The sequence below is a fragment of the Hemiscyllium ocellatum genome, chromosome 13, assembly GCF_020745735.1.
Source record: "Hemiscyllium ocellatum isolate sHemOce1 chromosome 13, sHemOce1.pat.X.cur, whole genome shotgun sequence".
Classification (NCBI taxonomy): Eukaryota; Metazoa; Chordata; class Chondrichthyes; order Orectolobiformes; family Hemiscylliidae; genus Hemiscyllium; species Hemiscyllium ocellatum.
Genome location: NC_083413.1, coordinates 56,485,723 through 56,774,080, shown reverse-complemented (window position 1 = coordinate 56,774,080; position 288,358 = coordinate 56,485,723). Strand labels below are relative to the sequence as shown.

General features: G+C 40.6%; 1 protein-coding gene across 6 annotated transcripts; it reads left to right on the top strand.

Annotated features, from left to right (window-relative positions):
* The first annotated feature begins 118,974 nt into the window (after nt 1-118,974).
* schip1 (schwannomin interacting protein 1) lies at nt 118,975-286,162 on the top strand. 6 transcript variants are annotated; one of them, XM_060834198.1, is made up of 8 exons: nt 118,975-118,993; nt 127,363-127,941; nt 235,830-235,948; nt 247,576-247,693; nt 251,605-251,802; nt 260,047-260,170; nt 282,702-282,795; nt 285,519-286,162. In XM_060834198.1, exons 1-8 carry the CDS (start codon nt 118,988-118,990, stop codon nt 285,568-285,570), a joined length of 1,290 nt encoding a protein of 429 aa, XP_060690181.1. In that variant the 5' UTR covers nt 118,975-118,987; the 3' UTR covers nt 285,571-286,162. The 6 variants fall into 6 exon arrangements, with proteins under 6 accessions (XP_060690181.1, XP_060690183.1, XP_060690182.1 ...); XM_060834200.1 differs by lacking the exon at nt 118,975-118,993 and adding an exon at nt 119,821-119,889; XM_060834199.1 differs by lacking the exon at nt 118,975-118,993 and adding an exon at nt 125,727-125,757.
* The last annotated feature ends 2,196 nt before the right edge of the window (nt 286,163-288,358 follow it).

The following is a 288,358-nucleotide window of genomic DNA, read 5'->3' as shown; positions in this document are numbered from 1 at the left end:
AGGTAATTTGCATTAGTCTTGACTGTAGAGGATACAAGATACATTCCAGAGCCAGTGATAAATCAGGAAAGGGATGGGAAGGATGAACACGGGGAAATAACAGAGACCAGAGAAGTAAGTTGTTGGAGCTGCAGCTGGCAATTGCCTGGGTCCTGGTGGACTCCATCCTAGAGCCTTCGGAAAGTGCTTCATGAGGTTGTTGATAAGTTGATTTTAATTTTCCAAACTCCCTTTATTCTTGAAGGCCTCATTAGATTGGAAGAGAGTGAATGAAAATCCCTTATTCAAAAAATGAGGGAACCTAAAAGGAAGAAACAACAGGTCAGATAGTTTAACGTCTGTCCTTGGGTGGTGTAACAAGCAATTACTTACCAAGTTATAGCAGGGCACTTGAATAAGTTCAAGTTAATCAGGTAGAGTCAGCAAGGTTTTGTGCAAAGGAAACCATGTTTGACCAATCTCATGGTTATTGAGTCATAGAGTCATACAGCATGGAAACAAACCCTTTGGTCCAACTCATCTAATCTGACTAGCCAATTCGACATAGTCCCATTTGCCAGCATTTATCCCAAAACCCTCTAAACCCATCCAGGTGCCATTTAAATATTATAATTGCTCCCACATCCACCACTACCTCTGGTAGGTTGTTCCATAAATGCACCACCTTCTGCATGAAGAATTTACCCTTCCAAATCTTTTCATATCTTTCCTTACCCACCTTAAACATATGCCCTCTAGTTTTGAGTGCCCCTACTGAGGAAAAAGACCTTGGCTATTCATTCTATCCATGCCCATCGTGATCTTATAAACCTCTACAAGGTCAATCCACAGCCTCCAATACTCCAGAGAAAAAAGTCCCAATCTATTCAGCCACTACCTATAGCTCAAATCCTCCAGACCTGGCAACATCCTTGGAAACCTTTTCTGCACCCTGTCAAGTTCAGCAACGTCCTTACTATAGAAGGGCGACCAGAATTGTTTCTTTGAGGAGGTTACACATGCTGTGTATCAAGGGGAACCATTGAATGTATTACACTTAGATTTCCATTTCAAAGGCATTTGATAACTGGCAACATCAAAGGTTGTAAAAGGTAATGGTGTAGGGGATGTCATGTAAGATAGAAGATTGTCTGACTAATAGGAGAATGTATCAATGTAGTTGTCTCTTAACTGCTCTCTGGGTAATTGGGGATAAGTAATAAATGCCAGCGGTACCAATATCCCATGAATGAATAAAAGAAAATAATCTTTATCAGGTTGACAAAATGTATTGAGTGATGCTGGGATCAATGCTGGGACCTGAACTGTTTCCAATTTATGTCAGTGATTAGGATGAATGGCCTACTCATGCTGTTGAAGTATTTATTCGGATTCTTTCTGAATAATTTGGAGTCAGGGAGAAGTGACAGAATGGATTACTAGATGGCCTCAACTCAGAAAACAAAGTGTGAGAAGTCAGAATGTGGGAAATGGTATTCAACAAAGAAAAGTATGGGACCACTACTGTTCACAAATGACATTAATGAATTGAACTTTACAATGGGAGGGTTGGTGTTGGTGGTAGGAATGTTCAATACTGAGAAGGACTGAAATTACAGGAGGATATTGATAAATTTGCAGAATGGGGAAATCATTGGCAAATGAACTATGATGTTGTATACTTTGCTAGGAATACTAGGAAGGTCTTCGAACGCTTGGAAGATGTGAGTCTTATTGAGGTGGAAGAACAGCAGATCTTGAAGTACAAAGACATTCATCACTAAAGATTGTGCTGCAGCTGGTCAAGGCCAAAAATAAAAATACAGCAAGCACAAAGCTTTATTTTTCAAATGATAGAATTAAAAAGTAGGGAAAGTGTGCTCAAATTATGTTGAATCTTTCTTCCATAATTAGAGTCCTACATGTAGTTCTGCTTGCCTTTTATTAAAAGAATAAAGAGGTACTGGAGAAGGTGCTAGTATTTATGTGGATGACATCAAATATGCATGGGTTTACAGATCACAAAGGATTGACCGGCAGAGGCTGGGTCTCTTCAGACAGCTGAAGTGTGGCCTGGTAGAGGTCTTCAAAGTTATGGGAGGTTTTGATAGAGAGGATATAGAAAAATGTTTCCTTTTGTATGAAGAGAATAAAGAGAGATGATCAACATGAAATAGACACCAAGAAATCCAATAGGGAATTCAGAAAAAACTTCTTCTGTGCCCTCTTCAAAAAATGCAGTAAAATTGACAAGCTAATGAGGCAAACAGATCCTAAGCTTTATAAGTGGGCGCACATAGCACAAAAGCAATACCCTGCATTGACCATTGAATAGTGCCAAGGAATAAAGGACTTCAGTTTTGTGGATCGATGACAATTCTCCGTTGAGAGAAGAGCATTGAGAAGGGATTTGATTGAGGCGATCGAATTCATGAAGGATCTAGACAAAGTGGGTAGGGAGATTATTCCCATTTGTGAAGGGATTGAGAACCAGAAGGGAGGGTTTAAGATGTGAGGGAAAAGAACCAGACGACATAGTGAATAACCACTTAACACGGTGAGTGGTTAGGACCTGGAATGTGCTGCCCTGAGTTTAAGATGAATGCATATTCAATAATGGTTTTCAAAAGAGAAATGAATAATGATCTGAAAGGAAAATACATTCCAGGTTGATGAGATAAAGGTTGGGGAGTGGGACTTGCTGAGAGCCAACAGGGATTATAAAGGCTGTAACAACCTCTAACTCTATGTTTCAAAGACCAGTGAGATGACCGTATATCTACTAGGAACAGATTTCTTTGGTGTTTCATCAGCTTGTCCATCATAAATTGTGTGGAACTGCAAACAGAAATGTTATTAATACCATTTTTCTGTGACTTTCATAACCCTTCCACCAAAGTTACCAAGGACAAGTTGAAGAAGACCTTTGGAAAAATCACCTTTGTTATTTGGAAATTAATGTGGAAATGAAATGATAGCTATTGACGTGATTGAAGACATACACTGTGTCACTGATCATATCACTGCATCTTCTCTTACAGAGGTGAAGTAACTCACAAGAGACTTCACCATGACAGTGCCATTTCATCATTAATCACATCATATGTAGTTACTTTTGCACTTACACTGTGTCAGGCAGAAAAAACTCCACAAATTAGAGCTTGCTGGAAGTGAATGTGTAAAAACAAACATAACTCAGCACAAAAGGCTTTCAGGTGCTGAGTACAAGATAAACAAAAAAAATGAAACTCACACACTAGTAGTGGACCAGAATTAACTGAAAGGTAACAGTATGCCTTTTGGTCCTTTCAAGTCCTTTTTGGTCCTTTTATTTTCACATGTACGTACCAGATAATGTAACTTTAATTGTTTTTCTGAATTGTATGAATATTCAAAATATAATTACACTCATTCATACAAATTTGAATTTGAGTCCTTTAAGCATAAATAAGAAGTCATTTATTGTGTATATGCAGTGCGTTAATGTACTTTCTGTCCAGAATGTACTATTTTCCCCTTTTTTCATAGGTTCCACTTTAAAAGTTCCTGGAACAACTTTCCATCATATAATTGCTGCATGCAATAACTGCAGACCGATTCTAACTGATTCTGTGTCGTCTCCTGCTTCTCTATATCTATCCAATGCTTAGGACCCATTTCAATTCGGCTAGCTCAGATTCTATGCACGCCGAGTTGCCATTATTTGAGATTAAAACACTAGTCTTAGACCAACTCTTCTCCCTTTCAAATTGGATGTAAAATTTAATCATATTATGGTTGCTGCTATCTACAGTGCTTAAAGTCTGCAATCATTAATTCATCTCATTATACAGCACCAAGTCTAATACAAATCCACTTTTTGGCTGGTTCCACAATGTGTTGTTCTCAAAAAAATCTTAAAAATGTTCTGTGAACTCTCCCACCAGACAATCATTGCTCATTAGATTTTCTCCCCCTAGTTTATGTGTAGATTAAAGCCACCCATGGTTATCGTTGTCCCTTGATCACCCTTTTTGATTCTTCTGAACTTTATGCTACACTGTGGGTTACTGTTAGGAGACCTATTTCTCATCTTCACTGAAACCAATGGTACATTCTAATCTCCTGAACCAAGGTCATCTGTAACTATTGAGCAAATGCCATCTTTCACTAACAGCGCTATCCCTCTATCTTTACTTCCAATTTTTCTTGAATGTCATAAACCCTTCAATATTCAGAGCCTATTTCCAGTCATCCTGCAGCTGAGTCCCAATAGATTTCTATCTGTCGAAACTGGCCCCTCCCACCTCCCATCTGGTCTCCAAAAACAGTGCAGGTAAACTGACAGAAAGGTACAGAATGTGGCATATTGGAGAATCCACCTTGTTTCTAGTTCCCTGCATTTATGTTTCCTCTCGATTGTATTGCATACATGTGGTCTTTTGTCCCTAGTTGTTCAAACTGCAAAATTGACACTTCTGGAGGATTGGCCTCATTACCCGTGTCTACCCGCACACCTGCCCTCAATTTTTGAACAGGAATCATGTTTGCGAGAAATCATGTAAAGTACAATATAGCCACCACAAGGAAATATTTTTGGATCAATTATGTTAATGTATCAGCTCAACCAAATTATTGAAAACATAGTTTGGTGAAAAGGTAATTTGCGTAATAATATTGGAGTAACAGATTAATGAAATAAACAGCTGTAATTTCTGTACTGAGCTTGCATTAAAGATACCGTTTAATTCAGTTTCTTTTAGTGAGTCAGTCCAGAGCCTATTATGCTGCTGATAATTGGACACAGTTCAGAGCTATGGTCTCATTTTTCTGACCTCACGTATCCACTATAGCTGATTTCTTTTATCAACTTCATGCGTTTATTGATTTGCTGTGAAAAGCTTCCAGATCATTTGGAGCAGCGTCCTCTTCCAACACATTCACAGCTAACCAACATCAAACTTGTGTTTGAAATATGACAATGAGCTCTCAGTTAACATAGAAGGATTGTAGTGCAACGTCGTATGACGGGTACATCTATTCTGATTCTAGGACTTGACAGCTGCGTTCCCATTTATTGCTCAGTGGAAGATAACAGTGTTTCACAGGAGGGAACGTAGAAATACCATTGTGAGGAATGTTAAAAGCACTGCTCAGGCAGTATTTCTTTCTGAAATGTCAGGGTTTTTTTCCCCCTGTTAGTTATTCAAGGTTCTAAGCTCAGACGCTGACATAAACTGAAAGAAGGAAAACTTGAACTGAAGATAAACAAAAAGGCAAACCAAGCAAAGAAAATTCAAGAAACGAATTAGCATAACAGAAGGACTTAACAAATAGAAGATTGTTGGGCGGCTTCAAGAATGTCTAAATACCTGGTCAAATGCAATAACCCCCGAAAGAAGGCTCAGGGATTGTATAGAGTGATTAACTCTTGCCTGTTGCTTCTGATGCCATGCTTCCTGTTAATGTAAATGATTGCAGTTTTCAGACAGCTCTATTGATTGGCTACCCACCCGTGCAGGTGGCTAATGTAAAGTTATCTTGCACATCACAAAGTCAACATGCACCTCTTAAATGGAGGAACACTTTTACCAGAGCAGATGCTGAACATGATTTGAAAAATGATTTGATACCACAAAGGCAGCTCTGGCAGAGCACGTGCTCCAAGATTTTCTAATGCCATGTTTGCAATTTTGCTGTTAGTGTTGGAAAGTAGGAAATGGGCCAGGAGACCCTCCAGACTTTGCGAGGGCAGTAGAACCATGTGGTTGTCAATGCCAGCAAACTAGCACAAAAAACTTGGAGGCAGTGCCGCTAGATGTTCTGTGATCTGACACAAGAGATTGAAGTAAATCCATATCACTTCAAATGCCATATCCTTCCAACCACTACTTGCCTCACACACTGTCAATTTGTCATACCTCATCACTCCCCTACTAACAAGAGCAGAAGGCATACAGTGTGTTAGCTTTTATTGGTAATGGGATTGAGTTTCAGAACCATGATATCATGCTGCAGCTCTACAATACTTTGGTGTGGCTACATTTGGAGTATTACGTACAGTTCTGGTCACTGCATTATAGGAAGGATGTGGAAACTTTGGAAAGGGTTTAGAGGAGATTTATTCGGATGTTGCCTGGTATGAAGGGAAAGTCTTACGAGGAAAGGGTGAGGGTTTTGAGGCTGTTTTTATTACAGAGAAGAAGGTTGAGAGGTGACTTAATTGAATCATAGAAGATAATCAGAGTGTTAGGTTAGACAGTAAGAGCCTTTTTCCTCAGATGGCAATGGCTGGCATGAGGGGACAAAGCTTTAAATTGACAGATGATAGATATAGGACAGATGTCAGAAGTAGTTCCTTTACTCAGAGAGTAGTAGGGGTGTGGAATTCAATGCCTGCAACTGTTGTACACTCACCAACTTTAAGGGCATTTAAATGGTCATTGGATAGGCATATGGATGAGAATGGAATAGTGTAGGTTAGATGGGCTTCAGATTGGTTCCACAGGTCGGTGCAACATCGAGGACTAAAGGGCCTGTACTGCGTGGTAATGTTCTATGTTCTAATCAACACTCATTCCTCGCAATCACAGTTTCATTTCGCTCTTATAGGTGTGACACTGTGGTAAACCACAGACCTACATCTCACAGCCTCCTTTTCCCTTCACACCCCTCCTCCATGCCAAAGTCTGTCCTAGTTTACAATCTGTTGGAGCAGTGGAGGAAATTTCATAGCTTAAGGCCTTGCTAGCTGAAGGCACAGTCACCAACTGTGAAACATTTCAAATTGGGGATGTTCATATTCAAAGAATTCAAAAGGTTTAGGCCTCTTAGAAGATGCTTGAAGTTGGAGGAAATTGTAGGGAGAGGAGGCCATTTTCAAACAAATTTTAAATTTTAATTTGGGAGCATTTCTTTACCAGGGCTGAGTGCAGGGGTGTTGGGTAAATTGGAATATTGATGCAAGTTAAGATGCATACAGCAGGGCTTTTAGACAACAAAGGGTAAAACATGGGCAGTCACCCAGGAGTCCATTGGGATACTCAAGTCTAGAGGTAACAAAGACGTGAATAAGTGTTCCAGCAGCAGATGAACTGAAACATTGGAAGAATTTGACAAAGTTACAGAGATGAAAATATACTATCTTTAGTTATAGCATGGATATGTGATCAGAACTTATGTCAAAAATGACACTGATTGCAGTCTGGTTTAACCTGCAGGGAGAGGGAAGGAGTCCTACAGCTACCTGGATTACACCTCTACCCACCCTATCTCTTGCAAAAATGCCATCCCAATTCCTCCGCCTCCGCCGTATCTGCTCCCAGGAGGACCAGTTCTACCATAGAACACACCAGATGGCCTCCTTCTTTAGAGACCGCAATTTCCCTTCCCACGTGGTTAAAGATGCCCTTCAACGCATCTCGTCCACATCCCACACCTGCGCCCTCAGACCCCACCCTGCCAACCGTAACAAGGACAGAACACCCCTGGTGCTCACCTTCCATCCTACAAACCTTCACATAAACCAAATCATCTGCTGATATTTCTGCCACCTCCAAAAAGACCCCACCACGAGGGATATATTTCCCTCCCCACCCCTTTCCACCTTCCGCAAAGACCGTTCCCTCCGTGACATCCTGGTCAGGTCCACTTCCCCCTACAACCCACCCTCCCATCCTGGCACTTTCCCCTGCCACCGCAGGAACTGTAAAACCTGTGCCCACACCTCCTCCCTCACCTCTATCCAAGGTCCTAAAAGAGCCTTCCACAGCCATCAAAGTTTTACCTGCACATCCACTAATATCATTTATTGTATCTGTTGTTCCCGATGCAGTCTCCTCTACATTGGGGAGACTGGGCGCCTCCTAGCAGAGCGCTTTAGGGAACATCTCCGAGATACCCGCACCAATCAACCACACCACCCTGTGGCCCAACACTTCAACTCCTCCTCCCACTCTGCCGAGGACATGGAGGTCCTGGGCCTCCTTCACCGCCGCTCCCTCACCACCATATGCCTGGAGGAAGAACGCCTCATCTTCTGCCTTGGAACACTTAACCCCAGGGCATCAATGTGGACTTCAACAGCTTCCTCATTTCCCCTTCCCCCACCTCACCAAAGTTCCAAACTTCCAGCTCTGCACTGTCCCCATGACTTGTCCGGACTTGTCCGACCTGCCTAGCTCCTTTTCCACCTATCCACTCCACCCTCTCCTCCCTGACCTATCACCTTCATGCCCTCTCCCACTCACGCATTTTACTCTATACTACTTTCTCCCCACCCCCACCCTCCCCTAGCTTATCTCTCCTTGCTTCAGGCTCACTGTCTTTATTCCTGATGGAGGGCTTTTGCCCAAAATGTCGATTTCGCTGCTTGTTGGATGCTGCCTAAACTGCTGTGCTCTTCCAGCACCACTAATCCAGAATCTGGTTTCCAGCATCTGCAGTCATTGTTTTTACCTCATTGATAGCTTGGGTCTGGAGTGCACAAATGGGGACTGAAGATAATGACGGCAGTTTTTTCATAAGACCGTAAGAAATTGGAGCATGATTTTAGCATTTGAGCGCTCCAACCTGCAACACCAAACAAAGCTGATTATTGGCCTCAACTCCACTTTTCTACTTGCTCCTTATAATGATTCCTTGAAAGACCAAATTTGTCCATCTCATTCCTAAATGTGTTCAGTGATGCAACATCCATAACTCAATGAGGTAGATAATCCCACTGATTCAGAAACTTTTGAGTGAAGAAATATCTCATCATCTCATTTCTAACTGGTCAGCCCCATGTCCTGAGGCTGTGCCTCATATCCTAGATTTCCAAATCAGTAGAAATAACATCAGTATCCATCCTCCCTTAGAACACTGTATATGTCAGTGAAATCATCTCTAATTCTTCTAAACTTCAGAGAGTGCAGGCCTAATTTGTTCACTCCCTCATCATAACACAACTATCTCTTCCCAGGAACCAATCTCATAAACATTCTCTCCACCACCTTCATGCTGAATATGTGCTTCCTTGGAAATGTGGACAGAAACTGTATACAGTGCTCTTTGTCAGTCTCACCAAAGCCTTGTACGATTTTAGTAAGATTTCCTTCTTCTTTAATTATACTCAAAGCCCCTTTCAATAGAGGCTAACATGTCATTGACTTTGTTAATTGCTGGCTGCATTTGCATTCTATCTTTCTGACTGGAATTTAACAAAGCTACCAAAGTGGGCACAAAGACAGGGAAGCTGGGACCACCAGGTAGGAGTTTGCACATTGGATATAGCATGTTGAGAAAACTGTTAAGTTGAGGACAGGAAGGGCTTGAAATTAGAATCCTATCCCCAGCAGCAGAATTCTTTACTACAACTATATTCCAGGATCTGAAAATGCTTTACAAAAAGCTTTTAAAAATTCCACCTGTCATCAAGACATGAGCTATCAGGGTACAATGCAATGCCATGTTCTTTACTTGGAATGAATGAACCTGTAGCAAAAACCTGGACCTTACAGCTGCTGGATGTCAAACAGAGAGAGGAAAGGAACCATCATTTGGGCCATGTGATACCAAGGCAATACCAGGACCACAGAGAGAAAGGAGGGCATGGGGAGGGAAGAGTTTAGAATTTTATTGTAATGACTCCAAGGCTTATTTCCAGAAAGTTACAGATGTTTCAGTACATCAAGGTATTCTAAGTACAAAGGCTAAAATATTACTAACAATGCATTGGCAATTGTGGTGTGTAATGTGACTTCTCTTAACATGCATATTTTGTGCAAATATTGGGTGAAGCAGAAAAATTTATAAACAATCAGCAAAATATCAAAAGTTCTAATGTAGCAATTGTTTACACCATTACTGTGTGCCACGCATTTAACAATCAGCAGAATACTGCATCTTTTAAAATAAATCAATGCTATTTTGTAGCAAGTGGTCCCTTGACAATGCTTCAAAGTTGCAACTTTAACAAAAATGTTCATGCATTGTGCAACTTGTGATGAAGGAAAGGAAATGTTGTTTTCTGGAAATGAGCACGATATAAATAAGAAGCCAGCAGCAGCACTGGGAACTTGCAAATCTGCATCTGTAACCAAACCACAGATTAGCAGCAAATAGTCAGTAGACACATACCAACCCAACTCCCCAAGCAAAGATCAGCAGCAAAAAAGCTGCGATTTGAGAGCCAGGAGAACTCACACCTCTCATAAGAAGTTCATACAACTTGGTGTGTACGCATGTCACTGTGTGGTGGATTGCAATGTTAACCCTGTTTTGGTACAACCCCAAAGCTGTTGTACTTTGTAGATGATTACCTTTTACATGAAGGAAGACAGATCCTGAAAGCACTAAGTGGGTCTAAAGGATTGATCTATAGCTCCCCAAAGAAATGGAATCCATTGAGTGTATTATAATGCTCCAGATAGCCTTTTTAACAATTATCAATCAGAATACATTATCCAGTTCAATATTGGGATACAGAAAGTACTGCTGAGTGATATATAACCCCTCTCCCCAACCATCTGCCTCAAATGAAGAGGTAGAAGATTTAGGTTCTCAAATTAGCTAGACAGAAACCTAGATGACGCAATATATATTCTAAATTATGTGGGTGCTTATTAAAGAGCCAAACATGGAATTCACAGATAATGAAAACAATCAATGAGAATATTATTCAGTACTAGGAGAGAAGAAAAACTAGAATCTCTTTTCTAATGGAGAAATCAGTTTTAAATGCTGTCATTGTTACAGTAAATTATTTTACTTATATATCTGTTAATTATTCCAGGAGTCTTTTCTTGTGTGAAGATTAGAGTGTTATGGAGCTTCCCCAGTTAACATTGCTACCCTCCAAGAGCTTTGCATGCATTGTTGTAGCCCAGAGCTATGGATAGTGATTGAAGAGGCTCCAATTTATTTTCATCACATGGCTGAACGCAATCTTCTTGCTTTTACTGTCTACCATTGGCATATGTTGAAAGATTTACAAGGGTGATACTACCTGGTTCCTTATGAACACACTTGTCCAGCAAGGTTTTGTCAGAGATAGAGATGCAGGGGGCAGGCCAATTGTCCCTCTGGACCTCCTGAGCAATCTTCTCAACCTCATAATCATAGCACAGCATTTTGATCTGACCTGTTAGATTTGAGATCACTTTGCATTTATTCTTGCATTTAGGTTCTTGTCATTAGTGTTGTGAGTCAAATGCTGGCAAGTGGGACTAGATTAGTTTGGGATATCTGGTTTGACAGATACACGTTGGACTGAAGGGTTGTTTCCATGCTTTATGACTCTATGACTCTACCAATTTCAAAGAGTTTCATGAAGGGTTTCTTTCCATGAGTTGTAGTGTGTTACCTTACACAATTCCCTTAGACCTTGAGACATGCCCAGATTAACATACGAAACAACACTTTTCATTGTATTTGTGTACGTGACAATAAATTTGATTGAAGCACATGTAGTGTGTTTGTCGTATTAGCTCCTGGCACATGCTGTAGCTGTAACATTGACATTGCACGGTGCTGCACAGCAACATTTTCACCCCCTTTGACTGATCCTTCCCGGCAAACACGACAAGCTGCCCTGACAAGCTTTGAGTCTGTGCTAAAAGGTAAGGCAAGACAGAAATACTGTGAGCGTCTACGCTCTGAATGAAGCAGCAAACTGTAAAAAGGCAAAGCAAGGAAAGGCAGAGCTGTAAGCATCTGAGTAGATGGGAAATGACTGTGCTTAGAGAGCAAGTGAAGAGCCCTGAGATTTAATAGCAGTTTACCCAATACTTTTGGTGGAAAGCCAGACTTCCTTTTCTCATCTTCAGATATCCCATTTTTCATATCTCTCCATATTTCCCTCACTGAATCACCATTGCCTATGTCGTCCAGGGACTGAGAAAATTCTGCTCTCTGTGATTTCAGTATCTCGAACCAATAACCTGAAAAAGAGGAAAACATTTATTCCTGGGACAAGTGTTGTTTTGTAATGTAGTGCTGTTAATATTGCCCAGATTAGCCGTAAAATTCAAGCCTTTAAGAAATACAATGTTACTTTAAGTTGTGAATCTTTAGACCGTGCTGATCTATATCCATCATTTCTCTATTTGCCTTGCACTGAAAGCATTTTGTTGTTAGATTCACTGTTATTGTCACAAAATTGCCAGATTTGTGCAATAATTGCCCATTCAATCCATTGCAGAAAATTAGGGCTGATAATTAAGAGTTAAAGTACTCCTTTAATTATGTGATCATTGTTAATGCATTGCCAATCAACCCATCTGGCCCAAAAGAAGCAGCTTAACTGATGAATCTTGGTAGAATTTTGATTAAAAAGAATTCAAAAGTTTTTTTTTCTTACTTTTACTTCAGTGGCCTGCTCCTTTCATAACCCAATCTTTTTATTTCTTTTCTTAATTTTCTCCTTTCTACTCTACTCAAATTCCCCTTTCTCAATTGTTTGTCTCATTGCTTCTAAATTTTTAAGCCTCATTTGCAGAAGAGATAGACTGTTGGTCCCACCACTCACTGAGTTTTGCAGAATCCCCTTTGCCACTTTCATGCTGTTATCAGTTTGTATTTTATGGTACTAAATCACTTTAAACTAAAAGGCAAAGGAAAAATTAAAGTAGCAATGTATGCCATGTGAATGCCACATGTTTCTGGTGGCAATCACAACATGTGCATTGATTTTGTACTGGTTACTAAATCTCACCAGAGCAACAGTCAGAACATGAAAATTCTTCCCTAAGCATTGCTGATGCCACCATTTTGTTTGTAAATGCTGTATCCAATTTGTTGGCAGCAAAAGTGAAAGCAAAGGGACCATAACACAGCTCCTGTCATATTGTTCTATCAAAGAAGTCAGACGATGCTCTGTGTACACAATGTACACAATTAGCTGGGCCGGCAACAAAAGTTAACGGGTAATGGTTGTATTTTCTCATAAGAAAGGGGAGAATTGGAGGATAAAACAATCACCCAAGCAAAACCAGAATGGTAGTGATGTACCTGATTACTTGATTGAGAAATGCAGTTCATGTACACATAAAGTTCCAACATACATTAGATATGCCTCCCAAAAATGTTGACAGTCTTGAAATAAAAGGGAAAGTGGCAGATAGAAATGATGGTGGCTGAGTGCCAGGAAACCAAGAGGACTGAGAATGGTTCTTTATACACTGGGGAATGATGAATACTCAGGTTCCTTAGGGATCAGTACTGAGATCACGATTTTACGCTCTTTATATTGATGGCTTAGACTTGGATGTAAAGGGCACAAAACTTGTGAGCATTACAAACTGTGAGAAAGATAGCAATAAACTTGACTGAACTCAACCAGACTTAAGGAAGTATTTTCAGGCAGAAAATACTCCCAAGATTAGTTCCAGGAATGAGAGACTTCAGTTAGTTGGAGAAGCTGGGGTTGTTTTCCTGAGAGAATGGTAAGCTAAGAGGAGACTTGATAGAGGTGATCAAGATCTTGAATGGTCGAGACAAGATAGGTAGAGAGAAACTGTTCCTATTGGCAGAAGGATCATGCACCAGAGAATATTGGTAACAAATGAATGGCAAGAGAACCAAGGAGGCATGAGGCAAAACTGTTTTATGCAGTGAATAGTTAGGATCTTGATCACATTCCAGATTCTTGCGTGGCTTTCCAAAGGGAATTGTTAAGCGCCTGAAGGGATAATGTGCAAGGTTACAAATAAAGGACATGGGAATGGGACCAGCCATTTTGGCTGGCAGGAACAGAATGGACTGAATCGTTTCCTCTGTACTGTAACCATTCTATACTTGACTTCACCAGAGCAATTATAATTTCAGGTGGGACCAAAATATTGAGAGATAGAAAATAAGCCTTATAAAGTTCAAAGCAAAGTGCTTAAATGGAAAAAAAATCATTAGATTAGTTTTCTTCCCTGTTAGACTGGTAATTTTGTGTTATATAGAATTTTTGCAATATGGAAACAGGCCATTTAGCCCATACTGATCTCTTGAAAAGCATCTCATCCATACCCACTGCCCTACCTTACCCATGGTTAATCCATCTAACCCTGCACATCTCTGAACGCTATGAGCAATTTAGCATGGCCAATCCACCTAACCTGCACATCTCTGAACGCTATGAGCAATTTAGCATGGCCAATCCACCTAACCTGCACATCTTTGGACTCTGGGAGGAAACCAGAGCACCTGGAGGAACCTCATGCAGGCACAGGGAGAACGTACAAATTCCATACAGACAGTCACCTGAAGGAATTGAACCTGGATCCTTGGTGCTATGAGGCAGCAGTGCTAACCACTGAGCCAACATGCCACCCACATAAATTTAAATCAGTCGCATTCTGCCATAAACATAGTATAAATGTGTGAACTATTTTATCAATCTTAGGTATTTAGTCATGAGTGCAGGAGAGTTCCAGTCAGAAAAACAAAACTATAACACTAGAAGTCTGGAATTTAAACATTGCAAAATATATATCAGGCCTGTAAGGATCTAAAGCAAAAAATGCAAGATTAATACTTTGTTTGTACATCTTTCATTAGAACTCAAAACGCATGAGAAGCAAAATCATGTTTTGAGTTCTATGATAAAACGTTGTAAGGAACAACAATACAGAATTTACTTCAGCGTTATTTACAGAACCTGGTGTACATGGGCATTCTCAGAGCCAGATGTACATTTGCAGAGCTCCTCTCCCAGCAATTAATTCTTAATTATGTTGAGAGTGTGGGCAGGAGCTGCTTTCTGCCTTCCTGAACTTCCATATGAAAGCCATTTTAATGCTGACCATCATTTAATATTGAACTAGTTGCCTGTTACATATCTGTCTTGATTTTTGTTTCTGAATAAGTCACTTTCAAAACCTTAAAGTAACATCACATGTAAGAGACACAAAAATTAAGGTGATGCACTTGGGCAGGACACACAAGGCAAGGGAATACATAATGAATGGTAGGACCCTGGGAAGCATTGAGGATCAGAGGGACCTCGGTGTGCATGTCCACTGGTCCCTTACAGTAGTGGAACAGATAGATAAAGTGTTTATGAAGGCATATCGGAAACCTGTCTTTATTAGTTGAAGAAGAGAATTTAAGTTTGTGCTGAAGTTATAGAAGAATTTTGGTTCAGGCCAAGCCAGAGTACAGTGTGCAGTTCTGGAATTATAGGAGGGATGTGATTACGCTGGAGAGGATGCAGAGCAGATTTATCAGGATGAGCCTGGCCTCATGAAGAGACATTGGATCTATCTGGAGTTGTTTTCCTTGCAGCAGAGGTGACTGAAGGGGAGATGTTTAAAATTATGATGAATGTTGATAAGTAGATAGGAAAAACATTTCCCCTTGATGAAGATATCGACAACAAGAGGCATAGATTTAAGGCAAGGAGTAGGAGGTTTAGGAGGGATGTGAGGAAAATAATTTTCACCCAGAGGGTGATGGGAATCTGAAACTCACTGTCTGTAACAATGATAGAGGCAGAAACCCTCATAATATTTAAGAAGTATTTAGATGTGCACTTTTGATGCCAAGGCTACGGCCAACTCTTATAAAATGGGAATAGAATAGTTAGGGTGGTTGCTTTTGAATGACACAGACTTGATGGGCCAAATAGCCTTTCTCTGTGCTGGAGACCTCCGTAACTCTAAGGTGGCATCAGTAGAAATGAACATCAAGAGAAATGCAAAAGACCAGTCAATCCAATGTCATCTATTTAACAGTATTAGGCAAAAACAAAATTATCCCAAAAACAAAAGCCAAGTGCTGTGAATATTGGAGATCTGAAATAAAAGTGCTGGAGAAGCTCAGCTGGTCTGATACTATTCTTCTGAAGAGACTTGTATTAAATTTGAAGAGTTAAATCTTTTACTCTCTCTGCAGAAACTGCTGTTGTTCCTCCAGCACTGTCTATCAAAATTGTACGTTTATAGAGTATCTAGTGAATCACTCTTCCTGGCAATCAGACATGACAGATGGAAGTGATTTGTTTCCAGACAAACATGGTTAGTTTTATTTAGAGGTAAACTCTCTCAAATCTGTGATGTAGACACAATGGGCTGCATGGCCACCTCCTGCACTGTAATAATTCTGCGAGTGCATCCTTAGAGTCTAAATCAAAACTATTTGGATGAGTCATTAAACTATCTGCACTTTCAAATAAATGCAAAATATTGCTCTACCTCTGTTCAAAGAAGAACTCCTGTGATTCTTGGCTTTCATTGTTTATTTATGCTGTTGCAGATTATTTGTGCGGATCCAATCCATACAACAGCAGCTACACTTCAAATCTCGTGTAATATATTCACTGCAGTCGAGAGTGTGGTGCGGGAAAAACACCAGGTCGGGCAGTATCCGATGAGTAGGAGAATTGACGTTTCAGGCATAAGCCCTTCGTCAGGCTCATTCCTCATGAAGGACTTATGCCTAGAACGTCAATTCTCCTACTACTCAAATGCTGCCTGGTCTGCTGTGCTTTTCCAGCACCACTCTCTTAACTCAGATCTTCAGCATCTGCACTCCTCACTTTCTCCTAATTATATTCACTGCACCCAACATGGCCTACTCTACATTGCAGAAATTAAGTGGCCGCTTTGCAGAACACCTTTGGTCTGTGCACAAGCATCACCGTAACCAATCACTTTAACACAGCATCTTGCTCACATGCCCACTTACCTGTTCTCCAGCAAATCACAGCACAAACTGGAGGAGCAACATCTCACCTTCTAACTGGACAGTTTACAACCTTCTGGCCTCAATATTGAGTTCAACACCTTCAGATTGTGAACCCATCCTTTCCCTTTTTAGCTTTGCATGTTACATTCTCTGCCACCCTCTCTCCTGCTCCCCCACCCCAGAGCAACTGTCTATTCCATTTGGCAGTTAGACATAACATTGTTCTGGCGCTCTCACATTCCGATCACTTAAACTGAACTATCAACATTCTTTCTCCCACAGCACTCCAACCAACCTCCCCCCCACCCCCCCACCTCCACTATTGTGTAAACATTAGCTTGTTCTCTGTCCATGATGCTCCCTGACGTGCTGTGATTTCTGTTCAGGTTACAGCATCTGCAGTAATTTGAATTGAATTGAATTGAATTTGTTGTCGCTCGTGCCAAGGCACGGGAGAAAGTTTTGTCTCCTGAAATAATTTGCTCCTGCACTTAAAAGTACTACATTGTCCAAGTGCTTTGGGATTTCCTCAGGTTGTAAAAGGTGCTGCTGTGTAAATATGAACATTTCCGATCAGCTAATGACAGAATAAAATGAAAAGAATGGAAGGAGGTACAACTGGAACATAAATACCTTTATGGACTGGTTGGGCTGAATAGCTAGATTTCATGCTGTATATCTTAATCAAAGTAAAAAATCACACAACATCAGGTTATAGTCCAACAGGTTTAATTGGAAGCACTAGCTTTCGGAGCGCCGCTCCTTCATCAGGTGGTTGTGGAGGACAGCGTTGTAAGACACAGAATTTATAGCAAAGGTTTATAGTGTGATGTAACTGAAATTATATATTGAAAAATACCTTGACTGTTTGTTACGTCTCTGATCTGTTAGAATGACTATGTTAGTTTCACTTCTTTCATATGTAAATCACAAAACTTTTTTAAAAAGTTACATTCTCAGGATAACTGTAACAATTGGTGTCAGCTCAGATAAGGTGTTAAGATGTTGAAGGTGTTAGCCCCCTGTGTTCCCTGTCTGTGCCATAATGTTTAGACTGATTCTCATCTAAAGAGTGAATTAAGAGTCTTTCATGGATTCATGCAGCTTTTGAGCAAAGTATAATGTAGTTGTGCAAGTACAAATTCACCCCACAAATGTGTGTGTGTGTGTGTGTGTGTGTGTGTGTGTGTGTGTGTGTGTGTGTGTGTGTGTGTGTGTAGGGGTGTGAGGGGGAGTTTGTGTGTGTGTGTGTCTGGGGTGGGGTTTGTGAGTGTCTAAGGCAGAGAGTGTACGTGTGTGTGTGAGTGTGAAGTGGTCTAAGTCAGTGAGGGGGTGCATGTGTGAGTGTGTGTGTCTGTAGGAGAGTGTGTGTGTGTGTGTGTGTGTGTGTGTGTGTGTGTGTGTGTGTGTGTGTGTGTGTGTGTGTGTGTGTGTGTCTGGGGTGGGAGGTTGTGAGTGCCACTCCCACACTCACACATGCATCCTCTCACAGTCTTAGACACTTTACACTCACACACACATATACACTCTCTCTCACAGACACTCACAACCTCCCATCCCTGACACACACACACACACACTCCTACAGACACGCAAACTCCCACACTCACACATGCACCCCCTCACAGACTTAGACCACTTTACACTCACACCCACACATATACACTCTCTCTCTCAGACACTCACAAACCCCCACTCCAGACACACACACACAGACAAAAACCCACATGCACACATACACATATACATTTGTGGGGTGAATTTGTACTTGCAGAGTTACATTGTACTTTGTTCAAAAACTGCATGAATCCATGTAAGACTCGGCTAACTCACTTTTTAGATGAGAATCAGTCTAAACATTATGGCACAGACAGGGAACACAGGGGGCTAACATCTTCAACGTCTTAATACTTTATCTGAGCTGACACCAATTGTTACAGTTAACCTGAGAATGTAACTTTATTAAAAAAAATTGTGATTTACTTATGAAAGCAGTGAAACTAATCTGGTCATTCTAACAGATGAGAGACTTAACAAACAGTCAAGGTATTTTTCAATATATAATTTCAGTTACATCACACTGTAAACCTTTGCTATAAATTCTATATCTTACAATGGTTCCTCCACAACCACCTGATGAAGGAGCGGCGCTCTGAAAGCTACTGCTTCCAATTAAACCTGTTGGACTATAACCTGATGTTGTGTGATTTTTAACTTTGTACACCCCAGACAACATCGGCATCTCCAAATCATATCTTAATCAAGTAAAGTTTAAAAGCTGACGTGGTCATGAATCTTTTTAATATTTATTTAGGATTAGTCATAATACACAATTCTAATTTCCACCATGACTATCAAATTAAGCACAGAACTTTATGACAAATCCATTTCCTGTAGTGAACCTACGGGGAGTTACAACTTGCTGCTCTCCTCACCTTGTGTCACTCTGCTATCTTTCTCTTGAAAGCTGGTTGAACTTCCTGAAACCATTTGGTCTTTCAGCATATTTCTTTCCAGCTTTGGTATTCCATTAAACTATGAAGATCTAAAACAAACATAGCCCAGGAAATGAGTTTTAAATGAAATTAAGATTGTTATTGATCTTCTTAATTCTAATATTAGTATGTTGAATATACTTAATGTTGTAATTGAATTATTTTAGATGGCATGCATTGCTACACAACGCTGCATGTAAATTGTACAATTTTGGTACTAATGTTTGCAAGACAAACTGAAATTTGGTTCTAGATTAGAGTGGTGCTGGAAAAGCACAGCAGTTCAGGCAGCATCCGAGGGGCAGGAAAATCGACGTTTCGGGCAAAAGCCCTTCATCAGGAATAGAGGCAGAGTGTCTGCAGGGTGGAGAGATAAATGAGAGGAGGGTGGGGGTGGGGAGAAAGTACCATAGAGTACAATAGGTGAATGGGGAGAGGGTGGAGGTGATAGGTCAGGGAGGAGGGTGGAGTGGATAGGTGGAAAGGAAGATAGGCAGGTAGAACAAGTCATGGGGACAGTGCTGAGCTGGAAGTTTGGAACTGGGGTGAGGTGGGGGAAGGGGAAATGAGGAAACTGTTGAAGTCCACATTGATGCCCTGGGGTTGAAGTGTTCCGAGGCGGAAGATGAGGCGTTCTTCCACCAGGCATCATGTGGTGAGGGAGCGGCAGTGAAGGAGGCCCGGGACCTCCATGTCCTCGGCAGAGTGGGAGGGGGAGTTGAAATGTTGGGCCGCAGGACGATGTGGTTGATTGGTGCGGGTGTCCCAGAGATGTTCCCTAAAGTGCTCTGCTAGGAGGCGTCCAGTCTCCCCAATGTAGAGGAGACTGCATCGAGAGTAACGGATACAATAAATGGCATTGGTGGATGTGCAGGTAAAACTTTGATGGATGTGGAAGGCTCCTTTGGGGCCTTGGATAGAGGTGAGGGAGGCTTTGCAATTCCTGTGGTGGCAGGGGAAGGTGCCAGGATGGGAGGGTGGGTTGTACGGGGATGTGGACCTGACCAGGTAGTCAAGGAGGGAATGGTCTTTGCAGAAGGCGGAAAGGGGTGGGGAGGGAAATATATCCCTGGTGGTAGGATCCTCCCTCACCTCCATCCAAGGCCCCAAAGGAGCCTTCCACATCCATCAAAGTTTTACCTGCACGTCCACCAATATCATTTATTGTATCCATTGCTCCCGATGCGGTCTCTTCTACATTGGGGAGACTGGACGCCTCCTCTCTGAGCGCATTAGGGAACATCTCTAGGACACCCGCACCAATCAACCCCACCACCCCATGGCCCAACGCCCCCTCCCACTCTGCCGAGGACATGGAGGTCCTGGGCCTCCTTCACCGCTGCTCCCTCACCACATGATGCCTGGTGGAAGAATGCCTCAGCTTCCATCTCGAAACGCTTCAACCCCAGGGCATCAATGTGGACTTCACCAGTTTCTTCATTTCCCCTTCCCCCACCTCACCCCAGTTCCAAACTTCCAGCTCCCCATGACTTGTTCTACCTGCCTATCTTCCTTTCTACCTATCCACTCCACCCTCCTCCCTGACCTATCACCTTCATCCCCTCCCCCCACTCACCTATTGTACTCTATGCTACTTTCTCCCCACCCCACCTTCCTCTCATTTATCTCTCCATCCTGCAGGCACTATGCCTCTATTCCTGATGAAGGGCTTTTGCCCGAAACATCGATTTTCCTGCTCCTCGGATGCTGCCTGAATTGCTGTGCTTTTCCAGCACCACTCTAATCTAGAATCTGGTTTCCAGCATCTGCAGTCATTGTTTTTACCAAACTGAAATTTAGACAGCTACAAAAAGAAATTTTCTGTTTTACAGTATTCCCAGATGAATTCTATCTTAACTTCAGCTCTAGATTATGGTGGGTACAGGGAGCACGATACAGTGAATTATCAAAATAACGTGAGAGCAAGTAAAGGGGTGGTGGAACCAAAAGTTCTGAAATACATTGGAGAGCTTAACGACATACCACAATATGTTAATAGGCGTTTAAATGATGAAAGGTCGGGAGACAAAGAATACCTGGTCAATAAATGAAAGGAAAGGAAATACAGCATGTAACTATTGTCATCAGAGACCCCTCAATTTGGGAACTACAGTGTCTGAGGGTTTTGAGTTTCTGTCATGGATCTTAAGTGGCTGAATAGGCCAATTCTCCAGCTCCCAATGTTTAAGCACGTGGAAGAGGTATCTCACAAGGTACTGCAGTCCGGAGCCCAGAATATGCTTTCTTTTTTTCTCCTGCTGATGCTTTGTATGATTACTAGATAGATAATTGGTTTATTGAAAAATAATCACAAAGGTAGATAACCGATTATAATGACAGTATGAATAAAACAAATAATTATGAATTAAAATATAATTATAGATAATTGTTTAAATAAGATATAAAACAATAAATGTCTCACAGTTATGAATATTTCAGTGTACAGATAATTATAATACATTGCAAAATGCAGGTCTCCTCAAGAGTTTACTCATGAAATCAAAACAGAGCTTTTTCTGCCTTTCAGCAAGAGAATACATTCAATTACTGGATTGTGCCAGGGTAGCTTTGGAACAAATTACCTAGGATGAGTTTCACTGCTTGTTTCTGAATGACTTTGAGTCTGTGTACATGCTTTTTCGTAAATCCTGCATTCCAGTCTATGTATTCAACAATGAATCTTCTGTTGCTATTAAATACAGCAGATAGGTCAGTTTGTGATTAGTTTTGGCACTTCCAAAGATGTAACATGAAATATGCAATTTAGTTTGTTGAATATTTCACATATTTGGTAATCCACTTTGAATACAATTTGCTGATAATATAATGTGTGCACTTGTATAATCTCTGATGTCTAAGCTGATGAGAGGAGCATAACAAAGGTCTCACTCAGTTTCAGCATCATATGACTCACTGTTTCCTGTTCATTTGAAGCAATGATTGCCACTTGCATATGAGATGACTTGCTTTGATTATACTTTTCCAAGAGAGTCATATCATCCACATATTTATTGCGATGGTTAGGCATGGCAATATCAATATAGACATGGTTTATGATGGCTAAAAAGATGATAGGATCCAATTTGGTTCCTTTTGAGATGTAAAGCTGTGTAATGGACAAGTTGCTAGCATGCTGAATGGCAGCCTCTCCCAGTCATTAATGTCAATGCTGCCATGTTTCAAGAGGAACATCAGAGTGTCTTTGAAGTGTTTTCTTTGTCCTCCTGTGGACTGTTGGCCTTTTGAATGTTATGAAAACAGGGCATGGCAGGGGAGACAGACTTTGACCATCTGGACATAGTCCATTCAGTCAGGAATTTTTTTGAATATTGAGGAGCTGATGCAGCCATCGACAGGTAGATGAAGCAGACAGCAACCAATCCCAGTTTGATTTCAGCTGTAGGTGAGCAGCTAATATAGAAGACATAGATCCTAAATACCATGCCTCAGGTCAGCATTTCAGGCCATGTTCACCCAGAATGTGTCATCCCTAAATTTCCTGACAGCTGTAGGTACCCTGGCAGCTGAAAGCATGACCCTGCAGCTGACCCTCTGCTTAATAATATCCTCTGTCCCCCACAACACACTTAATCGCTGTCCACTTCTCCTCTTTTAACTACCTTTAATTTTCATTTTTTATCCTTCAGTTAGTAAGCCTTTATCCCAGTCAGTAATTATCTATTTGCACCCTACACCTCATTTCCATATTCATTATCCCAATCTTTACTGAGGTTGGGCTGCTAATTATTGAATCTTTAATTTATGCCAATAGTAAAGTAGGCAATGAAGCTTCACAGCAGAGAAGGAGTCTTTTGAACCATTGTGTCTATGCTCCTGTGAAGGTTGTTTTTAATCAGCCTGTTTTGATGTGTTAGAAGACACCTCTGAAGCAGATGGGACTTGAACATGAGCCTCTTTGTATTCTGTGGGCAGGAACTGCTGTTGTCTTACCATAGGTTCCTTGCATTATACAGTGACCTAGTATCCCAGAGCTAACAGCACTGCAAGTCTGCAAGATAATCTCCTTGGAAAGTTAAGCAAGTAGACTTTGCACTGAAGAAATGTTTGCACCACTTTTTAATCAGCAAATGGTGGTATATTCACCAACCCTTGAAAACCAATCATGAGTATGTCATCTGAATGGCTGTATTATAAACTTTAAAAGATAGGGAAATGGTTGGAGACTGTAATCAAGGATGGGGGTAACTGAACTATATTAGTTAATTAGGGAGAGCCAGCATGGATTTATAAAAGGTAGGTCATGCCTGAGGAACCTCACTGAATTATTTGGAGAGGTAACTAAGATAGTGGAGAGGGGAGTGGCTATGGATGTTGTTTATATGAACTTCCAGTGAGCATTTGGTAAAGTCGAACATAAAGGTAGAAGCCTGTGAAATTGAAGTCAAATTACTGACATGGCTGAGCAATTGGTTGAATTGGCTGGCAACAGAAAGTAGGGATAATGGGTATGTAGTTAAATTGACAGATGTCCCATACAGATCCATGTTAGAGCCTCAACTACTTTCATTATTTATTATTAACTTGCATAATGTCACAGAAAGCCATACATCCAAATTTGCTGATGAAATAAAGCATCGCAGACAGTGTAGATGAGAGCACTATATTACAAAGGGTTATTGATAGACTAAGTGAATGGGTGAAACTGCGACAGATGGACTTCAGTGTAACTGGGTGGCACAGTGGCTCAGTGGTTAGTACTGCTGCCTCACAGTGCCAGGGTCCCAGGTTCAATTCCAGCCTTGGGTGACTGTCTACATGGAGTTTGTACGTTGTCTGTGTGTTCCTCTGGGTGTTCCAGTTTCCTCCCACAGTACAAAGATGTGCAAGTTAGGCCAATTGGCCATGCTAAATTACCCATGATGTTAGGTGCATTAGTCAGAGGGAGATGAGTCTGGGAGGGTTGCTGTGGACTGGTTGGGCCAGAGGGCCTGTTTCTACATTATAGGGAATCTAATCTAACCAAGTGTGAGGTCCATTTTGAACCAATAAAGAATAGATCAGGGTATTTTCTAAATGGTATGAAGTTAAATACTGGATGTCCAAAAAGACTTGGGCATTAAGGTACACAGATCTTTGAAATGTCATGACAGATGCAGAAAATAACCAAAAAAACGAATGGAATGCTGGCCTTGAGGACTAGAGTACAAAGATGAAGATGTTATGCTGCAATTGTACAAAACTCTGGTTAGACTGCACTTAGAGTACTGGGAGTAGATCTGAACAGCACGGCATAGAAGACATTTTGGCTTTGGAGGGAGTACAACGTAGGTTTAAAAGAATGATACCTGGACTTCAGAGATTAAGTTATGAGAAGTGATTATAGAAATTAGGAATGTTTTCTCTAGAATTTTGAAGGTTAAGGGATCATCTGACCAAAGTCTTTAAACTATTAGGTGAATAGATAAAGATGCACTATTTCCACTGGTGGGGAATTCTAAAACTAGGGGCATAGTCTGAGAATTAAGGCCAGACTATGAAGGAGAGATGTGAGGAAGCATACCACACAAAAAGGGTGGTGGATGTTTAGTCTTGTCATCCACAAATAGCGGTGGATGCTGATCAGTTGTGAATTTTAAATCTGGAATTATTATTTTTTTGTCAACCAAAGGTATTGAGGGATATGGGCCAAAGGGCAGATATATAGATTTAAGCCACAAATCAACCATGATCTTATTAATTGGAAAGTAAGGTCAAGGGACTGAATGGCCTTACCTGTTCCTATACCAAACTACCTGCTATGTTCAGCAAAACTGTAAAATACATCTTCTCTAAATGAAGCAGGCTATCAGACCTTAACATACATAGAGTCATAGAGATGTACAGCACAGAAACAGACTCTTTGGTTCGACTCCTCCATGCCGACCATATGTCCTAACCTAATCTTGCCCCATTTTCCAGCACTTGGCCCATATCCCTCTAAATCCTGTGTATTCATATACACATCTAAATGCTTTAATTGTATCGTTTAAATGCTGTAACTGTACCAGATTCCACCACTTCTATTGTTTTGCAATGTGTAGTCCTGAAACAGATCCATAGCCCAAATAGAGACTGAATGGTAATATTACATAAATTGGCCTGAGCTATCACTGTTAATCATTCATGTACCTCCTTCTCCACAAGGAACTGTACAGCCTTTCTGATAATGTGCAAGCATGAACAATGGTATTTTTTTTAAAAACCCAGCAGGTAGTGTCTTTGCCAGTGGTGCTATGCTGATTAGTCTGTCTAAGCATTCACTTTAAAGAACTGCATCCAATCCTTTTCAACATCCAGGGTAGGTCACAAAGCCTTAACATCCTCTGAAATGTTTTATATGATCATTCTTTCAGAATGAAGGTTCCACAGAACTCAGAGAATATTCCTGTGATACTTTCATCTCAAGTTCAACCTTGTCAACTGCATGTCATTTCCATCCTTTTCCTTCCATCTCATTTGTTTAGAGTCCCATTTGATCTCTATCATTTGCCTGTGCATGTTGAAATACATTCTTCATGTATTTTATCTCCAACATCACTCTTTGTTCTATAGATTCATTTTTTTTATTTGTCAAGTCAGTTGGGATGTTGTCCGTTGATTTACTATGGGCAGTGTTTTAAAATCCCTGTCTAAAATATTACACATGCTGCAAAATAGTAACAGTAACATCAATTTTCAAACTATTTCTGATCAATTAATGATAGTGAGATAGCTAATGAGATATCAGATAACAAGAATTCAGTAAGAGCATGTTCCTATTAGTGTGAAGGGCAAAGCTGGCACAAGTAGGGAACACTGAATGACTAGAGATAATGAGGCTCTGGTCAATACGAAGAAGAAGGCAGCTGGAATTAAGTGAATCCCTTGAGGAGTATAGAGGGTACAGGAGAGAAATCAAGAGGACAAAAAGGGGACACAAGATAACTGGCAGATAAAATTAATGAGAATCCACAGAGATCCTACACCTATATTAAGGGCAAAAGAGTAACTGGGGAGAGAATACAGCCCCTTAAAGATCAGTGAGGTAACCTGTGTGTGGAGTCACAGGAGATGGATGAGATCCTAAACAAATCTTTTTCATCAGTATTTATAATGAAGAAAGACATGGAAGCTAGGGAACTCAGGGAAGCAAATAGTGATGTCTTGAAAATAGTCCACATTACAAAAGAGGAGATGCTGGAAGTCTTAAAACGCATAAAGGCAGATATATCTTTGGAATCTGATCAAGTGTATCTCCGGGCATTGTGGGAAGTACAAGAAGAAATTTGGGGTCACTGGCTGAGATATTTGCATCATCAACTGCCACAGGTGAGATGACGGTGAATGGAGAGTGGCTAATCTTGTGCCATTATTTAAGAAAGGCTGTAAGGAAAAGTGAGGGAACCACAGACCAGTGAGCCTGATATCAGTGGTTGGTAGGTTGTTTGAGGGGATTCTGAGAGACAGAATCTATGGAAAGGAAAGAAAAGGACCGATGAGGGATAATCAGCATGGCTTTGTACGTAGGAAATTTTGTCACACAAATTTGATCGAGTTTTTTGAAGTGATGACCAAGAAGATGGATGAGGGCAGGATGATAGATGGCTGTCTGCATGGATTTTAGTAAGGCCTTTGATAAGGTTCAGCATTTTGAACTGGTTAGTAAGGTTAGATCACATGGGACCCTGGAAGTGCTAGCCATTTTCATACAAAATTGACTTCATGGTAGGAGACAGAGGGTGATAGTAGAGGATTGTAGTTTTTCAAGCTGAACAACTGTTTAGCTTCCCCTTCTCCACATAATGACCAAAATTGGTGGGATAGTAGACATTGAAGAAAGTTCTCTAAGAAATTAAGAAAAGCTTCTTCACTGCTGTTACCCGACTTACGAGAGTTGATCTTTCTCTGCACTTTGTATCCGTAAAACTATATTCTGCATTCTGTTCAATTATCCTAACACACATTGTGTGGTATGATCTGCCTGTAGAGCACACAAAACAATACTGTCACTGTGTCTCAGTAGATGTGACAATCATAAATCAAATCAAAGAGGTTGATGATGTTGCCATTACCAGTCTGATGATAGGTGGTGTTCATTAATGATTCCACTTGTGACTTTACTGCTTCAGCTTTGAATTTACTTCTGACAATAATAAATAAATCAAATCAACTTCAATGGGATCTTGATCAGCTGGATAGAAGATTCAGGAATGGCAGGTGGATATTAATTTAGATAAGTACGAGGTGTTGCATTTTGGTTAGACAAACTATAGTAAGACTTACACAATTAATTACTTAATTAAGCAGGGACTGCAGTGATTCAAGAAGGCAGCTCATCGTCACCTTCTCAAGGGCAACTAGAGGTGGGCAATAAATGTTGGCCAGCCAGCAACACCCACATCACACCAATTCATTTTAAAAAGTAATAATGTTAGGACCCTGGGGAGTGTTGTCAAATGGAGAAATCTGGAGAGACAGGTACATAGTGTTATAACATGGGGTAAACCCTCCAGCTTAATTTAAACCAGCAACACAGAAAGATTTATCCCATGCAGTAATCTGTGAAAATTTGAGAGGCCAAGAACTATTTAAAGTAAAAGTTAAGAACTTTATTTCTTAAACTGTAACAGAGAATAATTAACTAACAACTATTTAGAGCTCCTTCCTCTATTGTATCTTTTACCTTCCCCTTCTACAATACTAGTCTGATAAAACTCTCTAATTAAGATTTACCAAAAATTCAAGTTTTTTAAAACCAGCCAGATGTCAAATCTTCTCTTCCTTAGTCTTCTTTTCTTCTTCTTTGGGATTTCTGTTTCACAGGTCACTGATCGATAAAGGTAACTTTAAGAGAGCTATTCTCTGAGCAGTCTGGTGGCTTGGCAGTTCTCTTTCCAACTATTCAATTTTCCCCGGTCTTATACCCCCAAAGCATGAGATCGTTGTCATTGGCTTTTAAGATCGTCAATATACTAAATTAAAACTTAACTGAGGTTTTTTTGGGGGGAGTACCATTTATACTGATTAGCCTATTTCAAATTTGTTTTGTTATTTCCAGGCAACCAGCTACCCTACCTATTGAAACAAATGTTACATTATATCTTGTTCAGAAAATGTGGAGCTGTCAGGTAGTTCTGCTAGCTTTTAACTCTCTTAAAGTCCACCCAATCTTCATGACAATAGTTCCTTGAAAGTGGTATCTCGGGTAGACAGAGTGATGAAGAAAGTGTTGGCATGCTTGCCTTTATCAGTCAGGCCACTGAGTGCAGGGTTGGGATGTCATGTCCAATTCTGGTCGCTCTGCTATAGAAAGAATGTTATTAAACTGGAAAAAGGTGTAAAAAGGATTTACAAGAATGTTACCAAGACTGTAAGTTTTGAGTTATAAGGAGAGGCTGGACAGGTTGGGACGTTTTTCCCTGGACCGTAGGAAGCTGAAGAGAGACCTTGTACAAAATCATGATGGGCATAGATAAGGTGAGTAGCCAAGATCTTTTCCCCATAGTTAGGGTGTCTAAATGAGAGGGCATAGGTCTAAGGGTCTAAGGTGAGAAAAAAAAGATTTTAAAGGGACCTGATGCGTAACGTTTTCACACAGAGGGTGGTGTTTATGGAACGATTTGTGAGAGGAAGAGGTAGAGGCAGGTACCATTACAACATTTAAAAGATGTTTGGACAGGTATGTGGTTAGAAACAGTTTAAAGGGATATCAGCCAAATGCAGGCAAATTCAATTTAGGAAACTTAATCATCATAGAGGAGTTGAGCCAAAAGGCCTGTTTCTGTGCTGAATATCCCTATGACTAGTATTGTAGTTGTGCTTAAAATTGTTATTTTTTTCAAGTATTGTCATGCCTCATTAGGGTAGCACACTAGAAATCAAGCCCCGCTATTCAAAGAGTTATCACAAAAGTTTGTGTTTTCTTTTTAAATGTGCAAAATAGTCAAACTATTTTATTTTATTGATAGTAAGCACAGGTCAGGTTTCTGTACTTAACAAGAATCACTATTTATTACATGTAATTAGATTCTAGCTACAGGAAAACAATTAAATGAATTTGAATAAACACCACAAGTGAAATCTTTAAACCCTTTATGATACACCTTGGTGAAGGCAAAATTGAAAAAAAAGTTAAAAATCACACAACACCAGCTTATCGTCCAACAGGTTTAATTAGAAACACACTAGCTTTCGGAGCGTCGATCTTCATCAGAAGGAGCGACGCTCCGAAAGCTCATGCTTCCAAGTAAACCTGTTGGGCTATAACCTGGTGTTGTGTGACTTTTAACTTTGTACACCTCAGTCCAACACCAGCATCTCCAAATCTTGGGAAAAAGCGGTTCTGTAGTCTTTGTTCACAGGATCTGTTGGGTTCATCCTTGCTGATCTGAAGGTTTCTCCTTGCCCTTTCTTTTTGCCAAATGCTTCTACTGGTTTGCATGAAGCACGGGGTGGCTGTTTCACTTATGAAAAGTCACTGACTTCTCCAATTCAATGTCACAACTTCCAGCATGTGCTGAAGAAATAAATTACCTGGTGTTCTTCAGGTTCAAAGTGTCTTACTGCAGAGAACTGAGAAAGAGAAAGAGAAAGAGAAAGATTTTCACTGTTATAGACTACTCATTTCTATTCTGATTTGATTAGCTTCCCTCTATCTTACTCATTGACCAAACTGTTCAGCTACTTGATGGCCATTCAGTCATATGACTATTGCCAAGTAGAAGACCTTTGTCATTGATAACTGGCTAGTAGTCCACACCAATCAGCTTCACTTGGAAACAACTCCTCAACTCCAGTTCATCTGCATATTACTGGAAGCCACAGCTTCACAGAAAGGGTTCACAAAAGTTATCAAATTCATTGCTTTCAAAACAGGCAGACATCCTTCTAAACCCTTGGGTTTCAAAATGGTTCTTTGTCATTTCAGTCCACAGTTTTTAAAAGCTCAAAAATAAAAAGAGATAATCTTTACAGTATCTTTACTTTTTCTGGAAAGGTAGAAAATAAATGCACTTCATTGCACTTAATAATTTAATATTATTGTTTTAGTTACTATCCTTTAAGGATTAGAATATCAATCAAGAACCAACTCGCAAATGAATTCCCATTTTGTCACTTTCATGAAGGGCTAAATTTTGCCCAATGAGATGATCTTTGAATATGCTTCATCCAGTTTCATACTGCATATTCTCAAAAGACAGGAAGACTTCCCAGATATTTTAAACAGGAGCAAAAAGCGTGAGGTAATATCCATAAAATCGTTAGACGTAAGAACAGCTAAGTCGACTGTGTGGTCCATTGAGTCTGCTCTGCCATTCCATGAGATCACAACTGATCTGATAATCCTCAGCATCAAATTCCTTCCTTTCTCCATAACCCTTGATTATCTAACTCCTTCTAAATCTATCAAAGCCATATTTTAGACTTTGAGGAAACATGTACGAACTATGAAGAAAAGCTAATGTGATTCAAATTGTTTCTTAATGGAAAAAATAGAGTGTAGAAAATATTCCAAGTTGAAATGGAAAATGAATTATAAACTCATGTCTTCAAGACAAACCTGAATTTGCTCATGATGATTTTTTGCAAGGAGCTTGCAACTTTATGGACAGATGTTTCAGCGATAGCAAATCCCTGAAGAACTTGTAAAATATACTTTAAAAGAGCATGCTAATTCAGGAATATACTGATAACATAATACTGTGTTAAAGCAGCAAAATCCAATAAATTCTTTAACAACAATAAGGTCAATTAACAAAGCTACCAAAGATATGCAATGAAAATAGGCACAGTGTAAGGCTTTTACAAAATGTATACAATTTGTCTGACCAATGATAATTTCATCATTAAATATTGGCCCCAGCACTTAGTCTCCTTTGAAGGTCATATTCCCTGAATAAATGCAGTCGATTTGAATCCATCTGAAACTATTGTGTTTATTTATAGATTGTTTTGGATGTATACTTTCCTGTACACATTCCCTACAGGCTCAGTGATATTCTCCTAAAACAGATCAGTCTGTTTTCTGTTACAGTCCAAATTTTTATTACTTTTTTTAGCTTTCTGACCAGTTACAAACTAATTCACTTTCTCAGCACTACAGTCAGCTATTACTGTGCACTTCATAAATCTATCAAAATTATAGAATGGTTACCACATTGAAGTAGGCTAATTAGCTCATTGAGTTCCTGCAGACTCTCTATGAGAGCAATTCAGCTCATCCAATGCACTTTATCCATAGCTCTGATTTTTTTTCTCTTTACTTCTTATCCCATCACTTTTGAAAGTCACATTTGAATCTTCTTCCATATCCTCACAGACAATTCTGCTATCCAAAAACAATTTAATTATCAGTTGATCCAAAACAGATTTCCTGCTATTCAGACACACAAGGTGAAAGCTATCATCTCGTTTATGATGTTTGTCCGACATATTTCCCTCCTTCCTTGGAGTATTCTTATTTTACTTCAAATTTTGTTTAGGAAAATAGTTAATGGATCACAACAAAGGTACATTCCAGTGAAAATGAAGAATTCTACGAAATGGACAATTAACCACGGAAGTTAATGATAGTATCAAATTAAAATTAAAAAATACTATATGGCAGAGATTAGTGGTAAAAGCAGAGGATTAGGAAAGTTTTAAAATCCAGCAAAATATGAACAATAAAAAGACCAGGTAAAGAAACTTTGAGGATATATTAGCAAGTAATATCAAGATGGACAGCAAGACCTTCTTAAGATATATAACAAGAAAGAGGGAGGTTGAAATGAACATAGGCTACTTAGTGAATGGGGCTCAGGGAATAATAAAAGAGAACCAGGGAATAGCAGAGGAGTTTATTAAATATTTTACAGCTGTCTTCATGGTAGAAAATATGCAGAGCATTCCAAAAATACAAAATCACAGGGCAAAAAGGTGAGAGGAAATAAAGACAATGATTATCACTAGAGAAAACATACTCGGGAAATTCGGAGGCTTAAGACCATTAAGTCTCCTGCACCTGATGGGATCTATCCTTGGATATTAAGTGAAGTAGCTACCAATATAACAAATGCTGTGGTAGTAATGTTCCAAGAATCCTGAGATTCTGGAAAGGTTCCAAAAGATTGGAAAACTGTCAATATAACACCTTTGTTTTTCTATTATTTATTCATGTGGTGTGGACATCACTGGCTCAGTCAGAAGTTATTGCCCATCCTTAATTGCCCCAGAGGGCAATTAAGAGTCTACCCCATTGCTGTGAGGTGGAATTCATGTGTAGGCCAGACCAGACAAGTACAAGCATTTACTTCAAAGGGAAAGAGATGAAAAGGGGTAATTTTAGTCTATTTTGTTTAATATCTGTTATTGAGAAAATATTACAGTCTATCACAAAGGAAGTAATAGCAGAGTATATAGAATTACTCAACGTAATCAGGCAGAGTCAGCTTGGCTTCATGAAAGGGAAATCTTGCATGTCAATTTTGTTAGAGTTCTTTGGTGAGTTAACAACGACAATTGGTATATGGAAGCAGTGGATATAATGTTTCGGATGTCATGTATTTGGATTTCTAGAAAGTGTTTGATAAGGTTAGGCTACTTAATAATATAAGACCCTATGGTGTTAGAGGTAGCAAATTAGTATTGATAGAGGGTTGACTAACCAATGAAAGAAAGAGTTGGGATAAATGGAGACAAGAAGTGCTTTTGCAACCTGCAAATAATGGAGAGTCACAGGGATCAGTGCTGGGACCACAATTATTTATAATATCTATTCATGATTTGGACTGTAACCAAGTCTGTAGTTTATACAAAAATATGTGGGTAAGCAAGTAGTGTGTCTAACACAAGGACTCCACAGAGGAACATGGACTGGTTAAGTGAATGGGCAGAAATCTGGCAGATGAAATATAACATGGGAAAATTGAGGTTTTGCATTTTTGACAGGAAAGATAAGGAGCTAAATATTATTTAAATATAGAAAGACCATAGAAAGCTGTAGCACAGAAAGATTTGCAATCCTTTTGCATAAATCATAAAAAGCAAACCTAAACTTTCAGCAAGTAATAGGAAAGCAAAATGGACTGTTGGCCTTTATTCAAAGAGAATGGAGTATAAAAATAGGGAAATCTGGCTACAACTTTACAAGGTTTAGTTTGACTACATCTGTGAACAACATTGGTCTTGTTTTCTATGGAAAGATATGCTGGCATTGGAAGTAGTCCAGAGAAGTTTCACTAGATTGATGGAGGGATTGTCTTACGAGGTGAGGATGAATAGATTGGACTTATATTCATTGAAGCTTAGAAGAGTGAGAATCATCTGTATTGAAACATGTAAGTTCTCAGGGCACTTGAGAGAGAAGATATGAAGAGGTTGTTTACATTTATGGAAGATCCTAGGACCCGAGGGCATAATCTCAGAGTATAGGGTCACCCAGTTAGGATAGAATTGAGGAGGAATTTCTACACTCAGAGGGTAGTGAATCTATGGAATTCTTCACTGCAGAAGCTGTCCATTAGAATATTCAAGGCCAAGATAGACAATTTTTTTTAATCTGCAAGGGAATTAAGACTTTTGGGGGAAAGGCAGGGAAATGGAGTTGAGAGTTATCAGATCAGTTATGATCTCATTGAATGGTGGAGCAGACTTCGTTGGCTGAATGACTTACTTTTACTGCTACATGTTATGGTCTTCCAGTGTAAATTACTGCCACATATATGTATCCTCTCACACATTAATGTGTACTCACCTGTCATCTGCATGTTATGGCCTTCCTCTTCCCATTCGAATCATTAGTGAATACCTATATTTTTCTTTGCTTTCAAGTCTCCAGATCCTTTGTATTCTGAATGCTCCTGATGTTGAACAGCAAAAGGTTTCCTTCAATCATGTACATGAGTAATTCCCAAAGTTTTTCACCAAGAAATTTAACGATGTTAAATAATCATTAGATTTAACTCCCTTATGTGTGTACCTAAAGGCTCATTCCACTGTGCACCATGAGAAAATATCAGTGGAAAATTCTGAAGATAGAAAAAAACATGAAGAAGATTGTGGGGGAATGGATCCATTTATTTTAGTGTTTCTGGAAAAAAAGTGCATTCTGTCAAAACCTTTCATCTTGCACTCATTGAGACTTCAAGGCTATCACTTTTGGTCCCGCTAAAACTGTCCATCGTACCTCAGGTTACCCTGGGATGGGAAGACACTCAGATGTTTGAGAACTCGGAGGGCAACAGATCTTGGCAACATTGCTACAATTCATTAGAAACATAAGTGGGCTTCAACACTAACAAGATATTGCCATCAAGTCAAAATGATTTTGCCTGTCACACAAATGAGGGATATAATATATGAATTTTGATGCCAATGTGATACAAGGTATGTAATCTATAAATCCCACAGACTGGTCAGTTTTATCAAACAGCATGTCCATTCAGCTGTTCACAACAGGTGAGATGTTGACTGAACTGAACCAACCCATGATCTCAAAACTCAAAACATAGTTCCCAACATTAAATAAAATTTCACTATTGTACAATATTTAGGAAATAATCCTAATCAATGCAAAGTCCTCATGCTAACCAAGGCCATCTGAGGAAAAACAATCTCACATTCCACCCTATCTAACCCTCTGATTATCTTATATGTCTCAATTAAGTTACCTCTCAACCTTCTTCTCTCCAATGAAAACAGCCTCAGGTCCCCCAGCCTTTCCTCATTAGACCTTCCCTCCATACCAGGCAACATCCTAGTAAATCTCCTCTGCACCCTTTCCAAAGCTTCCACATCCTTCCTATGATGTGGTGACCAGAACTGTACACAGTACTCCAAGTGCAGACGCACCAGAGTTTTGTACAGCTGCAGCATGTCCTCGTGGCTCCGAAACTCAATCCCTCTACCAATGGAAGCTAACACACTATACGCCTTCTTAACAACCCTATCAATCTGGGTGGCGATTTTGAGGGATCTATGCACATGGACACCAAGATCTCTCTGCTCATCTACACTACCAAGAATCTTAGCCCATTAGCCCATTACTCTTTATTCCTGTCGCGCCTTCCAAAGTGAATCACCTCACACTTTTCTGTGTTAAACGCCATTTGCCACCTCTCAGCCCAGCTCTGCAGTTTATCTATGTCCCCCTGTAACCTGCATCATCCTTCAACACTATCCAGAACATCACTAACATTAGTGTCATCCACAAATTTACTAACCCATTCATAACATCCTCATCTAAGTCATTTATCAAAATGAAAAACAGCAGTGGTCCCAAAATAGAATCTTGTGGTACACCACTAATAACTAAACCCCTGTATGAACATTTCGCATCAGCCACTACACTCAGTCTTCTTTCAGCTAGCCAATTTCTGATCCAAACCACTAAATCACCCTCAATCCCACACCTCCTTATTTTGTGCAATAGCCTACTGTGGGGAACCTGATCAAATGCCTTACTGAAAACCATGTACACTACATCAACTGCTTTACCCTCATTCACCTGTTTGGTCACCATTTCAAAGAACTCAATAAGGTTTGTGAGGCACAACCTACCCTTCACAAAATGGTGTTGACTCTACTAATCAATTTATTGTTCTCTAGATGATTATTAAACCTATCTCTTAAAACCTTTTCTAACTCTTAGCCCACAACTGAAGTAAGATTCGCTGGACTATAATTACCAGGATTATTTCTACTCCTCTTCTTGAACAAGGGGACAATATTTGCTATCCTCCAGTCTTCTGGCACTAAACCTTTAGACAATGATGACATAAAGACCAAAGTCTAAGGCTCCTCCCAGGCTTCCCAGAGAATCCTAGGATAAATCTCATCCTGCCGAGAGGATCTATCTATTTTACACTTTCCAGGATTGCTAACACCTTCTCCTTGTGAACCTCAATCCCATCTAGTCTAATAGTCTGTATCTCAGTATTCTCCTCGACAACATTGTCTTCTTCCAGTATGAATACTAATGAAAAATATTCATTTAGCGCTTCCCCTATCTCCTCAGACTCCATGCACAACCTCTTACAACTATCCAAAATTGGCCCTAATCTTTCTTTAGTCATTTTTTTAATTCTTGATACACCTATGGAAAGCTTTAGGGTTTTCCTTGATCCTATCTGCCAACAACTTCTCATTCCCCTCCTGGCTCTTCTCAGCTCTCTTTAGATCTTTCGTGGCTAACTTGTAACTCTCAAGCGCCCTAACTGAGCCTTCATGTCTCATCCTAACATAAACCTTCTTCTTCCTCTTGACAAGAGATTCAACTTCTTTAGTAAACCAAGGCTTCCTCATTCGACCACTTCCTCCCTGCCGGACAAGAATATACTTATCAAGGACAAGTAGTAGCTGTTCCTTGAATAAACTCCACATTTCAATGGTGCCCAGTAGGAACCATCTTATGCATCCTAAATCTTGCCTAATTGCATCATAATTGTTTTTCCCCCAGCGATGACTCTTGCCTTGCGGTAAATACCTTATCCCTTTCCATCACTAAACTAAACATGACCAAATTATGGTCATTATCACCAAAGTGCTCACCTATCTCCAAATCTAACACCTGGCCAAGTTCATTACCCAGTACCAAATCCAATGTGGCCTTGCCCCTTATTGGCCTGTCCACATACTATGTCAGGAAACCCTTCTGCATATATTGGACAAAAACTGATCCATCGAAAGTACTAAAACTGTAGTATTTCCAGTCAATATTTGGAAAATTGAAGTCCCCCATAACAACCACTCTGTTACTCTCGCTCCTATCCAGAATTACTTTTGCTAACCTTTCCTCTACATATCTGGAACTATTCGGAGGCTGATAGGAAACTCCCAACAGGGTGACCTCTCCTTTCCTGTTTCTAATCTCAGCCAATGAGTCCTCAAATGTTCTTCCTGCCACCCTAATACCGTCCTTGACTAACAATGCCACAACTCCCCCTCTTTTACCATCATTAACTCTGATTTCTCTACACAGGTGCTGCCAGACCTGCTGAGTCTTTCCAGTTAGCAATCTCTCCTCATTTAACATAAACTGCCATTGCTCTATACATTGGTATTCTTGCAAGTTTCCAGACAAATACAGGGGAAAAGCTTCACCAAGCATATTTTTCTTTCAGCAATACTTATGAATAAAATCAGGAACTTGGCAGACTGAAGTTATCTTTACATTTTAGGTCTTACTTGGTGTCTTTAGAACTGGCTCGAAGGTAGAAGACCGAGGGTGGTGATGGAGGGTTGCTTTTCAGACTGGAGGTCTGTGACCAGTGGAGTGTCACAAGGATCAGTGCTGGGACCATTTTCTTTTTGTCATTTATATAAACGATTTGGATGTGAACATAGGAGGTATAGTTAGTAAGTTTGCAGATGACACTAAAATTGGAGGTGTAGTGGATAGCAAAGAAGGTCACCTCAGAGTACAATGAGATCTTGATCAGATGGACCAAGGGGCTGAGGAGTGGCAGATGGAGTTTAATTTAGATAAATGTGAGGTGATGCAATTTGAAAAGGCAAATCAGAGCAGGACTTATACACTTAATGGAAAGGTCCTGGGGAGTGTTGCTGAACAACGAGACCTTGGAGTGCAGGTTCATACTTCCTTGAAAATGGATTCACAGGTAGATAGGATAGTGAAGAAGGCGTTTGGTATGCTTTCATTTATTGGTCAAAATATGGAGTATAGGCATTGGGAGGTCATGTAGCAGCTGAACAGTGCATTGATTAGGCCACTTTTGGAATATTGTGTGCAATTCTAGTCTCTCTTCTATTGAAAAGATATTGTGAAACTTGAAAGGGTTCAGAAACGATTTACAAGGAGGTTACTGGGGTTGGAGGATTTGAGCTATACGAACAGGCTAAATAGGCTGGGCATGTTTTCCCTGGACCATCAGAGGGCAAGGGGTGACCTTATAGAGGTTTATAAAGTTTTGCGGGGCATGGATAGAGTAAGTAAACATGTTTTTTTTCCCTGGGATGGGTGATTCCAGAACTAGAGGGCATATGTTTAGGGTGAGAGGGAAAAATTTAAAAGGGACCTAAGGGGCAATGTTTTCACACAGTGTGTGTATGGAATGAGTGCCAGAGGAAGAGGCTAGTAAAATTCCAACATTTAAAAATCATCTGGATTGTTATATGAATAGGAAAGGTTTAGAGGGATATGGGCCAAATGCTGGCACATAGGACTAGATTAGGTTAGGATATCTGGTCAGCATGGACGAGTTAGACTAAAGCATCTGTTTGCTGTATATCTTGATGACACAATGACTCTATTCTACTTTGACTTCCAATAAATTGCTTTATTCTATGATTAGAGTAATAATAATCTTTGTACACTTATACTAATAAACTGAGAATGAATAATTTTCATTCATATTATGTTGCTAACTTTGGGTCTATATCAGTCTACATCAGACTTTCATGTAAGTGAGCTGAGCATCTTCTATAAAGTCTGTGCCTGTACCACTCAATTTCTAATTACATGTTGGCATAACCCTAGGGTGTAACAGTAGGTCTCCTTGTGAAATGAATTGGATACTGGCTACAAGCCCAATCATTGCTATAATAATAACGTTGAGGCAATCAGCCCTCACCGTTATCATGGGGTAAATTGGACAGCAATTTCTGGCAACTGTACATACGTAATTAAGAGTTAAAGTGGTGTCGAAGATAGACTTCACTGTTGCTTTTCTGACCAATAGGCACAGCAATCGCATGATTGCAACAGTGTGTTATGATTGCCCTCTGGTTTTGCATCATTCAGGAGTAAGTATATTTTAACAGCATGATAATTACAACAGAAAAACTTTGCTGACCCTAACAACTAACTGTACAAGCATTAAATGTAATTCCTATGGAAGAAAGTTAATCTTTAAGAGATTTTAAAAATTAATTCTAATTTCTCTACTTCTCCCTCTCTCACTAAGTCCCAAATATATTTCCCAATCTTTATTTTGTTTTATGTATATTAGTTAAATTTAAATTTATACTTACTGCTTTATATTTTCTGGTTTAAACTCTGTTGCTTGCTTTGCTTATTTAGACATCCAATGAAAGAAAATTTCTACCCACTTAAGTCTTTGTGGGGCAGCAGTCAACAAGGTGAACTATAAGCACTGTGGCTGTAACATTGACCTACAATTCAGTTTTTGGAAGTGAACTTAGATGTTTGTGGAGACAACATCTAATGCAAATTGTTAATTTGTTTTATTTCAGTATATGAATATGATGACTTATAGTCAAACCCAATTCTGCTAATTTTACCGATAAGGATTAACGTTTCACGGACTGACTAACTGACCGATTTGGTTTGGTCAGAACCTTTATTCCTCGGTTACATCTCACTGCAAGAAGATTCAATTCTTGCTTCCACTTCTGGATGCCAAGCTTGCATTTCACAACTCCTGGTTTACTGTCTAACTTCTCATTTCTTCTTTTGTCACTTTTCTGGGCTTTTCTCAGTCAGACAGAAGTCTTACTTCCTTCCCACTTAGTGACCTTCTGTAAACCTATCAATAAAATTGACTCCATTTCCTGTTGTTCTCAAAATAAATGGGAACTATCTTAGGTAATGATTCCTTAGTAAAAGGTGAAACTCATCGGATCAATATAATTCTTTGTTGTGTCGAACTTGAATTCATTGAAATCAATGGGAAGAAAGTCAAGATGATCTGATAATGGTCAACAAATTGCTCTGCAAGGTTTGTCCCCAGGTGATAAAAGTGAGCACTTTGATTAGATTACTTACAGTGTGGAAACAGGCCCTTCGGCCCAACAAGTCCACACCGACCCGCCGAAGCTCAACCCACCCATACCCCTTACCTAGCACTACGGGCAATTTAGCGTGGCCAATTCACCTGACCCGCACATCTTTGGACTGTGGGAGGAAACCAGAGCACCCGGAGAAAACCCACATTGACACGGGGAGAACGTGCAAACTCCACACAGGCAGTCGCCTGAGGGCAGAATTGAACCCGGGTTTCTGGCGCTGTGAGGCAGCAGTGCTAACCACTGTGCCACCGTGCTTTGCTTCAACCTTGTGACCAAAATGTAGTCACCACTATTAGTACAGGTACACAATCCTTGATCCAAAATTCCAAAATCCAAAGTTTCTTTTGTGAAGTTTTTTTTCTGCACAGCAAGGTCATTTGGCGTGTGAACAGGTCACCCAACTCCACACCCACTTGACCCACGTCACTCAGATGTGATGTGGCGGTGTGGCCCAGCACTGGCAGGCATCCATTGTGTCTCAGTGCTTGTACTAGTCACACATGGGTCTGCTGTTTGGTAACTTTTTTTATTTCACTGTGAAAATGTCATTTATTCTGAAATCTGAAAGATTCTGAAATCCAAAAAACAACTGGCCCCAAAGATTTCGGATAAAGATTGCGTGCCTATATATAATTCCTTGCACTCGCTTCCATTATTCTTTCACTTATGTGAAACCCTGATAATTTTTCTACAGTAAATATATTAAATATATAGGTATGTATGGGCTTGCTTTTGTGTTGTCAGTTATTTTATTGTACTGAATTCAGGAAAGGACAGTCTAGCCATTGGGTAACATGGATATTAATTTGCATATATTAATGTCAGTTTAGCAAACTGGCAAATATCCTTAGTCATCCAGTTAAATGAATGAATGAATTGAATTGAATACTTTGAATCTATCCAATTAATTGAGGTTGCACTGTTTCCCAGATTTTAGAGTTGTGTAACTCACAGCACTGAAAATAACCTTTGGGCCCACCTCCACTCCTACCAAAAGGCTCAATCAATGATCAGGGAATAAATCTCTTCTCATTTCTTTGACTCATGCTCCCTTTGTGTGTAGCTGCATTAAGCTGTGACCAGACCTTCAGTACACAAACGTTAGGTTTGTCTGCATACTGAGGTTCTACTTGTACCTGGTGTTATGAAGGATGGGTCTGGCCTCGTTGCTGTGGTCCAAGTAGTTGGACTGTTCTGTATCACCTGTCCCTTGTTCAAAAATTTGCAATTAAAATCACTTTTGACCACAAGTCCATCAGGCAGTGGTCAGCACGTAGTGTCCTCAAGGCCCTGCAAGAAAAGGAGATGATTGATCCAGGCAGTGGTTTCCTGAGCAGACTGTGGAAGTCATTTCGCAGAGTGTCTCATCACTAAAACTTTCTAACACACACCAAAACATCACTTGACTGGTAGTGAGAAGGGCACGATCTGTGAGATCCTTCATATACGCTCGGACTCTCTACACCACTGCTGTTAAAGAGACTGTCACACATCTTCTTCTGGAATGTGTGATCATGATGCTCTTTTAATAAGGTTATGATGTCCTTGGCTTTTTTTTCATCAGAGAAGTCTTAAAAGCAGCGATTCCAAAAAGTCTGGCTTGGATGGGTTTCAGGAACAGTTTGAGTATAGCTAACAGATATTGCCCCAGGCAAAAGAATTTCAAGCTTTATTTTAAAAGAAGGTACAATGAAATGGGAGTGGCCAGTTCTCCCAATTCAGCTTTGCTTTTGTCTGGTTTGGTTTGGTTTTTAGCAGGCTGGCTGTTCACTGAAAGCAGTCAGTTGTTGTGAAGCTGCTGGACCCAAAGAAGCAGGTCCATGCTGATCCTCCCTCTCTCTGACATCTCGCCTGTAAGAACCTGTGTTTGATTTTACCTTTTTTTGCCAAGGAGGTGTTTTTGGGGATTGTTGCAAGTATAGGGAACAACATCATTAAGCTGGGATTGTCTGTCGGGTTTTCAGAGAGATGAAGTTATTCAGTATTCTGTTTCCTTTCGTTTGTGTTTCATTTGGTAATCTTGGAAATAAATTCTGCTTTGTTTTTAATGTGGATATTCTAGGAGTGATGCAGCTAGTCAAATCACTAAGTGATTTGACTAGCTGCATCACTCCTAGAATATCCACATTACACCTCCTTAAAACAACAAAGTTAGGGTCTGGGCTATTTTCTTGAAATATTTTGAGAGGTCTGGCCTGATCCATAACAAATCTGCCAATATAAAAAAGGTTTGAAGAGCGATGCAGTGGGTTTTGTTGAGATTCATCCCAAGCACTTCCATAATGCAGGATTCTATGCTCTGTTGGCTGTTTCCCAGAATGTACATTAAGATAAACATGTGTTGTGCTCGAAGGACCATCAACTTGCTGAAAGATGCTTTTTGGTTTGTCCAAAGGCTGTTGACCTTGCAGTGTGAAGAGTTGACCTTGATCGAGTGTTGCAGACTGGCACATTCCAAGGTGCAGGACCAGGTGCTGAGGAGCACACTAAAGCTTGCAGCAGCTACACCAAGGCACAATGGGGAAAGACCACCCATCAAAGGTCTTTCTGCTGAAGTGTAACAAGGGTAGTTCAATTGTCAAACCATCTCATTGCCTCAAAGTATACATAAATGATATCCTGTGTGAGTAGGAAATACGTCGTGCTGGAAAAACACAGCAGGCCAGGCAGCATCCGAGGAGCAGGACTGCTATGTTTTTCCAGCATGACATTTTTCAACTCTGGTACTCCAGCATCTGCAATCCTCACTTTCTCCTAGTTGATCTTAACCTACTGTGAATCCTCTTGCAAGGATGCCTCCCTTGAAGAAGCTCTCTTCCTCCCTCCACAAAGGATTCTCCTGCTCCTCGGATGTTGCGTGGCCTGCTGTGTTTTTCCAGCATGACATTTTTTAACTCTGGTACTCCAGCATCTGCAGTCCTCACTTTCTCCTGCGTAGGAAATACCTTTGGTTGCAACTGCAGGGAATTTCAAACTCTGGTGTTTTTTGTTTTTTCTTGTATACAAAGACTGTGCACAATTACTTTAGTACAGTACATGTGTGTAGAGAGAGTAGAATAGAGTCGCTTTTATTTGTCATTTCTACCATATACAACTGATACAGCATTCCTCCAGGAACAGGGTGCTGCATGGACAGCACAAACGACTCCATCATACACAGGGCAGCATAAAGTACATAGAAATGCAAAACTTGCAAATTACAGTGTAATAAGAGAATGATAATTATAAACACTCTTCTAGCAGCAATTCGGACTTGTGCAAAGAATTTCAGATGGAAAAGATAATTTTCTATGAATTAAGTATATTTTTTCACAAAAAAGCAACATGTAAGTGAGAGTTTTGACTGCAAACCATGCAATTGTCTAAAACAGGTTAATGTCTAAACCCTATAATAGCCCTCGTAACTTTTATAATAATGTTTTGAGGTAATGATTGGATCTCAAGTTCATTTACATCTGGCTTTTTGTATATTTAACAATAATAGATTTAAAATCAGATCACATCTCAGAGGGTGAAAACTTGTGTGATCCTTGATGTGTTGCACGGTTACTGCGCAGTGGCTATTGTTAGGAAGTCAAAAGGGTGTGTGGTCACTTTAAGAGAGAGATGTCATTTCGAGCTGAGAGATCGTGATAGCACGTACGTCTGTGATTAGTTGACAGGTGCAGAGGGCACTGAGAATTGATATTGTGTAATAATCAGCTTGAGGTTGTGTTTTGATGTTAAGGCAACAGGACTTGACTTTAACCAATTAATGTAAATTATGCCCAGGATCCCAAAAACCAATTGAATTTGAATTTTATTGTATTGACAACATCAGAGCATTGAAAGGGTATGATGTTGAGAGTGAAAAAGGAAAGGCATTTCAAAATTAGTCAGAGCTAACAGCCCATTAAACTGGAGAGCCCATGTCTTCTGAAAGGAGCTGTCAAAAGAAATCTGTTAAAGGTACCAAGAAAGTTTATACAAAGACACTCATAGTAAAAAGAAAGAAGACAACCCAGGGAGAAGACAGCAGCGTTGGAAGGATGGAAGGAAACAGCAGATTTGGAAGACTAGAAGGAAGACAGCATTAGAGACTGTATGGACTTTGAGAGATTACGTTAATTCATTGTTTAATAACTGTGTTATGGGAGCAACATTTTAATAGATTTGGCATCAGATAGTGATTGGCTAAGAAAAAGAGGGCTCGGATTTGTTAATAGTTTTCATTTAGTGTTCACTATTAGAGTTAGGAAAATAATTTGTTACTTTCTCTTTCATGGAACTCAGGGGTTTTCTTTCACTTAGCAGATTATGAGGTGAGACAAGCTTTTCAGGGGTGTTATTTTCAATTAGCAGAGGGGTTTGACTTCCATGTTTTAACACTATACGCTTAATAGAATCATAGAATCCCTACGATGCGAGAACAGCTCATTTGACCCATCAAGTCCACACTGACCCTCTGGCAAGCATCCCTCCCAATCCCACCTTCTCCAACCCCTGTAACTCCGTATTTCTCATGGCTAATCCATCTTGCCTGTGGGAAGAAACTGTAATACTTAGAGGAAACCCACATAGATATATGGAGAACATGCAAATTCCATACAGTCACCCGAGGGTAGAATCAAACCCAGCTCCCCGGTGTTGTGAGGCAGCAGTGCTAATCACTGAGCCACCATGCTGCAACATGATTGATGTAATTTGAGGGAAACATTTGATGGGATTTCAGATTTACTTTGAACATTCGATGACACTGGCAATTGATGTTTTTGCTTAAATCTGGAAAATTATTAGCTAAGTGAAGTAGTCATACGCAAACTGTGTTTAGAATGTCAAAGCAAAAAAGGATACTTTTTCAATAGTTTCTAATAACATTTTGACAGACTGAGCACAGCAATAATAAACAAAATGATCATAAGAGACATTGATGCATTTCAAATCCAAACTTCAAAGTGCAAGCTGTCACCTCAATCATAAAACTAACATTAATGTTTTCCTTATTATCTAAGAGGCATTAGCAACCAAGATAAATCCTAACACTTGGTATTTTTATTCTCCTTCCTTGTTTGTAACATTGCCAATTCACATTGCTCCCTGACTGGCAGCTTTGCTAGTATTTATTAACATACTGTTGTGTTTTCTTTCCTATTGTGGGTATTTTTCATTCTTGGAGTATAATTTATTTACACATTGAATAATTAAAGACATTGCGACTTTCAACTCTTACTTTAAAAAACATTAAACATTACTGAAGTAACTCCACAGAGACCAGTATCCTATCACAAAGGTGGAGAGTCCTTGACACTGGTTCAGCTCCCACAGAGCCAGCTGTCAGAGTGAATAGGATGTCTGACACCCCTGTTCTTATCTGTCAGCCAGGCCTACACGATGGGAGCACATTAACAGCCCAAATCAGGGAACTCATATTCTTTGAGACCCACCTAGCTGCCCTCATTACAATCAATATAGTTATTATGTTTTAAGGCAACAAAAATGTTATGAATATCTTAAATTCTGTAGTTTAATTCAAGCTTGCTGTAAATAAAATTGTAATCATTGCCTTTGTTCACCTTGACTTCCCTTTGTTGCTTTCTTTTCTTCTGTACCTGAATATTGCATTTACACTTTAACTAAAAATTCTATTTCTTTGGACCATCCCCAAAACTGTTCTATCATTTTTTTTTCCTATTTAACCGGTCTTAAAATATCTACTTACAAGTGGAGCTGAGAGCAATATGTATTTTACTACTTCTCCAATAAAGTTGGCTGAGCTTCAGTTTTAAAGGGTGGGGCTGAATTTTACAGGGCCGTTGGGGACAGGCAGACAAATGGCATGGAATGATTCACATGATCATCTGACACCTTCTTGCCACCATAACCTTTTGTTCAACACTAGAAATAGTGGCCTGTGATCGACCCATTCCGAGCTCAATTGAACAATTTTAAGTGGTCAAATAAAGATCTATTCCCACCCGTGCTGCCATTTTACTATGTCAGGAGAGAAACCTCTTCCAGAAAGGGTGGCCTGTACATTGTTCTTGGTGGCGTCCTAACAGGTTCCGGGAAGGTGCACCTCCATCTTGGCCTCGGTAGCTCCAGAGCTACCTGTGCTCATTGACTACCCTATCTCCTTGCTTGGCTTCAACCCAAATTACCTGCTAAAGAAGGTGCACAATCATCACTGAGCCTTGTTCATCCAGGGGTAGCTGCAGCAGTGGCTAATGCTGCTGATGGCAATGTTGAGACTGTCAACTCTCAGATTGGGCAGGCAACTCTTTGGAACCAGATCTTTAATAAAACAGCTGCCACTAAGTTGACAGCCACTTCTAAATTCCTCGTCTGATGCTGCCCCAAAGTGAGTTCATCCCTTCCCCTTCTAGAAAATCCCGACCAAGGTTTTCAAATAGTGAACTCCCTTCATTGTAATCATTGACATAATTAGATCAAATGTCATAGGAGTCATGCCCAAACATTCTAGTCAGCTAAATTCATTAGCAATGGCTGATCTCTGACCCCTGCAGCATTTGAAACACTAAAGAATATAAATTCTCGCCCAGCGCAGGCTCCTGGCCCCATGTTGAAGGCCCACCACAGTCTTCCAGCCCCGAGGTGAAGACCCACTGGAGTCTTCCGGCCCCAAATTGAAGGCCCAGCACAGTGTCGTGGCCCCAAGGTGAAGGTCCAATGCAGGCTCCCAGCCCCGAGGTGAAAGCCTGGCTTTAAGGTGAAGGCCTTGCACGGTGTCATGGCCCCAAGTTTAAGGCACAATGCAGTCTTCTGACCCCGAGGTGAAGGTCCAGTGTGGTCTTCTGACCCCAACATGAAGGCTCACCATAATCTTCCAGTCCTGAAGTGAAGGCCCAGCATGGTGTCATGGCCCTGAGGTGAAGGCCCAGTGCAGGCTTCAGCTCCAAGGTGAAGGCCCAGTGCAGGCTCCCAGCTCAGAGGTGAAAGACTGACCTCAAGGTGAAGGCCCAGCATGAACCCGTTTGCTTTCAGTGCAGGCTCCCAGCCCCAAGGTGAAGGCCCAGTGCAGGCTCCCGGCCCCAAGGTGAAGGCCCAGTGCAGGCTCCCGGCCCCAAGGTGAAGGCCCAGTGCAGGCTCCCGGCCCCAAGGTGAAGGCCCAGTGCAGGCTCCCGGCCCCAAGGTGAAGGCCCAGTGCAGGCTCCTGGCCCCAAGGTGAAGGCCCAGTGCAGGCTCTTGGCTCCGAGGTGAAAGCCTGACCTCGAGGTGAAGGCCCAGCATGAACCCGTCTGCTTTCAGTTTTTTTCTCTCTTCCTCTAATTTAGAAGGCCTGTAATGCTGAACGTTTAGGTTTTTTTTTTATTTTTCTAACTTATACCTTAGATTTTGTACCGAGGCACCTTTGCACTAAGATGGCACCAGAAATGACAACTTTGTACACTTTTTGCTGTACTCCTATGTCCCTGTACTTGAGTACATGTGACAATAAAACCTAATTCTCATTCTAAATTACTGATGTACCACTATCATCATTTCAATTTACGTACTTTGTGTTCTTGAATTATTACTTGTTGTTGCGCCAATCCAAAGTTAGTAGTGAGAAGTTACTTAACTATATTTATTTGAAATTTTCTATTGTGACCAAAAATTTCCTTAAGGAGTTTGTATATTTTCTGATTTTAACTGGGTGCACACCTTAGAACTACTGTGACAATTAAATAGAAAACAGTTTCATTTGTATCCTATTATGAAGTTTAACCATTTTTCCGGTACTTACATAAAACTAACAATATCCTGTCATTCCTATCAGAAGATGTAGTACTGCCACAGTGATGGTACTTTTTGTTTAACATAGTATTTTCCACTGGAGTAGGTTTATCCCCTCTGTAACCATGTGGAGAATATTTGCAATATGTGTGGAGCTTGGGTGCAGCAGTAGGAGATTGCAAGCCTAATTTTCAAATCTCTATGTTTCATTTTAATTGCTCCCCACATCCCAATAACACAGTTTTTACAGTTAATTTTTGAAATATCATTAAAATAAAGCAAGTAATACATTTATTTTAATTTTCTCCCTTTTCCAACAGCATGCAGAGACTTTAAAAGCACAACTGCTATTTGTCATTCTGTGGCATTTGTACCTCCCATCTATACTTTGACTTGTGTGGTACAATAGCAGTGATTAATTTCAATAGCTCTATTATCATAGATGTTATTCGGACTGACTTATAGCTTTATTCAGACGGAAATATAACTTGTCAAATGATTAGTTGCACTTGGGATTTAAAGGAATTAATCTCAGATAAAGCTAACTCAGAGGTAATATAAATAGTAAGTTGATTTTAATACTTATCTAAGAGGTGACAATGTTAATCAAAGACGATTAACCACCTAGCTGTTGACTCAAATCCTCAAGACTATGCAATTTTTGTGGCAAAATATCTCAAACTTTGAAAAAATGCTTTCTAATTGATTATAAATTCTATGCAAAAATAAACAGCCATCTAACCATGACCAAACCTTTTCAAACTGAATTTATGTGCACATAAGGATCATAGCCTGTATCTGTGCATAACATGCAATGAAGTCCATTAATTCCATACTGGTAATTCTTTCTCTTGTGAGCCAGCTTATCCCATCCCTCTTTCCTACTTCCTCCCTGTACCTTAAATTTTCCTCTCTTTCTGGCTAAGATCTAATTTTATTTTATATATAATTGTGCAACATTTCACAATGGAGCATTCTGAATGTCAACATATAAACTCAATCAAAAGCGATGAGTGGCTGATTCACAGTGGTAGTGTTACAAACAGTTGACCAACTGAAAATCTACTTTTGCGTGGCTGCAAGTTATATAATCCTGTAAGCTGCATTCATCATTGTTGGCTGTACTTTGATTTGAATGTGATGTATACTCTGGGTCACACATTTCTGCCATAGTAAGCTGAATGCTGTGATAGAGTTTCTTTTTTAAACCCCTAGGGTTTGCAATATTAGTTTAGATACTGGTCAGGTGAACACTCCTTCTGGTTCCCATCAGACTAAGGTTCTCTTATAAGATTGACCAGTGATTGGTATATGCAGTGTTTCTTTAAAAAGTAACAATCATCAAGACATCATCTCAACATTACCTTTTCTCGATAGTGGATTGTCATAAATATATCATGACTATTTTGTGTTTGACCTAAATGAACTTGTGGAGATTGTCACAGACACATTGTACATTGATCAACTGATCTGCCTTGTCTTTACTTGATGCACTATTCTGGTGTGATTAGTAACATGGAAAATAGGAGGAATACTGGGCTATTCAGCCCTTCAGGCCTGCTCCACCGGTCAGTATTTTTATGGCTGATCATCCAACTCTGCACTCTTTTCCCACTTTCTGCTCATACCCTTTGATTCCTTTAGCCCAAAGAACTATATCTAAGTCTTCCTTGAAACCATTCACTGTTTAGGCCTCAGCTACTTTCTATGGCAGAGAGTTCCACCACACTCTAGGTTAAGAAATTTCTCCCATCTGAGTCCTAAGTGGCTTTCTCCTCATCCTTCCATGGTGATCCATGGTTCTGGACTCCCCGATCATTCAGAAATATTCTTCCTATGTTTACCCTGTATAGTCCTGTTAGAATTTTCTGTGAAATTCCTCCCCTCCACATTCTTCTGAACTCCAATGAATATAGTACTAATTGATCCAGTTTTATCTCCATACTTCAGTCCTGACATCTCTGGAATCAGTGGAGAAAACCTTTCTTGCGCTCCTTCTACAGCCACAATATCCTTCCTCAGGTGAGAAGGGCTTATGCCCGAAACATCGATTCTCCTGCTTCTTGGATGCTGCCTGACCTGCTGCGCTATTCCAGCAACACATTTTTCAGCTCAGGTAAGAAGACCAAAACTGTACATAGTATTTTAGGTTACGTCCCACCGAGGCCCTGTACAACTGGAGAAGAATTCCTGCTCCTGTACTCAAATCCCCTCCCATGAAGGCCAGTATACCATTTGTCTTTTTCACTTCCTGCTGCACTTGTATGTTTACTTTCAGCAACTAGTGTGCAAAGATACCAATGTTTCATTGCACCTCCCCTTTCCCAATCTATTGCTATTCAAATAATAAAAATATAAATTGCTGGAAAAACTCAGCAGGTCTGGCAGCATCTGTGACCCTTCTCCACTGGACTAAAAAAATGACTGTGCGTATTTTCCATAGATGCTGCCAGATCTGCTGAGTTTTTCCAGTAATTTGTTTTTGTTCCTGATTTCTAGCATCCGCCATTCTTTTTATATTTTCCCATTCAAATAATAATCTGCCAAAGTAGCTAATCTCACATTTATCTGCTTTATACTTGATTTGCCATGCATTTGCCCACTCACTCAACTTGTCAAAATCACACTGAAGCATCTGAGCTTGCATGTTCCTTACAAACATATTCTCAAACTGTCTTCTCTCCCTCTTTTCCAATCTCTTTGTCCTCCTTTGCTACAATCTAAATTGCTCCCAGTCCTCAAATCTGCTGCTTATTTAAAACTAATTTATATGCCCCTTCTTTGGAACTACTACTTTCCTGAATTTCCTTTGTTAGCAATGGTCAGGCCACCTTTTCCCTTTTTTTGTGCCAGACAGGAATGAACAATCATTACATTTCCTCAATCTGCTTTTTGGATGTTTACATTGCCTAATCACCATCATCTCTTTCAGTAATGTTCCCTGATTTTCATTGCCAGCTTGCACCTCAAACCATTGTAGTTTCCTTTATTTAGATTCAGGATCTTATCTCAGAATTAACTATGTTATGCTCTATCTTAATGAAGAATTCTATCATGCGGTCTCACACATTATAAAGGATGGCTGCTCTCTCAATGTTGGTTCCTCACTGTATTGATCCAGAAAACCAAGATATACACACTGCAGGAATTCTTTCTTTATGGCATATTATTGTTTTTATTCACTCTTGCAATGTGACCTTCACTGACTCAGCCAAAATTTATTGCCCATCCCTAGTTGCTCTTGGGAAGATGGTGATGAGTTGATTTCTTTAACTGCTGCAGTCTGTGCACTATAGGTAGGCTCTCAATGCTATTAGGGATGGAATTTCAGGATTTTAATCCAATGACAGTGAAGGAACAGTGATATTGTTCAAGTCAAGATGGAGAATGACTTGGACGGGAACTTGCAGATGGTGGTATTTTCATGTTACTGATTTGATTTATCTAATCTTTGTGCAGATTAAATCACCCATAAATAGAGCTGGACATTTATTGCTTGCAATTCTAATTCTAATTTCCTGATTACTGCATTCCTTGATATTATCATTATGGTTTGGGGCTCTATATAGAAACCTCATTATCGTATTTTGTCCCTTAGTATTTCTAACCTCTACCCATATAGATTCCATTTCACCAGACTGAATATCTTTCCTTACTATTGCGTTAATATCCTTTTTAATGAGCAGTGCTGCCTCATCTTTCTTTTCTCTCTTTGTTTTTCCTTCCTAAAAACTGAATGTCCTGGACATTCAGTTCCCATCCCTGGTCACCTTGCAGTCACATCTCTGTAATCCCACCAAATCATACACATTTCCATCAATTTGTGTACCAAATTCATCTACTTCATTGTGAATGCTCCACACATTAAAATATAAGACCCAAGTCTTGTCTTCTTAACATTCTTAAATGCATTCACAATATTTTGCAGTGTGGCCTGCTTGGTTCTTGCCCTTGAATTCTTTACTTATCATTTTTCTTATTTCCCATTCTGTCTTTTGCTATTGCTCTGGTAGCCCCTTCAGTCTACATGTATAACTTCCCATCCCCACTCCCACCTTCCCACTGCCAACAACTGAAGGAGCAAATATTCCCCCCACAACATCAGTTCCAATCCTGCTCAGGCACAACCATCCAACTTGTACTGACCCCACTTCCCCCAGAACCATCCCAATGTCTCAGGAGTCTGAAACCCCTCCCCCTCACACCATCCCTCCAGCCACATATTCACCTGATGTAGCCTGCTATTTCTATGATGACTAGCAAGTGACACTGGCACCACCCTTGAGGTCCTACTTTTTAACTTGATTCCTACTCTCGATATTCTGTTTTTAATACCTCATTTTACTTTTTTTACCGATGTCATCTGCACCAATGTGTACTGTAACCTCTTGACTGTTCACACTGCCCCTCCTGAATGCCCTGGAGCCACACTGGGATTTCCTGACCTAAACATGTGGACGGCAACACACCATATTAGAGTGTCATTTGATATCACTTATTAATTCCCCTTATAACTGAATCCCTATTACAAGAGTTTCTCACACTTATTCGTCTTCTCCTGTGCAGCAGATCCAATTGTGCTGCAACAAGTTTGGCTGTTACTATTTAGCTCTGAGTGGCCGTTCCCCTCAAAAGTATCCAAAGCTGTATATCTGTTTTGCAGGGGAATGGCCACATGTCCTCAGGCCTTGTCGTCATTCAGTCCTTCTCTGCCTGTGAAGTCTTATCCTGCACATGACCACCTCTCTAACCGCGCAGTCCACCAAACTCTCAGCTCAGTGGCTGCTCCACAGTATCCCCAGGACTGCTGCAGCTCCAAGCTCCAGGCTTTCGGGAGATGCAGCTGGAGGCACCTCTTTCACATGTTCTGGTCCAAGGCACTGGAACTATGCCCAACTTCCCACACAGAGCAGGGGAAACAGACCATGGCCTTGAGCTCTATTTCCTGATTTGCCCCTTTAAATTAAACCCCTAGATTGCCCTCAAAGTCAAATAATATTAATTACTGTATGGCCCTCCCCCTACTGCCCTTACAAATATTAGAGTAAAGACTGTACAAACAATGCACAATAACAATAAAAATAATATAAGTATATTAGATCGATTTACTTTACCCAATCAGGTGCTTCCCCACACCTGACCTCCGTTTTTGACACTCTTCCCAGACTGCGATGCTGATTGCAGCAAACTCTTCTCAAATCTTTTTATATTTCAAAAATATGCTTTAGTCATATAAGTAAAAACCACAAGTACAAAACAGTTGTGTCCAAACTTTGCAGAAAATATAGTGAAATTTTGACATGGCTCATGAGAACTTTCATCCAGTTGCGGCAAATGCATTTCTAAACATGAAAAAAAACTAGTTACACTCGGTTTAAGGTTTTGAGAGCATCTCCAAACATACAGACCTTTCCATGGGTTGCGCAGCATGTAGTCTTGGACCTTGGAATGGACACTCTATCCAGAATATTTCACTGTGATGCTAACTGCAGGACACTTTTCCCAGACTCATCACATGATTATCACATAAGGTTACGTGTATTCGTTTGTTAATTTTCTAGATTGTGGAAAATACTACCATGAAAGACCTGAATTCCCTTTGGCATAATTCCCACTTAGGAATAGGAAATGTTGTGTTGTCTGACACACATTTTATTAGTCACCTGTTTAGTATATCAGTGGAGTGCTGATTGATGTTGCTGATGCCACACGTGGAAGCCTGGAATGAGCTTAGGGCAAACAAGACCAAAATGACCTTATTAGGCAGTCCAGTCAGGGAATCGCATATCACTTCAATTTATATTAAAAAGTAGACCTTTGTCACAGCCTCCTGAATGAATTAAACTCTGCAAATACAGTTCCTCAATTAAGTCCATCATTGTCAGTTGGAGGATGGTGAGGAATAACTTGATTTACATCTATACTTTCTTTGTTATCATCTGAAAAAGCAAACATCATAAGGGATTCCCACAAGGAAAAGCTTACATTCCAAGAGATAGGTTTCTTACAAAAGTACATATCGTCAAAGCCGTATACAAGCCTCCTTCAACTACAGAATTGATGACAAAGTAAGTTACCAGATGTTTAAAAAAACAGTCAAACCAGCTGAAAGTTGTTTCCTGATCCTTGAAATATATTTCTATTCTAAAACACAATACTTGCAACCAATTTCTAACACCAAAATTGGTAGGATATGGGGTCTGTCACAAACTAGATTTGTCACTGACTAAGCTTCACAGCAGCTTTGTAGGCCATGGAGGAAGAAACAAAATGAAACACTTTCATCTATATATCAATTTGAACATTCTCAGAATGTGTCAAAGTGTTTTATTGCAGAGTAAGCGCTGTGGAACTATAGTCCCAGTGTGATGTAGAAAATGCACCAATCACTTTGCACACAACATCTGCTAATGAGCAGTTATTCTGTTTTATGATGTTGATCATTGGTTAAAAACTGGGGACAAATTCCCTAATCATTATTAACGTAATGCCACTCAATCCTTTATATCCACCTGAGAAGACAGATGGGTCTCAGTTTAATGCCTCATCTTATGGGTGGCATGGTGGCTCAGTGGTTAACACTGCTGTCTCAGGGACCCAGGTTCGATTCCAGCCTTGGGTGACTGTCTGTGTGGAGTTTGCACATTCTCCCCATGTCTCCGGGTGCTCCAGTTTCTTCCCACAATCCAAAGATGTGCAGGTCAGGTGAATTGGCAATTTAGCCCAACAGTGTTAGGTGCATTAGTCAGAGGGAAAGGGGTGTGGGTGGGTTACTCTTCGGAGGGTCAGTGTGGACTTGTTGGGCCAAAGAGCCTGTTTCCACACTGTAGGAAATCTAATCTAAAAAAACCGAAGGTGTAACTAAACGTGCACAGCTCCTCAAAGCTACATTTGATTTTCAGCCTAGGTACGGAATGGACAGGAACTCAGAACCTTCTGACAGAGAGACAGGAGTCTGCTGGGCTGAAATAAAGAGACAGTCCAAATTTCTAAGTGGCAACATACACAATTTGGTTCTTCTGGATTAAAATTGCTCACTGGGAAAAGTCTTTCCAGTCAGTTTTAAATGTTCCTTGTTATCCCTTTCCACCTCTGCCTAGATCTATCAGCCAGATGCCACATCTCCTGGCATCTTTGCATTGGCAGCAACTATATGTTCCCCTGTGGCATGAGCACTCACTAATCTTGTGAAATAAATGGTTCTACTGTGACACAGTAGGGTCAGTGTTAAAGGGCTCAGTGCTGATATAATAATCAAGAAAGTCAGTGGAAATTCAGTCGCTTTTTCTACAGATAAATATTTTATAAGCAATCATTCTTTGTTTCCCATTTGTACTTTTTCTCAATGTTCCTAGTGAGCTAAGTTAGAGCTTGTAGTTGCACTCTGATAATATGATCATGATATATTGCATTGTACTATTCCACTTGATATACTGACTCAATTTGATTTAAGGGCATGATACAAACAGAACCATAGCTAATTGATAAAAATGCATTGGTTGGAATGTAGGCAATTGAAATAATTAAATGAGAATGTAAGGATAGGCACTGTACAGTTAAGCCCACGCCTCAGAGTTTAAATGAACAAGGGCATGGAGTGTGGAGTGTCAGGTTGAGAAGTCAGCTCCACTGTTTCCAATCATTAGTTTTCTCTTAACTGATTCAGTGGTCCGAGCTTGCAAGGAGTTAAGCTTCACAGTGGCTTCTTCAACCACAATTTTCTGAATAATCTCTTTTGCTGTTGTAATTCTACTTCCTGGATTAGAAATGCTGACCTGGCCTTTAAGAATTTACATTTACACACCACTGTTGTTGGGACTGTAAATATAATTTTTATATTACACCCACTTCTTTTAGACAACTTTCATTTCGCTCAATTCTGCTCTTATCCAAACTGCTGGAAGAGTAAATAGATTATCAAATTTACAAATTCTTTAATATTTCTCCATGAGAAGTACTTCACTTTCACCCAATGCTTGTTCAAATAAAGATCAAGATGTCACTTTCAAGATATTATGGATGGATTTATGACACACCCAGAGTCAAGTCGACAGATATGACTCCCATAAAATTGGGTAACATGGTATGTGCACCATTCTTGGCTCCTACCCTCCACCTTCAATTTTAACCACAGCAAGAGAAGTGTTGGGGAGCCAGCTGGCAGTGGGCCAAATGAGGCCCTTTTTAAAGGCAATTTATTGCCTCATCACACTCCATGGGAATTTTACCTACAGTGGGGAAAGCTGGCACCAACTACTTATTTGAGTGGGTAAGCTGATGGCTGGTAAAGGAGGAAGTGCCTATTTGAGACATTGACACAGCTCATACCCCTCCCCTCCACTACACATCCTGCTACCTCCACAAGGAGAGCTGCCCACAATTTGACTGACTGGCTGGCTGCTCTATGGGGTGGGGTTCCTCCCCAGTGGCAGCAGATGTGTCACCTCAAGATAATTAATGGCCTGTCAACCATTAAATGCCTGTGGGACAATTGGCAGAGTGGGCTGGACCTAGCACTGAAATGCTACATTGGGTTAAAATCTAGTCGACTGAACATAAAGTGATAAAACTCAGTGAAGATATTATGAACACTTGTGACTATTCAAAGTGAGTACATTGTTAGAAATAAAAATAGTTTCTGGTACGTAGCTCCTCAGGGTGACCAACCATCTTGAACTTATGGGGCCTTGATGTAACTGGGGTGGTTGTGCCATGCCCTGGGCTATTGATGATGGATTGGCTTTTGTCCCAAAATTTTGAAGTAGGTGCTTGAAAACTGATTGTGTGTGTTCTGTTGTAATGATTCTAAATGTTCAGACTCTACAGGCATCCAATTTCCATATACCTGTAATTTACACAGAGCACCTTCACCTGTTCCCCATCCCCCTACCCACCTGCCTCCCCACTCCCAAGGTCTAGTTATCAGCCCCCTTTCCTAAGTGTGGCTTGTTGCGACACAGGGTAAACCACTCCCCCCCTCACCCCCCGCCCACTAATTTAAACCTGCAACACAGAAATGATTTAACCTGTGCTGTAGTCTGTTAAGATTCAAGAGGCCAAGAGGTCACTATTTAAACTAAAAATTAACAACTTTATTTTTTTTAAGTCTAACAGAGAATAATTAACTTACAACTATTTACAACTCCTTTCTCTAAACTATCTTTTACTTTCCCTTCAACAATACTTGTCCGATAAAACCCCTGATTATGATTTATCAAAAAAACTCAAATTTCAAAACCAGCCAGCTGTCGGATCTTCTCTTTGTATCTTCCTCTGTCTTCTTTTCTTCTTCTTAGAGTTCCTGTTTCACAGGTCATTGAGACATAAAGGTACCTTTCAGAGAGCTATTCTGCAAGCAGTCTGCAAATATTGGTAGCTTGGCAGTCCTCTTCCAACTGTTCAATTTTTCCTGGTCTCATACTCAAAAACATCAGATTATTTCATTGGTTTTACTATTGTCAAAATACTAAATTCAAGCATGATTGGAGTTTATTATCTTGGGGCATAATTTAAACTGATTGGCTGAATTTGAATTTGTTTTTGTCTCATAGCAATCCAGGTACTGCAAGGTGCTGGACCAAATGTCAAATTGTAAATTCTCCACCTCTCTATGTGCTTGCCAAGTCCTTCAACTCTCTTGAAGATACAATGTCCGTTACACCTTCATAATAGGCTGCACCAGAGTTTTGTACAGCTGCAACATGACCTCATAGCTCCAAAACTCAATCTTTCAAGCAATAAAAGCTAATGTACCATACACCGCCTTAACAACCCTATCAACCTGGGTGGCAACTTTCAGGGGTCTATACACATGGACTCTCTCTGCTCATCCACACTATCAAGAATCTTACCATTAGCCCAAATACTCTGTATTCCTGTTACTCCTTCTAAAATGTATCACATTACACTTCTGGGTATTAAACTCCATTTTCCACCTCTCAGCCCAACTCTGCAGCTTATCAATGTCCCTCTGCAACCTGCAACATCCTTCCACACTGTCCACAACTCCGCCAACCTTCGTGTCATCTGCAAATTTACTAACCTATCCTTTTGCGTCCTCGTCCAGGTCATTTATAAAAATGACAAATAATAGTGGCCCCAAAATAGATCCTTGTAGTACACCACTACTAATTGAACTTCAGGATGAATATTTCCCATCAACCACCACCTTCTGTCTTCTTACAACTAGCCAATTTCTGATCCAAACTGCTAAGCCACCCTCAACCCCATGCCTCTGTATTTTCTGCAATAGCCTACCGTGGGGAATTTACCAAATGCTTTACTGAAATCCATGTATACCACATCAATCAGTTTACCCTATTCCACCTGTTTGGTCACCTTCTCAAAGAACTCAACCAGGTTTGTGAGACACGATTTACCCTTCACAAAACCGTGTTGACTATACCGAATCAAATTATTCCTTTCTGGATGATTATAAATCCTATCTCTTATATTCCTTTCCAACACCTTACCCACAACCAAAATAAGGCTCACTGGTCTATAATTTCCAGGGTTGTCTCTACTCTCCTTCTTGAACAAGGGGATAACACTTGCTGTCCTCCTGTCTTCTGGCACTATTCCTGGAGACAATGACAACATAAAGATCAAAGCCAAAGGCTCTGCAATCTCCTCTTTGCTTCCCAGAGAATCCTAGGATAAATCCCATTTGGCCCAGGGGACTTATCTATTTTCACACTTTCCAGAATTGCTAACACCTCCTCCTTGTGAACCTCAGTCCCATCTAGTCTAATAGCCTGTATCTCAATATTCTCCTCCTCAACATTGTCTTTTTTCCTATATGAATACTGATGAAAAATATTAACTTAGCGTCTCTCCTATCTCCTTGGACTCCATGCACAACTTCTCACGACTGTCCTTGATTGGTCCTAATCTTACTCTCGTTAATTCTTTTATTCATGACATACCTATAGAAAGCTTAAGGGTTTTCTTTGATCCTACTGCCAAAGACTTCTCATGCCCCTTCCTGGTTCTGAGCCCTCTCATTAGGTATTTCCTGGCTAACTTGTAAGTCTGAACTGCCCGAACCAAGCCTTCACGCCTCATCTTTATGTAACTCTCCTTCTTCGTCGTGACAAGAGAATCAACTTCTTTAGTAAACCCAGGTTCCCTCGCTCAACCACTTCCTCCCTGCCTGGCACGTACATGCTTATCAAGGACACACAGTAGCTGTTCTGTGAACAAGCTTCACATTTCAATTGTGTCCATCCTTACAGTTTCCTTCCCTGCCCTATGCATCCTACTTCTTGCCTAATCACACCATAATTGTCTTTCCCCCAGCTAGAACTCTTTCCCTCCAGTATATACCTGTCCATTTGCATCACTAAAGTAAACTGAAACAAATTGTGGTCACTTTCACCAAAGTGCACACCTACCTTCAAATCTAACATGTGGCCTGGTTCATTACTAGTAGTGGCGGTGGACTTCAGGGAACATCTTCGGGACACCCGCACCAATCAATCCCCCAACCCCACCCTGTGGCCCAACATTTCAACTACCCCTCCCACTCTGCCGAGGACATGCAGGTCCAGGGCCCCCTCCACCACCACTCCCTCACCACCCGACGCCTGGAGGAAGAACGCCTCAGATGCCGCCTCGGAAGACTTCAGACCCAGGCCATCAATGTGAACTTCACCAGTTTCCTCATTTCTCCTTCCCTCACCTTACCCCAGTTCCAACCTTCCAGCTCAGCTCTGTCCTCATGACTGTCCTACCTGCCAATCTCCCTTCCCACCTCTCCTATCCAGCCTCCCCTCTGATCTATCACCTCCATCCCCACCCCCATTCACCTATTGTACTCTTTGCTACCTTTTCCCCAACCCCAAAATTCCCACACACCCCAGCCCCCATTTCTCTCTACACTCCGGAGGATTCCTGCCTCTATTCCTGATGAAGAGCTTTTGGCCAAAATATCGAATTTCCTGCTCATCGGATTCTGCCTGACCTGCTGTGCTTTTCCAGCATCACTCTGATCTAAACCCTGCTCGATCCATGTCAGCAACAGCCATTCCTGTCCCCTGATCTGTCTATGTCTGCAACAACCATTCCTGTCCCCTGCTCTATGTCTGCAATAACCATTCCTGTCCTTGCTCTATCCATGTCTGTAACAACCATTCCTGTTCCTGCTCTATCCATGTCTGTAACAACCATTCCTGTTCCTGCTCTGACCATGTCTGCACCAACCATTCCTGTCGCTGCTCTATCAATATCTGCAACAACCATTGTCGTCGCTACTCTATCCATGTCTGCATCAACCATTCCTGTCCCTGGTCTATCCATGTCTGCAACAATAATTCCTGTCCCTACTCTATCCATGTCTGCAACAGCCATTCCTGTGCCTGTTCCGTATATGTCTGCAACAACCATTCCTATCCCTGCTCTATCCATGTCTGCAACAAATATTCTTGTCCCTGCTCTGTCTATATCTGCAACAACCATTCCAGTCCCCTGCTCTATGTCTGCAATAACCATTCCTGTCCTTGCCTAATCCATGTCTGTAACAACCATTCCTGTTCCTGCTCTATCCATGTCTGCACCAAACATTCCTGTTCCTGCTCTGTCTATGTCTGCACCAACCATTCCTGTCCCTGCTCTATCCATGTCTGTAACAACATTTCCTGTCCCTGCTCTGTCTTTGTCTGCAACAACCAGTCGTGTCCCTGCTCTATCCATGTCTGCAACAATAATTCCTGTCACGGCTGTATCCATGGTCTGCAACAACCATTCCTGCCCCTACTCTATCTATGTCTACTACAACCATTCCTGTACGTGCTCTGTCCATGTATGCACCAACCATTCCTGTCCCTGCTGTTTTCATGTCTGGAACATTTCCTGTCCCCACTGTGTCTATATCTGCACCAACCAGTCGTGTCCCTGCTATATCCATGTCTGCAACAACCATTCCTGTCCCTGGTCTATCCATGTCTGCAACAACCATCCCTGTCCGTGCTCTGTCCACGTCTGCAACAACCATTCCCATCCCTGCTCCATCCATGTCTGCAACATTTCCTGTCGCTGCTGTGTCTATGTCTGCACCAACCAGTCGTGTCCCTGCTCTATCCATGGTCTGCAACAACCATTCCTGTCCCTGACCTACCCATGTCTGCAACAACCATTCCTGTCCCTGCTCTATCCATGTCTGCAACACCCATTACTGTCCCTGCACTGTCTATGTCTGCAACAGTCATTCCTGTTCCTACTCTATTCATATCAGCAACAACCATTCCTGTCCCAACTTATCCATGTCAGCAACAACCATTCCTGTCCCTGCTCTGTCTATGTCTGCAACAACATTTCCTGTCCCTGCTCTGTCTATGTGTGCAATCACTAATCATGTCCCTGCTCTATCCATGTCTGCAACAATTATTCCCGTCCCGGCCCTATCCATGACTGCAACAACCAGTCCTGTCCTTGCTCTCTCTATGTCTGCACCGAACATTCCTGTCCAAGCTCTATCCATGTCTGCAACAACCATTCCAATCCCTGCTCTGTCCATGTCTGCACCAACCATTCCTGTCCCTGCTCTATCCATGTCTGCAACAACCATTCCTGTTCCAGCTCTGACCATGTCTGCACCAACCATTCCTGTCCCTGCTCTATCAATGTCTGCAACAACCATTCTTGTCGCTACTCTATCCATGTCTGCAACAATAATTACTGTCCCTACTCTATCCATGTCTGCAACAGCCATTCCTGTGCCTGTTCCGTATATGTCTGCAACAACCATTCCTGTCCCTACTCTATCCATGTCTGCAACAGCCATTCCTGTGCCTGTTCCGTATATGTCTGCAACAACCATTCTTGTCCCTGCTCTATTCATGTCTGCAACAACATTTCCTGTCCCTGCTCTATCCATGTCTGCAACAACCATTCCTGTCCTTGCTCTGTCTATGTCTGCACAAAACATTCCTGTCCCTGCTCTATCCATGTCTGCAACAACCATTCCTATCCCTGCTCTATCCATGTCTGCAACAACATTTCCTGTCCCTGCTCTGTCTATGTCTGCAAGAACCATTCTTGTCCCAGGTCTATCCATGTCTGCAACAACCATTCCTGTCCCTGCTCTGTCCACGTATGCACCAAACATTCCTGTCCCTGCTCTATCCACGTCTGCAACAACCATTCCCATCCCTGCTCTATCAATGTCTGCAACAACATTTCCTGTCCCTGCTCTGTCTATGTCTGCAATAACCAGTCGTGTCCCTGCCCTATCCATGTCTGCAACAATAATTCCTGTCCCGGCTCTATCCACGACTGCAACAACCATTCCTGTCCTTGCTATGTCTGTGTCTATGTCTATGTCGATGTCTGTACCAACCATTCCTGTCCATGCTCTATCCATGTCTGCAATAACCATTCCTGTCCCTACTCTATCCATGTCAGCAACAACCATTCCTGTCCCTGCTATATCCATGTCTGCAACAACCATTCTTGTCGAAACTCTACCCATGTCTACAACAACCATTCCTGTCCCTACTCTATCCACTTCTGCAACAACCATTCCTGTCCCTGCTCTGTCTATGTCTGCAACAACCATCCTGTCCCTACTCTATCCACGTCTGCAACAACCATGCCCATCCCTGCTCTATCCATGTCTGCAACAACCGTTCCTGTCCCTGCTCTATGTCTGCACTCACCAGTCATGTCCCTGCTCTATCCATGTCTGCAACAATAATTCCTGTCCCGGCTCTATCCATGTCTGCAACAACCATTCCTATCCCTGCTCTGTCCATGTCTGCAATAAACATTCCTGTCCCTGCTCTATCCATGTCTGCAACAACTATTCCTGTCCCTGCTCTGTCTATATCTGCAACAACCATTCCAGTCCCCTGCTCTATGTCTGCAATAACCATTCCTGTCCTTGCTCTATCCATGTCTGTAACAACCATTCCTGTTCCTGCTCTGTCCATGTCTGTAACAACCATTCCTGTTCCTGCTCTGTCCATGTCTGCACCAACCATTCCTGTCCCTGCTCTATCCATGTCTGCACCAACCATTCCAGTCCCCTGCTCTATGTCTGCAATAACCATTCCTGTCCTTTCTCTATCTATGTCTGTAACAACCATTCCTGTCCCTGCTCTATCCATGTCTGCACCAAACATTCCTGTTCCTGCTCTGTCTATGTCTGCACCAACCAGTCGTGTCCCTGCTCTATCTGTGTCTGCAACAATAATTCCTGTCCCGGCTCTATCCATGGTCTGCAACAACCATTCCTGTCCCTGCTATATCCATGTCTACAACAACCATCCCTGTCCCTACTCTATCCATGTCTGCAACAACCATTCCTGTCCCTGCTCTGACTATGTCTGCAACAACCATTCCTTTCCGTGCTCAGTCCACGTCTGCAACAACCATTCCCATCCCTGCTCTATCCATGTCTGCAACATTTCCTGTCGCTGCTGTGTCTATGTCTGCACCAACCAGTCGTGTCCCTGCTCTATCCATGGTCTGCAACAACCATTCCTGTCGCTGGTCTACCCATGTCTGCAACAACCATTCCTGTCCTTGCTCTATCCATGTCTGCAACACCCATTACTGTCCCTGCTCTGTCTATATCTGCAACAGTCATTCCTGTCCCTACTCTATTCATATCAGCAACAACCATTCCTGTCCCAACTCTATCCATGTCAGCAACAACCATTCCTGTCCCTACTCTATCCATGTCTGCAAACCCATTACTGTCCCTGCTCTGTCTATGTCTGCAACAGTCATTCCTGTCCCTGCTCTATTCATATCAGCAACAACCATTCCTGTCCCAACTCTATCCATGTCAGCAACAACCATTCCTGTCCCTGCTCCGTATATGTCTGCAATAACCATTCCTGTCCCTGCTCTATCCACGTCTGCAACAACCATTCCCATCCCTGGTCTATCCATGTCTGCAACAACATTTCCTGTCCCTGCTCTGTCTATGTCTGCAATAACCAGTCGTGTCTCTGCTCTATCCATGTCTGCAACAATAAATCCTGTCCCGGCTCTATCCACGTCTGCAACAACCATTCCTGTCCTTGCTCTGTCTATGTCTGTACCAACCATTCCTGTCCTTGCTCGATCCATGTCAGCAACAGCCATTCCTGTCCCCTGCTCTGTCTATGTCTGCAACAACCATTCTTGTCGCTACTCTATCCATGTCTGCAATAAACATTCCTGTCCCTACTCTATCCATGTCAGCAACAACCATTCCTGTCCCTACTCTATCCATATGTGCAACAACCATTCCTGTCCCTGCTATATCCATGTCTACAACAACCATTCCTGTCCCTACTCTACCCATGTCTACAACAACCATTCCTGTACCTGTTCTATCCATGTCTACAACAACCATTCCTGTCCCTGCTCTGTCTATGTCTGCAACAACCATCCTGTCCCTTGTCTATCCATGTCTGCAACACCCATTCCCGTCCCTACTCTATCCATGTCAGCAACAACCATTTCTGTCCCTGCTCTGTCTATGTCTGCAACAACCATCCTGTCCCTTGTCTATCCATGTCTGCAACACCCATTCCCGTCCCTACTCTATCCATGTCAGCAACAACCATTTCTGTCCCTACTCTATCCATATCTGCAACAGCCATTCCTGTCCCTGCTCCGTATATGTCTGCAACAACCATTCCTGTCCCTGCTCTGTCTATGTCTGCAACAACCATTCCTGTCCCTGCTCTGTCTATGTCTGCAATAACCAGTCGTGTCTCTGCCCTATCCATGTCTGCAACAATAATTCCTGTCCCGGCTCTATCCATGTCTACAACAACCATTCCTGTCCCTACTCTATCCATGTCTGCAACAACCATTCTTGTCGATACTCTACCCATGTCTACAACAACCATTCCTGTACCTGTTCTATCCATGTCTACAACAACCATTCCTGTCCCTACTCTATCCACGTCTGCAACAACCATGCCCATCCCTGCTCTATCCATGTCTGCAACAATAATTCCTGTCCCAGCTCTATCCAAGACTGCAACAACCAGTCCTGTCCTTGCTCTCTCTATGTCAGCACCAAACATTCCTGTCCATGCTCTATCCATGTCTGCAACAACCATTCTTGTCGCTACTCTATCCATGTCTGCAACAACCATTCCAGTCCCCTGCTCTATGTCTGCAATAACCATTCCTGTCCTTGCTCTATCCATGTCTGTAACAACCATTCCTGTTCCTGCTCTGTCCATGTCTGCACCAACCATTCCAGTCCCCTGCTCTATGTCTGCAATAACCATTCCTGTCCTTGCTCTACCCATGTCTGTAACAACCATTCCTGTCCCTACTCTATCCATGTCTACTACAAATATTCCTGTACGTGCTCTGTCCATGTATGCACCAACCATTCCTGTCCCTGCTTTTTCCATGTCTGGAACATTTCCTGTCCCCACTGTGTCTATGTCTGCACCAACCAGTCATGTCCCTGCTCTATCTGTGTCTGCAACAACCATTCCTGTTCCTACTCTATCCATGTCTGCAACAACCATCCCTGTCTAGTGTGCTCTGCCCATGTCTGCAACAACCATTCCCATCCCTGCTCTATCCATGTCTGCTACATTTCCTGTCGCTGCTGTGTCTATGTCTGCACCAACCAGTCGTGTCCCTGCTCTATCCGTGTCTGCAACAATAATTCCTGTCCCTGCTCTATCCATGGTCTGCAACAACCATTCCTATCCCTGCTCTGTCTATGTCTGCAATAACCAGTCGTGTCTCTGCTCTATCCATGTCTGCAACAATAATTCCTGTCCCGACTCTATCCACGACTGCAACAACCATTCCTGTCCTTTGTATGTCTATGTCTATGTCTATGTCGATGTCTGTACCAACCATTCCTGTCCATGCTCTATCCATGTCTGCAATAACCATTCCTGTCCCTACTCTATCCATGTCAGCAACAACCATTCCTGTCCCTGCTATATCCATGTCTACAACAACCATTCCTGTCCCTACTCTATCCACTTCTGCAACAACCATTCCTGTCCCTGCTCTGTCTATGTCTGCAACAACCATCCTGTCCCTACTCTATCCACGTCTGCAACAACCATGCCCATCCCTGCTCTATCCATGTCTGCAACAACCATTCCTGTCCCTGCTCTATGTCTGCAATCACCAGTCATGTCCCTGCTCTATCCATGTCTGCAACAATAATTCCTGTCCCGGCTCTATCCATGACTGCAACAACCAGTCCTGTCCTTACTCTCTCTATGTCTGCACCATACATTCCTGTCCATGCTCTATCCATGTCTGCAACAACCATTCCTATCCCTGCTCTGTCCATGTCTGCAATAAACATTCCTGTCCCTGCTCTATCCATGTCTGCAACAACTATTCCTGTCCCTGCTCTGTCTATATCTGCAACAACCATTCCAGTCCCCTGCTCTATGTCTGCAATAACCATTCCTGTCCTTGCTCTATCCATGTCTGTAACAACCATTCCTGTCCCTGCTCTATCCATGTCTGCACCAAACATTCCTGTTCCTGCTCTGTCCATGTCTGCACCAACCATTCCTGTCTCTGCTCTATCCGTGTCTGCAACAACCATTCCTGTCCCTGCTTTATCCATGTCTGCACCAAACATTCCTGTTCCTGCTCTGTCTATGTCTGCACCAACCAGTCGTGTCCCTGCTCTATCCGTGTCTGCAACAATAATTCCTGTCCCTGCTCTATCCATGTCTGCAACAATTATTCCCGTCCCGGCCCTATCCATGACTGCAACAACCAGTCCTCTCCTTGCTCTCTCTATGTCTGCACCGAACATTCCTGTCCATGCTCTATCCGTGTCTGCAACAACCATTCCAATCCCTGCTCTGTCCAGGTCTGCAGCAATCATTCCTGTCCCTGCTCTGTCCATGTCTGCACCAACCATTCCTGTCCCTGCTCTATCCATGTCTGCACCAAACATTCCTGTTCCTGCTCTGTCCATGTCTGCACCAACCATTCCTGTCTCTGCTCTATCCGTGTCTGCAACAACCATTCCTGTCCCTGCTTTATCCATGTCTGCACCAAACATTCCTGTTCCTGCTCTGTCTATGTCTGCACCAACCAGTCGTGTCCCTGCTCTATCCGTGTCTGCAACAATAATTCCTGTCCCTGCTCTATCCATGTCTGCAACAATTATTCCCGTCCCGGCCCTATCCATGACTGCAACAACCAGTCCTCTCCTTGCTCTCTCTATGTCTGCACCGAACATTCCTGTCCATGCTCTATCCGTGTCTGCAACAACCATTCCAATCCCTGCTCTGTCCAGGTCTGCAGCAATCATTCCTGTCCCTGCTCTGTCCATGTCTGCACCAACCATTCCTGTCCCTGCTCTATCCATGTCTGCAACAACCATTCCTGTTCCTGCTCTGACCATGTCTGCACCAACCATTCCTGTCCCTGCTCTATCAATGTCTGCAACAACCATTCTTGTCGCTACTCTATCCATGTCTGCAACAATAATTACTGTCCCTACTCTATCCATGTCTGCAACAGCCATTCCTGTGCCTGTTCCGTATATGTCTGCAACAACCATTCCTGTCCCTACTCTATCCATGTCTGCAACAGCCATTCCTGTGCCTGTTCCGTATATGTCTGCAACAACCATTCTTGTCCCTGCTCTATTCATGTCTGCAACAACATTTCCTGTCCCTGCTCTATCCATGTCTGCAACAACCATTCCTGTCCTTGCTCTGTCTATGTCTGCACAAAACATTCCTGTCCCTGCTCTATCCATGTCTGCAACAACCATTCCTATCCCTGCTCTATCCATGTCTGCAACAACATTTCCTGTCCCTGCTCTGTCTATGTCTGCAAGAACCATTCTTGTCCCAGGTCTATCCATGTCTGCAACAACCATTCCTGTCCCTGCTCTGTCCACGTATGCACCAAACATTCCTGTCCCTGCTCTATCCACGTCTGCAACAACCATTCCCATCCCTGCTCTATCAATGTCTGCAACAACATTTCCTGTCCCTGCTCTGTCTATGTCTGCAATAACCAGTCGTGTCCCTGCCCTATCCATGTCTGCAACAATAATTCCTGTCCCGGCTCTATCCAAGACTGCAACAACCATTCCTGTCCTTGCTATGTCTATGTCTATGTCTATGTCGATGTCTGTACCAACCATTCCTGTCCATGCTCTATCCATGTCTGCAATAACCATTCCTGTCCCTACTCTATCCATGTCAGCAACAACCATTCCTGTCCCTGCTATATCCATGTCTGCAACAACCATTCTTGTCGAAACTCTACCCATGTCTACAACAACCATTCCTGTCCCTACTCTATCCACATCTGCAACAACCATTCCTGTCCATGCTCTGTCTATGTCTGCAACAACCATCCTGTCCCTACTCTATCCACGTCTGCAACAACCATGCCCATCCCTGCTCTATCCATGTCTGCAACAACCATTCCTGTCCCTGCTCTATGTCTGCACTCATCAGTCATGTCCCTGCTCTATCCATGTCTGCAACAATAATTCCTGTCCCGGCTCTATCCATGACTGCAACAACCATTCCTGTCCCTACTCTATCCATGTCTGCAACACCCATTACTGTCCCTGCTCTGTCTATGTCTGCAACAGTCATTCCTGTCCCTGCTCTATTCATATCAGCAACAACCATTCCTGTCCCTGCTCTATGTCTGCACTCATCAGTCATGTCCCTGCTCTATCCATGTCTGCAACAATAATTCCTGTCCCGGCTCTATCCATGACTGCAACAACCATTCCTGTCCCTACTCTATCCATGTCTGCAACACCCATTACTGTCCCTGCTCTGTCTATGTCTGCAACAGTCATTCCTGTCCCTACTCTATTCATATCAGCAACAACCATTCCTGTCCCAACTCTATCCATGTCAGCAACAACCATTCCTGTCCCTGCTCCGTATATGTCTGCAATAACCATTCCTGTCCCTGCTCTATCCACGTCTGCAACAACCATTCCCATCCCTGGTCTATCCATGTCTGCAACAACATTTCCTGTCCCTGCTCTGTTTATGTCTGCAATAACCAGTCGTGTCTCTGCTCTATCCATGTCTGCAAAATAATTCCTGTCCCGGCTCTATCCACGTCTGCAACAACCATTCCCATCCCTGGTCTATCCATGTCAGCAACAGCCATTCCTGTCCCCTGCTCTGTCTATGTCTGCAACAACCATTCTTGTCGCTACTCTATCCGTGTCTGCAATAAACATTCCTGTCCCTACTCTATCCATGTCAGCAACAACCATTCCTGTCCCTACTCTATCCATCTGTGCAACAACCATTCCTGTCCCTGCTATATCCATGTCTGCAACAACCATTCTTGTCGATACTCTACCCATGTCTGCAACAACCATTCCTGTCCCTACTCTATCCATGTCTGCAACAACCATTCTTGTCGATACTCTACCCATGTCTACAACAACCATTCCTGTACCTGTTCTATCCATGTCTACAACAACCATTCCTGTCCCTACTCTATCCACGTCTGCAACAACCATTCCTGTCCCTGCTCTATGTCTGCAACAACCATCCTGTCCCTGGTCTATCCATGTCTGCAACATCCATTCCTGTCCCTACTCTATCCACGTCTGCAACAACCATGCCCATCCCTGCTCTATCCATGTCTGCAACAATAATTCCTGTCCCGGCTCTATCCAAGTTAGCCACCAGGATACACGAACACCAGCTAACCATAAAAAGACACGACCTTCTCTCCCTCGTAGCCCTACACACGGAGACAAAAAAACACCATTTCGACTGGGACAACACATCTATCCTGGGACAGGCTAAGCAAAGACATGCCAGAGAATTCCTAGAGGCCTGGCACTCAACCACAACGCCATAAACAAACACATAAATTTAGATACCATCTATAAACCCCTCGGAAAACGAACAGGAAATGACATTACTACAAACCCCAGGAACCCCATCCAGGACAAACATATAAATAGAAAGCAGGAGACAACAGCTTCGCTTCACTTGGAGGTCGCCACTGATGATGTTACCTAGCCAGGTAATGAAACATCTGGATATCAAACCTACTGCTCAGCGAGCAAACCTACACCCTAAACCTCAACCTGAGCTACAAACCTTCACAAACCTTACATTCCTGTCCCTGCTCTATGTCTGCAACAACCATTCCTGTCTCTGCTCTCTCCACGTGTCTTGTTTAGAAGCGCAGTAGCTGGCCCACTCTGCTGCACTTATCATGATGTAAAAGGAAATCCTCAGTGTACAGTGAAAACTTGACATGTTTTCAGAAACACTAACATTTGTTAATGTACAAATATGTACATGAAACTGAGTGTTCTGTTTTGTTGATGCATCAAATGATTAATATCAGATTAAACTTATTGTTGGTGTCTCTGTATTCAAGTGATGTTAGTGCTCTGGGTTTTGTTAGTGCTCAAGCTCTTTCGAATCTGAGAATTCCTACAGTGCAGACAGAGGCCATTTGGCCCATTAAATATGCACTGACCTTCCAAAGAGCATCCCATCTCATCCCCATAACCCCACCTGGTGTTTTTACTGTAACTAACCAATCTAACCTGCACATTCCTGGATTCGACATTGCAATTTTTAACGTGGCCAATTCACCTAACCTGCATATTTTTGGATTTATGTGAACTATTAAGTAGACAAATCAACTGAACAGAAATCTGAGATGCGCAGCAACACCAATATTCTGTTTTATAACAGGATGGCTCCAATGCTATGCTCTGGTATTAGCAGGACTCTAGGGACTAACTTGGATCACTGCCAAAGGCAGGCACAGGTATTTTAATGGAGGATTATCAAGCACCAATACAGATTGTTGTGAATGCTTCAGCCTTATCTTTTGCACTGATTAGCTGGGCTTCCCAATGATTGAGGATGTGGATATTTGTGGAGTCTCCTCTTTGAGGGAGTTATTTAATTTTCCACCCCCATTCATAACTAAATGTGATAGATTTCGATCTGATCCATTGGTTGTGAATCACTTCACTCTAATTATTACTTGCTGCTTGTGCTGTTTGACATGCAAGTAGTTCTGTTTTGTAGCTTCACCAGGTTGACACCTCACCTTTGGATGTGCCTTTTGGTGCTCCCTGGCATACTGTTCTGCATTCTTCATTGAACTAAGGTTGATTCTCTGTTTTGATGATCATGGTGGAGTGGGGGAATATTCCGGGCCATGAGGTTGCAGCTTGTGTTGAAGTATAATTCTGCTGCTGATGATGATGCCCCACAGCACCTCATTGCTTGATCTGTTTGAGGTCTATCCAACTTAGCACAGTGGTAGCTTCCTGATCCCTCTTTCAGTAGCTTCTCCTGCCCAATGTGACCTCTCTTTATTCCTAGGTCATGCTAATTTCCAAAGAAAATGCCTATTGGGATAACTAGTTTGTTCAAAAACTTTGAAATCAATAAAATATCCATCAGCATCTGACATGCTGTTGCTGTAAATCTTTCTAATTTAAAACAACAATACAAAGTTCCCAATATTAGAAGAATCATAGGGACAGGCAAAGAAATCATCCAGCAAGTAAGTTGTAATCCTTTTGACTAGCACCAGTGGGGCTCCCTTCTGCTGCTGAACATAACAGAAGGATATTAACTGAAACATCGAGCTTCAAAATGACATTATCAAATCAGTGTTCAACATGCATTGACATGATCTGTCTGTTCTGCAAATATCCAGTGGATGTTCAGCCATCAATGCCTTCATCAATATGACATCCAGTGCAATTCAGCTCAAGGTTGTGTATGAGCTCATGGATGTAATTTTGCACCTTCAGTGTCACTCCTATTGTTCAAGAAATTGAAGGTAATCGGCTCAATTTCTCACCCGTAATCTGTCTGTGCAGCACCTGTGTCATGTGGTGACAATCAGAGCCTATGCTACACTGATTCCCATGTTTATAACCTGAACCACTGGGGCACTAGACTGTCATTTGCTATTTATAGCAGACAGCTTGTTCAACAAATATCCCTTTACCCTGCAGTATATGTCATTAGTCATAGCTTCTCCTATGATTCCAGCTTGTATACTTCAGTATTACAGTGTGCACATTTTCTCCCCACATTTATTATTGTTGTTTAAAATAACAACTGCACAGTTATATAAATGAACAACTCCATTCAAAAGTTGTGGTTTCTACTGACAGAAGTTCTTACAACAAACTTGGATCTATATTAAGGAACTTCTTTGTTCTGCATACTTTTTCTCTTGGCTATTTTCTGCCCTCCTTTCTGAAGACGACATTGATTCTTTGTGAGATAGTTTCACTGATGTTGGTCAATCTGAGGTTCCACATCCAAATGGTCATTTATCCTATCTTAATTTGTGCCCACTCAGTCTGTTCAGCCCAGGCAGACATTTAGCAGGGCTGGTAGACAGTAGACAAGAAGGAGAGCTCTGAGCAGTTTTACCTTTTCTGAGCTTGTGATGCTGTAATAAATTGTCATGCACCTTCTGCTCACCAGACCAAGAATGAACTCTCAAACTTCTCGATTGAGATGGTTCAATTAATCAGATATTGAGCTGACAGGAAACTGAATGGCATATTAAGGAATTGCAATGCAAACTTTGAGGTGATCGTTCCTAGTTTATCATTAAAGGCAGCAATCCAAATCGAGTTCAGATAGTTCTCCTATAACATGGTATTTGTGTTCCAGTGCAATACTGTGTTGTAGAAAATCAAGCAATATAAAAAATGGGGCCTATGGGAAAAACAGGGTTAGGGCAAGTCACCAAAAATATTAATAAAAATCAAAACAAAAATAATAGTTAACCTAACACAGATGATAGCACATTAAATCATATATTTAAATGAAATAATGCAGTAAGTTTAACACTTTAACATGAAAGTCACTGACTACAGCACTGTACCTTTCATGAAGCTCTTCACCAGAAAGCTCCCTAGCCAACTGACCATGTGATGCTAACACACGGAAGTCCAGTCCTCCTGAAGATTCTCCCCCAGGTTGAAATAAAGTTCTTTTGAAATGTGGACTACAACCCGGTTTCAAGCTAAGTTTCAAGGCTTGCAGAACTGATTGCATTCCTGTTTTAGTGGAACAGACTGAATGTGCATTTTGCAGACAGGGGATCGTGAGGCTGCGTTTTGCTGTTTAACTAGGGCTGGGGATGGAATTGCGTAACAGTGAATGAGATTTCACTTTATAAAAATAAGGCCTGCAATTCACCAATTGCGTTACTGCTAAATCGTGTTTAATAAACGTGCTTTTTGGGAGAATCACCTGTACAGTATCATGCCATATTTCTTGTCAGCTAATGTGCAAACATACCTTAGTAGTACACAAGTCTGAAAGGAAGAAGACATTGTATTGAGCGTTATCACAGAAAAAGCTTTGCTGTTTTAGATACAAGTTTTATAATTACTGTAAATATTGTATATGTATTGATTGTTGTGTGTGGGTTCTATCAAGCTCAAAGTGATCCACTGTTATTTGGATATCCACTCTTTCTGGTCTAACCTGTTCCATGAATATGACCTACATTACTACAGAGAATGGTCGGAGCATACAAGGCCCAGGTCAGACTCCCACAGGCTCGCTCTTTACTCTGATCAAATCCCTGTGACATCACCATAGTGAGTGATGTTTCTGTACTTAATCAACTATTAACCCCTTCAGGCTCTTTAAGTACCAAACATCACACTAATTATTATTTATTGAAATGTTTTAGCACTTACTAAAACTGTCTTGTGGAATGCTGCAGAGTGAAAATATATATTTGCCACCTACCAAAGATGAGGCAAGTGCTGTATTTCAGTAAATTTCAAATTTTCTTGCAGGATTTGTGCAGGGTAATGAGAAGAAAGGAAAATATTCTCCATTAAATAAGAAAATATAATTTCACATGTACAAGCAGGGAATAAAAGGGATATGGACCACGTTGAGGCTAAAAGTTGTAGTTTAAAAAGATGTCATGTGTTGAAACAGGCTTGTTAGGCTGAAGCCTCCTGTACTGTGCTGTTCTTTGTTTCTCCCTATAGAAAACTTCTAATCTTGATTTTCCACAATGTAATCTTGATAACTAATAATCTAGTTTGATTTCATTTTCACAATGACCATATTATATCTTCCATTGATTTCCATTGAGTAATAAGTCATTTACCTTTCCTGAAATCTCTCAAATCTTGTAACTGTTGATCTAACCACATTCCAGTATTCATACCTGCATCTATTATTTTAACTATTATCATCTAATCTATTATATACATGATTAATAAAAAGTGGGGTGTCTTCCATTCCTCTGAGTTCCAAACTTTGGTGTCAAGATTAGCCAGTGTAGACCTCAGAAAGTTTCGGAATTGACAAGAACAAAATGTCATTTTTGTTTACAATAAGTGTTTCCGAAGAGCAACAAAGAGTTGGACCTGTCTAAGATCCTGCTGACATTATTAAAACAGTAAACAAAATTATACAAAGTCTGTATTTTTCTACATTGGAGAATTTTAAGGTTGAATCTAAATAAGAACTAAATTTATCTTGTTCGATGGAAATCGTGGAGTTATGATCTGGCTTTTAAGACCTTTTGAAATGTTTAACTTTAAAACTAATTCAGAAGTCAATCACAGTTCTGTGAAGAATTGTTTGTTTTGACATGTCAATATAACCCATTAAGCTAACTCAAATTACTATCAGATGTGCTTGAAATCATTTGTTCATTACTGTCACTGATAATTTCACCGTGTGGTTTCATTCCTGAAGCTATATAAAGGTTTATTGTTATTAATAATAGAACACTTCCAACCTAGGATTCTACTATTTCCAGAAAATTCTTATAACTGTTTTTTATAATGACTTTTAATTCTTACAGTTATGCTTATTTTGCAAACTGTCTTTTCTTCCATTCACATTCAGTTGAATTGTTTGAAGTTTGTGTTTGTCTTTCTTGAAGTAAGCTTCTGTCAGTTTGTAGAATAATTTATTCTTTGTTGACTCTGAGTTTTCATCCATTTTACCAGTTCCTTACCTACATCATATTTCACATTCATATTTGTCTCATGCATAACCAGAGGAAATTTTAATTATACCCATCCTTTATAAATTGAATGGATAAATAGCCCAAGTTATGTCCCAACCCTGGTAGAAAATTCAGGAATGTATTTCCACTGAATGTGGTTAGATGCTCTTTTTGTTTGGAAGTGATCATTATCTCAAGCTTATGTAATGCGAGTATTACTTGGCATTCATAACTTCAAGCATGGATGTTCCTGTTTATGAATATTGACTGCTTCATTAACTGAGAAGTTGTGAATGTAACAGAAAGCTGTCTGATCAGTGAACATGCCACCTCTGATTTAATGATGGACTGTCAAAGCAGGAAAAAATGGTTGGTTTTAGGTCATTACCCTCATGAGCTCATGCAGTGTTGTCCTTGGGATGAGATGATTGGCTTCCATTAATCACAATCATCCACCTTTTTCCTTTGCCTATCTGAAACCAGTAGAGAGTTTTCCTGCTGAGCTGACTTTCCCATTGACTCCGATTTTCTTTGGGTTTCTTAATGCCACACTTGGTGAAATGCTGCCTCAGTGTCAAAGGTGTCTCTGCCCTCTGGCATTCAGGATGTTTATTCATGTTTTGATGAAGACTGTAGTCTAGGTTTGGAGTCAAGAGGTCCTGTTGGAACAAAAACTGAGCATCAATCAGTGATATATTGGTGAGTTAGTGCCACTTGATTGCAGTATCAGTGACTCTTGCCTTCACTTCATCGATGATTGACAAGTGTCCTGACAGAGCAGATGTAGCTCGACCACAGAGTTTGGATCAGATGCTTATGGCAAGTTCTTTTGCTGCTGGCATGTGTGTTCTGTGTTGTAGCTTCATCACAGGTTGGTCTCTTATACTTAGTGTTGCTCCAGGAACACTCCTCATTGAATCAGAATTGTTCTCATGGTTTGTTGGTGAGGGGAATGTGGGCCTTGAGATTTGTGGTTGAGTACAATTCGGCATGAATTTCAAGTTGTGAACTCTTGAGATCTATTCTCAAACTATGTCAGTCACTATGGTGGCAAGGGTTACACTCAGTTCTTCATTCAGGTGGTGTTGTACAGTGTAAACTGAGTGAACAGCTAAAGAAGGTGTTTGTGTGATGCCATGAAGTCATCATGTGTTCAGAATTAATGTTGAGGATTCCCAAGATTGATCCCTCCAAATGTATGTCATTTTTTGTGTGTGTGTGTGTTGGTCGGCTCTCCTGTGGAACAGGTCCAGATGTCAGTGAGGAGAGCTTTGCAGTAAAGGCTCAGCTGAAAGTGCTTTTATCACACCTAGCGTACAGGACAGTGCTGGTTGATCCCTCTAATTTTATTGCTATTATACTTCTTTGTAGTGAACAGGGAAGTGAATTAGGAGCAAATAAGACACAAACTGACAAAAAAAGAACTTTGCTTCTGGGACTTTAAGGAGCAGGTGTATTTCTTCATAGAATTGTTCCCTTCTTTTCAGCCCTAGCAGTATGTATTTTACACTGTTTCTGCCAACATCAGCTGAAATGTCACTCAGCAGGAATTAACTGAGACCGGGTGATGCAAATGCTGGTCCACTTTTCTACCTGAAATTGTCTCCCACCTGCCCCTCAATCCCTTATATCAGCTTCGCTGCCTCATTCACATTTCAATCAACATCATCTCTGAACCTTCTGTCAGATTTTTTTGTTTCATAATATTCCATGGTGACTGGCTATCTCTTAGTTCACTTTCTTGTTCTGGCTTTCCTCTTTCACTATTTTTATGGCCTATTCTTCTTCCCATGCTATTTTTAAATTCTAATCTTGGTTTGTTAATTTTGTAGTTATATTCCTAATTTAATGCTCAGAGACTAAGCTGGATAAGCTGGCACATTCACAGCATTGATGTCTGAGAGCCTTTGAATGACCTGAGGCCTTTAGACATTAGACTGGCATCCTATACGACAAATTTCGAGACTTTTACTTTCAGCTTTAACATGAGATCTAATTTAGATGGGAGAAATGAAATGAAATCATTTGCTTAAAATTTAACATTAAAATTAAACATTATCCAACACATCAGAAGAGTTTTCCCTGTATTCTGACTGTTAAATATTGTTGAATAACTATTCCCATTTAAATGTCACTCATCCAAACTATGATTTTCAATTAAATCTCAGCACCTGGTCCACTGCCAGTGTAATAGGTGTTATGACCAAATTAGGAGGGGTGAACTGATTCCTTTCCTTATCCTGTTCCTTTGCTGACCACAAGAGACAAAAAAACTGCAGATGCTAGAATCCAAAGTAGACAAGTAGGAGGCTGGAAGAACACAACATCAGGAGGTAGAGAAGTCGACGTTTTGGGTGTAACCCTTCAGTGGCCACAACAGAGTCTGATTTACTGTGACAATATCATGGCTTTAAGAGGTGCATTTTATCCCTTTTTAAGAAAGCTTAAGACAGAGGTGATAAGCAGTCTGCTCAAAGCCAATAAAGTAAACAGCTTGTGGTGCCTTGGGTTTGTTTCTTAAAGTTGGAACAATAGAAGCAGCCTGAATGGGTGGTGTCACGCTCCCACAGAACCAGGATTTTTAGTTTTCACTTTCTGCAATTGATGTGCTCTTAAAGCTGAGTGGAAGCTCTTATTTCTCTCCCTGTTACAGCTAAAAGCTGGGATTCTCTTCCTGCTGCTAGAATTGCACGTGAGACAATCTATTTTACTGCATTTGCTTTTGCCAAGGGTGTGTTTATGAGATGTTACTATATTGGAACAGTTAATTAGTAGCACATATATGTACATTTATTATATATATTATATAGTTGAGCATTTCAATAGAGCTACAATTAAGCCAATTCTTTTATTTCTGTTTTGTTTGTATGTTAACTGGAGTGTAAAAATGAAGTGTGTAATGCCAAAACTCGAGTAGTTTGACCAATCAGATTGCATCTGGAATGTACTTACCTGTAATATAAGAAAAAGTTTGCGTCAAGACTATCTTCTTAATGGCTTGGAAAGGGTGGACGCTAGGAAATTTTTTCCGTTAGGCGAGGAAACTAGGACCCATGGACACAGCCTTAAAATTAGAGGGGGTCAATTCAGAACAGAAATGCGGAGACATTTCTTCATCCAGAGAGTGGTGGGCTTGTGGAATTCATTGCCGCAGAGTGCAGTGGAGGCCAGGACGCTAAATGTCTTCAAGGCAGAGATTGATAAATTCTTGATGTCTCGAGGAATTAAGGGCTACGGGGAGAATGCTGGTAAGCGGAGTTGAAATGCCCATCATCAGCCATGATTGAATGGCGGAGTGGACTCAATGGGCCGAATGGCCTTACTTCCATTCCAATGTCTTATGGTCTTATGGTCTTAATAATTTGGAGGGGACTTGGTTCTAAGGGAGGGAATATTTCCAATTATATGTTACAGACTGTTATATAGCCCAGATTCACAAATAATTTGGTAATTTCCCTTAAATTAACAAATAAATAATTGTTTTATTGCAAAAATCTTACTCAGGCAAAAAGTTTTGAAAAGGTTTAAGATGTGCAAGTACTTCCAGTGCACATGTGTGTGCATTCTGTCTCATGCTCGCTCACTCACACACTCACACCCACATACATACTTCAAATGTGAGTTTTCAGTCAAAGTCACTTTCCATGCAAATAGCTGGTATTTGGTTTCTCCCTGGATCTGCAGTGGCTAGTCCAATTCTTTATTTCTGAACACAATGGTGTGGACTCAGACTTCTTCTTCAAGAGCCCTCCAGCTGCAGTGATTTCCTCTTCCAGGGGATTTTCAATTCTCAGTTTTTCACGAGAGGATACCAAAGAAAAAGAGAGAATGGAAAAGCTTGTATCATCCGGACACTCTGTGTTCAAAACCAGTGTATTTTACACCCACAGATTGTCTGTCTTGTGACTTTTCTCTGAAAGAATTTTGGACTCTCTGTCACCATTCAAGTATCTTGCTCTTTGCAAATACTCAATTGTTGCTGCTGTAGCCAGTGTCCTTTGCTTTGCAAAGTGTCCTTTTCAAAACACTCTGTCTATACATGATCTATGCCTGCTGTTGATATTATTCATTAATATATTAGGCAACGCATCTTCATAACAATATTCTTTCCAAGATTTTCTTGGTTTTGTTAGTCACCTTATGATATCTTGGATAACTTGACTATGGACTTTCTATCATCACTTGTTTTCCTTGGCTGTCACTCCAGCCAGCAACACCTCCAGACATCCATTAGAAATTCTGTCAGTCTCTCTAGTTGCTGATGCCCCTAAAGATATTATCGCTGCCACTTCTGACATTGCTATTTCTTTCTTCCTGCTCAGAAAGTGATGTTGCCTTTCAAACTGCAGTTTCTCTAAGGCTGCAGCAGAACTGTATTTTTCTCTTCTCTAGTGGTAGTAAGTATACCAGTGGCACTTTTAATGTCCCAAATTCACCCAGCATAACAATTAAGAGCCCTGTGAGCAAGCTGTATTCTTGCCTTACTGCTATTCTAATAGTAGACTAAGTCAACTCATTTCCTCTTGCTTGCATTAAACCTTCTTTCAATCTTGATATTTGAGTTCTCTAACGCCATTGACCTAGATTTTATTTTGAGAATAGGAGTGAGGTGAACAGTGTTCCCCTTTATCATGGCGTGAATTAGACAGCATTTTCCCAGCTTGAAGTGTGGAAATCTGGATGTTGCAGTCAAAGTTACCCAGTTCCTCCACAGGCTGCACTGTAAGGGCACATTGCCAATAAACTTGGCATTGAAATTAATTTAAGGGTAAGAAGTTGCAGCGCCTAGTTATCCACTCAGGAGGTCAGAAATGTTTGGTGATGGTGTGTTCAGGAGTCAAGTGAATTTTTAGCTTTGTGATAAGGCATAATTATGACAATCACTGAGGCCTTTATTTTACTTCCTGTACATGTTTCCTGTACAGGTTTAGGCTCCGCTAGCCTCAGCAATCAGTCTTCAATCGAAACAGTATTTGGATAGCCTCATTTTTGCTTACTCTACTCCTGGATTCCTTAGATCCCCTGGAGAGGGCGCATTACTGAATCAGATGGATTTGTAAGATCAGGTTGACCCATTTGTAAGTGAACATTAACAAGCTTGATTCACCATAATTACATAGAAAGGATTATAAGGAAGTACATCTTCTGGAATCATACAGATTCAGGATCCAGTTCTATATGTTTTGTTATCACAGTGACAAAGCTGCTTACACGCAGCACCAGTGACTATTGATAGAATGAAAGTGGAGTTCACCCTTTACTTCACAATGCCCAATAACAGAAATGCTAAAATTCTACAGGCAAGGTGTATTTAAGATGAATATCATTCCTTGATCATGGCCTGCAAAAGCAGTATTAATGAATCAGAGAGTAAGACTGTACCAATTCGTGGACATTTAAAAAAAATATTCACTCATGGGATGTGGGCATCACTGGCTGACCAGCATTTTGTTGCCTGCCCCTAGCTGCCCTTCAGAAAGAGGTGGTGAGCTGACTTGTTGAATTGCTGCAGTCCACATGCTGTAGGATGGCCACAGTGCATTTAGGGAAGGATATCTAGAATTTTGACTAAGCAACAGTGAAGGAATGACAGTAGGTTTCCAAGTCAGGATGGTGAGTGGTTTGGAGTGGAATTTATAGGTCACGGTGTTCCCATATATCAACTTGACTTTTTAGATGAAGGTGGTCTTGCGGTTGGAAGATGCTGTCGAAGGATCTTTAGCCAATTTCTGCAGTGCATCTTTAGAAAATACACCTGCTATAGAACGTCACGGGTGGAGTGAGTGGACACTTGGTGTGATGCCAGTAAAATGGGTTGCTTTGTCCTGGATGGTGTCAAGCTTCTTGGGTGTTGTTGGAGCTGCACTCATCCAGGCCAATGGGGAGTATTCCATAACACTCTTGACTTGTGCCATGTAGATGATGGATAAGCTTTGGGCAGTTCTGTGAGTTCACCACAGTATTCCTTGCCTCTAACCTGCTGTTGTAGTTGCTGTGTTTATGTGACAAGCCCAGGTCAGTTTCTAGTTAATGGCAACTCTAAGGATGTTGATGGGGGTGGGGGGTTGGGGGGTGGTGGGTGGTGGAGGGATTCAGTGATGGTAACACCACTGAATATCAAGAGGTGCTGGTTAGTTTGTCTTTTATTGGACATAGTCAATCTGAATATTGTCCAGATCTTATTGCAATTGAACATAGACTGCTTCGGTATTGGAGAAATTGTGAATAGTACTGAACATTGTGCAATCATTAGCAAACATTCCCGCTTCAGACCTTATGATTGAGGCGATGTCATTGATGAAGCAGCTGGAAATGGTTGGACCTGGGACACTACCCTGAGGAACTCTGACAGAGATTCCTTGAACTGAAATGTCTTACCCCCAGCAACCACAACACCCTTCCTATGTGCCAGGTATGACTCCAACTAAATTGACACCAGTTACTGGATCACACTACAAATGAGAAGTGTTGGGGAGAAATTAAATTTCATTTATTCCACGTGCTGTGATGATTCTTCCATTAGCAAGACTGGAATTATGTTGCTTCAGGTCATGTGAGTAGACATATTCCTTTCAGGAAAGATTTGCTTCTTGCAACACCTTACTGCCCTCGAACTGCAACTTGACTTGCAACTCCCTGTGGGATGACTGAGCAGAACTTGGTTATCTATACCAAAAGGTAGCAGAAGAATTTGCTGAGTGTTGGGAAATGTGCAGTGAATAAGGGGGTTACAGGTGGTGTCAAGCTGGGGAGTGAGTCATGCAAGAAACGAGTTAGGAGTCTTATCCTAGTGAGGTGACTGAAGTTATTGTGATGTTTCATCATATCGTGAATCTAGTGCTTTTGCCATGACCCTTTTGTCACTGTTTCGTGGAGACTTTTGATGATGTTTGACTCGGTGATATGTAATTTTACATAATTTAATACATTTTATAAATTTGTTTTCATGTTTTATCTCGCAACTAATGTTTGTACAGTTACCTGTCCATAACATTTAAAGATCACATATATTCTCTTTCTATGCAATGTCATGCAAGCTGTAAATTAGGCATTATGGAGCTACTGGTGCTGTCACAGTACAAGTGCTGAAGAGTATAAAAGCTTTAGCCACTTCTGGTTCAATGCCTCATGTTCTGGAGGGGTTAGTGGAGCTTGCTGTTCATCTGCAGAAAGCAGTAGAAGCGGTCATCTGTGCACCAAACAGCCAGGAAACCTTCATTCGAGACATTCAGAAGATCCCCCCAGCTTGACACTGTCACAGAGAAACAGAGGCTGGTGCTTCAATGACAGAGGCCCTCCCTGTACATTATGGTCCCTTCTCCAACATTCAAACATGCTGTAAGGCAATGTAGATATAATGGGAGCCACCAGGAATATTGAAGTGCGGTCCATGAGTGTGAGTCAAAAAATGTGGTGCTGGAAAAGCACAGCAGGTTAGGCAGCCTCTGAGGAGCAGGAGAGTCAATGTTTCGGCATCAAAGTCATGATCTATGTTCCTACAGCAAAATTAATTTGCCACCTCATCCTTCAGTGGACTGGTACATATGACATCCTGTACCCCAATCTGGCTGCAACTCACACATGCTCAGTGAATCACCACTTATAGTTACTAATTCTCTCCAAAAGTTCATGCAGTATAAAGTTTTGAGCTGGTGGCTTCACATGTCATGTCAAATGAAGATGCATTAAATGAGACTGCTATAACTGGCCAGACCACCGTTCTTTAATATCTAAAACCAGAAGTGTAAGATTTCAGTGAAGAAGTTGGAATCGTAAATAAAGCAAGAAGGCTGAATGATCATGAACAGCTTATAGCGCACTCCGGACAGCAGAATAAGGATGAGCTGGGATTTTAGAAGGGGCATAAGGCAGGACCATACTATCATCTTCAATATGCTTGGTGATGTCAGAAGCTCTTGTCACCCGTCCTGTGACAGATAGCGTCATTTCCTCTTTTGAGTTGTTAGAGTGGCTAGCATCAACCACTTCTCTCATTCTCCCCTGAATGTTATGCCACCTTATTTTGCAAAAGAGAGTACAGATTATGTCAGTGATTATGTTTACTGTGCTCATGACATGCCTGCCGTAGCTGAATAGCTGAAGGTATATGGAGACAGTGAGGTGTGGGCATAAGGATGGCATCACTGGAATGTGTGTGAGAGTGAGGTGGAGTAACTGAATGTGGGAGATACGTTCGGCATGCTTAGGATGAGCTGCTGATGAGTGAGTGTTGGTGTTGCAGTGCACTGAACAGCATAAACAATTCACAGAGTAGTCAGCAGGAGATGTGTATCAAGATGCATTCACTGACTAATTAGAGTTGACCTTGTTCAGGAGATCAACATGGAGAGTGTCTTTGGGTGGAAATGAGGAATACTCGGGAAAATAAATCATTTATGGGAATGACCTATGCCCCCCGACCAGCATACATAACGTAGGACGAAACATGCAAGATAAAATATTGGCTGCAGGTATTAAGGAGATGCACATGCTAAGCAGGAATGGACATGAGATGGCTGAGTAAGTGAGGTAATATATTTAGGTGTTTGTTTGACCCGAAACACTACTTCGGTAATGTCTCCCACTCATCCCACTCCTCTAACCAAACAAAAAATGTTCTGTGCACCGGATTGGTAAGGTTACTAGTTTGTTTTTCAATAGTCTCTTTGGGAATTCAGAACAGTGGGAACGGGTGTTAGGGCAGTTGAATGCTCCTCCTGTAGAATGTGAGAGGTAAGGGTCACCGTTCATGTCCCCACTGACTTCATCTGCAGAAAGTGCACCCAACTCCAGCTCCTCGGAAACCACGTTAGGGAACTGGAGCTGGAGCTGGATGAACTTCAGATCTTTCGGGAGGCTGAGGGGGTTATTGAGAGGAGTTACAGGAAGGTAGTCGCACCTCAGGTACAGGAAAAAGGCAGATGGATTACAGTCAGGGGACAGAAAGGAAACAGGCAAGGATTCCCTTTGGCCATTCCCCACAATAACAAGTATACCATTTTGGATACTTGGGGGGGGGGGCATATACCAGGAGTATGCCATGGCATACAGTCTGTCCTTGTTGCTCATAAAGGACCATTAGTCATTGGGGACTCTATAGTTAGTGGGACAGAGAGGAGTTCTGTGGAAACAAGAGAGACTGACAGATAGTGTGTTGTTTGCCAAGGTCTGGGATGTCTCAGAAGGTGTTTTTGGGATTGTTAAGGGGATAGGGGAGCAGCCCCAAATTGTGGTCTATGTAGCCATCAATGATATAGGTAGGAAAAGGGATGGGGATGTAAGGCAGAAATTCAAGGAGCTAGGGTGGAAGCTTAGAGCTAGAATAAAATGAGTTGTTATTTCTGGTTTGTTACCCGTACCATGTGCTAGCAAGTTGAGGAATAGGGAGGGAGAGCAGTTGAACACATGGCTACAGAGATGATGCAGGAGGGAGGGATACAGATACCTGGATAATTGAGGCTCACTCTGGGGTAGGTGGGACCTCTATAAATAGGATGGTCTACACCTGAACCAGAGGGGTACCAATATCCTGGGGGGGGAAATTGCCAATGCTCTTCAGGAGGGTTTAAACTAATTCAGCAGAGGGATAGGATCCTGAATTTTAGCTCCAGTGCACAGGAGGTTGAGAGTAATGAGGTCATAAATAAGGTTTCAAGGTTGCAAGAGTGTACTGGCAGGCAGGAAGGTGGTTTTAACTGTGTCTACTTCAATGCTAGGGGCATCCAGAATAAGGTGGGTGAACGTGCAGGGTGGGTTGGTACCTGGGACTTTGATGTTGTGGCCATTTTGGAGACATAGATAGAGCAGAGACAGGAGTGATTGTTGTAGACTTTGGGGTTCAATTGTTTCAGTAAGAACAGGGAAGGTGATAAAAGAACGGGTGGTGTGGTATTGTTAGTCAAGGACAGTATTACAGTGGCAGAAAGGACGTTTGATGAGGACTTGTCTACTGAGGTAATATGTGCTGAGGTTATAAACAGGAAAGGAGAGGTCACCCTGTTGGGAGTTTTCTATAGGCCTCCAAAAAGCTCCAGGGATGTAGAGGAAAGGATTGCAAAGATGATTCTGGATAGGAGTGAAAGTAACAAAGTAGTTGTCTGGGGGATTTTAACTTTCCAAATATTGACTGAAAATACTGCAGTTCGAGTACTTTCGATGGATCAGTTTTTATCCAATAAATGCAGGAGGGTTTCCTGATACAGTATGTGGACAGGCCAACAAGGGGCGAGGCCACATTAGATTTGGTACTGGGTAATGAATGAGGTCAGGTGTTAGATTTGGAGGTCGGTGAGCATTTTGGTGATTGTGACTGCAATTTGTTCATGTTTACTTTAGTGATTGGGTGGCACGGTGGCACAGTGGTTAGCACTGCTGTCTCACAGCACCTGAGACCCGGGTTCAATTCCCGACTCAGGCGACTGACTGTGTGGAGTTTGCACATTCTCCCCGTGTCTGCGTGGGTTTCCTCCGGGTGCTCCGGTTTCCTCCCACAGTCCAAAGATGTGCAGGTCAGGTGAATTGGTCATGCTAAATTGCCCGTAGTGTTAGGTAAGGGGTAATTGTAGGGGTATGGGTGGGTTGCACTTCGCGGGTCCGTGTGGACTTGTTGGCCCGAAGGGCCTATTTCCACACTGTAAGTAATCTAATCTAATCTAATCTAAATTTGATGGAAAGGGATAAGTTTATACCACAGGACAAGAGTTGTAGATGTAGGAATAGCAATTATGATGCAATTAGGCAAGATTTAGGATACAAATGATAGGGAAGAAAACTGCAGGGGGTGGACACAATTGAAATGTGGAGCTTGTTCAGGGAAAAGCTACTGCGTCTCCTTGATAAGTATGTACCTGTCAGGCAAGGAGGAAGTGGTCAAGTGAGGGAACCATGGTTTACTAAAGAAGTTGAATCTCTTGGCAAGAGGAATAAGGAGGCTTATGTAAAGATGAGTTGTGAAGGCTCAGTTAGGGCGCTTGAGCGTTACATGTTAGCCAGGAAAGATGTGAAGAGGGAGCTAAGAAGAGCCAGGAGGAGACATGAGATGTCTTTGGCAGGTAGGATCAAGGAAAGCCCTAAAGCTTTCTATAAGTGTTTCAGAAATAAAAGAATTAACTAGAGTAAGATTAAGGCCAGTCAAGGATAGTAGTGAGATGTTGTGCATGGAGTCCAAAGAGATATGAGAGACGCTAAATGAATATTTTTTTTGTCAGTATTCACACAGGAAAAAGACAATGTTGTCAAGGAGAATACTGAGATATACATTATTAGACTAGATGGGATTGAGGTTCACAAGGAGGAGGTGTTAGCAATTCTGGAAAGTGTGAAAATAGATAAGCCCCCTGGGCCAAATGGGATTTATGGTAGGATTCTCTGGGAAGCTAGGGATGAAATTGCAGAGTCATTGGCTTTGATCTTTATGTCTATATTGTCTCCAGGAATAGTGCCAGAAGACTGGAGGATAGCAACTGTTGTCCCCTTGTTCAAGAAACGGAGTAGAGACAACCCTGGAAATTATAGACCAGTGAGCCTTGTTGGCAAATTGTTTGAAAAGATTATAAGAGATAGGACTTAGGATCATCTAGAAAGGAATAATTTGAGCAGGGATGGTCAACATCCCCAGGGTGGTGAAGAATAGGTTGTGCCTCACAAACTTTATTGAGTTCTTTGAGAGTGTGACCAAACAGGTGGATGAGGGTAAGTTGATGTGGTGCATATGGATTTCAGTAAACCATTTGATAAGGTTCCCCATGGTAGGCTATTGCAGAAAACTCGCAGGCATCAGATTGAGGGTGACTTAGCGGTTTGGATTAGAAGTTGGCTAATTGTCAGAAGACAGAGGGTGGTGGTTATGGGAAATGTTCATCCTGGAGTTCAGTTACTAGTGGTGTACCACAAGGATCTGTTTTGAGACCACTGTTGTTTGTCATTTTTCTAAGTGACCTGGATGAGGGCGTGGAAGGATGGGTTAATAAATTTGCGGATGACACTCAGGCCGATGGAGTTGTGGATAGTGCCGAAGAATGTTGCAGGTTGCAGAGGGGCATAGATAAGCTGCAGAGCTGGGCTAAGAGATGGCAAATGGAGCTTAATACCAAAAAATGTGAGATGGTTCACTTTGGAAAGAGTAATGGGAATTCAGAGTATTGGGCTAATGGTAAGATTCGTAGTAGTGTGAGTGATCAAAGAGATGTCGGTGTCCATGTACATAGATCCCTCAATGTTGCCACCCAGGTTGATAGGGTTGTTAAGAAGCTTATTAAGTATGTTAGCTTTTATTGGTGGAGGGATTGAGTTTCGGAGCCATGAGGTCATATTGCAGCTGATAAATCTCTGGTGCGGCCGCACTTGCAGTATTGCGTACAGTTCTGGTCGCAGTATTATAGGGAGGATCTGGAAGCATTGGAAAGGGTGCAGAGGAGATTTACCAGGGTGTTCCCTGCTATGGAGGGAAGGTCATACGAGGAAAGGCTGAGGGACTTGAGGCTGCCTTTGTTAGAGAGAAGAAGATTGAGGGGTGACTTAATAGAAACATACAAGATGATCAGAGTATTAGATAGGGTGGGCAGTGAGAACCTTTTTCCTTGAATGGTGAAAGCTAGCATGAGGGGATATAGCTTTAAATTGAGGGATGATAGATATAGGACAGATGTCAGAGGTAGATTCTTTACTGAGAATAATAAGGGCATGGAACATCCTGCCTGCAACAACAGTAGACTTGCCAACTTTAAAGGCATTTAAATGGTTGATAATGAAATACTGTAAGTTAAATGGGCTGCAGATTGGTTTCACAGGTCGACGCAACATCGAGGGCCGAAGGGCCTGTACTGTGCTATAATGTTCTGTGTTCTATGTTCTCATTATGGATTATTTTAATGTATATATACACAGGAAAAAAAACATATTGATAACAATAGCCTCAATTGGGAGTTCATGAAAGGCTTTTGAGAGAGTTTAGCAGACCAGGATGTTCTGGAGTTGACCAGAGAGCAGGTTATATGACACTCACTATTGTGTGGTGTGACAGGATTAATTCATGTAGCTCAGAGCAAAAGCATAATTGAATTTTATATTCAGTTTGAAAAGGAGAAGAGTGGATCTAAGACTAATATTTGAACTTTAAAAAGTGCAACTATGTGGACATGAAAGTTGAGCTTGCAGAAGTGAACTGTAACATTTAACAGAGAGATCTGTATAGAAGTAAAGCAGACATATAAAAGAGATATTTCAGAAAACTGAAAATAAATCTATTTCTATTATAAAGGAAAGTTCCATGGGGACACCAACTGTGGTTAAATAAAGACAGCATTAAATTCAAGGAAAACATACTTGAGAAAAAATGAGTGGCAGGTCAGATGACTGACCAAAACACGAAGAAGAGCAGAGAATGACTAAATGGTTAATCAGGACAAATGAACTAGGGCATGTAAGAAAGCTAGAAATGTTAAAGAAGTTTCTGTAGATATATAACATGGTAAGTGAAGTGAGTGTTTGACTTCTAGATGGTGAGAATGGAAGTTAATAATAATGGAATATCAAGAAATGGCAGGTGTAACACATAAATAATTTGCTCTGTCCTCACAACACAGGATGTAGAAAAATCCCAATAGTACTTTTCAATCTGGAGGTTGAAGGAAAAGAGGACCTGTTGATCTTATAATCACTAAGGAAGCAGTAATGAGCAAATTAGTGAAGCTGTGGCTTGGTTCCTGTGGTCTCCAGGTCCTGATGGACTCCATCCTGAGGTATTAGAAGAGATTACTAATGAGGTACTAGATGTGTGAGTGTTTATTTTCCAATGGAAAGATTCCATTCAAAAAATAGCTAAAATAACTCTTCTGTTCAAGAAGGGAGGGAGGCAGAAACAGGAAAACATTGGCCACCAAAACAGAAGTTGCTGGAAAAGCTCAGCAGGTCTGGCAGCATCTATGAAGAGAAATCAAAGTTAATGTTTCCGGTCCGGTGACCCTTCCTCAAAACTGAGATTTTCCATCAACTTTTGTTTTTGCATTTGTTTCTGATCTACAGCATCCATAGTTCTTTCGGTTTTTATAAGTTATTGGCAAGTTGGTTTGCTTTCTGTCATGAGAAAGGTGTTAGAATTGATCATTGAGGAGTTTAAAGTTCAGAACTTGGAAAATCCCAAAATAATCAGGAAGTGTCATCATGGGAACGGGTGTCAGCAAATCATGAACGAGATCCCAACACCCAACAGCAGTTGAAACTGTATATGGTTAACATGCTCATCTATATCTTTGTCATTCATTGTATCATTTGTGAAAGCAGAGGAGGTGTACAGATTTATTTATTCACTTAAGCACAATGTGTGAATGACAGTTATTTATACAGTGACAGCATGATTTTGCATAGACTATTTCTATATCTACAGTAGGTGAATAATGAATGTTTATATTATCTACAGTTGGTAAGGACCACACAATTCACAGATTTCCATTTTAAATAAATAATCCCACAGTAATTACAATCTTTTGTTTTTATTTGAAAAATATTTTAAATCAGCTGTTTCGTCACTTGTTCCCACAATTCAAAGCACACTCTTTTGAAACATTGGCCAGAATCTTAGTGTCTGAGCAAAATGGGTCATGGCAAGTTGTGTGGCACTATTAAACAACAGGTCTGATGAGACATGTCTCAACATCAGTTAAAAATCACACAACACCAGGTTATAGTCCAACAGGTTTAATTGGAAGCACACTAGCTTTAGGAGCGACGCTCCTTCATCAGATGGATTATAACCTGGTGTTGTGTGATTTTTAACTTGGTACACCCCAGTCCAACACTGGCATCTCCAAATCATGACATCTCAATATCCATTCTGTCTTACTCTATCTTCTATACTTTCCACAAGTGGTGTTTGAATACTTTCACCAAGCAGCAGCGAGTTGCCAAATACCGGCAACTACTGCTAAGTTAAGGTGACTCAACTTGCCTTATTAATATTCCACTTACGTTCTTCCCAAATTTGCTCAACATATTAGACATCAGGAAAACCTGACATGGACACCAGCATGGTGCTTGATGGGTTGAGCTCGCTGCTTATTTCAAATGGCCTCACTGTTGGACATTGGGCAATGCTTCATGGGCACCGGACATTGGCATCTGATATATGCCAGCCTCTAAGAACCCTAATGGCATATCTGATCCATTTACAGGATAATTCTCACTTCAGTGCTGCCCCTCAGGCTGCACCAACAATGATCTTTGTAAGGGTGCAAAAAGGACGCTGTGCTTGTGGGCAAACAGCCAGCTCATGGCCGAGACTAGACTACATCTCTCTTCACTCACTGTCATAGTCCTTGTTTGTTCTAGGCCTACTTGGATGCTCACAGCATTCCTGCCTTGCATTGTCTTTTTGTGCTTTGCATCTTTAGCCATAAACACCTGGCTCCTAATGTAACTCTCTTGCTGTGCTATTTAATGCAGACACAAAGCCAGGAAGCTTGTCATACTTGTTGGCAGGCTTCAGTCAAGTCAAGGATGATTGCCTTTGTGCAGTCGTTCCCGTAAAATTTAGTCAAAGGCAGTTTCTGATTCCAGTCCAGGCATTGATCAGGTAGTCAGAGTCAGAATCCTCTCCTCGTAAGGTTAAGGAGATCTTTGACAGGTCCCATATCACCCTTCTTCTGCTCTATTATACTTGCTCCAATGTGTTGATGGACAGGCAATCTGTTTTGAAACATAAATGAACCACCTTATGCAACTTTAAAAAACATCATATTCTTTCATTTCCAGTCAACTCCATTGTTTACATATGCTGGGGTTTGTTAGTAAACATGCTTGGCTTAGATTCAAACATAGAAGAAGCATATATTTTTGGCAAGAGGCTGTGTCCATATTTAGATTCACAATTTAAGAGGTTATTATAAGATTATCTGATGTATGTGGTGCATAGATTATCATTTGACAGATTGACAACTTAAGGGGATTTCAATTTTTCAGTGGCTTTAATGAATGGGAGGTTTACTAGTATTAAGTGTCTTTGAGGGAAAACTTTATTAGTTTGTTAAAAGTGTATTTTTTAATGTCCATTTCAAGAGTTCCTGAGCTCTGCCTCTAGTGGATTCTGAGCAAGTGATGATGGAGGATACATGCATGTATTGAGGGGTGTGGGAGTGTGAGAGGGGCATGGGACAGTGTGGAGAATGTGTGGAGAACATGGATGCTGGTTCAAGGGTGAAGTCAGGGAGCATCTGAGCAATGTTATGAATTGGTCCACTGTTCAGGAAAACTGAGGGAGACCTTCCAAGCCCTCCATGTACAGCATCACAGCTCAGAAAACGAAAACATTGCCCATATCTGTCAGAGATAATATGACAGTACTGGGATTCATAGCAGTGTTTACATATCAAAAGCTTCCCGACTCATATTTTGCTGGACTAAGATGAAAGTCCAGGAATATACTTCCATTGTAAAGATTGTTTACTTTGACATATATAAGTTCAGCCACCTTAGACCATAAGACCATAAGACATAGGAGTGGAAGTAAGGCCATTCAGCCCATTGAGTCCACTCCGCCATTTAATGGGCATTTCAACTCCACTTACCCGCATTCTCCCCGTAGCCCTTAATTCCTTGTGAAATCAAGAATTTATCAATCTCTGCCTTGAAGACATTTAGCATCCCGGCCTCCACCGCACTCCGCGGCAATGAATTCCACAGGCCCATCACTCTCTGGCTGAAAAAATGTCTCCACATTTCTGTTCTGAATTGACCCCCTCTAATTTTAAGGCTGTGCCCACGGGTCCTAGTCTCCCCGCCTAACGGAAACAATTTCTTAGCGTCCACCCTTTCCACGCCATGTATTATCTTGTAAGTTTCTATTAGATCTCCCCTTAACCTTCTAAACTCCAATGAGTACAATCCCAGGATCCTCAGCCGTTCCTCGTATGTTAGACCTACCATTCCAGGGATCATCCGTGTGAATCTCCGCTGGACACGCTCCAGTGCCAGTATGTCCTTCCTGAGGTGTGGGGCTCAAAACTGAACATAGTACTCCAAGTGGGGCCTAACCAGAGCTTTATAAAGTCTCAGTAGCACATCGCTGCTTTTATATTCCAACCCTCTTGAGATAAATGACAACATTGCATTCGCTTTCTTAATCACGGATTCAACCTGCATGTTTACCTTTTGACGAATCCTCGACTAGCACTCCCAGTACTTTGACTTTATGAATTTTCTCACCATTTAGAAAGTAGTCCATGCTTGTATTCTTTTTTCCAAAGTGCAAGACCTCGCATTTGCTCACATTGAACATCATCAGCCATTTCCTGGACCACACTCCCAAACTGTCTAGATCCTTCTGCAGCCTCCCCACTTCCTCAGTACTACCTGCCTGTCCACCTATCTTTGTATCATCGGCAAACTTCGCTAGAATGCCCCCAGTCCCTTCATCCAGATCATTAATATATAACATGAACAGCTGTGGCCCCAACACTGAACCCTGCGGGACACCGCTTGTCACCCGGCTGCCATTCCGAAAAAGAACCTCTTATCCCAACTCTCTGCCTTCTGTCAGACAGCCAATCCTCAATCCACACCAGTAGCTCACCTCGAAAACCATGGGCCCTCACCTTACTCAGCAGCCTCCCGTGTGGCACCTTATCAAAGGCCTTTTGGAAGTCTAGATAGATAACACCAACTGGGTTTCCCTGGTCTAATCTATTTGTCACCTCTTCAAAGAATTCTAATAGGTTTGTCAGGCACGACCTCCCCTTACTAAATCCATGTTGACTTGTTCTAATCCGACCCTGCTCTTCCAAGAATTTCGAAACCTCATCCTTACCGATGGATTCTAGAATTTTACCAACAACTGAGGTTAGGCTAATTGGCCTATAATTTTCCATCTTTTGTCTTGATCCTTTCTTGAACAATGGGGTTACAACAGCGGTCTTCCAATCATCTGGGACTTTCCCTGACTCCAGTGACTTTTGAAAGATCTCAACCAACGCCTCCACTATTTCCTCAGCCACCTCCCTCAGAACTCTAGGATGTAGCCCATCGGGGCCAGGAGATTTGTCAATTTTAAGACCTTTTAGCTTTTCAAGCACTATCTCTTTTGTAATGGCAACCATACTCAACTCAGCCCCCGACTCCGTTTAATTGTTGGGTTATTACTCATGTCTTCCACTGTGAAGACTGACACAAAGTATTTATTATTTATTAAGTTCTCCAGCTATTTCCTTGTCTCCCATCACTAGGCTTCCAGCATCAGTTTGAAGTGGTCCAATGCCTACTTTTGCCTGTCATTTGTTTCTTATGTATTGAAAGAAACTTTTACTATCATTTCTAACATTACTGGCCAGCCTACCTTCATTTTGATCCTCTCCTTCCTTATTTCTCTCTTTGTTATCCTCTGTTTGTTTTTGTAGCCTTCCCAATCTTCTGATTTCCCACTGCTCTTGGCCACTTTATAGGATCTCTCTTTTTCTTTAATACATTTCCTGACTTCCTTAGTCAGCCATGGCTGTCTAATCTCTCCCTGGATAATCTTTCTTTTCTTGGGGATGAACCTCTGTACTGTGTTTCAATTATACCCACAAACTCCTGTCATTGTTCCTCTACTGTCTTCCCCGCTAGGCTCTGCTTCCAGTTGATTTTCGTCAGCTCCTCTCTCATGCCCTCATAATTACCTTTATTTAACTGTAACACCATTACATTCGATTTTGCCTTCTCTCTTTCAAATTGCAGACTGAACTCTACCATATTATGATCGCTGCTTCCTAAGTGTTCCCTTACTTTTAAGATCTTTTATAAAGTCTGGCTCATTACATAGCACTAGGTTCAAAATAGCCTGCTCCCTTGTGGGCTCCATGACAAGCTGTTCCAAAAAGCCATCCTGTAAACAGTCCAAGAATTCCCTTTCTTTGGATCCACTGGCTACATTATTTACCCAGTCCACCTGCATTTTGGATTCCCCCATGATCACCGTGACCTTGCCTTTCTTACATGCCTTTTCTATTTCCGGTACATGTTGCATCCCTGGTCCTGACCACTGTTATTCACATTATGGTTTTTTGTGTTTGTGGTTCCTCAATTCCACCCACACAGATTCCACATCATCCAACCCTATGTCATTCAGTGCCATAGATTTAATTTGTTCTTAACTAACAAGGCCACCCTGCCCCCTCTGCCCACCTCCCTGACTTTTCGATAAGTTGTAAATCCTTGGATGTTTAACTGCCAGTCCTGACCCCCTTGCAATCACGCCTCTGTGATGCCTATGACAACGTAATCATTCATGATGATCTGTACCATTAGTTCATCTACTTTGTTACGAATGCTACGAGCATTCAGGTAAAGTGCCTTAATGCTAACCTTCTTATCATTAGAGATATTTGAAGTCATAAGATGTCCTAAGTTATCCTTCCTTTTTGTTGCATTCTTAATCTGCCTCAAGATTAAATCCACCTGCCTACATGCTATCCTCTTGTGTATCTTTCCATTTAACTCCATACTCCCTGTCGCTTTCACTTTCCCTTCCCCCCAACTCAGAAGTTTAAAGTCCTACTGACCACCCTATTTATCCTTTTCGCTAGAACATTGGTACCTGATCGGTTCAGGTGGAGACTGTCCCAACGGTACAGATGCCCCCGGTTCCAAAACTGATGCCAATGCCCCATGAAGTGGAATCCCTCTTTCCCACACCAATCCCTTATCCACATGTTTACTTTCCTAATTTTCTTATCCCTATGCCAATTGGCACGTGGCTCGGGCAGTAATCCTGAAATTATGACCCTTGAGGGCCTGTACTTCAATTTCCTTCCTCGTGCTTGATAATCCCCAAACAGGTCTTCCACCCTAGTTTTGCCTATGTTGTTAGTCCCAACATGGACCACAATAACTTGATCCTCCCCCTCCTGCTCCAATATCCTTTCAAGCCGGTCGGAGATGTCCCGCACCCTGGCACAGGCTGGCAACACACCATGCGAGACTCCCAATCCGGCTTGCATAGGATACTATCTGTCCCCCCAATTATAGAATCCCCTATAACAACTACTTGTCTTTTTGCTCCCCCCTCTTGAATGGCCTTCTGCACCATGGTGCTGTGGTCAGCTAGATCATCCTGCTTTCCTCATCCGTACAGGGAGTGAGAATCTCATACCTGTTGGACAAGTTCAAGGACTGAGGCTCCTGCACTCCTGAACTCAAGATCCCCCTGCCTGCCTCACTTACGGTCACATTCTGATGTCCCTGATCACTAACTGAATGTGAATTACTTAATCTCCCAGGTGTGACTGCCTCCTGAAACAAAGCATCCAGGTAACTCTCCCCCTCCTGGATGTGCTGCAGTGTTTGAAGCTCTGTTGATGAAATCTTTTGCTTTAAGTAGACTCGACTATTCTAATGCTCTCCACATACTCCATTAAATTCTCTTTCCCTCTGCTTCTGACCAATTGTACATCATGCTCCATATGAATCCCCATGATTTGCCCAGTTTGCAGATACCTTGGAAGCCCCTACCTAATCCTCCATACATCTCAGCTTCAGTTTTATAAAACTCACCTCAAAACTCAGCTTCGATTAAGTTTTTCATTAATCCTAATACTGCCTTCTTTGGCATGAATTACATTTTATTTCTGATTCTGCTTCGTGATATTTATTCATATGTGAAAGTTGCCATCCAAGTGGAAGCAATTTAACAATGTGTGAACAATGCAGAGTCAGAGGGATACATTGGCAGACAGGCAAAGGTTGGGTAAACAGAAAAGACTGTTCATGGATTGTGCAGGATAGTTTTCAGGCAGAACAGACTTGTCCACCTGATTTTCTGATATTTGCTGCATTTGGGCAATCAAGTGTGTCTAGGTGCAGAGCCAGGAAAATCTCCTTTATAATATATTAGCAAGGGAAAGATAAGCCACGAGACAATTACAGGAAGAGAGAGATCAACGAGTTCATTTTTTTAGTGTCAAATTATTTCTTTGTGTTACACATCAATTCCATAAAGCTGATTGTTATTCAATACTGATTTAGCTTTTTTAAATAAATATAGCTGCTGTGAGAAATGGAACTGACTCACTGCTGTAAGCAAAAATATCTTTGTAAACCTAGAGATGAGCTACTTCTTAAGGAGAGCTCAAACTAAATGTTGATTCTTAAGCTGTGAGAGCCTGACATGACAGTATGCAGTATGAGGCACAATCTTTGGAAAATGTCACATGTCTAAGCCTTACTATCCATTACGCAACCAATTTTTGAAGCATTTGCAAACTTCTTAATTATGCATTCTACCTTTAAGTCTAAATCACTTGATAGCTGCCAAATTTTGTCCCTTTGAAAAAAATCTTCGTTTTGAACAAAGTAGGGAGACAGAGAAGCAGATAATTTAGGCCACAAGAGGAAGCCATTTTGCCATTGTGTTCATGCTCACCAAGAAAAAATGGCTATTCAATCTAATCCTACTTTCCAACTCTTGATCTGTAATGACATTTCAAGTGCATATCCCAAACATGATGAGGGCTCCTCTGTCACCATTTGAAACCATGTGATTCAGATCCCAAATACCCACTGGAGGAAAATAATTCTCAAATTCTCCCTCTAATCATTTTTCCAATTTCTTTAAATTGCTTCTTGATATTGACCTCTCTTCCAAGGAAATCTGTTCTTCCTGCTTTAGTCACTATATTTACAACCACATCATTTTCAGATCCTCATTAAACTCCCTCAACCCCTCCCAATCTATAAAAAATACCAAATCTCCTCTCCTAGCAATAATGCAATTCTTGGCAATATCCTTCTAAATCTCCTCTACATGTTTTTTTTCTTTATTCATGCACGGGATGAGGGTGTTGCTGACTAGGCAGCATTTATTGTCCATCCCTAATTCCCCAGAGGGCAGTTATGAGTCAACCACTTTGTTGTGGGTCTGGAGTCACATTTAGGCCAGACCAGGTAAGAATGGCAGTTTCTTCCCTAAAGGACATTAGTGAATCAGATGAATGTTTCTGATAATCGACAGTGGATTCATAGTGATCATTAGGCTCCTCATTCCAAATTTTCTTTATATCGAATTTAAATTCCGCCATCTGCTGTGGTGGGATTTGAACCCGGATCCCCAGAACAATAGCTGGGTCCCTGGAGGAACAGTCCAGCAGTAATACCACTAGGCCATTAATGGTAATCATATTTTCCCTGTAATGCTGTAATCAGAACTGTATATGGTGTTTAGGTGACCTATTTTACACAGTTCTAGCATAATTTCCATGCTCTTATGTTCTATTCCTTGGTTTGAACAAAGGAAAGTATCCTGTACATCAGCTTAGCCACCTAAAAAACTACCTCGTTAACCTTAGTGATCTGTGGAAATAGATTACAAGGTCATGCTGTTCCTGTAGACCTTTCAGTGTACCTCTATTTATTATGTATTTGTTTTCCCTGTTAACCCTCCCAACTGCATTACCTCACACTTTTCTGTTTTGAATTCCATTTGACATTTTTCTGCCCATGGACCCATCCAATAATATCTTCATATTTTCTACCGTTTGTTTCCTTACTATCAATCATATAAAAAATGTTCAAATAATTTGCAAACTTGTTAATCATGCCTTCTACATTTGAATCTAAATCACTGGCATATACCACAAAAAACAAGAGACATGGTAACTGCACAATGCAGAGTGCCCACTGGAAACAGTCTTCTGACTACACAATCATCCATCAATCATTACTCTTTATTTCCTGTCTCTGTGCTAATTTTGGTCTCGACATGCCACTTTCCCTTAGATCTCCCAAGCTCTTACTTTTCTGACCAGCTTGATATGGGCACTTCTCAAAAACTGTGTTAATATCAAGCATTGATCATCCTCGCTAATCTCCTCAAAAGATTCACTCAAACTGGTCAGATACAAACTTCCCTTAACAAATTAATGCTAACTGGCCTTGGTTAATCTCTGTCGTTCTAACTGACAATTTATATGATCCTTCAGAATTTTTCAAATAATTTGCTAACTGTGGGATTAGGCCGATTTCTCTGTAATTACATGGTCTCCCATTAGATTAGATTAGACTTACAGTGTGGAAACAGGCCCTTCGGCCCAACAAGTCCACACCGACCCGCCGAAGCGCAACCCACCCATACCCCTACATTTACCCCTTACCTAACACTATGGGCAATTTTAGCTTGGCCAATTCACCTGACCCGCACATCTTTGTGACTGTGGGAGGAAACCGGAGCACCCGGAGGAAACCCACGCAGACACGGGGAGAACGTGCAAACTCCACACAGTCAGTCGCCTGAGTCTGTCTCATTCTTCATGGTTAAACATGTTATCAATATTCCTCCAGTCCTCAGCATCATGGCAACAGTCAAAGAGGATGGCAAAATAATAGTCAGTCTCCATTAATTCTCCCTTTACAAGTTTTAGCAGGTTAGAATACATTTAATCCATTTGAGACAATTTATCCTCTTTCAAAGAAGCTAAACCTCCAAAGGTTTTCTTTCTTATTATGTTTATACAATTCAATGTATTACGCTCCTGCATCTTCATTATAAGAACTGTGTAATTCCCCTCATTTTTGAAGACAGACACAAAAGGTTTTCTTTCGTATTGTTTGGTGGGATCTGATAATTACTGACAAGGCTAGCATCCCTAATTACTCCACTATAGCATTTCAGAGGTCAGTTAAGATTCAGCTATATAGCTGGAATTATGTAGGCTAAACCAGTTAAAGATAGAAAAATTTCTTCCCTGAAGAAGGTTAGTTAACCAGGTGAGTTTTCATGATAGTTTCGTGGTCACCATCGCAGAGACTAACATTTCATTTCATTCTGGATTTATTAATTGAACTCAGATTCTATCAAGTGCTCTGCTGGGATTCAAGCCCATGGCTTCCAAGTATTAGACCAGGCCTTCGGATTACTCATTCAATGACATCACCATTGCACCACCATCTCCCCCTATTAGGAAATTTCCCCACTTTCCACTTCCACTCAAAAGTCATCTTTCTAATTGCCCAACTGTTTCTTTGATTATCTTTCCACTCTTAATTATTTATAAAATACATTTGGCATATTTTTTGTGCCCACTCTTTGTTATTTTAACTTTCTTTCTTATTTCAGTTTTGCACTTTGTTTGCTCCCCTAGATTTTCTGCAGTATTCAGTTCGTATTATCTATAAATACTTTCTTTTTATGTTATTCTCCTCCACATGCTGTTGATAGCCAGTAGGATTTAAGTAGGATATTCCATCCTTCTTCTGTTTGGAAACATATATGTTCTCAACTCTCTCTATCTTCTGCCTGAAGGCTTCTCACCACTCTGACATCAAATTACCTTCGATTAGTTGTTGCCAGCCCATTTTTTTGCTAATTCATCTCTTAATAAATTTATCTTGCCCTAGTTTCAAATACCTACTATTGGTTCATCTTTGTCATTTTCCATAATTATGCTAAATCTAACTGAATCATAATCACAAAAAATGCTCTGTCACTAATATTCCTTCCACCTGTCTAGCTTCATTTGCACAAATTAAATTCAACAGCCCTTCCCTGACGAGTATTAGAAGTTTTGCTTGATTTCAAAGGTGTTATGTGTTACTTCACATAAAGCAACACAAGTTATAGTTTACAAATTTAAAATGAGAAATTCAGTGAATATCATTAGTTAAAATGTGAAGGACTATTTCTTTTGGCAAATAACTTGGCACATGTCCCATATGTGAAATTAATATGGCCTTTTGTATGTTCTGAATCTTTTTAGGGCTATATGGCCTAATCCTGCCCCCGTTCCTGAAGTTACTTTCTTTCATATCTTTAAATGTTACTGCATCATCAGTGAAGTTTGCTTATAAAATAATTGGGATAAAGAGTGATTGAATGTTTTTGTAATAACTTGTTCAATAGAGATTGCCATTTTATCAACATAACATTGAAAGAATACCAATTGCAGATGCAATTAGTTCCATCACAATATCACTTAATGGGACAAGTCATAGCTTCAAGAAATCTGTCTGGAGATGCTGTTATTATAGAACTCTGGAGTTCTGACAGGATTTCACTATGTAGCTATCATGCTTATACCAAAGTAGCTTTTCAGTCAAGACTGTCAAAATATTTCCCAAACATCCACTCCTGTGCAACAGTTACAAAAGATATGCTTGGCTGGTTTTTTTTATAAGCAGGAACAATTTCTTGTATTGTTTTTTCTGATGATTCTCTAAATCCATTCTTAGAATAGTTTTACAATTTAAGCAGAAGAATAGTCAAAGACAATCTTTCACCTTACTTATGATGCAACCACATCGACCACCTGAGGAAAATTTCCCTTTGCTCGCTTGGCAATAAAATACTAGCAAGTTGGATCTGATGTGTCTGTCATGAGCTTGTCAGTAATCTGTAAATAATATGAATGTATACAGAGTGTATATACTAACTTATCCAATCTTCCATGGAGGTCCTCACTATCAAAAATGCTAGTATTCAGCCAAATTGATTTACTCCATGTGTCCTCAAGAAATGCTGAGTGCATTGCACACAGAAAACATCTGAGAATGTTAACATTATAGCTCACCAAATACTTGTTCATCCAGTCCTTGAGGGTGCAAGTTGTACGTGGGATCCTTATGACAAGAGATATAAAAAAGATTGAAGTGCTCCAAAGATGTGCTATATAATTCTGCACAAATCAGTGTGGAGGATACAGTGTCACATCCTTGGTCAATGATTTAGGATGTGAATCACTGCAGCAATGGAAGAAAACATAGACTGATCATCTCCTATAAAATACAGAATGGACTGATGGGAATTCAAAGAAACAAGTACCTTGAGCCATCCAGGAGTGACAAAACACAGACTATAAAGGCCATTTGTTTCCAAGAGAATGTGTCAACAGCCTTTCTTCCAAAGATCAATCAGACAATGCAACAAGATGCCAAAGAAAAGTCACAATTTAATCATTTGAAATCTTCAAGAGCGATCTTCGCATTATTTCCATTATAAAAAGTTTCATTCTCAGGGCTACCATTTCAAGAGAATTCCTGGTTAGTTAGTATGACCTATCAAAATGTTGGCAGAATATGGATATTAATCCGTGACACTGAGACCACTAAAACAGAAGCAGAAAGGCTGCAGGGACTAACAATATCCTGGCTCCAGAACTTAGTGTCCCTGATGGTTCCAGTGCAGCTATGTACCTGGAAATGTGCAACATTGCTCAGGTATGTCATGCTCATACTTTTATATGGATTGCTATCTAGAAATATTGTCAGATTCACACCAAAAAAGTCACATTTCTTTCATCACAGATATAAATTTAAAATAAAGTGACATGGATTGGACTGAATACTTAAATGCTGTGAGATTACCTTAAGGAGCGAGTGTGGTGTCACTTCGTGGCTCAGCAGTGACTTTCCCTCTTTGGATCAGAGAGTTAGAGATTCAAACCCTGTTCTTGAGCACAAAGTTTACCGAAATACTCAAGGAGTGCTGCACCATCAGAGGTGCTATTTCTCAGATGCAATAGTGTGTCCTCCCAGACACACACAAAACAAAACTCTACGGCACTGCTCACAAAAGAGTAGGGGAGTTCTCTTTGATTCCTAGCCAATACTTACCTCACAACTAAAATCATTAAGCCAGATTACCTGGTTATTATTTCATTGCTGTTAGTACAAAATGTGACTGTACGCACATTGACTGCCACATTTCAGATATCACAACTGTGATTGCACTTCAAAAATAGTCACTAGATTAATACTTTGGGGATTCCTGAGACCATGAAATAGCTGTATAACTGCTTGCTACTGCTGTCAGTCCAAAGTGTACTTATAAATTTAATTTTTTTATGTCACCCCAGGCAGACAGGGCAGTTGATGCTAGTGAGTGCAGCTGCGTAGAAACTATTGGGAAGAGTTCCCTTTTCCCTGCATGAAGAAGATGAGGCAGTTTATCTTGGGTCAACCAGCCCCGAGGTGAAAGTAATGGTAACAGATCCGTGCTTTTTGTTCTGTGAGATGCACTCACAGCAACATGTATTAATACCGGGCTCTTAATAAAAGAAAACAGCCTAAGGTGTTGCACAGGAGCATTATGAAGCAAAGTTTGGCACTGAGCCACATAAGGTGATCTTAAGGTAGATGGTCAAAAGCTTTGTCAAAGAAGCAGTTTATGAGTATTTTAAAAGAGAAAAGTGAGTTAAAGAGGTTTAGCAAGGGAATTCCCTAGCTTAGGGCCTCGGCAGCTGATAACAGGGCAACAGCATTGAAATGATTAAAACTGGTGATTCTGAAAAAGCCAGAACTAAAGGAGAATAGATACCTTGAAGAGTTGTGGGACTTAAAGAAGATGCAGAACAGAGAACATGGTTTTGGGTGATCAGGACATGGTGTAAGTAAGGACGCAGGCAGCTGAACTTTGATTGGTATCACATTTACAAAGGATGGAATGTAGGAGACTAGCCAGGTATATATGGGAATTGTCGATTCTAGATATAACATTTTAACAACTGATCGATGGAGGTTAAAATATGTGGTGCTTCAGAATGGGATCAGAAAATGAGTTAGGACTGAATGTAACATCAAGACTGTGAGCAATCTGGTTCAGATTCAGACAGTACCAAGAAGAAGGTTGGAATTGGTAGATAGGTCAATGTTTGTAGTGGGGTCAAAGACAATGGCTACAGTCTTATTATTTAATTGAGAAATTTGTTCCCATTCAGAATAAAGGTCAGACAAACAGTCTGATCATTTAAAAACAGTGAAAGGGTGAAGAAATGTGGTGATGTGGTCTGTTTCATTAGCACACATTTGAAGGATGATGCTGTGCTTTCACATGATGTTGCCAAGGAGCAACATGTAAATGAGAAACAGATGGAGACAAGGAGAGATCCTTGGGAAACACATGAAAGAATGCCATTGCTTGTGATTGTCTGGCCCCAATTAGATAAATAAGAATGAAATCAATTGAACGCAACCCCAGTCAGGAAGGTTCCCTCTAAACTATATGGCTGCACAGCTGCTCTGAGGGTCTGCATATGCCAGTGGGCATACTGACGCATTCACACCTGGTTTGTCCAGCTGCTGCACTGTGTGGACTTCCATGGCCTATGCACAGCAATGGCCAGAAAAATTAAATTTGATTTAATTTATTGTCATCATATGTATCTAACTGCAGTGAAAAGTTTTGTTGAATTGAATTGAATTGAATTTATTGTCATGTGTACCTAGGTACAGTGAAAAGCTTTGTCTTGCGAGCAATACAGGCAGATTATAACATACAGGGACATACAAGTGTTTAAACTGAGCAAAGCATACAAAGTGACAGCTTCACAGGAGGTGCACAAAGCAAGATCACCTTTGGATTTGAAATTAGGGAGGTCCATTCAGCAGTCTAATAACAGTGGGGAAGAGGTTGTTCATGAACTTGTTGGTATGTGTGCTTAAGCTTTTGCATCTTCTGCCTGATGGAAGAGGTTGGAAGAGGCTATAACCAGGGTGGGAGAGGGTCTTTGATGATGTTGGCTGCCTTTCCATGGCAATGCAAAATGTGGATGGAGTCCATGGATGGGAGGTTGGCTTACATGATGGTCTGGGCTGTGTTCACAATTTTCTGTAGTTTCTTACGGTCCTGGGCTCACCAGTTGCCATATCATACCAAGCTGTGACACACTCATATAGAATGCTTTCTGTGGTGCTTCTGTAAAAATTGGTGAAGGTCCTTATGGACATGCTGAATTTCCTTAGCCTCCTGAGGAACGAGAGGCATTGTTGTAGCTTCTTGACCACTGCATCTATGTGGGATGACCAGGACAGATTGTTGGTTACCATTACTCCTGAGAATTTGACGCTCTCAGCCCTCTCTACCTCAGCTCTATTGATGTAAACAGGGATGTGGCCTCCTTCTTTCTTCCTGAAGTCAATGGTCAGCTCTTTAGTTTTGCTGACATTGAGGGAGAGATTGTTATCTTTGCACCATGACACCATATTCTATCTCCTTCCTGTGTTCTGACTCATCAGTGTTTGGTATCAGGGCACAATGATGGTGTTGTCAGCGAACTTGTAGATGATGTTTGGATGAAATTTACCCACACACTCATGTGTGTAGAGGGACAGAACCTAGTCATCCAACTGTGCAATAATAAACATGGAATAGAGGGATTGAGTAAAATAAGATTTAGTTAATCATATAGGGCTTAATTTTGACCTTTGATAAGAGTTAATTCATTTCTTCAGTGTGGTAGAAGCAGGGTTTAAGGGAGTTTAAAAATAGAGCTCCAGGAAAGAGGAGAATTGATATTTGGGAGGCAATGATTTGTTCAAGAAGTTTTGAGATGAAACAGGTGTTGAAGTTAGGCTGATAGTTTTTGCAAAAATAGTGGTGTTGGGGTCGTTTTTCAATGAGAGGGTAATAATGGTAGCTTTAAAGGAGAAAGGGGTGGTATCTTGAGAGAGAGAGAGAGAGAGAGAGACCTATTAAAATTATTAGTTAACATGGGGATCAAGCAAGAAAGTTGAAAAGCTGAGGGAGCAGGATGTGGCTCTCTTGAACAAAGTTTTGAGAAGGCATGAAGCTAGAATAAAGGAAAAAGGGTTTACAGAAAATAGCTTTCACTTGAGGAAAGAAGCCATGGGTTACCTTTGTATTCTTGGATGATCCAGGAATATTGAAAAGCTTTAACAGGGCAAGATAGTGCTCTCTGTGATCTAGCAGCTCTGTTGGTGAGTGGCTAAACCAGTGTCTGTCACATGCATTCATGTCTGTGTCCCTTTAGTTTAAAAACTGTACTGAGACGTAAACAGGAGGAAACAGAGTACAGTCCTTTCTTCCAGCAAGCAATTGTTGCATTCCTTGTGTGACCTCACGGTGTACAAAAATCCCGTCATATAATTACACTTAAAGTGTTGCCGATGTAATCGTGTTAGAGCCAACACACTCTATAAAAGTTTGCACTTTAGAAATTGCGTTCCCTATTCACCCAATCCTGTTATAACCAATTTGTATTAACGAAAGAAATGTTATCGCAGAACTGACTATAATGGTTTTAATGGCAATGAGGGAAGTGAAGGTGCAGTTGAGCGAATCAGTAGCTGCAGAAATGTTTGAGGCATATGACAGGCTAGACTGTTGGAATTTTGAGAGGACAGTTGTAAGTAAATTAGGAGTTAGTTTTGTTTCTAAGGGTGGGATTTAGAATAGTTAAGGATGGTGAGTGATACAAGAGAGTGGTCAGAAATAGCACAAACTCTGTTTGATAGTATTTGAGTGGCAAGCCATATTAGAAGACAAAACCATGGGGAGGCCACAAATATGAGTTAGGAAGTTTACTTGGGAGGAACGGATGAAATAAGCATAAAAGGCACTGAAGTCATAAGAGAAATGGTATGATCATTTGAAATGCAAGTTGAAATTTTTGAAGATAAGAAGTTGCTCATTTCAGAGGCTGAGAGAGAAAACCTGTGAAGGTACTTTGGTGAGAACATTTTTATGATACTTTGATGGACTGTAATGAGTGAGGATTTTCAGTGAAAGATGATAAAAGTAGAAATAATTGAGACATTCAAGGGAGAAAAAAATGCCAAATGAGTACAAGTAGTTCTCTTATAACACCATCATTACATTCCAGCGAATCCTTGCTCAATTGAAAATTGCTTAATAGAAATAATGGAGCCTATGGGAAAAGTGGGGTTGGGGCACACCAGTGGAAAATATCACTCACAACCACTCAAACGTCACCCAAAAGCCAAACACAAAGTTTAGCACAGCCTGAATGAAGGTTTAAATCATATTTATTAACAAAACAAAAGTAAATTTAATACATTACATTGAAAAAAATGGTGTTAATGCAGGGACAGAAGGTCATCATCATCAGTACCTTCAGGTTCAGGTTTAGTTGCAGAGGTAGATGGCTGTGATTGATTGTCTTCTAACTGTCTCTTGGGGGTTAGTTTGGATTGTGTGATATTCAGGTGCAAGAACAAATTGGACAGGCAAATGGTATGTATAAGCATAATGCAATACTGCAGGAATTATAGAGGGCTTATACAGGAATTATACAAGAATATTCTTTGTCTCAGAGGGAGTGCAATGAACATTCATTCGTTTAATTTTTGAGAGGAAGCTGCTCAATGTATAGTGCTGTACCTCTCATATGCTCTGAAAGCAGCTGACATCAGCGCAAGCGCAGAACAAAGAGTGCAAAAAGATCATTGTTGGAATTGCACTATCGCACACAAAGGTAAGTGTTCGTGAAAATACCATTCCCTAATTCTTCAACAACGTTATAGTCAAATCACGCTGCCAAAATACACTTTATTCAAGAACTACCTGGATGGAGACAGACCAAGTTAGGAAATCACCCCTCAGACAGATTTCTCTCAAAGCCATGATGTTGATGCAATTATCCCCAATAGATTTTGATTTTAGAATGCTGATTTATATAACAGGTTCATACATTGTAGTTTTCCCATTGTAGTATATCTCCTTAATTTATAAGTGATTGTATGAAGTAATAATTCCAAAAGAGTTAATGTTGGATATTGCATTAAGTTACAACCAATGTGAATTTCGCATAAAAGCCGGGGTGGGGACAAGGCAGAACATCTTTTGACTTCATGGAATGTACACCTATGTCTCTATGTCTCATCATAGTCTTTGTGACAGTGTTTATCTTAGTTATGTAACTTGTTTTTGATTGTTATCATACAATAAACTAAAACATGAGCTCTCCCTGTTAAGACTCACTAGTGTTGTTCCTCTACCACTGTAAAATGAGTAGGCCCTTAATCCCAATCAAGGGAAGAGAAATTGTGATGGCATTCTTTTATCCATTCTTCACCACATAGTTGGAGGTGGACAATTTACACTGATGTGGCTTTACACTGATGTCGCTCAAAAGTCAGTTCAGAAAAATAAATATTGTTCCTCCCTCATATATTCTAAACTTTTTGGTGTATTCTTAAATTGTATGTCATTTCTACTGTTTCTTCTATTTCTGCATTGAATACATTGAATAAGTACATAGCTGAAAACAGACAGCAGCATTGAGATGGAAACTTCATCTTACAAATTAACATATGGGTGTGTGGATCTGACCAGTGTTTATTTGTAACAATGATGTGATACTTCTGGTAATAGTGGAACATTTCTAAGTTCTGAAACTGAAATTGATATATTGTAGCATCGTCCTTAAAAAAAATTGTGCTTGTATATAATTTTTTGATCTTCTTACTATTTTATCTGATGAACTAAATTGAAAGTCTACTTATCATTCATTTTCTATATCCTAGTAACTTACATTAAAGTAATGAATTCTGCGTGCTAACTATGATCTTACATACATTTGCTTAATATATTTTCTGTCTCATACATTAATTGTTGTGTAATCTCTAAGATATTTTGTTTCCAATTTTCAGTATAGGAGAGATGAGATGTTGGGTCAGGTAGCATCACAGAGAAGCAAAGAATTAATAGAATGGTTTTTAATCACTCATGTTCCAGTCACTTTCACAACGTCAAAGTTGGGTCCAGTACTTTTCAAGTTGATAGTCTTTCATCAGAACCTGCCTACCTCACTGAGTGTTTCTATCATTTCTGATTTTATTTCAGATTTCCAGTATCCATGTTTTGGGGTAATGTTCAAATCCTAAATCTGGAAATTTTATGTTAGCAGACTAACGTTACAAGATACACCTTTTGTCACTAATAACTTTAAGGTAAATTGGCTGGGATCTAAAATGAGTGATTGATTCCTCATTAAAATTGAAAATGATCACTTAGGGATTCTCTCATCAAAATAATTTTTTGCTAATGTTTTGTTCTTTTTATGTCTTAGTAAGTTATCAGTCTTCGATAATTCTTCTTTAATGACTGAATGAGCTTTGAATTCTTATGAAGCAGTGTACTGATGGAAATCTCATTCCATAATGGGAGACAATGATGAACTAAAAGATATTTTTCCACATTCTCTGCAGACCTTACTAAATTCCCCTATGGGAAATTGGATTTGATGTTGTATTGATGAAATCACATTCTTTGGCAAATGATCTGACCTCAGTACTTACAAAATGTCATTGTCTCTGAAGACTTCATTTGACATTTAATGTCTGGAGAAAATATCCTTCACATAATTTATCACTGTTCTACTTATAGTGTGTATTGTGCAGTGCTCTGGGGAAATTGAGTGGCAGTCAGTAAGTATGAAGTTGATCTTTCCTCTTCCCATGGACAAGGCAATACTCTTTTTTTTGGCACAGTCACTACACTCCCAGATATACTTTAATAGATTCTCAATGTTGACTTGATTTATTTTTTAAACTGAATGATCTGGATCCTGATATGTAGACACAGTTCTGATTTATTATGAGAAATTGAATGAGTTTTCTTTGTATTTCTCTTAATATGTGAAACTCCTATGATACTCTTTTCACTGTTTCTTCACTTAAGCTTTTCAATATCACCATCTTACCTATATACTCTGTTTGACCAAATATTAATTCCTTGCTATACTTGCAAAACTCTTGAAACTTGCTCTGTTGTTTCCTTTTCATTTTCACTCCTTTGCAGCTTTTATTATTGTGCTTTAAGAAGTGCAGGGTCACAAGTTCCTTCCTATTTAAAGTGGGAGTCCTTAGCGAGTACCAGAAAGTTACAGTTAAAGTTACTGTAACTGGCTGTCAGTTACACTGGATCCACACTTCAGTGCTTCTGATAAAAGCAAAATTCTGCAGATGTTGGAAATCTGAAATAAAAAGAGAAAGTGCTGGAGAAACTCAGCAAAGCTGGAAACATCTGTGGAGAGAGAAACAGAGTTAATGTTTCAAGTCCAGTATGACCCTGTATTCAGTTCCAAGGAAGAGCCAAACTGAAATCAAAACATTAACTCTGCCAGACCTGCTGAGTTCCTCCAGCACTTTCTGCTTTTATTTTAGATTTCCAACATCTGAAAAACTTTGCTTTGATCATGAGCTCTTGAAGTATGGATCTCATGCAACTGTTAGCTACCACACTGTATCAACAAGATAGTTGTTAAGAACTCCCATTATAGAATGAACCTTCCTATTTTGATATGAAGTAAATGCAAAAGTTTACTTTGAGCTTACCATTAATTTTATTTTGTGAACCAATAGTCCTAAACAGCATCTAATAACATAGTATCATTTTTCTTATCTCAATTCAGATTAACCTTATTTCTTTTAGGATTAACATGTCATTCCACACTTGAGCTAACTATGCATGTTTGTTTCATGTTCTGTCCCACTGCTCTTATATATGCATCAGCATTATCCATATACTTGATATCTGTATTTGACATATTTGGGCTATACCTCTTTAATCTGAATCATCATTCATTGTAGTTTAAAGATTTATTAAATAATGTTTGTGGTCAGTTTCAAATTTAATGCTATTGCTGTAAGCTGCAAAGCAAAACTTCGCAGATTTAAAAAAAATCTTTAGAGGAAATGGTAATATTATGTGACTGCTTCTCAATTTGCAAGAAATCTTGTCTCAATACCAGTCAATAAATATTATGCCAGAAGCAAGGTTTACAACATTTATTACCCTTTTGCAGCACTGCATCTCTAAGCTTGTCTGTAATGCATCAGCTGTGAAGTTTATTGATCTTTCAACATTAGTCTAAACTGACAGAATGCAGAATTAGAGGCCCCTTATGTTTTATCATGATTTTAGATACAGCTTTAATGGTTACATTTTTTTCTCTCAATTAGTTGAGAAATGATACTTCTCCGAATTAAAAAAAAGAATTTACACACACTGTTAACCTTTTTTTTGAGTACTCACATATCTTTTCTTTCCTGTGGGCATGACATGTGCTCAAAGCTAAAACTGTTAAACTGTCAACCTTAATGCATGCTTACCAGTATTGATATCACCAAAATACATCAGTTCAGTGACTCAAAGTACACAATTGCATTTATTCAGGGTTGACATTTCTGGTAACTTCAATTATTTTCCAACATTTGGCATTGTTTTTCTTTTTGGACAAACCCCAAATTATTCGGTCATTCATCAATAAGGCAAGACCCTCAAAATGCTCATCAACACATATAAATGGTAGTACATTAGATTTCTGAAAGCGAGATATAAATAAGCATTTGTACACTCTTTAAGAAATATTCAATACGTGAATCTTCAAATTTACTTAACGTCAGTGGCCAGAAACCTGAAAACATATTTTAACATGATGTAATGTTTTGAATTTGTAATCTATGACAATACTCTCACAATGCACAAACCTGAAACTTTGTTTTAAGGTCTTTATGGCACAAGTAATTTCACAACTTACTGTTTCAATTTGTCAACAGTTACTGATGAGGTTACCCCTTTTGTTAATGCGTTAACTTTTTTTAACGTTCTTTAAATCATCCATGCTGACAAACTATATTTCACAATTCTTCTGTAAAGCCAATTGTAATTCATGCTGTGGTTGGATTACTGCGATAACTTGTTTGTCATTGCAGATCTGCTATCCTCCTGTCAAGCAACATAATCCTAGACATAAATCCATTTCTGTTTAAGTATTCTCTTCTCCCTTGTCTCTTTAATTCTTCTCAATAACATGTTTGCTGTTGCTTTTGTCTCAGCCTCCTTTAAAATAGGACATACTGTATTTTATATTTTCTTGAAATCTCCTTGAAATATCAGGTTAATTTGTATTTGTGTTCAAATTTAAATCTTATGACCTCCCTCTTGAGTTTGAATTTGAACCTATTACATCTATTCTCAAATAACTCAACTACATATAGCAAAAGCTAGGAAATTTCTCACCTAAGCAGTATTTGACACCATTTATATTATTGTTGCTCTTCTCCATTTCTTTCTGTTTTGATGGATGGTATTTCAGATCTTTCATTTAAATTGTTTCATAACAACTGCTGAATGGTTTACATTTCCTCACTGCAAAACTAGTTATGCTTGTACTTTTTTATTGTCTCCGTAGCCCTTCTATTCTCTGTTGCTTGATGGAAGGTCACATCTGCTCCCTCAGCAGCCCTCCTCCAATATTCATCATCTATTCCATGTATTCTTCTCTCCTTTAGTAATGTCATTGATTCACCAAATTTGAAGGTCTTGTTTGGGTCCTTAAATAGTTAGAGATTTCTCCCAGTATTTTGTATGTTGTAAGATTATTTCTTTCCTTGGTTACATTTCACCAAGAATTGTGATGGCTCTGAAACTTGCCAGTAATTATGCTAAATAGCAAACTTCTTCTTGAATTTGTCCTGAATATCTAATGGAAAAGGTCATTGATATCTCCTTCAGAGAGATATATATATATATATATACACATATATATAGGAAAAGTATGTAAGTTAGCTCGCTGAGCTTGAAAATTTGTTTTCAGATGTTTTGTCACCATACTAGGTAACATCATCAGTGAGAGTGAAGCGCTGGTGGTATGTCCTGCCTCTTTATTTCTAGGTCTCAGTTTCTTAAGGTGGATGATGTCATTTCTGGTTCTTTTTTTCAAGGGAAGATAGATAGGATCTAAATCAATGTGTTTATCGATGGAGTTCTCGTTAGAATGCCATGCCTGTAAGATTTCTCGTGCATGTCTTTGTTTCACCTGTCCGAGGATGTGTGTGTTGTCCCAATCAAAGTGGTGTCCTTCTTTGTCTGTATGTATGGAAACGAGTGAGAGTAGGTCGTGTCTGTTGGACAAACTAGCAGGAAAGTTGCCACCAGGATACATCAACACCAACTGGCCACCAAAAGACATGACCCACTATCACTAGTTTCTACCTTAAGAAACCAAGACCTATAAATAGAGAGGTGGGACATAACACCAGCACTTCACCGGAGACTCTCACTGATGATATTACCTAGTCATGGTGACGAAACATCTGAAAACAAACCTTCAAGCTCTGCGAGCTAACGTACATACTTGTCATCAGCTTGAGCTACAAATCTTCTCAAAGATCACGAATATGGAGGAAAACTAGTAATTTTGTTTTACTTGCTATTTTACATTAACGTTCTATTTTGCATTTACAACAACTGCTGATATAGTGTTTAACCATTGTCTCATTTATTTATAATTTCCACATGATTTCCAGTCAGTAAAGTGGCAATGTCAATGGCATTGTATGACAATGTCAATGGCAATCCTGCATGATTTTGTGCATGCAGGATAACTATTCCAGCGGTTTTGAACAGAGATTCTGCAGAATCCCCAAAGTAGCACACTCCAAAGAAATATCTGCGAAGGTTAATTTCTGCTAGGCAATTTCTATACACCTGGAATCCTCCAAAAAAATCTCCATTTAAATTGGAGACTTTGAATGGTTCCAATGGCATTAAGTGAAATAATTCCTCAGGAAAATGTAGAATATTAAATATATAATATTTAATCCCAGATCATCTCAACACCTTCTATGCTCATTTTGAGCAGAATTTCGGCGGAGAGGTAACACCTTTTCCAACAAGTCCTGACAAACCTATCCCAACAGTCACTGCATCAGAGGTCAGATCAGTTTTCCTTTGTGTGAATCCAAAGAATGCTATAGGACTAATCGGAATACCAGGCCGTGCACTCAGAGCATGCACAGATCAACTGGCAAAGGTCTTCTCAGACATCTTCCACCCCTCCCTGCAGAAGGCCACTGTCCCTGCCTGTTTCAAGAGGGCCAACATCATCCCAATGCCTAAGAAGGCTCATGCAGCATGTCTCAATAACTACCACCCAGTGGCCCTAACTTCAGTCGTCATGAAATGTTTTGAAAGACTGGTCATGGCATTAATCAATTCCAGCCTCCCCACTACTCCTGACCCACTCTAAATTTGCCTATCAAACCAACAGATCCACGTCAGAAGCCATATCACTTGCTCTTCACTCTTACCTAGAACGTCTTGACATCAAGAACAGCTGCGTAAGAATCCTAACCATTGACTACAGTTCAGCCTTCAACACTATTATCCCCTGGAGACTGATTACTAAACTTAGTGATCTCAGACTAAGTCCCACTCTCTGCAACTGGATCTTTCGTTTCCTGACCCACAAACCACAGTCAGTGAAGATTAGGGACAATATTTCATCCTCACTAACACTCAACACAGGAGCCCCCAAGAAGTGCATCCTCAGCCCCCTACTGTACTCACTGTATACCCATGACTGTGTAGCCAAATACCAGACTAATGTCATTTACAAGTTTGCTGATGCCACCACCATAGTCGGTCGAAACTCAAATGGTGATGAAACAGATTACAGATGGGAGATGGAAGACCTGGAAAAATGGTGCACTGAGAACAACCTAGCTCTCAATGCTGGCAAAACCAAGGAATTCATTATTGACTTTCAGCAGAATGTTACTCATGCCCCCCTACCCATTAACAGCACAGAGGTGGAACAAGTGGAGAGTGTCAAGCCCCTGGGAGTGGTCATCCATAACAAGCTTTCTTGGACTGTTCATGTGGACGCACTGGTTACAAAGGCCCAACAACATCTCTTCTTCCTCAGGCAGGTGAGGAAATTTGGCATTTTGGCAAATACCTTTGCCAACTTTTACATGTGCGCCATCGAGACCCTTCTGTCTGGATGTATCACTACCTGGTATGACAACTGTACCATTCAAGATCGGAGATGGTTACAGAGAGTGGTGAACTTGGCTCAGACTAATCACAAATGCCAACCTCCCATCAACAGAATCATCTAAAAGGCTCGCTGTCGATGAAAGGCCGCCAGCATTCTCAAAGATCCATCCCACCCTGGCAATGTTTTTCTACAACCTTTGTCATCGGGGAGAAGGTACAGAAGCCTGAATATATGCACCAGCCAGTTTTGAAACAGTTTCTACCCTACAGTTGTTAGAATACTGAATGGACTCACAAACTCATAACATTTGCCTGTACCTGTGTATTTGTTTTTGCCGCTGTTTACCTATTATTTACTTAGCAATGCTACTTGATTCTGTGATCTGCCTGCATTGCTTGCAAGACAAATCTTTTCACTGTGCCTCGGTACACATGACAATAAATTCAATTCAATTCAATTCAACATATTTTAACACCTAAGTAACCAATACGCTAATCTGATAATTAGCTAACACATGTCCAAGCACATCGTTACCAGACCACTTATATCCTCATACCCTGACCTGCTAAACTAGACTGGATGGGATCCAAGACCACTCACAGATCCCCACCAGACCCAACTCAAAACAGTCCACATGCCCCATTGGACCCAAACTTCCCAACCCCTCTCCCTGCCAGTCCAGACCTGACCTGCACCTCTCCCTTTCTGGACCCAACCCAATCACATTCCCTTCTCCCCACCTTACTCTACACTTCCCAGAAGTCATGACCCATTCTCCCCTTCCAGAACTGACTGGTTCCCACCTGGTGTCAGAACTGATCCAACCCCCCTCCCTCACAATATCAAGTTTGTCACTCTTATCCCTTCCCTCTTTGTACCTGAGCCTTGGCATTGACAAGGTCCACCCTAATCACCTGCCACCCTACTCCCTTCCCTCCTGGCATCCTATGTAGCTTGTACATTGACCTCTATTTACATGGCACACTATTGCATACACATTTGGCATCCTACCTGTGGAACCTTACCTCCTACCCCAGCTGACCCCTCACTAAACTGGCACTTTAAGACCTCATTTGGCATCCTGCCCTTGGCACCTGATATCTACCCGGTTGGCAACCTACTTACCTGGCATGTATCCAGCTGCCACTCTATTTACATGGTACTCTTACATCAGACTTATTTTGTGTACTAGAGCAGATGTCAAAGTGTCTATGTGGACCTTTTAAATCTGAGAATATGGCAGCTGATTTCGGTAAAAAGCCTTGTGTGGTTTCTTTCCTCTTAAACCTATGTACTACAAAAGAACAATCAGAATAATTGTAATAATTCTAAAGGTTCCCTGATCAGAATTTCCTTGCAGAACTGCAGAGTCCTGTCTTTCAGAGAAAAAGGACCAGGGTAGAAACCTGAGAGAGGCAGCCCCTCGTCAGAAAATCTGGTCCATGATCTTAACTCATGAGGAATGATTCAACTGACTGCATACTTACCTCACTCACAGCCCCAACTACACCTCACCCAACCACTACCCTCTCAATACCCTGGACATTAAGCTCTCCTGGTCACATACTTCACCTGGAATTTGACACATTTGTCCTCATTGCCTGACATGCTTTCCTGAGCCATTGCTCTGCACCTGGCCAGTCTTCCCCTTGAACTAAACCCAACCCAGCCCCATCCCCATGCTGGCCCAATGTGAACCCCAGCACATACCACTGAACCAGACCAGACCCAACCACCCACCTCACCCACTGCCACCAGATCCAAACTAAAATCTCTGCTATAGGATCTGACCTGTTCCAATTCACCCCCTGCCCATCCACCAGGCCTAGCCTACCTTCTATCAGAATGGACCAAATCCATTTCCACTTCCCCAATTGCTGGACCCAACACAACCTCCTTCACCTCAGAACAGACCCAACTTCTAATCCTCCTATTCTCCACCCTATCCTCCTCACCCCCTCTCAGATGTGATATCTCCAATCCACCCTGACCTACCCTACCCACCCATCACCTGCCACCACCACCCCCAACTACCTTGTACCCTATTTCCTTCCCACCCGACACCTTACCTCCTCTCTAGCTGGTTCTTACCCAGGTAGTAACCTACTTAAATGCTAACATAACCCTATGCATCTGATAACCTACTCCTGGCACTCTACTCTATTCCAGCTGGCACCCTACACATGGACAATTTAGCACCCTAATATTCATTTAGCACCCTCATAGTCTTTCCACCTGGCACCTTAGCTTTTACACATCTGATATTCTACCCTTGCAGTCTATCCCGATCAAGCCAACACTTCACTGTACTGGCATTCTGCCACCAGGCCCAGCTGATTCCCTATCCCGAGCTATCTAGCATCTTATCCCTGCATCATCCTAACATCACATGTGACTTTTTTTTAGGTTAGATTCCCTACAGTGTGGAAACAAACCCTTTGGCCCAACAACTCCACACTGACCTTCCGAAGTGTAACCCACCCAGACCCATTTCCCTCTGACTAATGCACCTAACACTACAGGTAAGTTAGCATGGCCAATTCACCAGAACTGCACATCTTTGGACTGTGGGAGGTGGGAGGAAACCGGAGCACCTGGAGGAAACCCACGCAGACACGGGGAGAATGTGCAAACTCCACACAGGCAGTCACCCGAGGCTGGAATCAAACCTGGGACCCTGGTGCTGTGAGGCAGCAGTGCTAATCATGGAGCCATCGTGCCACCTGAACTTATGTACTTGCGGTGTGACAGCAGCAGAATTTTTACATTTCAGAATAGGACAGCTGGCCGTTGTGAAAGGGATTGTGGTTCACTCTCCCTCAGCAATACGTATCAGAATGGAAGTACGGCTTTGCATTTCTGAACAAGCCCTGGTTGGAAGCCCAACTCGGAAATGTGGAATTTCCTTCTTACTTTAAAATAAACGGCCATGGTGGCAATCCATTGACACTGCCACTCTCAGAATATCCAGCCCAATGTTTTTGTTTTCCTCTGAGGAATTAGACCATTACTATTTTTCAATTGTACCATTACTATTTTTCAGTTATTTATTATGTGTTTGTTAGTCCTATCTCCTTTTTTCACCTTTCATTGTAATTTTTGTCAGCTTGGCCCCAAATTGATGGGCATAATGTAGAGAAAGTGTCCTGCCTGAAGCGGATCTTAGGATATTGCGGGTATATTATTTGCTGATGTGTGCAACCCAGTGGTGAGGCTATCTTGTCAGAAATACACACCTGGTTTTTCAGTTCCAGTGTATTGTTTTCATGTAAACAGATTTTTAGGAATTATTTTATTTTAAGCTAATAAAAAGTATTCAGTTTGTTATTTTTCAAAACAACCTTGCTGGCAGCATCTGACTAATTCCATCATGCAGATAAAGTCCTCCAGTCTGGATGAAACCAGTTACTTAATAGCAACATTGATACAGATTTATTTAAAACGGTGTTAAATTCTCCCACTCAGACTGAGATAACTATTGTATCCACAACTTTTACAACTGTATCAATATATTGTCTAAAATTGTATGAATTGTAGGTCCCTGTTCTAACTTCTGAAATACTTGTGTAATTTCCAGACCAGCGGGTGACAGTCAGGTTTGGGGGACTGGATTCATTGTGAACGTTAATGGTTCGGAGCGATAAGAAGAGATTAACGGGTATGATCTGACCTGATTATCACTCAACGGTTTTTATTGGCCTGTTCGGAAAATATTGAAGAGGTTTTTTTAGGAGTATCACGTTCCAAGCCAGACAGGTGGATTTTCAGGGCACACCAGCCTCCTTGGCCATGCTAATTCTCAGCTGGTTTTGAATTAAACCGCGTCACCTTCATGAAAGAACAAACTAAAAAGGACCCGAGGGGGGTGGCAGAAATTGAAGATGATGCAAAATAGAGTTGCAGTCTTGGGATATCGTTGTCATGGAAACGGTGTAATTCTTGCTGACGGGGGCGGGGCTGGCTGGGGCTCGCCTTTTGTTTCCAGTTAGTTCATTGAGGGCCACTGACGCGCGCTCCCGACCGCTGCCGAGCCAGGGGCTACTGCCGCGCGCTCCCGACTGCTGCCGGGCCAGGGGCCACTGCCGCGCGCTCCCGACTGCTGCCGGGCCAGGGGCCAATGCCGCGCGCTCCCGACTGCTGTCGAGCCAGGGGCTACTGCCGCGCGCTCCCGACTGCTGCCGGGCCAGGGGCCACTGCCGCGCGCTCCCGATTGCTGTCGGGCCAGGGGCGACTGCCCCGCGCGCTCCCGACGGCTGCCGAGCCAGAAGCAGTTGCCGCGCGCTCCCGACTGCGGGAGGGCTAGAGAACATTGCCGCGCGCTCCCGATTGCCGGCATGGGGACGTTGCCGTGCGCTCACGACCGCTGCCGGAGCAGAGTCCACTGTCGCGCGCTCCCGATTGCTATCGGAGCAGGGGACATTGCCGCACGGTCCCGTCAGGAACCGGGCCAAAGGACACTGCAGCGCGCTCCCGATGGCAGCTAGCGGGGAAGCTGCAGCGCGCTCCCGATTGCAGCTAGCGGGGAAGCTGCAGCGTACTCCTTGACAGGAGCCGTGCCAGGAACCACTAAAGCGCGCTCCAGACTGCATCTAGGAAGTGGAATACATCAGCGCATCCCCAACAACTGTGTCTGGGACGTTGCTGCGCGCTGCCGACAGGAATAGGGCCAGAGACCAGCGCGCTCCCGACTATAGCCAAGCCAAAGGACACTAGCGCGTTCCCGTCTGCAGCCAGCAAGTGGGATTCTGCAGCGCGCTCCCGACAGCTGCCGTGGCCGCGGACGCTGCAGCGCGCTCTCGACTGCAGTCAGGAAAGGGGCACAAGCGCGCTCCCGACAGTAGCCATCAAAAGGGCCGCTTCCGCGCGCTCCCGACAGCAGCCTTGCCAGCGGACTCTGCAGGGTGTCCCATACTTCAGCCAGCAAGGGGGATAGTGCAGCGCGCTCCCGACAGCAGCCGTGCCAGGGGACACTGCAGAGTGCTCCCTGCTGCAGCCAGCAAGGGGGATAGTGCAGCGCGCTCCCGACAGCAGCCGTGCCAGTGGACACTGCAGAGTGCTCCCTGCTGCAGCCAGCAAGGGGGATAGTGCAGCGCGCTCCCGACAGCAGCCGTGCCAGTGGACACTGCAGAGCGCTCCCTGCTGCAGCCAGCAAGGGGGATAGTGCAGCGCGCTCCCGACAGCAGCTGTGCCAGGGGACACTGCAGAGCGCTACCGAGTTCAATCCACACAAACTCACAAAAGGGCGGAAATAAAACAAGAAATCCTCCGATATTGTTCTTGTCACACTGTCGGACTTTGGACTGGAATGAAATGGCACTATAAAACTGGAATTCATTCAGTTTCTCTCCAATGGGGCGCAGCATTGCCAGTCACTGCGGGGAACATGCTCTGAGAGCCTCTCGGAATATCATCGCTGTTTCTCCAACTTGCCCCTCAGCAGTCCAGGTGCGCTAGGTGTTCCGCTGGTTAGACCCTGCCCAGACTGGATTGTGGCAGGTTCGCTGTGGATAATTCTTCGCATGACGGATAATGCTCATAAAAATTAAATCGAAGGACCAACATGAGCCTGTGATGAATGATTTAAAACACGCGCGGAAACGAAAAAGCACTCAAAACAACTCCCATGAATTATTCAGATGAGACAGACGTTTTCATAGAAGGTCGATGCGTGTAAAAAAAAAAGGCCGGGCACAGAAAGAGTGGGAAAGCTTCAGAATTCATTTTTGAAGGTTGCGACTGATTCCGCGCTATCTCAGCACGTCGCCAATTCAGAGGCGATCTCACTGACATTTAACACAGGAGCTATCTCGGTCGTGGCTACCTCAAGCTGCCAGCATATTTAAGGAGAGCATTCCGGGCAAAGTCTCCTTTTAAACTATAGTCCTGGAAGGATGGGTTACAGAGGCATGGGAGAGCAATAGGAGATTTTTATGGGGGGCCAGCAAAGAAAATCATGATCTGCACTGGACAATGACTTGATGGGAAATTTTGGACCAGAAAATGACTGTAAGTACTGTCATTTAAGAGGACGCAGGTTACAATAGCGGTGTTACGTTATGTTTGGTCCTGTTTAGTTGTGTTTGGTTGCAGTGGTGAGAATCTCCGCAAGTTCTGTGCTTTTTTTCCCGGCATCTTCAGTTTAGTTTAACGTTGCAGAAATTGACGGGTCAGCTTGTACAATCATATTCCAGCAATTTTTGATTTTTCTTTAAAAAATTGAGAAACGCACTTTGCTTTGGGGGGTATGATGGAACGCGTAAAGATTGGAATCACAATTTGCAACTGTCGCTGAGGCTTAAAGGCACCGTTGGAACTTTGGCGAGAATGCTGCCCAGCTCCAAGCTGAAAGTGTGAGCACAGATTGTGTTCAGTCTCCCGCTCGCCTTGAACGCAGGGCGAGGGGGGTGTCTGAGCTCTGCCGTCACTCCAGCTCCAGCTGCTGGACAGGGAACCGCTTTGTGCCCGGTGCACCCAACCCCATCCTGCCTGAACTGATTCTCGAATCCACATACTTGTTGGCTGACGTCAAAATCTTACTTTAAAGGGGAAACATTAAAATGTGCGACAAAAAAAAACCCACTTGTCGCCCTTGTATCAGCAGGATGAGTTCATTTCACTCATTAATCCTGACCTGTTTTGAGCTTTGATTGCAATGGAGTTAGGTGGGAAACAAGACCTCACAGTTTGTACTTAGTTACACTTTCACTATAAAACTGTCGCTCTCTGCTAAATGCCATGTTTCAAACAAATTAAAAAGGCGTGTGAAAAGATTCAGCAGGGAGCGTCCCGGCACATTTCCCTTTTAAGAGGACGGTGGCGGTGAGATGAAAGCAGGGAGTCCGCTCCCTCTTTCTTTTTAATCCCGCTAGCTGCCTCCATGCCGAGCCTGAATCATTCCCGTTGTAAGTACAGCACTGCTTTACAGTCAGGTTTTTTCTCATTCCGTCTCCTTTTCCTGCGAAGTTCCCCTTTGTTTGACAGCTTCCAGGAGCTGGAGTCGCAGTTCTGTGGCTTTCCTGAGCAGCCAAGTAGCTGGAGTCAGGGACTGAGGAGCTGGGAGCTGATCTCTCAGCTAACCCCCGATTACTGTCTTTCAGATGTTTTAACCATTTCCCTTTCTTTTCATTAAACTTGAGGGATGTAAAATAGGCAGTTTAACATCATAGGAAAGGGAATCGGTTAGCCCCTCTAACTTCCTGGAGTTTATATTGTTGTGTTTCTTTGGTTTGCTTTTTTTGTCAGGAGTTCTGGCCTTTTGCCGCCAATGCGCATTCTGTAACACGCTAATAGCAAAGGGCAAAGAAGGGCTGAAACTAGAAATGTTCACTCGGACCAGAACCCCCAGCTAAACCCGCATTTACAGTGTACATCTCCCTTTAAGCTGTCTTAGTATTGTCGCTGGCAAATGGTTCACAAGTACTCCAGAGGCATCAGCTTAGGGCCTGAAGGCCCAAGATTTTGTTTTTTTTTAAAAAAATAAGCAGCACCTGCACGTGTAGAATAGCTTAAACAAGATCCATCGCGTGAATGCTATAAAAACATGTTTCAACATGGGCAAATCTGTTTCTCATTTTTCCAGAATGCACTATGGAAGCTATTTGCATTTATCCTCATCAAAAAGATGGCTTAATTCTTGTTAACAGATTTTTAATGATGCATCTATTATGAATTGTGCCTGGCAATGAAAATTAAATTATTGTCTGGTTAACTGGAATTTGTAGAATGTGATATATAATTACCAGCTATTAAACATTCAAGCAGAAATGTTCCATGTTTTATTTCACCCGGTATCCATGTGTATAGAGAAGGAAACAAAGAGGTGATGTGGGAAGAAAATAACCCCAGGAGTGCTCTTCTGTTTTTCAAGAACAATGTATGCAAATAACTGAGACACAGAAAAGACCTGTCCTGCTTTTTTTTATGTGTTTTCTGCCACTGGGTCATGTGCTTGTTTATAGTGTGCAGAAATAAAATATACAAGCATATCTTAGATACAAGTATGTATTACTACCAGTGGGACAGCCAAACAAATCATTTCCCTGTCAATGTTTGACATCATATTGTACTGATTGGTTGAATACAGCAGTTCCAGTCTTAGATGGGAACTGTTTGGCCCAATTAAAGATCCATTATAAAATTTTAAAAAACCTATCAAGTGAGTGTTCAGTGATTTCCAACTCGTGCTTCTGGATGTGTTAAACGTATCCCGGCTTGAGTCCAGCAAACAATTAAGGGTACAAAGTTGAGAGTAACATGGCCAATAAACATTCTTAGGTTTCGTTTCTGTGGCACAGTATGAGCAGTTAACCAGTAATAAATTTCAACTCTGCTCACTAAATTCTATAGTTGCTATTTTGTGTCATTGTTTGTGCATATTTATAGTGCTTTAACTGCTGCAATTCCTGTCGCAGGTTGATCATTTTAATCATACTGTATGTACTGGAAATTGACCTAGAAATGTATCAATGGAGGATAAAACACTTTGTGGTGACAGAAACCAAAATTACAAACACCTATACGGTGTACGTCATTTGAATTTTGCGGGGCATATTAATTCAGGTACCAACTAATCTTCTTAATTTTAAGACTATTAGCTCGTAGAAATGTCAATATGGGTGTGTAGATTCAAAGAAAGTTGTAACTCATTGGTGAATCATTTGTACACTTCGCTTAGGGCTGGATATAAGCCATGGTTATAAGTCTGAGACTGAAAGTTACAGTGTAAGTTCAAGATCATAGCTTGCTTAGAGCATTGGCTGTAATTCAGATTTCCCTGCTTTGGAAGTTAGATTTACCTGGAACTTCATAACCAGCTGTTAAACTTTCGATGGTTTGATAGTGTGGAAAAATGTGGTACTGGAAAAACACAGCAGGCCAGGCAGCATCCGAGGAGCAGGAGAATAGACGTTTTGGGCATAAGCCCTTTTTCAGGAATGAGGCTGGTGTGCCAAGCGGGTTGAGATAAAAGGTAGGGGAAGGGAATTTGAGGGAGGGGCGCTGGGAATATGATAGGTAGAAGGAGGTGAGGGTGAGGGTGATGGGCCGGAGAGGGGGTGGGGGCGGAGAGGTCAGGAAGAAGATTGCAGGTCAAGAGGGCGGTGCTGAAACCGAGTATTGGGACTGAGATAAGGTGGGAGGAGGGGAAATGAGGAAGCTGGAGCAATCTACATTCATCCCATGTGGTTGGACGGTTCCTAGGCGGAAAATGAGGTGCTCCAAGGCCCCAATGGATGCTTCTATATCCGTCACAAATTCACCTGCACCTCCACACTCATCATTTACTGTATCCGCTGCACCCGATGTGGTCTCCTCTACATTGGGGAGACAGGCCGCCTACTTGCGGAACGTTTCAGGGAACACCTCTGCGACACCCGCACCAACCAACCCAACCGCCCCGTGGCTGAACACTTTAACTCCCTCTTCCACTCTGCCAATGACATGCAGGTCCTTGGCCTCCTCCATTGCCAGACTCTGGCTACACGTCACCTGGAGGAAGAGCGCCTCATCTTCCGCCTAGGAACCCTCCAACCACACGGGACGAATGCAGATTTCTCCAGCTTCCTCATTTCCCAACCCCCCCCCCCCCCCCCCCCCCCCCCACCTTATCTCAGTCCCAACCCTCGGTTTCAGCACTGCCCTCTTGACCTGCAATCTTCTTCCTGACCTCTCCGCCCCCACCCCCTCTCCGGCCTCTCACCCTCACCCTCACCTCCTTCCACCTATCGTATCCCAGTGCCCCTCTCTCAAATTCCCTCCCCCCTACCTTTTATCTCAGCCCGCTTGGCACACCAACTCATTCGTGAAGAAGGGCTTATGCCTGAAACGTCGATTCTCCTGCTCCTTGAATGCTGCCTGGCCTGCTGTGTTTTTCCAGCACCACATTTTTCAACTCTGGTACTCCAGCATCTGCAGGCCTCACTTTCTCCATGGTTTGATAGTGTAGTCAGTAATGCCTGGACTCTGAAAACATCTAAGTAAATTATGGTGAGCTCAAGGAACATACTGACTTTTTTTTAAACAGATTTAACAACTGCATTGAAATTGTGCAGTGAAGTGGATGAAACTACAGCAGTCAGAAACTGCCTTGACTTGCTAGGATCCATGACATTTTAGGTTGGCATCCTCAAGATTCCTGATGAAAACAATGAGGATCACAAAGCTGTATGACATCTTTATCAGCCCTGTAGACAGTGCGCAGCGTAGATACACCTAGTCGTGGCCAGGTGGGTCTATCCCCTCAAGGATAGATTTACTGTTTGTGTCCCACGTGTTCTCGGTCAGATCCACTGACGTCAAACCGGTGTTCTTCTCTGACCACTGCCTCCTGCAGGCCAACTGTCACCCACAGGATGGCTAGCGGGTTGGCAAAGGAATGTAGAAGCTGGATGTGAAATTGCTGACCCAGAAAACATTTTGTAGCTCAAAAAGGACTACAGAGCTTGGAGAATCATGAAGCCCATTTGTGAGTCTCCAGCAGGCTAGTGGGAAACAGTCAAGAGAAACATCAAGAGGTTCTTTATCTTCAAAGGTGTTCAGAAGTATAGAGAGAGATAGGCAAATACTCCAAACTCCAGAAAAGCATGCAGAACCTACTCCTATTACAAACAATGGGGTTTGATATCATGGAGGCCCTCCAGGAGGTGAGGAATCAGCAAGCCTCACTCATTGCCTCGGAGACCTCCAAGTTAATCTTCCAGTCCATGGTTTGCTCCGTGGAGCAGGATGAGATGTGCTCATGTTTTTCCTTCCAGAAGGTGCACAGGGAGAGCTCCGTGCTTAGCAGCCTGAAGGAAGAAGATGGTTCAGTAACATCATCTCAGACTGACATCCTGAGGATCAGCAAATCCTTTTATGCCAAACTGTATGACAAAGTCCACAGATAGTACAGCATCTTAGTCGTTCCTGTCATCTGTCGTAGAGGTGTTAGCACACGGGATAGCCGACACCAGCCATTATTGCTGGATGAGCTGACCAAGGCCCTCGAGTCTTTAGGAAAGAATAAAAATCCAAGAAGTGATGGCCTATTGGGCGAGTTGTATTCAGGTCTGTGGGACTTGATTGGCCAGGACCTGCTGGAGGTGTACAATGGTATTCTTCTGGTAGGCATCATGTGTGAATCCATTCTCATCTGCAAGCAAAAAGGAAGAAGGAGGAAATTAGAAACTGTGATCAATTTCACTGCTGAATGCAGAACACAAAATCCTGTCAAAGGTCACTGCCAACCCGGCCAGGTCTATTTTGGTGTCAGTGATTCATCCCAACCAATGTACTGAACAGGATGAGTTCTGAGACCCTCAGGCCCCTCAGCGATATGATTGCCTACATTCAGGACAGTGGGGTGCAGCCTGCATTATCAGCCTGGACCAGGAGAAGGCATTCAACAGGATATCCCACACCTACATGTAGGACGTGCTATCCAAAATAGGCTTGGGGAGGCAATCCCCAATTGAATCTGACTGCTGTACACCAACATTGGTAATGGGTGGCAATCAGAAAGTTTCCAAATCAGGATTGGAGTCTGGCAGGGCTGCCCACTCTCGCCTGCTGTGTCTGTGTGTTGTATAGTGTCTTTTGCTAACTCCATCAGGAAGGATGAGAGTCTGAGAGGGGAAACTTTTCCAGGCAGCAGAGTCCTGCAGATCAAAGCTTCCCCCTGCACATGGATGATGTCACTGTTTTCTGCTGAGATCCACTGTCAATGCATAGATTCATGAGCATCTGCTAACAGTTCAAACTGGCCTTAGGAGCAAAGGTCAAAGGAGGCAAGAGCAAGGCCATGTTCTTTGGGAACCAGACCAACTGATCCTTCACTCCCTTCACAGTCAGGACAGACTACCTGAAAGTGCTGGGAATATGGTTCGGAGGGGCCACAGCATGTACAAAAACTTTGGAGCAGTGCATTGTTGAGGTGAGGCAGAAACTGGGCTTCTGGGATCACCGCTGCCTCTCCATTGTGGGTGAAACCATGGTTATCAGGTCTGAGGTGCTCTTTCTGTTGTATGTGGTGCAGGTCTGGCCCGTTCCCAGAACCTGCATTGTAGGAGTCACCTGAGCTGTCTTCCACTTGATCTGGAGGTCAGAGATGGACCGTGTTCACAGGGATACTATATACAAAGTTCTGGATAAGCGGAGATGAAGAATGTACCCAACACCATCTTTGTGTGTGGCAGTGTTAAACTTTGCATAGTGTCACTACATAATGAGGTTCTACCCGCCTCTGATGCCTGGCCTCGTTGATGTGGAACACGACAAGTAACAGCTCCATATGACCTGTCCTTTATGGGGAAATTTGCAAAGACAAAGACTTTGGTCTGCCTGAAACTTGTTGATCTTCCAGAGCAAGGAGTTAACCTCAACTGAGTGTTGCAGATTGGTACATTCCAAGGTCCAGGACTCTGTGCTGAGGAACACACGAATGCCTGGGGCAGCTGCCACCAAAGCACAGTGGGGAAAGACCACTGTCTGAGGTCTTACTGCTGAAATAAATGGAGGTCTGTTCAATTATCAGACCGTCAGGTTCCTCAAATATATGTAAATATAATCTTGTGCAAGTAAGAAATGGCTTTGATTTGTTTGTTGGATCGAGTCCAACTCTTGTGTTTGTTTGTTTGTTTCTTCATATAATACTGTATGGAGCTAAACTGCTTTATTGACTATCAATGTATATAAATATATTTTTATGAATAAAGTATATTTTTGAAATTAAAAAATCCTCAATTTCTAAATTTTCATTTTTCAGATCACCTGTTCTTTGGTTTCTGATTAGAATGGTGAGTTCAGAATCACTGCTATTGCTATTGGAACCTGGAGAGATTGCCTTTGTGGTCAGCAGGTGGAAGAAACTTTCATCCTGTTAGACCCGGCTAAATTTGAATCCAGGTCACAAAACTCAAAAGACAGGAGTTAATTTACTGCATTGCTTTGACATAATTAATAATTCTGGTTTCCTATTTCTAGGATCCCAAGAGTAGATTTCATTTAGTGGGTGTAGGTTAATGAACTTTTAAAAGACAAGACTTTAATGAGGTATAGATGTTACCGAGAGGGTCAACTTTCATTGTTCATGCCTAAATTTAGAGGTGGTGGTGAGTCCTAGTGCTGAATGTAATACTTCAGCACTGGTAGGCCAGGAATTCCAGATTTTGACAGTGGCCATGACAGAATGGCAATAAAGGTCCAAGTCAGAATGGAATATGACTTTTAAAGGAACCTAGGGCCTTGTTTCTACATTTCTGCTTCTTTTGACCTTCTCGCTGGTTGAGGTCACTGATTTGCAAGGTCCCAAATGATAAAAACCATTTAGAATGAATTTGATGATCTTGGTTAATGTTGCACTTGATTCACTATATTGGATTCACAAATTAAGTGCATAAAACTAGTGGGACATTTGGAGTTTCAATTCCACACAGGTAATTAAATTCTGTGATAATTGGTGGTTATTTTCCCTCTTAGAAAGTATGTCTTTGAATCAGTTATTCTATTTAATCAATATTCAAACCAGAAAGGACTCAGTCTGGGCTTAAGACAACCTTATTGTTCTGTGTGTGTTATGCTTCAGTTTCTTGGCAGTGGTAAATTCTCTAAATACAAATACAGTCAAGACAAACTTTTATTGTGTTGCTTGACAGAAGTGAATAAGACCAAAAGGTTGTGATTTTTTTCTCACAGCACTCTATGCAAGTTACTTGAATAAAGTGTGCAAGTTAAAGACAAAGATGCAAATATTCATCCAAATAAACAAATTCTTTAGTATGTTACAAATACTGGAATCAGCAAATGCCTGCAAAATAAATTGATGTTGTTTGTTTAAGTTTTATATTTTGGATAAAGTACTAATGAACAAATGAAGTGTAAATATTTTCGAGAAAATAGATCTCTTAAATTCAGCTATCGCATAAAATATTTCTAAAGCTGACATGAATGAATAATATTGAAGTAACCGTTGTTAAATTTTAAAAATAAACTTCCTTGTTCTGGTTTGAAATGTAACAAATATGTTTCATGTGCAAACTTTGAGGTAGTTTTAAACAACATACATTATTACTGCAATTGGTATCTACACTGTCTATGATTTATAAAGGGAGAAACTCTCTAGCTCACTGAAGCTACAGTGTCAAAGCTGTGGAAACATTGAAAAATCAACATAAATGTTTGCTTCCCTGGAAATTCACCCCATGTATATTGAAACACAACCTCCCATTTGCCAGGAAGAATCATAATTACCTCTGTTCTGTGTCATGCATTCAGGAAGTCAGCCAACACTCAAAAATTTAGTAATTTTAAGAAATAAATTGGGAACTAGCTCTGTTAAATATTTTTATTATGCAAAGGTAACCAAAAAAATTTCATTGAATTGTACTGTATTTCCTCCTCAGGATTACAGGGAAGATGGTATGGATTTGGGAAGTGACCCTTGTAGTCGCGCAAGTTCCGAATCAAGCTCCAACAAAGTGACACCATGCTCTGAGTACAAATCCTCACCGAGTCTGGAACTTGCCACATTGGGGGACTATGAAGAAGATGAAGATTATCAGGAATATAAAAAGAAGGTGATAGAAGAGTGGGAAAGTGAATATGGTGACTACTCTGAGAACAATGGCTTTGTTAAAGCGTCTAGCAGGAGTTTAGCACAGGAGATTCAAGAAGTTAAAGTCATCCCACCAGTACCTTCGATTGTCACTACAGGTGAAATGAAACAAAATGGCAACATAGCTCCAACTAAGCGAGGTGGAAAAGAAAATAAGACTCTTCCAAAGCTGCAGAAGGCATTGCAAGTAACGGGTGGCAGCGCGACCACAAAACGGTTGGAGACCTCGGGGACTTTTGTCACAGAAGAAGCACAGCTTCCAACCATGGATTGGGAAGCCCTAGAAAAACACCTTGCAGGTTTACAGTTTCAAGAGCAAGAAGCACAAAACCAAAACCAGAGCCAGACAAAAACAAACTTCACATCAGTAAGTTGGTTCTTTGCAAAATTTATTTATTTGCTCTTTTTAGAATTAACATTAAAAGCTTTTGGCAAGTTCCTTTTGGGTCTAATAACCATTGTCCAGTGGAAAAGTATTAGGTATATAATAATCAGAAATTTAATGTGGAGAAATAAAGATCTTGAAAAAAACAATATTTTTGCAGGTTTTAGGGACTTAACACATACAAACACTGTTAAGAGTCTCTAAATCAAGTGAATGAGGAATCTGTTCAAATTGAGTTCTGCTTGCCTGACATAAAGTGTAAATTATGTTGCCATACTTGTCCAATTCAAGTGAGTTTGGACACAAGTTGGCAAAAGGTGCGGCTTTATAGCCCTGTGGCTGCGCATGAAACACTGCTTTCTGTTAACTGACTGAAAAAAAACACAGATCTTATTGGCATTAGACATGAGTGTGCACTGTCCATTGACCTGTTTCAGTGCTGTAAATATCATTTAATACTATGAAATCCTGCTTGCCCACATGAGACTACCCATCATTCCAGCTGATATTGAAGCTAATTATTTGTGCTTCTCATAGTTCCCCTTCTAATAGTATTGGTCAGCCAGCCTCATTTATTGATCAATCACAAAGCAAATCAGATTACTCCACCTGTGGTTTACAAAATTGAAGCTTCAGGAAGCATTTTTTCTCTTTAATATAACAGCCTTTCCTTGTTGAGTGTCTCTTCTTTGAAACCATTAGACTCCAAGGCTCTAGTTGCTTTGTTTTATCATCTTCTTTGGTCACGTGTTTGGACATTAGACAACTGACAATTTAGCAATTTGCAGATTTGAGTTCTTGCTAGCAGATTTGTTCTTTCTAGGAGATTACGTGTGGTGTGTAACTTAACTTTTCAGAATATATTCAATTTATGGACCAATCTATGGACTGAAATAGGCCACATTGTAACACTGTAACTTTCATTGTTGAGGATGTGGATCTTCACAGGCAGCGGTTTGCTTATCTGTCCTCTTTGGAATCACTTGATCCTGTGCATATGAACGTGATATGGTAAAGTTCAGTGAGGTAAATAAATTACAGTCTTTTCACCCCTGAGGCCAGTAGAACAGGATTTGAATTTTTTAAGTATTGCATTTGTTTACAATTCACTATTTATTTAACTAAGTGTAAAGCTAGAACCAAGTAAGACCAATCTACTGAGTTCATCAAAGTTAAGGAATTTGTTTTATTGTCAAATCACTCAGTACAAAGTGTAAACATTGTAAGCAAGATAAAACCTGCTCTAAGTCCCATAAAATATGCTCACACTCATTGTCATTCAAGGAATAGGAACAAGTTAAGGGTGAGGGGAGGTAGAATTGGGAAAAATATTAAAGCTGTGAATTGAAAGAATGATCAGCTTCGATCTTGAAGTTCTGATGCAGGTTGTGACTGAGCGGATAGTTCTCCCGACTGCAATCTCTTTTACATTGCAATCAGCCCTTTTCTTAGAGTGGGTAGTATAGCACTTGAAGTTCTTTTAATTTGATTTAATGATGTAGTTCAATTTGTCACAAAGTTTCCAAGCTTGAGAATTGTGAAATGAGGAGAGAGCTGATGTTATATTCTGTGAGGTGGTTCTTCATTTTGATGTTAAAAATCACACAACACCAGGTTATAGTCCAACAGGTTTAATTGGAAACACGCTAACTTTTGGAGCGACGCTCCTTCATCAGGTGATCCTTCATCAGTAACATCATTTTGATGTTACTGTGGCTAATGTCCCCATGTGGGAACGAATGGGCAGGCAGAGGGCAGGTCAAACACAGTCGTTTAAAGCACGTTTCTTCCCCCTCCCTGCCCCAACCGTGTCAAACATGTCAGCCAAGGGTCATAAAATCCAGATCCATGTGTTGGACTTCAAAAGAGAGATATGTTTTCTACAATATTGCAAAGCAATGGCCTTATGTAGACAGGAGACTACACTGCTTCTAGGTGGTACATGTGTTCAATAAGATGCTTCAGAATAGAACATTTTCAAACCTATGCTAAGATAGAACAAGATTTCAGTAAATCCAAGAATGTCAGAAATAAATTTTATTTGCAAAGTAAATTCAGTTTTATATTGGGTTTCTTCATGGGCTAGTCTTACTGATCCTGATAGGCATCAGTGCAAAAGGAATTGCAGTTTCAATGCACTTGAACAATTTATGCTTTGTTCTAAGTCAATTCCCATAAGACCTCTATTTAATCAGACATCAGCATGGGTTTTGATTGTGTATTTTAAACCGCAGGATATTTCAGAAGATTATATTGAAAGTTACTGTGTTTTGGTTAAATCAACAGTAAGGATAAAGATGTTTCGGGTATGTCTGATGACAATGAACATATTTTTGCATTGAAAGAAAATAAATGTTTTGAAGAGCATTTCTGTTCAAAGGATGATTTTCTTCCAACCTGGTTTTAAAAATAAAGCATTACCTATTCAAGTAAACCATTCCTGCATTTACTCAGTCGTAAGTGGTTGAGAATATGGGGAGTGCAATGTTTTCATGTGTCACAAGTTGTTCAACTGACTTGAACTGCAAGTTTTGTCTTGGTTTTTGTTCTGTTTCACTAGAAAATGTTCCACAGACACACACATTTATTTTCAGTGTTTGTTAGTGTTGAGCAAAGGCAACCAAGTGGAACTAGCTCATTAGCTTTATACTCTTGAAATGAGGTTTCTCGACTAAGCAGTGTTAGCTAATACACATGACTGCAGGCAAATACACATGTGTGCTCATTCAGGAATGCACATGATTCCAACATAGTTTGTCATCTTATGGAATTTATATGTGACATTGTGTGCAGGGAAGTCCGTGTGATTGTGAAAGAGGGTGTACTGGTGAGGAGAGAGCCACCTCAGGACGCCCTTTCCACCTTGATCCCCCACACTCCCCCCAGCTCTCTCTTACCACCCCATCACACCCTCCAGTTCTTTACTGGGTCCCGCACTGTTCCCCCCTCTCTTCCCAATCTCCCTCTCGGTTCCCAATTTCCCTGTTTCTCTCAGTCCCAATCTTTTCCCTCTCCTGGGATGCGTTGACCCCCAAACCTTTTATGTTAGCACATGTGATTAAAGCGACACATGATGTGCATGTGCTGGGGTCAGTAAACACAGTCTTTAGTCTTTGGTCTTAGCAACACATTAGGCTCTTCCCCACAAAGCAACCCACTTGACTGACACCCAATTTAAAAACTTCAAAATTCACTTCCTCCCATCACCAACACACAGTGGCAGCAGCATGTATCAACTACAAGTTGTACTGCACCAACTCTCCCAAGCTCCATAGAGAGCACCATCCAAATCATGACCTCTCAGGGACAAGGGCAGCAGATACATGGGAACACCCACCACTTACAAATTCTCCTTCCAAGCCATGCACCTGGAAATATATTGCCATTCTTTCACTATTGCTCGGTCAAAATCCTGAAAGTCCCTCTCTGATAGCAATGTGGGTGTACCCACATGGCCATGGACTGCAGCAATTCAAGAAGGCAGCTTGTTACCACCTTCTGAAGGCTAATTAGGGTGAGCAATAAACACTGGCCCAACCAGTGAAGCATGCCCTGAATGAATTTTACAATCTCTAATGTCTTGGTTTGTTTATTTCACCTTTACATTTCTAAAACAAAATTGGCGGAACTGTGTCCTAAAGCCTGACTGTAGTCCAATATATTTATTTGATTTTAATTACAGAAACTCTGTTTTTCCTATTGGGAATCACTGAAACATGAATTGTTCATATATGTGATTTTAATTGAAATTAAAAATCCAACAAAATTGTGATTATGTGTGAAAATATTCAACATGCCAACATGTGTACGTTGATCTCTTGGTGAATTTCAGTGAATGCCCTGAGGAGGAGGGGGCAGCAGGATGGGATATAATTTGTTCGGCACAATGACGCAATCTAGTACTGCCTGACCTTTGACCTTCAAAAGTTATGGGACAGATCTTAATCTTGTAGCTTGAATTGGGTTTAATTTCTGTTGAAACTGAAAATGAGTGCTTGATCCGATCTAGTTAGTTCCCTGCTGGGAATGTTAAGCTAAAATTACTCCACATTCTTGACAAATGTAATTTTGATTGTTTTGACTTGCAACTTGAATCTTGGGTGTTACCTGGATGTAAAGTCTCTCAAGAAAAAGGTGCATCGTGAATTTGAAAACTTGTCAGTGAGGTTATTAATCCAGTTCCTCTTTCCAACCCTCCTCACTTAATTCATTAGATGCTTTTCTGCTCTGCATCTCCTTGTCACCAGTTGCTTTATCCGGGCTTTCTTTGGGTCTTTCACTGATATTACAGCAGGCAAGCACATGTGTCTGCTGCCCTCAATCTTCTTAGTAGTGGTAGAAGTTGGAGCTACCAAACCTGAACAGTTTAATCCTCATTTAGCCTGGGCTATTCAAATTTGAGAAGAAAGGTCTAGAAGTTGAATTTGTGCAATGTTTTTATGACAGAGCAGTTTTTGTGAAACCAACCAAGAATAAAGTTATTTTAGACCAAATATTGTGTAATGAGGCAGGGCTAATTTGTAATCTGAAGTAAAAGCTCTATTGGGTACAAGTGATCATAATACAATTGAAATCATTACTGAGTTTGTAAGTGATATACACCACTCTTAAAATAGAATCTTCAACTTCAACAATGCTAATTATACAAGGGCGAGGGGAGAACTGGCTAAGGTTGTCTGGGTCAACCTGTAGCATTGGAGGAGGGTCAGGGTAGTATTAGAAAAGACGGAAGGAAGAGGCTGATAAAATTGTAAGCAATTAAAGCAATCCTGAGGAATTGCAATGTTTTAAAAAACAGCAAAGGGCCACCAAAAACTTAGTTGAAAAGGGAAGAAAAAAGGGTAAATCAGCCAAGAATATAAGAATAGATTGAGTTGTTGCAAGTTCTAACAAGCTCTGCAGAGGAATGGGGCTAATGTCATTGAATACTTTTAAGGCTGTATTAAATAGATTCTAAATTGACAAGGGAATCAAAGGATATGAGGGATAGACAGGAAATTGGAATTGAGGCTACGATCCAATCAGCCATGATCTTAACAAATAGCGAGGCAGGCTCGAGGCGCCAAGTAGCCAACAACATTTTCTATATCATATGTTTGTAAAATTGATCCTTTAGGATCAAAGTAAAAAGCTGAGACATTGAGTAAATGTTTTGTGTCTGACTTCATGGTCGGAGTTTTAAGTAACATGCCAGAAATAAAGAGGAACCTAAGTGCCTCAGCAAGTGAGGAAATAAAGATAATTGGTGACAGGAAAAAATAACTTGAGAAAACAAAGGGACTAACATCCAACAACGCCCCAGGACCTGATGGCCAACATTCTTGGGGTTTGACAGAAATAGCTACAGAGATGGTGGATGTGCTAGTTACAATTTTCCCAAATTTCCTCTTCTGGAATGGTCCCAGCAAACTGGAAGTTAGCAAGTGTAACACTGCTACTTAAGAAAGAAGTGAGAAAGAAAATGGACAAATTTAGCCAGACATAGGTCATTGGGATCGTACTGCAATCTATTATCAAATATACCTTAGCAATGCACTTAAAAATTGATAATATACTGTGAGACAACCAACATGGTTTTGTGAAAGGGAGATCTGTTTGTCAAACTTGTCAGTTTTGTTTTGAGGATGTAACTCCTAGGGTTGATAAGTGGGAACAAGTAAATGGTGTATAGCCATATCTCCAAATGGCTTTTGGTAAGATGCTGTGTAAAGATTCAAAGGCAAAATAAGGTCTCATAGAGTCAAGGATAATATGTTAACATGGATATTGGATTGCTTAATGGACATGAAGCAAAGAGTAGGCATAAATAGGGCATACTCAAGTTTGTAAGCTGTAACTAGAGAAAGACTGCAAGGTTCAGTGCTGAAATGTCAGTTATTGACCGTGTCTATTAACAAATTGGACAGAGAGCCAGACAGTAATTATTTATTCTTGATGAAGGGCTTTTGCCCGAAACGTCGATTTTCCTGTTCCTCGGATTCTGCCTGACCTGCTGTGCTTTTCCAGCACCACTCTAATCTAGTAACGTATTTAAGTTTGCTGATGATACATATCTATGTGGAAATATAACTTGTCAGGCCACAAAGAAATATGGGCAGATTGGTGAATGGATAATAAGATGTATAAAGTGGAACAAGTGAGAGAACAGAAAATCAGAAAATATTTAAAAGCAGCAAAACCTGTATATATTGGTGTTCAGGGCAACATAAATGACTCATACTGTGAATTTGGATAATTAGCAAATACAGCAAGCAACTGAGATGACAAATGACATGTTGGCCTTAGTAGTAAGTGGATTGGAATACAAAAATAAAGAACACACAATACCAGGTTATAGTCCAACAGGTTTAATTGGAAGCACACTAGGCAATCATCTGATGAAGGAGCGGTGCTCTGAAAGCTTGTGTGCTTCCAATTAAACCTGTTGGACTATAACCTGATGTTGTGTGATTTTTAACTTTGTACACCCCAGTCCAACACTGGCATCTCCAAATCAAGAATAAAGAAGTCTTGCTGCAATCATACAGGGCATTGGTGAGACCACACCTTGAGTATACTGTGCATTTTAGGTCTCCAAATTTAATGGTTGGTTTTTGGGATGAATGGGTTTTCAGATGATGAAAAATTAAATTGGGCCTATATTCACTGGCTTTTAGGAGAATGAGAAATTTCTTATTGAAAATAGAAAATTCTGAGGCAGCTTGACCAAGTAGAACAACAATTTTTTTTCACTTGCTTATAGGATCTCTTACACAGGAGTATGGTGTCAGAATAACAAGTCAGTCATTTAAACTGAGATGAAATTTTTTCAAATAAAGGGTTGTGAATCCCAGTTGTTCATCGAAGTTTACTCTTTACATTCATCCCATGATGAGTTTGGTCGCAATGGGTATTTAATTAGGTAGGAGGGTGGTGGGTATGGATACTGCCATTTTCTCACCTCCACCCTGATTATGACTGTGGTCAGAAGACAGTGGGCAACCTTCCTACTCCACTTCCTACTCAGCTCTACCTGCCTCTTCCAGCCTGGGTAAAAAGGCTGGTCCCAGGTCTTGGCCTCAGACAGTGGATCTGCACTCTCTTCCCCTACATTCAGTTTCAGGTCCCAAGCTCCCTGTTATTAATGCTGCTGAGTTTGCTCCTGTGAGTGCATTTTCCAGGGTGCTTTGGGGTTTTTGGGACAGACTTGCCACAAACATTGAGCATTATTCTTGACTCTGAATAATTTAATTTGGTTAGACTCCATTTATTTTTCCTTTCTGCATTATCTTGTTTCACTGGTTTGGCAGCTTGTCTGATTACAAGTGTCCCTTGTAACTACTCTTAATACCATCCTGAGAAGGAAAATATGATTTTTGACGCAGTGGTCCTTCTGGCAGACATGTTGGAGACCGAATTGATTTAACGTGCAGCAAGGCTGATTGAACACAAGTGATTGACTATGAAACCAGAGCTTTAATAACTGAACAACTGTAATGTTTAAATGTTTAAAATCAATTTTCATTCACAAAATATCTCAGGTATGGTTTTAGTAATAAACAGTCACTGGTCTTATCCATCTTTCAGAAGATAAATATTCCCATTTGGTTTTGTTAGGCTGACCTGCAGAAGCAAGATGATTAATTTACTTGCGATGCAGTGAAATCAATTTCATTTGAGTGGTTATGAACCAAAGTTCTCTCCAGCTTCAATTTGTAAGGATTAATGATTTCTTTTTGGGAAATCTTTCTCTTTGCTAGAAAGCTTGCTGGTTCTGTGTGTAGTCTACAATTGGAAGTTAATGGCTGTAGTGAAGATTTTAAGAACCAGTCATGCCCACAGTTTTTATGGGAATACATTAAATGAAATGGTTCTTGTTCATTTTAAGATATTCTGTATTGCCGTGCTTTATCTTGGTCTTCTTTCTGATCATAGTTAGTGATGTATGAAATTCTGTTGATTAATGTTTTACTCTAACCTTATTTTCTAAGGGTCGATCTGAATTTCTTTGTCTTCCTTTACAAACTTTGGATCATACAAACTATTTTTTGAGAAATTAGCAGGCAAGTGATGGCAAGGATTAGTTAGAGGGAAGGAGGAAATTTTCGAGGACGAACAACATCAGGCTCCCTATTAGCAGAGTTCTATGATAGTTTCTCCATCCGTTGCTTTGGTTTCTTGTGAGATTGTCAGTACTATACATCTGAGGTCAAAACAACTTTCCATTTTTCAGGCATTCGCTCAAAGGCTACCTTTTATTTTGGGGGCTGCTTTTTATATTGTCATGATCTCATTTGTTAAGTAATGCTGTCATGCAGTATTGATGGATTTGAATTGACATATGGGGTATTTGGACTGACACAGAACCAGAATTAGAAAAATTCCTCATTACTCTCAATCATTATCAACTTTCCATTCAACTTAAAGCCACAAGACATAAAGAAAACATACATTTTCGAGATGTCACAGTATTCAAATTGGTCTAAGATAACAGGCCTAAAATAATATAAGTTTATTTTCAAAATAACTGATACAGTAGCGAGTTTTGAGAAGATCTGTAGCTCAGGTTGAGGTTCTGGATGTAGGTTTGCTCGCTGAGCTAGGAGGTTCGTTTTCGGACGTTTCATCATCATACTAGGTGACATCATCAGTGAACATCCGAATGAATTAATCTGGAGGCTCACTGAAGATGTTACCTAGTATGGTGATGAAACATCTGAAAATGAACCTTCCGGCTCAGCGAATAAACCTGCTTCCAGAACTGATTCACTTTTCTACACATGAAAAGCCTTCACCTAAATACACCTTCTGCTGACTTGTGAAATTACAGCCAATACATTTTCATTGCAAATGCCCAAAGTTGGAACATTTTAACCAGGCAGTTACAGTCCTATTTACTGCGTATCAGATTTCAATCTCAGATTTAAATGTAACAGTTGACAGTGTTCATAAGAAGAGAATCCACTACATTGTTTCCAAGTAAGGCAGCTCTGGAACTTAAGCAGTCCAAAACTAAACATTTCACATTCATTTGCACATAATTAATTAACTTTGTAATTTGAGGTTTTCTTGGAGCCCATTTGGTTTAGTATTCTTTTGTTGCTAGGTTTAAAGCTGTTCTTCCTTTTAGCTTCCCACCACCTATACACTTAGAAACTTTCTCTCCCCACATACACCACTTACATCCTCTCATTCCAGCTCGATCCCTCTTGCTGCCACCTTCTTTCCATCACAATAGTCCCTATGTCACAATAGTCCCTATGTCACAATAGTCCCTATGTCACAATAGTCCCTATGTCATGGAGGTCTATGGTGCCATGCGAATATAATCAATTGTGTTTTTCTCAATTCAATCTGAGGTATCAGTAAGGGATATGTAAGGGTTATCCATTCATGCAGTTGTGCAATATTAAATATTCTAAAGTTCAACTTTAAAATTTCTGCAGGAAAATTGCTGCTTTGTGAGCTCTGACATGGACAGGCAGGAGGCTGGAAGAACACAGCAAGCCAGGTAGCATCAGGCAGTGGAGCAGTCAATGTTTCGGGCGAAACCCTTCTGCAGGACTGGGGGTGGGTGTAGGGGGAGCTACAGATAAAAGGGGTGGCGAGGGTCGAGTGGTGAAGTGGATAGGTGAACATAGGTAGAGGGTATGACCTGGTTGGTCAGTGGGAGGAATGGATCTGGTTAGTGGCCGGGAGGGGGAGAAGCTGGGAAGGGATTCACGGAATGGGGAGGGAGGCTTTTTGAAATTTGAGAACTCAATGTTGAGTCCTCCAGGCTGTAGGATCCCCAGGTGGAAGAAAAGGTGTTGTTTATTCAGTAGGCGTTGTGGTTTGTTTTGGCAATAAAGGATACCAAGGTTTGTCAAGTCAGAAGGGAGTGGTTGGGAGAATTGTAATGGGTGGTGACTGGAAGGTCAGGTCAGCCCCTGTGGACCAGGCTGTGATGAGCGGTGAACTATTCCTTAAGTTATGTTTGGTCTCCCCTATGTAGAGAAGATGACATCGGGAGCACCTGAAGCTGTAAACTAGATTGGATGAGAGACAGGTGAACCTCTGTCTCACCTGGAAGGGCTGTTTTGGGCCCTGGTTGGAGGTGAGGGTAGTGGTGTACCTACCGGTTTTGCATCTTTTCTCATTGCAGGGGGAGGTACCTGGGGGTTCGGTGGTGGGGGTAGCGTGAGCCAAGTACAGTCAGAGGGAACAGTCCTTGCAGAAGACAGAGAGAGGTGGGGAGAGGAAGATGTTCTTGGTGGTGGGGTCTGCCTAGAGTCGGCAGAAGTGTTTGAGGATGACGCATTGGACATGGAGACTGGTGGGGTGGTAGGTGAGGACAAAGTGGACTCTGTCTTTATTGTGTTGGGAGGGGGAGTGTTTAGAGTGGTGGAATGGGGAGATGGTGCATTGAAGGGCTGTCTGGATGACGGAGGGAGGAAATGCACTTTGTTCGAAGTAGGTGGGCACCTGGGATGCTTGCGAATGGAATGTCTCCTCATCTGAGCAGATGCGGCTGAGACGGAGGAATTGGGAGACCCCTCCATCACTCTGCCCCTGCCTTCGCTTTACCTGCAGCTCCCCCTACACCCATCCCCCATCCTGAAGAAGGGTTACCCCCAAAACGTTGACTTCTCCACCACCATTTGCTGCCTGGCTTGCTGTGTTCTTCCCACCTCCTGCCTGTCTACTTTGGATTCCAGCATCTGCAGTTTCTTTGTTTCTAATCCTGGGAACGTTGAAAATCAGTGCTCAAAGGTAAGAAGGCAAGAACAACGTACTGATGCTGTTCTAAGTCTATAATGAAACAAAGTGCTGGAAATACATAGCAGGCCTGCCAGTATCTGTGGCAAGAGTAACAGAGATAATGTTTTAGTCGATATGACTTATTCAGAATCCTAGGGTTAAGAAGATGCCATTTGTAGATATGAAACTGGAGGCAGCGTGGCACATCTAACTGTAGAGGGTGCTGTTCACATTTTGTGTTCAATTCTTAGTGTATTCTGAGGAATCTCATTGCTTGAATGTTTGAAAAATTTATTTTAAAGTCTTAAGTTTGCAGGAACTAAATATATCTCAAAAGTGATGTAACAAACATATTTAACTACATACCCATTAAGCTAATATCAGCAATTGGCTATATAATTATGTATTAATGTATGAAATATTAATATGTTAACATAGGGCAGTTCCTGTTTGAACGTACCCTTATAAATAGCATAAGGAGACTGGCTAACTCCCTTGATTACTAAAAAAGTCATATTCAGTGTTGGCTTTGGTAGAACAGCCATTTAAAATGAAACAGCTCATCTATATTTTTCTATTTTTGCTGGATTGTATTGAATCTGTCGACTGAATTTTGTCAAAATAGTTGTTAAGAAGAGACTGTAGTTCCCATACCAAACTAATGGCTGAGTTGGTGAAGTCTTTTTTTTACATAATATGCTAATAACTTTTTGTGGGCTAGCTTAATGTGCCACAGGAATCATTGCCTCTATAAATATTATATTACACCTCAGTTTGGTAATTTAGTGTTTTCTGTAGAGACACTACATCCACTACAACTGCCTTCAATTCTTAAGATCTTGTGCAATCTTCAGTTCAATCTGCAGAAATGTTTAGCTTCCATGTTGAGTGGTAGGGAATTAAGGGAATGCATTATTAGTGACAAGTGCAGTCTTTAGGGGGCATCCTTATCTTGTCTGAAAGCGAACTACTGCCGTAGCTATCTCAGCAATTAATTTTCAGTTTTCCGGTTGTTGATTTTATGCTGATGGAAATATGGAAAGTTTATTATCGAAAGGTTTATGCCCATAACTATGAAGCAGGGTATCTCCCCACTTTAATTTATAAGCAGCCAGCAAATATCATAATAATGAAGTGCAGTTGAAATGTTTTCTGGAAATTATGTGACAGTTGATCTTGCAATGTGTTTATCCTTATTTAAAAAAAAAACTGACAAAATCTGCTCTGGCTAATGAGTAGCTTACTCCATCAAAATGGAATTCAAGGATATTTAAGTTGTTCATTTTTGCACAATATCAGGACAATAATCAGACAGTTAAGTATTTATTTAGTTGTTTCATTCATCAAAAACATTATTATCTTTCATTTTTTTGCTTTATAATTGCACTTGATGTCCATACTTGCATCATACTCATTCCCGCACTACTCAAATTATTCATCACACAGATGAGGACAAAGGAGTGTCTTTAACATTATCCCCTCCACGTGTTCAGTTAGGCTGATTGCAGTCTTTGTCTGGTATTCAGACAAGTTGAATCACGTTTTACATTTGAAGACACATATATTGCTTTGGTATCGTGAATTTAGCAGAGTGGATTGAAAAAAAACTACCAAGAAGGGCATAACTGAGGATGGGGATAGTCAGAACCAATTGAATATTTACCGGCAATAGAAATTTCTCTGACAACCTCCTCAATGTCCCTGCAAGGAAATACAGTGGCTGTTGGACTAGATTAGCAGCATAGAAATTGTGAAATTTGAAAGATTGGGTGGGATTTTCCATTTGGGTTGTGACCCAAACATCAGGGTAAACAGCAGCTCTGAGAGAAGCAGTCACATGACATTAGTGTTGCCTGAATTAGCTAATTAATGGCCAAGGGCACACTCAGAGTCCATTTCAGAAGAGCAGCTAGCCTCTTCAAACTGGAAGCCCAAAAGGCAGCTGTTCGACATAGAGTTGCTGCAGCCTGCCATTTCAGGTAAGGGAGGAAGATGTCACCTACATCTTGTAAGTGCTCATGGCTGCTGGATCACTATTATGAGGAGCGACCACTCCACCTCAATTTTTCACTTGACAAACTCTGGCATTACAACCGCTGTCTCTTCTACCATCAGCATCCTGGAGTTAGCATTCTTCAGTCACATTAATGTTGTAGCTACAGGACCAGATCAGAGACTGGGAATTCATGACTAACCAGTTCACCTTCTGATTCTCCAAAGCTGGTTCACTACTTACCAGATACAAGTCAGGAATGTAATAGAATACTCTCTACCTGCCTGGCTAGTGCAGTTCCAAAAACACTGAAGAAGATCTACACCAGCCAGGGTAAAACAATCCAGTTGATTGATACCCCATCCTGCAATTTAAATGCACATTCTTTCCACTGTCAAATCTGTGGCAGAATCTGTGCCCCATGTATAAGATGCACTGCCAGCAACTCACCAAGACTCCTTAAGCAACATCTTCCAAACTAAAATTTCTGTCAGCCAAAAAGAGAAGGGCAGCAGATTTAAGGTGTAGGTTTGCTCGCTGAGCTGTAGGTTTGTGAGGGTGTTGTTGATGATGTTAATGTCTCTTCTATCTTGTTTTGTTTTGTGATGACAAAGGTGTCATGTACGTAGTGGACCCAGATTTTTGTTACAAACGAAGCTGTATCAGAACACTATTCCAACAAGCCACCACACACTGCAGCACAGACTAACTTCAGAAAACAGAGGAGAACCACCTATACAATGTATTCAAGAAGAACGGATACTCAAAAACTACAGTCCGCAGATTCCTCAAGAACAAACCACGCCAAGCAGACCAAACACAGCCAGAAACCCTAACCACCTTACCATACATCAAAGAAGTTTCAGAAATGACAACCAGACTCCTCAGAATCCTAGTAGCACACAAACCCACCAACACACTCAAACAAAAACTAACAAACTTAAAAGACCTAGTACAACCCATGGACAAAACCAACATTGTCTACAAAATTCCATGCAAGGACTGCCACAAACACTATTTAGGACAAACAGGAAGAAAGTTAGCCACCAGGATATACGAACACCAGCTAGCCACAAAAAGACACGACCCTCTCCCCCTTATAGGCCTACACATGGATGAAAAAAAAACACCATTTCGACTGGGACAACACGTCTATCCTGGGACAGGCTAAGCAAAGACATGCCAGAGAATTCCTAGAGGCCTCGCACTCCAACCACAATGCCATAAACAATCACATAAATCTAGATGCCATCTATCAACCCCTCAGAAAACGAACAGGAAATGACATCACCACAAACCCCAAGAACCCCATCCAGGACAAACATATAAATAGAAAGCAGGGGACAACAGCTTCGCTTCACTTGGAGGTCACACTGATGATGTTACCTAGCCAGGTAATGAAATATATGGATGTCAAATCTATAGCTCAGCGAGCAAACCTACACCCTAAACCTCAACCTGAACTACAAACTTTCACAAACCTTGCAAAAAGGGCAGCAGATGTTGGAAACAATAGCACCTGCAAGTTTTCCTCCAAGCCACACAGCATCCTGATATAGGACTACATCATCATTCCTTCATTGTGTCTAAGGTAACATCCTAGAAGTTCCTCCTGAACAACATCATGGGTGTATTTACATTGCCAGAGACAGTATTGGTTCAAGAAGGCAGCTGATCATGCTGCAGATGCTATCCTGTGCTGAGAGACGTCTTTAGTAATGGTCACATTTAAGCTGGCAAGAGGTTTTTTAGGAAGTTTAAAATGTATTGAATGATGATCTCTCCTCCTCTTCACCAGCTGCAAAGTCTGGGCCAATAGCTCCAATTACTTTTCAATTTCATTTTCATTTTTATCTGTAAAATAAATATTCCAATTTCACACATGGCATAATGGCTTAATGTTCCTGTATACTGCAAACATTTTGTTCCTATAGTGTTGAGGGAGTGGGGGTTGGTTACATAACAAATTGCACTGTTCAACCACCTTTCTGTGGAATTTCCACAGTAGCAGAGGAAAGAGAACTTATGGTATTGACATTATAGCTTTCCCCTTTATTTGTACCAGCTGCATGTATAAAGTTATCAAAAGCCTAAGCTCACTCATTTCAAAGATCAAAAAGCACTTGCATGTGATCCCGTTAAATTACAAAGTAAAACAAAAATGTGTGTTCCTTTTATGTATCAGTTCAAAATGGATTCACTTTTTTTTTCATGTTTGTGTTATCTTATTGTATTAGGAATACAACATGGTTTATTTGGCCAATGAGTCTCAGAATTGCAAATTTGCTGGGCATGTTGCCATATTGAATACAGTAGAGTGGAAAATGATTTCATGTTCAACAAGTCTGAGCTTTAGATAAAACCTTTACTGCCTAACAGTCCATTATCTGGATAAAAGAATTCTGCTCCAACCGGGTTAGTTTACATTCGGCTTGAATCATCTTCTTGCATTATGAACAAGGGGAAATTTCACTCGTTCCTTCACTCACTGCAAGGTTACAGAGGTTTACTCTCTAACCAGAGCAATGAGTGGCTTTCTGTCCTCTCTTCACACAATCACTGATCCCTAATATGTAATGCTGCAACTATAATGATAGTTGTGACTCCACTGGCACTGCCACTTGAATCCAGCAGGAGGTTTGTTTAAACAGTACGGGGAGGGGTTGCTGTGCCACATGTTCAAAATAGGTTGCTATACAATAATAATCATATTTCTCTGGGGAAGCTCTCCACTTATTGAATTTTAAATGTAGCTAGTATTTTCAAGTAGAATGTATGAAATTGATGAGGAAAAAAACAATCCTTTCAAATATCAAAATTCTGAAATAATGAAAACAAAAAATACTGAACATATTCAGCAGTTAAGTTAGTGCATGTCTTGAGTTTGTGTTGGTTTACCTCCTTGGCAAGGAACCCAGATGGTGTAAATTTGGCCTGACACCATATTTGGGTGACCGCAGAATACGTCCAGCAGCAAGTTAGTATCCAAACTACCTCGAAATGAAATTTGCTTGCAAGAAACAAGGCATATGCTGAAAATTAAAAATTAATGTTAGATGAAACAATATGGTGAGAGCATATTTGCTCACACCACAACATTGTGAAGTGGCTAGAGGCCTTCAATACTCAGAGAACAGTGGTTATTATTCATGTACACCATTCTCGTTATAAAACTTAGCCCTAAAGGTGTGACACAAATGAACATGATGTTGCAGGTAAAGCTGATGTTACCAGTTAGTGTATGCCATAAATAAGATTTTTTTTATATATATATATATGTTAAGCAGATCTCATATGATGTAGCTTACTATAAATGAGGATGTTGGTTGTTTCTGAATGTCTTGCTTATTATGTATGTGCTAACATATGGTGAATTAAAATCGCAAATTCCATTTTTATTAAGTGCTAGTATGATTGTTACTGGTGCTTTGAGAATTGAATTTTATAAGAATCATTTCTTCTGAATGAGTGAGTGGTGATGAGTGACCTTTATCATAAGTAATTTACTTCATCCATGTGTATCCCATAAACTTTGATTATAAAACTGTGAACAGTTTTAAAATTGGTCATGGACAGTAGGCTGGTATACAAAAGAATTGTACTTAAGATACACCAAGCAATAGTAATATAGGTTATTTAGCAGGAAAGATGACAATGGGAATGGTCCTGGCCTTTGGCACTGGAGTGAGAGCCCTGAAGTTTCACCATGCTGGTATGGTATGCATTCTGTTTTTCACTTTGTCAGTATTGATGTTATTTATAGTTAAGTAGCTAAGTGTATTGTAATTCTAAAACCACAGAAATAGAGCTGATTGGTGTCTTGAAGTTTCTTGGCAGTGCAGACTCGAAGCTGTTAGAAGCAAAAGTAAAGCATTGCACATCCACCTCAAGCCAGACCTGTAATTAAAACATTTAGCTAGACAGTGCTTGTTATACTGTCTTAACAGTCGGAAACGTTGACACGAGTACATCCAGACGCAAACTTTATAATATTTTTGTGATATCTATCTGTTTACCTTGGGTCGTTCACAGGTGACTTGTGGCTAGAGCAAGACCCTGCCTTTTCAGATGCTAACCTGACCTGTCCCTCAAGACGAGTGGTACTGTTGGAGAGTGCTGTAAATTCATCTTGTGGTTTGGTAAACTTTGGCTTTCAATGTAAAAGCTTGTTGATTTGATATCAGCTTAATTTCTTGTATTTTCCTGATAGAACAATTAAATTGCACACGTTCCTAATTAAATGTTTTAATAGATTCAATGCCAATTAATCAATGTACTTTGACTTTCAAGTTGGACTGTGCTATTGGATGAAAATTTGGTCTGGATAGTTCTTGTTCCAAGGTGCAAAGTTTAATCTTGTTGTAGAAGAATGATGAACAAAGCGACAAAGTACAACTGCTTGACATAAGCATAGGCTTGTTCATATCTTCATCTTAGTGCTTATTCGATGTGTTTTGATGATGATTCAATAAAATGCCTTCATGGAGTTTGGTTAATTACTTTCTCATCCCCAACCCCAGTAGAGAGGGGCATTTGATGTTATTATTCTTGATCAACAAGGATTGTAGTGACACATTTGCAAGTCTGGAGTTGAGTCAGTTTACTGCAATACTTACGTGTAAACTGAAGTGTAATATGATACTTACAGGGATCATCTGGATAAGAAAACTAGCAATCAATGTTCCGACAAGTAAAAGTCTGTTTCCATGACTGAAAAGTTTACAAGTGCGTTATTCCTTCAAAACATGAAATATTATAGAATGAATTTTCCTGAACAGGCAGCTACATCAAGGCAGTTGGTGAGTGAGCAATAAGTTCCTTACTTTTAATGAAACATGTAGTAGGATTTAATGGACCTCTAGTTTCACTAAATATTATTTGTACGTGTTTCACATTACTGAAATACCATCAAAATCTGTCTATGCTTGTGGTATTTGTAACTTGATCCAAGCTCTGAAATACATAAAGTGAGGCATAACAGATCTTCTTTTCAAAAACTGTAGTATCAATATGTATTGATAGATTGTTTCAGCTTCGGTAACTTTTGGTTAATCTATAATGGAGACAGAGAAAAGGTCGTGGGGGAGGGGGATAGTGGTGAAGAAATTTCTGTTTGCTATTTCTTCCGAACTGTTTTGTGTTAACGAAAGTAGCCTGATAAACTTAATCTGAATCAGAGATTTACTCAGAATCTTGAAAGATGTATAAAAGACTTTGAGAAATGGCAGACTAATGAGTTAGTTGGTATACAATTAGAAATATGTATATTTGGGACAGGACATGTCTCTTAAAAATGTGACCACACAAAAATCATGTCAGTCCAAGGCTACATACTGACTAACCATGTCCCTGCATGACACAATTCCTGGGTTAAATTTGAATGACTGGAGGCAGCAGTCTGTAACTATCCAGTTCACCTCTGATCAGCACTATTTTTTATTCATTTATGAGATGTGGGCATCACTGGCTGGCCAGCATTTATTGTCTGGTCCTAGTTGCCCTTGTGAAGGAGGTGGTGAGCTGCCTTCTTTGAACCACTGCAGTCCACCTGCTGTGGATTGACCCACAATGCCATTGGGGAGAGAATTCCAGGATTTTGTTCCACCAACAGTGAAGGAACAGCGATATATTTCCAAGTCAGGATGGTGAGTGGCTTGGAGGGGAATTAGAAAGTGGTGGTGTTCCCATATATCTGCTGTCCATGTCCTTCTAGATGGAAGTGGTTTGTGGGTTTGTGAGGTGCTCTGTGAAGATCTTTGGTGAATTTCTGCAGTGCATCTTGTAGATAGTATACCCTGCTACTGCTGAACATTGACGGTGGAGGGAGTGGATGCTTGTGGATGTTGCCCCAAGCAAGCAGATTGCTTTGTCCTAGAAGGTGTCAAGCTTCTTGAGTGTTGTTGGAGCTGCACCCATCCGGACAACTGAGAGTATTCCATCACACTCCTGACTTGTGCCTTATAGATGAAGGCTTTGGGGAGTTGGGAAGTGAATTAGTTGTTGCAGTATTCCTTGCCTCTGACTTGCTGTTCTGGCCACAGTGTTTATAAGACCATAAGACACAGAAACAGAAATTAGGCCATTCAGCCCATCGAGTCTGCCCTGCTATTTAATCATAGCTGATGATTTTCACAAACCCATTCTTCCGTTTTCTCCCTGTAACCCTTAATCCCCTTGATACTCAAGAACCTATCTCTCTCCATCTTAAATATACTCAGTGACCGGGCCTTCACAGCCTTCTGTGGCAGTGATTTCCATAGATTCACCATTCACTGGCTGAAGAAATTTCTTATCTCTGTTCTAAAAGATCTTCCCTTTACTCTAAGGCCATGTCCTCAGGTTCTAGTGTCTTCTGCTAATGGAAATATCTTCCCAACATCCACTCTGTCCAGGCCATTCAGTATTCAGTATGTTTCAATTAGATCCTCCCTCATCCATCTAAACCCTATCAGGTATAAACCCAGAGTCCTCAAACGTTCCTCATTTGTTAAACTTTTCATTCCTGGGACTATTCTCGTGAACCTCCTCTGAACATGCTCCAGGGCCAGTACATCCTTCCTGAGATATGGGGCCCAAAACTGTGCACAATACACCAAATGTGGTCTGATCAGAGCCTTATAGAGTCCCAGAAGTACATCTCTGCTATTATATTCAAATAAATGCCATCATTGCAATTGCCTTCCTAATTACTGACTCAACCTGCAAGTTTACCTTGAGAGAATCCAGGACTTGAACTTCCAAGTCTCTTTGCACTTCAGACTTCTGAATTTTCTCCCATTTAGAAAAAAGTCCTTCCTACAAAAGTACATGAACTACACTTTCACACAGCTGTGTGGTGAGTCCAGTTGAGATTCTAGTCAATGGTAACACCCAGGATCTTGATTGTGGTGTATTCAGTGATGGTAACACCATTGAATGTGAAGGAGCGGTGGTTAAATTGTCTGAATTAGTTGTTTTCAACTGGGGCATGATAGAAGTGATAGTGTGTACCTGGAAAAGGGTAAGTGCGATTGCTGAAGTATGCATGGTGAGCATCAGATAAGGGTAGGACTGGACTTGATTGGAAATGTTGTGGTTTTGATGGGGTGTCATGAAGGATAGGAAGCAAGATGGGGGTAGTAAAGGTTAGGTCTGGGAATACAGTACTTATACAGTTACATCTTTTTTAAACAGTCCTCATTTACTCTAAGATTGTACTTCTCCTCTGCCCATGATCACCATTGTTTCTTTTAATTTTAGGTTTATTTTTGTGAATTCATTTTGAGCATAGCCAGCAGGCAAGACTAGTTGAGAGATGACACTAAGAGACTGTGTCAACTTGTAGTCTTATGTAGCTTGTAGCACCTTGGAAGTTGAGAGATAAAGTCAAGTTAAATATGGCTGGAATAGTTGTTTAGCTGAGTGTGGCACCTTGGAGCCCAAGCAAGACTGGAGTTAAAGGGAAGCGGGGGTACACTCTCTGCTGGTTTCAGTCATACCTGATACAAAGAAAGATTGTGGTGGTGCTTGAAAGACTGTTATCTCAGCTCCTGGACATCTCTGCAGGAGTTGCTTGTGATAGCGTCCACAGCATAACTCTCTTTTGCTGCCTCATCAATCACCTTCCCTCTGTCATAAGATCGGAAGTAGGACACGATTGCCCAATATTCACTGCTGTTCAGACACTGAAGCATTCCATGTGCAAGTGCAGCAAGTTGTGGACAACATCCAAGCCTGGGTTTAAAATGGCAAACAACATTTGTGCTATCTCTCCACAAGAGAATCTAACTATTTCCACCCCCCCCCCCCCTTGATATTTAATGTCATTGCCATTACTGAATTCCCCTCTATCAAATTCCTCAAGGTTACCATTGACCAGAAACACACACATGTGATTATAAAAGTAGGTAGGAATTCTATGCCTAATAACTCACTTCTTGACTCCACATTCTTCAAGGAATAAATCAGGAGAGTGGTGGAATGCTCTCCATTTGCTGGATGAGTCAGTTTGAACAATAACCAAGAAGCTCCACCATCAGGGCCAAAGCAGCACACTTGATTTACTCCACATCAACACACATTCATTTCTTCCTCCCCACATGCTCAGTTACAGCAATGTGTACCATCTATAAGATGCACGACAGAAATTCACCAAGATGTGGAGGTACCAGTGTTGGACTGAGGTGGACAGTTTCAAATATACCTATTGGACTTTAACCTGGTATCATGTGATTTTTGACAAAATTCCCCAAACTCTTTAGAGACCATGTTCCAAACCCATGAACTCAAGTATCTGGAAGAAAAACAGATGGGCGGCACGGCGGCACAGTGGTTAGCACTGCTGCCTCACAGTGCAAGAGACCCGGGTTCAGTTCCCGACTCAGGTGACTGATTGTGTGGAGTTTGCACGTTCTCCCCGTGTCTGCGTGGGTTTCCTCCGGGTGCTCCGGTTTCCTCCCACAGTCCAAAGATGTGCAGGTCAGGTGAATTGGTCATGCTAAATTGCCCGTAGTGTTAGGTAAAGGGGTAAATGTAGGGGTATGGGTGGGTTGCGCTTCGGCGGGTCGGTGTGGACTTGTTGGGCCGAAAGGCCTGTTTCCACACTGTAAGTAATCTAATCTAATCTAAAAAACAACAGCAGATACATGGGATCACCATCACCGGCAAATTCCACTCACTATCCTCACTTTAAAGCGTGCTACCTGTCCTTCACTGTTGCTGAGTCAAAATTCTCATACTCCCTCCCAAACAACAGTGATTGGGTGCACAAAATGTACTGCTGCAGTTCAAGAAGACAACTCATCACCTCTTTTTACAGGATAATTAAAGAGTGTAATGAATGCTGGCCGAGCCGTCAAAGTCCACTTCCACTGTGTGATTTTTCAACAAAATATTTAATGGTTACTGATAAAGAATGAAGAGTTAATTGTTATGCAGATGAATATCAAAGTGCCACATTTACTGCTGCATTGCAGTCAGGTGGTGAGCAACAATATACCTTTTTACAAACATGTGGAAATGTTGTCAGAAATATATTGGATGAAGCTCCGACATGTTGAATCTAGAAGAGTAATTATCTTAAACTTATGGAACAAGAATGCATAATCCCCTACTATTTTTACAGGAAAAATATTCTCATTTATTTTGCTTAATTTGTGATATTACAAATGAAAAGCATGTACAGTAATACTATCACTATAATCAATATTGTTGCAACGGTGTGCACCATAATTAGCTTCTAAGAATTTAAAACCATCCTAATCTTGTTTTTCCACCTTAATGTATGATTATGAGGGATTGCTCAGAGTAAACCTAGTTCATTGAAACTGTCCTATGAACAGCAACCCTATAAAATGTTTATGTGTTTTTGCTGAGATGCAGGAAGGGTTAAATATTGATCAAGACTGTGGTAAAATACTCCAACTCAGTGGTGTAGGATTTTCTTTTCTCTACTTGAGCAGAGAGGTCTCTGTTTAATATGTGTCAGCATAGATTGGCTTCTCATCAATTGTTAGAAGTAAAATGGAAACATGTTGATAAGTGTACAGGTTATGGACAGTTTGATTCAATAAACCTTTTAAATACTGGTGAATTTGTGGGGATAATCAAAGCAGTTATAATGTGTGTGCCTATGAGTGCACCTCCAGGCTAATCTTTTATTATTTTGTCCTGGTTGAAATTTTTAGGTTTGAACATTCAATAGAGTACAGTTTTCAAGTGTCTGCCTGCAGCGGACTGTCAGCATATAAGCAGCATCACAGGCAGCACACGTGTGTTTTGTTTTAATTTGCTCTTGGGGCAGGTTATCTGGCTGCATATGCAGATCCAGAGTACGGAAATGACTGGTGACGTTAATGGGTTTCTTTGTGGACTGAGAATTTCTCTCTGACCATCAGCTGTAGTTTCCATGATTTTTAAAAAATTAATTGTTGTTTTATATCAAGAACTTATGTTGTACAAAAACATGAACAATAAATCACAATTAGTTAGACTATTTTAACGTGTCAATTGAAATAGTCAACTCTTCTGAACTGAGCAAGCAGAAAGTTTCAGATTATTGTTCGAATTTAGCCAAGTTGGAATCAAGGCTCATTTGAGGGATAAGGTGCATCTCAATTTTTTTTCCATTTTGTCTTAATATTTGGCACCTGTTTTTTGACATCGCTACCTCAATGGAGGTTAAGTGAAAATCAGGATTTTCTATTAATTAATGTTATCAACAAAATTTAATAGGGGGTATGGTGATATATATGTGGAAATGATTCCTAACAAAAGTGATTTCTTAATGCTTTCAAAACAAAATCAAGCAAGTATATGGTTAGGAATGGAATTTGAGATAATCTGAGGCAACAAAATGCTATATGAAACATGATAGCTGTGTGCTGCTCGAACTGTGAGAATGCCGTCTATGAAATGAGCGCAAAGGTTATGGGTTTAGATGGATATTTTCGTGTTTTTTGCAAATCGTAGGAAAGAAAGTTGTAGAACCTTCCTCTGGAGAGTGGTTGGAAGGAGATAGCTTAAATATCATACACTTTCTTTTTCCTCAATCTGTTGTCTTGACTGATCAGCTGAGCATTTCCATTGTTCTTGTGTGAATTTAGTCCTTCACATAGAGTAAGGTTCTCTTGGAAAGAGGGTTGGAGGGGATTTGAAAAAGGGAAATTTCTTTTCTTAAAATGGCTTCTTCGACACGATTCTTGAGAATTGGTAGCGAGACAGCTATTTCATCGCAATTCTGACCCAAAGTAGAGCTATATGCTTTCTTTCAGCAACAATTTTTTTAAAAAATCAATACATTTTCCAACCAGGCACTACTGAAAGAAGATATTCACAACAATAGAACATATAAGTCACACTAAGCCTTCAGAAGTTATAGCAATGAATACAGGACTTCTGTCTTCTACTTATTCCCTCATTTCTTCTGAAATGGAGCCTACATGGTCAACAGCTCATCCAGCATTTTAAACTTTCATTTTCTCCGTCTGGTAGTGTGTATCAGCTACAAGATGCATTGCAGCAATATGCCAGGTCTTCTTTGGCAGTACTTTCTAAAATTGCAATTTCTACTACTCGGAGGTCAAGAGGTGCTAGCACGTGGGAATATCATGGCCAAGGGTTGCACACTATTTTGATTTGAAAATGAATCACTGTTCCTCTTAATCTCTAGGTCAAAATCCTAGAACTCCCTCTCTAACTGTACTGCGAGTTCACCTGCAACCACATGGATGCAGCAATTCAAGAACGTGAATCATCATCATTTCAAAATGGACAATAAATGCTAGCCTGGCCTGAGACTCTCATTATCATCGTTCAACTTAAAAAAGAAACATTTGATTTGAATTGAGCAAACTATAGGAGGTCTGTAATTATAGTTTAACTAGAGTTGGTAGGGAGGCAGGGGCATGCTCTTAGGGCTTTGTGGTAATGTCCCTATCTCAAGTCCAGGGTTCAAATCACTCCTGCCTGAATGTGTGTCAAAACAGGTTCGAACTGGTTGATAAAAATAATTAATTAGAGCTGATTTTGGTGGGAAGGGTTGTTCTGGTGGGATGGAGTGTGGTGGGGTGGAGGGAGGGGAGGGGAGGTGGTATTGGTAGGTGGTGGTGTTGCTGTCTCTGGACCAGAAGGCCTGGTTCAAGTCCTACCTGCCACAACATCTCTCAACAGATTAGAACTGGTAGGACTCAACATTTAAAATGTTTCTATGTGATCGATAGGACCCTCTTTTCACGAAAAATCACTTTTAAAATCTGATATTTATAGATTCACTGCTTGTTTGTTGATCTAATTTATCTGTTTTTGGAAGCTCATTTAGAAATGTTGACACCATATGTTCAAATGAAAAACTGCAATTCTGAAGTGGAATTATAAAAGATTATAATCCAGGACAGTAGGAAAGCTTCTGTCCACCTCTATCCACATTTTTGAAACAATATATTTGACTGATTTTCTTTGCAATTGCCACCGGTTATATGACAGCGTGAATGTCTGCTGACAAGCTGGATTGAAATGATGCAATAAGTGCATTTCCAAGGAAATACCAAGTCGTATCTTGGGAGAAGAGAAATAGCCTTGCATTTGAAATCCATTGCGCATTCTCCAAAGGTTAAAATGCGGCATCACTAATGGAACAAAAGCTCGGAGAATTTCACCACTAATAGAGGAGGCTTTTAGTGAGTCATTAAAAATTTAGGTTTATGCTTTCAGTTTGTCACCGAACACTGAGATGGTTACATTTTCTGATTCAGATTAGAGCTATAAACATTCAATTTAGTGTTCCTCCTGAAAACATACAGCAGGTCTGTCTGGATCAAAGGTTTTAAGTGTCATTATGTCTGATAACCAGTATATAAGTCAGAAAATGGCACAAAATAAAAGAATGATTGTGCAACATAATAAAGAGGGGTAGGAGGTTCAACACTTTGAAACACTTTGATATCAGAATTTGCTTCTCTGTGGGGCAGGGGGTCAGCAGCAACTGCCTATTAATTGCCATAACCTCAGCAGAAGATCTGCAGAAATCCTGTTGCACAATGTATCCAGGACTCTCAAATTCTTTGTTAAATTTACAACCGCCAATGAGGAGAAGTCTGAAGGAAGTCTCTGGTGTTTGAATGTAGGTAATCTCACCGTTCCCATTAAATTCAAACTTGGTGTATTTCATTATGCACAACTACAAGATTCAAACCTAAGCTCAAGGATGAAAACGAATGTGTTTTCTTAGTTCATATTGCGGAATGTCATATTTGAAGTGATTGTTCCCTGCAATGTAGCCATTATGCTTGAACATTTGGGATCAGTAATGTGAGAGGTTTGTTTTGTGTCTGTACCAAGCATTTCTACTGGGCTATTATTAAATCTATAAATATGCTCCAAGGGCATTGTTTTCAAAAATTCTTTGTTCCAGGCCTGAGAAGGTAGAACGGTATTTATCCTGTAGGAAATATTCATCTTTTCCATTCTTGATGATAATTTTAATGGTAAATGTTTCTGAAAGTATTGATGGCAATCAATGTTCAGCACCCTGTGTTGCTTTTGTAATACATTTACAAAATAAGGAGAAATGAGGACTGTAGATGGTGGAGATCAGAGTCAACAAGTGTGGTGCTGGAAAAGCACAGCCAGTCAGGCAGAATCCGAGGAGCAGGAAAATCAAATTTTCGGGCATAAGCCCTTCATCAGGAATGAGACTACAGAACCAACTGATCCCGCAGGGACTCCAGACTACATTCAGACCATCACAATGTGGACCTGAACAGGACAAACGGTACCTACAACAAATCCAAAGCATCTAAAACAGTTCTCCTTCAGGATCCACTGCACCATCACCTACTTTCCCTGCAGTTAGCCCTCCAGAGTTCAGGGCCACATTCTCCCAGAGCTGCAAAAGGCCTCTGCTGTTCTTCATCTGTAGAAGAATTCACACACTGAACAAACGCTTTTTCTACACCATACTGGACATCAAAGATCATAAGTACCAAAAACTTTCATGTAACTACCTCAACACTCTGGATTCCTTAACCATTCCAGAAACTTCTCCTGGCGTCCAGAACTGCTCGGATGCCATTAGCCATGTGGCAGCCCTTGTCAGCACCTCCACTTCAACCCCACCACCCTACAGACCACAGTCACTGCTAACCATGCCTCCTCCGCGATCGCTGAGAAGACGACCACCTCTGCAACCACTGCAAGATCAATCACTACCATGACCACTGCAAGATCCATCACCACCATGACCGCTGCAAGATCCATCACCACCATGACCACTGCAAGATCCATCACCGCCATGGCCGCTGCAAGATCCATCACCACCATGACCACTGCAAGATCCATCATCATCATGCTCACTGCAAGATCCATCACCACCATGACCGCTGCAAGATTCATCACCACCATCACCACTGCAAGATCCACCACCGCCATGGCTGCTGCAAGATCCACCACCGCCATGACCGCTGCAAGATCCATCACCAACATGACCACTGCAAGATCCATCATCGTCATGCTCACTGCAAGATCCATCACCACCATGACCACTGCAAGATCCATCATCGTCATGCTCACTGCAAGATCCATCACCAACATGACCACTGCAAGATCCACCACTGCCATGACCACTGCAAGATCCATCACCACCATGACCGCTGCAAGATCCATCACCACCATGACCGCTCCAAGATCCATCACCACCATGACCACTGCAAGATCCATCACCACCATGACCGCTGCAAGATCCACCGCCACCATGACACCTTAATTGCCCTGGTGAAGATGGTGATGAGCTCCTTTCTTGAACCACTGTAGTCCTTCGGGTGTACTGTGATATTCAATGCTGGTTGGGAAGGCATTCCAGAGTTTTGACCTAGCAACAGAGGAATGGTTCCAGGTTGGGAGTGATATGTGATCTTACAGAGAACTTGCAAGTAGTAGGTTTTCCCACATGCCAGTTCCCTTGTCTTCTTGGTGGTGCAGGTTGGGGGTTTGGGGGGTGATGTTAAAGGAGCCTGGCTGAGGCAGGACATCTTGTAGATGGTACAGGCTGCTGTCTCTGTCAGTGGTGACTTCCATTGACTTCAATTTTGCTAGAGCTCTTAAATGCTATATTTGGACAAACGCTGTCTTAATATCATTCTCAGCCCCGTTCTGATATTTATCTTTTTTGTTCAGGTTTAGGCCAAGATTATATTAAAGTCTGGAGCTGAGTAGTTCTGGAACCCAAAATAGGCATCATTGAGCAGATTAATGCTGAATAAACGCTGCTATAAAGCACTGAGGATAATCCCCTCCATCATTTTACTAGTGGTCAAGGATAGATGTTAGAACAGCACTTAGCCTGGAGCGAGATTTTTCCTGTTGTTTTGTGAACAGGAAGGACTACCACTACAGGCAGTTTTCCACATTGTCTGGGATATGCCTTTGTGTAGCTGCACTGGAACAGCTTAGCGAAGAGTGTGCCTAGTTCTGGAGCAAATGGCTTCAGCACTATTTCCAGAATGTCATCAGGGCCTGTGGCCTTTTCCGTATCCAGTGTCTTCAGCCATTTCTTGAGTAAGTTGAATTTTTTTAATGACTGGCATCTGTGAAGCTGGGGATCTCTGGAAGAGACCAATTCAGAGCATGCAATAGGTACTTTCTGGATGAAGATTGTTGCAAATACTTCAGTCTTTTATTTATGCACTGGAGTGCTGGACACCCGGACACCCTCGTTGTTTAAGATTGTGAAGTCATAGAATTCCGCCCCCAACCCCCGCTCCCCAGAGTGCATTTTGTTCACTTGCCACCCACAGTCTTTCCAGTTGGTGTACACCACAGAGGAATAATGAATCATTAGCTGGTGGGATGGGGTGGAGTAATCAGCACGCGATTTCCTTTCCCATACTTGACCTGATGCCCTGAGACTTCATCGGTCAGAGTTGTAACATTGAGGAGTCCATGGGCAATTCCCACTTGACTGTATCCCACTGTGCTGCCACCTCTGGAGAGGACATCATCAGGAATGGTGATAGTGGTGTTTGTGACAATATATGTCAGGTATGATTCTGTAATTCTAACTATGTCAGGTTGTTACTCGACCAGTCTGTGGAACAGCTCTCCAAATTTTGGCACAATCCCCCAAATGATAGAATGACAACTTTGCAGAGTTGACAGGTTTGACTTGATTTTGTTGCTTCTAATGCTTAGGTCAATACCATATGCTCTATCTACTTTAGTGCTTTTCTTAAACTTGGTAGTGGCTTAATGCTACATATCAAGGCAGTTCAGTGGTTAGCACTGCTACCTCACACCACCAGGAGTCTAGCTTCACTTCCATACTCAGGGGACTGACTGTGTGGAGTCTGCACATTCTCCCCTGTCTGCGTGGGTTTCTGCTAGTTTCTTCAGTTTCCTCCCACAATCCAATTATGTACAGGTTAGATGGATTGACCATAGTAAAAGTGGATTCTGGATTAGTGGTGCTGGAAGAGCACAGCAGTTCAGGCAGCATCCAAGGAGCAGCGAAATCGACATTCCAGGCAAAAGCCCTTCATCAGGAATAAAGGCAGAGAGCCTGAAGCGTGGAGAGATAAGCTAGAGGAGGGTGGGTGTGGGGAGAAAGTAGCATAGAGTTGCAGTGGGAGAGGGACTCCCTGAGATTCTTGTAGAGAGAGGAGGAAAACGTTGATTTCGCTGCTCCTTGGACGCTGCCTGAACTGCTGTGTTCTTCCAGCACCACTAATCCAGAATCTGGTTTCCAGCATCTGCAGTCATTGTTTTTACCCCATAGTGAAAGTGGGGTTGCGAGGATTGGATGGGAGGGCTGGATCTGGGTGGAATACTCTTTAAAGGGTCAGTACAGATTTGATGGGTTGAATGGCATCTTTCCACACTTTTGGGATTGTATGATTTGATAAAATAATTCACATTGAAGTAACTAGATTCTTGATATTTCATAAGCTTGCTTTTCCATATGGAATAATCTGAAATGGAGTGCATATATATTTTTAAATTCTACATTATTGAGCATTGCTGTCCATATTCTGGGCATTTTCTGACACAAAACAAACTTAAAAATAAATGAAACCAGTACTTTAATTACATAGCAACAGCCACACCTAGATTCTCCCTTAGGAACCATCAATTTAACCAAAATAACAGATGTGATTCCATGAACCAGTTGTATATAAAATATGCTCCATAATTTGTCCACACAGAATTCTCTAAGAGAAATTTTTGGCTTGTTGAAACTTCACGAAAAAGCTGAATTGTTTGTATTTAATTTAGCAGTGATAAATTACCAAGGAAGCATCATCATTAAAAATGTCTGCTATGGAAGAGCTGAATGACTTCAGGCTCACACTACAGATTATGTATGATTGCAATCTGGGAACATGTATGCAGTCTTCCAGATACTAATCCAGTCAAATAGTTAGTGTTTTGACTTGGTTTAATTTTGTACTTATCTAATGTTAATTGAGAACTATGACATGGATTTTCCAATGGCTGTCTAGTTGTTATTCCTGTGTAGATGGGAGCTGTGCAAGGGGACCCTGTAGAATCCCCATCGTACCTTAACCTGAAGGGATTCCTCAGGAAATTGATTTTTCTGTTGTGCAGTTCCTCTGTGCATGGAACTGTCCAGAAGTTTCTATTTAAATCAGCCTTGGAAGGTTCAGATGAATTAAGTAAAACAGTTACCCAGGAAATGTTAGGCTATTAAACACAGTCTATGTCCTGAGTAACAGTTCAACTGATTCCACACACATACATAGCTCCACATCCTCCAGAACACCCCACAGACCCTGACCTGGCATCACCACCCCAGCATCCAGGATCCCTGCTCCTCTGTGGACCTGACACCCTTCCTCTTCTCAGATGAAGGCACACTTGCTCTGCTGTTGGATCTGGTCCCCTTCCCCCTCAACTCTTCCCCCACTCTGAACCCAGTTTCCCCTTCCCCTCACTGTGGATCCATTTGCTTCTGTTGCCTGCTGGACCCAGTTTCTCCTAATCTATCAGAGCTACCCTAAATGTTACATCGTCTACTTGGCTCGTGTACTACCATGCTCATTGACACCCTACTAACTTGGCATCTTACCCCCTGGCACCCTAGCCCTGTAACCCTATGCCTGCCCAACTGGCACATTAGTTATAGGTCCCATACCCCCTTATTCACCTGGCACCCTATTCAGCTGACACTCTACCTATCTACAATCCAGTTCCACCTTGGGACCCTTCAACCCCAGGGCATCAATGTGGACTTCACCAGTTTCCTCATTTCCCCTCCCCCCACCTTACCCCAGTTCCAACCTTACAGCTCAGCACCGTCCTCATAACCTGTCCCACCTATCAATCTTCCTTCCCACCTATCTGCCCCACCCCCCATTCTGACCTATCATCTCACCCCCCCACCTCCATCCACCTATTACGCTCTCAGCTACCTTCCCCCCAGCCCCACTCCCTCCATTTATCTCTCCACCCCCAGAGGCTCCCAGCCTCATTGCTGATGAAGAGCTTTTGCCTGAAATGTTGATTTTCTGCTGCTCTGGTGCTGCCTGACTCCAAGTGCTTTTCCAGCACCACTCTAATCTTGACTATCTACTCTCCAACCCACCTGACATCCTATGCCCTGCCCAGGTGGACAGCAGTTGTCAGGACTTTAAATTTAAAAATATGGCAGCTAACTGCTGTGTAGAGGAGGTGTACTTAGCTTTCTTCTGTCAGAAAGAAGTATGATTCCATATTTCTGAGGATGCCCTGAGCAGAATTTCCTCTCAAAAATATTTCTATATATTAATAAAAGGTGTAGGGTGACGATTTGCATGAGATTGCCCCTCAGGAAATCCACTGCTATACCAGCAAGAGATGATGGGTGTGGAATATCTTTGAATTCTATTGTTGTGAAGTTATTGAGCTTGTGTATTGTAAAGCTTGTTTAACATCCAGGTTTAATAAAATTCCTCTCGCCACTGTGTTAGTAAAATCCCAAACACAACATGAATGTTTCATTTAGTTCCAGTGAAATAATATATTCTTTTAGTATGTACTTACAACTGTAGAAAAACATACAAAGTGATAACTATGGTTGAAAGATTTTCTAGAACATTAGTCAGAGGAAACCTCCCTTATGCTTTGTGATGATTTGGTGTTAGGATTTGAAGCTCAGTTTACCTTTTGGGTCAGTGGAGGTTAATGTCCAGTCATCAGATATGACTCAATATGAAATCATCTGCTTTGTCTCCAGGCTGTCATGTGAACCTGAAAGAGGCATGACTTAAAGTCAGCAATACTGAACTACTTATGAAGATAATGAATGGTACACTTTGCAGCGGTAAATACCAGCTGTACTCTGTTAACATCTGGCAAAGGGTGCTAATGCTTCTTGAGGTACTGCCAGAGGCAAATATAGGACTCATGATTATATACCTCATTAAATTTTTCACACAATCTCATAATGCTCCTTTGTCATGGAGTAGCTTTTTTTTAAACATAATGACTGGAAGCAAGATAAATTGCTAGCGAATTGCTTCTTGGTTTGGCAATATTGTTGAGAGGACAGTTTGAGGCGAATGATTCTGCAATTCTTTGGATCTTTAACACCCACAGTCACCAGCAGTTTGAGGTTTGATTTTAACATCTCATCCAAAGGATACCTCTTTAGATAATGCAGCATTCCCTTTGGACTAAATTTTGGATTATTTTCTCATTTTGTGGGGTGTAATTTTAACCTAATTTGTCTGTTATTGAACTCAGCCCTATGATTTTGCACCCTGCGCATTTTCCCTGACCATTAAAATGTACAGTATGTTCTGAAGATGTAGACAAAAACTAGAGAAGTACAATAAATGGACGATTTTTAGTACATTTGGGAACATTACCTTGTAATACAGTATTGTGACTTGAAAGGCTTGGGAGCATTTGAGAGAGATTTGAGTTTCCCGCACCTTCATCCCAATCTTTTCACATCAGCAAGACATTCACCTCACATTGGGAGTCTGACTCTGCAGACCATTCAATCCCAATTGTCTAAAGTGGCCTTGGGTGGCAACAGTGACATGGGTACCCAATAGTATTAACAATCACATGCTTTTGAAGGCAGTGAATATCTGGACAGGGAAAGCTTCACTATCTGTTACTGACCACTGTATTGTCTATGAGGAAGTACCTTGAGCATTATTTGGCTTGGCATTCCGAAACTGGACGGAAATCAGATTAATCTCCCTTGACAACAATGGGAAGATCCATTGAATGAATCAACAAAAGTCATGCCTATAACATAGCACTTTTGTTTTGCATGCTCAGATGCATTAAAACCCCACTTGAAATTGAGTTAATAAATATGCTGTGCAGTGCTGCCCAAGTTACTAAATCTATCCAGCAGTAACATTGACAGGTTAGTTTTCACTTTTTCTTTTAGTTGTTCACCGCATGTGGGCATTGCCTAGCTAGGTCAACATTTTTGTTCATCTCTGATTGCCCTTGACAAGATCATGGTGAAACATTGCCTTCAACTGCTGCAATCCACCTGTTGTAGGTGCACTACTGTACTATTGGGTAGGAAGTTACAGGACTTTAACCCAGACACTGCGAAGGATACTTCCAAGTTAAGATGGTGTGTGAATCGAAGCAGAACTCATAGGTGCTCACATGCATCTGTTGCAGGAAGATGCTGGAGAAACAAATCTGACAGCATGTATGGAAAGAGAAACAGAAGTAATGTTTTGAGTTCAGTATGACTCCTTTCGGGAACTGAAGAAGATTGCTGCCATATTTGGAGACATTCAATTCTTCCACCACATCTACTTTGTTCACCACCAATGCTCTGTCACAGCATCTCCAGGATCCACTATAGAAATTCACCAAAGTTCCGAGGACAATATCTTCCAACTCCATGACAATTTCCATGTCAAAAGACAAGGGCAGCAGATGGTTTGGAACACCACCACTTGCAATTTCCTCTCCAAGCCATTCAACATCCTGACATAGTGATGTTGGGTCAAAAACCTGAAATTCCTTCCCTAATGGTATTGTGGGTGTACCAGCTCCACATGGGCTTCAGCAGTGTAAGAAGACAGCTCACCTTTTACTTTCTCAAGAGCAACTAGGGACAAGCAATAAGTATTGGCCAAACAAATGATGTCAATATCCTTAGTGTGAATTTTAAGATAAAAAAAGCCAGCTAATATTGTGGAGAGAGAAAAAGAGAATTACAGTTTCAGTTTGTGGATTTTATTTCTCTTTCCAAAGGTGCTGCTTGACCTGCTGAGTATTTCCAGTGTTTTGCTTTTGGTCCCCTGAAGTGCTATGAGCAATCCTCATTGCAGGTTGCCTTGTGTGAAATTGGCTGCACAATTGTTTACCAAGAGGAAGTTTTGCTGCCTCTATACTCTTTTAAAGTACAAATCTTGGTCTGATGCGATACAGAGGAATCACTTGGTAGTTTAATGAGAAGAGGCTGTTGTCTTAAATAAGATATATTTTATTGCATTTTAGCAACAAAGTAAAGTTGCATTAATGTGAGACATTGTGACAGACTTGGAGGAGGACCTAGACGTTGTGTTTTATTCCTTCGAGATCCTAAGCTATTTTCCCTTCCAGTCTACATTATGTCATTATTGTGGGTTGTGTTTCTGTTGCTGTTCAGTATTAACCCTCTCAGATCCTTACACTCTGGTACAACATCTTACTTCCATGATAATGTTCTAAGTTCAAGCGAGAGATAATTTAGTCGATGAGTTACAAATTGAGGCTGAAAGCAATTGTGCTGTACTTGATGACCCACAAAATCTCAAGGATATCCAGTTTTGAACTGTAAATCTGCACTGAGTTTATCATCTTTAGTACTACAAAACATGATGGAGGGATTCAGTGTGTGAAAAAAAGGCCTTTGTTTCCACAAACGCTGCGCTGTTATCATTCTTGCCAGTACTTTCAGGGACTGATTGCATCTGCAACTGGTAGATTTCTGAGCATGAGGCTAAGCATGAGGTAAAATAAAGTTTTCCCTCTTGTTGGTTCTTCCACCAGTTTCAGTCTGGCAAAAGTGGGTACTGCAGTTGCTGGAGATTAGAGTCAAGATTAGAGTAGTACTGGAAAAGCATCCGAGGAGCAGGAAAATCAATATTTCGGGCAAATGCCCTTCATCAGGAATCTGAGAGATCCAGTCTGGCAGATTTTTCCAGCAGACTTGCCGAGTTCAGTTAGTAGAGGATGTACTGCGCCTCTATGTAATGGGCATTGAATTCTCTCGCCACGGGTTCACTGTGAGCCTTTGCCATCCTTGATGCTTCTTCTCAGTATTCAACGTGGAGGATTCCTGAGCAAAGGTTGTAGGTGATAATCGAAAGTTTGCCTGCTTATGTTTAACCTGCTATGAAACTTCTTGCAGTCCAAAGTCAATGTTAATAGCTTTACTGGACACTCCCTCTCAACTGCTTATCATTTTGGCACTATTAATGATGTAAAAAATATTGTAGATGATTGGTTTTGGTAAATATTACTGCAGCCGCCGGTTTGTTCCATCTGTTCTCTGACCAGATTGAAACCTTGTCCACAGCCTGAAGAGAACAATTCTAGCAGCAGGCAACAGTCTGGGCTGTGTGAAAGTGGTTCCCAGTCCTGGAAGGAGAGGGAAAGCTCAGGCTTTTGGAATGCTGGCACCAATGAGAAGGTGGCAAATGTGGGAACATGAGAGTCTGGCTTGGGCTGGGGACGTCAAATATTTGTTTGAGATACATAAAAGGAGCACTCCTTTCCCTCCTGAATTAGAAGTAGTGCTGGAAAAGGAAATTAAACCATGAAGCAGGAAGCTCCCACCTTTATTTCATTGTTGAGTTTCTTGACCCTTTGAAAGCTACATAGCAAGACCCCATTTTAAGTCAGGCTTTTGCTTGCATTTGTTAGGAAGTGTCGCACCTCTTCTTGTACGAGAGTGGGGGAGGGGTGTGTGGGCTGGAGGGGGGGTGGGTGGAGGGTGTTGGTTTCAATGTGGTAATTAATGTGATGGAATACCCCAGTTGCCTCAATGAATGCAGCTCTAACAACACTCAAGAAGCTTGACAACATCCAGGACAACGCAGCCCACTTGATTGGCACCACATCCACAAACATCCACTCCATTCAACATCAACATTCAATCGCAGCAGTGTGCACCATCAACAGGATTCACTGCAGAAGTTCACTAATGATCCTTAGACAGCACCTTCCAGACTCAAGACCGTTACCATCTATAAGGGCAAGAGCAACAGATACATGGGAAGACCTCTGCAAGTTCCCCTCCAAGCCACTCACTGCCCAGACTAGGAAATATATCCCCATTCCTTCACTGTCCTTAGGACAAAATCCTGAAATTTTTACCCAAATAGCTTAGTGGGTCTACCTACAGCATATAGACGTAACAAGAGATGGGCATTAAACACTGGCCCAGCCAGTGGTGCCCAGGTCCCATGATTGATTGAAAAACTATCTCATTGTCACAGATGCAATACATTCAAACCTCCGGTCTGAATGTCAACACTAAAACATTTTTGGATGATTTCCAAAATTTAGGAGGGAAATTGTTTTTACTGATTCACCACCACACCTGTCCCACTCCCAAAGATTGTGTTGAAATTTGTATACTCGGATATGAATGGTTGCTACTTACGCTTACATGATCAATTGGTAGGAAGTGGAATTTAATCATGGCCTAAGAATAAGCTTCCCAATTGTAAGCAACATCCCTATGTTAGCTGCTAAGTTTGTCCAAATAAAAAAAGAGACTGAACGACAGAGTCCTTGAGCTTGACATTATCACCCCCTTTACTGGTAACCGGTTGTCTGCCTGCAACGTGTAAGTATTGCTCACTCCAGTATCAGGAATGCAGTGCCAGAGGCTCCTATTTTAAAGAATGGAGCTGTAAGCTAAGATTAATCATTTTGAATTGCACCTAAGTATTTATCATGCTGGTCTAAGCGTTAGTAGACTGAGTCATGGTGAGTCATTGCACTTCAGGAAAACCAGTTCCGCCTTTAATAAAGTGAGCATTGTAAATGAGTTTTGATTCCTGTGCATTCTGCAGTACAGACTAACCGTGCAGTAGAATGTTTTCATTTTTTTTGTTCACGGACCGATATTCTCTCATTTTCTTCAGTGGCCTATTTGGAGCAGCTGCCATTTTATGGTCTCCGAAATTGAGTGCGAAAATATCATGATTGAAATTTCCTTTGAGCTGTTCCCTCCTTTCCCTTTAATTTTGCAGACACGTTAACACCCAAAAACACAGTTTTGTCAGCACATCTGTTGAAGTTACAGTAATGAATCAGCTGCAGGAGATTACATTTTTGGGTACCCACCTCTATTCCCAGTGAACATGCTGCATGGCTCATAATAAAGTCCGGCACAAGAACAGATGAGACAGTTTTCAGAGGGAGAGAATTTTACGCTTGGCAAAATACCTTAAGTTAAACTTAATTCATGAGGCATTTATCATTATCCAGTCAATCAACCACTTAGAATTCAAGTGCAACCCAACGGAGTGGGATTTTGAGTTTTAATAAGCATTCAGAATGAAATATAACATTTTTCTTTATACAGTAAGAACATCTGACCATCGGTAAGTGGATACTGATCCAGATCAGGCTGCCTGAGTTAGATACATGAACAGTTCTTTCTTTCTTTTCCTTAATTTTTTGCTGCTCACAGCTTCCCAACTTCATGACCCCATCAGGAAGGTTTGACAGGAGTGTTCCTTCAGAGTCCTTTCCCAGTGCCTACTGCTATGAACATTACCAAAAGCTCATGTGTTGTATCTTTTCTTTTCAGAGTTAGATGCTTAGATGAATTATTGGCAAGACTTTTGGTCCTGTGAAAACTTACTCTAGAGGGGTTTCTTTCATTCTACTGTTCATTGTTTATGCATAGGCTGTTTTATGAGGCTTGCTGACAATGCTGAAAATGTGTTGCTCGAAAAGCCCTTCCTGAAGAAAGGCTTCTGCCCGAAACGTCGAATCTCCTGTTCGTTGGATGCTGCCTGACCTGCTGCGCTTTTCCAGCAACACATTTTCAGCTCTGATCCCCGGCATCTGCAGTCCTCACTTTCTCCAGGTATTTACAATGGCCATTCGGGGTATACAATGTATGAACATAGGAATTAATATCTGGAATAGACCATCCAGCTGACTCCATGAGCCTGCCCCACCATTCAAGAAAACCACGATAATGTACATTGCCACCCACACCTGATAATGTTTGATTCCCTTGCCATAAACTTATCCATTGATCCCACCTCCACTATCTCTTAAGACAAAGGGTTCCAAAGTCTCACAACCTTCTGAGAGAAAAAAAAATCCTCCACATCTCTGTCCTAGGGCTTATGCCCGAAACGTCGAATTTCCTGTTCCTTGGATGCTGCCTGACCTGCTGCGCTTTTCCAGCAACACATTTTCAGCTCCTGTCTAAAAGTCTTCCCCTGATCAGGCTGGTGAACCAGGCTATGTTCACTGCTGCTATGTGTAATGTTCCCAGGTACTACTGGAAATACATACTTTCATTGAGTATCTTAGTTAACAAAAAGTTCAATGAAAAGTCTGACTTTGCATTGTATCCCGTCACCTTTTTCAAACGTGGCTTTTGATTCAATCGTCCTGACCTTATCTAAGAAGAGTGATTTATCCAGCCTGCATTCCATGGCAATAAGAGCAAAGCAAAGCAATAAAATTAAAATGTAATGAATTAAAAGTAATAATTCAGTCGATCCCTTATCAGGCTAATTTTATAGTCAGAGGTAGTACAGAACTTGAATGGTGCGGAGAAAAGAGGGATTTTGTGGATAATTGTCCTAGGCTCATACAGCATGGCAACAGACCATTTGCTCCAACCACACCACGCTGAACGTAATCCCAAACTAAACTAGTCCCACCTACCTGCTCCTGGCCCACATCTCTTCAAATCTTTCCTATTCAAGTATCATTCCGAATGTCTTTTAAGCTTTGTAATTGTACCCACAACCACCACTTCCTCGGGAAGTTCACTCCACAGGTGAACCACCCTTTGTGTAAAAACTTTGCCCCTTATGCCTTTTTTGAATCTCTCCCCTCTCACCTTAAAAATGTGACTCCTAGTCCTTTTTCCTATCCTAGGAAAAAGGCAACCAGCATCAACTCTATCTATACCTCCCATTATTTTATAAACTTCTATCAGAGCTCCTCTCAACCTCCTACACTCCAATGAAAGACACCTCAGCCTCAAAATGACCATACCCATTTGCTCCAGCTATGCGTGCCTCTTTGTTGGATACATGGAACAGTCCATCTGCCGCAGTTACACTTGCACTATTCCCCACCTTTTCCTTCACTACATTGATGATACAGTGTCACCTCGTGCTCTCACGAGAAGGTTGAACAGTTTATCAACTTCATGAACACCTTGCACCCTGATCTCAAGTTCACATGGACCATTTCGGACATCTCCCTCCCCTTCCTGACCTCTCCATCTCCATTTCCGGCAACTGACTCAACATGGATATCTACTTCAAACCCACCGACTCCCACAGCTGCCCTAAACTAAGCCTCCCCACCTCCACCCCCCCATCTCTCCTTAAAAGCACTATTCCTTACTCCCAATTCCTCCGCCATCACCGATTTTGCTCCCAGGAGGACCAACTCCACTCCAGAGCATCTCAGATGGCTTCCTACTTCAAGAACGTCAATTTCCCTTCCCACATGGTCAGCAATGCCTTCCAGCACATTTCCTCCACTTCCCAAACTTCCGCCCTTGAACCTTACCCCTCCAATTACAACAAGGAAAGAACCCCTCTGGTCCACACCTTCCATCAATCTCCAGATACTACACATCATCTTCTGCCATTTCCAACACCTACAGTCAGACCCCATCACCAGAGATATATTTTCCTCCCCACCCCTTTCAGCATTCCGCAGAGACCATTCCCTCCATGACTCACTTGTTCGATCCATGCCCCCCACCAACCTACCCTCCACTCCCGACACCTTTCCTTGCCCTTGCAAGAGGTGTAAAACCTGTGCCCACAACACCACCTCATCTCCATCCAAGGCCCCAAAGGATCTTTCCACATGCAGCAGGGATTTTCCTGCACCTCCAAACACGTAATCTACTGTGTCCGTTGCTCTCGATGTGGCCTCCCATACTTTGGGGAGCCAGGATGCCACCTTGTGGAAAATTTCAGAGAACATCTCTGGGACATATGCACCAACCAACCCCACTACTCTGTGGCTGACAATTTCAACTCCCTGTCCCACTTTGCCAAGGATATGCAAGTCTTGGGCCACCTCCACTGCCGAATCCTAGCCACTCAATGCCTGGAGGAAGAACACCTCATCTTCTGCCTTGGGGTCTTCCAACCACACAACAGCAATGCCAATTTCATGAGTTTCCTCATCTCCCCTCTCCCCACCTCATCCAGATCCAATCTGGCCCTGCTCTCTCGAACTGCCCTACTCTCCATCTTCATCCCAACCTATCTGCTCTGCCCTCTTCTCCAACCTATCACCGTGAGCCCTCCCACCTTCATCTACCTATCATCTTCCCAGTTATGTTCCACCCCACTCTCCTATTTTATCTAGACCCCTTGGCCCCACCCCACCCCAAAAAATCCTTTTGAAGGGACTATGCCCTCCTCCTCGAATACTAACTGACCTGCTGTGCTTTTCCAGCGCCATACTTTTCGACTTCTGCAAAAAACTCAATTAAGTTAGTGAGACACAATTTCCCAGCACAAAGCCATGTTAATTATCCCTAGTCAGTCTTTGCCTTTCCAAATATATACAGATCCTGTCCCTCAGAATCACCTCCAATAATGTGGCCACTACTGATGTTAGGGTCACCGGTCTGTTGTTACCTGCTTTTCCTTTGCACCTTTCTTAAATAATGGCCCCACATTAGTCACCCTCCAGTCTTCTGGCACCTCACCCATGGCTATCAGTGATACAAATATCTCAGAAAGGGACTCAGCAATCGCTTCCCTAGCTTCCCACAAAGTTCTGGTGTACGCCTGGTGGACCAAGGAGTGGCAGAGGGAGTTTAATTTAGATAAATGTGAGTTGTTGCGTGTTAGTAAGACAAATCAGGGCAGGACTTATACACTTAAGAGTAGGGTCCTAGGGAATGTGGCTGAACAAAGAAACCTTGGGGTGCAAGTTCATTGTTCCTTGCTTGCCTTTATTGGTCAGTGCATTGATTACAGGAGTTGAGATGTCATGTTGTGGCTGTACAGGATATTGGTTAGGCCACTTTTGGAATACTTTCAAGTCTGGTCTCTCTGATAGAGGAAAAATATTGTCAAACTTGAAAGGGTGCAGAAAAGATTAACAAGCATATTGCCAGGTTTGAAGGTTTGAGCGGTAGGGAGAGGCTGAATAGGCTAGAGTTATTTTTCCCTGGAGCATTGAAGGTTGAGGAGTGACCTCAAAGAGGTTTATGAAAAGATAAGGGTTATGGATAAGGTAAATAGCCAAGGTCTTTTTTGTCAGGTAAGGAAATCCAAAACGAGGGGGCAGAGGTTTAAGGTGAGAGGGGCATGGTTTAAAAGGGATCTGAGGGACTGAGCTGCCAAAGGAGATATTGGAAGCTGGTACAGTTACAACATTTAAAAGGCATCTGGGTGGGTACATGAATAGGAAGGGTTCAGAAGGATATGGGCTAAATGCTGGCGAATGGCACTGGGTTAGTTTGGGATATCTGGTTACATAGACGAGTTGGACTAAAGGGTCTGTTTCCATGCTGTACTACTCTATGACTCTATGTCGGAGAGGTGATAAGGAAAACCCAGGGATTCATAGACCAGTGAGCCTGACATCAATAGTGGGCAAGTGTTTGGAGGGAATCCTGAGGGACAGAATTTACATGTATTTGGAAAGGCAAGGTCTGATTAGCGATAGTCAACATGGTTTTGTGCATGGGAAGTCATGTCTCAAGAACTTGATTGAGTTTTTTGAAGAAGTAACAAAGAGGATTGATGAGGATAGAGTGGTGGACGTGATCTATGTGGACTTCAGTAAGGTGTTCAACAAGGTTCCTCATGGAAGACTGGTTAGCAAGGTTAGTTCTCATGGAATACAGGGAAAACTAGCCATTTGGATACAGAACCGACTCAAAGGTAAAAGACAGAGGGTGGTGGTGGAGGGTTGTTTTTCAGACTGGAAGCCAGTGACCATGGTGCTCCACAAAGATCGGTGCTGGGTCCAGTGCTTTTCATCATTTATATAAATGCTTTGGATGTGAATATGGGAGGTATGGTTTGTTAAGTTTTCAGATGACACCAAAATTGAAGATGTAGTGGACAGTGAAGAAGGTTAGGAGACAGTGAGGTCTGAGTTAGGAGACAGTTTCCTGATGAAGGGCTCCAGCCTGAAATGTCGATTTTCCTGCTCCTCTAATGCTGCCTGCCCTCCTGTGCTTTTCCAGCAACACACTCTTAACAGTGAAAAAGGTTACCTCAGAGTACAATGGGATCTTGATCAGATAGGCCAATGGGCTGAGGATTGGCAGTTGGCGTATAATTTAGATAAACGTGAGGTGCTGCAAATTTGGAAAGGCAAATCAGGGCAGGACTTATACACTTAATGGTAAGGTCCTAGGGAGTGTGGCTGAACAAAGACACCTTGGAGTGCAGGTTCATAGCTCCTTGAAAGTGGAGTCTCAGGTAGATAGGATAGTGAAGAAGGCATTTGGTATGCTTTCCTTTATTGGTTAGACATTGAGTATCAGATTTAGGAGGTCATGCTGCAGATGTACAGGATATTGGTTTGGACACTTTTGGAATTCTGTGTGCAAATCTGGTCTCCCTCCCAAAGGAAGGATGTTGTGAAACTTGAAAGGGCTCAGAAAGGATTTACAAGGTTGTTGCCAGGGTTGGAGGATTGGAGCTGTAGGGAGAGGCTGAATAGGCTGGGGCTATTTTTCCTGGAGTGTCGGAGGCTGAGGGCTTATGGAGGTTTATTAAATCATGAGGGGCATGGATAGGGTAGATAGACAAGGTCTTTTCCCCAGGGTATGAAAGTCCAGAATGAGAGGGCAAATGTTGAGGGCGAGAGGGGAAAGATATAAAAGGTACCTAACGAGCAACTTTTTCAGCAAAGGATGTTGTGTGTATGGAATGAGCTGCCAGAGGAAGTGGTGGAGGCTGGTACAATTACAATATTTAAAAGGCATCTGAGTGGATATAAGAATAGAAAGGGTTTAAAGTGCTGACAAATGGGACAAGTTTAATTTTAGGATATCTAGTCAGCCTGGACAAGTTGGACTGAAGGGTCACTTTCCATACTGTACATCTCTATGACTCTATAACCCAGCCACAACTGACACCCTATCAGCCAGGGCAGGGAGGCCAAGGCCTTTCAGGCAGCTGAGAAGCACAGATTCATTAAGACCTGAGCAGATCCCAGAGATGGTCAGCAAGGAAGAATGCTGTGGACCCCCGAAACAACAACATCAAGCAGTGGTCATGGTGCAGGCAGGAATAAGTGATGGCCCTACAAGGTGCCTTCAGCTCAATAGGCAAAGCCTCCAGAACCTCTGGCTCCACTACACAAAATACTGTCAAGAGAGTGTTACATTTTCCCCATTTAATTTACTGATATAGGATCTAGCCTAGTAAAATATAGATGCTACTTTATTTCAACTTTGAGCATAGATGTATAATGTTTCAATATTTGGTCTGCTAAGTAAGACCTTATGCAGTCTAATGCTAGTTTTAACATTGATTCCAGAAATGTTTGTGAGAGCTGATCTTAGAGGGGATCTGCAAGACAATCTACTTGGGCATACTTGGTGTTGTTAGAGCCGAACTCAATTGCACAAGTTGCTAATTTCATCAGTTTAATGAATATAGATACAGACAAAGACAGCCCATATAGATCACCATGATACAGTCTCGACATCAAATAATCATCACCATTGATTTGAGTAAGGTTTGGGTGTTAACCTTCCCTTGATGTGTTCACTAAGGTAATGCCTCAACCTGCCAATCGATCAGTACCTCCTCCTGTTGCAGCAAAAACTGTTCCCTTCGAGATTTAAAATTTTTGCAAATCTTTCCTGATAAGTGCAAAAGGAAAACCTTCAGCAGCATGTCAATTTGCTTTCAGTTGTTTGATATAAAGAACTCTTTTCCTAACTTCTAACTGTTTCTAATTTCTAACAAGAACCGAAAATGTGTTGAACCATTGTGGGGCGAAATTACTGAAAGACGAGAGGAAGTGCCTGTTGGAGTAGTTTTTCAAATAGCTATTTGATTTCTATTCTGGAAAGCAATATCCAAGTCCATGGTCACTGTGTGAGAAACACTCCGTTATCTTCTGGTTAGACTCATTATTTGAAGAAACCGATTGACCACACCTTCATAGAGTCATAGTTTAACTTATTTTGAATCAGTGGCAAAATAGCAGCAATTTTGAGTCATGCAAATAGTTTTAGACTAACTGAAGTTACAGCTGACTCTGTATGTGGCTGTCAGACCAAATGGAGCTGAAAGGTTTGTACAATCTTAGCCTCCGCCACAGACACCAATAGGACAGTGCATAAAAAGGGTTAACAGCCAAACTTCAAGCACACTGGACAAACAAATGACAATGAAAAGAGGGACAGTTAACACAGGACTGAAGGTATTATATCTGAATGCACGCAGTATAAGAAATAAGGTAAATGAACTGGTGGCACAGGTTGAAATTGGCAGATATGAGGTGGTAGGCATCATAGAGACGTGACTGCTAGGGGATCAGGATTGGAAGTTGAATATTCAAGGATATACATTCTATCGAAAAGCTAGGCAGATGGGCAGAGAGGGTGGGGTTACCTTATTTGTAAGAAATGAAATTAAATCAATAGTAAGAAATGAAGTAGGACCAGATGGTGTAGAATGTGTGTGGGTAGGATTGCGGAACTGCAAAGGTTAAAAAAAAAGAGTTGGAGTTATGTACAGGCCTCCAAACAGTAGACAGGAGCTAGGGCGTGAGTTACACCAGCAGATAGAAAAGATGTGTAGGAGAGGCAAAGTTACAGTGATCAATACAGGGGATTTCAATATGCAGGTGGACTGGGAAAATCAGGTTGGTAGTGGTTTGCAAGGTAAGGAATTTGTGGAATGTCAACGAGATGGCTTTTTGGAGCAGCTTGTGGTGGGGCTCACTCGGGACCAGGCATTACTAGACTTAGTATTGTGCAATGAGGCAGACTTGATAAAGGAACTGAGAGTGAAGGAACCCTTATGAAGCAGTGATCATAACATGGTTAAATTTACTCTGCAATTTGAGAGGGTGAAGATAGAATCTGGCATCTACAGAGACATGAGAGAGGAGCTGGGTAAAATTGACGGGGAGAGGAGCCGAGATGAAAAGGCAGTGGAACAGCAATGGCAGGAGTTTCTGGGAGTCATTCAGGGGACACAGCAGAGATTCGTCCCGAGGGAAAAGAAGCATGGTACAGGAAGGACTGGGGAAGTCAGGGATAGCCTAAAAGCAAAAGAGAAGACACATAATACGGTGAAGGGCAGTCAGAAATCACTGTATTTGGAAGCTTACAAAGACCAAAAGAGGGGAACAGAAAAAGAAATAAAGAGGGAGAAGACTAAATATGAGGGTAAGCTATCCAGCAATATCAAGGAAGACTGTAAGAGTTTCTTTAGCTTCTAAAGGGCAAAAGGAGGCAAACATGGACTTTGGGCCTCTAGAAAATGACAAGTGGGGAGATAGTAGTGATGAACAAGAAAATTGCTCAGGAACTGAGTAACAACTTCATATCAGTCTTCATTTTGGAAGACAAATCAGTAATTTCCCAAAAATTCAAGAGAGTGATGAGGCAGAGCTGAGTGTGGTGGCCATCACCAAGGAGAAGGTGCAAGAAAAACTGAATAGCTTAGAGGTGGATATATCACGTGGACCAAATGGACTACACCCCAAAGTTCTAAGGGAGAGAAAGCTGAAGAGATAGTGGTGATATTTCAGTAATTGCTAGAATCAGGAAGTGTCACAGAGCACTAGAAAGTTGCTAATGTGACACCTTTGTTAAAACGGGAGTAAAGCAAAAGTTGGAAAATTACAGACTGATTAGTCTAACCTTGGTTATGGGTAAGATCCTGGAATCCATTGTGAAGGATGAGATTTCTGAATACTTGGAAGAGTGTGGTAAAATAGGGCAAAGTCAGCATGGATTCATCAAGGGAGGTCATGTCTGACAAATCTTCATGAATTAGTTGAGGAAGTAATGAGCAGATTAGACGAAGGAGAGCCAATGGATGTTATCTACCTGGACTTCAAGAAGGCCTTTGACAAGGTGCTGCACAGGAGGCTACTGAGTAAGATAAGGGCCCATGGTGTCAGAGGCAAGTTGCTATCAAGGATAGATGCTTGGCTGTCTGGTAGAAAGCAGAGAAGGTGGAATAAAAGGGTCCTTCTCAGGATGGCAGCCATGACAAATGGTGTTCCGCAAGGCTCAATGTTGGGACCACAACTTTTCATTTATACATTAACGATTGAGATGAAGGAACTGAGGGCATTCTGGCTAAGTTTGCAGATGATAAAAAGATACGTAGAAGGATAGGTAGCATTGAGAAGGTGGGAAGCTGCAGAAGGATTTGGACAGATTAGGAGAGTGGGCAATGAAGTGGCAGATGGAGTACAATGTGGGAAAGTGTGAGGTATGGTAGGAAGAATAGAGGCATGGACTATTTTCTAAATGGGGAGAAAATTCAAAAGTCTGAAGTTAAAAGAGACTTGGGAGTTCTAGTCCAGGATTCTCTCAAGATAAACTTGCAGGTTGAGACAGTAGTTAGGAAGGCAAATACAATAATGGCATTTATTTTGAAAGGACTTGAATATAAAAGCAACAATGTACTTCTGAGGCTCTATAAGGCTCTGGTCAGACAACAATTGGAGTTTGTGCACAGTTCTGGACCCCATACCTCAGGAAAGATGTACTGGCCCTGAAATGTGTTCAGAGGAGGTTCACAAGAATGGTCCCAGGAATGAAAAGCTTAACATATGAGGAAGGTTTGAGGATTCTGGTCTCTACTCCGTGGAGTTTCGAAGCATGAGGGGGGTTCTAATTGAAACATACCGAATACTGAATAGCCTGGATAGAGTGGTTGTTGGGAAGATGTTTCCATTGGTAGGAGAGACTCGGACCCAAAGGCAGAGCCTTAGAGTATTGGGAAGACCTTTTAGAATGGAGATAAGGTGAAACTTCTTCAGCCAGAGGACGATGAGTTGGTGGAATTCACTGCCACCAAAGGCTATGGGTGTCAGGTCATTGAGTATATTTAAGACTTAAATGGATAGTATCAGAGGATTGAGGGTTATGGGGAGGAAGCGAGAGAATGAGTTTGAGAAACTTATCTGCCATGATTGAATGGCGGAGCAGACCGGATGGACTGTATGGCCTAATTTCTGCTCCTATGTCTTATGGTCTTTACACAGGCCTTTGTTCAAGATGAAACCTCTGCCTATCTCAATCCAACTTAATAGCATAAAAATGGGCATCGTCAGGATTTCAGGGTGGATGTTCCTGGTAAGCCATCAACAAACTGAAGTGAATCAGGTTCATATAATGGGGCATATAGGTCCCTCCTAATCTGGACCATAACCTGGAACATGACCTGGATCTCTGAAGGTTAGAATTTAAACAGAAAGTTCGTTCCAACGGACCAAGTGTATCCATCCTTCCCTGGCAGGTAGTGTCCATTTACACTTCTAGTGCCAGGAGTACCAATGCTCACCAAATGTATTTAACATGTAGACTTCACTTGAATCGCAGGAACTTTACTGGGGTCAACCAGAGATTACCAGCAACAAAAGCGTTTACTCTAGTTAAATGAGCCAAATCCCACAGTTGCATTAAAAATGATGTTGTCAAACTAGACCATATGGGTTAATGTTCAAGGATTAATTGGACATGACAATGAGTCAGTGAAGCAAAATGGAATAATACATAAAAAAGACATAGTGTTTTAAAAAAAAAACATTTTGCCTGGGAGGCAACTGCATAATCTTGATTGGTTCCCACAGACATTCTTTCACATAGTTCACACAGAGCCACCTGGAGATGTTTTCAACTTGTTTTCTACACAATGGGATGTATGGAAAAGTACTGAAAGTAGTACAAAAAGTGATGCAGCACAAAACCAGAATAGTATTAATATCAGAGACTTTGATTTTCCCCATTGGAATGGGCTCGTGAGACCGAGGCTGTGGGTTTTACCATCAGAATAGGGTTCATGAGACCAGAGCCATGGAATCTGAGATAGAGCTCTAACTGCCAGCCATTCAAAGTCCCCAGTGTGAAGACAAGGCAGTGAGACTCATTAGATTGTGTATAAGTGGCTTTAGCTCATAGATTCACTCATTAGTTTGTATATTGCTTTATTAGATAAGAATAGAATCCCTATAGCATGAAAACAGGCCTTTCAGCCCTCAAGTCCACATTAACCCTATGAAGAGTAACCCACCCAGATTCATTCCCCTACATTTACCCCTGACTATTGCACCTGACACTATGGGACAATTTAGCATAGCTGATTCACCTGACCTGCACATCTTTTGGAATGTGGGATTTAGTTAATTAAGCCAATAATAGCTCTATATTGAAGTGCAAGCAACTTCTTGTCATAATTTTGATCAGACCTTAAACCCATCAGGTACTTCCAGCTTAACAATATACTTAATTCGTTAAATTTCTAAGTTGGTTTTTATTAAATTCTAAAATGTAAAATGGATCCAAATACTCATCATAGATATTGTAAAAATAAAAAAGAACAATTTATGATTTCTGTATTGAGTTCTAAAGATGCCCATCTGTTGTCCATAACTTATATTTTGATGAGATATTATTTTGGTGACATTGATTTTGAAACAAGTGTGAAACTTTGTTGTGGGCATAGCTTCTTAATGGGGTTTAGACAAAGTGGCCTTTTGACCAAGTTTGCGTGCTTCAACTCATCTTGCCTCCTTCATCCTGTCTTCTGTTGTCACCAAAAGCAAGTTACATTACTACTCTTCCTTTACCTGGCCCATACTGCACAAGGACTTCAGTCTTTTATGCAGGATCCAATAATCTGTATCATCATTTTTCTCCTTTATTTCAAAACAAACAAGATTGCATGACATTCAGGATCTCATTGCACAGTTTGGAGACTTGTATTAAGGGAGCATGCAGTACAATTGTTTTGAGGACTTTCTTTTAACACTGGGCATGCTTATTTTCACAAAATTATGCATTGTTCATAAATATTGTAGCAAAACATATTATGTAAACAATTTAACATGTGAATGCATAAGCAAGTAACCACTGCCCATCAAACACCAAACATGTAAGAGTGATACTTCCTCACCCATTGCAGGTAAAAACCTGGTCATCAGTGCAACGTGTTCCTGTAGTTGTTGTCTATGGTATAGGTCTGGCCCATTCCTCACTATTGCACATGGTGATCACCTGTGCCATCTTTTACGTTACCTGGAGGAGAAAAGTGGATGATGTGTGGAGAGATGATATACAAATCTCTAGAGAATGGGGAAAAAAATACACATTGTCCTCCTATGATGACCTCCTTTGTGTACAATTGCATCAAGCTGTGGTTAGCCCTTCAGTATCCATCAGGTATTAATACATGCTGAGGTTCCATCAGGCCCCAGTATACAAAGGACAAGTCTGGCTACATTGCCATGGAATGCTCCAAGTAGTTGGAGCTTGCTGCCCGACTTGTCCCCAGTGAAGAAGTTTAAGCAAGAAACATCTTTGATCACAAGTTCATCAAGTAGCAGTCAGTAGTGTTGCCCTTGATACTCTACAAGAAAGGGAGATTGTAGATCCTGTCATATAGAAACAAGACAATAAGGATGCTGGAGATCTGTAATAAAAGCAGAAAGAGCTAGAGAAATCCAGTACATAGAATCATATTGGACTCCAAATATTAATTTGGTTTCTCTGCACAGACATGACCAGACCTGCTGAGTATCTCCAGCCCTTTTTTCTCAGAGTAAATCATGTTTGTTGGTTCCTTGAGCCAACTGAATGCCTCATCACCAGAACATACCGACAAGATGGAGCTTGGCTGGTCATGAGAAAAGCTTTTCTGTCACATCCTTCCTTTCATTGGCAATGTGGCCAGACTTGTCCTTTGTATACTGGGGCCTGATGGAACCTCAGCATGTATTAATACCTGATGGATACTGAAGGGCTAACCACAGCTTGATGCAATTGTACACAAAGGAGGTCATCATGGGAAGACAATGTGTATTTTTTTCCCCATTCTGTAGAGATTTGTGTATCATCTCTCCACGCATCATCCACTTTTCTTCGCCAGGTAACGTAAAAGATGGCACAGGTGATCACCATGTGCAATAGTGAGGAATGGGCCAGACCTATACCATAGACAGCAACTACAGGAACACGTTGCACTGATGACCAGGTTTTTATCTGCAGTGGGTGAGGAAGTATCACTCTTACATGTTTGGTGTTTGATGGGCAGTGGTTACTTGCTTATGCATTCACATGTCAAATTGTTTACATAATATGTTTTGCTACAATATTTATGAAATGAATATGTTTTGCTACAATATTTATAAACAATGCATAATTTTGTGAAAATAAGCATGCCCAGTGTTAAAAGAAAGTCCTCAAAACAATTGTACTGCATGCTCCCTTGATACAAGTCTCTAAACTGTGAGGAAGAGACTTGTCCATCTCTTTGTCGAATGTGCCTTTGTAAAGAAGGTCTGGAGAGTGATATGGTGCAGTTTTTGTTGCAGTCATCCTGAGCAGCTCCATGATAGACAACTCGGTGCTGAGCAGGCTATTGCAGGGATGCACATCAAGACAAACAAGCAAATTCAAAACTTCGCTGTCCAAAGTTTTTCAGCCATAGTACTCCTTAGGATGGGTGCCTCAGAAAATATATTTACTGTAGGAATGTACTTAAGTTTTGGCCCTGAACATCAATGGTGTTACAATTGAGTAGAATGGACCTATATTAGATATAATTACTTCATACTGATCAGGTGTGGTGATTCACTGTTAAGAGCTGTAAATGTACTTTGAATGAAAAATGTTATTTTATATCACAGATGTAACTGAATAAAGATCAAGTTAGATATTATATTTGCTATGTCACTGATCCATCGCAAAGCGGTTATTATGAAAGATGAAAATGAGGTAATGTTTAACTAGTTAAAATTCATGATGAGATACTAGGCTTAGTTCATCACTAGAGTCTGATTTGGTCGTGATTGCTCGAGAATGTGTCAAATGTTCTCAACTGTGGAGATCAATTTTAGTTTAGTTCACCTTAATTTGAACTTAATTTGTTCGTCTTAAACTGATGGATGTGTCATGATGTTATGAAGTAGCAGCTTGGACAAGGTGGAAGAAAGCCAGCAATTTATTTGAATTAGATCTGAAGAAACCCTCTGTAGAATTCATTCCTCTTGACAATGTGGTGAAATTGATCCTGCTGATAATGTTAGTAAAATGCCCATTGAATGCATAACAAAAATGACTTCGACTTTTCAGATTTTTTTTGTGCTGAACATTCAATGACATAAATAACTCATCATACTTCATTTTGTTCAATGCTACTGCATATTCAGGGCCATCTAAACTTTAACAGCTGTTGCGTATGTATGATGAAGGATTGAATTCTCTCTTTGATAAGGACAATGAGCTAGATGTGAAACTATATTGTTTGTCAGTTGAAGGAGAAAGCTATCCATATTTCATTTATTTTTCAGAATGCTCTGTTAACCTGTTTGATGGTTTATACTTTTCCTGCAGTCCTGGATGATTCACTTCATTTCTTTATTTCTCATTAACATCAAATGTTTCATGTATTTTTGATTATTTTGTGCACAACATAAATATTAACCATGAAATATTGAGGAAAAGATCAAAACCTGCATATTTCCCATCATGTCAAAATGCTGGTCCACAGAAAAAGAATGGAGAAGTTTCTGCTCCGCATTGTTGAAACATTTTGATTGAAAGGCAATCGTTTGCGGTCAATAATATATTTAACAGTCCAGAAGAGGTAAATCCACGTCACTGCACAAGAATTAATTCTTCACAGGAGACAAGAAATTGGATTTTGTCCTTTATGTTGGAGCCATAAGTTGTACCATTTCCCAGCTTTGTGAACCATCCCTGTCTGATCCTCCCATTAATACAGTATTTTTACCTCCATGAGAGGGGGTTGGGAAAGTTTGATCTAGTAACTCCACAGACAAGACCATGGTAACAATGGAGGTGTGGAGGAAGGGAAGATGGGTTGACTGAAGGCCTGCCCCTCAGTTATTTGAGACACCAGCCTAGTGCTCCACAAAATTGTTAGGCTTCCTAACCCTTTGCACCTCATCCTTCATAACCTATACAGGTCCCTCAAGCTCCTGATAAGCCTCAATGTCTCCTCCAAAACTGTATGAATCCCCTCCCCCACACCCCACCAGTCACTTTGTGAGTCATGTAATAACAATGGGAATCCTTTGAACTGGATATTTGTGTTTTCTTAAAATAACCCTATTATCTTTAAAATAATATGTTATGCATATTCCAGAAAAAAAAATTGAAGTCTTCCTGAAAAGAGAACATCTCTTAAGTTGCCATAAAAATGTGAAAATAATCAGGCATCCATTCAAAAATTAAATCAAAGGTGGATAATCATATAGTAACCTTGTCAGTCAAACAAATTTCCCTTCCCTGTTGAGAAAAATATCCATTTGAGTTTCACAACTCAGCCAATCATTCATAATGTACATTCCTGTGTTAATGTAATAAAACAATTAGAGTTAAATACTTTATGAAATTAAATGAACAGCTCTAAAGTAGATGGCCATTCAATGAAAAGAGTTCATGAATAAATGGGCAGTTTTTTTTCAAGGCTTCTATAACCTGGACGCTTAATATCAATGCTTAGATCATGACAATGGCATCCCCGAGTACACCTTTCACTAGAATTAGAATTAGCTTTATTGTCACACATACTCACATGAGTACAGTGTAAAGTTTACAACTTGGGATGCCACCTTAGGTAATGGTACCTAGGTACAGATTCTTAAGTACAAATTCTTAGGGAAGAATAAAGAAATATAAAGTCCAGCTATAAACTATAAATATTGAGAAACAACAGTTCAAATTAACAGTCATTCCAACCGGACAGCATCGGGCTTTACCTTGAGGCCAGGAGTGCATGTTCACACTGAGGCCGTGGACACTAGTTCTGATTGGAATAAAGTACTGTAGTGCATCTTAATACTTCGACAATGCTGGTCAATGTAATCATTGATCTACCTTTTCAAGACAGAGTCTGATGATCGTTTACTGCATTAAAACCACATCGGATTTGTCAAAGAGCATCCAATAACGAGATCCAAAGTTGTTAAGACTTTTAAACTTAACAGATCCCTCCCATTGGGCCACAACATTGTGGGTGATAAAAAATTTCCTTCTTCAACCTTCAAAATGGTGGCACCACCACCACCACCACCATATGAAATGGGAAAAGCATTTAGGATTGCGACTCGTCATGTTTCCCATCTCAGGGAAAATAGCATGGGTCAGGAATGGAGTGAAAGCTTGAAATTGTGGACCCGTGGGCCTCAACCTCCCAGTTCCCGACACAGTTCTGGGTGGAGCGAGAGGTCCAGCCAGAGAACTTTGCTTCAAACAGGCAAAATGTAACTTCTGGGAAGAAGCTCCTCTGCCAACAGGAATAGGCTCCAAGTAAGGTAATGGGGATAATTACTAAAGTAACTATTGAAATAGTTGAGTAAATCACACTTGCATCTCTCTTTTTCATACAGAGTACTTGCTACTTATTGTTATAAATTAATGCATATGTCGAGGGAATGAATTCAACTGGGCCACGTACCAGTATTCCAGTGTTACTAAAGCAGAGAATTGTGGCCATTCCATCCTGTACTGTCTACTTTTTGTTGGTTCACAGGAATTCCACTGCTGATAATAATTTCAAGTATTTTACATTTGAGTTTATCCTTCCCCACACTGTGGGAAAGATTTTCTTGTCACTAATACCCAGATCATGCCATTTGATATGGGGATTTTGTGAGTCAAGCTAGTGCTGAAGGTCATTCACAATATCACTTGCATAATGATCTAACATTCTGAAGAAATGAATCTGGCCAGGAAAATCACATCAGCCTTGGTGCCTGTTACAGTTTGTAAAACATTGAAGCAGAAAACAAAACATATTGAAAAGGTAACCCTTCCTTAATCAAAATCCATGTCATGCCCAGAACTTAGATAGTGAGGTTGGACTGTGGAAAACTAATAGTGCTAACATTTTTTTTTTACCATGTACATTGACAGGGTGAATAAACAGCTAACCATCAATTAAATTGAGACTTGTACATCCATAAAAATTTATTGTATAAATAGAGAAATATAAGTGGGTGGTGATGGGGGAACAGGTCAAAAACACTGTGCAAAATAACTCCATGATATATGTCTATCTTTCATCCAAAATTCTAATAAATACAAGGTCACATGGTTGAGCATCTGTAGAATTCTGCTTTTTGTTTTATCATCTTGGTTTATTCACCTTGCTGTTTGATCTCTGTTATCAAAGAATGATAAATTGTCTGACTCTCAAGCAAGGAACTAGTGGCATCAAAGGAAACAGACTTGCTCAAATCCTATGCTATCCAGCTTAAGATCAATGTACAGGCATTCAACTGTAAAGGCTAAAATTCAGATTTTGTAGCAATCGTAAAACATATGCTGGAAGTGATCATTTGCCAGACCTGTGCAAAATCATAGCACAGAACTATGGGGTGTGTTTTCAGCAGTTTACTCTGAATAATACACATTTGCCTGCAGCATGTTTTAGTGTTGTGTCCAGAACTAGCTGAATGGGTAAGTGGAAATCTATCTGGCAGCTCAAACATGATGCTTATACAGTCACCTCAAAGTAAATGGCAGCATATCAGACCAAGTACTGACCTTGTAAACTCAATAGGTTAGAACAGAAATTCCAAAACTATGGGTGATGACCCCCTCCAGGATCATGGGCTGAATATTTGGGCTCCTGAGCTCTGAAGCAGAATTATGCATGATGCTCCTTTACTACAGAGATCACTAATTTTTTAAAAAGCTATTGTTATAAATATCAACTGTGCAGAGACTTCGAGGCGTAGAAATGTACAGCATGGAAACAGACCCTGCAGTCCAACTCGTCCATGCCGACCAGATATCCCAACCCAATCCAGTCCCACCTGCCAGCATGTGAGTATCATATTGGAGGAGGTACTTTAAATGCACTGAGGTGACTGGTGGAGCAGTCCTGGGCTCAGTGCCAATACTCTGTTATATACATGATAATGATTCCTAGCTCAGCAGCCTCAATTGCTTCTGCTCAACAACTCCTGAACTCTGCTCAACAACACCACTCTCTCCCAGTGCCAGTCCTCATTCCTGGTTGCAAGCATTAAAATGAGTCAGAGTGGCAAAAGTTTTTGGATGCACTGGGTTAAAAATTGATGTGACATATTGGTCAGCCTTTGCCAAGCTTGAAGGTATAACAGGCAAATATGACATACAATGTCCAGGTACAATGGATGTACGACTGAGCAACAAAGCACCCAACTCCATTGGTAGCTGACAAAGTGGATTTAACTGCATTCTAAGATGAAAGGCAGGAGGGGTTAGACTGGACTTGAGGAAAATTCTTTTCACCCAGAATGTGGTGGGAATCAGGAATGGACTGCCTTGGAGGGTAGTTGAGGCAGGAAACCTCACAACCATTGAAGCATACTTGGATGAGTCCTTAAAACGTCATAATATCCAAGGCTATGGGCATAGTCTCAGAAAGTGTGACTGCTGCCGATTTAGAACAAACAAATACCAGATAATCACTTACCTTAGAACAGTTGTTGTTTCCAATTAAGGGCTGAACATTAATTCTGTTATGCAGAAAACTTTATGTGGGCAAGTTACCTCTTTTTTTTGAGGCAAACTTTATCTTAAAGGAGAATGTATCCAATATGGTATTTGTATGTGTAGAGATATGAATTGCAAACTTGAAGGTCATTTAATAAACAGTGTGCTAATAGCATTTTAAGACAAATTATCAATGCAGTAAATGCAGGGCGGCACGGTGGCACAGTGGTTAGCACTGCTGCCTCACAGCGCCTGAAGACCCGGGTTCAATTCCCGACTCAGGCGACTGACTGTGTGGAGTTTGCACGTTCTCCCCGTGTCTGCGTGGGTTTCCTCCGGGTGCTCCGGTTTCCTCCCACAGTCCAAAGATGTGCGGGTCAGGTGAATTGGCCATGCTAAATTGCCCGTAGTGTTAGGTAAGGGGTAATGTAGGGGTATGGGTGGGTTTCGCTTCGGCGGGTCGGTGTGGACTTGTTGGGCCGAAGGGCCTGTTTCCACATTGTAAGTCTAATCTAATCTAATCTAAATTAAATATTGTATATACTTAAATAACCCTCTCAGTCATTGTGCTTCAGTGAATAAATGTACAATGTGATAGGGTACATGACCACATAGAGCATGTTTTACCTTTGCTTGCTGCTACATTAGCTAATGACAAAGAGGCAGCCCTGGGGAATGCCACTACTGACCTCGACTCCCAAGCTAGCAAAGCGAGTGGTGTAATTGCTGTCCAGCCACTCCATTGTTACATTTGTGTGTGTGTGTGTGGATGTAGACTGTTTGGGTTAGGCATTCAATTGACTCAACAGTAGCTGCTTTCTTGATGTAACTTGAAATCAGTCTCAAATGCTTCATGTATGGAAGTAAGTCACAGAAACAGATACCGGGGTCGTGGAGAAAGAGATTAGAGGGATGCACTGAAGATTGAAGCCACTGTCAAAATGCGAGGTTTCAGGAAGGCTTTTAAAAGAGAGAGAAGTTGAAATTTTGAGTGCTATATGAAGAGAATTCCAGAAACAGGAGCAAAGGTAACAGAAGATTATCCTTGAGAATGTGCAAATCTTTAGCAGAAATATCATCATGTAGGAGTCAGTTCCTGTTGCTTTACCCATATGTTAAGATTTAAATAGTTGCTTAACTGGGGTCATGCTCACAACATTCATTTAATCTGTTCTCTATTGTCCATTCCTCGTAAAATATATAGATTTCAGGAAGATACTCCTTACTCTTATTCTGGATTTTGGTTTGTATTCTTCTGGCAATAATGACCATAACTTGAGTAATCCAGTCAAATGGGTGCTATATGTAACTTTCTAGTAAGTTCTCCTTGAAAGTTGGCAGCATTGAAATTAATAACTAGAAGGAGCTGGCTACCAAACATTCAAAATGACAGCTGTCCATCAAGCTGCACTGGGATTTGAGTCCAAGTGCCTTAATGATGAAGCTGAGCAGCAGCAGCAGAGCAGGAATCAAAAGAGAGCAAATCCAGCAATCCAGGCCCTGTTAATTCAAGGCAAAGCTGCACCTTGTGTCTTAAGATCTGTGGGCCAAGGATGTCTGTCAGGGCACATGAAGATATATCCCAGAAACACATGTCCCTGAGGTTCACCCTTGAATCGAGCGATAGCTGACAGTGATATGTGCCAGATAAATTACCAGGGTTTCAATGCTGTAATGTGAGCACTGTGATGTGTTGCCTGGGCTGCTCGGTGTCAATCGAATGTTGGTTTTCTAAGGCCACTCTATTTCTAATTTTGAGTCAGTGTCAGGGATAATCAGTTTCAGGATTATCACTCAGAATAAGAAAATACCCCTTTTTACGGAGAATTGTTGGAGCATGAAATGCTTTTGAAGAGGGATTGATTAAGGTACAAGACATTGCATCTTTTAAATGAAAGTTGGCTAAATATTTGAAGTAGACAAAGGTACACAGCTACAGGGAGAGAGTGAGGCCGTCAGTTTAGTTTTGGATTGCTGTATTGAAGTGTCAGCACAGATATGATTAATCAAATAGTCTTCTGTGCTGTTAATTCCTATTATTTTAAAAACCTTCATGATAACAGCAACTCTGCAACGATAAAGCTGAAAGTAAGTCTGAGCTGACTTGCATCTATTCTACTGATCTAATTTTTGTTAACTGAAATGTCCAGCAAATACTCATTCACTCTTTATGTTAATCTTTGTACACTTGCCTTGATTAATATTTGCCTATCTGTTAAGTATTCCTCTTTTTAATTTCTTGTTTTCTTTTTCTTTCTATACATTTTATTTTGCGGGGCAGTATTCAGGGTCAAGGGGGCTCAATGACCTACTCTTCCATGAATATGCCTGCCATGGTTCAATTCGGAGCAATCTTGGCTTTGAGCCAAAGGTTGTGGATGCGAATCCACTTATCATTGATCACGGGACACCTGATTTCGCAGCTAAATTTAGCCTTACTGATGACCTTGTGGGAGCACTGTGAAATCTCGGGATGGTTCTGTTGTTGACATTCGCTCGAGAAGCTGGATTGTTGACTTGCTGCTAATTGGCAACTTGTTAGAGAAAGCAGTGCTCCCAGTAGCTGATCTATGGAACACATTTCAGGTTTGGAGCAAGAGATGCACGAGGGATATAGGAGCAGGAATAGCCCATCTGCTTTGCAATTTAATGAGATAACAGTTGATCTATCTCTCCACCATTTTCCTGCACTAACTTCATATACTTTGACTCCTTTAATATCTGGAAATCTATTGATTGCTGTCTTGAACACAGTCAATCCCTGAGCCTGTACAAACCCCTGAAATACAGAATTCCTAAGATTCTCCATCCTCTGATTGAACGTTTTTCCTCAGCTCATCCTGACAAGACTGCCCACTATTCTGAGTCTGTCTCCACCGTCTTCTGAATCTCACAGCCAGAAAAAGTATTTGTCCTCCTCCTACCCTATTGAGCCCTCTAAGAAATTTATATGCTTCAATAAAATCCCTTCTCTTTCTTCTGAACTCTAGTGAACTCGCTGCCCACGTGAGTGGTTGAAGGAAGGGAAAAGAATAACTCAAATTGGATATGCACTATGGGATATAAATTTACAAGTTTCAGGGATAGAGCAGGAAACTGTGTCTGATCAGATTGCTCTATCAAAAGTTAGCACAGAATTGATAGGCCAAATGGCTTGCTTCCATCTGCCAGCTCAGCTGAAAACACAAAGGGAACTTATTTCTCAATGGTTTTAGTGCCTGATTCTCCAAGTCCCTGATATATTTTTGTAAAACAGTAAATATCACCCCAAGGGAGAAAGCTGGAGGGAGTAAGCCTGTGAGCCAGAGTGCTTGCACCACCCTTCTCTCCTGCTATCTCACACATGCTTTCGTGGCTCAGGATCTATGAAAATCAATTTCCTCCATGCCATCTCCACTCCTGTAACAATGAGCATCTTGCTTCAGGAATTTTGTGCCACAGGAAGTGATTGAGGGCAAAGCATTGAATGTTTTCGAGAATGAGTTAGATGGATTTCTTGGGCTAAGTGAATCCAAGGATGAGGGGAGAAAGCAGGACCAGCTACTGAGTTGGATGATCGGCCAGGATCATAGTGAATAAAAGAGCAGGCTGGAAAGGCTGAGTAGCCTACTCCTGTTTGTACTTTCCTTTTTTTTCTCCATTTAATTTATCTTTCATTTATTCACTATTGATGATCTCTTACTTAACCATGACATTCCTGTTGTCTCTACTCAGTTCTCTCTATCTTTCTGTTTGGAAATAAATCTCCCTGAAACATATTATAATTTCTCCAACCCATTCTTCTATTTTTAAGCTCCACACCCTGACCCCTTAACAAATCCCAAGTCAGCAGCTGCCGTTTTGCGTTTGTCAACATGAAACACTGAACTGTGTCAGGCATACTTCAGCATTGCAAACTGTTACCTATTTGTCCAGGACGTAAGTATGTGATGTGAATTCAACATCACAATGAACATGGTCAATATATTACAAGTGAAATAATTATTGAAACTGATCATTGAAATCTGCACATTTTCTGAGTGGGTAGGATGTCGTATTCATGACCAAGGTTGAGCAAGTGTGTGGGATAAGCAGGATTGAGCTTGTCAGCTTCTGTTCCTATATTAAATTAATTTAGCTGCCACTGCTATATTTTATATAAGTCAAATTTGGAGGGGTTAATAGTTATTTCACTGAAGATTAATCCACTTTTAAAGGGATTAATGGATTATCTGTGACATAGAATGAATGTTTTCTTATAAGGAGGCAACTGTTTCAGGCGAGAGTCGCTCTGATGTAAGGGGGAATTCTCCTTTAATGCATGAATTTTCAGTTCTTTATATAGAATTTTTAGATGTACTAAGAATTTGTGACTGTTAAAAATTAAATAAGTAATAAATGAGATTGATTGACCAATTGTTAATTTGTATTGATTTACACTTGAGGAAAATATACTAACTTATGACTTTTTTTTATAACAAAATGATTTTGATTCCTAGGAGGTTGGCTTGAGTTATAAACAATGAGGTAGACATGTCTACAGGCACAACTTCAATGGACTTGAACACATATTTCCCAGACCCTGAAATGGCGAGACAGTTGGGAAAATACAGGGAGAATGAAAAAATAATAAGTTTCTCAACATTGAGAACAAAACATCTGATTCCAGTTTAACATTTCAACAATTAGATGAAGTTTTCACTCGAGAATGGTGAAGGGTTGATTTGCAAGCATTAACATTTTCATCATTGCTTCAACTTGCATTGTTTTCTTCAGGTTGCTGTTTTGCCAGGCAGTGGTGAAAAGCAGTTGCTATTACAGACTCTAAGATCTGAGTAGGTACCTGGTGGCTACAGTTTGCTGGTGTCTTCTAAGGACACACATTTGATGAGTGTTCTCCCAAGGTCTCACTTCATGGGCAGTGACCACCTGCATCCTTTGTTCGTGGACAATGGCATTGTTAAAACACTAGCCTCACCGCATCATCATTGCACACCCCTGACTGGCTTGTAATATATTAAAGGCCTCTGTCAGTCAGTAAAGATGGTGAGGTATCCTGGGTGAGTGAATACAAAGTGTTAAGGACAGGAAGATTGAGTAGTTTGGGGTGGGTGTGAGGGCCATTGACAGCAGATACTGCAGGCAGTATGCAGAGTGAGCCTTGTACCATGGTAGAGTTAGAATGAGTGTGAAGAGGCGGAGAGAAGATGTTGGTACTTAGCTTTGTGAAACACTTAACTTTGTTAACCTTCATGCAGCGCTTCCTGACCTTGGAAACTACACTGAGCTGGGTGACAGACAGCTTGGTGATTTGCAGGATTATGAATGTTCAGATAGATGGCTGCATCTTGCACTTTTACTTTGTTTGTTACAACTCCCTGTCACAGCTGGTGATCATTTGGTGGCTCTGGCAACGTATAAACTTTATTCAAAGAAGGATCATTACCTCCCAAATGTTTTCAGTGTCCGTTCACTTAGTTTGGAAGGCTCCATCAATGCTGCAATATGAGTTGCCTGCTGTGTAATGCTTCATCCTTCGCTTCCCCGATACAGCTCAAGCTGCATCAGCTCTTCATTTGATCCGTGCTTCACTGTGGGACTCCACCACCTTTTTAACATTATCTTGGACAATGTGAGAAAATCCTGACTTGCTGGCAAAGTCTCTGTATCTTGGCACAGATTTAGCAGGCTTATTGAAGTTGCAGAAGTCATGACTGGTTTCAGGGAGGCACATGCATCATATGCGCAATAAACATTTCATATTTTCTAATCTTACATGGGCAACTTTCATCACATTTAGAGGAGTAGCACACTGAGCACTGGCTTTTACCTTATCTTTGTTCTTCTTGGTGCTGCACACAACTGTTATCTAAAATCCAAGTTAATTTGTTATGGCAATAAATGCTGGCCTAGTCAGCAACATGCACATCCTACCAAAGAATTAAAGAAAAGTAAAATAAATATCAGGCAAAAAAAAAGCCACAATGTAATGTAGTTTTGGATAATTTATCATTTGCACTGTGAGCACATCTGTGGAGCGGGTTTGTTGTGTTTTGTAGTGTGTGGCTGAGCCACTATATGCTGCAAGATGCTTCCTCTGACACCACAGTGTCTGTTACGCATTGTTAAATATGGCTGCAAAACTTAAGCTGTGTAGTTCTCAATCACTTTACAATGTGTTACATAGTGCAAAGAATATATTACTGGGTAGTAACTTGTTTGATACTTAGTAACAAAACTGTCATTTGAATCTCGCTGGCCGAGCCAGTGACGCCTTCATCCTGCGAATGATTTTTAAAAGTCTATTTGATGGAGTATGAATGTATAGACTGTAAATAGCAGAGACCCCAGCACTGATTGCACACCACTAATCATCACTAAATTTGCAAGCTCCCTGCTTTATCTCAATGTGTCTCCTTGGAGAGAGGCTCCTTGTTTTCAGTCAGCATTCTTCTGGTAATACTTACTGTGTACAACTACTGGTGTATTTACTTCCAACCGCTGCAAGACACAATGAGAACACAAATACGCAGCACTACCATATTCCTTTTTTTCAACAAGTGGCTGTTTGCACATTATTAAAAATCATGTGGGTTGAAGGGGAAGAAAGGATTCACAATGCCTTCTTATTTTGAACAGACTTCCTGGCCTGCTGTGTAGAATATTTAGGATTTGTTTCTCCTCCAAAATAAAATAGTAATCTTTGAACATAGCAATTTGGAGTGAGTAAATACTCATACCAACTCTATAATTTATCCTTTGTATTTAAGACTGAGATGACTCAACAGCGACGCTATATTTGCATTTGGGGGATTTTCCAGTTTTGGCAAGTTGCATTTAGAATTAAATTGTGTGGCAAATTGTGTTTAAAAGAGTTAATACTCTATTAGTTCCAATTCAAATGAAAGATTTTTTTTATATAAATTGCCTGAAAAGGCTAGGATGGTATAGTAGATTTGAATATTATTGCTTCATCTTTTGTTTTGGGACCTGGCCAACTTTAGTTCAGTTTGCATCAGAACCCTCCTTGACAATAAAGTTAGAAGATGCATTCAATAGCATTGTTCAAAAGACAAATTGATTTGAAAACAAAAATGATGATAAAATGCCAACAATGGCCCAAAGTACTTCACAAATCAACATATAGGAGAAAGATGTACAAATAAAAGCAAAGTATTCTGGAAGATGAAAATCAGAAATGAAAACAGAAACTGCTGGAGAAATACTGAAGGTCTGCAGTATCTGTGGAAAGAGAAAGAGAACTAATATTTCGAATCCAATGTGACTCTTCTGCTGAGCTAACCAATCAGGACAGGAATTGCAGCATGGGTCAGTGATGTGTGCACAGTGACAAGATATGGCCAGCAACGCTGTAAAAAAGTCGTTGGTCTTCAGTGCTCTGTAAGACTAAGTGCCAGCATCTTCTCTCTGTAACTGCACAAATACACATGGTCACCTCCCACTCTGCCACTGTACATACCTCTCACAAACGCTCATAGACTACAACTCTCACAACTCCCATGTCCATTCAACGGCTCACTCTCCCACATTAGTATTTCTTCTTGCCCTCTGCCCAGACCCCCAAACTGATGTCTCAGCAGCACTATGACTGACCTATCAGCAATCCCCAGATTATTTCCACTTCACTTGCAAGATTAACTGTAGCCATGCTTGGCACTGTAATTAGGGGATCTCCTGACTGACTGTAGTCTCCCTTCATCCTACTAAATATTCTTCCTCTTTGACTTTCACACATCACCATTTAATTAAACACTTGGCAGTGTGTTTGCCATCTAAGCTGCTGGCACCTACTGCAGCTCTGTCATTGATTTAGCACTGTGCCATGTAGTGAGATGTCCACCTCCTGTCTGACTGATACATTCACAGTTCAGTGCTCCCCACTGTCACAAGCTGCCTGCCTCTTCCCTGTGCTAAAATCAAACTAAACTGCAGGGACTGGCAGACTGTGACTGAGCTCATGACCTTGTGTGCTAAGAAAGCAATGTTACCAACAGAGAGGCTAGCAACCTGTAACTCGGTGCTGAAGTGGGTGAGCACGAAGAAAGCAAGTGAACAGCCATAAGGTGTGTGTATCCATGTTGTAGTAAGTATCCTGTGTAGATGCATGGCTGTCCCGATAAGCAAAGTGACCTGGGTAAAAGCATGCATGTTGAGGGTGACAGGTCAGCTCCAGAGGAAAGCGTTGAAGCTCATGCTGAAATGGCAGCTGAGTTGGCCTAAGAGCTGGCATTGGTGATCTGGTGAAGCTGGGGGTCGGCCAATACTCAGTGATGTTGATGAAGGCTCATGGAGGATGGCAGCCATGCAGCATGCAGAAGAAGCAGTTGTGTGATGTCCAGGACAGGCATTCGGCAAACTGCACCCACTAGGTACTGCTCTGTTTTATGTGTCGGGAAGTTGTGCTGTTTTGCCTCTTGGTAGAGGAGAAGAGGATTGGAAGTGGGAAGTAAATAGGGCAAGTGGGTGCTTTAATGAGATACAAATGCAAGAAATGTATTAGTCACTGCTCAAAGGCAAGATTTTGAAGTTGCCGTTAAACTCAAAGAGAAAATTGGGAATTTTTTTCAAACTTTTTTTATTTTTGCCCTATTTTGCTCAGTTGGCTGGACAACTGAGCAAAATAGTTGGTTTACAATGCAGAGTGATGTTAACAGCATGGGTTCAATTCTGCACCAGATTACTCTGAAGGATTCTCCTTCTCAATCTCTCCTCTCCTCTGTGGCATGGTGATCCTCAGGTTAAAGTACCACCAGTTCTCTCTCTCTCTCTCTCTCTCTCTCTCTTTCTTTGTCTCACTCTCTCTCTAATGAGGGCAACCCTATGGTCTCTGGGACTACGGTGACTTTATCTTACTTACCTTACTCTGAGACTATACAGTTATTACTAGACTCTCCACAAGAGGAAACCCAGCTCTCTAGGTGTGTCAAGCCAAGCTGCCGAAGAATCTTATATGTTTCAAAGTGTGAGTTGGTTATGTGAGAAGGAAGTTGGGAAGTGATCTTTAGAGTAGATTAAACAGACCCAAGGCCTATGTAAGAATTCCAGGGTGGAATGACTGTGGTAGAGAAAAAATGAAAATAAATGATTGTTGATGATGGATGGAATTTAGGATTCATCACAGTCTATTTTATTCATTCAGTGGATGTGAGCAAGACCAACAGATGTTACCTATTCCCTAATTACCCTTGAGCTAGTAGTGGTGAGCTACTTTCTGGAAATGCTACAGTCCAGTTGGTGTACATACATCCCAGTGTCTAAATTTGTAATGTCTAACTTGACGGCAACTTTAGGAACAACCTCGTTTTGCAGCAAGAGAGCAGAGATGCGGGGGAGCTGAAAACATTGTTAAGCTGAAAATTCTGGCTTATCTATATTACTCCATATTAAATAAGCAGGCTAACAGTAAAGAAATCAAGTTGCCAAGATACATGGCACAAATGTAGAGATCAATGTAATTTGCACCATAAGAGCTGTTTGCAAGTCATGAAATGATATTGCTGAAGGGCAGCCTGAAAAGTAACAAAAAGAGGGTTAAGTATGGGAGGCTTGGTTTAAGTCTCACCTGCTCCAAAGGTGTGTAGAGACCAGGGAAAAACTGCAGATGCTGGAATTCAAAGTAGGCAAGCAGGGGGCTGGAAGAACCCAGCAAGCAGGCAGCAACAGGAGGTGGAGAAGTCCCAAAACGTTGCCGCCTTCACCTCCTGATGCTGCCTGGCTTTCTGTGTTCTTCCAGCCTTCTGTTTGTCCATCAAAGGTGGATATGACACCACTGAACAAGTTGATTAGAAAATATCCAAAACTTTGAAGGCATTGTTCAGTGAGGTGTCAACTAGCCATTTCCAGAAAAGTATTTGCTATTTTGGGAAACAAGGGTGATCCTGTGAATTTGAATAATGGACAAAAAGCATAGTAAGGGAATGTCCTGGTCAACGTTACCAAATGCTGTGGAAAGGGATTGTGCATTTTATAACAGAAGAAACAATTTTATTCCATATGTGATTAGTAATCCTTCAGCTCTGCGGGAGAGTGCTGACCAAATTGAAGGAAATCATGTAGAGTCGTATTGGGACTTGGAAGGCGCAACATGTGAGGTTTTGATGGGTGGATATCAGATGGTAGTAATATCTGAAAACCCATATTATTGGACTGAAATTGGGACAGAATTAAGAGAAATTGTCCATCTACTTAACAATGTTGCATCTTGAGTTTTGTAAATTCATTCATGAGATGTGGGCATCACTTGCTCATCCAGCATTTATTTCCCATCCCTAAATTCCACTGGAAAGGTGGTGATAAGCTGCCTTCTTGAACTACAACAGACCTTGGAGTGTTAAGTCCACTCAGAGTGCTGTTAAGAAGAAACTTCCTGGATTTAGACCCAGTGAGAATAGAGGAACATTGTATATGTTTCTAGTTCAAGATTGTCAGTGCCTTGGAGGGAAGCTGCCAAGTAGTGGTGTTCCCATACATCTGTTGTGCTAATCCTTCTAGGTGGTAGAGTTCTCGGTTTAGAAGGTGCATTCAAAGGAGCTTGGGTGAGTCGCTGCAGTGCATCATATAGATGCTACACAGTGCTGTTACTGTACATCAGTGATGATGAGTGAATGTTAAAGTGGCGGAAGAGGTAGCAATCAAGTCTGCTGCTTCCTGTCAGAGTATAACTTGGTGTCATGTGATTTCAACTTTGTCCATCCCAGACCAACCCCGCGCCTCCACCTCAAAGCTTCTTGAGTATCATTTGGAGTTGCACCTATCCAGGCAAGTAGAGGCTATTACATCACACTCCTAACTTGTACCATGTGGATGCTGGACAGGCATGAGGGAGACAGGAAACAAGTTATTCACTCCAGAATTGCCAGCCCTTGACTTGAATGAGTCATTACATCTGAGCAAGAGGACTTGTTGCTTACATCAGCTGCCCTTACTGGAAAAACAATGCTGTTGCTCAGCATTGTCACCGTTCATTTGTACAGGTGTAAAATTTCCATTGAAAATAGAAGTCTGCTGGAAGATACCATAGAATAGAGCAGCATATTGGACTATTTATTCCTTGCTGTGAACTACTGTAACTAACTGAAGCCTGTAGTGCCTGAAGGTCCTCAATTCCACTTGTGCACTAAGGTAGTTGAGGAAAGGTCCAGAGGCAAGGTGAAGACGTTTTTTTAATCAAATTGTGTTGTTTTCATCTGGAATAGACTGCCTGGAGGGATGTGGAGGCAGACTTGCTAGTGACTTTCAGTAGGGAATTGGATAGTACTTGGAATGGAAAAACGTTCAAGGCTATAACAAAATGGGCAGAGAAGTTAGACTAACAGGATAATCTTTGAAACTGCAAGTTCACAAATGATAGGCTGGATAGATTCCTCAATTTTATGGTTATCAAAACCTGTTTTCAAATCAGTACAGTGTCATAATAAAAATAATTTCCTTACATAATAAAACTGCATGGATTGGAATGGTTTTGTTTTACAGTTAACTGTGCTTTATGCTATTACAATATTTATTTTTGAGATGTGCACTCATCTTATAATGTAATTATTTGAAACCAGTCCAGAAATCTAAATCCGTTCTTTTTTGGAAGCATTAACAATGTGTTCAGTGTTGAATAGTCAGTGATTTTTTTTCTTTCAGAAGCAAGAATCACCTCAATCATTTCTGTAGCATGCCTCTTTTAACCTGAAATACTGTTAGCTATCCGGATGAGCCATTTAAATATGGATGCTAGCTGCTGATATTTTCCAGTTATGTTTGTCAGTCTAGGATTTGTGCCTGAGGACGAAATTTGCTCAATTATAGAATTGATTTGCGTTTTGTCTTCACCCATTTGATGGGCACTGGAATTTTTCCACATCAGCAAGCTCCTTTCATAAGCCACCAAAAGGTCACACCCGCCTCTAAACAGCTCTGTTTCCCTGTGTGGCTCCGGTATAATTGGCTGATTGTGTTTGTGGTGATTGACTCATCCCTCCCCCATCGCAGTCCCAGATAGATGCTAGCTCCCGGAGGAGAATCTCTGCGATCTACTCTGCTCCTCACAGACGAAGGCAGAGCCATTACGCAGTTTGCAGCTGCTGCAGAAGCATCCATTTTTGTGTGATACCAGCTTCGTGCCTGGCAGGGGTAGCATTTGTCCTTCCAGATGCTGTAAATCTGAATTCTGTACGACAGCCCTTAATTCTTTCAGTCAGCAGTGGCAGCTTTCATATGATGCGCTGAGATGGTACACCAGGAGAACTGTGCTTATCAGGTAAAGATGTCGTGATACATGGAAAGGTGCACTTGAAGTCTGCTTGGCTTGCTTTCTGAACAGCAGCGCTTTCCTACACGGTGTACTCTGCTTGTCCTTAATAACGTTGATTTATCTTTAAAAGGAGCTTTTGAAATATTTTCTGCAATTATTTTCGTTTGGTAGAATTGAATGGCTGAGTGTAAAGCTTATGCAACAATGCATTGTAATGTAGAATTTATCAAGTATATACGTGGAAGAGGAGGGCGAAAGAGAAAGAGAGAAAAAAGATCAAATACAGAGCCAGAGGGAAGCTAAATTCATCAGATTAAGACATTGTTCCAAGACAAAATGTGCATTGTCACAAAACATTAATTGATGTTTTAGTTACATAATTGGGGGGAAATGCATTTGGGACACTCTGATAGATTGCCCAGTAGCAATTAAAGTTTTTATTCTGGTATTACAGTAACTAATGAGTTCATGTCCTTTGGGAATTCTGACTGTTGGAGAGTATGCAGCAATGTCTCTTTGTAATTTCTTAGCTAGTGTCCATTGAAAAATAGCCATGCAGTAAATAATATGATTGTAGGTGTTGCTTCTGTTGAGGGTAAATAAGTATTAAATATGTGTGCCTTTCTTAAATAATTCATGAATTTTGATTGTATGCAGATCATGATCAATTTTCTAGATGGAATGTCATAATCAAACTATTTCAATACAAGGTAAAATAAGCTAATCGTGCCACAAAAATAAATGCCCTAAAAGGAATTGATCTGCTGAGTTTGTGTCCTTTGGGAAGCCAGTAGCCCTGTTTCTTTGTGATATTTCAGTTTCAATGTTGAAGTGCTTTACTTCAGTCACTGGAATCCTTTAGAGGCCTGGCTACGTCAATGCTCTGTCTGGACATTTACAGTAAATTGAGGCTGTCATCAGTCATTAGTTTACAAGCATAATGTGGTACCTCAAAATTGCAAATGTGTACAAAAATAAATAATAGTTTTCATTTACCCCAAGAATAGAAAGTATTTTCACTATAATTTCACCTGTTTAGAATTTATTTGAATCTGTGCAATGCATCTATAAAAATCAGTCACTTAGTTCTTCTTTAATAAAGATGGCAGAACTAATGGGGCAAGAGTATCAGCTCATGTCATGCTTAAACTGTAGCGTTCTGTATATATCCACACAACTTGAGTTCCATGCCCAATTTGGCACTGAGCTACAAATGGGCATTCAGTCCTCAGAGGCAGTACAGAGGAAGACTGTCTGTAAAACCAACTGCAGTACCAGACTGTGAAGCAAAGAGAAAAGGCTGGAGCAACTTGAACTCTTCTGCCTTGAAACTGGGCAGCTGAGAAAAGACCACAATTTATATATACACTTTGATGGTAAAATAACAGTGGTCTTGAAATTCTGCAGCATGGCGCCATTCTTCAGGCACTCAGTAACCTCCAGAGCCTCCATGGTAGTGGTTAGGAGCTTAACACGCATGACAAATGAGAGTGTACTGCCTACCATATTAACAAATTTCAAAAATTAGGGGTAGTGCCCACATGTGAAACAGGCATATGCACTCCACATTTGCAAATAAGGAGTCTGACACCTACTTAAAGTCCATCTTGTAAGAGAAGTTTTCCCTGAAGCACAAATTACATTGCTGGGTTCCTGCAACACAGTGATGGTTTCGCTTCAGAAGTACTGAATTGACTATAAAACACACTGAGGTGATCTGAAATGTAAAAGGCTTTGTATGTACAAACTTCTTTCCAAGAGTTCCTCAGTTTGAAACTAGAATAATAGATATTCAAGTGTGCCCGCCACACACTACACATTAGATCAGGAGTAAGCAATTCAGCCCCTCCATTTGATCTAACCATGCCTAGGCTCACCTCGGCCTCAACTCCACTTTCCTGCACACTCTCCATAACCCTTCAACCCATTGCTAATCAATAATCTGTCTATTAAATTTACTTAGTATACCAACACCCACTCATTCTGGGCTAATGATTTCCATAGATTCCTAATCCTTGGAGAGAAGTAATTCCTCTTTATTTTAGTTTTAAATCTGCCATCTCTTAGGCTAAAACTGTACTTTCTCATTCTAGATTGCCACACAAGAGGAAATATTCACTCTGTGTTTAGTTTGTCAATCCTCTTCATCATTTTATATACCTCAATTAAATTTCCTCTTGCACATCTAAGCTAGCAGTTACAAGTCTAAACTGCTGAATCAGTCCTCTTAAGACAACTCACCTCGAGAATTAATCGAGTGAACTATCTCTGAAATGCTTCCAGTGTAATTACATTCCTTGTCAAATAGGGAATCTTCTCACCAATGCCTTATACAGTTGCAACAACACTTCATTACTTTTATACTCTATTCCTTTCTCAATAAATACCAAAACTTTATTTTCCGTGCTTATTGCCCGATATACCTGTGTACCAGCTTTCTGCTGGACACCCAGATCCTTCTGCTCTGACACACGTTGAAGTTTTTCTTCATTTAAATAATAAGTTTCCTTTTAATTCTTCTAACCAAAATGATAACCTCACATTTATCCACATTAGACTCCATCTGCCAACCTTTGGCCCATTCACCTAACCTATTCAAATCTATTTATAAATATCCTTATTTCTTCATTGCAGTTTATCATCCCACCTTTATTAGTGTCATCTGCAAATTTGCTGATTGCATCTTCTGCCCCTGCATCCAAGTTATTAATATAGATTCTAAATAGTTGGTGGCCCTAGAACAAAACCCTATGGCACCCACGAGTTACAGCTTGTCAACCAGGAAAAAGACCCATTTATCGTGATTCTTTATTTTTTGTTGGTTAGCCAACCACTATCTAAGCTAATATAGTACCCTTAACCCACCCCTTGTGATCTTACCTTTTCTGTTAATTTTTTTCTCGCCTGTTATCAAATGCCTTCTGGAAGTCCAGATATACTGTGTCTACAGGGTCCCCATTATCCAGTTTCTTCATTACATTTTCAAAGGACTCTAGCAAATTAGTCAAACAGATTTACTTTTCATGAACACATACTGACTCAGTTCTATTTTGACGTGGCAAATGCCCCATTAATGTCACCTTCATAATGGGTTCCAACAATTTTCCAATGACAGATGTTCAACTAACTGGCCTATATTTCCTAATTGCTACCTTTTTGAGATAGGTCATTCTATTAGCACTTTTTCAAACTGCTGGAACCTTTCCAGAATTCATGGAAATTTGGAATATTATAACCAATGCATCCACTATCTCTGCAAGCGTATCCTGTAAGATCCTTGGATGTAGGCCACTAAGCCTGGGGACTTGTCTGCCATTAATCCCAATAGTTTGCTCAGTATGGTTTGTCTGGTATGATGGTTGTTTTACTTGTTATTGGGGTGGTTTCACTGTCCTTCAGTGTTAAAACTAAGGCAAAGTATTGAGTTAGTGTTACTGCCGTTTCTATGTTCCTTGTTATTAATTCCTCCGTCTCATCCTCTGAGGGGACAACATTCATTTCCACAACTCTGTCTTTTATATAATTAAAGAAACTTTTAATATTTATTCTTGTATTTTGCAGTATATTATTTCAAAATGTACCTTTTGCTCTTTTGGTTGCTCTTTTTGTTACCATCTGGTCTTGAAAAGTTTCCCAATCCTCTAGCCTTTAAAATATTGTATGCCTCAGTTTATGTCTTTGTACTATCTTTAACTTCCTTGCCTAGCCATGGATGTTTATTCGTCTCTTATATTCTTTCTTCTTCTCTGGACTATATGTTAGATTGGAGGAATTGATAATCTCCTTAAGTGTCTACCACTGTTCACCAGTTGTACTAGTTGTTAGTCTTTCTACCCAGTCCACTTGGACCAAGTCTGTCCTCCTGCTTAGGCAATTATCTTTCTTTTACACCAGAACACTAGTTTTTCATCTTTAAACTGAATCTGAAATTCCAGCATGTAACAATCATTCTTCCTTGGACGATTCTTTACTCTGTGATCATTAATTAATCCTGTCTCATTGCACAGTACTAAATCCTACCTACCCTGTGTAGCTTCTTTATCCCTCACCCCACAGAGTTTGGTCTGTTCTTTCATATGCTGCTAATTTTTCCAAGGTACAATTGCTTTTGAAATAACAAATAACTATTGTAGGAGAAGCACCTACTTTATTTACTTCACTTCTAGCAATGTACTCATGCATCTTGCAATGTTATATTTGTATTTTGCGTGTAATGCTTTGTTTAATGAAACACACATCTTTTATTTAAACTGGGAGCTTGCAGCTGGTAGGGTAGAAGGAGAAACAATTCCCTGCTCCCCCTGACCTTGACAATGTGAGTCACAGATATTTTGAAGCCTGATCCACTTTACATGGCCCCGGTCAGTGGCTGGCTTGAAACCAAAAGGAAGCACCTGCTCGTCAACATGCAGGAGATGAATTTGGGACAACAGGAGTCTGCTTCTCGGCACAAAACAATAACCATCAGCAACAGGCAAGTTGTGGGGGGCTTTTACAAAAGAAAGAACTTGTATAACAATCTTCCTCACTCAGATCACAATTAAGACTATTCTCAGGACTAGATGATATCTTTAGATCCAAATATGTATATTTGAAGAACAAGTGGAAATTAAATTTCGTATGATCTAAGCAGCAAGGCAACCAATCAGTTGTAAACGCCTGCACACCCAGTTTCTACTGATAAATTGGAATAAAATAACTCCTAATAAATCAATGTTCAATTTAGCTGATTATATTGGGACTTGGTTGCCATATAGTTCACCAATACAAACAGTATTTTCCACATTTTTAAATCTATATACATTTTTACATTTAGAAGTAATGAAGAGAGTTGTCCTTGGTTTTATGGATCTGTGTAATTGCAGGGGGGAAGGCAGAAATTACAGAACCATTTTATATTTCACATATTAAGAGAAATCTGATTTTCCTTTCTTTTCTCGGATTTAAGTCCATGGGATCTATGTTCCAGGCTCTTTTGTAGCTGGACAATAGCAGAATTTAAACTGAATGTACCCGTTGACAGTGACAAATGCAAACACACCCGTTAGGCTGGGAAATTTTTTGCTTTGCCAAATTAGTGTTACGGTAGAGGATGCTGCAACTTGAATAACTGAGGCGATTCATTTGACCACATAAAGCACACATTGTTTATCGCATAAGAACGAGCTGAATGATGTGTTTGAACCTGTGCACATTTTCTTTTTGAATTGCTTTGTCGACCATAGGAATGTTTTTATGCATTGTAGGGCTGTGTTTGGAATGTAACAAAGCACAGCAACAAATCCAATTTTGTAGTAAGTTGCGATTTTTAAAAAATTTACCTTATTTAATGAAGATGATCATTTATTAAATATCCAAATAGAAAAACTATCAATATCTAACAATAATCAGTCAAAGTTAATGCCTTAAAAGGGAAAAAGATAAATAAAAGCTGTTTGTACAATTTTACAGAAGAGTATATAGACAGCATCAGTACTTGGGTACATGCATTAGGGTGTGATCAGTCAGTACAGGCAGATATTTGCTCTGCCAGTGGTTAGACTGACTTTTTTTTGAGCAAGTATTGTATAAAATGTTGGCTTTCTTTCTTAAAAAGGGTATACTTGCATTGGAAGCATTCAGAGAATATTCATGAAGCTGATTCCTGGGATAAGGGATTTATCTTTTGAAAAAGGCTGAGCAGTTTGGATTATACTCGTAGGCGTTTTAGAAGTATAAGATATGATCTTGTTGAAACGTGTAAGAATCTGAGATGTCTTGAAAGAGTAGGTGCTGAGAGGATGTCTTCTCTCATGGGGATTACATAGAACTAGAGATTCAGTTTTATAATAAGACTGAGAATCGTAATTACTTCTCTGGCAGTTAAAGTCTTTGGAATTCTCTTACGTAGACTGCAGTGTAGACCAGGTTATTTAATATATGCAAGGTAGAATTAATCACAGGAGTTAAAGGTTATGAGGGACAGTCAGAAATTGTAATTAAGGCCACATTCAAATCGTTCATGGTACTGTTGATGGGCCAAATGCCTAACTCAAGCTGCTGTTTCTCATATAGTTATTAAGCATGGAAACAGACCCTTCGCTCCAATTAATCTATGTCCCCAAACCAAACTAGTCCCACTTGCCTGCTTTTGCCCATTTCCCTCCAAACTTTTCCTACTCATGTACTTAAATGTCTTTTTTATAAGTAGGAACTGTACCTGCATCCACCACTTCCTCCGATAGTACATTCCACACACGAACCTCTGTGTATTTTTTTAAAAGAAAATGTTGCCCTTCGTATCCTTTTTAAATCTTTCTCCTCTCACTTTCCCTGAAAGTATGCCCACTAGTTTTGAATGCCCCACCATAGGGAAAAGACCTTTTGCTATTCACTTTATCCATGCCCCTCATGATTTTATAAGCCTCTGAGGTCACCCCTCAATCTCCTACACTTCAGTGAAAAACATCCCAGCTTATCCAGCCTATCTTTATAATTCAAACTCTCCATTCCTGGCAACATTGTGGCAAACCTTTTCTGAACCCTGTCCAATTCACTTATATCCTTCCTATAGCAGGGCGATCAGAACTGGACACGGTACTCCAGAAGCAGCCTCACCAATGTCCTGAACATGAAATCCCAGTACCCAAAGATCTGACCAATGCCAAAAGTCTGACCAATGAAGGCAAGCATGTCGTCTTAACCACCTTATCTACCTGTGATGCAAATTTCAAAGAATTATGTACCTGAACCCCGAGGCAACTCTGTTCTACAAGACTACCAGGGCCATGCCATTAATTGCATAAGTCCTGCCCTTGTTTGTTTTACCAAAATGCAGTATCTCGTATTTATCCAAATAAGCCTTCTATCACACTCTCAATGCCTCAGATAATGACACGGCTTGAACAGCTTTCAGGCTTGCGTAAATAAGTAGCAAACAAATTTCCTGCCACGCCAAGTGTGAAGACAATGACATTGTCAAAAAATCAAAGTCTCCTCACCTTCCTTTGATATTCAGTGGGATTACCATTGCTAAAATCCCCACCATCTATATTTTGGGAGGTCAGCATTGACCAGAAACCTAACTGGACCTGTGATCTAAAGGCTGTTGCTAAAGGCGGCAAATCAGAAGCTGGGAGAGTGATGCAGATTACTTTCCTTGTGACTCCCTGAGGTCTTTCCACCATTTACAAAGCACAAATCTGGATTGCAATGAAATGTACTCTGTTTTCCAGGATAAGTGCATTTTGACTAGCACACTAGAAGCTCAGTGCCGTCCAGGGAAAACAGTCTACTTGATTGGCAACCCGTTCTAAGCATTCACTCCTTCTACCACTTGCACACAGTGGATGCTGTGCATTATCTGCAAGATGGGACGCAAAGGTCAAATCAGTTTCTGTCGAGCATTTCCAAAGCAATTTTCTAATAAGGTTAAAAATGGACAACCATCTGATGAAGCGGCAGTGCTCCGAAAGCTAGTGCTTCCAGATAAACCTGTTGGACTATAACCTGGTGTTGTGTAATTTTTACCTTTGTCCACCCAAGTCCAACACCAGCACTTCCACAACATGAATTCCAGTAAGGTCACATTTTAACAATTGAAAATTAGCTTCATCACAGATGCTAATAAAAAAGCATTCAATCAAAATAGCATATTTGATTTATAATTATTAAAGTTTGCTAATTATAGATGACCATATTGTATACATATAAACACCAATGTTTTTAAAATACATTGAGAAAATGTTGTGCAGTTATTCAACCCATACTTCATCTGAGGAATTTTCAGTTCGTGAAGCTTAACCTGGAAGCAGCAAAAGCACAAGGCGAGTGCCTTGAAGCATCCTGGTCAGCTGTTGCATTTTCACTATGCAAATGTTGGGCCAGGCCATTCCACATTACCAGGGTGACGGGGATTGGCTCATGGAGACTGCAACTGAGCAACAGAGGCATCACCACCTGGTTGAGGAAAGTGGAATGCTTCTCAATAGGGATTGAACATAATATGCAACAGCTGAGTTTTCAGCCATTTTCCTCATATTCCCTAGTGATAGAAGACTTAACGAAGCAGCCATAGACAGGAGGCCATGACATGGAGAAAGAGGGAGAGAGTACAAGTTGAGCTTGGCAAGGACAGGCCCAGATGCTGCCTGAGCCTCAGTGTCTATTGAGGTCTTAGTCTTGAAGGAGAGCAAGCTTGCAGTTGTGACATTGCTGTGTTTATGACCACACTGCTCTGGTGCCTAGAAGAACAATGACAGTAGGGTCACTCATTTTCTTATGTACTACACACCAGGCAGAGAAGAATAATGCATTTTCATTTCAATTTGGCATCAGACTGTTCCTTTATTTGTACCTGTGATCTAATGAGGGCAAAATGAATGAGGTTTTACCCCTGGGGAAAGAATGCTTTTGCATTTTAAGCAAAAGCTTTACAGTGCAAACTCAGACTAACACCTGTCCCATATCTGCATTTCTTTCTGAAAGTATATTTCTTGTTGATATTGGTTCAGTAAAGTGGACCCTTCATAGAATCCCTACAGTGCGTAGATTTAAACCCATATTTCTCATGGCGAACCTGCACATCCCTGGATACTATGGGCAACCTAGCATAGCCAATCCACCTAACCTGCCCATCTTTGGATTGTGGGAGGAAATGGAGCACCCAGAGGAAACCCATGTAGGCAAGAGGAGAATATGCAAACTCCACACAGACAGTCATCTGAGTTGGAATCAAACTGGGTCCCTAGTGCTGTGAGGCAGCAGTGCTAACCACTGAGCCACCGTACTGCCGTGCGGTACTTAGGGATTTTCAGTTCACTGTTTTTTTTCTGTTCCTCTTTGATGTTTCAAGCAGAAGAGAAATTATGGAAGTGAAATTTGAGGCAAGGTAACTTTGCTACTGTATCTGTAATATTTCCAATAGTTAAAATATTTTGGGTTATGGTACATTTCACATTAGTAAATTGACACAAATCTGCCACACAGCAATTGTTTTCTCAGCAGTTTGCAATCTTCATTAAATATATCTTGAGCAGTGAGACATATTTCACAGGAAGGCTGTTCCAATTATAGTTTTATTTGCAACAAATGAGATTTATCAAACAGTGCTTGACTATTGAGAAATTATGGAATAAATGCATTATGTAATGGGTGGTGGGTGTTTATCGTTCTGCACGCTGATTTAATAACTGCTTGCTGTGACTGCAGCATTACTAACCCTGGGTTGGATAGTCGCAACAATGAGCAGGAGTTATTGAGTAACTTGAATGGGATTCTTTGTTAAAGTCATTGCCCATGTATCCACTAGCTGCATTCATCAGGTTTATCACGTCATGGTATTGAGTTGACTTTGATTTTTATGAACAGAATAAAGTATTAGCTTGAGTTCCTTCCAAATTTTTGCTTCTAAAAATATCATGCTTTTCTAGTTAAAACTATAATTTTTTTAAAAATCTGACTAAAGCCATTTGCTCATGGACACTGTATAAACGGCCCTACTTTCTGGAAATCATAAATACTAGAGGCATAATAAGGATAATTTATACAAAAATAAGCCTCAAATATGAACTCTTGTCTGTATGTGTGTAACTTTTTTTTGTCTTAGTCAAGGGAAAACAGAAACTGCAAAGTGCTAACAGATCTGCTAATCTTTTACCCCGTTCAGTTTGCATAGTGCTGAGTTTTGACTGAAAGAAATGATGATGTTAGGGTAGGTGGAGCTGGGGGTGTGGGGGAGTTTTTAAGTCTTAGAAATCAGCCCCTTGCTCCCAACCATCCCATCTCTGGTTTTAACTGAAGGCAGAAGATGACTGAGTGACTGACATGACCAAAATAAGTGGGTTTCAGCTTCAGATAGGATAATGAAGTTGCAAGCTCATTATCATGCAGATTTTGGATTTTTATCACTGATAGCCTTGCCCCTGAGGCCTCTGAAATGGCCCCACCAGCAGATCCTGCTAGAAATCAAAGCACTAGTCCATGATATCTCCATCCCATGCCCTGACCTCACTCACCCTGTCCAATGTTTCAGAACCTCTCGCTATAGCACAGAATCTGACCTTTTCCTAGCCATTAAGTTCTGAGCTCTCTGACCCCTAGCGATATTAGCCCTCAATCTCTGCCACCTCCTCCAGCTGGCCATTTCTGCTGCTGACCTGATAATTCTGTGGCCCATTCCCCATCCAACTGAAGACCCAGCTGTCAAACTCTCAAACCTTACAGCATGGAAGGACTAAATGGTGAGTTGTCCACCAGCACCATGTTTCTGATCAACCAGCTGCCAGCAGGTTATATCATTGGAAATTTTGTCCAGTCAGTAGCTAACCTATAGGCTGGGAATTCACTGTTTACTGCAAATTCTGGCCTGATTCACTGATAAATGGGTGATTCCAAAGTTTACAAATCTCTATATTTTTGTTAATTTGCTCATTTGTGGTATTGGCAGTTCTTGCTCCACAGTATGTTGTTAAATCATTCAATTTTAGATGGAAAGAGCTCTTTAGGATTTCACCTCGCATTGCATCCTGTGATCCTAATGTTTTATAATGTCAGTAAGAACAAATTACAACAGGGATCCACTTTAGTCTTTGTGAAGATTAAATAAAGTGTGCATTACTTCATGGATATAACGGTTTGCTTTTTAGTAAAGGTCTTGCGCAATGATATTCTGAAGCCTTTGAACTTTGCAACGCAAAAGGCAGATACCTGTTCTGTTGCGTCTGTATCAGTATTTTGCTAAAGCAATCCAGAATTAATCCCAGTGCCACAATTTTTCAATTTAACTTTGCGTCTTTCTCTGTTTCAAATAACTATCCAATTTTCTTTTTAAGGGATGAAATAATCTCTGCCTAAACTACTCCCTTTGGTAAAATATACATGCTGCAAGAACAGTCTATGTAAAAATATTTCTCAAACCATTTCTTTGCTCCCTTAGTGATACTTTTAATTTGTTGACCCTTTGTCATTAACTCATGAACCAGAGCTAATAGAACTTCCCCATTCACTTCTGTCAAGATTTGTCATCACTGTAAAGTCTTTCCAGATGATGTCCTTACTACAAATCCTTGCCGTTACCAAAGCCACTTCTTTGCAGTTCTGTCGTGGAAGATCAGGTTTGTTTAATAGTGAGATTTTTCAATGAACTTCACTATGTTAAAGGTGCTGTGCAAATTCAAATTGCTGCTGTTGTTCGTGGTTTTGTTCCAGTGAAATAGTTTTCATAACTTTCTGACAGCATTCTGGTGAATCAGTGCTCTGTGCTTACTTTAGTATCCATTCCACAATCAGGCACCCAAAACTGAAAAGGGTCGGTTAATTATGGTCCATCCAGTGTCATGTAGAAATGTGCATTATATCTTGAACTATTCGACTCTTGATTCTGTTTAGAAAACCCAAAATTCTATTGTTCTCATTGTATGGCTAATCACATCTTCAATAATTAAATATTTCAATCCCCATTTATCAACATTTGTCAGCAGCTGTCTATTAAATGTTAATCTGTGTTATGTTTTTCTCTTTTTTTTCAATGCAATCGTCAGCCCGTAAGATGTAGGACTAAAAGTAGTCCGTTCACACTATCAAGTCTGTTCTGCCATTCGCTCAGATCATGGCTGATCTAATAATCCTCAACTCCACTTTCCTGTCTTTTCTTCATAATGCTTGATTCCCTTCCAAACTAAAAGTGTCTCTATCTCAGCCTTGAATTTACTTAACATCCCAGCCTCGACAGTCGGAGATGAAATTCCTCTTCTTAGAGTGATAGAGCTATCCAGCATGGGAAAAATCCATTAGCTCTGGTTCATAAGTTAATGACAAAGGGTCAACAAATTACGTCTTTGGTCCAACTCGTCCATGCCGACCAGGTATCCTAAATTAACCTAGTCCCATTTGCCAACATTTGGGCCTTTTTCTTCTAAACCTTTCCTTTTTCATATACTTTATCCAGGTGCCTTTTTAACAGTTGTAATTATACCAGCCTCCACCACTTCCTCTGGCAGCTCATTCCATACGCACACCTCCCTCTGCGTGAAAAGGGTACCCCGTAGGTCTCTTTGATATCTTTCCCTTCTCACCCTAAACCTATGCCCTCTAATTTTGGACTCAGCCACCCCTGGGGAAAAGACCTTGTCTATTCACCATACCTGTGCTCCTCATGATTTTATAAACCTCTGTAAAGTCACCCCTTAGCCTCCAGCACTCTAAGGAAAACAGCCCCATCCTGTTCATCCTCTCCCAGTAGCTGAAACACTGCAACTTTGGCAACATCGCTGTAATTTTTTTCTGAACCTTTCACGTTTCCAAACATCCTACCTAAAGCAGAACTTCCAAACCAGAATTACATGCAGTATGCCAACAGTGGCCTAACCAATGTTCTATACAACCGCAACATGACCTCCCAACTCCTATACCAAGTACACTGACCAATAAAGGAAAACCTACTAAAAGACTTCTTCACTATCCTTTCTACCTGCAGCTCCACTTTAAAGGAAATATGAACCACCCCTCCAAGGCCTTTTTGTTCAGCAACACTCCCAAGACCTTACTATTATGTGTATAGGTCCTGCCTGATTGCCTTTCCAAAATGCAGCACCTCACATTTGGCCCATCTGATCAAGATCCTGTTGTACTTTGAGGTGATCTTCTAAGCTGTCCACTACATTTGTGTATTTGTCTTTGATCATTTAGTTTCTCTATCATCACAACACTATTAAAACTCATTCCTCCCTTAAAATTAGTTTCAGACTGGGAAACAGCTGATGGTCTGTGTTTGCAGTACTGTTGAGTGCCATATGTTCTGGAAGCAAGTTGGTCTAGATTTTCCTGGGCTTCTTCCCTGTTATGCTATCAGACTCCAATCCTTCAAGATTTATTGTTCCCATAATTGCTGTATATACAATCCTAAATGATGCTAAACACTGCATTCCTAACTTCAACTACTGCATGATATATGCCATTTTTTATGGCCTGCAATTTTTAAAAAAATTAATGCATTAATTGTAGAGCATAACATGAAACCAAGGCTGCTCAAACAGTTTTCATATAACAATGGACAGCATTGTCAAAATCCAAGAGTACAAGCTAATACGAGGTTCTGTTGTTAGGTTGTGTGGTGCAACATCACAATTGTGCCGCTGACTCAGTGGGAGTAACACCACAGCAGCACATATACACACACAAGTCCCACCCGCTCCAGAGAATATCTCTGAATAGGCTGATTTAAAATTAGAGTAAGTTAGTTTAAAAGAGGCAATACAAACTGTCACACTTTGTCCTTGGTGCTGTTCTCCAATTAGTACAGATGTTCTGATGTGAACAGCTAGGATTCCTGTTCTGTTGATACACATTTAGAGGCACTAAATATTGTAAAATAACACATGAATTTTTAAAAAAATATCCCTTTGAGAATTTAGACAGTGAAGTTTCTAGACAAAGGCTCATTAATAATCCATTATTGACAAAAATGCTCAATACTGTATCTGTATTGTATACACAGTTCTATTTTCTGTTATCTACTACAGATACATTTCACAGTCTAGAGTGGAGAAGTTGCTGTCATTAATCCTTCAGGCAGGTATCCCCATATGTTAACTGTAGTGGGTGTCCTGGCAATGATTAAATGCTTTGGCACATTTAGCCATGAGAACAAATCAACCTACTTGCAAATTTTGTACGTCAATCTATTGTTTGCCATCTGAAGAATAGCCAGCAGTAAGTTAGATAAATTGTAAGCAATGCTGTTGCCATACGGGTCTCAATCTCTTCAGAGACACAGACTCTGAAATGAACATCAGCCCATTTGAACGCGATTGCATTTAACTAAATGTTGGCCAGCATGATGTGCGAAACATGGAAATTTATACCCAAAGGATATCTAATAACTGAAAAAGAACAATGCTACTTTCCAATGATTTAGAACATAGAACAGTACAGCACAGTACAGGCCCTTCAGCTCTCAATGTTGTGCCGGTCTTTTATCCTACTCTAAGATCAAATTAACTTGCATTATCTACATACATGTGCCTATCCTAGAATCGCTTAAGTGTTCCTAATGTATCTGACTCTACTACCACTGCTGTCAGTGCATTCCACACACTGTTGTGGAGAAAATGTAGAGAATCACCAGGAGACGCAGAGAGTTCTTGCAAACAAAAAACCGTGACACTGAGAAAGCAGATTCTCGAATGCCCACGAACCTCAGGGTCAGTGAATTTTTATATTTTTTTTATCATGTTTCTGTTAGCTTATCAGCATGTCCAACTATATTAATCAAAGTACCTCACTCTAGCTACACAATAAACCAGTGATGTTAGTTCCCATTATCTCTTTAGTTGTACATTCTACTTAATGTTATTCTAATGTTACGGTTAGATATTTATTGATAATGCTGCTACAGTGATCTTTCCATTCCAGACTAAGCTGTCATGATAGATATTTAGCTATTCCATCTGTTACAATAGTCTCCTGTCTCAAGCTGACTCTACTAACTATTAATTAGATATTTTAATGTCATGTCCCAAATATATTGTCCCAATCCTGTCATAATAACATTTAACAGAGAAACTTGCTTTATTACTTGTGTTATCTCATCACGCCATAGTGACCTTTCAGCCTTAACCTTACTCTGCTAATTGGTGTAAGAATGTTCCGCTATGGTTATCCCATCCTGCCTTCCACAGAACACAGATTGCCAGTGGTCTTCATGCTTTAACCCTTCCCATGCTTTCAAGTTCTTTATTTTCCATAGCACCCACCTCTCTCTGAGTAAAGAACCTATTTCTGACATCTCCCCTAAACCTTCTGCCAATTACCTCCAACTTATGTCACCTCATGATAGCCATTTCCACCCTCGGAAAAAGTCTCTGGCTATCCACTCTATCTATGCCTCCCATCATCTGGTACATCTCTATCAAGTCATCTCTCATCCTTCTTTGCTCCAATGAGAAAAGCGCTAGCTCCCTCAACCTTTCTTCATAAGACATGCCCGCCAATCCAGGCAGCATCCTGGTAAGTGTCCTCAGCACCCTCTCTATAGCTTCCACATCCTTTCTATAATGAGGCGACTAGAACTGAACACAATATTCCAAATATGGTCTAACCAGGGCTTTATAGAGCTGCAGCATAATCTCACTGCTGTTAAACTCAATCCTCCTGCTAATGAAAGCCGACACACTGTATACCTTTGTAACAACCCTATCAATTTGGGTGCAACTTTGAGGGATAGATGGGCATGGACCCCAAGATCCCACTGTTCCTCCACAATGCCAAGAATCCTGCCTTTAACCCTGTATTCTCCATTCAAATTTGACCTTCCAAAATGAATCACTTCACACTTTTCCAGGTTGAACTCCATCTGCCACTTCTCAGCTCAGCTCTGCATCCTGTCAATGTCCCATTGGAACCTGCAACAGCCCTCCACAACTCCACCAACCTTGGATCATTGGCAAACTTACTAACCCAGTAAAAAGTGAGGTCTGCAGATGCTGGAGATCAGAGCTGAAAATGTGTTGCTGGTTAAAGCACAGCAGGTCAGGCAGCATCCAAGGAGCAGGAAATTCGACGTTTCAGGTGTGAGCCCTTCATCAGGAAGGGCTTACTTTCAAACTTACTAACCCAGTCTTCCACTTCCTCATCCATGTCATTCATAAAAATCGCAAAGAGCAGAGGTCTCAGAATAGATCCCTGCGGAACACCACTGGTAACCAAGCTCCAGGCTGAATACTTTCCATCTACTACCACCCTCTGTCTTCTATGGCTAGCCATTTCCATATCCAGACAGTCAAATCATCCTGTATCCCATGCCTCCTTACTTTCTGAATGAGCCTACCATGGGGGACTTATCAAACAGCTTGCTAAAATCAATGTACACAACATCCACTGCTCTACTTTCATCAATGCGTTTTGTCACATCACCAAATAATTCAATAAGGCTTGTGAGGCATGATCTGCTCCTCACAAAGTCATGCTGACTATCTCTAATCAAATTATGCTTTTCCAAATAATCATAAATCCTCTCAGAATCATCTCCAATAATTTGGTCACCACCAACATAAGACTGCTCTGTTAATCCCCATGGTTATCCCTATTCCCTTTCTTGAACAAGGGAATAACATTTGCCAACCTCCAATCATCTAGTACTACTTTGGATTGTGGGAGGAAACCCACACAGACACGGGGAGAATGTGCAAACTCCACACAGACAGCTGCCCAAGGCTGGGATCGAACCAGCAACCCAGAAACTGTGAGGCAGCAGTGCTAACTGCTGAGCCACTGTGCCACCCTGTTTTGTTATTCTTTCAATTACACTCAGTAAGTCAGTCCTGATATAGTGAAATGTCTGACAATGTGAAATTTCTCCTGACTAACAAGATTACATTACCAAACAGAGTGTATCTATACTTTGTAGAATACCCAGCATAATTTTGAATATTTGTGGCGGCAGTAATTCACATGTTATTAAAAGTACATATATTGCTAGAATTTTTGCAAATAAAATATGATTTAATATATGGAATAGTCCTGAGGTCTGCTCATACTTGCTCAAATAAAATCTCATTCAGTTGGAGATGATTTCGCCTATAGACGAAGTTAGAGTCTGTCCTGTGCTTCTTTGGTAGAAAGGGATCTGTTTGCAAATAGTCCTTTTGAAATGCCTTGTGACAGAATGGTCCCTCCTGGAGACTATGCTTTCATTGTGTGATCTGTTCTCTTTTAATGTGATGAAGTTTTATTAATTGTAAATGCTAAGATGTGAAAATTTAAGATAGCTCAAGATATGTTACACAAAAGAAAATGAGAAAAAAAGTGCCATGATTTAGGAACACTGATTCAGATATTCTGGTTTCTGATGCATCTTCCTAAGATGTACAAGTTGTGATGAAAGGTGTATCATTTATAAATATTAACATCATTTTTTAAAATTGAATTTCAAAATAGATGTAATTGGGTGCAGGTTTTCCTTTGCAAAAAAAAGGTCAGAGTCCCTTTTGAACAGTGACTAAATCCAACATTTTGTCGTAGTGTTGGTGATGGCAGATCCCTATGATGCTAATGGGACAGTGCTTATACTGTTGTGTTAATGACAGTAAGAATACACAGGGAAGGCCATTAGCTTTATTTTCAGTTCAGGAGAATCCAGGATGAGCAAACTTTTCTCATCCAGTTCCAATGACTCCAGGGTTTAATTTAGAAACCAGTTTAGTTTCTCTCCTAGAAGCAGCTCATGGAATAAGTCACTTCAGCAGAAGACTTTAGCTTGTAAAGCTTTGAAACCAAGAGATTTTGGTCAGAAATCTGTAGGTTATTAGAACTGAGAAAAGTTTAGGCTCTTCAATTTGTGAAAAGTTCGCATTAGCAAATTTGGAAAAGATTTATCAAATTACCCTTTACAGTCCACAATGAAGTAAATTTGTTTTGCTATGTGTTTTAAGGTCATTACTTGGATAGCTTGTGTTTTTTAAAATTTCTTCTCATTTATTGTTAAACTAAGTCTGGAGCCTTTGGTGAATATGTCTCTGTGACTAGCCACCACATTAATTATCCAAGTAACGAACGAAACAAAACAAATTCTATCAAGGCAGATTCATTTTGGTGTCTGATTTGTCCATTAGTACCATAAGCTGGGATCATTATAAAGGGCAAGTAAATAATCGCACATGTTAATACAATCGATTGTCTTACGTACTGTAAACTTTGGAATGAGAGTATTGGATTAAATCAAGCAGCTGTTTTCTACTGACCAGCTAAGCCCTCCCTGATGAAGGGCCTATGCCAAAACATCAATTCTCCTGCTCCTCGGATGCTACCTGACTTGCAGAGCTTTTCCAGCACCACACTCTCAACTCTGATCTCCAGCATCTGCAGTCCTCACTTTCTCCTCGTTGAAATGTTTTAATCGGTTGACCTTCATTTAGGAATTGGGTACAATTAAACTCTTGCATGTGATGCTATTTTTCAATTTTAGGCCTGTTGTGTTTTTCTTTGCTTGATGGAACTGAACATCTCTTAAAAATATTGAAACTCAAGCAGATTTTATACACTGACACCCAGATATTATTGATATTTCTATGTAACTGATGTACCCAGATATAATCAATGTGGCTTATTTCATGCAGTAACCTGAGAATACAACTTAGAAAACCCATATATATTACATCAGCTTCAAATAAAGTCAAGCAACCCCAGTTCTGCAAATTAATCTGGTTGGAGAATGGGTTAAACTTCCACTTATTTTACCCAAATCATGAGAGGTGTTCGTTCTAATAACTTTCTGGCATCAACTGACGAAAATGGATTTTAAAAGTCATTTGAACATTAAATTTCTTGTAAAGTCTCAAATTCAGGAAATGTATTTTTTCAGCAACTAATTTTTCTTTTCATCTTTTTTTGTTCTACCTCCATAACCCAAGCCCCAACATAATTAAGGACTAATTCTGTTGAATATCTTTCTAGGATATGAAACAACTGTTACATTTGTAAAGGTCCAACAGAAACTCCGAATTTCAAGTGATTGTGGCAAAGCATTGGAATGTTTATTTTGCACATTACTCAGCTGTGCACCTCTCTTTTTCCTCTTGTCACATTATATGAATGCAGTTTTCCATTCCTTTGAGTGTCATGCGCAATTGCAAGGCAGTTAGGAAAATATGGCAAAAATGCAAACAAGATTCTTAATGCTGAGAAAGAAAATTTGATATCCCCCTTAAGGTTTCAACATTAAGTTCAGAATCTTGCTAATGAGTGACAACTATATTTATATCTCATTATTAGCTAGACTCTACTCCTCTTCATGCCTCTTTCAAATTTCCTCTATTTTTCCCAAGAAACTTGCTGGCACCAATAATCAATGTGAAAGCGAGAGTGGCAACCTGATGGCAGCAGTTTACCACCTGTTTTCTCGGCCTTCATCTAACTCTATTTTCATAAGACCATGATAGGTACAAGGAGAAGTAAGCCATTCACACTATTGAGATTGTATTGCTGTTCTGTGAAATCATGGCTGATCCATTAATACATAGCTCCACTTTTCTGCCTTTTCCTTAAACTCCTAGATTCCTTATTGATTTGAGAATGTGTCCATGTCAGCCATATTAGTGGCAAAAACATTACATTCTGCTTCAACCAGTGGCCATGTCTGAAGATGAAAGGGCATCAGTCCCTAGTGTGGTCAAGGAGTACTGTAGTCAGTCAGGGTCATCGCTGCAGTTGGTCACTCAGTTCATCCAGTTCTAACCCAGAGGTTTGGCTACAGTTATCCCTATAGGTGAGGTACAGCCAGTCTGGAAATTGCAGCTATGCTATCTGGAATGCTCCCAAACTTCAGTCTGGGAGAGCAGGTGGGCCATGTCTTCCTGCCATGAGACAGAGGGAAGATCTGAGTATGATTACAGTGGATGGAAGAGAAGTTAGTGGTCATGATAAGCAGAAGAGTTGATAAAGGTGTCCCCAGTGAATGAGCAGGAAACACAGAGGGCATGAAGGCTTTGTCATTTGAGAAGATGCAGTGGTTCAGAACCATTGAGTGAACATGCTTGTAATTGTTTAGAGTCTTAATCTAAGAGCTTTGATTAGTTGGGTGTGGTAAGATTAAAGTGATGACCCTGTGAATACATATAAGACAGCAGAGCACAGAATCAGTAATCTTCTATCTGAAAAATATGTCATTGTAGGAACATGGGAACAGGAGTAGACCACTCAGCTCTTCGAGTCTGTCCCACCATTCCATGAAAAAAAACATACATGGAAACAGACTGTTCAGTCCAACTGGTCCATGATGAACATAATCCCAAACTAAATTAGTCCCACCTGCCTATTTCTGGCCTATATCCCTACAAACCTTTCCTGTTCATATACCTAACCAAATGTGGTTGAACTCTATGTACCTGCCATTGGCTCATATCTCTTAATCCCCTTGCTGAACAAAGATTTACCTATCTCAAATTCAGAACTAACAAATGACCTTGCATCAGCTGCCACTTGTGGAAAGAAGTTCCAAGCGCCTACTATGTTTTGTGTGTAGAACTGATTCCTAACATCGCTCCTGAATAGCCTGGCCCTAATTTTTCACATATGTCTCTAGTTCTAGAAATACATGTGGAAATACATGTTTTTGTCTACCCTGCCTAATCCTGCATAATATCTTGAAGACTTCAATCAAAACAATTCTTAATCTTCTAAATTCTAGAGAAAACAGACCTAGTTTGTGTGATCTGACCTCATAGCTTAACCCCGACACCCAGGTATCATTCTTGTAATCTTACGTTGTACTCCTTCCAAGGCCAATATTTCCTCCTTAAGGTGTGGTGCTCAGGTCTGCTGACTGTACTCTAAGCCATTCCTGATGAAGGGCTTTTGCCCGAAACGTCGATTCTCCTGCTCCTCGGACACTGCCTGACCTGCTGTGCTTTTCCAGCACCACACTCTCGACTCTAGTGTCTAGCATCTGCAGTCCTCACTTTCGCCTGTACTCTAAATAGGGTTGAACCAGTGTTTTGTCTAACTGCAGCATAACTTCTGTGTCCTTGTATTCTAGTCCTCTTGATACAAAAGGTAGCATTCCATTGGTCTGCTTGATTATTTGATCTGGGTGCTGTTGGGTCCATGCTGGCTGTGACTGGTAGCATGTCAGTCAGTCAACAGGAAGAAGCATTGCCCTTCTTTCCATTACCCCTTAGGTGAAGTGGGATGGCAGCTTCCCTCTCTGGGCCATGTCCTCAGCAAGGTGATGGAGCTCCGGAGTCTGAAAGGCAGTTCCCTGCTTGCAGTGTCTGAGGTGTTGTGCAGGTGGGGTTTGAAATGGCAGCATAAACCTCTCACACTCCCGGCAACGGTACGGCCACCTCTCCTGCTGCATAATTCCATGTAATGATTGCCACAGAGACCAGTTGCATCGTTGATGTGATGAAGAGTGGAAGATTGCACAAAGAAGTTTGACATGGGTTATGGTGGACTGGGTACCATAGATCTCGTAACATTTTGCCAAAAGAAGCGGGAAAATTCAGCCCTATTTTGTACTCCAAACAGTTTATAGAGATATGCATCACTAAATATTCCTGTAAGCCGATTTCATATCCTGTTCAAGCTGAGATAAACCTTATTCTGATGTCAGCAAAAGTGTTACAGACATTGGAGGTCATCGCATGGTCCCAACATTTCTTCCCACTCAGTCGAATGGAGATTGATATGATTGCAAAGAAAAAAATGAAGTGTTTATAACACCTGCAACATTGTAGCTAATAAGAACAGACAAAAGACGGGTTTTCTCCTTTACTTTGAAGATAAGAAAGCAATTCAACACCACTTTCTGAAAGATAACTAGCGATGGTCAATAAATATGGCCTAGCCAGCAATGCCCATGTATCTCTCTCTCTCTCTCTCTCTCTCTCTCTCTCTCTCTCTCTCTCTCTCTCACACTCTCACACTCTCACACACACACACACATTTTCACACATGTAAAGGTTATCAAGATGCAGACTTAGAAACCTATGATTTAATGAAATGGCTTTGTTTGCTGTAGCAGGTTTCCGGCATCATACCAGTCAAAGGGATATGGAACAACTAGTCAAGAGGAAGAGGGAAGCTTACTTAAGGTTGAGGAGGCAAGTATCAGACAGAGCTCTAGAGGGTTACAAGGTAGCCAGAAAAGAACTGAAGAATGGATTTAGGAGTGCAAGAAGGGGGCATGAAAAAGCATTAGCGGGTGGGATTAAAGAAAACCTTAAGGCATTCTACACTTATGTGAGGAACAAGACAATGGCCAGAGTGAGGGAAGGCCGATCAGGGATAGTGGAGGGAACTTGTGCCTGGAGTCAGAAGAGAGAGGAATTAAATTTGTTTTCTTCTAATCGCTGAAAACTGTTCTGGAATCCCATGAATTCTGGAAAATCAGAACAAATGCACCATACTGTCCCTTCAGCTATACCTTTGAAAACTCAAGACTCCTTGTCCAAAAACTGCCACTACTTAATTCCATTTATGGTCCATTCCTGAATGCCTTTGAAGTTACTGATTTGGTTGGCTATTTCAGCTTGAGATATTAATCTTACAGAGTCTCTAGAGAAGCAGGGAAACTTGTGCAACAGCTTCCTGATTTCCATGTTTAAATGCACGTTTGTGGTCACTGGAAGTTGCTGTGCAATTTAAAGTTCAAATGGCGAGTGCTGACAGCCACTTCATTATTTTTATCACAAGTCTGGGTGTTGTGTCCCGTTTTTGTTTTGACAGACGCTGAAGGGAGGGAGGGAGGGGAGGTCCGTAATGAATACTTTGCATCTGTATTCACTACCGAGAGGGACCTTGACGTTTGTGAGAACAGCGTGAAACAGGCTGATGTGCTCAAACAGGTTGATGTTAAGAATGAGGATGGTGCTGGAAATTTTGAAAAACCTGAGGATAGATAAGACCCCTGGGCCAGGCGACATATACCCAAGGCTCCTACATGCATTGTCATTCACTGCTCCTACCTGAAATTGTGACTGCGGGATCTCTTGCATCCTCCTGAGAGCGCGGCTATGACCATTCCTTCACTGTTGCTGGGGCAAAGTTCTGAATCCCTCCACTAAGGGCATTGAGGATCAACTTGCAATATGTACACTGCAGCTCACTACCACCTTCTCAAGGGCAACTAGGGACAGGCATCAATGGCTGGCTGGCCAGCAATTCCTACAAGTGAAGAAAGCACATATAACACGTGAGGTTAAAAGGTCAAATCTCTGAAAGGCTAGGTAAATGTACACCATCCACCTCCTTTCAAAGAGCAAGTGTAACTATTTACAATATTAATTGAATTCAAAATCTGTTTAACCTGGAGATGATTTACTGATATGTCAGGATCTCAAGTTTTTGGATTTTTCCTGATATTATATCTCAGTCAATGAGGGGGAGGCGATGGTCTCTCAATATTATCACTAGACTATTAATCCAGAGACCCAAATAATACACTGTGGACCTGGGTTCTAATCCCAGTTTGGAATTGGTGGGACTCTGTTATTTGGTAGAATTTGTATTCAGTAAAAAGAATCTAATGGTAAGAGTCTAATGATCATGAAACCATGACTAGTAATCTGGAATATCTGGCTAATAAACATGGGTTTGAGGTCAATAAAATTTGGAATAAAAATAATTGACCTAATCACAACCATGTAGGCCTTCTGATTGTTGTAAAACCCATCTGGTTCACTAATATTCTTTCAGGAAGGAAATCTAGCATCCTTACCTGGTCTGGCCTAAATGTGAATGCTGACCCTCAGCAATGTGGTTGAGATTCTTAACTGCCCTCTGAAAAATTAGGGATGGGTAAAAAATGCTGGTCTAGGCAGCAAAACCGATATTCCATGAATATTTTTTTTAAAATTACATTTAGAAAGAAAGTGAAGAGTTGAATTCTTCCTTAAGTATTAAACTGTGACTGATCTAATCCTGGCTTCAGCATTATTTTTCTGCCACCTTGGCCCCAGTGAGATTCCAGACCTAATGGCAAATCCTGGCTCCATCTGTATCTCTTCTGAAAGGCCATATGCACTCCCAGCAAGGGCTATTGCTCTCAGTGGCACGGTTGGGATAACAGCTATTTGATTGGCCAACAGCTCTGGGGGATGTGACTTCTTCTCCAGTAGGCACAGAAATCCCTCCTCAAGCCAGTTCAAGGCTCCACAGTGAGTAAACAAGGTGGGGTCACAGGCAAGTTCAAACCCTGTATTTTAAGCCAGAGTTCTCCCATCTGTCCACTCACTGTATCCCTTTGCAAACTTTCTGTGGCATCCACACAAGCTGCTTCCCTGCTTATTGTATTGTCAGGAGATTTGGCAATAATACATGGTCTCTTTATACAAGATAAATAAATGCAGCTTGAACAGTTGAGTGCTCAGCACTGATTGCTGTAGCACCCCATTAGTTCCAGTCCAAATCTGTTCAAATGAAAAGCTGGTCTTATACTGGAAACTTTGTTTGCATGCTGACTATAGGGGTGAATTTCCTTAGTGGTTTTTCACTTCATAGCCAACCTCTGACCACGTTAGGGCAGCAGAGTGACAGTAGCTTCAAAACAGATTATCCTCTAAATTCAGGTTGGATTTATCAATCGTATCATTTTTAAAAATTGACTGAAACAAATGACTCTGCTGCTTATATTAATATTCGATGGGTCGTCCATCAGTCTCTGATATTTAGTTTTTTATGTGAGATCATGGGTCATTTAGCGTCTCATGGCTCCTTTTTCCATAAAAATATATAGCTCTGTATTGTTGCAGCCAATCTATTCAGTGTCTGAACACGATGGCTGTTCCTTTGAGAAATGCTACGTGTGGACATGGATCATTACCTCTTGTATGCTCTTTCCAGGATTAAAATTCAGTAATATCTATATAAATATGAATTACCGAATCTCTTCCCTCGACAAAATTAGAGGATTGATTTTTCCCCGCTCCTGAAGGAGTGGCAGTGACAAGTCAGTCGGAAAATATGGCAAGATCAGAGAAATGAGATTCTTGATGTTAAGCAAAGAAAATCGAATTTTTGCGACCAAATCTGAATTTTGAAATGAAACTCTCATTAGTAGCAAGAGGCCTATTTGTTTGCATTAACATGCCATTAGTATGGAATCTCCCCTCATTTATTTGCAGTTTCTGATTCTCTCTCATGCTGGAGAGAAAGGAGACAGTGGAAAATTCCAACATGAAAGTCTGAGCAAGTGACTGGCACCTCTGATTCACTACTTGCTTCTCCTGGCCTACCAATCCCCAACATCACAGAATACGTTGCATTGACCGGAAGCACACTATCCATGAAGGTGGGCAGCAGACAAATACCAGCCCTGCCACATCCTTACAGTATATCTCTGACTCACTCAGAATACAGTTCTCTACATAAATGGTGCACACCAACACTTTACAGTGGGATGTTGCTGTCAGGGTACTTTATGCACAGGGACAAAGTCCATCTCATGGTGCCATGGGACAGCGCAGGGATCCTCACCTTGCTTTCTTAGTTCTCGTACTTGAATACTCATAGAATCTTTAACTTGCCTTGCCTTTTAGCATAAATTAAAAGCTAAGCGACTCGTAATGCTCTCAGCAGTGATCAGTCAAGGAATAGCCATGTTGCCGTACAAAATAATGCAACGTTACTATCACATCTCCAACATGTGCCAACAGTACACGTAGCAAATACTCACTGAGTGCACTTCAATCAGTTTCCATGTCTCAAAGTTGAAAGTGAGGCATCCTTTGGTCAGGGGGTACTGGCACAGGATGTCAAGAGCAGTGTCTGATATGAGTCCAGCGCCTAGGATACAATCAGCTGGTCACTTAGGCCACCCAGCATCTGGAGTCCATATTTCTACAGTCCAAGAGTGGGGTCATGGTCTGTCCTGCAAGTCCAATGCGACCAGCCTGGGGTTTTGCAACAAATCAGTTGGAGAGCTGCACTGAGATCAGTCAGGGGTCTATCATTTGTCAGTTGGAGCGGTTTTATCATGTCACTTAAAGGTTTGGGCCACAGTCAGTATGTTCATCGAAAGTCTCTGGGTGTGTTTCAGTGGAAATCAATTCTGGGAATCGGAGGCAGCATTTGGAATGTAGAGGAGACAATACTTGTGAAGGGGACTGACTGTAAATAAAATGTTAGGACAAGGGATAATGCAAGATAGTGTGGGGATGGAGATTGTCATTAAGGACCTTTATGATTGAGTTAGCTGGCTTTCTCCAGTACACTGAGAAATATGTAGATGATGGGATCACTTTGAATTTGTACACATTAGTTAATGTTGCATTATCTCTCACTATCTTAAAATCTAGTTTTCGATGACAGCACAGCAAATGGAAGCAACAACTTGTGGGTAAGTTTCATGCAGAGATCTTTTTTGACATGTTTCAACCGTTAAGACGTTAAATATCGAGAAAAACAACATTGCTGTGACCTAAACCTTTTCCTTTAATAGATATGCAAGTTGTAAATTAGCTCTATTTAGTTTTAAATGGAAATGCAAATGCTACATTAATTATTTTTGATGCATTGCTCAGTGATTGCTCAGTCCTTTGAGTATGGGAGTTGGGAAGTCATGTTGAGGTTGTCCAGGACATTGGTGAGACCTCTTCTGGAATACTGTGCCCAGTTCTGGTCACCCAGGTATAGGAAGGATGTTATTAAGCTGAAGAGGGTTCAGAAGAGAGTTTCAAGGTTGTTACCAGGTCTGGAAGGCTTGAGTTATAAAGAAAGGCTGGATAGGCTGGGATTTTTTGACTGGAGTGTTGGAGGTTGAGAGACAACCTGATAGAAGTTTATAAAATATTGAGGTATAGATAGAGTTAATGATAATTGTCTCTTTCCTAGGCTGGGGGATTACAAGACTAGGGGCACATTTTTAAGGTGAGGGGAGAGACATTAAAAAAAGACATGAGACAATTTTTTTATGCAGAGGGTGGTTCATGTGTGGAATGAACCTCCTGAGAAAGTGGTGAATGCAGGTAAAATTACAACATTTAAAAAACATTTGGATAGATACATGAATAGGAAAGGGTTAGAGGGATTTGGGCCATGAACAAGCAGGTGAGATAAATTTAGTTTAGGATTCTGTTCAGCGTGGATTGGTTGGACCAAAGGCTCTTGCTCCATGCTGTATGATTCTATGACTCTATTTGCAAACTCCAAAACTATCAGTGAACTTTACGCAGAGTCAGCTAGAATTGTTTCATTCTAAACCATGGGCTAAGTTTGAAATATGAACAATTAAGTCATCAAAGAGACTGTATTTGAATGGTAGTTTTATTTTGTAGTCTAGTCCTTTAAAACCTTCCCTATATGCAATGGAGCTGTCTGGTCAATATTGTTGGAAAATGACAGCAACTTTACTACCAAAGGTCAAATTTTGAAACTAATGATAATAACTGGCCCAGTGTTTGAAATATTTAGTGAAATCCTATCGTTCTTGTGACCTGTTAAGTCAAAGGTGACGGCTAAGTCAGTGAATTGGGATAATTTCCTGAATACAAATTACCCAGTCATAAGGGGAGCTTAGCTAACATTCAGTGTTACACCTCCACTGGTATCCATGTACAAACACAGATATTAGTGCTGCCATGGATAGATGGGCCAAATGGCCCTATATGTGCTTCATCTGTGCTTTAATTGGCTGGCACTCTGCTCTGATGAAAATTTTTATTTATTGTAATTTATGTTGCTTTGTTCCTTCTGGTCTGTGAATGGAATTTTGACTATATGTCACATGCGACCATTTAAAAAAAAGAGTGCTTGAAATTGAGAGGACAAAATAAACTCTTCGAAATTGTAATCCAGAAGAGAAAATGTAAATATTCAAGCATTTGATCAGAGCTGAAAAGCTACAGGGATGATTTTTAGAGGACAAAATGGACGTCAGCAAAAAGAATGGCTGTAAGACAGACATTGCAAATGAGTGTCAGTGGAGGTGTGAGGATGGTGAAAGACAGATGAGTGTGGTATCACTTGACAGCAGGTCTCTTGGTAGGGTTAGATTTGAGCAACAACAGGTAGTTTGTAGCAGGCATTATACCTAAGCTCAGTTAGTCATAGTGTGTATGCTTTGAGGAAATTGCTATGACACTTAACTTGTTCTTAAAAGAAAAAGTCAGCCCTTGTGGTTCTATGATTCATACACTATGAATGACTCAGCCTTTTTAATCTACCTGTAGTTGTTTTAGATAGCTTCACTCTACAGAGACCACTTTAAGCATTTTTTTATTGATTGTATAAGCACTTGTGAACATCTGCAGTGCAGTAATGTAATAGCTACAAACTGGTGGGAACAGATAAACCATTGCAAAAATGCTTGCATTTTAACTGTATGTCTACAGATACCTTATGATTAACTGAGTGAATGAATATGATTCACCTGTCGGCTAATTTTAATTGATTATAAATAAACCTGATTACGAAACCTGAGTATTTCAGGGGTTTTCTGGTTTGTTGATAGCATCCCTGCCTCTGGGCCAGAATGTCTGGGTTTGAGACCAGCCTGCCAGGGAGGTGTGACGTAACACGTCTGAGTAATTCGGAATAAAGGATCCACTGCGACTGTCAAAATCAGAACTGTAGCAGTGCATTTATGTTAGTTGAGGGGCTCTAATGACATGCTGATAGTGTCCCTGTGAAATGGAAAATCTGAGTTCAAATCCCACCTATCATAGAGATGTCAGAACAGGTCGATTTTTAAAAAATATATTTTTGAAACCCAGCTGTTGATACTTATCTATTCTTGGATTATCTCCCTGTTAAATTAATGAAATATTAAATATCCTTTCTGTACCTTGTGTGTTATCAAAAAATATTACTGTTCATCAATGCTTTGATATTTCATGATTTGGAGATGCAGGTGTTGGGCTGGGGTGTACAAAGTTAAAAATCACACAACACTAGGTTATAGTCGAACAGGTTTAATTGGAAGCACACTAGCTTTTGGAGCGACGCTCCTTCATCAGGTGAAGGAGCGTCGCTCCGAAAGCTAGTGTGCTTCCAATTAAACCTGTTGGACTATAACCTGGTGTTGTGTGATTTTTAACTTTGATATTTCAGTTATGCACGACATAGCAATGCATTTATTATAGACAAGACATGTCCATCAGATATGATTTGTAAATAAGTTGAAATTATCGCAAATGATACTTAGTAACTTACATACTTAGCAATTTATACACTGCACTGAACAGAAGCTGCGAGAAACAGTGCCGAATTAGAAGGCTGTTAAATATCACTATTTGAAATCCAACTTTGTTTAAAGATCCCCAATTTATGTTTAATATTTTGTTACTGGTTCAATCATTACAATCAATTGAGTTGAAAAATACCATAAGTAAAGAATTTTATTACAAACTGACGCCGTTTAGTGCTAGATTAATGGATGTGACTGTACTCTCTCACCGGATTGTGTAAAGAAAGCTTGCTGTATTTAGAATTCCTCTGAACAGCAGAAGCAGGGGGAGCAAAAACTGAAAGTACATTACCGTCTCCTATTTTCCTTCCTGGGAGAGAACTCACCAGAACAATTGCTGTATCCTTTGAGCAGCTGTGCGGTTATTTTGTTTCTTTTTCTAATTGACTGAGATTTAATTAGCTGTTTCTGTATAATGGTGTAGGTCTGTGAATAATACCCTACCCATGGCCTGCTGTGCTGTTTAGTAAATTCTTTTGCTTTAAAAATGTTGTCGTCTTCAAATAGGTTTAGCATACCACATTGATGCTTATAACCTATCAAATAGAGTAGTCATATGTTTGTAACATTTTTGTCTGGTTTTGTTATGTTCTGTTGATGTTCATCAGCTATCCAGGAGAAGTCAGCTCAGCCCTGGTGATTGCTAGACTGTGTTCAATCTATTTTTATCACATAGTAACCGTGACGGGGGTGGGGATCTGTCTTTCACATTTAGCACCAATACAGTCTACTAGCAATGAATTCTGGGTGCAGTCAACTGGCCGCAGCTCAAAAGGAAGCCTTTTCCTTTATTAGGTAAAAGCCATGTACTGCAGAGTTTTCTTAGAAGGGAATTCCAACAGGATATGTTGTGAGGAAGGTTTTGGATGACAGCAAGGAGGACTAGGCCTCTTACAGCCCAGAGTACTGGGGTATCATGATTTTTGTTGAACTGTCTTTGCAACATGGTGTGAATAAATTGTGAACGAGCCAAAAGGCTTGTCTGGCTTCAACTCTGAGCAGAAATTCCCAAAGCCCTTTTCTAGAACATCAATCTGAAAGCTGAAGACTTCGTTATTTTTATAAAAACAGAGAAATGACCAGAAGAGCTGGCAAATCTCGAATAGTTTTAGTCATGACTGAAGTAAAATAATTCTGCTTACACATGTAAGCTCAAATCCTCATGAAAACATTGTGGGATTTAAACTGCTGCAGCATGTCTGTGAACAGTCATATCCTCAGGAATGTGACAGCTTGCGATCTGGTGGCCAGTTATAAAAAGGTAAGACCAAAGTAGTTGGAGAAGTTTGAATTCAGCTCTTTACTTTTCAGCAGTTGATTTCAAATATGGAACTTAGAGCAATTGATAGGTACCACCATGTATTTCTTCTGGGTCATTTAGTCAATTATAAATTAAGTGTCCTCTTAATCTAACTGGTCAGTTCCTGCCTCTTTGCTGTCTGTTTTTTTTGTCTGGTGCATGATTGAGCAACAGGGTATGTTACAGACTATTAGTGCAGTAAATTTGATGATATTGTGTTTTTTTGGACACAAATGGATAAAATCTTTTTGTACCATAAGTTTAATATTTTTGGGGATCGGAAATGTGATAGATGTGCAGATGCTGAATGTTTCAAGACATATAACTGCTTGTTCTGGAGTGGACAAAACATTAATAATCTATTTGTACTTTGTTATCACTAATGTTTGCTTAGCTGTAACCAGAATACTGAAGGAAATTAAACCATATTTTCTGATATTTCATCACCATTTGCTTCATGACTGTCAGCCTCCTGTGTACAGACATAGCCTATGCTATAGATTCAAATGTTTGCCTTTTGTTGAAGTCTGTTGAATGGAAAATCAAATTGTTAGCATGTTGATAAATGAAGTGCATTACTGTCTATTCTTGACAGTATTTATTGCCATTCCTTAGTTACCCTGAAGGCATTAGGAGTGGAGTTTATGGCTTGGAAGACAGGATAACTGGAAATATTGACAAGAGGTGGTAAGGCCATGCAGGACAGCTCTTTGGCACAATCCTGCTACCAGAATACTTTCCCCAGGCAAACCAGGAATCAATCCTGCTGGCCAGTCATGGAAGCAAGTGGTCAGGAAGCAGTCCATGTCCACATGCAATAAAACCCAGACCATCTCCAGGCTTGGCTGACAAGTGGCAAGTAATATTTACACCACACAAGTGAGACACCACACCAGGAAGTGATCAGCTCCAATAAGAAAGAATCTAATCTTGATCTTTGATTACAGGGGCATTACTGCTACTGAAACCTCACTATTGACATCCCAGGTGTTACCATTGATCAGAAATTGAACTGGACTAACCATACAAATGGTGTGACTAAAAGATCAAGTCAAAGGCTAGGAATCCTGCAGTGAGTAACTTGTTACTCCCTCAAACCTGTTCATCTACAACACGCAAGTAAGGAGTGTGGTGGAATACTCCCCACTTGTCTGGAAATGTGCAGCTCCAATAACACTCAAGACAAAACAACAATTGGCAATACATCCACAAACATTCACTCCCTCCACTGCTCACTCAGAGTAGCAACAGTGTGTACCACAACTCCCGAAAGGCATGACATGAAAACATCACCACCTACTAGTTCCCTTCTAAGTTATTCATCATCTTGACTTGGGAATATATTGCTATTGTTTTGTTGTCAGTAGGTCAAAATCCCAGAATTGCATCCCTCACGGCATTGTGTATTTATCTGCAGCACATAAACTGCAGCAGTTCAGCACCACCTTTTCCAGGGCAATTAGGAATAGCAAATAAATGTTGGCCCAGGCAGTGAAGGCTGTATCCTAACCCATGAATGAATTTTAAAAGGAGTGACTTGGCAGCCTCGCTGGTGTTTTGCCATTAACAGGTATCCCCATCACAGAGTAGAGACTAAGCAAGCCCAGCAGAAATATCAAGTTGGATTGGGTTGGGAATAATCAAACTGGAGCTCTGTAGCCCATTGAGGAGGCCTCCAACTAAAAGCTGCATTGTGATCAAATCCACCCTGTGGAAGATTCTCCCTCTTCACTCCAGGGAAGTGCTGGCTGTAATAATGTGTATGTCGCACTACTCTGAAACTTGTAAGGGTGCTGTCATGTTACCTGGGTCTGCCTCAACACCAGCCAGCTGTTCCTTTGGGGCTGCTTAGGCTGCAGCAATGAAAGCCATGCTACCATCGTTAATTGTTGCAAAAGTGACCAATTAAGAGGCTGTCTCCCAGATAAATAGGTAAAAGTGAGAATTGCAGATGCTGGAGATCAGAGTCAAGATTAGGGTGGTGCTGAGTCTCATTCCTGATAAAGGGCTCCTGGTCCTCGGATGCTGTCTGACCTGTTGTGCATTTCCAGGACCACTCTAATCTTGAATCCAGTCCCAATTGCCAGCATTTGACCCATATCCCTCCAAACCTTTCATCTTCCATGATGATTTTTCTGGCACAAGCCTAGAAATCAAAAAATTACACAACCTGCTGATGTGGGAATCAACATGGCAATATCAGTAATGTTCCAGTGGTAATATTGTTATGATGGTCAATATATTGTCTGAAACCTAAGAAAATCTATATTGATTTTCTACGTGGGTATATGATAAGACATTGTCTTGTACTTCATTTGAAGCATTTATATAAAAAAAGAGAAGTACGTTTCTCTGAGTGGTTATGATCTGTTAAGCAAAAGTTAATTAATGCAAAATAGTGGACATTTGGGAGAAGAGAGGGTCAAAACAGCTCTTTGTCTAAAACATTCAGGATAATATAGCTCCGAGCAGTTTGAAGATTACAGAGTGCAGTTTGACAGTAATATTGATAGTATTAACATTATCATACAAAGCCTTAATTGTATGCTCAGCTCTGACAGGCTGTCACTTCTGTTTCATCTTGTTATTTGATGTATGCTTCTTTGAGATGATAATTATTCTATGAAGACCAAAGAAAGATTCGAACTGAGCAGTTCACCAGATCAATAGCAATATATTGTAATTAATGTATAGTGTTACATAGAACTACAGTGCTTTTTTTCTCTGACAAGTTCTGGTGTGAAATGGGAGAATTCAAACAAATCAAAATCCTCAGTTGTCCATTTCTAACCTTCTAACCACGCAAGATGAGACATTGTTTAGGGTAGCAGGCTAAAATTTCAGGTAATGTTTTGGATGTGTGCTTACAGCAGGAAACCTGACCCTGCTGAAATTCAGGTGCATGCTGCTTATAATGTTTTGGCCACTGTTCGAGAACAGTAGACCTTGTGTTCAAAATTTTCAAACACATGCTCTGAACTGTTTAATCATTAGGTTCTACTGATTAGGGGAAGAAGACATTTTCCATGTAAATGAGCGTTTACCTATGTTTTGTACTTTTACTATTGTGAATTAATTATTTTTAACTTGTTCACTGCAGAAAATTCTATCAACAGTTTTCCCTCTTTTATTAAACATCATAGTTTATGTTTGGATTGTACATAGGTAAGGAACTGATATCTCATTAACAATACAGAGCTGAGTACTCAATGATGTATTTCAAGGATATTTGTGAACCCTTCCTGTGCACAATTTGGCTGTCAGGATTTCCTACATGAGAACAGAGGCTACATTTTAAATTGCACATTGGTAAAGCTATTTTGGACATCCTGCTCTGTGATAGCACACTCATACTTTACTCAACAGGTCAAGGGTTGATCTGACTGCATAGACTTGAAGACATAGTTCTGGATATATGTCCGTGAGTCAGCTGAGGAGAATTCTGAGCTCTGCTGCAGAGTTGCTTTTTAAACATGTCTGCCTAAATGTTAGATAATTGATTCAGAGGATGTGATCTAAGAGGCTCTCTGTCATGTGGAAAATCCAGGCAATAATCTTAGGTTGCACTCTGGTGCAGTATTGAGGGCAGTCCTGTCCGCTTAGGTCCTCAACAAATTGGTTCCTAATTATTTTAATCACTGGTTGAGCAAGAGGATAGAAACAATCAGTTATATAATCATCTTTACAACCTTGGGGCATTGCTAAGCACTTAACAGTCAATTAAGCATGTTCAAAGGCTAGCCAGTATTGTGGAGAAAGGCAACAGTCAAATTGCCATTCAGCACGGTCCTGCAGGCAGATATGTGATGTAACCAGATAATCTGTTTAAGTGATGTTGGTTGGTTGTGGGTTAAATGTAGGTGAAGGCAACATCATCTTCAAATAGTGTCATGGGAACATGCACCTCAGGGAGCAAGTAGGACATTGGTTTAGCATCTGTTTTGAAAGATCACACCGCAACTGCATAACATTGCATCACCAAAACAATGGAGTCTTAGACTTGCTGTAGCACAGAAGAAGGCTATTTGGGCCATTGAGCTTATGTCAGTTCTTTGTAGAACAATCTATTGACTCCCATCCCCTCTCATCCTCCAACCTCCAATTCAGGTTGTTTCCCTCAAGTCTCCTCCACTTCTCTTTTGAAATCATCGATTGATCTTGACTTCATTACACTCATAGAAGTGAACAGGTCACTTACAGCAGGTCAATACAACTCGGTGAATAAAAACAGTTCTTCCTTGAATTTTCCCTGCAACTCTTGCACAACATTTTAAACATTTACCCTCGGTCTTGTGTCATTAGTTGATGGGAATTGTTTTTCTTTGTCTGCCTTATTTGAATCTGTCATCATCTTGTACACCTCAATCAAAATCCACTGTTTTACTCCAACGAGCCCCCACTTCACCAACCTAACCTTGCAGCTGAGTCTCAGATTAGCTTTTGTGCTCAAGTCTCTGGAGTGGAACTTGAAGGAAGAGTGCTATACAATGGAGCCACAGCTGACATACAAAAATCAGTAAACAAATTATTTTTTCCTCATCTATCAAGGGACCATGTTAATTGCTCTAACAGCAAACATACTGGTGCCACTGATCTCCAAAGGTGCAGGATACACTGAATTTTAGTATTGTAGCTTAAGTTCACAAATAGGCTGTGACTCAAATCTTTTTTAAACCGATTACCTTTTCATATCAGAAATTCCAGGAATTGAAAGCGTTCAGTAAAGATTTACAAGATTGTTGCCAGGATTGGAGGGTTTGAGCTACAGGGAGAGACTGAAAATGCTGCGGTGTCAAGCTGAGGGGTGACCATATAGAAATTTATAGACTCATGACGGGATTGGATAGGGTGAAGAGCCAAGGTATGTTCCACAGAGTAAAGGTGTCCAAAACTAAAGGGCATATGTTTAATGTGAGAGGGGAAAGTCTGAAAAAAAATCTAAGGGGCAACGTTTTCATGCAGAGGGTGGTTTGTGTATGGAATAAGCTGCCAAAGGAAGTAGTGGAGATGGGTACAATTACAACACTTTAAAAGGCATCCAGATGATCCATTAATAGAAGGAGTTTAGAGGGATATGAGGCAAATGCTGGCAAATAGGACATTAATTTAGGATATCTAGTCGGAATGAATGAGTTGGTCCAAAGGGTCTGTTTGGCTGCTTTGCAGCTCTCTGACTCTGGTTATTTCTGTTTGTACCTTGTGCATTGTACTCAGAAAGATGATGAGAGTTTGATTTTAAGCAGGGGTTCTGAGGATGCAAAGTGCTTTTTCAGGGGCAAAAGTGGAAGCACAATTGTTCGCAGTTATTGGAGAGAAAAGTGGATGAATATGTTGAGGATAATATTAGAGTGATAAGCAGTTGGGAATGAGTATCTTTACACGAGCTGAGATCGGATGACAGACCAAATGGTGGACTCCTGTGATGTTCCAAAAAAGTAATAGAATTATGCAAGGAAGCATTGTAAAGAGGCTATCCACATATCACACTGCTGCTTTCTGCAATCTGTTTACACTGCATACTTTGTGGTATCCCTTTATCTCCAGATGGAAATCTTTGCACCAAAGACCTGATCCCTGGAGCTTTGTAACAGGTGAAATTCCAAACAATTCATCCATTCACACATCTCCATGCAAATTCAAGTCTGCAATCTTCCAGACACCGTTCTTCCCCATTTTCTCTTCTCTTTCCTGCTCGCACACAACCGACAGACGTTTGTGATTATGTTCTGGGGATGATCATTTCAGTCACAACAACTGTGAATCCCCAGGACAAACCTTATCATTTCTAACTTACAAGGAAGAATCTGTCATCTTTCTTCTCACTTTTGCTCAAAATCTACTTTGAATGTTTACTATTGTTTGATTCACAAATGTTTCTAAATTGTTGTTTATTAATTGCACCAGTGGTCCACACATTTTCAGTTAATTGTTTGGGGGTGTTATTTTCCTTGTGAATATTTGGGGATTAGAGCCTCTTCCTGGAACATATTTTTAAGCACACATTTTATATAACTTATCTGTAAAAGATGCATAATTTTCAAATTTTATTTCCTGATAGATGTGTCATTTCTCTTGAAATTGAGAAGTTACAGTTTGGTAGCTTAATTTGATATTGGAAAGATTTTTTGAATTATCTAAATGTGATTCCTGAACTTCATATTTATTGCAACATAATTAATGCCTTGCATGTTCCAAATTAGGCCTGAAATTTCCAAGGAACAACAACAACACTGCACTGTGGGGTCCCCTTCATGCCACTCACCATCTTGACTTAGAAATATATTGCAGTTCCTTCTGTATTGCTGGGTGAAAATCCTGGAATGCCCTCCCTCATAGCATTATGGACATACCAAAATCAGGAAGACCGTTCATGACGACTTTCTGAAGGGCATGGAAGGATGGGTAACATATGTTGACCCAACCAACGACCCACTCCCAACCCACAAATGAATTTAAAAAAGAATAATCAAGTCATCAAAGTTGAGATAGCGATATGTCCAAATTTGAATCCATTTCAAAGTATTTACTAATGTGTACCCTGAAAGAATTGAATTGAGAGCCCAAGCTGGGCCAGTGGTCTTTTCTGTGATTCAAGTATCATGATTCTGTCCAAAGTTTGCATAGTCTCAAATAGAACATTTGTGTTCTGCATCCTCTTGATAAGAACCTGGTTAGAGCAGAGGGAATATATGCAATGAGGGCGAACAACTTTTGAGTGAGGGAGGTTCTGTGGCTTTAATCATAGAATTGAATCATAGAATCCCTACAATGTGCAGCAAGCCATTCAGCCCATCAAGTCCATGCCAACCTTCTGGGAGCATACCATCCAAACTCCCCCCTACCCTAACCATGTAACCCTGCATTTCCCATGGCTAATCCACCTAGCCTTCATATTCCTGGACACTGTGGGTAATTTAGCATGGTCAATCCAACTTACTTGCACATCTTTGGACTGTGGAGCTCCACACAGACAGTTGCCTGATGCTGGAATCAAACTTGGGTCCCTGGCATTATGTGGCAGCTGTGCTACCCACTGAGCCACTATGCCACTCCTTAATGCTACTTTGGGAGTCAAAAGCATTCCACTCCATCGGCTGCTGACACAATAGATTCTTTTTTATAACTGTTCAACAGACCAACTATGAAAGACTTTAGCTTGGAACTCCATGGATCCAAATCACTTAGCATCCCATTATCTGTACTTTAATCACTATTTCAACTATACTTAAACTGCCTTTCTGACATGTTACAGATAAAATGCACCACTTGTCATTAAAAATAAATGAAATTATAATGCCTGAAAATACATTTAACTTTAGTTGATGAAGGATGGAGAAGTTGAGAACATGGTGAGGGCATTTTCTGAAGGTTATCTAGTATTAGCCCTTTTTGAGAAGATTTGTAGCTCAAGTTGATGATATGGATGTAAATTAGCTCACTGATGTTTTCAGAGGTTTTGTTGCCATGACGAGGTAACATCATCAGTGAGAGCCTCTAGTGAAGCGCTGCTGGTATATCCTGCCTCACTACTTATATGTCTTGGTTTCTTCAGGTGGGTGATGTCATTTCCAGTTTGTTTTCAAGGGAAGGTAGATAGGATCTAAATGGATGTGTTTATTGATGGAGCTCTGGTTAGAATGCCATCATTCTCATAGAAATGGCATCACCCACTTTAAGAAACCAAGACCTATAAATAGAGAGGCAGGACATACCACCAGCACTTCACCAGAGACTCTCATTGATGATTTTTCCTAGTCATAGTGACAAAGCGTCGGAAAACAAATCTTTAAGCTCATTGAGCTAACTTATATCCAGGTTATCTAGTATTTCAGAGAAGCTTTCTTGAAAATACAGTGGAAACAATATTAAGAGATGTGGAATGATTGCAATTTATGGTCTAGTGGATAAATGCTCAACAGACATTAAACAAAATGCTAGTGCCATGTTTCAGTAATTGCAAAATAAATTTGTTGTTCTTCCTGATTAAATCATAGCACACATCATTAATTTAAATGTACAGATTGACATTTTTCTAACATAGCATTTAAAATTTGATAATAGGAACATTTCTTGGCAAACTCCATGTAAACATTTAATATACTTTTGAAACGGTAGCATGGTGAACAAATCTAAGATTTTGGGAAATTTAAGGGACAATTGATCCAAGCTGCCTTAGGAAACAGAATATTTCTTATATTGTAGCCTGGACATTTTTTGGTAATATTCAAGCAGAGATTGGAAACAGATTAGAGGAATAATTTGCTGGATTTTTTTAGCCACTTTGTCAATCTCCCAAATTTCCACAATATTTGGCCCATATCAGAAGTAAAAGGACACAGATTTGAATAGGTGTCAGTATCATGTTATCACTGTTTCATTTCCTAGCCTCTCCTCTGACTCAGTGATGATATATTAGCAATGTTCGTCTCATTTGCACTCAGTGCTAAGCATTCCAAATGTCAGTGTCATGGAGAAGGTTTTAACTAAATTTGAAGAACCACACTTCTGTGGAATTTTAGGAGGATCGTTACTTCCTCCTTACACCCCTGCCACCATGACAGGTGGGCAGGGGGGTGAGAGTTAGCAGCTCAAAAATGACCAGCCCAAGCCCCTATCTACCTCCCCAGTGAGTGTGCTTCTTGTTGAGCAACGTCAGGCAGTTAACCTGCTCTCCAGAAGAAGGCCCATCATGTAATTGTTTTAATGAGACCACGTACCACACTTTCAAGTCCATTTCAAAGTTAAAAAGCCAGGGGCTAGATTTCCCAGCACTCAGAAAACCTGGCAGCTAGATGAAGGTGAGAGTATCTGGATCCAACAACTAACAGCCTTGTTAGTGCTGCTTTTATTCCAGTAAGGTCAAGAGAACGCCTCTGTGCTCTTGCCCACCACGCCTCTTCAACCAAAACCAATCTGTTTCCTCCCCAATCAAAACACACATCTGATCTATTCATCCATATGCTCAGGGTCATTAGCACCTTTGTGATACACAACAGTCCACCTCAGTGAAATGCACTGACATGCCAAGGAATGCATTCAGGTTTCTGATGAGAACATTTTTAAAATTTAATCTATTTTTCTAATCCTCCTCTTTTGATTAGTTATTATACACATCTGGAGCAGGTGGGACTTGAACCAGGGCCTTCATCTATAACATGCAGCGAGCAGCTGTGTCTGGATACATTAAATAAGTAACAGATGTATTTTACTCTATGGCCAAAATATTTTATCCACTCATTCACAGTGCAAATGAGAATGAAACATTATGTCTTTACCAAGTGTTAGGAATGCCCAAGCTTTGAGAAATCAGACATTACACCTACATTAAAAGTGCATGCTGTATTCATCATTGGTCAGGTACCCAACAAAGGAAGGAAACATTCCCCCGATAGTTTGTTTACAAGCAGCCACTTCACACAATCATGTTTCTTTCCCTGTCATTGCCACAATGTCTTCATTGCAAAAAAACCTGCACACTACCAGCAATCTCTGTAATAAAAAAAACTCCTGTTGTGACAAATATACACTAATTTTGGCTCTAGGTGGTTGTGACATTCCCAGGGTGAAAAAACAGTGTAGCAAGGCCATTCATCCATCTCAATCATTAACACACGAGAGGCAAGTTGAAGGCTTGATTCAGGCGTCCAGATAGATCTTGAAATTGTCCCGCAACAGATAATCTAGATAATCTAAAAATTTATTGAGAATGGTTGATGGGTCCTAGACAATAAAAGAAGAATATCATGTGTGTTCTCTTTAGTTTATTAATTACAGTTTGGAATCATGATTGTAGGCCAGATATTGTTCCTTGTTTAAATTTCCTGGAGCTGCTGATCCCACTCTGCTGAAGTTCAACTTTTTTCGAACACAACTGTAACTGCTTTAAAACTAAATGCAATTGGTACATTATAGGTACAGCCTTCCACGATCCTGCCAGTTTTTACCTGGCATACTTTGACATGGCCACTGTTAGTATTATCCTCCGATTGACTAATGTGGATTGACAGGCTGTGTAGAAATACGGTCAATACTAAGGTGCGCATGTGTGCAAATATCACATTTAAATATGTATAATTGGTTCATAGAACTATAATATGACATTTCTATCTTCTATTTATAATCCATTGCTATATTGATAATGTTACCAACTGTTAAGGTGTAATGTTTGACAGCTCTGTGACTAGGTATTACAGCACAATGCAACCACAAAAAGGTGGTGATGTAGAAGGAGCTTAATCTATGGCAATGATAAAATAGATATTGTAATAATGAATTCATAATAAACTAATTCAAAAGAGTTGTGTTATAGCTGCCAGTCCACAATATGGTAACAGAAATGTAGACTTGGTGACAACATCAACCAACTATTATCAACACTCTTGGGAAAGTGGCTAGTCTCGAGGTACAAGCAATGTAAAATAGTCAGGAAGAAATAAACCAGCAGGTTATTAATTCACTATATACATTAAGTATCGTAATCAGGAGTTAACAAGTTTGCATCTAGTTTACATAATAAAAAGTTCCATGATGATAATAACTTAAACAAAAAAATCATATTTGCCGTCTCACTACATTTCATGTTCCTGATTTACCTTCCTATTTAATTTGCAGGCCCAAAAAAATGAGAGAGAATCAATCCGACAGAAGTTGGCGCTGGGCAGTTTCTTTGATGATGGCCCAGGAATTTACACCAGCTGTAGCAAGAGTGGCAAACCCAGCCTGTCTTCACGGTAAGTGTTAGAAATGACGGTTTGCATCTGGAGGATTATTGAAGAGCACTTGCATTGTTGATTTTGGAGTGTAATGATTTCATGGACTCATTTTTGGAGGAGAATGAATCAATATTTCATTAACTGATATGTTGATTGAAATTCAATTTGTAGTAACTATTTTTTGCCTTTCAAATTTCAGTGAGCTCCATTCCTATTCCTATTCCTTTTCATCATACATCTTAAATTATAAAGGTATTTTCTCTTTGGTTTACATCTCTTACACTTTGGTGGATGTAACCATGACTACTTAAAGTTCAAGCCAATAACTAAGTTTTTTATTATTTTCCCTCAGTGACATATGGTTTGAGCTTTTGTTTTTACACGTAAGGATAAATTCATGTTTAATCTAGAAAACAGTACCTTCAACAAAACAGCAATCCCTCTGTATCAGATTACTTCCTGCCTTGGTTATGTGCTGTAGTCCATGTTATTGTGCCACCATAGTCTTACCAGACCATAGAGGCTGCTCTCTCATTAGAAAGAAGTGACTGGTGGTTTAACCCGAGGGCCACAGACATCAGGCAAGAACAAGGTTGAGAAGGAGAGTCCTTCAAGTTAACCTCAAACTGGTGATGGGAATTAAACCCATGCTGTTGGCATCACACTACTCTGTAAATCAACAATCCAGCCAACTGAGCTACAGGGAGGCTTAAACCCCAACCTTCTGACTTAAGGAACAGTGCCATCATTCAGCCAGACTAAGCCATGAAAGGTTGTAAAAGTATTTTTTAATAAAAGAAGAATTTGTAGTAATCAGGTAATTGCATGGATATTTGTAAGTCCCAGCATTGTAAGGAGAGGACAGGCGAAGAGAAAAATGAAGGTCCACCAGTTGAGATGATAGCAAAGAATGGCCTCCATCTCTCCTCTCAAACTGATCATTGCATTGTTCCTTTCAGTCTCTCTGACAAATGATCATTATATTTTTATTGTGCAATTTTTGTCTCTTGTTCCTTTTGGGACAAAGAACAAAATGTTACCTTTATATTCTATCATCATTTTTGCCAGTTCAGTCTGATGCAATGATTTCCATTCCCAATAATTGGTCAAATAGTTGACATTAATGTACCATTGTGAAAAAACTGACAGCCTGGTTGTATAGTGACTCAAAATCTCAAAGTTCTTTGGCTGGAAATGCTACCATTACACATTTAATGACACTTTGTCACCTGGACAATATAAAAGTTATTTGTAGTGTTTGTCTTCTGTGCCCTCCAAATTACATTGTAACTATAAGAATTTTAAAGATGCAGAAATTCCAACATCAGTGAACATGTTGGAGCCAATAAACTTTAAAGCATTTGTGATACTCCATATCTGACATCACCAGGTCTTGGAGAAATAGATAAAACTATACTTAAACTCAATTAGGGCACTGAGCTTCTCCTGGGGGGAGAAAATGTGACCTGCAGCTTGTAATTCAAGTTGGTGACTCACCACTTCCCTTCACCAAAAATGTATTGATGACTCAAGATAATGTCAAAAATTGAAGTGCCCATTTTTACTTCAGGCGAAGTAGTTACTCGGAGCAGACTTTAAAGATGATGATTTTACCCAGAAGCCCCAGATTCTAGCACATACAGTTTAAAGAGGAAAGCTGATTTGAAGGCAATGGTATTCAAATTGCTTTGAAAATTACAAAACATCCAGGAGTCCAGTGCAGCGGAATGCATATTTTTCAGGTGGTGTTAAAAATGCTCAAGCATCTCACAGTCAAATTGTGACTCAACCAGAACCTGACAGTATCAACGTCATAAGTGATAGGCACTCATTTTTGTGTTTTCAGACAAAGTATTATTAGCACAAAACCCAATGATGGTATCACAAGCAGTGAAAAAAAATTCTTCAATACATTTCTACTGCCATGCAGCTTATATACAGAGAACCCTGTATCTTTTTTTAAGGTGGTATTTTTCACCTGTGTTAAGTCTCCTATTTATGCTTCGCATTCTTTCATGGCTGAAGATCAAATATAATCCTCACAAAAATCTGCAACAAAGCAGCATTGGGTGCATTTCCCTCTGTTCATTTTACCATAAATAGAAGCATTAAGCATTTGCTTGATGTATTTTAATAATGGAAGGCTGAGAATGATTCTCCATTTCCTGAGGTATCACCAGTCATGAACATATCTACCACCATTGCCATCATGAAGTAACAGAGAGGGATGTTGGAGGTAATTTAGAAAATGTAAATATAGCTTTTCAATTGGCTTTTGATTAAATACTTCATAACAGACACACTTGGAATTAAGTAGTCTTAAAGGGATGATAGTGACTTGGCTATACTGTATATAATTGCCAAGGTGATGGATGGAGTAACTGATACTTAATGGATGTTTTTTCTTACTGGAGAGAAGTATGAACATCAGTAAGCTTCCCACAAGCAGTTGGGAGAAAGCATGTTCTGAGAGACAGCCAGAACAATTGTGAGTTTCTTGGAATTGGGAGTACGTGCAAATTCAGTACAGAGCAAAAGAGATACTTTTAACTGTTGTGATTTATTGGACTAAACAGTATTCAGGACAAAAGAGTAATCAATATTATTTGATGTTCAAGATCTTCCAAATATTCAATTTAAAGGCACCAGTCATGGCAGAAGAGTTCAAAACAATGATGCGTTCTTCCTACTCCAAGTCAAAAGGCACAAACCTTTCAAGTGCCTGGCCACAGTACCTGAACAGGAAGTGTCTCCAGCTGCAGATCCTGGACGCCTGAGTTTCGGAGCTGAAGTGGAAGCTGGGGCCACTATGGAGCAGTGCGGGGTGAAAGTATCATGGGTTACATGAATAGAGAGGTGGTCAGACCCTAGGCTAAGACTCCTCTGAAAGGGAAGGAATGGGAGACCATCAGGCAAAGCAGGAGGACGAAGTAGGCAGTGCAGAAGTCTCCATAGTTATTTCTCAAAACAGATATACTGCTCTAGATTCTGGTGAGGTCAATGGCCTCTCAGGGGATGCAGCAATTACCAAATTTGTTGCGTAATAGTTGGCTCTGTTGCACAGGGAGGAGTGAAAACCTCTGACAATACAGTAGCCATAGGAGATTCAATTTAAGACATTTCTGTGGCTGCAAATGTGACACCAGGTTGGATTTTGCCTCCCCAAAGATTCCGCAGAACAAGTACAGGACATTCTGGAAGAGGAGTGGTCATGGTACACACTGGTACAAATGTGGTAGTTTAAAAAAAAGGCATGAGGTCCTAAAAATAGAATATAGGGAGCTAGGAAGTAAATTGAAAAGTAGGACCTCAAAGGTAGTAATCTCAAGATTACTTCCAGTGCCAAGTGCTAGTCAGAGTAGAATAACAGCTTATATCAGATGAACATATGGCTGAAGAGATGATATGAGGGGAGGTTTGAGATTCCTGCAGTGCTGGGACCAGTTCTGGATGAGGTAGCACAAGTTCAAACAGGTTACACCTGGGCAGGACTGGGACTGATTCCTTGGGGAAGTATATGCTAGCATGTTGGGAGGCTTTAAACTAAAATGGCAGAGAGATGGAAACCTATGCAAGGAGTCCAAAGAAAGAGAATACTGATTAAGAACAAAAGACAGAAAGAGGAATAAGAAAAGTGATAGGCAGAGAAATCAAGGGCCAGGATCAAACAGGTTCACAATGAAATGGGACAAGTAATATTAAAAAGACAAGCCTTAAGGCTTTATCCCTTTAATACACAGAGCATTCACAATAAACTGGCTAAATTAATCACGCAAACAGATCAAAATTGGTAAGATATGGGATTACGGAGATTTGGCTGCAAGGTGACCAGGGAACTGTACATCCAGGGGATATTCAGTATTTCAGAAGGACAGTCTAAAAGAAAAAAGTATTGGGGTTGCATTGCTTGTTGAAGTGGATATGTCTTGCATTACTCGACTCTTCAGTATGACCAAATGGAATATTAGACCGTTAATAGACTACATTATTTAGGTAAATTATACAGTCCAAGATTTTGAATTATTTGTGATTTGGAGGTGCCAGTGTTGGACTGGGGTGGGCAAAGTTAAAAATCACACAACACCAGGTAATAGTCCAACAGGTTTATTTGGAGGCACTAGCTTTCGAAGCGCTGCTTCTTCACCAGGTGGTTGTGTACAAAAACCATGACCTGATTTTTTAAAAATTCCAGCTCAAGAGCACAATGAGGTCTTTCCTAGCTGTACAAATGCAATCACCTGATGAAGAAGGAGCACTTCAAAAGCTGGTGACTCGAAATAAATTTGGTGGACTATAACCTGGTCTTAAATTAGATTAGATTACTTAGTGTGGAAACAGGCCTTTCGGCCCAACAAGTCCACACCGATCCTCCGAAGAGCAACCCACCCAGACCCATTCCCCTACATTTACCCGTTCACCAAACACTGCCGGCAATTTAGCATAGCCAATTCACCTAACCTGCACATCTTTGGACTGTTGCCTGAGGTGGGAATTGAACCACCGTGTGGTGTTGTGTGATTTTAACTTCGAATTATTTGGTGCGAGATATCTCTTGCCTCTACAGTTTAAATTTTATTATTCTGAACTTACAAAAGAATCATTGAAATGTTGATTTAGTAGTATATTGACAATTATATATAACTAGAATCAGTAGTCCTTGGCTAGTTTCTTAAACTTTGGATTATTAAAACCATGTTCTGCAACTCATCTGGACTTTAATAATCCCTTTTAATGAGGTGACATGGAAGCATTAAGGATTGCAAAGGGACTTGAAAGGGTGAATGTTGAGAAGATGTTTCACCTCATGGGAGAGTCTAGGACCAGCAGACATTATCTCAGAATAAAGTGGCACTGATTTAAGACTGAGATGAGGAGGAATTTCTTCTCCTGGGGGATTGAGAGCCTTTGGAACTCCAAGCCAAAGAGAGAGCTGTGTGGGCAGAGTCTTTCTGTATATTTAATCCCGAGATAGACAGATTCTTGATCATCAAGGGAATCGAAGGCTGTGGGGAAATCACAGGACAGTGGATATGAGGAATGTCAGAGCAGCCCTGATCCTGTCAAATGGTAGAGCAGGCTGAAGGCCTGGAAAGCCTACTCCTGTTCTGATTTCTAATGGTCATACGATCTAATGTTTTCAGTGGTCTAGTTTCTCTGTTCTCACATTTGTTTGTTGCATTTTGGCATACAATGCCTGATTTGTAAATATAAAAATAAAATAGAAAGACAACAATGGAACATTTTTGTCCAATTAGCATAATATGAAATCAGTCATAAAATGGACCAGGTAAGAACAGATACCTAGGACAGATATTGCAGATGTTTATACAGCAAGTACACACAACACTTCTATTTATTTGTTCTGGAGAATAGTATTTTCTACATAATTCTTTGCATTTCTGTATTTGTATCTAAAAGATTAATCCACAACTGCATTCCAAAGCATTAAACATCTGCTGCTGTCTGTCATGACCTTTCAGTCAGTAACTGTCATTGGCATGTGTACAAACAGCATGACCTGATTTTTAAAATTCCAGTGCAGGAGCACAGAGTTGAGGCCTTTCCTAGCTCCACAAAAGCAATCCAGTACAAAGTACCCAGCTAGATGGGATACTTGGGCTGGTGTTCCCTGAGATTTGTCCAGGCCGGTCCAGAATGAGTGAGGAGGCAGCCTGGATGCAAGGTTTGCCTCAGATCGCTGGCACTGTGTGAAAGGTTTTTTTTTAAAAAAAACCACATAAAACATTTGATCAGCCCACACACTCTCATTCCCACCACTTTACCCATGCTGCCAAATCATGCCATTGCATGAGTCCTACCTATCCCAAAGCCCCTCTGTGGCAACCAGAGATTTGCTTGGGTTTTAATAATAAAGTTACAAATCAGTAGCACAGATAATTAACACATTTGTAATGTAATTTAAACCAGAATTGTCTGTTACTCTTCATTTACCCCTCAAATGGCCAGATGTCCATATATGTAAAATTCTAGTAAAACCAGGCAGTTTGTCCCTGACTATATTTCCTGTGTAACAAGAATAATTAAAGCACATTGAGTATTCAATTGGAGATAAGTTAATTAAATCAGAAACCACAAACCATCATAATATATTAGGTGAATGTTTCATCATTCCAGACAATGTTTGTTTTCTGACTGATAGGTGATGCTATGATCTATAACAAATGTGTCACTGCTTAGTTACACAGTAATAGTGGACTTTGTAACTCCTTTCAGTAACTATTAGCAAACAGTTCTTCTGTGAGGGCACAAACAATGTTGTTGGAGAAACTCCATATTATTAATTTTACAAAGTATAATGGAACTAAAAGGTAATGCGCAGAATCTGATATGGAATGAGCAACATGGGCAATATCAGACAGAAGCCCAAGGAGACCAATCTCCACATCAGGAGCGTCTTGCTCCAGTTTTGTACCTTTTGATAAACAGTGGCAGTGCTCGGTTGCCAATTAAGAGGGTTGGTCCTTGTTAAACATCTTGTTAACAGCCTAACACACCTTATTATGTTCAGCTTCCTCTTTGAATAAAGGTGTCAAATAAGCAAGTCAGTGAGAAAACTCAACGTGGAAATCAGAGTCGGTCCCTGATGAATTCAGCTGGCCACTTGTTTCGAAGGACCTCTGTGTGAGACAACAACATGTTAGCGTGCACTCCATGTCCACAAACATTGGCATTCAATAATGTTTAGCACACCATAGAAATAATTTATACACGTGAACAATACAGCTGGTGATTCCCAAGTCTGTACTGCTCAATTTTGTCAAAGTTCAAGGAATCTCTGAGACATGGAGAAGTTTGTTCCTTGAAGGCATGAGGTGAAATGCTTAAATGTAGGTTTAGCCCCAGTGCATTTCTTTGCAAACTCTCACCCTCCTGAGGCATCTCAAACCATGGCATTTAAATTGAGTATGGAATTCAAGTGAAAGGGATCTGCTACTTCCTGACTGAAAATATATTTTGTCCCATCAAAGTAACTTCTGATGGAATTAACCTCAACTACATCTCTGAAATTAGAAAATAATCAAATCTCACCAATTGGTTCTTTTGTTCCAAAGTGCTTAGCAGTAAACCTCCAGGGATGATGGGAAGGTGGGTGGTCAAATCTGAGAAGTATGCCTCCAAGTGATTCCAGTTTAAGGATTTTAGTGATGCAATTAAATCCAAATCATTGCATTTTAAAAATATATACCTTTAGGCAGGATTTCCCAAGAAAATAAGGCCAGGTGAAGCATTTACAGCACTAAAATGTGACGATCTGTCCATCACATTCTTCCCCCTCCCTCCACTGCCAACAATCTGATATCTCCAGCCAAATCCTTCAGTCTCTCTTCCCCACCCTAACCATCGGAAAACCAGTTTCCATGCAGTTAGGGCACCGTACCCCTCCTCCACCTCAATCACTCAGAAGTCTTGGACCTGTCGCTCTCTCTAAAATTGTCAATTTGCTGCTTAAGTGAAAACTGACATTGCAGATCTACCTCTTTTTAAATAATGACCAAATTTTTACTTACTTTAAAATCATAATGACCAGAAAATCCACAGTCACAGCTTTACATTGTTTGATAAGTTGGGACAGTTGAAAGTTGTTAGGCAAATTGATCTTTCCACTTTTAACTGGCCCATATAACTAAAGACATTTTCAGATTATTGGAAAGAGTGAGTAATGAGTGATTATGGTTTTTGTGAGTGGTATAATAATCATTGGGAAAGAGGTCAATCCACCACAGCACAGGAGATATATTTAGGAAGGTAAGTTGTTAATAAAACTGTTCAGCAAAGGATTCAGGAAGCAAATAGCTTTGAAGTAAATGGCTAGGACTGTTAATGTAAATACAGTAGATTGTTTTCAAAGGATTCAAGAACAGATAAATCATGAGATTATGTATCTTTGGTACAGGTAAACTGGAATGCATAAGGCAAAATGCTTTTCAACCCAATAGAAAAGCTCAAAATGCCACAGTCAAATTGTGTGGTTAAGATTGACTACCAGTGCTTTTTAAAAAATAAAAGGTCCATCAGTTATCTCATATTTGTCTAAAGAATATTCTGATTTGTTGCTAAAAGGGATATTGACCAGCAATTGATCCAGACTGACAATTCAAAATCAGTGGGCAGCATCTTCCACATAGGGTGCAGGCTTTGGTGTCAGTCTCAATGGGGGTTTAAAAACCTCACTGTACAGGAAACAGTCACTCATTGGAACTTCCCCAAATCAGAGGGTGTGCTTGTAAAAATAAGGATAGTGGGTGGGCTTTTGATTTTGGAGAGCAAACAGAAGCAGCATTAGGATGCCCTTACAGACAAGTGATAAATACGGTGCCCCAGAGCAGAGGTACCCTCTCTTCAACATGTTCAAATGGAAAATAAAGAAAAGGCCTTTCCAGCCAAGTTATTGCTGTAGAGGGAGGTGGAAGGGAGCAGCTCCACATGTTGCAACATTCAAAAAAACATAAATGGTTTGGTGAATTCAGATGCGTTTGATATTGTTCTTTAATGATCATGGCCAAATCATGGAAAGCTTCTCCAAATATGAAATACATTAGCACTCAGTATTTGAGCAAATGCAGTGGGTGAAGAATCCCAGTTATGACACACTTCTGATATCCATCAAATGTAATTGTGCGTTCTACCATTGTTCACTACCTTGATGGAATGTTAGCTGCAGTGAAAAAAAAGTTTGAGTTTACAGTAATTGCCATAATTTTCATCCTTCTACTTAAATCTAGAAAATGTCAATGATCCAAACGCATTACTGTTGGATCTACAGGGTGATTTTTACTGACAGGACCCAAGACTTACTGATATAAATATTATACACATCCTTCAGAACTTCAGAATTTGACAGTGAGTCAAATCTATACTAGTTAACTGTGTTATTCACGAACAAAAGGGAAAAACGTTTTCTCAGCTAGAACTTCTTTGGGATATTCAGAGGTGTGTCGCATTGACTTATGGAAAGTAGGGTGTGAATGTTTTGTGATGTGGATTACCTACACTGACAACATTCTTCCCCCTCCCCTCTTCCACCCAAGCTGCACCGGAAACCTTGTTGCCTTGTAACAAAATACAATAGGGATAGCATTAATTGAGTCAGGCTGAGATATCCACTCCCATCCAGCAGAAGTCCCACTCTGAAGAACTGTTGACAAATCCAGTTGGCCTGGTGGAGCTTAGCAGCGCCAGAATTGCATAGTGGCCATAGCTAGAACTACAGGCCAGAGAAGACATGTTATGGAACACATACAGAAGTTGATGAAAAAGATCAGCAGATCTGGCAGCATCTTTGAAGAAAAGTCAACGTTAACGTTTCGGGTCCCGTGACCCTTCAATTCTGATTTTTCTTCACAGATGCTGCCAGACCTGCAGATCTTTTTTGAGCAACTTCTGTTTTTGTTCCTGCTTTACTGCATCTGCAGTTCTTTCAGATTTTATTTGATCCTGGATCTCTCGCAAGAAGTTTGGACTGCTCTGTCTGCTGGACCAAAAAGAGAGTGCAGGGGTCATGTTTTGGAGAGTAACACTTCCTCGTCCATCCTGTATGAGTGCAGGTCAGGTTACCCACCTTGCTTCAGCATTCCTCTACAACATTTACTACCACAGTTCCTCTACCACAGTTACGACTGTGGTGTAAGCAAATAGGGCCCCTAAATGACCATGAATTCACCGCTTTAGTTTCTCAATAGGTACAAGGACATGTGCAGTACCTGGAGGCTTAACTGCCCCCCTATAACATGATGGATGGATCTGAGATTGCGAGAATAAGATGGGCAGACCTCTAATATTATTTTTCTTGTAACAATAAGGGAGCCATAAAATTGACATTAACTAAACTGTTACATATTTCATCTCACAAAGGAATTATAAATGAGCTGCTGCAACTTGCCTTAACTCATGAATTATTCAGTCCCACAGCTTCTCTTTTTGTTTGAAGTAAAGCCATCCCCCTGTACCCCCTCCCGGGGGAAATACGTTCCAAGACCTAACCCGTAAGCTCGAAACCATGGATAGTGGTGAACCCATTCACTCAAATGAGAAACGTACCTCCCTGGCAACCCCCAGGTCTCTGGTTCTGGAAAGTTCCATGTAATATATTCAGGCTATGGTAAACCACGGGTAACTGAAACAGCGGTAACCGGACCCACGGATTCAGTGGGTCACCCTGTACGACAAATACAAGGCTAGCAGGGAGAAACTGTCTCATTCCATGTCTCAATTTAGTTCTTAATTTCTATAATCATGAAGTTTTTGTCTGTTAACCATATTTAAATAATATTTAAATAAATATTTCAATGATTTAAAATTAAGCAAAAAAAAATTTGTAAATGTAACTCACCTTTTCAGCGAGATGTAAATGTTGAAGTGTTGCACAAAATATTAAGTTAAAAATATCAGATATTACCATTTTGTCAAAAATTTTCATTGTGTACTTATCAGGACATTTCACAAGAACATTTACATGCATGACACCTGTTTTAACTTAACAACAGTCATCCTCTGTTGTATACTTCAGGGCAATACCTTAACCAGAGACAGCCAACCTGTTTAAATTTAAAGCAAAACTTGACAGTTAACCACGTTAACCTCCACCAGCCACCATCTAATCATTTTATTATCCATGATGAGGCCTCTACCAATCAGAGTCCAATTGCCAGCCAAAGAGTACTGTCTTCTCATACAGCATTAACGCTAATTAAAAACTGAAATAGCCATGGATGCTGGAAAACAGAAATTCCTGGAAAAGCTCAGCAGGCCTGGCAGAATCTATGGAGAGAAACCAGATTAACATATTGTATCCAACAACCTTTCCTCAGAACTGTTGATATCTCAGAAAATGTTGATTTATATGCAGAAGATAGGTTGGGAGGAGGGATTAAGGACTAAGCAATAGTTGCAAATCAAGCCCAAAGAGAGAGAAGAGAGTTGGACAGATAAAGGCATGGATACTGATCAGGCCAGGAGAATGAATAGCTATTAATGGGGACTGTTAGTGGCTAACAATGAGTACTGATTTTTTTTCTTTTAAGAATGAGTTAAATCAAAGGAAACAGCAGGTGAAGTCCAATTTTTTTCAGAGTTTGAAATGTAGCAAGTGGGTGGATTGTCATACGGCCTTCACTGAGCAAGTTTCACAAACAGGCACAATGTATAATTGACAGCTGATTCACTTTTTTTTTGTATCTCCTTTCATACTGAAGTTCAGTTTCAGCCCCAGGTTTTGCACAATTTTTCTTTACTATTTATGAAGACTATTTCCAGTGGCTGATTACTTATGGGCGGCACGGGGGCACAGTGGTTAGCACTGCTGCCAGGGTCCCAGATTCGATTCCAGCCTTGGGTGACTGTCTGTGTGGAGTTTGCACATTCTCCCCATGTCTGTGTGGGTTTCCTCCGGGTACTCCAGTTTCCTCCCACAGTCCAAAAATGTGCCGGTTAGGTGAATTGGCCATGATAAATTGTCCGTAGTGTTAGGTGAAGGGGTAAATATAGGGGAATGGGTCTGGGTGGTTTGCTCTTCGTAGGGTCAGTGTGGACTCGTTGGGCCGAAGGGCCTGTTTTCACACTGTAAGTAATCTAATCTAATCTAATTATATATTCACTAAAACATGCTCAATATTCCTGTGTTTCAGGCTTCAGAGTGGAATGAATCTGCAGATCTGTTTTGTTAATGACAGTGGAAGTGACAAGGACAGTGATGCAGATGACAGCAAGACTGAAACAAGCCTTGATACCCCTTTGTCGCCAATGGTATGTGTATCTATTTATTTTATTTTAACCAATTCTGCAGTTTCATAATTACAGAAATTGCATCTCCTACCTCCTGACCTGAACTATTACAAACTATATAACAGTTCCCTTAGCTCAGAGCAGCCCCTTTTTCAAGTCAAACCACCACCACCTCAAAAAAAGTTTTCCTGCTTTCTCTTAACCACTCTATTTCCAACTTCTCAATCCATTAAAAGATCCTAGAAGCCCTCATCACCTCCCATCTCTAGATGCCTCTCTCATTATCTGAGTCCTTAATGTGTATCTTGTGCCTTTCACATTGAGACTAAGCCTTCCATTTTCACGATCACTGCTTATGTCCAGTGAGATGAAGGTTATGTGATCCCTTATTCTCATGACCAGCTCAGCCTGAGCTGCATGCTCAAATTCAATGACCACATCACATCACAGCAACTGAACTTCACCCTGGGAGAAATTGCCAGATCAGAATCCTAATAGTCATCCGGAGCCTGAAGGCACCTGGACCCAACTGTTGAGCTAGGACAAGAACACTGTCATAACTGAACTCTCAAATTTGTTCAGCAAGATCTGGTCTGCGAAGGACATCTCAGAGGACTGGAGGTGAGTTCTAATTAGCATAGAACAATACAGCATAGTACAGTCCCTTCGGCCTTCAATGTTATGTCAGCCTTTTATCTTACTCTAAGATCAGACTAACCTACATATCCTTCATTGTACTATATTCCACATGCCTGTCCAAGAGTCGCTTTAATGTCTCTAAGTGATAAAGAGGGGAACCCCCGTGACTGCAACAACCGAAGGTCCTTACAATGCTGTCACCATCTGGCAAGGTCATCTGCATGGTATTCCTCAACAGATTGTAAGGAGAATTAGATATTAGTTTCTGAAGAATAGGTCAGTTTCCAGTTGGCAGAGTTTTATGCTCCGGTACATCATACTGCAGAGTGTCAGAAGCTTCATCGTAAACTTCATTGATTTCATGAAGACTTTTAATAATATCCATTAAAACAACTCTATTACATCACGCAATAGTACAGCATCCCAGAGTATTTGTTAATAACTTCATACCCATATACTATGACTTCAGTTGCTACGTTAAGATCAGCACAAACGCTATAGACTCCTTCATCATCACCATCACAGGAGCATAGCAAGGCTGCATACTCTCTCTGTTCTTTGGTTTCTTTTGTTAATGAGTTCATCATGAAAGCAATGATGGGTGCAGACAATGGCATCTCATGCCAAGATACTGGTTGGCAGACCTGAATTTCATCACGTTGTTAGCTATAGAATCTTAGACTTCAAGATGTGAGCTCCAGTCTTGGGAGTAATGGAACCAAGCCTGGACGCGACATCAGCTGTTTGTAGGTGGAGGTGGGTAATGCAAATGCTGGAGATTGGAGTGGTGCTGGAAAAGGACAGCATGTCAGGCGGCATCCGAGGAGCAGGAAAACCGACATTTCTGGCAAAAACACTTCATCGGGAATGAGGCTGAGAGCCTCCAGGGTGGAGAGATAAATGGGAGAGGGGTTGGGGCTGGAAGAAGATAGCTGAGAGTGCAGTAGGTGGATGGAGTTGGGGTTGGCAGTGATGGGTCAGAGGGTAGGGTGAGCAGATAGGTGGGAAGGAAGATGTTCAGATCATGAGGACAGTGCTGAGCTAGACCCCAGCACTGTCCTCATGACCTGTCCCATCTGTCAATCTTCCTTCCCACCTATCCACTCCACCCTCCATCCGACCTATCACGTTCACCCCACCTCCATCCACTTATAGCATTCTCAGCTACCGCAACCCCCCCCCCCACCTCACCGGCCTCACCTCCCCCCCTCTCCCATTTATCTCTCCACCCCGGAGGCTCCCAGCCCTCATTCCTAATGAAGGGCTTTTGCTCAAAATGTTAATTTTCCTGCTCCTCGGATGCTGTCTGACCTGCTGTGCTTTTCCAGCGTCACTTTAATCAGCCTTTTGTAAACAAAAAGGCAATGATGCATTGATGCTCAGAAGGCTCCCCCATCACCATCTGGCAACAGGACATCAAGAATATCGAACACTTGCCCTGCTTCAGAAGTAACATCTCCAAGGAGGGCAAAACAAATCGCCTTCTATCCAAGAATTGGCAAAGCAGCATCAGTCTTCTAGTGGTGTGGACATCCAACAACATCAATATGGCCATGAAGCTGCAATACTGCATGTCCATTATGCTACCAAATGCAATCTATGTCAGTGAGACATGGAACAGAGCAACAAAGCTGGATATCTTGCCAATTTAAAATGATGAGCATCACATGGAGAGACAACATCACCATTTTTTAAAAAATGCTGCAGAGAACTGGACAAAGGTGTCTTCAGGACATTGTGACAAACAACTGAAATTGTAGGGCATGTATTTTGCCTCCCAGGCAAACACCTAAGAACCAGCAAAGTACATTTGAGGACCTTGAAGAGTGGAGTGCAACGTGGGCTGGAGCAAAAGAATGTTGTTGGCCAGGGCTGGTGGAGGAGCCTTGCCTCCCATTGTCCAGTGTGGAATCGACGATCTAAGCCTAAGTAAGTGTTTTTGTCGATCTCGCTAGTCACAATATATTGATCACAATATTTGATCACTCCACCCTCCCCTATTGTCTCCCCTTTGCCATTCAGCACCACAACTAGACCTCTTGATATACATGGAGAACACACAACTTGTCTCTGTTCCATCCTTGTGCCCATGCTGATGCATGAAAGAAAGTGTATGAAATACTGAAAGCATTGATATTTTTACTGTTTTATGTAACTTTTTTTTTGAAGCCACCATTCTTGCCCCTGCTCAGTCTACTTCAGACTCCATTAGTTTGAGGGCAATCTGATGCAATGATTGACCCATTGCTAAGTTTTTAATTTGCTATCCTGTTTCTGACTAGATGTCGTACCCAACCTCTTCAGCATTATTCCTGACCAGTTCTGTTAAAATCCCGTTGTTGCAAAACACTTGTATCACAAATTTTGCCTGACAGTGGAGAGATGAGCATTGGCTAGTAGCTCTTGTACAACCATCCTGCCCTGTCCTGATCAGCCTTTAATTCTCCTTGCTGACTCCTAGGTCACTGAGTTGGGTTGCTTCACACCTCATTCTATCTCTGCAGCTTCTTCAGACAAATTTAGTCTTCAGTCCTTTGAGTCTGGTTTGCATTGTTTCCATCCCTCCCTCCACTCAACCAAAAGTGAAATTGTCTTCCATAGTCTCGGGAAATCCTTTGTGAAACCACTCAATCTTTTATTATCCCTTTGTTTGACTTCCACAGTTGCGTTATTTCCATCTCTTTTAACTTTGCCTTCTAAGAATTCTGAGTTCTCCCTCAAAGACGTGGTTTTTGTTTCTCTCACCTGTGCAACATCTTGAATATTTTGTACATTTAAAGTTTTTGTACAAATGTAAACTATTAAATATAAAAGTAGTTGATAATTCATTGTAGGGAATTATCTAAGTCAGTTTTCTTTGTGTCCCTGTTTTGAAGTCATTACGAATATTGTAAAGCCTGGATTTGTGCAGAAGTAATTTGGTTGTCAAGGTCAAGAGCAGATGTCCCATTTGCTGCTAATAACTAACCCAATTCTAATTGCACCAAGCAGTGCTTAAATTGATGTCAGTCAAGTTCATATGATTATATTGAAACGAACAGAAACTGCAAAGGCAATGAGAAGTGTTAGGCAGGCACATTTTCTGGTAATATCATGCAAAAGTTGAATTAAGTTCTGCAAATGCAAAGCAAAGAGATAAGGAGGTTATTTGCTTAATTTTCACATAATCTATTTTTGAATGATCAATGAAGCTCTTATTTTATGATGCTTGTGGCAGGTTCTGTTCTCTGGGACAACTTTGTTCAATTAGTCTCCATTTACAAGTGCATCACAACAGCTCATTTCTTCCTTAGAGCAAACAGAGTTCGTCGTACTCTGACCGAGACACTACTGAAGAAGAGTCTGAGTCACTTGATGATATGGATTTTCTTACAAGACAGAAGAAATTGCAAGCTGAGGCTAAAATGGCTCTTGCTATGGCAAAACCAATGGCGAAAATGCAAGTTGAAGTCGAAAAGCAGAACAGAAAGAAGTCCCCTGTGGCTGATCTGGTAAGTATCCTGAAATATGGAATACAAATGCAAGATTCCAAATAAACATTTGGCCTCAACAATACCTGCCTGTGATTTGTACACAAATGAAAGTACTTAACATTACAAAAAATATTTTCCTCCCTAGTAACCAACAGCAACTTCAGCAATTGTCTGACTGTAGCATAAGTTTGAAGCTTTTCCATCCCTATCAGACGATTTTAAGTGTGCTGATGTTGTGTATGCATTTGAAATAACAAACTGAATTGTCAATTACTCTTTGCTATCTCAATGCATTCATGTTAATATACCAATTGAGTATGATTACATCTTCTGTCTATCACCATAATATCTCTGGATATAAATCAGGTGCTCAACGCTGCAGAGAAGGTGTAGGAATTATATCATGTTGACCAATGTTTTGAATTACATCTTTCATAGATTTTATTACAGTATGAAGTATGGTGGGGAGGTGATGGCCTAGTGGTATTATTGCTGGACAGTTAACCCAGAGACCCAGGTAATGTCTGGAAACCTGGGTTTGAATCCCGCCATGGCAATTGGTAGAATTTGAATTCAATAAATATCAGTAAGAGTTTAATGATGGCCATGAATCCATTGTCAATTGTCGGAAAAACCCATCTCGTTCACTAATGTCCTTTAGGAAGGCAAACTGCCATCCTTACCTGGTCTGGACTACGTGTAACTCCAGACCCACAGCAATGTGGATAACTCTTAACTGCCCTCTGGCAATTAGAGATGGGCAATAAATGCTGCCTAGCCAGTGACACCATCATCCTATGAGTGAATAAAGAAAAACAAAATTTAGTTTCTAAGTTTGCAATCAAATGTTTGTGTACAAATTCAAAGATTGAAAGCAAACTCAATTTGACGCTAGAGATGTTGGGAGATATAACGTACATTCATGATGTGTTTTTTATTTTCATTTATCCAAGAAAATCTTCTCTGGTGTTGCTCCTGATAACTCCACTTGAAACATTGCTTTCAGGACAAGAGTATTATTCCAACAGCTATGATTTGAGGTTTTTACAGCTTGTCTTGCTCTGTACTTTTTGATTCTGAGTTCCAATGTCATTCTCTTTGCTGAGCCTGAGTTCCCTAACATCGTTCTTTTTGATCCAGATACACTTTCAGCAACATATCCAGGCTGACTCCGTGAAGTTGTCTGTTCTTTACTTAAGTGCCTAGAAATTGTCCTTTGGCTCCAGATCATCTCCTCCCATCCAAAGCAATCAGAATAGTGAGTCACTTGGAGGGAAATATGCAGATGATAGCATTGTCTTGCATCTATGGTTGTCGTTCTTCTAGGTAGTTGAGGTGACGGGTTTGGAAAGTATTGCCAAGGAAGCCTTAATGAGTTACAACAGTGTGTCTTGAACATGGTACACGCTACAACTGCCATGCTCACTGATGGTGGGAAAGGAAGACTGGAGGTTATAATGATTCACTGTGACTCAACTTGGAGAAATAAAATTTAGCATTAATATTGAATACTAGGCTGTGCCTCAAACATTGGGAGTTTTCTTTCATCTAATTCTTAATACTAGCTTAACTAGAAAACAGCTCCTTTTTCATTTGTGCCTTTTTATACTTAGTTATTTCAATAGTGAAATTATAAACATAAATCAAATTTATATGAATTACTTCAGAAACTGACATTGCCCAAATAATTTGAGTATGGGCTACTTAAAAATTTGGAACATATGCTTGAGTGATTGTTATCTGAATTTCCTAAAAGTTGTACTCAAACCAAAAATAATTTGCAGAAAACTAAAATTAAAGTAACCTCTGCAAATATGTGCAGTTTCTCCTGCATAACATTTTGATTTGATTTATTATTGTCACATGTACTGAGATATAGTGAAAAGTGTTGTTTGCATGCTAGCCAGACAAATCATACCTGACATAAGTACATCAGGGTAATAGAATAGAAAACCAAATATGGTGTTACAGTTGCAATGAAGGTGCAGAGAAAGATCAACTCTAATATGAGAGGTCCATTCATAAGTCTGATAATGGTGGGGAAGAAGCTGTTATTAATCTCCTGGTATGTGTTTTCAAACCTTTGTATCTTCTACGCAATGGAAGAGGGTGGGAGAGAGTATAACCAAGTATCAACCAAGTCCTGAATATCTGATTTAATTTCAATCCACAATCTCCTCTTAAATCCCAAAGTAGTGTTTAATTTTCCAGAATATTGGTTCACATGTCATATTCTAAATGACTACTCATAATTTCAAGTGTTTTTCTTTCATTTCTCTACAAATAGTTTAAGCTGTTGCCATAGGATACTAAATGCATTTTTGCTAAATTAACTGTGACGACAGAACGCTGATGCTGAACTTCCAGTTTAGCTGAGATATCACTAAAGTGGGCAGATGTGATACTTCATTGCATTTGGTTTTTTCACATTATCCAACTTGAGTGAAAGTTTAAAGCTTGATGAAATTGGCATTACTTTTTAAAAATAAAGCTCTAATCTAATTATTGAAAGATCAACAGTATTGTAGCTCACTATGTCATTACAAATGTCCATATACACTTATTCTTTCTGAAGATTTATCTTATGAAACACAAACCTGACAATTTGGAGAGCTCACTCTCCAGTTCCATTTGCCAAAGCATGCTTAACAGTAATGGTTTGTGTAGATTGGATTCTGAATATGTGTTGGTTTGGTTATTGTAGTACACTGTGACAGGATGTGGTTTAAAAAGGGTATAAGACCACAAAATATAAGATGGAATAGACTATCCTTTATTGTCATGTGCAGGAGCGCAGTGAAAAGTTTCCAGTGTTGCCTCTCATGGCGCCATCTTAGGTGCAAAAAGAGGAATAAAAAAGATGTTGCATTACCTTACAGAAATTAATAGTATAAATTAGAAATAAGACATTGTTAAAAGGATAAACATTACAGTTAGATAAACAAATTACAGATCAACATTACATTGCAGTAGCTTGGTGCAGGGGCTTTCAAACATGGTCTGACTGTCCTTGCAAACTGCTGACTGCCTGCACCAGACTGCAGTCCAACAACCATTCCTGCTCCACTTCAGGCCTCCAGTCTGCTTCACCCCAGCTCTCAGCAGGTCCATGTTGCTCCAAGTCTCCAAGCCTCCAGCGTGCTCCAGCCCAGCTCTCAGCTGCTCCACGCCACTCTGGCCTCCAGCCTACTCTGCACCACTCCAGGCCTCCAGTGTGCTCCAGCCCAGCTCTCAGCTGCTCCACGCCACTCTGGCTTCCAGCCTGCTCTGCTCCAGGCCTCCAGCCTACTCTGCACTACTCCAGGCCTCCAGCGTGCTCCAGCCCAGCTCTCAGCTGCTCCACGCCACTTTGGAAGATCATGATCATGAACATTTATGCACCTGACACTTTCCAGGCAGGGTCAGACTGGGGTGTGGAGGCTCACGCGCAGTGCGCTGCTGCCTGCTTTCCTGAATGGCGAGCGGGCTTAGCAAGTGCTCGCTGTGTCAATCTCATTGAACAGATTGGGGCAGAATGGGGGCGGGGAGCGGGGAGGCTTCGGCAGAACTGCAGGTCCCTTACACACAAGTGTGTGTCTGCTCAGAAACAAACCCTGAGACAGAGAGAGACACCAAGACAGCCAGAGCGAGGAAAAAGAAAACTTCAGAAAATTGCGAGCCCCAAAGGCTAGGCATTGAATCAATTAACTGAATAATCAATTATCCGAATGAAATAATGCCTGCCCATCTCATTTGGACCACTGAGGTTCTTCTGTATATGGATTTCAGTAAGGTGTTTGATAAAGTTCCCACGGTAGGCTTTTGCACAAAATACAGAAGCATGGGATTGAGAGTGATTTAGCGATTTGGATCAGACATTGGCTAGATGAAAGAAGACAAAGGGTGGTAGTTGATGGGAAATATTCATCCTGGAGTTCAGTTACTAGTGGGTTACTGCAAGGATTTGTTTTGGGTCCACTGTTGTTTGTTATTTATATAAATGACCTGGATGAGGGGATGGAAGGATGGGTTAGTAAATTTACGGATGACACTAAGGTCAGTGGAGTTGTAGATAGTGACAAAGAATGTTGTAGGTTACAGAGAGACATAGGTAAGCGGCAGATCAGGGCTGAGAGGTGGCAAATTGAGTTTAATGCAGAAAAATGTGAGGTGATTCACTTTGGAAGGAGTAACAGGAATGCAGAGTACTGGACTAATGGAAAGATTCTTGGTAGTGTAGATGAGCAGAGAGATCTCGGTGTCCAAATGCATAGATCCCTGAAAATCACCACCCAGGTTGATCAGGTTGTTAAGAAGGCATATGGTGTGTTAGCTTTTATTGGTAAAGGCATTGAGTTTTGAAGCCACAAGGTCATGCTGTAGCTGTACAAAACTCTGGTGCGGCTGCACTTGCAGTATTGTGTACAGTTCTGGTCACCGCATTATAGGGAGGATTGGAAAGGCTGCAGAGGAGATTTGAGGGCTGAAGGGTCAGTACTGTGCTGTAATGTTCTATGATTGAGAAGGTTAGTGCATGAGAAACATCTGAAAATTGGAATAGAATAGAGAAAATGTGAAAAAACGGAATTAAATGCTATTTACCTGAATGCATAAAGTGTTTGTGACAAAGTGATGAATTAGTGACACAAATAGAAATAAATGAGTATAATGAAACATGATACTGTTACAGTGACATGCTTACAAAGTGACCAAAGCAAGGAACTGAATTTGATATTTTGAGAGCAGGAGGAGGGCTCTGTTAATAAAGATCAGTGATGCAACAAGAAGTAATCTTTGCCCAGATGATCATGAAATAGTATCCATTTGGGTGGGAGTAAGAAATAGCAAGGGAAAGTAGTTTACAGATTGCTCACAGTAGCTGCACTGTAGGTCAGAGTATACATCAGCAAATAATGTTATGTTATAATTTGCAGGTAATTTTATTCTTATAGATTGGAAAATTTGAATTAGCAAAGATTGCTTTGTGAATAGGTTCATTCAGTGAGACAGTTTTTTCGAACAATACATTCTGTATTGAATCACACAGCTGGCTATTTTAGAACTGGTAGTATGCAATGAGACAAGATTATTTAATGATCTCATAGTCAAAAATCCTCTGGGGAAGAGTGTTCACAACATGATCAAATTTCACATTCAATCTGAGGTTGAGAAACCTGCATCTGAAACAATCTTCTGTGTTATCAAAGGCGATTAGAAGGATATAAAGGTAAAGTTAGCTCAAGTGGAATGGGAAAAGGTTCTTGGGTAAAATCGTAGGGGCAGTGACAGACATTTAATGAGATATTTTGTAATTCTATACATAAATATTGCATTGTGAAAGAAAGACTCAATAAAAAGGATGAACCATTCGTGCCTAACTAAGGAGGGTGTCAAATTGAGAAAGAAATGTTGCAAATATTAATCGTTGGTTTGATGTTGGGGGCAATTAGAAAAGAACAAGAAAAAAGTAAAATAAAGAGGGAAAAATAAGTAACTCTTGTGAATCTTTCTTATTCCTCCTTCTAATGACTAGTAAAGGTATAGAGTTCAAAACTGTACACAATCTTCCAGAATAAACACAAAATATTTTGCAGAGCTTTTGTGGTGCAGAGGTATTGTCCGTATCTTGTGAGCCAGGTGGCCTAGGTTCAAGTCCCACCTGCTCCAGTGATAACATCCCTGAACAGGCTGATCAAAAAACATCTAAAAGCCAAATTCTGCAGCTGCTGGAAATCTGTAACAAACAGAATGCTGGAGAAACTCAACAGGACTGGCAGCATCTTTGGAGCATTTTGATTCCAGTATGAGTCTTCCTTAGTTCTGTTAACAATCATCCAGATATGGTTTTGCCAGAACTGTCGCATTATTATATTCCAACAATGGCGAGAGTACTAGGAACCATAACTGCGTACCAATCATGAGGGTATTTCATTCTCTGACGAAGCAAATCCCAATAATGATAATACACGCATCTCTAATATTTACAGATGAAATTTAAATTTGAAAAACACTTGTGCCACCTTTGTGTGCTCAAGTCTGGTGTTAATCGCAATTCAATGCCAAAGCACTGTATGTGTTCAGGAAGGAGTTAGATATAGTTCTTGGGGCTAAAAAGATCAAAGTGTATGGGGAGAAAGCGAGAACAGGGTTCTGAGGTTGAATGGTCAGCCATGATAAAGGACTGAAGAACCTACTCCTCCCCTATTTTCAATGCTTCTATGTTTAAGCAAAATAAGGTTGAGCATTCATGTTGAGCATCAGTCCACAATACAGAATTGGCAGTGATATTGGGCTAGATGGAAACGTTAATCACAGATGCTACCAGAGAAAGTTGCAAGAAAAAGAAAAAACTGCCAATTGGAAGATTCTCCAATTGAGGTTCAATCATATTATTGCAGAAAAAGCTTTACTTTGATGTTATTTATCTATTTTGACATTGCTACCAAGTGTTGTTCAATTATCTTTAACTATAAACAATTATTTGTCCATTAATTCCAAATAAATGGGTATTAGTCCTAAATGGAAATTGTGACCGTTTGCATACTTGAGTCAGATTTGAATGTTTTTGATCTGCTAAGCTCCCATTTCAGGCAAAAAGCAGCAGAGAATCAGCTTGGAAGCTGACACCCAGCCTGCAGCAAGCTAAACTCAGCAGGAAGGTCTCTACAATAGCAGTCTCATTCTCACTTCTCTTCAGAGGCAACCTTTCCCTCCAGGAAACATTCTGAAAATGTTTCTTTGAGGACCTGTTTGGCTTCCTGATGTCTTGCTTACCGGAGTGACTATGGTAGACACCTCACTAGAATGGGTTAAAAAAAAAACCAGCATGAGACCCTGACTCTATTTATTGATGAGGTTTCTGCTGGATCCAATGGAAGCTTACCCTCCAGTAACACCAGCAGTGTTAAAATGGAAATGCAGCAGGAGCAAAACTGCAAATTAATCCACTCGATTTTAACTGTTCCTTTGCTCCTTTCCCAGGGATTGAATGGGCTTTGTCCTCCACGTTTAATGGTTTTGTTTCTCCTGAAGTCTGATATATTGGCAGGAGGAGGCCAAATCAACCATCTACTTGTTCTTCAATCATTATGGAGCGTTTCAATAACTTCCTTTTGTGTTTGCTGCTCTCATTATCCAAACAAAAACAGTTTGGTTTCAGTTAAGATAATGCAGATACCATCAAGAAAGCTTGACTTTATAACTCACCCAACAAAATATGTAGAGTGGGATTGAGAGTCCTTTTTATTAAAGTAACCGTAAATCCGTCACTTCAAGTACAGGTTTGTTACATGTGGCAAAATATCAGTGTTGAGTTTGATTTGTTCTACCATAATAACTTTCCTTCACTCCACTTAAAATCTTTTCATGCACCTGGTTCTTTGTTGCTTTACAAACAGCATCTATAATTCATATTTCAGAGTATTGCTAGAGATTTTTACATACCCAGAAATGCCTGTCAGAAGTAATACTTTACACAAACATTTCATAAAATTGCATGTTGTTTAAAGAAAACAAAAAATCAAATCTTGGGATCTGGAAAGCACTTAAGTTGGACGTTATTTACTCTTGGATAATTACAAAATCCAGACTGAACGATGTCAGTGAGTTGAGGCCAGAGCAATGGAGAAGATTGACAGACTGATGGAAATGATGGATCAAACAACCAGCTATCCCTTGCCCTTGCAGCAATTGTTTTTAGTTGTTGCTGTTTATTTTTCTTTTGATTGTTGGCATTAAATCAGTTCAGTGATGTTCTTTAGAGAAAGAAACATAAGAATAGAAGGACATCCTTACCTGGTCTCGCCTTGTGAAACTCTGGCCTCACGCCAATATAGCTAACTCCTGATGGTCCTCTGAAGTTGCCTCGCATTTAGTGAAACTGTTACAGAACTGTGAGAAGTACATTGAATGGGCCACTTGACTGTGACTAGGTTTTCATTTACAGCATGATGGAGGTACATCCAGCCCAGTTGCCCTTCCTCACTAACATCTAGGAACCAGTGCTAAAGTTAGTCAAGCTCCTCCACATTTAGTACATCAAGAAATGTCTGATGGACTGAAACAGCAAAAGCTAAAGCCTGAGAAACAGCCCAGCTATCGAGTTGAAAAAGTGTCTGTTTAGCTGGGCCTTTTTGTTATATATAAATAAATATCATTCCTTTGAGGCCATAGGTTAGCAATGATTTGATGTCATAAAAAAAAGATTCAGTAACAATGTCACATTTCATTGCAATTGATTTTTTTTTAGGCCATTGTTGCTAAGTTGCGTTTATTCTTTTCCAGTTGCCTCATATGCCCCACATCAGTGAAAGCTTGATGAAGCGAAGCCTCAAGCCGACAGACCTGCGAGATATGACTATTGGCCAGCTGCAAGTTATAGTCAATGATCTACACTCCCAGATTGAGAGTAAGAATTACATTTTCTGTTTTGTTTAATCTGAAGAATACGTGCACATAATATTGATGTACAGAACACTCCAACACATGCAGTTCAAAAACACATTTGGGCACCATACTTTAGAAAGATTTTGAAGTCAATGGAGATGATGCAGAAGAGATTTATTGGATGGTTCCAGAGGCTTCCATTCCAATGATAGATTGGTGAATCTGGAGCCATTCTATTTCGAGGTGTTTGAGAGGATGTTTGATAGAGGGATTCAAAACCATGTGGGTCTGGAAATAAGGAGAAACTTTCACATTGGCAAATAATTTGCAAATCAGAGGACATCAATTTAAGGTGATTAGCAAAATGACCAGAGGGGACAAGCATTTAGGATTTAAATGGCCTGAGAGTATTGTAAAGGCAGAGTCCATTGTAGCTTTCCAGAGGAAATTAATTGCTTAAAGAGAAAATAGTTGGATTGAAGAAAATGATTGGAGAGTGAAACTAATAGAGTAGCTCTAAGAGAATGCTGACGCAGACACAGCGGGCTAAATAATCGTGCCGTTGTTATTCTGTGATTCTTTTCCATACAAGTAGCAATAATATGCACAAAGTCTAATACTGTAATGTACTGACGCAGTGTACAGGATCAGTATCAAATGAAAGTTTGTGTCAAATATCGAGGATATAGGAGGGCTGATGGCCAGCTCAATGAAAAACTCAGGCTTTAAGCAGTGTCCTCAAAGGAGGGAGAAGAGTGGGGAGATTTGGTGGCAGGAAGTTTAAGGGGTGGCATGGTAGCTCAGTGGTTAGCACTGCTGCCTCACAGCACCAGGGACCCAGGTTCAATTTCCGCCTCAGGTGACTGTTTATGTGGAGCTTGTACATTCCTCTGTGTCTGTGTGGGCTTCCTCCCACAGTCGAGGGTCAGGCAGGCTAGGTGGATTGGCCATGGGAAATGCAGGGTTATGGGGTAGGGGAGGGTCTAGGTGGGATGTCCTTTGGAGGGTCGGTATGGCCCTGATGAACTAAATGGCTTGCTTCATGTTGTAGTGATTCCATGAAATTAGTACCTTGGCAGTTGAAGGCATGGTTGCTTGTTAGCCTAAACCAGTTAAATCTTTTAACTTAGAAAATAATGAGGTGGAGTTGACAAGCAGTGCATTCTAGCATGAACTTCATGATGATCTGAGTCAGGGTTTCAAACCACAGGCAAGGGAGTACAGGGCTGCTGTCATATCTTCAAAGGGAGAATTTATTGAAAAAGATTAAAGACATTTATTAAAATTGTTATATTTTTGTTTTCAGTTCTTTTTAAGTTTGTTTTCCTTCCGCCTCTTTGGTTGGTTACTCAGGAGGTATGGTTTTCTTAAGCAGCCTTCTGACACCTTACTTTGTGATTCTGTGCAAGATCTTGGCAAGTTATCGTACCATGAGGTACATCGCAACTGAACTGAAACATGAACTCAACTGAGGTCCATTTATGCACTTCCAGCAAGGGTCAGTGGATGGCAATCATGAGTAGGAATGTTGAGCAATGACTTTTTCTGAAGAGAGGGCACTGCAGTCGTCTAAATCCTTTACCAACAGATCAGGGCTCGAAGTTCAGCCCAGAACGCAAACCTGAGCCTTTCTGTTCTAATCACTGGTAAAACTTATTCAACCATCAAAGAGCCATGTCTTAATTTTGTATAGAATTTAACAGTTCACCCAAATGTTTTGGTTGTACTTGGATGCAGCTTCAGATGTTTTCACCTTTTAACATAAGGAATTACAAATAGGTTGAAATGCAAGACTAATTACAGATTATGTAGAACAAATCAGAAAATTCTGCAACTGGTTTGACTGGTCTTAACCATACTGTTCCAGGTCAGCTTATGCAGCTTTTTAATCAAGCAAATGATAAGTGTGGCCTGTTCCAAAATTGGTAATGCTGTCCAGGAGCACTGTTACTGAGGTTACTATCTGCTTTTAATGCAACATCACAAATATTTTCTTCAGGTTCTTATGATGTATATTGCTTCCTACAGCCCTCATTATCGAGTGCAGTTCATTGTAATGTAATGTATTTTAGATATTCCTACATAGGACATTGTAATGAATATCTATAACAATACATTTTTAAGTATTGTGCTCAAATTTGGTCACCACACTATAGTAAGGCTGTGGTTGCTTTGAAGAAGGTGCAAGAGAAGCTTACCAAGATGGACAAACTGTGATTGTTTTCACTAGAGCATCTGAGGCTAAGAGGTGACCTAGTAGAAGAATATAAAATTATGAGAGGCATGGATCAGGTGGTTAAGTCAATGTTTTTCCCAGGGTAGAAATGTCAAACAGAAGGGGGCAAGGTTTTAAGGTGACAGATATAATAGCAGTGTTTGAGACGCATTTGAGTAGATGCAAGAACAGGCAGGGAATAGAGGGAAATTGAAGATGTGCAGACAAATGGGATTAGTTTAGAATAGCATCATGATCAACGTTGACGTTGTAGAACAAAGGGCCTGTTTCTATGCTGTACTGTTCAACGTTCTACGTAGTACATGTGCACAGAATAAGAATAACATAAACACTGTGATAGATTTTTCCAGGGTGTGTCACCACTGATTTAGTTGTTAGCTGTCTCGCCTCTGGGACTTGAGCATAACAATTTCATCTGATGCTCAGTACTCAGGGAGTGGTGCACTGTTGGAGTTGCCATGTTTTTGATGAGAACTTTAAGCAGATACCCATCTTTCTTCTCTGATTAATGTTTCAAAGTCAAGGTTATCTGGTCATTGTCATATAGCTGTCTGTGGGAGCTTTCTCTGCACAAGTCAGTTCCCAACATTTTAACAGGAACTGCACTTCAAATGTTCTTTGGGAGTGAAGCGATTTTAGTGTTTAGTGAACTGGAACGATGCTATGTCAGTGGAAGTTCTTGTTTTATTTCAGTGCTCAGGGGAGCAGAGTATTTGAAGGAGAAAGACAAGGGTGCATCAGAGATTAACACAGTTAGAGTGGTTGCTACAAAGCAGTTCATTCTCCAGGCAGAAACTTGGAGGTAGCTAGGCCTCACTCAGCCCAGAATTGGTATGAGTGAGAGTGAGACCAAGTGTTAAGACAAACAAAAGTAGGATAGTAGACTGCCATAGAGAAGAATAACATAAAGGCCGATGGTACAACAGATGCCATTTTAAAGCATGTGACTGGGAATAATTAAGGACTGATTTTGATGGGAAGACATGATACCATTCCACTTTCAAAGTGGGCAGAACAGGGGATGAGATTAGAGACAGTAATAGCGAGGGAAAAGATTAACTTGATGGATTTTTGAAGTTGAGTTGAGGAGATAGGAGGCAAAAGTGGGCTTGATATAGAAGTTCAGCCCTGATCTCATGCTCTACTCCTGCTACTAATTGTGTTCTCACAATAAGGTTGTAGAGCAGTCAGGTTAACATAAAGGTTAAGTGGCAACATCTTAGTGTGGGAACAAATTTGGATGGCAAGGACAGAGTGTTGTTGAGAGGAAGAGAATTCACGTTGGGTGGAACAGAGAGACACGGAACAGTGAAGCCAGTGGGTGCTTGGGGGAGAAATAACCATGAGAAGCACACTGTTGAAGATAATAAACGTGTTCTTGTGGAGATCTAATTATGATGCTTAGCTACATTACTATGGGTCAGGATTGGACTTTGGTTTGCACAATTTGTCGTATAGTTAACACAGATCAATTTGCAACATTGCAATTTTCTTGCATTATTAGAACCAGGTACATTTTCTAGTCTTTTGACTAGCTTTCAGATCTTTGTTTCTTTTGAATTTTTATGGTGTTTATTAGTAGTCATTACATGGCTAAGGGGAAAGAATCTGAATTGATTTAAATCCTCTGTGGTTTTTTTGGCCTGCAGTTCAGTAAGTTCAGTGCCAACCTTGAGTTTTGTGTACTTGTATGTATTTTTTAATAGATTTCACCTTTCCCCAAAAAGCAGTGAACCATTTCAAATCACACCATACAAATGGCATGCATTGGATCTGCTTCAGTTATGTGTATTGTAGTTTTATTTGGATACCAAACACACTGCTCTGTTACTTGCAATAAAATAAGCCATACAAAAAATATTTCCAATTATTTGGGAGGGTAGACAGGTTAAACAGTAACATTTGGAAACTGGAGCAGAAAAGGGATTTTTTTAACACCACAAGTATTTTTCAATGTATATGGTATTAGTGTTGTGAGTTGCTATCAGAGAAACATTCATGTTTTAGAGAATTGAGAGCATATTTTGCTGTCTAATTGCTATATGGCATCACATATGAATCTCTGTGGAGCTTACTTGTTATTGTACTTGGCAGGGTTGAGTCATTTTCCATGATACAAGTATTCAATAAATTAGAATCTTAGAATCCCTACAATATGGAAACAGGCCTTTCAGCCCAACAAAGTCCACACCAACCCTCTGAAGAGCAACCCACCCAGTACCATATTATTTTACATTTACACCTGACTAATGCATCTAACATTCCTGAACACTATGGACAATCTAGCATGGCCAATTCACCTAACCTGCACATCTTTGGATTGTGGGAGGAAACTGGAGCATCCAGAGGAAACTCACGTAGTCACTGGGAGAATGTACAAACTCCACACAGACAGTCACCCAAGGTTGGAAGCGAACCCGGTTCCCTAGTGCTGTGAGGCAGTGGTATCTCTTTTTGCCCCAAATAATGTCAACCCTCACATGAATAAATTTCAAAATCTATAACAGCACAATATCAAAAACAGTAAGAAGGTCAAAGTTGTAGGACATCTGCTATATAGTGATATGAAAAGAATCCACTGGTCTCACGAATTGAGTGTTTTGGGTGACTGGGTGATTCAATTTGAGTTACTGTAATGGAAAGTATTTCTCTATTACTTATACAATCTATCCTTTCTCATCTCTGCCAGTTTATGATTCATGCGTTGTGCTGTGAGAAAGCTTCACTGCACCCACATATTAGTTATGCTGTATGAATAATTCACAATCGTACATGGACTTACATAAGATTCCACTGTTGGGTTGATGATTAATGTCATTCTTGAATATCTCTCAAAGTATTCATTGTCAGACGAGAGAATGAGTTTATTTTTCGCATTTGGTTCATTGGATGGTTAATATGTGATAATTCAGTGATACAGAACAGAAATTAAAGGGTTACTGTTTCTTTCCTGATGATTGCCAAGCTGATTGCTGGTTGTGCTTTGCCTTCAATTTGTGGAGTGATAATAAAACAGTTGGATTTATATTAACACTTAATGCATTTTTGGCCATTTTCTACTAATTTTCATATGAATCTGTCACAATGATTCAGCATTTTTAAGGCTTGGTAAACCTCCACATAAGCAATATTCTTAGTATTCTAGGAATAATCTGAGAGGGGAGTACCTCATTTGACATTAATTCTAATGTTGATATGTGTCTTCTGTATATAAAATAAATTTTGTTGAAAATGTGCCAATAATATCCTCAAAGAGGTGCGCATCATGAGATGCATTATATTTTCAGCTCGACCAATTTATGAGCTCTGAAATGAAATTTAACAAGCACCCTTCATGAAAGTATACCAGTGAAAAATTGGAGAATCTACCATTATATTAAACGTTTTGAAATGGCTTTACTGAATTGTTTTTGACAACTAGACTAAAGTATATCTGGGATTGGGCAGATAAAAATGTTCTAGCTTCAAATTATAGCATGGATTTAATGTAAGTTATACTTCTGTCTCCTATTAAATCTGGCGTCCTTCAACAGATTGAGTGTTTCGGTACTACAGATAATTGTAAAAAGCTAATTAGTGTCAGAGGTAACATGGGATTAGACAAAGTGGTTCATGTGGAGAAAAACACTAGTTCAGGCTTGAGGTATTACAGTATTCTATTACAATAGCTAATACACATTAGTGGTGATTTGTGTTTTAGCAGTTCAATCCCATTTCAATTTAGTGGCATTTTCTTCATCAGGTTGAGTCGGCAGTTTATTCCTGTGATTAAATTTGTTTTGTTGAATGTATTCTACCATGCATTTTTAGAGCAAAGTTTCCATTAGATGTAAGAAAAATTAATAAAGTGCAAGTATGAAGGTTTGGGTTTTTGTGTCAAATATAGGACATTTAAAACAATCTGCATTGCTATCGATTTGAAATTTTAAAAAAAAGTCATCACATTATAATTGGAAAAGAATCAAAGATTAACCATAACAGTAATTAATAACATCCATAAAGTTATTTTCCCCCAAATTCCATCACAGCTCACCCAAGTGCATACCTTTTGAAAAAGAAAACTTAAAGAAATAGACAAAATTAATTTGGAATAGAAATCTCAAAACATTCTTGTATTATCCTCTTCAGGATTTATGTTGGGTTTCTTTCATTTTAAAAATTAGAGCATTTTAATTACAAGCCCTTAACTTTCAAAAGACGGAGATCTTTGTGATTTCCCTTTTGTACTCATGATACTCCTCTTCCATCTCACTGCAATTTCTTCTGGTTGCTGCATGTTGCACAGCTTTGGTACCTCCACAGTTGAAATGGAATGCAGTTTTTCCTCTATTGTAGCCCACCTCTTTCAATTGAACATCTTTGTTCCTATGTATCTGCCAACACTAAACATCAGCAAGTAAAAAGAGTAAAAGCTGAAAATGGTCATCCATGAGAGAGAAAAACAGAGTTAACATTTCAGATCAATGAAGTTTCATCAGAACAATTTTCGAGAATGATAAAACAAAACTAAAGAAACTTCTAGGTAGATTGTGCAGGTGGAACTATCACATATCATCAATTATCACTTTGAGGCTGTAAAGACACTCTCAATCTGTCCAATACTCAGTGAAGTTCAAGTTCACTGTCTATATTCAGTGCATAAATGGATAAACATCAAATCTGTTGACATGAGATTAACATAATACAGTCTTTTCAAATTGCATGTTGCTGTCCTTGGTCAAGCCCTGGGATTCCTCCAGGATCTCTGTACTGTGTCACTGTCCCAGTCATCATTCTTTCTTGCTAAATAAGCCAACACTAGCTACATTAGCTAATTTTGTATATACTGTAACTTTTTATCTGGATATTATATTTTGACTGGTATTCAAAATCTTATGAGAGTAAATTAAAGTTGGAGGGCAATAATTTCTTGACTAAAATAATTTCTTGTCCTGAACCTTACAATTTTGCATTCTCCAAGAAGCTTTCAAACCGCATCCTCCTACTTTGCAAACCTAGACATTTCTCCATACTGGCTCAAAACTTTCAATATCACATAGTTGCTGTAACTTATATCCTTACCCAACACAGTTTTTTTCAGTTTTGCCAATTAAATGCCATAGGATTCATAGATGCCTTTAGAGATACAATTAAATAGGAATACCTTCACCATACACACTGCAACAGTTCAAGCATGCAGCTCACCAGCACTTTCTCAGCCACAACTGTTGCTGTTGTTACTGGTACCCATAAAGCAAGAGTAACTTTCTTATGAAAATTGACCTGACCACTTGAATCACATCATGAAATTAACTTTTATGCTCGGATTTCAACTGATTTGTGTTCTGACCATTTTAATGCTAAACCCATCTAATTTTATTTCGCATTTTGTAAACACTTTCAATAAGTTCGAATCACTTTTTCTTAAATTCACTCACTGGATGAGGGCATCTCTGGCTAGGACAGCATTTATTGTCCATCCCTCATTGCCCAAAGGGCAGCAAAGTGTCATCCACATTGCTGTGGGTCTGGAGTCACATGTAGGCCAGGCCAGGGAAGGACAGCCAATTTCCTTCCATGAAGGACATTAGTGAAACAGATGGGTTTTCCCTGACAATCAACAATGGTTTTACGGTCATCATTAGACGCTTAATTCCATCATCTGCCATCATCCTGAAAATTAGTTGAGTTTCTGGATTAATAGTCTAGTGATAATATCACTTGGCCACTGCCTCCCCTGCAGTGCAGTTGATTTCTCTATGCTTTTCACAAATACAGCAACTATATGCCAATAACTCTAAACTCTCATTTCCTCCTCACCCATTTTCCCACTTGATATAAAGGTTGAGTTTGTCTCTCACCCATTGGTTAAGTTGTAAGGCAGACTCACCTTTATACCGCATGCCATCTTATCCCTGCTTATCCATGCCTTCAAAAATACAGCTTAAACATTTAATACTTCCATAAAAGAATACATGTAAAAGTACATACAAAGAACTGGTGTGCATGCAGATTTTTAAAAAGTGATTTCACCTTGAGAGCCATACATGTGGAATGAGAAGGGAGAAATGGTGGCATAGTAGTAATGTCACAGGATTAGTGATCCAGAGGGCTCGTGTAATGCTCTGGAGATCATAGAATCCCTACAGTTTGAAAACAGGCCCTTCGGCCCAACAAGTCCACACCCGTCCCTCCAAAGAGTAACCCAATCAGACCCATTCCCCTACCCTATTACTCTAATGCTTCTAACCTACGCATCCCTGAACACTATGGACAATTTAGCATGGCCAATTCACCTAACCTCACATCTTTGCATATGGGTTTAAATCCTACCAGGTCAGTTGGTGAAATTGAAGGAAGAGAGAGAAATTTTAAAGGTACCAAGGGATATGGGGAGAAAGCTGGAATATAGAATTGAATTAGAGGATCATATTGAATGGAGGTGTATACTCAAAAGGGACAAATCATCTACTCTTGCTCCTAGCTTTTATGTTTCTATGAATTTAGTTTTAATCAATAAAATCTGGAAGAAAATTCAGTAATGATGGCCATAAATGTATCATCAATCTGGCTTGCTGAAGCAATACAGTTTACCATCTTTACCTGGTCAGGCCTATATGTGACCTCAGGCCCAAAGCAATGTGTTTGACTCTTAATTGGCCTCTAAAATGGCCTAAGAACTCATTCAGTTCGAGGACAATTCAGGATGGGCAACAAATGCTGACTTTCCTAGCAATGCCCATGTCCCATGAAATAATAAAGAAAATACAAGTTGTAATTGTAAAATAAAGTAGAAAATATGGAAGAAAAGTAGCAATATATTTGTAGGGATAGTGACTTTTCTTTGTTTATGATTGATACTGGAGATTAATTTGTGTATATTTGCTTTAAATATTGAATGCTGCTGGCTTCTATTGAGAAAAGCAATATTTTTCCTGCTCTTATATGAAACTCCTTGGGAGAATTTAGTAAATCAAGCATTCCAAAGGAGTTCAGATGAGATAGCTCCTAAACCTTTAACAATACTTCTGTAAAATCAAAATTCCTTTGGTTAATTATTGAAAATGTCATTAGAAGCGTAAAAGGAGGATATTAATTTTCTGTTGTATGCTTTCTTAGTTATCAGTCATGATACTTTGTGTGAAAAGGGGCTTTTCAGTTTGAATTTCTAAACATCAATTGTAGCTACTTATGTAAACCAGGCAAATTTAAATATCAATTGGATAAATGTAGATTAGATTCCCTACAGCGTGGAAACAGGCCCTTTGGCCCAACCAGTCCACACCGATCCTTCGAAGAGTAACCCACCCAGACCCATTTACCCCTGACTAATGCACCTAACACTATGGGCAATTTAGCATGACCGATTCACCTGGCCTGTACAGAAACTGGAGCACCCAGGGGAAACCCACGCAGACATGGGGAGAATGACACCAAACCTATTCATTTCAGTTATACTTTTTCCTGTTTCGGTGGTTCTCATCAGAAATCAACCACGGCCACAGATGTTTTGGTCCTGTACTAAAACTGGGGATTTGATGATATCTTGTTTTAAAGTGATACATCTGGGGTCAACTGATAATTTAATTTGCAGCATCATTTGCCATTAGAGACATTACTACCTTCCAGTCCATCATTAGCAGGGTCCAGAGTTAGTATTAGCAAAGGACAGTAATGAAGGAATTTATCTTCTATCCATTGGGTAACATTCATTTCTTAATTATTATGGTAGCTATATTTGCATGATGCATAAATGTACTGTCTTTTAATATCCTAGTTGTTCTGTGGAGCTGAGGTTCTTTTGGTGAAGATTTGTTTTCAATATTTGGTGGGATAATATGGTTTCTGTGGAATGTGATTTGAAAGAATACAAGGAACAGGAACAGCATTTGCTGGGTTATTTGGGATCACTTTGCCCCTGAAAGCACGAAGAACAGTACTTAGAATTCAGTTTGGAATTTCTAAACTGTGGTGCCGTCGAGGTTACCGGAACAGGTGGATTTTATATACCTTAACTCAGTATGTTTTTGATGAAGCAGAAGGCTGTAGAGTAAGTTGGGTGCTTAGTCCACCACCATCCTGCTCAGTCCCCTGCTCATCCCAATATACACCAAGTGGATTAGTGCTGAAATCAGCTGCCCACCTGTCATATTTGTATAAATAATTACCGGTCATTTAAGCTTGTTTAAAAGCCTACTGACCGAAACAATGTGCTTCCCTTACCAAAGTACAGTCAGTGTGACCAGTCGGGCAGAAGTGACCAACCCAATATTAAAGGCTGCATGGCCAAATGCAGGCAGGCAGGTGGGCACCTAATTTGGAGCGAGCTCTGCACACGTCCAGGAAACCCTCATAAGGTGTCACTCCCTCCTTTCCGTGCTGCCTGCTGGACAGATTTGACCCCCTCCCCCACTCCACTTTCTGACTCTGCATTCTCTTCCCACTTGAAAATTCCAGGCTTTACCTTCTCTAGCAGCCATGGTGTATCTCTAGCAGCCATGGTGTATCTCTAGCAGCCATGGTGTGTCTCTAGCCACTTCCTGATGCAATCCTGGAAGCACTTACTACGTCCTTGTGATGCTGCTGGAATTAATGATGCTGCCAGTCAATCACATTACTGAGTGAGGGCTACAGTTCATACTGTTAAGCAAATTTAGCCCACACCGCCCCTTGTTATGGCAGGATTTCTCAGTGCCATTCAGTTTCCAGGTGACTTTCCTTCCAGACTGAGCAAGGAGTCATGGTGCCCATCCGTTCCCAATCCATTTTGAGACAATGCAACTTCTTGAGTTGAGAGGGCTATCTATGATCCTACTTAAGAAGAGGCCTATTGATCTGCTTCTCTTTCCATGGATATATTCACTGTTACACATTCCTGCCTTTTCTAATTAAAAGAATTATTTCTACAGCACTTGACACATGAAGATTAAATGTGAGCTGATAGGCAGCTTTAACAGAATAAGTTTCACTGAATAGAACTGAAAGATAATGTACGTGTATGTGTGTGTGAGAGATAGAGATGATAATAAGGATCTCCATGAATTATTGGCTGTTTATGATTTGTTCTTGTTTACATTCTCTGCACCTAATCACACCATAAATCTGCATTAATAAAAATGACAAACCACCAGAAATGTAGAATGAAATCAAACTGAAATGTAGGATTTCTCAAACAGTCATGCTTTTTAAATTGAGGAAAATCTATATATATGAATATCAAGCCATAACAGTTCTGTTAATGTAGCCCTTGCAGTATATCCATCTAAGGACTGTTAACATTTACTTAGCCTGCCAACTAAAACCAAAATTGATGACCACCAAAACTTACGGACTCCTCTGTGTATGTCAAGCGAATAAAATTATCCTGTCATCAACAAAACAGGAGTTCTAGCTCAGACGATGCTCCATGCTTTCAGAAATATTTGGAGCTGTGAAGAAAGAATCCAAAACCAAGTGAATGTTTGTCTTTGAACATCTTGTTGAGTTATTCTGACCTGCCAAACACAAATTGTCCTTTGGAGCATAGATCTGCCTGATTCAGGTATCAGATGTTGTTTGACAGAATTGCTTCATTAAACATATTACACTGATGCTAATTTGGAATGGGTGACATTTATTTTCCAGCTCTTAAATGTGGAGTCCCATGCTTGCATAGAATTCCTACACTGTGGAAGCAGACCATTCAGCCCATTAAACCACACAGACAGTAGTAAGAGCATGGGATCCCCCCGCCCCATCCCTATAACCCTGCATTTCGCATGGCTAACCACGCCAGTCTGCATATCGCTGATACGATTATAGTAATCTTTATCAAATTACGTTTGACTCAAAAGCTAAACACTAATAAAACTGATGTATTGTGCTGAATCTTATGTCTTCTTGGCTAAACGTCAGTTTTGTCGAATTTCATAGTGGCTTCTCTCCATGAGACCTGGCAGGTTTTCTCATGCTTTCATGTCAAATTCACTAACTACCTACCTTGTCCAGTGGCACCCCTTTCATCTGACAGTGTGCTGTTGTGCACCCAGGCAAGCAAGGTGTGTCCAGAGGTGCCCTGCATTGTTCCTGACATTGCCTGTGACCTGACAGATGTTGGGATTCCTGTCCAGACAGGTACTAGGAGATCCTGAGAGATGGAGTGGTGGAGAGGATGAATGTCCTGCTCCCAGGACCAGTAGACTAGGCCATGGCCCAGCAATGCAGGAAGAAGGTTAACTAACTTCTCCATTCTGCAAGGCTAGGTGCCACCCATCTGCATTCTGCCACCTGATACTCACCCCATCTCTTCCACTATGCTCACCTCCCTCCAAGACACATGCTCTGCTACTCTCACTGTTGCGTGCAACATCTTCCATCTCTCATTCTCACCTGCATAAATTCCCCCCCCCCCCCCCAATGCTAACTGTCCAGAGTCTCTATGCTGCCTACTCACACTCGCTTGCGAGATCCAACCAATATACTCCGTATCAGTACTTCCAGATGTGCCACCCATTTGACACTCCCTTAGTACCTATTCCTGTCTGATTGCAGGGAAAAACAGCCCACAATAGAGCAGAAAGAGCTAAAACAGGGGCAGGGCTGCCCAACAGTTGGCTGACCCTGCCCACTTCTCCAGACTGGTGTCAGCTGTTGCCCTATTGTACTGTGACATATTGACTATGACAAGCTTCCTGTCTTTGTCTGAATGAAATGATGTGGTAAAATAGAAGGACTGTAAGCTTGGTAGGTCTGGCTGAGAGGGCAGAATGGGAAAAGCAAGGACACTGTGAGCTTCCAGGTAGACTCATAGTGTATGAGCACTAAGAGAGGAAGTGGACACTCTGAGACACAGCCCAATCCAATCTGTTAGCTAGTTGCATGCTGAAAATGTGTTGCTGGTTAAAGCACAGCAGGTTAGGCAGCATCTCAGGAATAGGGAATTCGACGTTTCGAGCATAAGCCCTTCATCAGGAATGAGAGAGAGTAGCCAAGCAGGCTAAGATAAAAGGGAGGGAGGAGGGACTTGGGGGAGGGGCGATGGAGGTGGGATAGGTGGAAGGAGGTCAAGGTGAGGGTGATAGGCCAGAGTGGGGTGGGGGCGGAGAGGTCAGTAAGGAGATTGCAGGTTAGGAGGGCGGTGCTGAGTTGAGGGAACTGACTGAGACAAGGTGGGGGGAGGGGAAATGAGGAAACTGGAGAAATCTGAATTCATACCTTGTGGTTGGAGGGTTCCCAGGCGGAAGATGAGGCGCTCCTCCTCCAGCCGTCGTGTTGTTATGTTCTGCCGGTGGAGAAGTCCAAGGACCTGCATGTCCTCGGTGGAGTGGGAGGGAGAGTTAAAGTGTTATAGCTAGTTGCATGGCCGTGTGTGTGAAGTGTCAGAGAGGCTGGCAAGTATCAGGTGCTAAGGTCCATGGATGTGCTGTCACTGCCCTGGAGTTCACCCGGATGTGGTTGGAGGAACAAGGGCGACCTGTTCAGACGACCAAGTCAAGAGTGTCAAGAAATTGCAGCATTTGTTTCCTTGCATCGGAAGCTGCAGAATAATGAGGTGAGCTCTGCAGTCAGTGAGGGTGATAATCTTCTGCTAATAGCATCTCACCACGCCCTAGCAAGAATCTCCGCTCCAAGTCTGGACCTTGGTTGGAAAATGCAGTCTAACAATGAGAAAGACCTCACTCGACTTTTAACACAATAGCTACAATTTTCCAGCCATTCAGGTCATTATAAGGTTTCACCCTTTGTCTTAAGGAAAAACCATTTTCATGTATAGAGTTAAAAGAAGCAAAAAATCACTCAAACTGTTGACTAGCATGGTGGCATAATATGAAAATAGCTTCTAAACTGTTCAGATCCATTGGACCAAATTCAGCTGTTCATACAGTCATAAAGATGTACAGCACAGAAACAGACCTTTTAGTCTCTTAAATGTTGCAATTGCACCAGCCTCCGCCACTTCCTCTAGCAGCTCATTCCATACACGTACCACCCTCTGCGTGAAAAAGTTGCCCCGTGGGTCTCTTTTCTATCTTTCCCCTCTCACCCTAAACCTATGCCCTCTAGTTCTGCACAAACCCAACCCCAGGGAAAAGACTTTGCCTATTTACCCTATCTGTGCCCCTCATAATTTTGTAAACCTTTATAAGGTCACCCCTCAGCCTCCGACGCCTCAGGTAAAACAGCCCCAGCCAGTTCAGCCTCTCCCTATAGCTCAGATCCTCCAACTCTGGCAAAATCCTTGTAAATCTTTTTTGAACCCTTTCAAGTTTCACAACATCTTTCCGATAGGAAGAAGACCAGAATTGCACGCAATATTCCAGCAGTGGCCTAACCAATGTCCTGTACAGCTGCAACATGACCTCCCAACTCAATACTCTGACCAATAAAGGAAAGCATACCAAACACCTTCTTTACTATTCTGTCTACCTGCAACTCCACTTTCAAGGAGCTATGAACCTGCACTCCAAGGTGTCTTTGTTCAGCAACACTCCCTAGGACCTTACCCATTAAGTGTCCAAGTCCTGCTAAGATTTGCTTTCCCAAAATGCAGCACCTCACCTATATCTGAATTAAACTCCATCTGCTACTTCTCAGCCCATTGGCCCATCTGGTCAAGATCCTGTTGTAATCTGAGCTAGCCTTCTTTGCTGTCCACTACACCTCCAATTCTGGTGTCATCTGCAAACTTACTAACTGTACCTCTTATGCTCGCATCCAAATCATTTATGTAAATGAGAAAAAGTAGAGGACCCAGCACCGATCCTTGTGGCACTCCACTGGTCACAGGCCTCCAGTCTGAAAAACAACCCTCCACCACCACCCTCTGTCTTCTACCTTTGAGCCAGTTCTGTATCCAAATGGCTAGTTCTCCCTGTATTCCGTGAGATCTAACCTTGCTAATCAGTCTCCCATGGGGAATTTTGTCAAACACCTTACTGAAGTCCATGTAGATGACATCTACCACTCTGCCCTCATCAATCCTCTTTGTTACTTCCTCAAAAAACTCGACCAAGTTGGTGAGACATGATTTCCCACGCAAGAAACCATGTTGGCTATCCCTAATCAGTCTTTGCCTTTCCAAATACATGCACATCCTGTTCCTCAGGATTCGCTCCAACAACTTGCCCATCACTCATGTTAGGCTCACTAGTCTATAGTTCCCTGGCTTGTCCTTACCACCTTTCTTAAACAGTGGCACCACGTTAGCCAACCTCCAGTCTTCCGGCACCTCATCTGTGACTATCAATGATACAAATATCTCAGCAAGAGGTCCAGCAATTACTTCTCTAGCTTCCCACAGAGTTGGGCCGGGTGCTGGCTGGTGGGACTAGATTGGGTTGGGATATCTGGTCGGCATGGACGGATTGGACCGAAGGATCTGTTTCTATGCTGTACATCTCTATGACTCTACGGTCCAATCCGTCCATGCTGACCAGATATCCCAATCCAACCTAGTCCCACCTGCCAGCACCCGGCCCATATCCCTCCAAATCCTTCCTATTAATGTATCCATCCAAATGCTTTTTAAATGTTGCAATTGTACAAGCCTCCACCCTAACCTTTGATAGACTTATAATAACAAAGACCATTTTAATGCAGTACGGAAATCTTTTCTCTCCTTCAAGCTGAGCAACTGTTTTTACAGTTAAAACATTTCTTTTATGACCCATATTCTTATTTGTTATCTTCTCTGTGACCTAGTTTTGTGATGGGAAGCAAATCGCTGGAGCATTAACAGTAACACTTACTTCAGACAGCTGTCTATCCATATTTTATGAAGTTTATTTTTCTAGTCTGTAAAGCATTTTGATTATATCATAAATAGTACGATATATACTGATTCTAGAAATGTAACCTAGTAATCTGTCCTCTCCAAATTAAATGTAGTTTGGTAAATATTTTGACATGAGAAAGGGCCTCTTTAAAATTAGGCTGAGAAAAATAGTACAAACATCAATGGAACTGAAAATTAATGCTTAGAGACAAAAGAATAAAGCATTTGTTAAAGTGATTCTGCCAGATTCTTGTTGAAAAAAATCAAGAGTAGCGTGTTGAATAAATTACTGCAGGAGGGCTTTTTCAAAGTCAGATTTCTATAAATGTTTTCACTTAATATACTGTAGCAGTTACAATATAATTTCAATCATCCTAAACAAAAGAAAACGCATGGTAGCTTCTTTGATGACCGAAGGATAATAATATTAGTGCAGGCATGTGTACAATCTATGTCATATAGTCTGTAAGGTCACCAGCTGGATTCCTTGTTTGAGTTGAGTTAGATCCCCCAAGGACTATAATAAAGCTGCCACAATGGCCCTCCATTCCCTCAGCTAGATGTAAGGCGGGATCAGATTTCAATATCATCCTTCTGTCCTCAATCTTCCTGTAGTTACTTGGGTTAAGCACATTGCCCACTACCACCCCACTGTAAGTAACTTACTTTCTTTCTTTGCACCCCATTATATTTTCCCATACAGACATTGCTTTACACATGTTGCATGTGAGATGTGCATTGACATTTCTATAGTGTTCTTGACTTAAGTTCCAAACATCCCTCTAGAATGTTGTCATGTGCAAATAATGCAAAGGCTCCCTGTACTGTACAATGACAAAACATATTTTAATTTTGTTGTGGAAGGGGATGCATTTGTTTTTTACAAGAAGTTTTTATTTCACTTTCTACACCAGTGACCTTTCTGGTGGAATTTCCACTTCCCAAAACAATTCATTCTGAGTGAGATTGTCAACGGGTAAGTTTATCTCATGGACTAGTACTCACAGGACAGAGTTGAGACTCTGAAAATTGATTTCACAAAATATCCTTTCAGTAAGTAGGTAGAGAAAGAAGATTTTCTACCTCAGCTATTTTATAACCCAGCTCCCAAACGTATTGCAAAGTTCTTGTTTAATAAATCTGATCAACAATCAGTGTTTCTTGTTGGTCTGTATAAATCCAGCAAGTAACATGAGCATTGCTGACAGAGTCAGCACATGTTAACCATTTGTAATTACCATCAAGTGGGTATTAGTGAGTTGCCTTTTGAACCGTTGAATTCCATGTGGGGCAGTGCACAACTGATATTGAAGTTTCCTGATGATTGGCTGCACAATAAACTCGAAGAATGAAGATGACAAATAGCAAATGTAGTTCAATGCATAGTGCAATTAAAAGGAAAAGTAAGATTCCCTACAATATGGAAACAGGCCCTTCAGCCCAACATGTCCACACCAACCCTCCGAAAAGTAACCCACCCAGACCCATTCTGCAAACCTATATTTACCCCTGACTAATGCACCTAACACTATGGGCAATTTAGCATGGCCAGTTCACCTAACCTGCACGTCTTTTTGGATTGTGGGAGGAAACCGGAGCACTTGGAGGAAACCCATGCAGACACGGGGAGAATGTGAAACTCCACACAGACAATCCCCAAAGTGGTAATCGAATCCAGGTCCCTGCCACTGTGAAGCTGCAGTGCTAACTCCTGAGCCACCATGCTGCCCCATAACAATGAGTTCCAACAGGAACATTATAATTGTATGCTTCACATGTAGAGGCATTAAATAAAAGTGAAATGCAATTTGTGAAAATCCTTGGTTATGTGCATGATGTGGACTGTTTGTTTAGTTCTGGGCACCCTTATTGGAAGGGCTATGAGGCCATGGATAGAATATATAGTTAAACTCACTGAAAGGCTGCCAGAAAATACAATTTCTAGAAGAGTTTCAAAATTTGATGTTAATTTTTCACAAGCAAAAGAGACGAAGGAAGGATTTAATAGAGTTATTAAAAATAACATTCATTAATGGCTGGAGAATTGGTTAACAATAAATTTGATCTTATAGCCAAAAGTATGAAGTTAGAAAATGTTCTTTTTGCAGACAGGGTTATTTCCAGTGTAGAATCCTTTGCCACAGATATGATAAGGCATCATAAAACATTAGTTGGAAGGAAAATTGAAGATGCGTTTGAAACGGGATGATATAAAACGTGTCCTATTAATTCAGATGGTTGAATGAAAAGCATATATCCATTACCAGTTTATACTGCATTGGCTGTAAACATATGAACAAGGTACAGGATAGGCCATTTGGCCCTTCGAATCAGCTCTGCTATTCAATGAGATCACAGCTAATCCAATTTTAACTTCAATTCTATGTTGCTGCACACTTCCGATAATCATTTATCCCCTTGGTAATCAAGAATTTATTCACCTCTGCCTTAAAAAATATTTAAAGATTCTACATCTGTTGCCTTTTAAGGATAGCAATTCCAAAGACACTCAAATCTTGAGAGAGAGAAAAAAACCCTCATCTCTGTCTTACTTGGATGGTCGCTTATGTTTGAGCCCTAGTTCTCTATTCTTCCATAAGAGGAAGTCTTTTCCCCAGCTGTCTGACCAAGTCCCCTCAGAATCTTTCAGGCCTCAATCAAGTCACCTCTGACTCTTCCAGACTCCAGAGGGTAGAGGCCTAGCCTCTCTAGCCTTTCCTCAGAAGGAACTGTTGTGAAGAATGTAATTTAGTAATAGCATATTGGCTCTCTGTCATAACAATCTGATTGTTTAGAAACCATCAGTGGCAACATGATGTCACTAGGTAATGTTGAAAAACTTCATTGTGTTCCAGGAGATGAAAATCCCCATATTGCCTTGACTAGCACCTAGAAAATGGTCAGTGCTTCTAACCACTGAGTGGAAAGGGCGCGGGCATCAAAAAAGTACTGATTGGCACTATGATAATGGAGCATGAGGTCATATTGCCAAGTCTCCCACCAATCTTAAATCCTAAATTCTCCAGCCACTAATGAATGTTATTTTTAATAACTCTATTAAATCCTTCCTTCACCTCTTTTTTGCTTGTGAAAAATTAACTTCAAATTTTGAACCTCTTCATTTCCTAACTAGAAATTGTATTTTCTGGCAGCCTTTCAGTGAGTTTAACTATATATTCTATCCATGGCCTCATGTCCATTCTATTAAGGGTGCCCAGAACTAAACAGTCATTTACAATCTTGGAAGCTAATAGTGGGCCTCATGCTTCAGCCCCACTGAGACCTCTGAGGGTCAGTTTAGTTCAGCAGCTCAAAATTAGGATTCATCAGCCCCTGGGGTCACAAAGATAACTAATCTGCAGGATTCCAAGGGACCCGTTCTCATTTGCCAAATAGAGTTTAAAAACTTGTTGTTTACTTTCTGGGAGTTTTACGTGTATGTAGTATCCAACTGCATGCCATGCATTCCATTGTAGAAGAACCGCTTCGTTGGGATAACCTGAAGAATAGGGAATAGTATCTGAAATTAAATCAAAACATAAATGGTAAGATTGGTGTTCACTGTACTATATCGTGCCACTGAACTATGGTTTCTAGGATAAATTAAGGAAGTCAGTTAAATTAGGTCAACATAATCCAGTCAAGGCTCAGATTTCTGCATAGACTGAATATTGGTAAGAATGGATGCAATGTTAGCAAAGATTTTCTACAGCACATCCAAAACGAACCAGTGTAAGTTTTACCTGAATATCTACTCCTGCACCATAAACATCTCTATGTGAATGTTCTTTAATTTTAAACTTCAGTTCACATCAAATGATACCTGCACAACAGCTTTTATTTCAAAACCTTTCTCTATACTTATCTCTCTCTTCTCAAGGCGAGAGTTCTTGATCATCTAATAGCCTGCAATAGGACTCTTCTGGCCCTGTGGTAATGTCCTTACCTGTGGGCCAGAAGTTTCAATTTCCACTACCCCCAGTCATGTATCAGAACCTGTCTGAACAGCTTGATTAAAATAGCTGTAGTCTGCAGCTTGTAAAGTCATTCTGCCCCCTAGTGGTATTTGATTCTCAATCTTGAAACATCAATCAAATATTATTCCAATAACTTCACTTGCACTTGGTATATATTTGTCTTTGTTTTGTAAGTGCTACAGCCATTAGCATTTTTTACCTTTCACAAGATGAAAATTTTGAAAGTAGAATTTCTTAGGATTTTATCAAATTTTCATTGTGTGGAAAAGTCAAGACAGAATAATGACATCCTCCAGTTCCGTTGCACCAAAGTATTTAGCCTTTAGTCTTCAGTCTGGATTTCCATTGGACTTTAGTCCATAGTTCTGTGTAATTATTACATTAATTATCCAGTGATACTTCTAAAGATAACCATGCTGACTTGTACTTTGCCTCTGATTGTTTCAAATAACTTACCTTTCCTATTTTAGAAAGACTGAAGAACTTATTGCTGATTCATACTTAATCTTGGTCTTTTTAATAGACACTGTGTCCTTTGATTACCTTGCATGAAAATGGTGAAGCATGTAAGAAAAATGCTGTTTCAGTAAATTGGAATCAAGTGAGATCTGAGGCAGGGTTTGCCAGAGCTAATACAATTTTGATGGAAGGATGAATCTCACTGAAATTCTCCTAACTTGACCCAATGTAATTACGATGCGTAACACAAATAAAGTTTGTCAAATCCATTTTGTAAACCTTATTTAAAACTTGTGTCTGATTTCAGACATTATAGAAAAAAGTTTAAATGTAAACCACAGGTTTGGCGCTCAGTGAGACACGTTTGAATGTGATGAAGAATAGCCAGTCATGAGATAATTATTGGTTAGGCAGAATGTACTATTTCCTAAATGGACATTGTCTTGACATTTCCATCTGTTGAAAGATGGAAGATGCAGTGAGTGAGTAGCAGTACGAACTAAACTCTATTTATCTTTACTATTACCAAAGCTTGTCAGTTTGATGAAGAGGTGACCAACTGAATTATGGTTTAGTTGACAAAATGTCATGAAACTGAAATATATGTGTTGGGTGCATCATCACAATTGTGCTAGGGAGGAAAGGAACTTGTGTTTTTATAGCCATTCAAATTGTTAGCACATCCAAAAGTACCCTTTTTGAAGTTTAGTCACTGTTGTAAGTGAATACAGTATTCAGTCTGCATATAGCAAGATGCTACAAAGATCAGAGAAATAATTCACCAGTTGATGGGTTGTTTGAGGATTAAATGTTGATTGGACCTGGAGACGCTTCCTGTAATCCTTGCAATAGGAACAGTTACCAATCATAAAAAAAATTCAAAGGTTATAAACATTGAAAATAGAGCAGAAAATAAATGTACTGTAAAATGTAGAGAATATTAAATTTACAATTCTTGGTTACTTTTAAATTGCTGTTTCAGTCTCCACCTTTATGTACATGCACTTACCATTCCAACAACTTCCTTCACTTTTATAAGACTACATATGTTCACATTAAATAAGGAATAGTATAACTGAAGTATAAGCTGTAATGATAGGAATTTTTCATCAAATCTAGATCACTTTTCTCATCATAAGTACATGGTAGAAGTGGTGTCAGAATGGATTACATGCTGATCTTCCACTATTTAAAAAAGGTGACAAAAGGATATCAGTGAATTACAGGGCAGGAAGCCTAACATCTGTTGTCTGGGCTTTTTAAAGTCTGTAATTATGATAGGGTGGTCGAACACATGAACATTTTCAGCTGATCAGAGAGGGCCAACAAGGATTTGTACAAGGTAGTTCATTCCTGATGAGTTTGATTGATTTTGCAAACTAAAGCAGAGAAATGTCTATCCTGAAGGATCTTTGATAAAGTCGTTAACAGATTGTTGACTAAAATTATAGTCCATGGAATGGAAGACAATATTGAAACTGGATAGGAAATTGTCTGAGTGACAGCAAACTGAGTAATGATAATGGACAGATTTTAATTGACAATGTGTGTAGTGGTGTATGCATGTGTCTTGTGGGTATATGCATGATTTAAACACCGATCAGAAATCTACTATAAGCGTATGATGCTTCAATTCCTTGGTAATGGGCAATCAAAAATCTAGTACTCGGTCCAGAAGGTGCCTGATTTCGGACATCTAATCTGTAATGTATCAAAAGTTCTTAGAATGAACTAGCCCAACTTCCAATTGTAAAGATATCAATATTTGCTTCTGTTATTTAATAATCATTTATATTTCTATACAACTAAAAATTGAACATTTTGTTTTTCAACAAAGTGCCTGTCTTTCAGTAGAATACTATTTAAGCCCTCAAAATATTAGACTGCCCTTTGCTATTTTACATTTTTTGTCTAAAATGATGCATGTTACTATTGTGTGTAGAGGTTTGAACTGGTGTTGAAGAGTCTCAATTCTCAATATTCACAAAAATGTTTCTGCAAATTTTCACTTTTGCATTTATTTAGTTGCCACTTATTAGTCAACGATAAAGCTTGTTCAGTTCTCATAAAACAGATTAGCTGTTATTGAAAAGATAAATAACAATTATGGTGCAAATCATATGAATTAATGTCTATACTTTTAAATCAGGTTTAAATGAAGAGTTGGTCCAGCTTCTACTTATTAGGGATGAGCTGCACATGGAACAAGATGCCATGCTGGTGGACATAGAAGACCTTACCAGGTTGGTGTAGGTTTGAACATGAGTAGTTTACTTTTTCCTGTCGCAGTTTCAACTGGGCAGTTCTGTACTTCCCCAGTGGATCATTTGGCATTTGGTGACATTTTGCACTCTCGTTGCATTCCTATGTATTTTCCCTGAAACATTTTCATCCTTTTAAAAAGCCGAGATACTTTAGCTAACTGGAATTGTTAGATTTCTGTCATGCAAGGTTAGCAGGGGACTTCTTTGCAAAGCTAGCTTGTGTATACTGAAACTAAAACAAAAAGTATGTGGGAGGTTTAAACATAAAAGTTGATTTAAAATGCAGAACTCTTGCAAAATTTGTACATGATTTCCAGGAAGTGTAAAAGATATCATTTTAAAACTCACCTGCAAACCCTACTCAAAGAGCTAGTCATGTAACTAGTCTGCAAGATGTGGACTCTATGAAAAGGGCCTGAGGAATTGGCTACCCTATATTGGCCATAATTCTGTATATTGTGCAACAGCGTGCACGTGCACCTCCTGTTAAGGTCCCAACAAGTCATTGGCAGCCATTACCTCCCCTTCATCCTTCAATCATTGCTCATGGATTCTGCCATTTTAAATACAGACTTCTCTGCATGCTGCCTGACTAGCTGAATCTCTTGTTAGTTTGAAATATGTCAGTCTCAGTGAATCATTAACCCTTAACACTGTTTGATGTACAGTTTGTCTCTGCTTTGGGTACCTCGACTGCACTCCGAATCAACCCAATTGGCCTCTGCCTGACAAGAATTCATACTCTACAGAGACACAAGATCATCCATTGCTTAGTAACCTTGGCAGCTGACTTTGCTGCATCAACAAGCAAATGTTCCACAACACATTTCTGGCCTTCCCTTTCCTCTATTGCTTGTCTAAAAAAATGCCAATCTGTTATTTCTCCTCAAAAACCCATCTGCTATTCATTGTGTCAGCCCTACTCACCCCTACTCAGCTGAGGTATTCCAGTGATTGGTATATCTGTGATTAACTGTAGTTCCCAGATGCGGTCAACTTTGCCCCCTTATGTTGTGTGTATTTCCCATTGTTAGCATCTTGATCACCATGGCCAGGTAACACTATGAAGTTAATGGTGATGGTTTCAATAAGATACACCGGCAACATTTGTGGGAAATAGATGATTGCATTGTATTCATATTTGTGAGTTTTATTAAACTGTATCAAGCTACTGTAGCTACAAAACTGACTCACTGAGCAGGTCATTTGTTCTAGAAGCAAGATATGAGGCAGTTCACCTTTGATTATAAGGCCATAAAATCATCGCCTTGATCCTGCTGGCTAAGAGTTTTACAATTCCAATCAAGTAACCCAAGGAATAATTTCCAGAAATAAGTCCCTCAACCAAAAAATGCAAATATTATCAAAAATTCATACATTACTTTCTATGAGCATCCAGTTTGAGGAGCACTGTCGGTGTGTATGTGATGAACCGAAATCAGATGTTAAATCATAAGCATGAGAAGTTGAGAAATTGCACCTATCACTGTCCTTCACCTTTTCTCTTATAATGGTAATCAATGCACAATTAAATTACCCAGATAAAGCTATCAATATCAACACCCTATTTCAAATTATAAAGTTATTGGACACCGTATCCATGTCCTCATTTGCCTGACTTGTTGCTGATCTGGGTATTTCTGCAAATTTAAAGTCATGTTCTTTCCTCTTTGCAACTTCCATATTAACATGGCTTGTCATTCTTGGAATTATGTTGTGCTGCACTTTTGTTTTCTTGTGCACATCATTACTGCAGAATGGAAAAAAATCAGGTTTGATGAATTGACCGTTTTAAAATTTCAGTGCAGTGTATTCCTCTGTATCATAAGTATATATACCTATGTACAGTGGTTCAGAAACTCATGAATTAAAGCAAATTACTGCATTCCTGGTAATTTAACATGTTACGTTCTCTGGAATTTAACATCACTGTCTCCTAGCTTTCCCCCCATATGGTTCTTAAATACCTGACTCTCCAGAATTTACCTTAACTGCACAATTTCTCGTTGTGCGATAGCTGACAATCCTAACTTCCCTGTTATGTGAATTCAATGTTGCACATGTTTGCTTTCTGTTATCTTCCAAACGGAAAACAGATTGGGCTCAATTTTAGAATGATGGAACTAGTGGTTGAATGCCAGTATCCAAAGATTGCCGTCTGAGTTGTGATCTTCAGCTTCAGCTTTGCGAAAATGGTTTATCTGCTTTTCCATTGACATGCTTTGTGTGAATAATTGTATCAGTTCAAGGTTTACTCTGAATCCAAACAACTGATTGGCCCAGATTTTTTCTACATTGTCAAAAGAAGTGTGTTTCCACATTTTGTTAACCTGTGATTGATTTGGAAGTTGGTAATTTGACTTCTGATCTTCCCCTTTTGTAGAGATTAGCAAGAATTATCAATTAAGCCTGACTCGTTTCTCCAGTGGATGTAAACCACTTGAAATTATTCCCTTTTTTTGAATTGAGTATAATGAGAGTGAATTTCTTACTGCAGTCAGACCAGAAGATTGGCAACATGCACAAATTGGCTTGAATGACTTTGTTAAACACTCAACTCTCTCAGCCCCAACCATAAATGCAAATATAAAATCTATGTACCCAGTTAAGTTTTCTTTAAGGAAACACATCAAAATGAGCAAGATTATCAAAATGTGGCATAATCTTGCGGAGATCTTTGACTTCTCTTTTTCTTTCTACAGACATGCTGAAAGTCAGCAGAAGCACATGGCAGAGAAAACAACAGCTAAGTGAAACTGAGATGCCTCCAACAAGCCACGAGATCAGAGAGGGGGAAAAAAAAAGCTAGATTTTACTTTGCTTCTGTCGTTGTAAAATGCTGACGCTCAAGATGGTGCACTTCAAGAAAATCAGTGTTAGTCATTGGTACTGTTTGAAGCTTTATGTCCAGTGATTGGCCTATGCTTCTTTTATAATTTATTTTAATATGATTACATTTGTCACTGAGTTGTATCGGGCATTTCAGTAAAATGTTGGTAACTGATATGCAATCTAGTAAAACTGAAATGTGCAGAATTGGAAGATATGTAAAGTAGTTAAGAGAAGCTAACTTCTTACTGCTTGGATTTTAGTTAAACAGTATTTTACCATGGACCTCTTTTTATTCTTCACAGATGGTAGTTTTAAACAAATGAACTTTATTTAAAGGTGCTATTAAAGTCAAAGAATACATGCCTGCCTTGTAGTGAAGTTGTAGCTATTGGTGATTAGGTCACTTTAATAAGTTTTCAACATTTTGTAAATGTTGATTACCTGACTCAACCATTTTAAAGTGTGTTAATATAATTTCAGTCAATTGGATTCAGAAATGTTATCTGGAAATGTTATGTACAAATATGTAAAATAAAAATAAAATTTGTTTCCTATGATATACTTATAATGTGAAGCCATATTATTTTGTTACTTTTAAAATCCTAAGTTTGCTAATTGTAAAATAATTTAGGAAGCAAAATATCAAGACTAGTTTGCAAATACTTTAATTCCCACACTCAAGTGTGCCTGACTTACTGAAAATAGGAGATTGCATTTCTCTTTCAGCACCGTTACTTCACATTCTCTGCCCAAAAGTTCACCACTGAGTATGAGAGAATTCACTAGACTGTTCAGAAAACATCTCTAAAGGTTCAATTTGATTGTAATAAATTACAGAAAATGAGAAAGAATTTTGCTTTTTGTACTTGGTAAGTTGGCAGTTTGCGAACAATGGACCTGCATTTTCAGAACATCACAATGTATTTGCAGTTTTCAGAGTTACTATGGAAATGTGGGGGTTTTGACTGAATTTAAAACCTGAATCAATAATTTAAGTGGCACAACCAAGTCCAGAGGAGTAAATAAATTCTCCTTTTCACTCCTGAGCTTGGCCAAATGGAATTTTCTTCAAATTTTTAAATTCAATTATATTTAAACATAGGTAAAGTTATAAAGATCAAGCCATACAAGTCTCCTAAGTTGCAAATAAGGAGCTTGTTTTATTTTTGAAACTCAATGAGTTAAAAGTGTAAACACTATTAAAATGGTAAAATCCTTTCCAAATGCCAGGGCATGTGCACAACACACATATACCTGTATATCATAGCAGGTAAGCAAATATAACAAGCTACATGATGGAGAAAGCGGAATTAAAATTTTAAAGTCTATGAGAGAAAAAAGCGGTCTTGACATTCCAGTGGGTATTGTGGACAATGTAAGCTGGTTATACTTGTGGTGACAGTCACTTTTAAAAGGAGAATTAGTGAATTTCCAGAGATAAAAAAAATCACACATCATCAGGTTATTGTTCAACAGGTTTATTTGGAAGCACTAGCTTTCAGAGCGGTGCTCCTTCATCAGGTGAGTTGTGGAGCAAAATCATAAGATGTAGAATTTATAGCAACAGGATTGCAGTGTCATGGAATGTAATATTAAACAAATTTAGCTTAAGTCTTTTAGCTTTTAGAATGATCATGTCAGTTTCAGTTCCTTCATATGTAAATGCCAGAACTTTTTTTTAAAGTTACATTCTCAAGATAGCTTTAACAATAGGTGCCATCTCAGCTCATTGAAAGTGTGCAGTTAGAGTCTGTCTGTGTCCCAATGTTAGGTCAGACTGATTCTATTTCTAAAGTGGGATTCACAGTATTTTACATGGACTTATGTAGTTTTTGGACTTCGGGACAGGCAACAACGCAAAGTGACTGAGCAGAGGCTGATAACCAAGTTCAGTACCCATGTGGATCGCCTCAACTAGGACCTGGGGTTCCTGTCACACTACAGGTGACCCCCACTACACTATACATTCTCTTTGACTTACATGCATACAAGCGCGCACACTCACTCTTACAGACCCACACATCCACACAGACCCTCTCTCATACACAAGCTGTCATATGCTCACACATGCAACCCCCTCACTGACATCCACAAACGCGCACACTCGTAGACTTATACCCTATTATACCCACACACACTTACTGTTTCACAGACATCCCCCCACCCCCCACCCCACACACACTTACTGGGTCTGCCCTACATGGAATACACAGACATTTGTGGGGTGAATTTGTACTTGTAGAATTACATTTTATTTTGCTCAAAAACTGCATAAGTCCATGTAAGATACTATAAATTCCACTTTAGAAATAGAATCAGTCTGACCTAACATTGGGACACTGACAGACTTTAACCTCACACTTTCAATGAGCTGAGATGGTACCTATTGTTAAAGCTATCTTGAGAATGTAACTTTTAAGAAGTTCTGGGATTTATGTGTGAAAGAACCAAAACTAATATGATCATTCTAGAGGATGAAAGACTTAAGCTAAATTTGTTTATTACTTTCTATGACACTGCAATCCCATTGCTATAAATTCTACGTCTTATGATTTTGCTTCACAGCCACCTGATGAAGGAGCAGCGCTCAAAAAGCTAGTGCTTCCAAATAGACCTGTTGGACTATAACCTGGTGTTGTATGATTTTTAATTTTGTCCACCCCAATCCAACACTGGCATCTCCAAACCATTTCCAGAATGTGGGTTATGG

Bases quoted from the DNA above. Each gene is read 5' to 3' on its own strand.
- schip1 (XM_060834198.1), top strand. The intron at 247,694-251,604 runs GTATGTGTATCT...TTTCTTCCTTAG, and splicing joins ATACCCCTTTGTCGCCAATG to AGCAAACAGAGTTCGTCGTA. The intron at 282,796-285,518 runs GTTGGTGTAGGT...TTCTTTCTACAG, and splicing joins GACATAGAAGACCTTACCAG to ACATGCTGAAAGTCAGCAGA.